Raw genomic sequence first — 288,358 nt, 5'->3', positions numbered from 1 at the left:
GGTTTGTGACTCTGGGAAGGGTCCAGCAAAACAGTTCCTCAGAGTATGCCGGTTCAAATGCCAAATTTTCCTGGGATGGGGCAGACTGGGGGGAAGGAGGCTGATGTGGAGGAGCTGGAGGAGTGCTGATTTCGGTGACATGAGTGGACTGCGTGGAAGACTGACTGGTGGAAAAATGGCTAGAAGCATTGTCCGCAATCCACGACATCACCTGTTCGCACTGTTCTGGCCTCAACAGTGCTCTACCACGAGTCCCAGTAACTTGAGACATGAACCTAGGAAGTGTAGCTCTGCGGCGCTCCCCTGCTCCCTCATCAGCAGGTGGTGTCTCACCCTGCCCAGGACCACTACATCTGACCCCTGCAGTAGTTGTACGCCCTTGTCCTCGTCCTGTACCCCTACCCCTCGGGTTCAACATTTTCAAAATTAAAGTGTAAACTGTAAATTTTTTTGTGTTTTTTTGTGTGTTTTTTAATGTTTTTTTGTTTTTTCCCTGCAAATTCGTCACAATATGGTACTAGCTGCACTACTAGTGCCAGCAAGGCCAGCCACAAGCAAATCAACAAAAAATAAAATATATAACACTATTGTAGCCCTAAGAAGGCCTGTTGTGTTTTTGTATGGCTAGTTTCTAGCCTACACCGACAGCACACAACTGGATTTTGTGCTGTGCCTGATGACTTTGAGTTATAAAAAAAAAGAAAAGTAGAAAAAAAAAAGAAAAAGCAGACTGTGCCTAATTCAATCAAACCCCTAATAAATTATCCCACTTAGGTGTTTGAGATGGATATGTGTGTCACTAAGAGCTAAATATAACGTTCGCAAGTCTCCCTGCAAATTCGTCACAATATGGTACTAGCTGCACTTCTAGTGCCAGCAAGGCCAGCTACAAGCAAACAAACAAAAAAATAAAATATAACACTATTCTAGCCCTTACAAGGGCTGTTGGGTTCTTGTAGACTCACTCCTGCCTAACAGTAAGCTAATATAACACCCTAACGCTATCCCTGCAGCATCCAGAGAGCAGCGCGGGCAGGGGCTAGTCTTTTCCAGGGTCACCTGATCAGGCCAGCCAACCACTGCTATCGACATGTAAGGGTACCACGTCATGCTGGGTGGAGTGCAGAGTCCCCTGGCTTGTGATTGGCTCTGTTTCTGGTCGCCAAACATAAAAACGGTGGGAGATTCGTCTGAGCAACGAGCAGTTACGAGTACGCTAATGCTCAAACTAGCATCAAGCTCGGACGAGTGTGTTCGCTCATCTCTACTAGTAGTACCTTATTGGACTATGGGAAATATTTGCATGTGTTTTAATATATACATTTTTTTTGTTTTAAAAAAGCTTTATTAGTTTATACACATAACACATGTATGCACCAATATTTCCTACATTTCTTACATATAATAAATTCCATGCATAGAAAAGTACTCTTGTGCATATTGATTTACATTCCAATCTTAGCACTACATTGCAGTCTATGCAAGAGCCAAATAGACCCAAATATTAAGGTGCCATCTGTATACAAGCATTAACCTAAAGAATAAAATCTCTAGATAAATATAAGACAATTTTTATTATCTCCATATCCCCTCTCCCTCCCTATCCCCCCCTCCTGGCAGGAGAAAAAAAATATATATAATAATAGTAAATTTTTATTAGCTTTTATGATGATTCTTAAGAGTATTAACCTTCCCATAAGCTGGTCTGTCTAATTCCATTTGGCCCAGGTTCTGGCCCATTTCCTCATAGTACCCCTCTTCTCAGCTTGTATTCTTTCATATTCTTTTACCTTCAAGGATTGATTGATTTATTAACCTCCTAATTGTTATTTTCCTACCACTGTTGCTTCCCCATTCCCTTACAATAAGCACTTTCACCAACATCATTAATTTGAGAATAGTTGCTTTAGGGGTTGACCTGCTTTCCACGGAGCTACATCTCCCAATAATGGCTATTGAGATGGAAGGAATAAAAGATAGTTCTAAAATACTATTCACACGCTGAAATACTTCACTCCAAAACTCGTAAATTGCCTGACATGACCAGATTACGTGAGTGAATTTTCTTAACCTCTTTCCATCCCCTAAACATTGCCCTTTTCATGCTAATTTTCCTGTTCCCCTTATGATCTGCATTCTTTTCCAGTATTTCAAATACCGAGCTTGCGTGATTATCCCTCATTATAAGTGCTTTAACTTGATCCGTCACATCCTTCCAGCCCACTATCCTAGATAGTTGAGCTGCCAGGTAGTATCCAAAAAGAAAAGGTATCCCTATTCCTCCTTCTGAGATTGGCTTGTGCCAGTGTCTAAGCTTTATTCTGACCCTTTTTGTACACCAAATTAGCTCATTAAACAAAGGTTCCATAGCCTTGAAAAAGGAGTTATCTATCCATATGGGACAGACTGCCAAGAAAAAAAGGGTTTGTGGTAAGAGAACCATTTTAATTAAGGCGACTCTATCTGCAAAAGAAAGTGGCAACTTTTCCCATAACTGTATTCTTCCTCTTGTTACTTTAATTAATGGTCTTAAATTTAAAGTATCATATTCCTCAATCTTCGCATAAATTTTAACCCCAAGGTATTTGAGGGAATCATTGCACAGAGTAATTTCACTGGTGTCCAACTGTTCTCCCCTATACCCATCTAATGGCAATAGGCAGGGTTTTTTCCAGTTTATTTCAAACCCTGAATATTGACCAAACTCCCTGACGATTTCAACTATCCTTGGTATTGACTCGGGGGACTCTTGTTCGCAGAACAGTACGTCGTCTGCGTATAAGCAAAATTTGTCCTCAACTCCTCGACTGCCTCCCCCCCTTAACCCTGTGTCCGATCTGATCTTAATAGCAAATGGCTCAATAAAGAGCGCAAAGAGGAGAGGGGAGAGGGGCAGCCCTGTCTAGTGCCCCTATACAGGGAAAAGGGTTCTGACTCTATTCCATTTACTGCTACCCTGGCTTTTGGTGAGCTGTACATGCTTTCAACCCATTTCATAAATATGGGGCCAAAGCCAAATTTTCGCATGGCTTCCCACAGGAACCTCCACTCGACCCTGTCAAACGCCTTAACTGCGTCCAGTGACAGGATCAAGCGGAGGGCCCCCTCTCCTTCCTCCAGAGAAGCGAACAGTCTGCTGAGACAATCGTTCACACTTCTTCCTGGAACAAATCCCTTTTGATCCTCATGGATGATATATGTGATAACCTTCTGGAGCCTGCGAGCGAGTACTTTGGCTAAGATCTTAACGTCAGTATTAATTAGGGAGATTGGTCTGTATGACCCCATGTCGAGCAGATCCTTCTCCTTTTTAGGGATTAAAATTATACGTGCTTCTGCCATGGTTTCAGAGACCCTCCTTCTCTTATAGATTTCTTCCATCATACCTTACATCATAGGCAATAATACCATTTTATACCTTCTATAGCACCCAAACGGAAGTCCGTCAGGTCCTGGGGTTGTATCTTTAGTGCATGTGTCAATTGTTTCTGCCAATTCTATAAGGGTAATTGGTGCTTCAAGCATGTCTACCTGTTCTTGGGATAGACTTGGAAAGTTGATCTTCTCCAAGTACCCCTTAATCTCCTCACTTCTTTTACTATATGTAGACTCATATAGGGCCTTGTAAAAGTTTCTGAACTGTACCTTAATGTGGTCTTGATCATTCTACAGCTTCCCATCCTGTCCTCTAATAGCTGTTACCGTTTTATTCACACTTCGTGTATTTTGAATCATTTTGGCCAGCAATTTCCCTGGCTGCCCTCCTTATGTAAAGTTAGACTGTCCTGCAAAGAAGATCTTATGTTGAGATTTCTCTACCAGAAACCCTTTATATTTTTCTTTCGCTTCTATATAGCTGTTCTTGTATCCAACACCCCCTTCATGCTCTACCATATTTTTAAGAGATTGTTCGACTGCCTTTCTAAGGGATTCTTCTTTCCTTCTATATTTATATTTTTAGCTGAGTTAATAATCTGTGAGAGTGTGCTTCTAATAAACAGTTTAAGAGAGTCCCACACAACCAAGTTGTTTGTGGAGTTGACATTTATTTCCCAATATTCCTTTATTTTCTGCTCAAGGTCCACTCTAGGCCCTATTATGGTTAACCAATGGGGATTAAGTTTAAAAGCACACCCACCCCTTGGAGTATTACCAAGTGTCACCAAGGCCGGGGCATGATCTGAAATCAAGATGTGTTCATATTGCATCGACGTGACTTCTCCAGCATTTCTTGACTAGCCAGGCCATGATCTATCCTGGACATAGTGTTATGCGTTTTACTATAACAGGAAAAGGCCTTCCTTGTGCCATATTTGGACCTCCAGATGTCATATAATCCTATGTCATCACAAAAATTACTGAGTTTCAAATCTTCATTCTCTTTTGACTTTTGTTCTCCTAAAATGTTTTAACGGTCCAATTTGGCATCAAACACTGTATTTAAATCGCCCATAACTAGAATTTTTTTTACAGTCCCTGCTCTCCATAAATCTAACTAGTTCATATAGTACCCCTAAAGAAAAGGGAGGGGGGACATACAAAAACGCCAAGATACATTCTATATCTCCTAACGTACAATGCAAAAAGACAAATCTGCCACATTTGTCAATCTTTTCCCCAATCAATCTGTAGTCTATATTTGAGTGAATTGGTACTGACACCCCTCTTGAATATATATCCCCATGGCAGTGATATTCCCATGCTACCCAATGTTTCTTTAGACGGTACTCGACTTCTCGTGTCAAATGTGTCTCTAATAAAACTATGATAGATGGTAAATGCTTATTAATCATGTCGAATATCATACACCGTTTCCTTCTTTCACTTAATCCTCTGACATTCCAGCATAAAATCCTAGTCCCTTTTATCATCCTTCGTTAAATCAAGAAGAAAGAGAAGAAGAAAAAAAAAAAAAACCTGATCCGCACTTTCTTCCATCAAGCAGATCCCTTCTTTCCACCATCGCCCTCCGGCCATCCCTTTGTTGCTCAGCCCAAAACAGACTACTTAATATCTTATTCCTCGCCTTTACACCTTTTGACTAATCAGATTCCTTTCCCTTCCATCCAGTCCGATGCCCCTTCTGGAGTATCGAAGAACCACGTTTTGTTGTTAAATATAATCCTCAACTTGGAGGGGAATAAAAGGGAGAATTGTATTTTTGCTTCGAAAAGTCTTTTCTTTACTGCCCCGAAGCTTGCTTTGGCCTTCTGTGTTTCCCTCGCATAGTCTAGAAATATTACGACTTTGCTACCATTTATCATTAATAGAGATGAGCGAGCACTAAAATGCTCGGGTGCTCGTTATTCGAGACGAACTTTTCCTGATGCTCGAGTGCTCGTCTCGAATAACGAGCCCCATTGAAGTCAATGGGAGACCCGAGCATTTTTCAAAGGGACCATGGTTCAGGAATAAAATGTGTTAATTGAAAAAGAACGTCTTCTGATAAGTTAGCAGATGTATGCAAACATCTGCAATCTATTCTTCACTGTTCCGCGCGTATATTATCTCCCGACAAGTTAGCAGATGTGAAGAACAGTGAAGAATAGAATAAAAACAGTGACCACAGGATCATTTAAGTGAAAAACACAGTGAAGAATAGATTACAGATGTTTGGCACATCTGCTTACTTGTCGGGAGATACGCTGTCCCGGGATCCGCTGCTCTTCTTCCACTGAAGTCTCCCCGATGTCTCCGTGCCCCAATGTCTCCGTGCCCCTATGTCTCCGTGCCCCTATGTCTCCGTGCCCCGATGTCTCCGTGCCCCGATGTCTCCGTGCCCCGGTGTCTCCGTGCCCCGGTGTCTCCGTGCCGCTCCCCGGTGTCTCCGTGCCGCTCCCCGGTGTCTCCGTGCCGCTCCCCGGTGTCTCCGTGCCGCTCCCCGGTATCTCTGTGCTGCTCCCCGGTGTCTCTGTGCTGCTCCCTGGTGTCTCTGTCCTGCTCACCGTGTTCTTCAATGTGTTCTTCACATACTATTTTGTTTGCACCGTTCCGCGCGTATCTCCCGACAAGTAAGCAGATGTGCCGAACATCTGTAATCTATTCTTCACTGTGTTCTGCACTGTGTTTTTCACTTAAATGATCCTGTGTTCACTGTGTTCACTGTTTTTATTCTATTCTTCATTGTTCTTCACTGTGTTTTTTTAATTAAATGCTCGATCTCGAGCAGGGGAAATACTCGTCCGAGCAACGAGCCGTTTCGAGTACCTTAATACTCGAACGAGCATCAAGCTCGGACGAGTATACTCGCTCATCTCTAATCATTAATTCTTTCTCTTTTGTTCTTGAATTTCTAATTATATAGTCTCTATCATGCGAATTTAAACATTTTGCCAGAATGGTTCTCGGTGGGGCTCCTGGAACCGGTTTACGTGAGGGAACTCTATGAGCTCTTTCTATAGTGAAATTAGTGGAAAGGCCTTCTGACCCAAATATACCCCATAGCCATTTCTGGATAACATCTGGGGAGATATTATCCCCGGTCTCTTCAGGATAGCCCACTATTCTCAAGTTTGATCTCCTGGTTCGGTTCTTAAGGTCAATCAGCTTTTCTCTTATACTAACGTTTTCTTCCCTCAATCTTTTTACGTCCTCCTGTATGCCTTTCACCTCATCTGCTGTTTTCTTTACACTGTTCTCTACCGTCTTAAATTTTTCCCTCAATAGATTAAGATTGTCTTTTATAGAGGTAGTGTCTGCTCTTACATTAACTAGCTCTTGTTTAAGTTCTGATATGGATTCTTGTGTTTCCTGAGTTGTAGCTAGAATCTGAGCCAGAATTGCTTCAGAGTTAGTGTTTCCTTCTCCCACCATATCGCTACTTGGCCCTGTGGATTGTGCCTCTTCTCTATTATTTTGCCTTGTTTTAGATGGTGATGCTTTCCACATTTTGTCCAATCCAGTTTAATTCCTTTCTGGTTTTTTAGGCGACATGACTCCCACTTATACCGCCCGTCCCTCAAACCTGCTTTTTCCCAGGGTAAATTATTCCCTTCTTTATGTAGGTTTAAACCATAAGTACAGACCTCTGTATACAAATTCTGTTAGGAGTTAAGGAGAGCTTATTAACTGTACTCAAAACAGCATTAATGGTCACATTTATCCCTGTATAATTGTATAATCTTATATAGGACAATTATACTAAGAGGAGAAGAGAATTAAAAAAGGGAAAGAAGAGGTGTTATATAGGTATATGTTAATCACAATTCACAAAGTTGCTATGGATCACAGTTCGCACTTGATCCTCTTCAGCACACTAATTTCAATACAGTTGCTATAACTAGAATTCCTAGTCAATCCTCCACCCTAATTTTGTGGATTAATTTAAGTTATTAATGTATAATAATGTATATATATAATGTATAATAATGTATATATATATTACAGGCATTAAAAAAGAAAGGCTAAGCTGCCAAATAATAGTGGCCTTAATTTCAGGTGCTATTACTATAGATCAAACAGTGGCTCTTATTACTCTTCAAATGTGAGCAGTAATTTCAGTAGTATAACTGTAAATAACGATTCCTGCCCAGTCTGGTCAGAAGCACAGTTAACAGAGAATAATCACATACGCTATTAGCAGAGGGTAATCACAAACACGGTTAGCAGAGGATAGTCACAAACGTGGTTAGCAGAGGATAATCACAAACACGGTTAGCAAAAAAATTTAGCTGATACATTGAATGGTGAGACCGCTTCCTCAGCAGTGTTGCTATAACACAATTCACACTTTAACCTCTGCCTAAATATACCATAGTTTCATAGGTGTTGCTATAGATCACGGTTCACACCTCATCCTCTGCAAAACTTTCTTGGTATATTTTTGGTATAACAGATTTAATTACTCTGTCCCATGAGAAGACAAGGGTTAGTCACAGCTCATTCTTTAAAATAGATCGAGAAGACCGAGCATGTATAATCCAAAATCTTTATATTTTTTATCATGACAAAGACATAAAGGCAAAAGTACATCACCAAACTTCAGAGTGTGTTGCCAAAGTCCATGGAATGATTCACACATTCTCAGCTGTGGCTCCTTACTGAGACAATGAACGTCCGGTGTGTCGTGACTAGAGATGAGCGAACATGCTCGTCCGAGCTTGATGCTCGGTCGAGCATTAGGGTACTCGAAACTGCTCGTTACTCGGACGAATACTTCGCCCGCTCGAGAAAATGGCAGCTCCCGCCGTTTTGCTTTTTGGCGGCCAGAAACAGAGCCAATCACAAGCCAGGAGACTCTGCACTCCACCCAGCATGACGTGGTACCCTTACACGTCGATAGCAGTGGTTGGCTGGCCAGATCAGGTGACCCTGGGATAGACTAGCCGCTGGCCGCGCTGCTCGGATCATTCTGTCTCTGGATGCCGCTAGGGAGAGAGCTGCTGCTGCTCAGGGAAAGCGTTAGGGTGTTCTATTAGCTTACTGTTAGGCAGGAGTGATTCTCAAAGAACCCAACAGCCCTTCTTAGGGCTACAATAACGTTCTACTTTTTTTATTTTAATTTGCATCTTTTACCATTTTGTGAGGAATTAGCAGGGGGACTTGCTACCGTTGTGTTTAGCTCTTAGTGGCACACATATCCATAGCAAAGACCGAAGTGGGAAAATTCAGTAGGGGTTGGATTTCTATTAGGCAATAACTCAGTGTCATCTCATCTGGCATAGTAGTGTGCTTCCTTTGATACTTGGCTAGAAAATAGCCATAGGAGAATACAAACAGCTTCTTGAAGCCTACAGTAGCGTTCTATATATTTGATTTCTGGTTGATCTGCTGGTGGCTGTAGTTTCTGCAGTGCATGTACTTGCCAATTCTGAGCAATTTGTAGTGAGACTTGCGACCGCTGTGTTCTGCGCTTAGTGGCGCACATATCCATAGCAAAGGCTGAAGTGGCAAAATTCAGTAGGGGTTGGATTTCTATTAGGCAATAACTCAGTGTCATCTCATCTGGCATAGTACTGTGCTTCCTTTGATACTTGGCTAGAAAATAGCCATAGGAGAATACAAACAGCTTCTTGAAGCCTACAGTAGCGTTCTATATATTTGATTTCTGGTTGATCTGCTGGTGGCTGTAGTTTCTGCAGTGCATGTACTTGCCAATTCTGAGCAATTTGTAGTGAGACTTGCGACCGCTGTGTTCTGCGCTTAGTGGCGCACATATCCATAGCAAAGGCTGAAGTGGCAAAATTAAGTAGGGGTTGGATTTCTATTAGGCAATAACTCAGTGTCATCTCATCTGGCATAGTACTGTGCTTCCTTTGATACTTGGCTAGAAAATAGCCATAGGAGAATACAAACAGCTTCTTGAAGCCTACAGTAGCGTTCTATATATTTGATTTCTGGTTGATCTGCTGGTGGCTGTAGTTTCTGCAGTGCATGTACTTGCCAATTCTGAGCAATTTGTAGTGAGACTTGCGACCGCTGTGTTCTGCGCTTAGTGGCGCACATATCCATAGCAAAGGCTGAAGTGGCAAAATTCAGTAGGGGTTGGATTTCTATTAGGCAATAACTCAGTGTCATCTCATCTGGCATAGTACTGTGCTTCCTTTGATACTTGGCTAGAAAATAGCCATAGGAGAATACAAACAGCTTCTTGAAGCCTACAGTAGCGTTCTATATATTTGATTTCTGGTTGATCTGCTGGTGGCTGTAGTTTCTGCAGTGCATGTACTTGCCAATTCTGAGCAATTTGTAGTGAGACTTGCGACCGCTGTGTTCTGCGCTTAGTGGCGCACATATCCATAGCAAAGGCTGAAGTGGCAAAATTAAGTAGGGGTTGGATTTCTATTAGGCAATAACTCAGTGTCATCTCATCTGGCATAGTACTGTGCTTCCTTTGATACTTGGCTAGAAAATAGCCATAGGAGAATACAAACAGCTTCTTGAAGCCTACAGTAGCGTTCTATATATTTGATTTCTGGTTGATCTGCTGGTGGCTGTAGTTTCTGCAGTGCATGTACTTGCCAATTCTGAGCAATTTGTAGTGAGACTTGCGACCGCTGTGTTCTGCGCTTAGTGGCGCACATATCCATAGCAAAGGCTGAAGTGGCAAAATTCAGTAGGGGTTGGATTTCTATTAGGCAATAACTCAGTGTCATCTCATCTGGCATAGTACTGTGCTTCCTTTGATACTTGGCTAGAAAATAGCCATAGGAGAATACAAACAGCTTCTTGAAGCCTACAGTAGCGTTCTATATATTTGATTTCTGGTTGATCTGCTGGTGGCTGTAGTTTCTGCAGTGCATGTACTTGCCAATTCTGAGCAATTTGTAGTGAGACTTGCGACCGCTGTGTTCTGCGCTTAGTGGCGCACATATCCATAGCAAAGGCTGAAGTGGCAAAATTCAGTAGGGGTTGGATTTCTATTAGGCAATAACTCAGTGTCATCTCATCTGGCATAGTACTGTGCTTCCTTTGATACTTGGCTAGAAAATAGCCATAGGAGAATACAAACAGCTTCTTGAAGCCTACAGTAGCGTTCTATATATTTGATTTCTGGTTGATCTGCTGGTGGCTGTAGTTTCTGCAGTGCATGTACTTGCCAATTCTGAGCAATTTGTAGTGGGACTTGCGACCGCTGTGTTCTGCGCTTAGTGGCGCACATATCCATAGCAAAGGCCGAAGTGGCAAAATTCAGTAGGGGTTGGATTTCTATTAGGCAATAACTCAGTGTCATCTCATCCGGCATAGTACTGTGCTTCCTTTGATACTTGGCTAGAAAATAGCCATAGGAGAATACAAACAGCTTCTTGATCTTGAAGCCTACAGTAGCGTTCTATATATTTGATTTCTGGTTGATCTGCTGGTGGCTGTAGTTTCTGCAGTGCATGTACTTGCCAATTCTGAGCAATTTGTAGTGGGACTTGCGACCGCTGTGTTCTGCGCTTAGTGGCGCACATATCCATAGCAAAGGCCGAAGTGGCAAAATTCAGTAGGGGTTGGATTTCTATTAGGCAATAACTCAGTGTCATCTCATCCGGCATAGTACTGTGCTTCCTTTGATACTTGGCTAGAAAATAGCCATAGGAGAATACAAACAGCTTCTTGATCTTGAAGCCTACAGTAGCGTTCTATATATTTGATTTCTGGTTGATCTGCTGGTGGCTGTAGTTTCTGCAGTGCATGTACTTGCCAATTCTGAGCAATTTGTAGTGGGACTTGCGACCGCTGTGTTCTGCGCTTAGTGGCGCACATATCCATAGCAAAGGCCGAAGTGGCAAAATTCAGTAGGGGTTGGATTTCTATTAGGCAATAACTCAGTGTCATCTCATCTGGCATAGTACTGTGCTTCCTTTGATACTTGGCTAGAAAATAGCCATAGCAATAGGATAGCATTGTTTGGTTTTAAAAACTCCAAAAAAAACAAAAAACACAAAAAAAAAAAAAAAAACACAAAAAAAAACAAAAAAAAGTAAAAAAAAAAATAAAGTTATAACTCTCATTTTAAAAATGTTTAACCCGAGGGCTAGGGGTAGAGGACGAGGGCGGGGACGTGGGCGTCCAACTACTGCAGGGGTCAGAGGCCGTGGTCCTGGGCGGGGTGAGACACCACCTGCTGATGAGGGAGCAGGGGAACGCCGCAGAGCTACACTCCCTAGGTTCATGTCTGAAGTTACTGGGACTCGTGGTAGAGCACTGTTGAGGCCAGAACAGTGCGAACAGGTGATGTCGTGGATTGCTGACAATGCTTCGAGCAATTTGTCCACCACCAGTCAGTCTTCCACGCAGTCCACCCATGTCACCGAAATCGCCACTCCTCCAGCTCCTGCACCTCAGCCTCCTCCCCCCCAGTCTGCCCCCTCCCAGGAAAATTTGGCATTTGAACCGGCATACTCTGATGAACTGTTTTCTGGACCCTTCCCACAGTCACAAACCACTTGTCCGGTTGCTGCTGAGCAATTTTCCGATGCCCAGGTTTTCCACCAGTCACAGTCTGTGGGTGATGATGACCTTCTTGACGTAGTGGAAGTGTGTAAAGAGGTGTCCGACGATGAGGAGACACGGTTGTCAGACAGTGGGGAAGTTGTTGTCAGGGCAGGAAGTCCGAGGGGGGAGCAGACTGAGGGATCGGAGGATGATGAGGTGACAGACCCAAGCTGGGTTGAGAGGCCGGGTGAACACAGTGCTTCTGAGACGGAGGAGAGTCCTCGACCTGAACAGGTTGGAAGAGGCAGTGGTGGGGCCAGACGGAGAGGCAGGGCCAGAGCTGGTGCATCAGCGCCACTGTCAACTAGTGAAGCTCCCGTGGTGAGGGCTCTTGCGGCGAGGGCTAGATCTTCAGAAGTGTGGAGGTTCTTTAAGGAAACACCGGATGACCGACGGACTGTGGTGTGCAACATTTGCCAAACCAGGCTCAGCAGGGGTTCCACCACTACTAGCTTAACTACCACCAGTATGCGCAGGCATATGAATGCTAAGCACCCCACTCAGTGGCAACAAGCCCGTTCACCTCCGGCCGTGCACACCACTGCTCCTTCCCCTGTGTCAGCTGCTAGTCAGCCCCCTGCCCAGGACCCTGCCACAAAAACCCCATCGTCGCCTCCACGATCCTCCACAGCATCCACCAGCGTTCAGCTCTCCATACCCCAGACGCTGGAGCGGAAACGCAAATATAGTGCAACCCACCCGCACGCCCAAGCCCTTAATGTGCACATCTCCAGATTGCTTAGCCTGGAGATGCTGCCCTATAGGCTAGTAGAGACCGAGGCCTTTCGCAACCTCATGGCGGCGGCCGCCCCTCGGTATTCGGTCCCCAGCCGCCACTACTTTTCCCGATGTGCCGTCCCAGCCCTGCACCAGCACGTGTCAGACAACATCATCCGTGCCCTGACCAACGCCGTTTCTGACAAGGTCCACCTGACCACGGACACGTGGACGAGTGCTGCCGGGCAGGGCCACTATATATCGCTGACGGCACATTGGGTTAACTTGGTGGAGGCTGGGACCGAGTCTGACCCTGGGGCTGCTCATATACTGCCGACGCCGAGGATTGCGGGGCCTACCTCGGTCCAGGTGTTTCAGGCCTACTATGCCTCCTCCTCCTCCCACCCCTCCTCCACCTCCTCCTCCGAACTACCATCCGTGGGCACGGCGCCATCAGTCGGTAGCTCTAGGCACAGCAGCAGTGCCGTCGCTAAGCGACAGCAGGCGGTGCTCAAACTGCTGAGCCTAGGCGACAAAAGGCACACCGCCCAAGAGCTATTACAGGGCATCACGGCGCAGACTGATCTGTGGCTGGCACCGCTGAACCTCAAGCCGGGAATGGTTGTGTGTGACAACGGCCGTAACCTGGTGGCGGCTCTGCAACTCGGCAGACTGACACATGTGCCATGCCTGGCCCATGTGTTAAATCTGATAGTGCAGCGTTTCCTCAAGACATACCCCAATCTGTCTGATTTGCTCACGAAGGTGCGCCGCATCTGTGCGCATTTCAGGAAGTCCAGCCCAGATGCTGCCACTCTCAGGGCAGCGCAGCGCCGCCTCCAACTGCCCGCTCACCGACTGTTGTGCGACGTGCCCACGAGGTGGAATTCAACACTGACCATGTTATCCAGAGTTTACCAGCAGCGCAGAGCGATTGTAGACTGCCAGATGTCAACTTCCACCAGAACTGGTAGTCAGGTCAGTCAGCTTCCTCAAGTCTACAATGAGGAGTGGACGTGGATGTCTGATATCTGTCAGGTGCTGAGTAACTTTGAGGAGTCAACACAGATGGTCAGTGGCGATGCCGCCATCATCAGCCTCACCATCCCGCTGCTTGGCCTGTTGAAAAACTCTCTGGTCAGCATGAAGTCGGAAGCTTTGCGCTCGTCACAAGAGACGGGGGAAGAATATTCCCTTGTTGATAGCCAAAGCACCCTGAGGTCTGTTTCTCAGCGCATATCGGAGGAGGTGGAGGTGGAGGAGGATGAGGAGGAAGAGGAGGAGAATGTTGGCGAGACACAAGAGGGGACCATTGTTGAGTCCTTCACTGTTCAGCGTGTATGGGCAGAAGAAGAGGAGTTGGAGGAGTTGGAGGAGGAGGAAATGGACAGTCAGGCCAGTGAGGGGAGTGAATTCTTACGCGTTGGTACTCTGGCGCATATGGCAGATTTCATGCTAGGCTGCCTATCCTGTGACCCTCGCGTTCAAAGAATTTATTCCAGCACCGATTACTGGGTGTTCACTCTCCTGGACCCACGGTACAAGCAAAATCTTCCCACTCTCATCCCTGGAGAGGAAAGGAGTGTGAGAATGCATGAATACCAGCAGGCCCTGGTGCACAAGCTGAAACAGTATTTCCCTTCTGACAGCGCTAGCGGCAGAGTGCGTAGTTCTGCGGGACAAGTAGCGAGGGAGAGTAGGCGAGCAGGCAGCTTGTCCAGCACTGGCAAGGGTACGCTTTACAAGGCTTTTGCCAGCTTTATGTCACCCCAGCAAGACACTGTCACCTGTCCCCAGTCTCGGCAGAGTAGGGCTGATCTTTACAGAAAGATGGTGAGGGAGTACGTAGCTGACCATACCATCGTCCTAAATGATCACACAGCTCCCTACAACTACTGGGTTTCAAAGCTGGACATGTGGCACGAACTGGCGCTGTACGCCTTGGAGGTTCTTGCCTGCCCTGCCGCTAGCGTCTTGTCCGAGCGGGTTTTCAGTGCAGCTGGTGGCATCATCACCGATAAGCGTACACGCCTGTCGACTGACAGCGCTGACAGGCTGACGCTTATTAAAATGAATAAAGGCTGGATTTCTCAGAATTTCCAATCTCCACCAGGTGAAGGAAGCTCAACCTGAATAATTGATCCACTCCTCCTCCTCCTCCTCATTTTCCTCCTTCTCCTCCTCTTTGTACAGTAAAGCAGAGGAAACTGGCTATTTTTTGACAGGGCCCACTGGCTCTTGCTATAGTACTTCATGCATTTAATTTTTCTGGAGGGCCACCTACCCGGTCCTCTGTTTGAAACAATTTTTGTGAGTGCCACATACAGGCACTCAATCTATTCCATTTTACTGCAGGGCCACCTACCTGCTCCTCTGGTTTGAACAATTTTTGGGACTGCCACATACAGGCACTCAATCTATTCCATTTTACTGGAGGGCCACCTACCTGCTCCTCTGGTTTGAAACATTTTTGGGACTGCCACATACAGGCACTCAATCTATTCCATTTTACTGCAGGGCCACCTACCTGCTCCTCTGGTTTGAACAATTTTTGGGACTGCCACATACAGGCACTCAATCTATTCCATTTTACTGCAGGGCCACCTACCTGCTCCTCTGGTTTGAAACATTTTTGGGACTGCCACATACAGGCACTCAATCTATTCCATTTTACTGCAGGGCCACCTACCTGCTCCTCTGGTTTGAACAATTTTTGGGACTGCCACATACAGGCACTCAATCTATTCCATTTTACTGCAGGGCCACCTACCTGCTCCTCTGGTTTGAACAATTTTTGGGACTGCCACATACAGGCACTCAATCTATTCCATTTTACTGGAGGGCCACCTACCTGCTCCTCTGGTTTGAACAATTTTTGGGACTGCCACATACAGGCACTCAATCTATTCCATTTTACTGGAGGGCCACCTACCTGCTCCTCTGGTTTGAAACATTTTTGGGACTGCCACATACAGGCACTCAATCTATTCCATTTTACTGCAGGGCCACCTACCTGCTCCTCTGGTTTGAACAATTTTTGGGACTGCCACATACAGGCACTCAATCTATTCCATTTTACTGCAGGGCCACCTACCTGCTCCTCTGGTTTGAACAATTTTTGGGACTGCCACATACAGGCACTCAATCTATTCCATTTTACTGGAGGGCCACCTACCTGCTCCTCTGGTTTGAAACATTTTTGGGACTGCCACATACAGGCACTCAATCTATCCCATTTTACTGGAGGGCCACCTACCTGCTCCTCTGGTTTGAAAAATGTTTGGGACTGCCACATACAGGCACTATCCAAATTAAATTGTCTCCATAGCAGCCTCCACACGTTGTCTCCATTGCTACCTCCAAAAGTCGTCCATATAGCTGCCTCCATACATCGTCCCTTTATCAAACGAGGTGTGTCAGGCAGAAATTTGGGTTGTTTTCATGGATTCCACATCAAAGTTGTTAACTTTGTCGCCACCCTGCTGTGTTATCCACAAAATATACTGGCAAACTTTTACCATTTAGGGATATTATTTCAGCGCTTCTTGCGCATCTGTTTACATTCCCCTCACCCGGCATATCCTAAACTTATAAGAACGCTACTACACTTGATCTTATACAAAAGGTTCTTAGAAGTGCTGTTTGGGGAGTAGCCTAGAGACAGGGGCTTGGATTGGCGAAAGCTCGCCTGGCAGCGGAACGCCAGCTCCATGCGCATCATGCGCTTCTTGCGCATCTGTTTACATTCCCCTCACCCGCCATATCCCAAACTTATGAGAACGCTACTACACTTAACTTGGTGCAGGCTGGGACCGAGTCTGACCCTGGGGCTGGTCATATACTGCCGACGCAGAGAATTGCGGGGCCTACCTCGGTCCAGGTCTCAAAGGCCTACTATACCTCCTCCCACCCCTCCTCCACCTCCTCCTCCTCCGAATTACCATCCGTGGGCATGGCGCCATCAGTCGGTAGCTCTAGGCACAGCAGCAGTGCCGTCGCTAAGCGACAGCAGGCGGTGCTGAAACTGCTGAGCCTAGGCGATAAAAGGCACACCGCCCAAGAGCTATTACAGGGCATTCCACATCAAAGTTGTTAACTTTGTCGCCACCCTGCTGTGTAATCCCCAAAATATACTTGCAAACTTTTACCATTTAGGGATATTATTTCAGCGCTTCTTGCGCATCTGTTTACATTCCCCTCACCCGGCATATCCTAAACTTATAAGAACGCTACTACACTTGATCTTATACAAAAGGTTCTTAGAAGTGCTGTTTGGGGAGTAGCCTAGAGACAGGGGCTTGGATTGGCGAAAGCTCGCCTGGCAGCGGAGCGCCAGCTCCATGCCAAGATCCAACTAACATAGTTTTAACTGCAGCACCTTTAATCTACTACTAGTTCACTGCCTCCATACATGGTCCCCTTATCAAACGAGCTGTGTCAGGCAGAATTTTGGGTTGTTTTCATGGCTTCCATGTTAACTTTGTCGCCACCCTGCTGTGTAATCCACAAAATATACTGGCAAACTTTTATCATGTACCGATATTATTTGAGCGCTTCTTGCTCACCTCCTTTGGTTCCTCTCTGCCACCCATTGGTTTGAAGCCTGAGTCCATTTAGGGTATGTCGCCATGACACTCTCTAGCCTGCTGCCGCTGCCTCTGCATGCCGTCCCCTATAGTGTCAGGGTCAATTATTGGATGTTTTAGATGCTATCTAGCTTCATTCTGTCACTCTGTCATGGCCATGCTGTTGCCCATAATTTTGGCATAATGGTGCGATTATGCAGCCTCAGAGGCATCCATGCATGCTGCCCCTGCTGTTTCCTGTCCATTTCCGTGGTGTTTCCATCCTTTTCTGAGGTTCCCAGGTGTTTGGCCAAGCTTCCCTGTGCAGAGCCTTGGTCCCCTTGAAAAATGCTCGAGTCTCCCATTGACTTCAATGGGGTTCGTTATTCGAGACGAGCACTCGAGCATCGGGAAAAGTTCGTCTCGAATAACGAGTACCCGAGCATTTTAGTGTTCGCTCATCTCTAGTCGTGACGTTTCGGAGGGGAACCTTCCTTCCTCAGACATGCGCCGGGATAACAGGATGTGCCTTATATGCAAACTAGTTAACATATTCAAACATCTATACATCAATACAAAACAATTAACTCTTTAAAACCTGTTTAAACAATGATGTCACAGCATGCAAGTAAAAGAGTCTATCTTACCCTAAAAATACATTGAAATTGCATTGTTCATTCAAACCAAGCGGATGTAAGGTATTTAACAGAGTAATCCAAAATACTTCACGTTGGAGTAGTTTCTTTTTCCTACTTACTTCGTTCTCATGGTTAACATTCTCTAACACCAACTAACGTAGATCGCTAGCGTTATGTTTAAACTCATGGAAATGTTTTGCAACGCCTGTCTCATATTTAACCTTTCCACTGCTGGTACTGTGTTCCTCTAAAGTCTTATTATGGTATTGTCTAATGCTAGATTTATGTTCATTTAGTCTAATTTTAATAGCTCTACTTGTCTGTCCAACTTATGCCAACCCACACGGGCATTTTAACATATACACAAAACTTTGTGTGTTGCATGTGGAAAAGGGGTTAAATGTGGGTGGGTGGTGGTTAAATGTATCCCCTTTAATGATCCCATTACAGTTTTGACACGATAAGCACGGGAATGTGCCTTTTCTTTTAGTGGCTAAAAATGTTTGTCGCGTTTTTTTCTTAACTTGCATATCCGAGCTAATCAATTCGTTGGCAATCGAACGTCCTTTTCTGTACACAAACTTAGGGGGGGTCTTTAAATACTGCCCCATATTTGGGATCATGCATCAAGATAGACCAATTGCGCAGGATGACTTTTTTAATCATATTAGAGTGTTTATCATATTGGGAGATGAAGGAAACCTGATCTAAGGGTTTTTTTAGTATTATTAAACCTATTTTCTCCTCTTGGTATAGTGGCTACATCGTGGCCAACTTTCTCTACTATATCCTTAAGATAACCCCGTTCGACAAATTTGCTGACTAGTTTCTTTCTTTGAATCTCGTATTCCTCGTCATTACTACAGATTCTGCGAGCCCGTACAAATTGACTTTTTGGAATGCCTTTTAAAAGTGTGTGGGGCATGATAACTATCAAAATTCAATAAATTATTGCGATCAGTATCTTTAGAATAAAGTGTGGTAATAAACTGATTATCGACTTTCTTAATTTCAACATCTAAATAATGTAACAGCAGAGTATCTTTTTCTGCCGAAAATTTAATAAGCTTGTGACAATGGTTCAAATATTCAACAAATTCATCTAATTTCTGTTTGGTATCTCTCCAGAGCAAGCAGACGTCGTCCACATATCTGGTCCAGAGTAACACAGACTCTGACCATGGACTATTATGAATAAACATATTTTCAAAATAAGCCATATATATATTGGCGTAACTTGGAGCCACAGGAGCCCCCATAGAGGACCCCTGCAGCTGCAAGTAATATTCTTCGCCAAATCTAAAGTAATTTTTCTTCAATATTATTTCAAGTAGTGTCATGAGAAAAGAAATATCGTTGTTATTTAAAGAACAATCATTGTTCAGGGCTTCATGAACTTCCCTGGTACCCTCTTCATAGGGAATATTGGTATATAAACTTTTAATGTCTAAGGTACATAGCCACGTAACTTCTGAGCAATCGACAGTCGCTAATTTAGTAAGGAAACTATTAGTATCTTTGAGACTGTTAGGCAACTTATTCACAATTTTTTGCAAAAAAGAGTCCACATATGAAGACAAGGGTTGAAGCAAGGAGCCAACACTGGACACTATCGGACGTCCTGGCGGGGGGTTTACCCCTTTTTGAATCTTCGGAAGAATATATAAAATAGGAACCCGAGAGATCAACCTTTAGGGCTCTACATATATTTTCGGAGATAACGCCAGATAGGGAAGCTTCATCCAAGATGTTGTCAATATAAACTTTAAGTCCTTAGTAGGATCGCTATCCAATTTTTGATATACCAAAGTCTCAGACAGTTGGTTATTGGCTTCTTTACAATAATCTATTTTACCTATAATCACGGTTGTTCCGCCTTTGTCAGCTTTCTTTATAATTATTGTTTGATCAGCGGGCAGGGATTAATCACAGTTCACACTGTGTGTTATTAATATGACAAAGTTGAAGCCGTCCCATAGACGCAATATAGTCACAAACCCGGTTAACAGAAAGTAATCACAGACGTGGTTAGCAGTAGATAATCACAAACCCGGTTAGTAGAGAAGTTTAGCTGATATATTAGGTGGTAAGTCTGCTTCCTCAGCAGTGTTACTATAGGGCACAGTTCACACTTTAACCTCTGCCAAGGTATACAATAATTTCAGAGATGTTGCTATAGAACACAGTTCACACCTCGTCATCTGCCGAACTTTGTTGGTATATTATTAATATATCTGATTTAAACGCACTGTTCCATGAATGTGCAGGGGTCGGTAACAGTTCACACTGTATGTTGTTAAATGTGGCAAGGTTGAAACCGTGCCATAAACACAGTATCGTCCCAGACACGGTTGGCAGAGGGTAGTTACAGACGTGGTCAGCAGAAGATCAACACAAGCGCGGTTAGCAGAGAAGCTAAGCTGGTATATTAAATGGTGAGTATAACAAATTTTTGCTCTCTGTCCAATGGCAGGCAGGGGTTAGTTTGTTTAGCAGGAAAAGCGTTTAATGAAGCGAGCTGCATTTCTGAAGCCCGGCACCACCCCACTTCCCACCGCGGTCGCTCTTCTCCGGCCGGGCGACGGTGGTAGGTCACGAGCCGGGAGTTGTGGGCTGTACCCCCCACACCACACATGGACTGGCCCTGCCCGGACCCTACCTTTCACCACGCCTGCTCGGATGTGGTGCCTATACCGCGCCCAATCGACCGGGCTCTCTGGAGTACCTCATTTCTCCGGTGCCAGCTGACCCTTCGTCCCGTGCAGGGTGCAGAGGAGGGTCACACTGCCGCCGAGCCTGCTTACAGGGCGCCCGGGTTCACTCCGTGGAGTCGGCGTCCCAAAACCTCGCGAGCGGCAGCAGAGACGGCGGGAGGCGAAGCAACATCGATTACGTCATCCCGTCACGCGATCCCCCATTGCATGTGTTTAAGTTTATAAGATTGGTACTTAAATCTTTATATTTCATTTGTAAAAACATTAACATTTTTCCATGCACAGAATGTTCATTTTCCACTAGTCATTATTGCACATTGTCCATAAACATAAGTTCATCAAGGTATATTAAAAAGTTACCATATTCTCATGTGTTTCGGTGTACACTAGAGCGATGCACAGTGTCTGCTACCTTTCAGAGGCGTGGCTACTTCAGTACTAGTACTGTCCACATGATGTAGCATGGGCTTATAAAATCAATGGTAGAGATGAAATCCTCACTGGACTCCACTGCAGAATCCATAACAATGCAGTTTTATTGCTGTTTTCACTCCTACACTCCAGAGTGGAGAAAGGACTCTCTAAGCAGACACATTATAATACATCTAGTGCTGTGAGATACAGAGTTCTGAAAATGTGGTTAAATGATCAGGGTCCATGATTATCTATACTTTTATTTTGCTTCTGAACATTGTACTAGTATCCGACACAAAGAAAGAGAGATGAGACATATCAGAGATGAGATGATGAGATCCATGAGATGGATATAACATTCTCAGCACTGATAAACCTCAGCTACACACAATGTCAGATTTGAGGTGCCTCCCTCCTCTTCCTTCTCTGGATAAAGACCTTATTTGTCTGTAGCTTTTAACTTTACTCTCCTCACACCGGCAGGAAGTCTCAGTGTGAGCTCGTCTTGGAATGTAAGGGTGGGGGCTAGAGGCAGAGAACAGGTGAGCTTAGTTCAGTATCAGGCAGGAGAACACTATAGCTTCCCTGCCCCCAGTTGGAACATTCAGGGTCGGAACCAGGAGCAACCGTAATTTTGTGTACACCAGGACTGATATAGACAGGTTAGACTTATATATGTAAAATGATATATTATTGTTAATATCCACAAAATTAGAGAATGCGTTATTTTGTTATCCTGAGTACATTTAAGAATCTTGTCTTCGTTGGAATATCCCTTTAAGCAAACAGATGGAACCAATCTTAAATAGATTTTTATTTCTTATTTATTTCAATTATTTTTGCAATGTGATAGCATATTGTGAGGTGTATTTACTGGCTGCCAACATAAGAGGCTGCATTGGATTAAAATACAGTAGCATGTGACTGAGTGAAGTGATGGGATGACAAAAATCATTTCACTAATGCTTGAATTTCTTTGATCAGTAAGACATCCAATGTTTTTTATTTTGTTCAAATATTGTTCAATTTAGCTTTTATTTGTTTTCCCTCTTTGTTTAATTGTTAAAGTTCTTTAATCATTTTGTGCATCAATTCAGCACACTGCCACATTTTACACAGGTTGATTAAGGTGATCTTTGATATGAGTGGCAGATATATAATTGCATATATTAATCATCTTGTTCTAGCATTTATCACTGCCAAAATGGTTCTCTATATCACACTTTTTTCTAATACAGAATCAAAGATGTTGTCATCTTTGCCATTTCATTAAATTCTACATATAATAAGATATAATATTTAATATGGCTATTCTTCACTCATGGGAAACAAGTATCATAGCCATTGTGAACATTCGGATTTCCCTGATTGTTCTACAATTGAATTGTTCCACCTGCCTCTGCATCATCCTCGTGGTTTGAGGCTGACGAGGCGCTCATTGTATCTTTGTGATTTCTAGAACTACTTCATTGTGAGCATGGGTTTAGGTGGCTATGAGGCTTGGATTGTTTAGTATCCGTCCATCTCTTTCCTGCAGCATTATCTCTGGTTCATAGTTATTTAATAGGCTGTGATTGACAGCTTTTAAAACCAATCATTTGTCCCCTGTGTAATTTAGACCACTATAGTGACAGGGCTCTGAGATCACATGAGAGTACTGCCCACCCTTTTTACGATGCTGGTCATAGTGATTCTTAGCTAGCTTTATACAGGCAGTCCCCGGGTTACATACAAGATAGGGACTGAAGGTTTGTTCTTAAGTTGAATTTGTATGTAAGTCGAAACTGTATACTTTATAATTGTAGTTCCCGACAATTTTATTTTTTTGCCCCAGTGACAATTGGAGTTTCAAATTTTTTTGCTGTAATAGGACCAAGAATTATCAATAAAGCTTCATTGCAGACAATTTTAAGCTGATTATTGCAATCTGGGACTATTTTAAAGCATCCAGAGAGCTTCACCAGAGGTCACAGTGGGCAGAGGGGTCCGTCTGTAACTATGGGTTGTCTGTAAGTCGGGTGTCCTTAAGTAGGGGACCGCCTGTACCTTGTTGGAGATGTTGTTCATTGTGTTCATGGAATCCTTACCTTGTCTCTTGTTCAGATTGCTCTTCTGTATTTGTCATTATGTACTTTGTTTGCACTCTCTGTCGCTGGCTTGACGACCATTCTTATATGTTTTAATTGCTTTGTCCTTATTTACATATTTTTCACTTTGTGAAGGGAGAGGTTGTAAACCAGTTACTGGCTACTGTTTAAGGTGGTTTTCGAGTAAGCGGGAAGAATGAGATGGGTGGGTTCAGATTTAGGGTTCAGTGTCTTGTGTCTGTTTTCTTGTACGTGATCCCTTCATTACATGAATGATCCAAACCAAATCAGGAGTAAATCAGTGCCCAAGAAACAAGTTTACATCACAAGCAATTATAGTAGTTCTGTCTTGACATTTACCTACTCTATCACACTTGTTCTTTGTATACAGAAGGGTGCAGGGATGGAATTTTTATCTTCTACAGGTGGGTTTCTGTAATACATGTTAAATGTTACAAATCTTATTTTCTTATATTTTTCATAGATAGCATAAGAGTAAATAATTACATATGACTTCACCTATTGTGTTCTTTAAAAGCATGATAAAATGTGTTTAGAAGACTAATAATGGCAGCCTAGGACATGCATTACAGGAGAAGAACCTAGCACATGGCTCTTTTTTCTTAGTTGTTAGACACATGTTAGACAATAAATTGATAATCATCTTATTTCACAAATTAGTAATCTTTCAATTATAATCATTCTGTACTTGCTGTAATATAAAGCTACTACTAAAACCCAAACAAAAAAGTAATCTTGTCATTTGGAGTGCACAGCGAAAACTGTAAAAATTAATTATACAAGAAATGGAATGATTGCCTTTGTTGTCAATTTCATCGCATTCTGAATTTCCAGCTTTAGTTTCATGTAAAATTTATAAAAAACAGCTTCACATTCTCATTAAGTAGTATAAACTGCAGAATAATGGGGGGAAAGCTTGATTATAGAAAAGTGGAAGGATCTAAAGACTTTGTGGATGCACTGTATTGGTCATGAGTCCATTATTAAAAAGAAGCTTGTTAATCATTTTAATAATGACAGTAGTGTTAACATAAAAATGCATAATATATTTTTTTAAATAAGGGGAACTGTGTATCTTTGGCAGTTTTTTAACTCAAATATAATTTATTTTGAAGCACAATGTTATTTTTACCCTTAATTTTACCACTAGTTTTCTCTTATTAAGGTAAACGGTAAACCCTTTATATTCTTGGCTTAGAGTCACATAATTAACATTAAATTACACAGAGGATGGTACAAAGGGTAGTTTTGGGCACCTAAACACATTACAGGCAGTCCCCGGGTTACATACAAGATAGGGTCTGGAGGTTTGTTCTTAAGTTGAATTTGTATGTAAGTCGAAACTGTATATTTTATAATGGAAGTTCTAGACAATTTTTTTTCTTTTGCCCCAGTGACAATTGGAGTTTCAAAATTTTTGGTGTAATTGGACCAAGAATTATCAATAAAGCTTCATTATAGACATCTTACAGCTGCTCATTGCAGTCTGGGACTATAGTAAAGCATCCAGAGAGCTTTATCAGAGGTCACATGGGGCAGAGGGGTCCGTCTGTAACTATGGGTTGTCTGTAAGTCGGGTGTCCTTAAGTAGGGGACCGCCTGTATAGACTCTAAGAATATTAAACAGACTCATTGTAAATTAATTTACATTCTTATCTGTAAAGCCTGTCAGGATGCGTCACAAAATTACTAATGGTAATAGCAGCATAAATAAGTTCATTGACAACATTGGAAAATGTGTTCAATTCTTGTATTATAGATGTTTGAAAATTATTTTACCTGCAATCTTAAAAAGAAAATCTAATACCATCAAGCATTATTTTTTTACCATAATATGCATTCACAAATTCCATTGCAGGAGCAACAAATAACATCATGGTGAGCCCAAAAAGTACACTACAGTAGTTACCTTGAGATTGATTTCAGTTCCCTTGTGTGGTACTAAAATTGGATTGACAACCGATTCCCTACTCCATATTTTTATTACAATGTGGTAATTTGCTTTTCACTTTTCAACATCAAATAAAACAAAAAGGGAAACTGCAGACAGTATGTAGTAGTAGCTCTATAATCAATGAGATTAAACAAAAATGCAGTGGATTTGATTAATGCAAAAATTAACATCTAGAACTGTTTTATTTTCACCAATGTCACGTCAGTACACAGTATTCTATCATTAAAGGGGTGTTCAGTTTATTATAAGAGTTTTGGGGCCTTATTCGACCAAGCTTTGACTTGGTCCAGTATCGTAGCATAGTAGTATGCTCTTATGAAAGGACTATTTAGGCCACCTTTTTCCATAGGTAAGTGTAATATTTTGGCTGCTACCCTAGTTTTCTGGGATGGGTTAAAATTGAATCTGATATGATGAACCAGATAAATATGCAATCTTTATTGTGGCAAACACCTATCACTAGGAAACCCCAGAAATGTGTTTCACCTACTTTCAGGGCAGGGTTATTTCTATGAAATAAAGACTTCCCCACAAAGAAATGAATATCACTAATTAAATATCTACAATGGACACAATACAGAGAATCTTACCCAAAATATATTACTCAAATTGGATTAACTCTGGGATTACCACTATTATGAATGATAAAAAGTACAAAATCTGCTCACCGAGTGTTGCATGTAGATGTCTTTTCCGTGCTGAAAATCCCCTCCTGGACCAGGAGGATTTGCTGCATGCTTTTTAGTAGACTTGGATCCAGCTACAGGATTTGGACATCAATGCTTGAAAGTTTAAAACTTCATGCTTTTATTAACGGACCTTGGTCTCGAATACAAAAAAGAATCTCTTTCAGCGTAACAGTTTAAAAGGTATATACATCAGCAACGCGTTTCAAACGCACTATGCGTCCTTCCTCATGGCTGTATAATATACAAAAGACAAACTCACAGACTTAAAAAGAGGGAAGTGGGTTGTGATTGGATTATCATCACCTGTTACATTGTTAACCCTTTTCTTCCCGTATATTTAACAACAAGCTTAAGATTCAAAAAATAAACACATATAAACACATATAAACATGTTAAAAACATAGCATAAGCTATATGTTATACTCAACTGTCTTACTACAATTATAGTATGGAATAATCTCTCAACTAATGGGGGATACATTTAATGTCTAATCTGAACATGCGATAATAAAACATCCGTGGTAGGTATAGCAAGTGTGATCGTAAACCAACTACGTTTGTATATCGTGATTGTCCAATAGAACTAATGAAATCGCAGTCTCATTTGTGTGTGTGTACACGGTCCTAATGAAACTAACATGTCCATGTTAAACGTTATAGTGGTTACCTAATGCTGTCAGCTGGAGAGAAGACGGCAGCGCGTGCGCGGCAGTCTCCCCTCGCAGGATCCAGCAAAACACGTAAACCGATGAATACCACCTCTACTCAAAAATTCCTAATGGGAAATACATTTAATATATAATCTGAGCATGCAATAATAAAACACCCGTGGTGGGTATAGCAAGTGTGATCGTGAACCAGCTGCATTTATATATCATGATTGTCTAATAAAACTAATGCAATCGCAGTCTCATTTGTGTGTGTGTACACGGTCCTAATGAAACTAACATGTCCATATTAAACGTTATAGTGGTTACCTAATGCTGTCAGCTGGAGAGAGACGGCAGCAGTGCGCGGCAGTCTCCCCTCGCAGGATCCAGCAACACACATAAGCCGATGAATACCACCTCTACTCAAAAATTCCTAATGGGAAATACATTTAATATATAATCTGAGCATGCAATAATAAAACACCCGTGGTGGGTATAGCAAGTGTGATCGTGAACCAGCTACGTTTGTATATCATGATTGTCTAATAAAACTAATGCAATCGCAGTCTCATTTGTGTGTGTGTACACGGTCCTAATGAAACTAACATGTCCATATTGAACGTTATAGTGGTTACCTAATGCTGTCAGCTGGAGAGAGACGGCAGCAGTGCGCGGCAGTCTCCCCTCGCAGGATCCAGCAACACACATAAGCCGATGAATACCACCTCTACTCAAAAATTCCTGATGGGAAATACATTTAATATATAATCTGAGCATGCAATAATAAAACATCCGTGGTGGGTATAGCAAGTGTGATCGTGAACCAGCTACGTTTATATATCATGATTGTCTAATAGAACTAATGCAATCGCAGTCTCATTTGTGTGTGTGTACACGGTCCTAATGAAACTAACATATCCATATTAAACGTTATAGTGGTTACCTATTGCTGTCAGCTGGAGAGAGACGGCAGCAGTGCGCGGCAGTCTCCCCTCACAGGATCCAGCAACACACATAAGCCAATAAATCCTACCTCTACTCCAGAACCCAAAAATGGACAACATCCATCGGACTGTGACAGCCCCAATCGACCCATGTCAACCAGCAAACACAATGCATGAACGAGCGTACAACGAAACTAATCGACCAGACAGCGGCAGCATCAATCGCACATCGGTAAGAAATATCATATCCCACTGACATAAGAGTGGATATCCCGGTATAGCTAACAATGTTATATGGCCTTAGAAAGATTTCAGGATAATTATGAGGAAAAAAAAAAAAAAAAAAACAACAAGCAAACAGGATTCCATCATCACACCTAAAAATGTACTGCTCAATAATGAAACATCATTTCATTTTTGAAATTAAGTCCTGCAGGGAATCTGGTGTTGAGATGGAATATCCAGAAAAATTCTCGATCCCTCAATAACCTTTCTTTATCCCCACCCCTAGTATTCATGTGTATTTGCTCAATGGCAAATACTTCTAAACTATTAGTATTGCCATCATGTTGTTCAAAGGCGTGTTTTGCCACATTCGATACCGCTTTCGTTGACTGCTCTAGATTAGAAACTGCATTTCTTTTCTTTAGGTAATTGATATCATTTAGATGTTCCAAAAATCTCTTTTTAAGCTGTCTGATCGTGCTACCCACATACATTTTATTGCATATGGTGCACTTGATTACATATACCACAAAGGTGCTATTACAGTTGATATATCCTTTTATATTGAATGATTGTGTATCTCCTGTATTCTGAAATGTGCGGGTAATTTTTGCATATCGACAAGTTTTACAAGGGTGTCCCCCACATCTAAAAAAGCCTTTATGGTGTAACCAAGACTGTGGTCTGTTGGAGGACACAAAATAGCTAGGTGAGATTCGATTCCCGATGGTAGTAGAGCGTCTGGATACTATCTTGCATCCTTCATCTAAGATCTCACGTAATTTCTCATCCTCCCACAAAATAGGTATACACTTATGTACCAGTGTTTTGATTTGTGTAAACTGGTTACTATAGTCTAACACTAGATATGGCATATTGTTATTATTGTTTTTATTTTTGGGGAATTTTTTAATTAACATTTCTTCCCTATTTTTGTGTTTGACAATTGTTTCAGCTCTATCAAGTAACCCTGGGGAGTAGCCTCTTTTACGCAGCCTCTGTTTAATTTCCGAGGCTTCTTTAATGTAATCCTCCGTGTGGGTACAATTTCTTTTTGATCTCATCAATTCTCCAACAGGGATAGCACGTATAGTGTGCTTTGGATGAGAACTACCGGCATGGAGTATGGTGTTACCCGCTGTGCTTTTCCTGTGGGTACTAGTTCTAACAATTTCACCTTCTTGTGTCTGTAACAATAAATCCAAAAATACAATCTTATCTCTACAAAATGAGTAGGTGAATTTCAGATTGATGGTGTTATTGTTGATGTAGGAGACAAATTCCGGCACGGCAGGCACATCACCCGACCATATAATCAATAGCTGGTTCACGATCACACTTGCTATACCCACCACGGGTGTTTTATTATTGCATGCTCAGATTATATATTAAATGTATTTCCCATTAGGAATTTTTGAGTAGAGGTGGTATTCATCGGCTTATGTGTGTTGCTGGATCCTGCGAGGGGAGACTGCCGCGCACTGCTGCCGTCTCTCTCCAGCTGACAGCATTAGGTAACCACTATAACGTTTAATATGGATATGTTAGTTTCATTAGCACCGTGTACACACACACAAATGAGACTGCGATTGCATTAGTTTTATTAGACAATCATGATATATAAATGCAGCTGGTTCACGATCACACTTGCTATACCCACCACGGGTGTTTTATTATTGCATGCTCAGATTATATATTAAATGTATTTCCCATTAGGAATTTTTGAGTAGAGGTGGTATTCATCGGTTTACGTGTTTTGCTGGATCCTGCGAGGGGAGACTGCCGCGCACGCGCTGCCGTCTTCTCTCCAGCTGACAGCATTAGGTAACCACTATAACGTTTAACATGGACATGTTAGTTTAGGACCGTGTACACACACACAAATGAGACTGCGATTTCATTAGTTCTATTGGACAATCACGATATACAAACGTAGTTGGTTTACGATCACACTTGCTATACCTACCACGGATGTTTTATTATCGCATGTTCAGATTAGACATTAAATGTATCCCCCATTAGTTGAGAGATTATTCCATACTATAATTGTAGTAAGACAGTTGAGTATAACATATAGCTTATGCTATGTTTTTAACATGTTTATATGTGTTTATATGTGTTTATTTTTTGAATCTTAAGCTTGTTGTTAAATATACGGGAAGAAAAGGGTTAACAATGTAACAGGTGATGATAATCCAATCACAACCCACTTCCCTCTTTTTAAGTCTGTGAGTTTGTCTTTTGTATATTATACAGCCATGAGGAAGGACGCATAGTGCGTTTGAAACGCGTTGCTGATGTATATACCTTTTAAACTGTTACGCTGAAAGAGATTCTTTTTTGTATTCGAGACCAAGGTCCGTTAATAAAAGCATGAAGTTTTAAACTTTCAAGCATTGATGTCCAAATCCTGTAGCTGGATCCAAGTCTACTAAAAAGCATTACCACTATTACCATCTTGCCCCCAATTTGTGTTGCATAATAGCAGGCTTTTCTTATGAAAAGCTGATCCTCTTGTCACACACATATTATTACATGTCCAGCCACAGAGAACGGTTACAGGAAATATCTTGTACTGTATAGCAAATTCTAGTGAGGACCATTGCAGGAAACCTCTGCATACACTTCAGGACATTGAAATGCCATGTATAAGGAATATTGATGGTTGTGCATGTTGGGTCTTTTTAAAACACAACAAAGTTTGACAGTTTTTTGTATAAAAATTAATTAGGTTGTGAACAGGACTAAATATTATTGTTATAATATATGTATCCAAATATTTAGTTGAGGAAATTACTATGATTTTGGGAACTCTTGACCTTTTCTCCTAACATTGCTATTAATTACTTCCTTTCATAGAATAGTCTACAGGACTTATTCTTGTAAATCTGACAATTTAACTGTGTTGGTGACCTTTACATTTGCAGCCGAGCCATGCAAAAGTTGAACAATAAATATACTACATTTTAGCATAGCCAGACAAGATTTAGTCAAATTTTAGCAGACATGACATTTAGTATTTAAATGCAAGCTCAGATTGACATCAAAAGTCTATGATATCAATTCTACAAGGTCTCATTTTAGAATACATAAAAGATATTTATTATAAACTTTGGATATCATGTTAAATAGATACTGTTGAAATTATAAAATTCCATGATAATGGTCTTCACGAAATTACAGAAGCCACACAGATTACAGACACATTCAATGTTCCTGAGATCTGGATATGCCAATTACATATTAAGCTGCATTTTGAACTAGATTGCAAGTAACAACCCATATTGATTCTTCACAAATTATAAGCCCTCAGAGTGAACACCAGGATTGCTGTGGATGTGTCTTGAAATGTAAAATGGTATATAAAAGCTTAAGGGATCCAGGCTGTGGGGCTATTGACTGATTGGGGGCAGCTGATGAGTCTTAACTACTCTAGTGAGTTCACATTAAAGGGAACCTGTCAGCAGGAATGTGATTTTCAGCTTGTGACAGGTTCCAGTGGCCTATGCTATGCTGATTTGAAAAACACCTTTGCCAGAATTCAGAATAATTTCATTCACATTAACTGGCACCCTGCTTGCAGCACGTGGTGAGTCCCAGGGAGGGGGGCGGCAGCTGCAGCTTGTGTTTGTCTGTGTCAGTCTCCTCTCCTCCAAACTCTCCCCCAATACTTATTGTCATGTGCATTGAACAGGCAGGGAAGAGAGGGTGATGGTGTGGAAGAGAGACAAAATGCACAAGGAGACACAGGTACACACAGGTTGGACAACTGTCTCCCTCCCACCAAAGTCTCATTGCATGCTGCTAGCAGGGAGCCAGGTAATATAACTATTATAAACTACTATTGAACAAGTCACCAGCTAAAAATCACATTCCTGGTGACAGGTTGGCTTTAAACATTAAGAGACCTTGAGATCACTAAACAGTTCTGAGTTACAGTAGGTAAAAGAAAAGGTCAATGTCCATGTACATGCTAAATAGCATTTGTTGTTTTCATTAGGAATCAACTGATATGATTGTTCCAATTGAATTTAAAGCTCATAAGCAGCTGTACTCTACTTTAAAAGTAGAGATATGGCAATACAGTGTTGTGATATAATTGCCCTTTTAGGGAACTCTAAAGAACTGCATTAGGCTATTTATGGGGTGCTATAGTGCACGGATATTCTTACTGCTTATAGGTGAATATACAGCAATACATGAAAAGAACAGACAGGAACATTAGCATTTACCGCATAACTGAGCAAGATCTTGGAGGTCCTGCCCCTGTATAGTGTTCAGGGGCAAGATCATGATTGTAAAGTTAGTCCTGTCAGTGAATAGCATACAGTAATACATGTAGATCAGTAAAATGTAGATCATAAAGGTGCTGATTACAGTGAATAGCGTGCATTAATATGTGCTTCTCAGATGTTCTTCCACCAAGCCCTCGCTTATCTCCTTTGTCTTGCAGAAAGATGGCACTTTGGTTTAATCATCATCATGTTAGATATCTTGAAATAATCCGCTGTCCACATCCTCATCCTCCAACGCAATTCTTTCCCATTTCTTCAAAAAAGTGTCATTTTGGACATTTGGGCAGTATTTTCTGTTATAGGGTTCAATACCAGAAATAACCATTATTATATTTTTAAATAGATCGGGACTTTTGAGACATGGTGATAATTAGCTTGTTTATGATTTATTTGTTTATTTTAAAATATTGTATTTAACCTAGTTATCAGTTGTAAGGAAAGCAGGGGGATTTGAACTTTTAGGTTATTTTAATTTTCTTTTAATTATTTTAACATTCTTTTATTATTTTTCAGACTCTCTAACCATCTATCCTTTCACATACAGCCATAAAATAGTGTACCAGTATATGTGGCTTTTGCACCTGATCCTTTCAGTGTGCCACCGGCACAGATCTGCATAAATGACACAGCATTGGGTCTTAAAAGAACCAAGGCTCTAATGGCAATGGATTGTCACTCCCAAATGACGTCACCTAAGGAGAAAAAGGAGCAACACTGTTCATTAATAACAGCATGAAATTCATTGCCTTGTACAGCCAACAAACAAATAAGTAATCACAGCAGGTGTAATATTAGAAAAAAACAGTAATTGCTGTCCAATGCCGCTACTCAAACCAAGAAAGTACCACCCAAGTATTGTCTGAGTCCTAAGGATAAGGTATCCACAAGGCCAATGCCTGTGTTACTTGTAATCCACAAAGTCCAACTAATCACGTACTCTAGACATACACTCACCGGCCTCTTTATTAGGTACACCATGCTAATAATGGGTTGGACCCCCTTTTGCCTTCAGAACTGCCTCAATTCTTCGTGGCATAGATTCAACAAGGTGCTGGAAGCATTCCTCAGAGATTTTGGTCCATATTGACATGATGGCATCACACAGTTGCCGCAGATTTGTCGGCTGCACATCCATGATGCGAATATCCCGTTCCCCCACATCCCAAAGATGCTCTATTGGATTGAGATCTGGTGACTGTGGAGGCCATTTGAGTACAGTGAACTCATTGTCATGTTCAAGAAACCAGTCTGAGATGATTCCAGCTTTATGACATGGCGCATTATCCTGCTGAAAGTATCCATCAGATGTTGGGTACATTGTGGTCATAAAGGGATGGACATGGTCAGCAACAATACTCAGGTAGGCTGTGGCGTTGCAAAGATGCTCAATTGGTACCAAGGGGCCAAAAGAGTGGCAAGAAAATATTCCCCACACCATGACACCACCACCACCAGCCTGAACCATTGAGACAAGGCAGGATGGATCCATGCTTTCATGTTGTTGACGCCAAATTCTGACCCTACCATCCGAATGTCGCAGCAGAAATCGAGACTCATCAGACCAGGCAACGTTTTTCCAATCTTCTACTGTCCAATTTCGATGAGCTTGTGCAAATTGTAGCCTCAGTTTCCTGTTCTTAGCTGAAAGGAGCGGCACCCGGTGTGGTCTTCTGCTACTGTAGCCCATCTGCCTCAAAGTTCGACGTACTGTGTGCGTTCAGAGATGCTCTTCTGCCTACCTTGGTTGTAACGGGTAGCGATTTGAGTCACTGTTGCCTTTCTATCAGCTCGAACCAGTTTGCCCATTCTCCTCTGACCTCTGGCATCAACAAGGCATTTCCGCCCACAGAACTGCCGCTCACTGGATGCTTTTTCTTTTTCGCACCATTCTCTGTAAAACCTAGAGATGGTTGTGCGTGAAAATCTCAGTAGATCATCAGTTTCTGAAATACTCAGACCAGCCCTTCTGGCACCAACAACCATGCCATGTTCAAAGGCACTCAAATAACCTATCTTCTCCATACTGATGCTCGGTTTGAACTGCAGGAGATTATCTTGACCATGTTTACATGCCTAAATGCACTGAGTTGCCGCCATGTGATTGGCTGATTAGAAATTAAGTGTTAACGAGCAGTTGGACAGGTGTACCTAATAAAGTGGCCGGTGAGTGTACATGATTAGACAAGTGTCTTACCCATGGTGCTTTGACAGTGCGACAAATGACAGTGAGAAGATGAGTTTAAATAGTATTGCATTGTGGCGTCAGATATCTGTAGCGCATGCGTCTCAACAGCATCTGGATTGCCACATGCACCACCACGCTAGTGGAGAGGGCTCAGCCGATGTGTAATAATGATGTAATATTACATCACACATAGGTAAAAGGTTAATATTATTAATTATTATTATTATTTCATTATTTTTAACTCATTTAACTTACTTTTGTTAGACCAATGCAGAGCATTTGCCCTGTAATTCCTAATTTTCAGCCCTCTGGCCAGTTCAACCCCATCTGGTTCTCGAACCAAATTTCAGATGGAATCCATTTAACATGAATTTCATCCAATTCGCTCATATCCAGTGAGTATACCTTATTTGTTATTTTAATGACCACTGGGGTACATATTCATAGCTCAATCCCAGAACCTCCTTAATATACAAGTTGTTTGGGGTGTGCCCTATTTTTGAAGCATAACACAGTAGTTTCAACTTTTAGGCTCCTTTTCTTAAATCAGAGGTAATGTACATGGAGGCTCAATGAATATTTAGTCTTAGACAACGTCTGTAATGATGAGATCTCCTGCACCATTGCTCACTTTACCCCAGACCATGAGGGAGACCCTGCTTCTGCCTTGGTGCAAAGGGATACTAACAGGGGCTCCTTGCTTGGTATGCTCATCATACATGGCTCAAGATTACATAAGCTCATACATTGAGATGGTCTCTTACTATGAATTTTAAGCAGAAGTTCTGCACGAGCTCCAAGCCGCCAGACTGGAGGTTAAACGCTTACTCAATTCTGCATACTTGCTGCAGCACGCAAGTGAGTCCTTAGAAGTTGTCTATCACAGTCTTGCATCCCTAGCCTTAAATCTGTTCCAGGCAGAGTGGTACGCAGCATTCTGGATATTGTGGCCACATTTCATACCTTTTTACACCAACCTCTAAAACTTACCGAAACTCCCCCATCTACCTTCACCCAACCACAGTCTGAGAACATCTCTGCCCTGGAGGAACTTGGTAGTGAAGGCCCTGCCTGCAAGAGAAGAGATCAGGACCAGATGGATTGCCGGGAAATTCTATAATATGAGTTGTTTAACGAAATCTCAGTATTAAAGTTAAATAAATAAATAAATGAATAAATAAGTGGGTTTTGGGTTGCAGTTTGGGCATGTGATTTCTAAAAAGTCACCATCAATGTCACAGTGTGAAAATTAATGATTATTTGTTTGTTTTCATTTTCTCATAGAATTCTATACACATTTTGCATGCAGTTATATGGATAGCATATTATATCTAATTTCATATATTCCAAAAAATGTTCATGCATATTTTAAACTACTAATGGTATGTTTTAGATTTAATGATGCTATTTGAACATTTTCTTTTTATTAATATCAGTCTAATGTATACTTAAAATTGAAGTGACTGCTGCAGTCTGTTGTTTCATAAAAAAGACAAGTTCTATATAATTGGAATTAAGGTTTGAAATTTTATTTCACTCCTACTGTGTTTTAAAGAACCTATTACCATGGTACATCTACATTTATAGGTTATATAAATTAAAAATGAATCATTGCAAAGGCAGAACAAAAAAAAAGACAGACGCAAGAACAGACAGGAATTCATTCCTTGTTCTCAACTCAACTGAATTATCAAGAAATTGGTAATAGATGCAATAATAAGTAATTTAAATGTTTAAGAAAATCTTCTCTATTCACACTAATCTAAGCTACAATTAAAGCAAAATTGAATTGAATTCTGGCTTTGAAATTATACAAAACAAATGCAATTATGAAAAATGTTGGGTATCCTTATGTCCCAAAATGCAGGATCAACATATAAAAATGATTATCCCATGCAGTGAACCCTGTAACTGAAAAAAACACTTTTTCCACACATTGCCACCCATAACAAAAAAAAAATAGTTTTCCCTTAACCAAACTTTCTATATCATTCCTATAGTTTCATCTTACAATGTTATTGCTCTGTAGTTTTATTTGTATATGTTCTCATGTTCTTTATACCATCATACTGTAGTAAGCTTTAAATAATGTTTCATTATTATAAGCCTAGTTTTTCAGCACAAAAAATGTGCTGAAAAACCCTAACTCGAATTATACTCGAGTCAAGGAAAAAAAACAAAAAGTGAACTCACTTTCTGATGCTCCCTGGCATCCATCGCGGCTCCGACATCGGGTCCTGGTCCGTCACAGTGTCCGTGACGTCAGCCGCATCAGCACACACTATGATGTCAGCTTGCGGCTGACGTCATTGTGCCTGTGACAGGCCGGTAGGGGCTGGCAGGCTATATACACGAGGGGGGAGGCAGGCTATATACTCGGGGGGCAGGCAGGCTATATACTTGAGGGGGCAGGCAGCCTATATACTCCAGGAGACAGGCAGCCTATATACTCCAGGGGGCTGGCAGGCTATATACTTCAGGGGGCTGGCTGGCCATATACTCCAGGGGGCTGGCAGTCTATATACTTGAGAGGGCTGGCAGGCTATATACTTAAGTGCATCAGATCTCTGAGAGACAGGGACTCACCTCCATCCTCACAGGTATAGAAGAAAATCGTGACTTTTTGAAGGCGCTCTCCGATCCAAAAATATATATAAAGTCTATATACTTGATGTCTATATACTCAAGTCAATATGTTTTTCCAGTTTTTTGTGTCAAAATTAGGGGTCTCGGCTTACACTGGGGTCAGCTTATACTCGAGTATATACTGTATGATTGTTGTTTCTGTGATTATATTTATCTAATGAAAAAGCAAATGTGTCAATTCATCCTGTAGATAACAACCCCTCATATGGCTCTGAAAACTGAAATAGCAAAAAAAATGGCTTGTGGAATAAGGGGAGTAAATGCGGAATGCAAAAGCTCAGGAAAATCTGGTCCTGGAAGGGTTGAACAAGTCAAGGTGCTCTTTCTTATACTGGTATGTTTGTTTCTAGATGATAAATTTGGCAAAGGTTATGACCTGCTATTAGTTTTTTTTAGATGCCTCCATATAATGGCTGGAAACATAATAATGCTTACTTCTTTTTCCCCTGTCGATCCAGAGTTGCACATTATGCACAATGTCCTTAGTCCATTGGCCAGCCCAAGACCACTTAAAGAGAACCTGCCATTTAAATTAACCCTCCCAAAATAAATACTTCATTAAAAACTATGGTTAAGAAGCATTGCCATTATCCCTTAATGGTTCCTTTCCATGGCTACAATGTTAAATTAGTTCCAAGCAACCTGTGTAATAATAAATAAGCCCCATGGACTCAACAAATCATAGATTTAAAGATGTGCTTTGTTTTCTGGTACTGAGACACTAGCAGCAGATTATTGATAGGCCACTATGTTTATGTATTTTTTAATTTTTTGTTGTGTTCCTATCGTTTGTGTTACAGGGTGTATTATCTTCAGATTGCTGCAATAAATGGCATGTCTTTAAGTTCATGTTTCAGTCTTTACAAAATGCTCAGTTTCATTTTATACTACTTTGGTCTAGTAATTCTTTATTTTGCAAAGTTCGTGTGGTCTGAAATCTCTGCTAATTCCAAGAAAATGTTTTATTAAAAAATCTAATAAAAAACAACTCTCTTTCACGATATCTAATGTGAATAGAAACACAAGCCTAATATCAATTCAAAACTACTCAGCATTGATATAAACAGTTGATACAATATTATATTACACTCACCAATCTATGTTCAGCCAAAATATAAGAATTTAAAGTGACATTAAGTTTTTTCTTTTTTTCACTTAAATAATATTCTTATTATTGGTATCTAATGAGTTAAATTTTAATCCAACATTTGATACATTTTTGCAGTAAAATGTATTTATAACTTGTCGTATCGAGTACATATTGCCTTTATATTATATTTGCATACATATATTGGAATTTATGGTACTCATTTTACTTGTTTAAAGAGGCATTATTTTACATTACATCCATTTAAAAAAAATTATTGTCTTCCCATGAGAGTTGTAGAAAACACTAGAAGCTAGCAGCAATTTACATTAAGAATAGCACATTTCATGTCAAGCTGTATTAGTTCAAGCTGTGCACAGTTTGAGACATTTAGATGTTTATTGTGACAACATGAGCTTTGCAACTAGTGACAACCCTAGCTATGAAGGCATTAGAGTTCAGTCTCAGTGCTTGTCAAACCCAATAAAAAAACATGTCCTGATTTAATTGTTGTAGGATGTTTTTGACATGAATTCCATTTTAATGTAGTGAATCAATTGATAGAAATGTTATTTTGTTTGCTATCCGCTTTAATTTAAGTAATCCATTTATGTATCTTTTAGTTATACCATAGATCAATGTATGACAGCTCTAATTTTTATACTATAAAAAATATGAACCCATAGAAATGAAACATTAATAACCATTTCAAGTTGTTTAATCAAAATGAATAAATACTACATTTTTATTGTACTATATTTGGAAGTTCATCTTAACATCTAACCATCATTAGTAAGTCTGTTTAGGGAGGTAGTTGTTGTCCTTTTTACCTCTTTCAGCATTCAGCATATGTATGGGAATTTTACATTGTACCTTTATGCTTAGTTATAACTTACATGATGTCTTTGATGCACTATGAATAAAGACCAATAACTTTTGAAGCAAGAGAGCTGGATCTTTTTGTTTGTTCAGAATGTTAAATGGTACCTTTATGTGAACATGTTTTTTAAGATTTAAATTTTCTTGAAGTTATAAAATGGAACAAAAACTGTGTAAAATGACACAATTGTTTTTTGTCAGTTCCACTGCATTTGAAATTTTTTTGAGCTTCACAGAATATTAAATGGTGTCACAACAGGAAATAGAATTTGTCTCTCAAATATCAAACCAAAGGCTTCAGACTAGGGTGCGCAAAACAACAACCTTCTCTCTGTGATGTGACTTTCCAAATAAAGACAGGTTCAACTTCAGGTGTAGCACCACCAGAGTTTGTTGTATAACCCTTGTTGCTGCTGCACAGCCACCTGAGCCTCTATCAGCTTATTGTTCTGCTAGTTAGCGACAATTGACAGCCAGAGCCAGTTACCATATTTATACTAAATTCTCAAATAACAAGCTCTTTAGAGAAAAAAAAAAGTTTTTAATGACTGCGCCTTTAAAAGGGCAAAAAACAAATTATATACGGTTATCATTTAGTTATCTTAGCTGCATTAATGTTAGTGATCATCATTTAGTCGGAGCATTAATAGCTCCAAATAACCATACTGTATATTGATTTGAGGGTCTGTGAAATACTCCTGACCATGCTGGTAAGTGCCTGACCTAACTAAATATATTCCTTTGTCCCCATTGTGTAGGTGTGTGACAAAGGGAAACTAGACTATCACAGTGATTACAGTTAGGAACAAGTAGTTCCTCTCTCTATAAAGCCATCAGCCAAAAATATATTTAAAAAAGGGTATAAACAAAGCTTTTTTATATTTTAGTCATTTCTACTTCCAAAAATGTTAATGCCCATCATATATTATGAAAAAATAGGACAAATCAAATATCAATGAACCTATATTTACTGAATTATTTTTTAATTTCTACAGTATATATTATAGATCAATGTTTCCATTGGTTAGTTGTGTATGGTTAATTAGCATGACAGCTATTGTCATTGATGTCAGACTAGATACTTTATTGTGGATTCAGAGACTTGTAAACATTTTCTGCTCATGTATTCTATATCAGTTATCAAAACATTGTAGCAAATATAAAAGCTGTGGTCATGCAGGGAAAGTATTTAAAATTAAGACTTCACAACAGAAAAATAATTATGGACCTGCCACCTGGAAGTGATTTGGAACATCTGTGAACAGACACTTGCAGTGTAATAAGACATTGGATGTTGATGTCTGGGTACAGTTCAGTTTTCAAGTTTAAATTCACATGCAGCAAGTCATTAACAATTTCCATAATTTTAAAGGAATAAGTTGCAAAATTGAGGCTGTACTGCAATTTTATTGTCAACACTGTCACGTCTGCGTCAGCATCTTCGTAGATCCATTCATCTAGTAAGTTGAAGAGTTTGTACTGGGCTATAGTGGCTGGGTGATCTGATTTCTGTCACACCCTCTCTCTCTCTCTGCACTCTGCCTTTCTCTATTAAGGGTTAACTCTGTAGGGGGTATTTACCAGGGTTTCTGCACCATGCTAGTGGTTTATAAGACCTGAAATAATCACAAATGCTAGGTTATTGCTAGAACATGCAATTATTTTTCCTTTTCCACCACCTCAATGCCAGGGGGCATAGAAGAGTATGAATCGGGGGTGCAGCCGTCGGGTTGGTGTGACAGGCATGGAGCAGACCAGCACAGGCATTCCTATCCCCGAACCTGCTCATTCGCTGCAGCCAGCAAATTTTTATGTGTGTAAATACACTGGCTGCATTTATTTCTATGCCATGTAGGGCCTCACATAGAAATAAATGATGCACAGGCCCCCGCTGCATACATCAAAAGGCTGGTTGCTCAGGTGGGTTGTAACCCCCTGTGTGTCGAAAATTGCCTGCTCCTTTCCCATGGGGTATAGTCTCTCCTTTAAGTATTCATTACCTTATAGGCTACTGATCAAATTACTGTATGGCTTTATTCACACTTGTTGGTACGTTTTTCTGATTTTGTTTTGTGCTTTTTGTTTGTTTGTATTGTACCATGTCTGCACAGACCTGAGGAGGGATTGTCTTCTAGTCGTCCCAGGTCATTGGGACTCTCTGGGCAGGTGTCAGCCTGGCTATTCATCTTACTTAGTTCTAGTTTTCATTACAAACACACTGTTATATAAACAAATGGAGAGAGACACAAAGAGAATATGCAGTGGTCAGTCCTCAGTAAGGGTTGTGTTGACAAAATTTTTGTATTATAAGTTTGTATTATTGTCATATAATAAAAGTAAAAAAAAAATAGTAAAAAAAGTGCTTAATTGTGATAGGGATACAAACAGCAGCTTTTATGAAGATGGAAAATGTACATACCATAGAGATTCGTCCACCTTTACATTATTTAAATGGTTTAGGTTCCCAACATTGGGGGCGATTTATTTGTGTATGCCAGAATTCTGGAGCAAAATGCTTTGCACCACATTTATTAAGGGTTTTAATCCATTTTCTGTAAATTTTCCTGACTTGTCCAAAAAAGGTTTGTGGTCTTGGAAAAAGGTGGCGCTACCTAGTCTATGCACCAGAAAATGCACTCGGAAACTAGAGTAATAGCTGGTCTAAAGTAGACTCCACAGTCGTAAACTCCTCCAGATAAATCACCCAGCATGATTATGGTGCAGAATACAAGTGTGTAGTCTACTCTGCACTGGTCTATTTACAGACATTTTCATAAATCTCCCCCATTATAAATCCCCAGTTTATTGATGCTAGTCTTGTCACACACATTTGCCAACTGAAAAGTAAAGTAAGTAAGGACACATCTGTACACAATTGTATAATCACTACATGGAAACTGAAAATGAGGCTTAGCATCTATTGTGTGACATAATGGAAAACATTTTTATTCTATTAAATCCTGTTTCAGAAAAACTTACATTTAAAAAACTGTATGCTTGTTAAATTATGGCTCACAGAAGTTAAGAAGCTCATTTATCGTGTTCCTACATTTTTTAATTAAGACAAAAACAAATAATTAATGCTTTTCAAAAGTGCTATTCTTCTCCAGGCTGTTTTTATTTTACATAATTTATAACCCAGAGAAATTTCTTTCTACTGAAAGACGAAAGAAATTTAAAACCATGAGCAATATTATGATTCTGAAGTTTATTGCACTAACTTTCCACTTTTGAGTGTCCGATTTATGTCTATTACACATGTCACCATTCTCTTGACAAACGCTTATACTGTACTTTCTTTAGGGAGAATGTATCGAGTGGGGAAAAAGTGCATGGTTGCTACCAGCTAACAGCATCTTAGATTATAATTCAGGCAAATTTCCATAATGTAATGGCATTTATTAGGTAAAAACGTCCGATCCTTTTCAAGGCCAAAGTGGTGTTTAGCTAAATAACTGAAGTAAAAGCAGTTCAGTTATTTGCCCTGAAGACACCACTCCAGAGTTGAAACACATTACCTGTTTTTACCTAAAAAAAAATGCCATTACACAATATGGAAGTTTGTTCAAATATTCTATCCTATTCTAAAACCCTGTGTTCCATCAACCGTGCATTTTTTTTCCACCCAATAGTTACTATATGATAACAGACACTTCATGCAACCTAGGGAGGCTGCAGCAACCACAAGAGGTCAACAATAGAGATGAGCAAGACTAAAAAGCTTGAGTACTCGTTATTCAGGTCAAACTTTTTCCGATGCTCAAGTACTCGTTTCGAATAACGAACCCCATTGAAGTCAATGGGAGACTCGAGCATTTTTCAAGGGGACCAAGGCTCTGCACAGGGAAGCTTGGCCAAACACCTGGAAACCTCAGAAAATGATGGAAACACCACGGAAATGGACAGGAAACAGCAAATGCAGCATGCATGGATGACTCTGAGGCTGCCTAATCGCACCATTATGCCAAAATTATGGGCTTGCTAAACAGTAGCAGGCAGACTAAGCAAGATGAAATTGCATTTGCACCACTAACAGCACACAAAAGTATTTTATGCTGTGACTTTCACTTTAAAATAAAAAAAATAGGCTGATTGTGCCTAATTCACTGAGCCAAAAATAAAGTTCGCAAGTCTCCCTGCAAATTCGTGACAATATGGTAGTAGCTGCACTACTAGTGCCAGCAAGCTCAGCCATAAGCAAATAAAAAAAAAAGGAACGCTATTGTAGCCCTAACAAGGGCAGTTGGGTTCTTGTAGAATCACTCCTGCCTAACACTAATCTAATAGAACACACTAACACTATCCCTGAGTAGCAGCAGCTCTATCCCTAACAGCATCCAGGCAGAGAACGATCCGAGCACTGCGGGCAGTGGCTAGTATATTCCAGGGTCACCTAATCAGGCCAGCCAACCACTGCTATCAACATGTAAGTGTACCACGTGATGCTGGGTGTATCTCCTGGCTTGTAATTGGCTCTGTTTCTGGCCGCCAAAAATCAAAACGGCAGAAGATGCCATTTTCTCGAGCTGGCGAAGTATTTGGCCGAGCAATGAGCAGTTGCAAGTATGCTAATGCTCGAATGAGTATGTTCGCTCATCTCTAGTCAACAACTATCTAATGCTAGATTATTGGTTACAATAAAAAAGTAAGTGCAAAAAACACAGGTATATAGGTGCGAGCTGCCCCTAGAGCTAAAATGTAACAGTAAAGTCCAAGATGTGTATTAAAGGCTTTATTTTTATGGACGACACTTTTTTTTTCCTCTCTCCTTTGTTTGGCTCTCCCATTTAAACCCGGGAAGTACCCCACGCCGCTGTTATACTCTGGCGTGCAGTGAGATTCACACCCCATATTCCACCAGCAGTTCTGCCTCCCTGGTTCATGCCTCTTTCACACACCACCCTCAAAGCCCCCCATCTATTACCTTATTTACGTATCCCTACCCTCCCTACAGATCGGCCTCTCTCCTGCCTCACTACAGTGCCGCAGTCCTTCTAACCGGCTCACCTACTACTTAAGGTAACTGCTTCCCTCATTCACCCCCCCTAAGGTCTTTCCTTAGATCCATTCTATTATTTACTAACTGTGATGCCATCCTCCCCACTCAGGCATTTTTTCCAAGACCACAGGACCAGCCGAGCATATGTGAGTCTCTACATTGCATCCAGGTAAGCCTGCTCTCCACATCTCTTTTAACCCCCCCCCCTTCTTCCTTATATGACTACCCCTCCCACCACCATACCATGAGCATCACCATCGTATTATATATAGTAATTTTTTCCCCTCATATCACAGTATACCCATTACACATACCTTATATACTCGAGTATAAGCCTAGTTTTTCAGCACAAAAAATGTGCTGAAAAACCCAAACTCGGCTTATACTCCAGTATAAAAAAATAAATATATCTAAACTCACCTTTCCGTTTTTTAGTGTATGTTGCCTTTTGGACCTGAGGAAGGGGACAATTCATCCTCGAAATGCGCCGTCCATAAAAATAAAGCCTTTAATACACATCTTGGACTTTACTGTTACATTTTAGCTCTAGGGACAGCGTGCACCTATATACCAGGTATTAGCTAGGTATTTCCAGGTATTTCCTGGCTGCAGAGAGCCATGTTTAAATATGCATAGGGAGTATGGTTTGGTCTTCAAACAATGTTGTGTTTTGGTATGACACGCACATGACAGCCGCCACTCTTAGAATCGCTACACTCTTCACTTCCATGTGCACTTACATAGGCCAACTTCACCAAATAAGCAAAGCGGGAAAGCAGCCTGACAAGGTAATGTCTGTGCCAGCTCAAAAGGACTGAGCTGAGGGCCAAAATCCCACTATAACATCAAAAAGTGCACTCTTTTTACACTGACATCAGATGATTTAATTGATTACTACAGAACCTGTTCTGTTAAACGAGGATACATGTAGAAACCCTACTAAAGAGTGGAGAGGGTGTCAGCAGTAATTTTGCATTGACGTCACTGATCATTTTGCTCTTCTTTTCACGCGTCAGTGTCCGCTTTCAATTGGTCAATAATCCATCAGTATTTCTAAAGCCAAAACAAACAGGAGTTAATCCAGAATATGATCCAGAGATGAGCAGCAAATTGGATACTTGCATTTCCTGTGTGTTCTGTATCCACTCCTGCTTTGGCTATCAAGCGAATCCTCCTTCTGGCAGATGAAATGAAGGGGAAAACCAATACGTGGCAACGTCATAGAGTGTTGGAGGTTGAAAACAGCATTATGGAAATTCTAGGGTGTTCCAGGGAGACATCAGTCAGTTGGCAGCAGCATGAGTAGGCTGCAGAGTGGCACAATGACAAATTATGCAGGTGGCAGAAACATGGTAGGCCACAAAGTGGCACAATGATAAGAGTGTGGAGGTGGCGGCAGCAGATGCAGCAGCAGGAGCACAAAGATGGCAGCAACATGGAAAGCCATAGAGTGGCACAATGATATAGTGTGAAGGTGGCATCAACAGGAGCCCACAGGTGGCAGCAACATGGTGGCAGCAACATGGAAAGCCACAGAGTGGTCCAATGACAGAGTGTGGAGGTGGAGGCAGCAGCAACATCAACAGCAGCAACAGGAGGCCACAAAATGGCACAATGATAAGAGTGTGGAGGTGGCAGCAGCAGCAGGAGCCCACAGGTGGCAGCAACATGGTGGCAGCAACAGGGAAAGCCACAGAGTGGCACAATGATATAGTGTGGAGGTGGCACCAGCAGCAGCAGAAGCCCACAAAACCCACAGCAGAAGAGGCCACCTTGTGGCACAACGATTAAGTTTGAAATGAATTTGAAATCGAAGTATTCAATGTAAATTTTAATTTGTAGATTGGAGATGCCACATCCATTAAACATTACAGTTTTCCTGAAAAAATCAGGTCTCAACCATGTTGCTGCCGCCTGTGGGCATCAACAGGAGCCCACAGGTGGCAGCAACATGGTGGCAGCAACATGGAAAGCCACAGAGTGGTCCAATGACAGAGTGTGGAGGTGGCAGCAGCAGCATCAGCAGCAGCAACAGGAGGCCACAAAGTGGCACAATGATAAGAGTGTGGAGGTGGCGGCAGCAGCAGGAGCCCACAGGTGTCAGCAACATAGTGGCAGCAACATGGAAAGCCACAGAGTGGTCCAATGACAGAGTGTGGAGGTGGAGGCAGCAGCAGCAGCAACAGGAGGCCACAAAGTGGCACAATGATAAGAGCGTGGAGTTGGCGGCAGCAGCAGGAGCCCACAGGTGGCAGCAACACGGTGGCAGCAACAGGGAAAGCCACAGAGTGGAATTTGAATTCAGGCATTCAATGTTAATTTTAATTTGTAGATTAGAGACGCCACATCCACAATACATTTCAGTTTTCCTGAAAATATCAGGTCTTTGACAAAAAGTTCTCCAAAGGTGGCTCCAGCAGCAGCAGCAGCAAGAGGTCAGAGGTGTGGAGGTGGCGGCAACATGGTAGGCCAGAGTGGCACAATGATATAATGTGGAGGTGGCATCAGTAGCAGCAGGAGCCTGCAGGATGGCACAATGATAGAGTCTGGAGGTGGCGGCAGCAGGAGCCCATATAGCCAACAGCAGAGGAGGCCACATTGTGGCACAATGACGAAGTTTGAAATTAATTAGAAGTTGAAATTTTATTCAGCAGAATGAGGTCAGAGGTCCGGAGGGGGAGGCAACATGGTAGGCCACCGAGTGGCACAATGATATAGTGTGAAGGTGGCATCAGCAGCAGCAGCAGCAGCAGCAGGAGCCCGCAGAGTGGCACAATGATATTGTGTGAAGGTGGCACCAGAAGCAGCAGAAGCCCACAGGGTGGCACAATGATATAGTGTGAAGGTGGCATCAGTAGCAGCAGCAGCAGGAGCCCGCAAAGTGGCACAATGATATAGTGTGAAGGTGGCATCAGTAGCAGCAGCAGAAGGAGACCGCAGGGTGGCACAATGATATAGTGTGAAGTAGGCAGATGGAGCAACTGGCAGCAAATGTGTGGCATCAGGCGGGCGGTAGCATCAGAATAGTGGCTGAGGCAGGTAGCTAGAACCCCGACTCATTTCTCAACGTTTGGAGGAGGCTTCATGGCTTATCTAATCTGATGCATTAGGCATTGGCGAATTGAAATCCTGGCCGATCCAAGCCTGATTCATCTTGACAAAGGTCAGTCTCTCCACATTACGGGTGGACAGGCAGGCTCTCCTTGGGGTAATGATGGCCCCTGCCGCACTGAACACCCGCTCTGATGCCACGCTACTGGCCGGGCAGGACAGCTTCTCTACTGCAAACTCTGCAAGTTGCAGCCACGGATCAAGTTTGGCTGCCCAGTAGTCCATGGGATTCTCTACCTGAGGTGGTAAAGTGCTGTCCAAGTAGGCCACCACCTGCTGGTGCAGGATCTGCTCCATGTCCTGCTGCTACTGGTGGCGGCTACCCTTCTCACTAGGCGTGTGAAGAAAGTTGCTCAATAAGGAATCCAGACTTAAGCTGCTTCTGATGGAGGTGCTACTGCTCCTACCCCCCCCCCCCAGCTCCCCACAGCAGCCGTGGCAGTAGTACGCGAGTGATGACTGCCAGAAATCCCCCGGTCATACCTGACAGAGGATGGACAATGTCGCACATAGGCAGTGGCCAACTGTGTGCACAGTATTTTTCTATAGTATGCCAGTTGTTTCTCCCTCTCAGCAGCAGGAAAAAATTCACCCATTTTTGACCGGTAGCGAGGGTCCAAGAGGGTGAAGAGCCAAAAGTCATCCCTATGGCGGATGTTGATTATTCGGCTGTCACTAGTTAGGCAAAGCAGCATGCTGCAGGCCATCTGCGCAAGTGACTCCGAGGGACTCCCAGCCTCCATCTCCACAGAATACTACCACGGTGCTTCTGGGTCATCTGCCTCGTCTTCTTCCTCCTCCGGATGCTCCTGCTCCTCCTCTCTTTCACTTCCACTCAACTGAGTGGAAAAACCACTGATTTCACCAGACTCTGCTTGTGCTCCAATGTCCTCCTCCTCATCCTCCTCCTGTTCAGCCCCAACCGGACTCATGTGGCCATGAGATGTAGCCTCCACTTCTCCAGTGCCCTGACCAGACAGATTTTGCAGCATGAGGTGTAGAACTGCGTGACACCAGGTGTAGAACTGCGTGACACTGCACATGTGGTATGATGGAGCAGCACTTGTGGAGGCTGAGGTGGTGGTGGAGAAGGTGGAGGAGGAGTCGGACACTGGCGCAGGAGCAGCGTGGAGGAGAAAGCGCAGTCTCTTGTGGAAGTTGTTGGTGTGGCTGGGCGGGAAGCACATTCACCCAAAGGTGAACTGGCCATGGCCATGAAAAGGACATGTACTGGCCATGACCATAGTTACTGCTCAAAACATCCGTGCTGCAGTGCACCTTGCCGTACGCAGGAGCATCTGGACCAGGGGGATGATGTCAAAGACAAAGGGCTCCCTTCGGCAGAGGTGCTGGAGCCTTGACTTGCTGAAACAGCATGTGTGCCACTAGGTGCTGCTGTTGCTGTTGCTGCGCCTGCAGGATTGACCACATCTGATGCCCGTTTCTCCCAGGCCATTGGATGGTGACGCTGCATGTGTTGGCGCAGGGCTGTGGTGCCAAGGTTAGCTCCCTGGTCACGCTTCACTTTCTGCCCACAGATACGACATATACCCACCCTTGGCTCCTCTGGTGTCTTTACAAAAAACTGCCACACTGCCGAGGTGGTAATTTTACTGCCAACAATGCACTGAGCGACTACTACCACCACTGCCTTGATGAGCCCCTGTGCCACTGCTTACTTGGACCTGCAAGTCGGGATTTGTACCCCGTGGACGTTTGGCTCCAGTCCTCACACTGCTGCCACCCTGCTAACTCACAGCCACAGTAGGAGTTTAATGCCTGCTCTGCTGCCTGATGCGCAAGCTGACATTCTCTTCGCCCGATGATGATGAATCTCCTGCTACACCCGGCTCCCAAGTTCGATCAGCTACATCATCGTCGATTTGCGTTTCCCGGTCACTGCTACTCTCCTCACGGGTGTTAGTATGCACAGCCTGCCTACTGCAGGAATCAACAGAAGTCTGCCCCACCTCTTCACTGCCAAGCAGCTACTGATTGTCCTCAAACACTTCGTCCTCGCTGAATAGTGGCGCTGAGCCCAGACCACCTAGTAGCTTTTCGCTGCGGGAAAGGAACAGGACAGAGGCTGGTTGAGGACAGGTGAGGTTCGCTGACCTGCTCTTGGGCCATGCCAACTAATTGTTGTATCTGAGGAACCCACAGACTCTTGGCTGGGGTTGTCAGATGTTATATTTGAGGAATTGGATGAACTAGTCAATCATTCAACAACCTTTGGGTTGTTGATCAACACACTGCCGCTAGATGACAACGGCAGTTCTGGCTTCACAGAGTCACCCCTGCTGCGACGTCCCCTTACTGTGCTGCCACCTCTGCCTGCTCCACCTGCCACCTTTCTGTCTGACATAATGGTTTATAAATAGAGATGAGCGAACATACTCGTCCGAGCTTGATGCTCGTTCGAGCATTAGCGTACTCGAAACTGCTCATTGCTCGGACGAATATTAGCCCGCTCGAGAAAATGGCAGCTCCCGCCGTTTTGCTTTTTGGCGGCCAGAAACAGAGCCAATCACAAGCCAGGAGACTCTGCACTCCACCCAGCATGACGTGGTACCCTTACACGTCGATAGCAGTGGTTGGCTGGCCAGATCAGGTGACCCTGGAATAGACTAGCCCCTGCCTGCGCTGCTCGGATCATTCTGTGTCTGGATGCCGCTAGGGAGAGAGCTGCTGCTGGTCAGGGAAAGCGTTAGGCTGTTCAATTAGAATAGTGTAAGGCAGGAGTGATTCTACAAGAACCCAACAGCCCTTCTTAGGGCTACAATAACGTTATACTTTTTTTTTTTTTGTTTGCTTGTGGCTGGGCTTGCTGGCACTAGTAGTGCAGCTAGTACCATATTGTGAGGAATTTGCAGGGGGACTTGCTACCGTTGTGTTTAGCTCTTAGTGACACACATATCCACCTCAAACACCAAAGTGGGAAAATTTATTAGGGGTTTGATTTCAATTAGGCACAGTCTGCCATTTACTTTTTATTTTACGTTTATTTTTTCATAACTCAGCGTCATCTCATCTGGCATAGCAGTGTGCTTTCATACTTGGCTAGAAAATAGCCATAGGAGGATCCAAACGGCTTACTTACGTCTACAATAGCATTATATATATTTTATTTCTGGTTGATCTGCTGGTGGCTGTCCTTGCTGCAATGCATCTACTACCAAATTGTGAGGAATTTGTAGTGAGACTTGCGACCTTTGTGTTTAGCGCTTAGTGACGCACATATCCATCGCAAAGACCGAAGTGGGAAAATTTATTAGGGGTTGGATTTCAATTAGGCACAGTCTGCCATTTCCTTTTTATTTTACGTTTATTTTTTCATAACTCAGCGTCATCTCATCTGGCATAGCAGTGTGCTTTCATACTTGGCTAGAAAATAGCCAAAGGAGAATCCAAACGGCTTACTTACGCCTACAATAGCGTTATATATATTTTATTTCTGGTTGATCTGCTGGTGGCTGTCCTTGCTGCAGTGCATCTACTACCATATTGTGAGGAATTTGGAGTGAGACTTGCGACCGTTGTGTTTAGCGCTTAGTGACGCACATATCCATCGCAAAGACCAAAGTGGGAAAATTTATTAGGGGTTGGATTTCAATTAGGCACAGTCTGCCATTTCCTTTTTATTTTACATTTATTTTTTCATAACTCAGCGTCATCTCATCTGGCATAGCAGTGTGCTTTCATACATGGCTAGAAAATAGCCATAGCAATAGGATAGCATCGTTTGGTTTTAAAAACTAAAAAACACAAAAAAAAGTTAAAAAAAAATTAAAGTTATAACTTTCATTTTCAAAATGTTTAACCCTAGTGCTAGGGGTAGAGGACAAGGGCGGGGACGTGGGCGTCCAACTACTGCAGGGGTCAGAGGCCGTGGTCCTGGGTGGGGTGAGACACCACCTGCTGATGAGGGAGCAGGGGAACGCCGCAGAGCTACACTCCCTAGGTTCATGTCTGAAGTTACTGGGACTCGTGGTAGAGCACTGTTGAGGCCAGAACAGTGCGAACAGGTGATGTCGTGGATTGCCGACAATGCTTCGAGCAATTTGTCCACCAGTCAGTCTTCCACGCAGTCCACACATGTCACCGAAATCGGCACTCCTCCAGCTCCTGCACCTCAGCCTCCTCCCCCCCAGTCTGCCCCCTCCCAGGAAAATTTGGCATTTGAACCGGCATACTCTGAGGAACTGTTTTCTGGACCCTTCCCACAGTCACAAACCACTTGTCCGGTTTCTGCTGAGCAATTTTCCGATGCCCAGGTTTTCCACCAGTCGCAGTCTGTGGGTGATGATGACCTTCTTGACGTAGTGGAAGAAGTGTGTAAAGAGGTGTCCGACGATGAGGAGACACGGTTGTCAGACTGTGGTGAAGTTGTTGTCAGGGCAGGAAGTCCGAGGGGGGAGCAGACTGAGGGATCGGAGGATGATGAGGTGACAGACCCAAGCTGGGTTGAGAGGCCGGGTGAACACAGTGCTTCTGAGACGGAGGAGAGTCCTCGACCAGAACAGGTTGGAAGAGGCAGTGGTGGGGCCAGACGGAGAGGCAGGGCCAGAGCAGGTGCATCAGCGCCAAATGTTGCCCGTAGTCAAGCTCCCGTGGCGAAGTCTAGAGGTTCTTTAAAGAAACACCGGATGACCGACGGACTGTGGTGTGCAACCTTTGCCAAACCAGGATCAGCAGGGGTTCCACCACTACTAGCTTAACTACCACCAGTATGCGCAGGCATATGAATGCTAAACACCCCACTCAGTGGCACCAAGCCTGTTCACCTCCGGCCGTGCACACCACTGCTCCTTCCCCTGTGTCAGCTGATAGTGAGCCCCCTGCCCAGGACCCTGGCACAAAAACCCCATAGTCGCCTCCACGATCCTGCCCTATAGGCTAGTAGAGACCGAGGCCTTTCGCAACCTCATGGCGGCGGCCGCCCCTCGGTATTCGGTCCCCAGCCGCCACTACTTTTCCCGATGTGCCGTCCCAGCCCTGCACCAGCACGTGTCAGACAACATCATCCGTGCCCTGACCAACGCCGTTTCTGACAAGGTCCACCTGACCACGGACACGTGGACGAGTGCTGCCGGGCAGGGCCACTATATATCGCTGACGGCACATTGGGTTAACTTGGTGGAGGCTGGGACCGAGTCTGACCCTGCGGCTGGTCATATACTGCCGACGCCGAGGATTGCGGGGCCTACCTCGGTCCAGGTCTTTCAGGCATACTATGCCGCCTCCTCCTCCCACCCCTCCTCCACCTCCTCCTCTGAACTACCATCCGTGGGCATGGCGCCATCAGTCGCTAGCTCTAGGCACAGCAGCAGTGCCGTCGCTAAGCGACAGCAGGCGGTGCTCAATCTGCTGAGCCAAGGTGATAAAAGGCACACCGCCCAAGAACTATTGCAGGGCATCACGGCGCAGACTGATCTGTGGCTGGCACTGCTGAACCTGAAGCCAGGCATGGTTGTGTGTGACAACGGCCGTAACCTGGTGGCGGCTCTGCAACTCGGCAGACTGACACATGTGCCATGCCTGGCCCATGTGTTAAATCTGATAGTTCAGCGTTTCCTCAAGACATACCCCAATCTGTCTGATTTGCTCACGAAGGTGCGCCGCATCTGTGCGCATTTCAGGAAGTCCAGCACAGATGCTGCCACTCTCAGGGCAGCGCAGCGCCGCCTCCAACTGCCCGCTCACCGACTGTTGTGCGACGTGCCCACGAGGTGGAATTCAACATTAACCATGTTGTCCAGAGTTTACCAGCAGCGCAGAGCGATTGTAGACTGCCAGATGTCAACTTCCACCAGAACTGGTAGTCAGGTCAGTCAGCTTCCTCAAGTCTACAATGAGGAGTGGACGTGGATGTCTGATATCTGTCAGGTGCTGAGTAACTTCGAGGAGTCAACACAGATGGTCAGTGGCGATGCCGCCATCATCAGCCTCACCATCCCGCTGCTTGGCCTGTTGAAAAACTCTCTGATCAGCATGAAGTCGGAAGCTTTGCGCTCGTCACAAGAGTTGGGGGAAGAAGATTCCCTTGTTGATAGCCAAAGCACCCTTAGGTCTGTTTCTCAGCGCATATCGGAGGAGGTGGAGGTGGAGGAGGATGAGGAGGAAGAGGAGGAGAATGTTGGCGAGACACAAGAGGGGACCATTGTTCAGTCCTTCACTGTTCAGCGTGTATGGGCAGAAGAAGAGGAGTTGGAGGAGTTGGAGGAGGAGGAAATGGACAGTCAGGCCAGTGAGGGGAGTGAATTCTTACGCGTTGGTACTCTGGCGCATATGGCAGATTTCATGCTAGGCTGCCTATCCCGTGACCCTCGCGTTCAAAGAATTTATTCCAGCACCAATTACTGGGTATTCACTCTCCTGGACCCACGGTACAAGCAAAATCTTTCCACTCTCATCCCTGGAGAGGAAAGGAGTGTGAGAATGCATGAATACCAGCAGGCCCTGGTGCACAAGCTGAAACACTATTTCCCTTCTGACAGCGCTAGCGGCAGAGTGCGTAGTTCTGCGGGACAAGTAGCGAGGGAGAGTAGGCGAGCTGGCAGCTTGTCCAGCACTGGCAAGGGTACGCTTTACAAGGCTTTTGCCAGCTTTATGTCACCCCAGCAAGACACTGTCACCTGTCCCCAGTCTCGGCAGAGTAGGGCTGATCTTTACAGAAAGATGGTGAGGGAGTACGTAGCTGACCATACCATCGTCCTAAATGATCACACAGCTCCCTACAACTACTGGGTTTCAAAGCTGGACGTGTGGCACGAACTGGCGCTGTACGCCTTGGAGGTTCTTGCCTGCCCTGCTGCTAGCGTGTTGTCTGAGCGGGTGTTCAGTGCAGCTGGTGGCATCATCACCGATAAGCGTACAAGCCTGTCGACTGACAGCGCTGACAGGCTGACGCTTATTAAGATGAATAAAGCCTGGATTTCTCATAATTTCCAATCTCCACCAGGTGAAGGAAGCTCAACCTGAATAATTTATGCACTCCTCCTCCTCCTCATTTTCCTCCTTCTCCTCCTCTTTGTACACTAAAGCAGAGGAAACTGGCTATTTTTTGACAGGGCCCACTGGCTCTAGCTATAGTACTTTATGCATTTAATTTTGCTGGAGGGCCACCTACCCGGTCCTCTGTTTTAAACAATTTATGGGAGTGCCACATACAGGCACTCAATCTATTCAATTTTTCTGGAGGGCCACCTACCTGCTCCTCTGATTTGAAAACTTTTTTGGACTGCCACATACAGGCACTCAATCTATTTCATTTTTCTGGAGAGCCACCTACCTGCTCCTCTGGTTTGAAAACTTTTTTGGACTGCCACATACAGGCACTCAATTTATTTCATTTTTCTGGAGGGCCACCTACCTGCTCCTCTGGTTTGAAAACTTTTTTGGACTGCCACATACAGGCACTCAATCTATTTCATTTTTCTGGAGGGCCACCTACCTGCTCCTCTGGTTTGAAAACTTTTTTGGACTGCCACATACAGGCACTATCCAAATTAAAATTGTCTCCATAGCAGCCTCCACACGTTGTCTCCATTGCTACCTCCAAAAGTCGTACATATAGCTGCCTCCATACATCGTCCCCTTATCAAACGAGGTGTGTCAGGCAGAAATTTGGGTTGTTTTCATGGATTCCACATCAAAGTTGTTAACTTTGTCGCCACCCTGCTGTGTTATCCACAAAATATACTGGCAAACTTTTATCATTTACGGATAATATTTCAGCGCTTCTTGCGCATCTGTTTACATTCCCCTCACCCGCCATATCCCAAACTTATAAGAACGCTACTACACTTAACTTGGTGCAGGCTGGGACTGAGTCTGACCCTGGGGCTGATCATATACTGCCGACGCAGAGGATTGCGGGGCCTACCTCGGTCCAGGTCTCAAAGGCCTACTATACCTCCTCCTCCTCCCACCCCTCCTCCACCTCCTCCTCCTCCGAATTACCATCCGTGGGCATGGCGCCATCAGTCGGTAGCTCTAGGCACAGCAGCAGTGCCGTCGCTAAGCGACAGCAGGCGGTGCTCAAACTGCTGAGCCTAGGCGATAAAAGGCACACCGCCCAAGAGCTATTACAGGGCATTCCACATCAAACTTGTTAACTTTGTCGCCACACTGCTGTGTAATCCACAAAATATACTGGCAAACTTTTATCGTTTACGGATATTATTTCAGCGCTTCTTGCGCATCTGTTTACATTCCCCTCACCCGCCATATCCCAAACTTATAAGAACGCTACTACACTTAACTTGGTGCAGGCTGGGACCGAGTCTGACCCTGGGGCTGGTCATATACTGCCGACGCAGAGGATTGCGGGGCCTACCTCGGTCCAGGTCTCAAAGGCCTACTATACCTCCTCCTCCTCCCACCCCTCCTCCACCTCCTCCTCCTCCGAATTACCATCCGTGGGCATGGCGCCATCAGTCGGTAGCTCTAGGCACAGCAGCAGTGCCGTCGCTAAGCGACAGCAGGCGGTGCTCAAACTGCTGAGCCTAGGCGATAAAAGGCACACCGCCCAAGAGCTATTACAGGGCATTCCACATCAAACTTGTTAACTTTGTCGCCACACTGCTGTGTAATCCACAAAATATACTGGCAAACTTTTATCATTTACGGATATTATTTCAGCGCTTCTTGCGCATCTGTTTACATTCCCCTCACCCGCCATATCCCAAACTTATAAGAACGCTACTACACTTGATCTTATACAAAAGGTTCTTAGAAGTGCTGTTTGGGGAGTAGCCTAGAGACAGGGGCTTGGATTGGCGAAAGCTCGCCTGGAAGCGGAGCGCCAGCTCCATCCCAAGATCCAACTAACATAGTTTTAACTGCAGCACCTTTAATCTACTACTAGTTCACTGCCTCCATACATGGTCCCCTTATCAAACGAGCTGTGTCAGGCAGAATTTTGGGTTGTTTTCATGGCTTCCATGTTAACTTTGTCGCCACCCTGCTGTGTAATCCACAAAATATACTGGCAAACTTTTATCATGTACCGATATTATTTGAGCGCTTCTTGCTCACCTCCTTTGGTTCCTCTCTGCCACCCATTGGTTTGAAGCCTGAGTCCATTTAGGGTATGTCGCCATGCCACTCTCTAGCCTGCCGCTGCTGCCTCTGCATGCCGTCCCCTATAGTGTCAGGGTCAATTATTGGATGTTTTAGATGCTATCTAGCTTCATTCTGTCACTCTGTCATGGCCATGCTGTTGCCCATAATTTTGGCATAATGGTGCATTTAAGCAGCCTCAGAGGCATCCATGCATGCTGCCCCTGCTGTTTCCTGTCCATTTCCGTGGTGTTTCCATCCTTTTCTGAGGTTCCCAGGTGTTTGGCCAAGCTTCCCTGTGCAGAGCCTTGGTCCCCTTGAAAAATGCTCGAGTCTCCCATTGACTTCAATGGGGCTCGTTATTCGAGACGAGCACTCGAGCATCGGGAAAAGTTCGTCTTGAATAACGAGTACCCGAGCATTTTAGTGCTCGCTCATCTCTATTTATAAACTATGTGGTTTTCACATGTAAATCTGGCTGTAAACTATAGCACCAAAAAAGTATGGCAATGGGCGTTATACAGATACCCTTCAACTGACAGTGTAATTTCAGCGAAAATCACTGTATAAACTATGTGGACTTGACATGTAAATCTGGCTGTAAACTATTGCCCCCTAAAAATATGGCAATGTGCGTTATAAAGATACCTCACAACTGACAGTGTAATTTCAGCGAAAATCATTGTATAAACTATGTGGATTTGACATGTAAATCTGGCTGTAAACTATAGCCCCCCGAAAATATGGCAATGTGCGTTATACAGATACCCCACAACTGACACTGTAATTTCTGCGAAAATCACTGTATAAACTATGGGGATTTGACACGTAAATCTGGCTGTAAACTATAGCCTCAAAAAGGTATGGCAATGTGTGTTATACAGATACCCCACAACTGACACCCAGTGAGAGGTCCACAAATCACTACAGCAGCTGCATAAACAAATCGCTACTGCAGATGCATGAAACTCAAACAGATTTCTTCCTATTCGTTTTGTGATTAAATAGAACTGCTAATTGGGGTATACAAATCCCCCTTAAAGAACAACCAGAGATAGGTCCACCAATCGCTACTGCAGTGCATGAAAGTCAAACAGATTTCTTCCCATTTGATTTTGTCACTAAATAGAACTGCTATTTGGGGTATACAGATGCCTCTTAAAGAACAACCAAGGATTGGTCCACCAATCGCTACTGCAGTGCATGAAAGTCAAACAGATTTCTTCCTATTTGATTTTGTCACTAAATAGAACTGCTATTTTGGGTATACAGATCCCCCTTAAAGAGCAACCATGGATTGCAGCAAGAATTGTTACTGCCGAGTACAGTAGCAGCAGCTAGACGCTACATGAAGTGTGAAGTGCCGAGATAGAAAATGGCTGGGTTTTATAGGGCCGTGTGAAATCACATAACCCTGCCGATCGCTGATTGGCTTACAGGTCTGCAGATGTCATCGGGGGTGTTCCTTTCTCCTTCCCAGAGTTCTCTGCCCCATATAACACATTGTTCTCGCGCCCATTTAGCTGAAAAAAGAGGGGGAAAAAAATAACTTCATTCCCGCGAATCAGCATAAACTTCGGCTTTGTGACGAATCAAATTTTTCCTGAAATTCTAACCGAATTTAGAATTTATACAATCGATTCGCCCATCTCTAGTTGGGACCCAATAGATTTAGTTGCAAGCCAAAACTAATGAGAAATTTGACAAAGCTTCAAGTGACTTGCTCATCTCTTGTAAAATCAAAGTATTATATTACACTGAGAGGTCGCTACAAGGTATAAATTGTATGGATGCATATGCAATTACTATCACTGTTTCACCACATCACCATCATGCCCAGAAAATGACAAATTATAAATCACCTCTGATTACTACCGCTCTAATTATTATTATATTATTGCCATAAAATATCTTGCAGAAAAAAATAGTTCCGCTCTTGTCCTGCTTCTTGTGTGTTCCAAATAGACCATTATCTGTCTAAACAAGTCATTATTACTCACTCTTATGCAAGGCAAAGTCCTTGAGAATAAATTTACATTTTCCTTGGAGAGGTAAAATAGGGAGGCAAAGTAAAATAGTTTATTAAGACATGTGCAAGAGACAGAAATGTTATGTATATATTCATGTGACCAGAATGCATCTTTTTTTTAGTCTTAAATTATAAGAGGAATTTGCCCACTATGTCAATAAAAATGTTGCTTTAGTTTTAATAGCGTTTAGTATTCTCTAATAGTGTATTTATTTTTTGCACTTAATAAACCCCAGAATGACAGTCGAAAGTCTTGTCTCCGAGAAGTAAATCAAAACTGTTGAGAAAGTCATAGCATAGGACAAAAGATGATAGAATTTTAAGTACAAGCTGAACATTCCCCACAGTTTTAAATGCAGATGTTAGCACACAATTATTTAGAAACCCAAAAGGTTTCTAATTATAACTGTATAAATGCATTAGCAAAGATTGCGTTTGTTACATGTCGTATTATGAAAATGTCAAACCGTGTACAATCTTCTCTTCATTGTAAAACAAAGATGTAAAAGCAGCCTCTGAAAACGGAACAGAATTTATTTCATTTACAACCTTAAGTTGTGTCCCTGTTTAACATAAAAATGTTCGCTGAGGCATAAAATGTAAATGAAGACATGGATGGGACCTCACTTGACTTACAGTGAGCACTTGCTGTACATTACATGCTGACCATAACCAAGAGAATTGAGACCAGATTATAAGGACAATCCAACTGGAGGTAAACAGGACATTTTATATTCATGTTATTTTCTATCCCTCGGTCAAAGCAGATTATTTTCCTGTATTTGATTATATACTTCAGTGAGCTCATGTTTATCTACCCAGAGGGGGCAATGCTTACATTTAGAAGGTTAATTGCTTAATTTAGAAGGTTGTTTTTTTAGTTTATATCGATATTTATCTATGTATAGGAAGCTATTAACATCCACTGCTTCATTTGAATAGCTTTGGAAAAGATACAGGAGTGGATTAATTTATTAAGCAATTATGTTTATTGGCTATAGATACATAAGAAGATAAAGCTGGCATACTTTTCAACTGAACATTCTTCTCTTAGATTTGAATTTTACTAAATATATGCCTGCAATGGCATTAAACGCTTCTGAATTTATATGAAAATATTAAATAACTAACGTTGAATGTAGTTTAGGTAGAAAGAAAAATATGCGCTGTACAGAGTTTGCTACATCGGTCACTTGCCACTTGTTTCATTTCGTTTCATTGTGCACAATATTATTTAACATTGTGCCATGTATACATAAAAAAGAAAGTTTTATTTGATGCATTCATGCATTTTTAAAAATCTTTTATTCAGTGTATGCCATTTATTGCAGGAACTGGTCTATCCTTGTAGTGTGGGTGATATATTTTTTCTCAATGCGATGAAGTCATTTGGTTTATTAGCCATCTAGTGATTTGGCAAGTAAATGTAAATTGGACATATAAAAGAGACAATGGGCAAAAAACAAAAAGATCTTCTAAACACATTTTTAAACTCCTTAAACTGACTTTATACCAGACAGTAATATGGAAAAATTCTGAACTCCATAGCTTTTGTAATACTGTATCTTTTGTATAAGCCGAATTTTTCAGCACAATTTTTTTGCAGAAAAAGCACTAGTAGGCTTATACACGAGTTACCGCATGGTGATGTCATAGTGTGTGTGCAGGCAGGGTGCATAGATATACCGCTGCCCGCACTGTCTGTAACCCGAAGAGGTGATGTGGGGAAAAGAGGGCTTCGGGAATGACCGCCGAAGGGCAAGTACTAATTATTTTTATATTATTTATTTTTTAAAGAGACATTGCTGGGGACATTTAAGTTATTGGGAGTTCTGCTGGGGACACTAATCACTGGGGGGATCTGCCCAAGACATTTTATTTATGAGGGCTTTAGTGGGGACATTTTATTAATTGGGGGCTATGCTGGGGATATTGTCATGAGGGGAGGAAATTTTATTATTAAGTAGTGCCTGCATTTCTCACCCTGGGCTTATACTCGAGTCAATAGGTTTTTCCATTATATTTTGGTAAAATTAGGTTCCTTGGCTTATATTTGGTTATTCATAAATAGAGATTCATAAATACTTGTTTTTTTCTCTTGCACACTATAGTAAGTGTAATGTCCATTTACCGGTATGTTGGATGGATATATTTATATATACAATGGAGATCAAAATTAGAGAACACCACACAATTTCCTAAATGTGAAGGTCATTGTGTAGTCCTATGTGAATATATCCTAACATGTGTAAAATAGCAGTTTTAAGTTCATTTCATAAATTGCTTATATTCTAAAGCACAGAATAAAAAAGTAATTGAACACTTATCAAAATTAGAGAACACTTTCATATACCTGCTAGATGTATGTGTTAATGTTGCATCTGGTGCTAATTTCCTCAAAGGACATCTTCCACCAGGATGAAACACTGTATTCAAATGAGCCTGAGGCCAGGTTCCATTGACACCTCTACTGAAACCACACAATAAAAGCAAAAAAACATACTTGGTGTTGAGTTACAGTATCCAATACCAGGAAATTAAAAATATTGCCCAGAAACATCTATTTGAGGATGAAAAACTGACTAGCATTTTGGAGGAAGGTTGTAATATTGTTTTGAGAAAATCTCCAACTAGGTTACATGATCTCGCAAAGTTTCTTCACCAATAAGAATGTACATACATCGTGGATGCATCATAAGGGCTGTTTTAATTGTGGAATTCATCCTTGCAAGATGTGGTACTATCATATTTATACTTTTAAAATGAAGAATTACATGAATTGTAGCAATGACCAAGTTGTTATTAAAGGACATCTATCACCAGGATCAAGGATTATAAACCAAACACCATGACATACTGATTTGTGCCTCCAGTGACAAAATCTGTTGTTCTTTTAGCTTCTTATGCCCTGGTTTAAAAAAAAAAAGAATTTAAAAATTATTCAAATGAGATTGAGGGGCTTAAGACTCAATAGGTGTTAAGGGAGCCTGGAGCACCTAAAGCTCATTTGCATAATTTTAAAAGCCTTTTCTTTAAAAAACAAGGGCATAAGAAACTTAAAGTAGAGCGGATACTGTCATAGGGGACACACACCAGTATGTCAGAGTGCTTGATTTATAACCCTTGATCCTGGTGGAAGACGTCCTCTAACTGCATGATCTGCACAAAAATGTATGTGGGATGCACAGAAGATGCGCAGAAGATTGAAAACACGGTTTTTGGAGCATTTCGGGGACATCAAACTACCTAATAAAGAATACCCTGGGTACCAATACCAATTGCAATGTTAAGAAAAATAATGTAGCAAAACACTTTTTGAATGCCATGAAGGAAAAGCTCAAGACATGAAGGTTTTTGCAACAGAACGGGTACATTTGTCATCCAGAGGGGGAGACAGATATAGATTGCTGAGGGACCGTGTGGCATTCTGGAAATTCCATTTTGGAAGCCAGATTTCCTCACGGTCTAGATTATAAACATGAGATAATGTTTCACTATTGGTAGCCTGTATTGTATTATATCCATTTGTTTAATTTATGGTTTACACTAAAAAAAGTATGTATTAAAGAGTATGTAGTTTGGAATATGTACATCCTGGGATGTATAGTTCCATAGACATAAATGGTTTGGATTAAGCACCTGCCTGGATATGTAGTTCCATAGACACACAGAAACATAAGAATGCTCTTGTCCTGGAATGATTAGTATCACATTTGTGCAGCAATTTGCTCTTTTTTGAAAGCATGCTTCATAATTATCTTACGGGTTGTGATCATGCTTTACGTTATTTTAATCTAGAACACTGTTTGATAAGAGGAAATAAATAAATTTCCTTAAAACAGATGTTTTTTTCACAAGAAAAGCTGCCTCTAACAATAATGAAACTAAAAAATTTTGGCACTGTTCACATGGCCGTGCATAGGAGACATACACTCATCGGCCACTTATTAGGTACACCTGTCCAACTGCTTGTTAACACTTAATTTCTAATCAGCCAATCACATGGCGGCAACATTTAGGCATGTAGACATGATCAAGACAATCACCTGCAGTTCAAACCGAGCATCAGTATGGGGAAGAAAGGTGATTTGAGTGCCTTTGAACGTGGCATGGTTGTTGGTGCCAGAAGGGCTGGTCTGAGTATTTCAGAAACTGCTGATCTACTGGGATTTTCACACACAACCATCTCTAGGGTTTACAGAGAATGGTCCGAAAAAGAAAAAAACATCCAGTGAGCGGCAGTTCTGTGGGCGGAAATGCCTTGTTGATGCCAGAGGTCAGAGGAGAATGGGCAGATTGGTTCGAGCTGATAGAAAGGCAACAGTGACTCAAATCGCCACTCGTTACAACCAAGGTAGGCAGAAGAGCATCTCTAAACGCACAGTACGTCGAACTTTGAGGCAGATGGGCTACAGCAGCAGAAGACCACACCGGGTGCCACTCCTTTCAGCTAAGAACAGGAAACTGAGGCTACAATTTGCACAAGCTCATCGAAATTGGACAGTAGAAGATTGGAAAAATGTTGCCTGGTCTGATGAGTCTCGATTTCTGCTGCGACATTCGGATGGTAGGGTCAGAATTTGGCGTCAACAACATGAAAGCATGGATCCATCCTGCCTTGTATCAACGGTTCAGGCTGGTGTTGGTGGTGTCATGGTGTTGGGAATATTTTCTTGGCACTCTTTGGGCCCCTTGGTACCAATTGAGCATCGTTGCAACGCCTCAGCCTACCTGAGTATTGTTGCTGACCATGTCCATCCCTTTACGACCACAATGTACCCAACATCTGATGGCTACTTTCAGCAGGATATGCGCCATGTCATAAAGCTGGAATCATCTCAGACTGGTTTCTTGAACATGACAATGAGTTCACCGTACTCAAATGGCCTCCACAGTCACCAGATCTCAATCCGATAGAGCATCTTTGGGATGTGGTGGAACGAGAGATTCGCAAAATTTGCCAATTTGCAAATTGGAGCCTCAGTTTCCTGTTCTTAGTTGAAAGGAGTGGCACCCGGTGTGGTCTTCTGCTGCTGTAGCCCATTTGCCTCAAAGTTCGACGTACTGTGCGTTTAGAGATGCTCTTCTGCCTACCTTGGTTGTAACGGGTGGCGATTTGAGTCACTGTTGCCTTTCTATCAGCTCGAACCAGTCTGCCCATTCTCCTCTGACCTCTGGCATCAACAAGGCATTTCCGCCCACGGAACTGCCGCTCACTGGATGTTTTTTCTTTTTCGGACCATTCTCTGTAAACCCTAGAGATGGTTGTGCGTAAAAATCCCAGTAGATCAGGAGTTTCTGAAATACTCAGACCAGCCCTTCTGGCACCAACAACCGTGCCACGTTCAAAGGCTTCAAATCACCTTTCTTCCCCATACTGATGCTCGGTTTGAACTGCAGGAGATTGTCTTGACCATGTCAACATGCCTAAATGCACTGAGTTGCCGCCACGTGATTGGCTGATTAGAAATTAAGTGTTAACGAGCAGTTGGACAGGTGTACCTAATAAAGTGGCCTGTGAGTGTATTTATATATATATATATATATATTATATATATATATATAATTCAGCACGGTGGCTGAGTGGATAGCACTTCTGTCTTCTAGCGCTGGGGTCCTGAGTTCAAGTCCCACCCAGGTCAACATCTGCAAAGAGTTTGTATGTTCTCTCCGTGTTTGCATGGGTTTCCTCCCAGACTCCAAAACATACTGTTTAGATTGTGAGCCCCATTGGGGACAGGGACTGATTTGGTAAGCATAGTGCAGCGCTGCATAATCTGTAGGTGCTATATAAATAAATAATTATTATTGTTGTTGTAAGACTCATGGTATCCTGCTGGACATTACAGTGTCTAATGTTGTGTAATTTTGGTATGAGTATATAAGTGAGTTTGTATATATTATGGTGTGAATTGTGTTTTATATCCAGTGATTTAACACAAAACACAATCCCACTCCAGATTTTGCCCCTTGCCCATGTGCCAGGTGAGTAATCAGTAGGTGGCTTGACCGAGGTTTATCTTCTGGATTTTGGTATTCAACAAATAGCCATGAGTACTGTTGTAACCTTCAGAAAATGTTACTAAAATCTTTCTTTGTGCTACAGTCATTGCTGTTCTCTATTTATGATCATTACGTCTTTTGCAAAATAAAGGTTTTATGTCAATATCTTTTAGAATAAAAGCTATGTTTGTCAAACGATAAACGTGATATTCCATATTGCAGTGGATAATGCTTATTGTAGTATAAGAGACATTATTATTTTTTTTTTTTACGTAAGACCTGTGAAATGTCAATGAGATAAATAGGATCCTACTTCAATGGAAATTACTCCTTCAACAACCCACTTAGGTAAACTCTCAATGACATATAATTACCATTGACTTTCAATATTGCACTTAATCCTCACTAATAACTAGTTTATCATGAAACTGTTAAACTTTGCATGTGAACATCTAGATCAGTTGTTCTCAACCTGTGGGTCGTGACCCCAGCAGGGGTCGAACAACCAAAACACAGGGGTCGTCTAAAGCCTTTGGAGCCACAATTTTATTGTGTTTTTACTGCAAATTGCATGGTTTGGGGTCACCGCAACATGAGTAACTGTATTGCGGGGTCACAGCTTTACAAAGGTTGAGAACTACTGATCTAGATAGTGAAAAATGACAGTTGAAGCTGATGCCACTGATTACATTAGTTTAAGGGATTTATACTTGCAGAACATATACTGTAAGTATCTCCAAATCTAATGAAATTCCAATGAAATACTTTACCTGGAAAGTTAAGGAAACTTTTTGAAAGCCTTTCTAAGTTTGAGAAATTGCAACTGTTAAAAATTTCTGTCAAACCCAGGTCCCTATGCGGTTTACCGATGCCACATTGCACCTGTACTTTCTACTTTAAACAACTAACGTGAAGTCCAGGTACAATGGAGCCAAAGTGGGGAAATATGTGTGAAAATTTGTTGGGTTATTTGCAAAATCAATTTTTACAATTACAATGTTTATAAATAAGTCTGAAATTACAGCAAAAAGAAATATACTAAACAAAAACAAATATATTTTTTGAAAGCAGAAACTGGTCCCATTTAAATAATTGTACTAATGAGTTTATAGACATGGCAAAAATGTGCTCCAAACTGAAAATATTTACCTTCACATCTCATCATCATAATATCACTGAAACTGAAGTAACTGAATATCTGTTTTTCAGCTAGAAATTTTAAGACAGGCACAACCTGCAAAATATAGCAATAAAATACATTAAAAAGTAAAAGGCACCCGTAAAACCTACTGTATTTTTTGGACTATAAAATACACTTTTTAGTAAGAAAAAATCTTGCTAAAAAGTGCCTGCGTCTTATAAACTGAAGGTCATGAGGATCCCGCACTGCCAGACCCTCCTAATCGCTGCAATGGAGATCAGATGAAGCCTTGACATAGCGCCTCCGCACTGCTCTCTCCCTCCGCCTACAGAACCTGCAGTGATGTCAGAATCATGTGACTGATCACATGCTTCTTACATTGCCGCATACTGCCGAGAATGGGGACATGCTGCGCTGGGACAGTGTAAGAAGAGGAGGGGAAGTGGGGAAGGGGGGGGGGTTCCATGTGTGTAGAGTTGTTCCCAATGTGTTCCTTATTTGTATATAGTAGAGCTATGTATGTATTCATGTGTAGAGTAGTTCCTAGATTATTCCTTATAGGTGTAAAGCAGAGTTGTGTGTGTCTTCATGTGCAGAGTAGTTCCCTGTATGTTCCTTATTTGTGTATAGTACCGCTGTGTATGTATTCATGTGTACAGTAGTTCCCAGAATCTTCCTTATATTTGTTTACCTGATCTCTGTGTGTAAATGTATGGATGCAGCAGAGCTGTGTGTGTAACTGTATAGATGAAGCAGAACTGTGCGTGTAAATGTATGAATGATACAGAGCTGTGTGTGTAACTGTATGGATGATGCAGAGCTGTGTGTGTAACTGTATGGATGGAGCAGAGCTGTGTGTGTAAATGAATAGATGAAGCAAAACAGTGTGTGTAAATGTATGGATGTAGCAGATCTATGTGTGCTGTACTTTAGTGCAACTAATATGGATATTTTAATTGGTGTAAAATATATTTTTCCTTTTTTGTAAGCATAAATCTGGGGTGCATCCTATAGTAAGAAGCGTCTTATAGTCTGAAAAATACGGTATATATTTTTTGAAAGCAGACAACAAGGTGATTACATTTGCCTGTACCACCCTCCTGTAACTTGGTGACAAACACAAATTACTAAACAAAAAATGCCATGAAAATGCCATGCAAACATAAGTTTTTACATAAAATTCAAAGTGGAGATTTACGCACAAATAATCATTTAAAAATAATAACAAACAGTGAGCTGATTTACCGTATATATTCGTGTATAAGCCGAGTTTTTCAGCACAAAAAATGTGCTGAAAAACGTCCCCTCGGCTTATACACGAGTCTATTATTAAAAAAAATTACCCAGTTAAAAAAAATAAACTCACCCTCCAACGTCAGCGCGGCTCCCCGATGTCGGCGCGGCTTACTGATGTCCCCGATGTCAGCGCGTCCTGTCATCTTTCTTCTCTGCGGCTCCTCTTCTCTCTTCTTTCTTCCGGCATTGACGTCAGCAGCGGCCGAGTCATAGTATGCGTCTGCTAGAAGAAAAGATGGCCGCATCCATGCCGGAAGAATGAAGAGGAGCCGCAGAGAAGAAAGAAGACGGGACGTGCTGACATCGAGACATCGGTAAGCCGTGCCGACATCGGGAAGCCGCGCTGACATCGGAGGGTGAGTATTTAAGTTTATTTTTTTAAGGTCCGTGGGGGCAGGCTGCTGTATAATACTATGGGCTGCTGTATACTACTAGGGGCTGCTTTATACTACTAGGGGCTGCTGTATACTACTAAGGGCTTGCTGTATACTACAAGGGGCTGCTGTATACTACTAGGGGCTTGCTGTATACTACTAGGGGCTGCTCTATACTACTAGGGGCCTGCTGTATACTACTAGGGGCTGCTATATACTACTAGGGGCTTGCTGTATACCACTAGGGGCTTGCTGTATACTACTAGGGGCTTGCTGTATACTACTAGGGGCTGCTGTGTACTACTAGGGGCTGTTGTGTACTACTAGGGGCTGCTGTATACTACTAGGGGCTTGCTGTATACTACTAGGGGCTGCCATATACTACTAGGGGCTGCCGTATACTACTAGGAGCTGCCGTATACTACTGGTGGCTGATGTATAGTACTAGGGGCTTGATGTATACTACTAGGGGCTTGATGTATACTACTAGGGGCTGCTGTATACTACTAGGGGCTTGCTGTATACTACTAGGGGCTTGCTGTATACTACTAGGGGCTGCGAAATACTACATGGCGGCTGGAAGGCTGTATACTACTGGGGGCTGACAGGCTGTATACTACTGGGGGCTGGCAGGCTGTATACTACTGGGGGCTGGCAGGCTGTATACTATTGGGGGGGGGGGGGTTGACCAATGCATTTCCCACCCTCGGCTTATACTCGAGTCAGTAGTTTTTCCCCAGTTTTGTTGGTAAAATTAAGGGTCTCGGCTTATACTCGGGTCGGCTTATGCTCGAGTATATACGGTATATATACACTACCTAACATCAACAAGAATTTACACTCCCAAAAAAGCCAAAACAAAAACCATGCCAAACTTTGTTGCAATCCACAAATGTGTTTAAAATATATTTTCAAATAGATTAATTTGAAAGAAGAGATTCTCGTCATAGGAAAAAAGTAGATGATAAGTGCCACAGAGCCAATGTTATAGCCCTCTCAAGCGAGGACGTATCACATACAGATGTCCCCCTATAAGGTTGTATGAGAAAGTATACTGGGTGAGTACTTTATTGAAAAATAGTTAAAAATACAGGGGGTACAGCAGACAGAAATTTTAAAGATTAAAGAAAGTCAACACTTAGCAAGGAAGTTCAAACTTTCTTTGTTTTCACACTGTTTTTATCACTGATGCCTGTTTTCAGCTGAATGACCAGACTATGTTTAGAATATGACATGTGTCACGAGAATCGGTTATAACTAGAGATGAGCGAGTATACTCGATCGAGCTTGGTGCTCGTTCGAGTATTAGCGTACTCGAAACGGCTTGTTGCTTGGACGAGTATTTCGCCTGCTCGATAACGAGCTTTCACTTAACAAAACACAGTGAAGAACACAGTGAAAACAGTGAACACAGTGAGCACATGATCATTTAAGTGAAGAACACAGTGAAGAACACAATGAAGAACACATTGCAGATGTTTCCGTACATCTGCTAACTTATCTGAAGACACGAGTGCCGAACTGTGTTTTTCACAATAGTATGTGAAGAACAATATGTGTGAAGAACACATTGCAGATGTTTAACACGGGTCATTCTCCTTTTTGAAGTTCCACGAATATTCCATTGAATAAAAAAACAAAGAAACAGGACTGACTTCCTTATTTCTCAATAAAATGACACATTTTATTGCAAAGCCTTGGTCTCCTTGAAAAATGCTGGAGTCTCCCATTGACTTCAATGTGGTTCGTTATTCGATACGAGCACTCAAGCATCGGAAAAAGTTTGATTCGAGTAACGAGCACTTAAGCATTTTAGTGCTCGCTCATCTCTAGTTATAACACTTTAACATATCCAGATGATTTTGAGAATGTTATTTCATGGCACATTGTTCTTTAAGTTGGTTAAAAAAAAATTAAGTGGTAAATTTTGTGCTTTGTTTTGAAAAAATGAAATTATGCCTAAAATTCGGAAAAATTTGTGAATTTCAGTTTAAAATACCCTGCTTTCCGGATGCACAGTGAGACAAATAACTTGTTAACTAACATTGATGATAATAATAATATGAAGTGTTTTTGATGACATTTTTTTTAAATTTATGTATGACACCCCTCAAAGTATGTAAAACAACATATTAAATCAATATGGAAGTGTGATTTAGAAACTTTAGAAATTCTGTATTTCGGGAAAATACATTAATTTACTCCAAAAATAACACTTTTACAATGAATTGAATCAAGAAATGCTTTATAAAGTGTTATACCCAATTTCTCCTGAACATGCCAATACCCCACATGTGGTAAACTACTGTATGGGAACATGGTGGGGCAATGAATGAAAGCAGCAGCATTCAGAGCAAATTTGTATTGTCACATTGAACAGGCCATTTAGAAAATTTAGAATTTTGGGGGAAAATACATTCATTTAGGCCAAAAATTATACTTTCACAATGGATTGAATGATAAAAAGTTCTGTTTGATAAACATTTAGTCCCCATTTTGTCCCAGATTTGTATTGCCACAGTGTACAGGCTATATTTTTTTTTTGGCATTTGAGGGCTTATTATTTGCGGGATGAGATACACTGTATAGATAATTCATTTTGGTGGTCTATAGCTTCATGAGATTTTATTAACTATTTCAAGGTGTACAGATAAAAAAAATATCAATTTTTATTTTGAGTTATCCTTTTTTTCGTCCACTTGCCGCAACCTAAAAATAATATTTTTTTTTTATTCGCTCGTTCACTACGATTATGGTGATACCTCATTTATATTATTTTTCTGATCTTTACTCAATTTTACTGATCAAACCCAATATTGGAGAAAATCACAATTGTTTTAGTTTCAGCAACTTTTTAGAGGTATAACTTCTTTATTTTTTTGTACTGGCTTATTTTGAGGGCTTATGTTTTGTTAAAAGAGTGGTTTGTTTCAGTGATATCATTTTGGGACCCAACTTTTTTTTATCTCTTTTTGAGAAAATTTTGTGTAAGGGTATTTGATGAAAAAATATATATTCCAAGAATATATATATATATATATATATATATATATATATATATATATATATATATATAGTTTATTTTGTTTTTCAATTTAAGTGTGGTGATTACTGAATGTATTTTTAATATTTAAATTTTATTATCTTTTTTTTCCCCAGACTTGAATAAGCGTTTGTCTGATCACTTGTTCAAGCCCTTACACACTGCACTACACATGTACTGCAGTGTGTGATGTAAGAAACTGAGCATGCTGACACAGGAACTGGCGAACAGAATATCCGGCAGCCTTGAGTCAGACCCCGGGGCTTCCACAGGGCTTTCAAATTCGCCGGTAAGAGTCTGATCCATTGATCTTTCAGGTATCTCCCAGGTTTTAGTGCGAGCTCCTGCAATGTTTTTCTGATGTACCAACATAGAAAGGCGGAGCATCAGAAAAAGAACCCTTAATGACTGCCATTAAAACCTGATTTGGGCTTTAGCTTTTGCTTAAGAAAACTGAGGATAACTAACAAAATATATATAAATTCAAAATGTTTCAAATTATTTCAAATTTTATTATTATTTAAAATGTCCTTAGTTCTGTTGCTTGTAATAATTCTATTGCTTTTGATAAAAATTCCAATAGTATCCTCAACAAGGAATGACCAATACTATTCAAAAGCCACACAGTAATATCTCAAGCAGTTAAAGAGCTAGATAAAACTTTATATATTATGACAATTATTATACCTGCTTATCCCCTTAATGACCGCCATATTGGGTTTTTACTGAAGCTGTTAAGGGTACTTTTTCCTGATGTGCCGCCTTTCTACATCAGCATGTCAGAAGAAAATTGCAGGCGATGGCCTCCTGCTGGTGCCAATGTTTTACTTTGTCATCCGATCCCGGGTGTTCACCCCTTACACACCGCGGTCAAGCATGACCATGCTGCTGCATCCGCATCCTTCTGCCTGGACTGGGCTGTAACTAACTGAGCATGCTAAGTAAGCATCCATCCATATCAATCTGTGCAATAAATCTAAAGCAATATTGAATCCGCATGGTAAACAGCATAACAAAAAACTTCCTGTGATATAATTTTTCATCAAATACCCTCACAAAAATGTTCTAAAAAGTGATCAAAAGAATTGTGTCCCAAAATGGTACTACTGAAATGAACAACCCTTTATGTAAAAAATATGCCACCAACCTCCTCTGTCAAGAAAAATATACAGAAGTTATGCCTCTGAAAAGTTGGTAATACTGGCTTTGCTCAGTAAAATTGAAAAAAGATAAGAAAAACTTTATAAATTAGGTATCACCATAATCATAAAGAACCAGCGAATAAAGATAAAATATTATTTTTAGGTTATGGTGAACGGCGGAAAAAAGGGATGAAAATCCAAAAACAGAAATTGATGATTTTCTTTGAGCCTATCTTGAAATAGTCAATAAAATCTCATGAATAAGCTATAGATACCCCAAAATGAATTAACTATAGAGTGTATCTCATCCCACCAATAAGCCTCATATGGTTGCATTACCAAAAAAAAAAGTTATAGCCTGTACAATACAAATACAAATCTGCTCTGAGTGTTACTGCTTTATTCCAATGCCCAGCTGTATATATTCATAACAGCAGTTTACCACCACATATGCATATTGGCACACTCTGGACAAATTGTGTATCAAAGTTTGTAGAGCAACTCATCTTTCAATTCATTGTCAAAGTGCAATTTTTGCCCTAACAATGTATTTTCTAAAAAAAATTCTAAAGTTTCTAAATCGCACATCCATATTGTTTTAACCTCTGTGAAAAACTTAAAGGATTAACCAACTTCATAAGAGTTGTTTTACAAATGTTAAGGGGAATAGTTTCTTTACATTGAAGGTTCAAGGCAAAATCATTGTAATGGTACCATAGGTAAAAAAGGGGGGTCTTACATGTTTCGAACCTTAGAAGAAGGTCTTAATCAGGCTATGGTTAAAAACTTCTTCTAAAGTTTGAAAAGCAACAGATCCCCCTTTTCCCTATGGTACCATTACAATGTTTTTAATGAGATGAAATAAACAAAAGTTTTTTAACTATTACTTTATTTTCATGTGCCTGGTTGCTGGACTCACCTTCTATGCATTCTACGCCTCCTCCGACTCAGCTTCTCCATGGCCTGGCATTAACTTTATTGGAGCTACCACAGGTTTTTTGGTGGCTTTGTGTATAGAGTATAGTATATTTAGGCCTCTCAAATTTACTTGAAAGCTGAGTTCTCCCTCAAAACATGAGCCTTAGCGATTTTCACAAAGATGAGAACAATCGCACCTAAATTTCTGAAAAAACATGTCATCATAAATTAGACATTCCATAAATGTTAGTTATCAAGCTATTTGGGTGGTCTAAATAAATATCTAGAAAGCAGAACATTAAAAACTTTGAAAATATTTTTTTCCAAATTTTCAGCTTTTTTTCTGAATTTTTTCAGAACAAAACTTTTCACTCAAGTTGTACGACTTAAATGAAGTATATTTTGTGTCACAAGAAAACTATTTGAAAAAACTATCACCTGGATATATTAAAGCAGTCCAATGTTATAACCAATTATGACGACCCATGTCAGATTCTAAAAATCAAGTCTGGTCATTAAGCAAAAAACAAGTGTCGGTGATAAGGGGTTAAAGAATGGTCCATGTGTTTCATATAAAAATATATTCAATATACTCAATCTTCCCAATGTGCTTAAAAACATGAAAAGGAACATTTGGTACAAGCATTATTGTTAGTTACAATAAAGTGAATGGCATTATATATATTGTTTCTAGGCAATTATACACATCAGGTGTTTTTCTTAAGAGCACATGTTAAAATACAGTTCATTTAGTTACCATGGCGGTATTATCTGGGATATATTTCAATGAATAGAATTTAAACAAAAGATTAAAACAAATGTCATAAAAACAACATCTATAATTTGTACAGAAAAATGCTCTAAAAGGCATAATCATTTTGCTTAGAATATCATGCTAAACATTTTCTACAAGTTGATGAAGGTAATCTTGTGTTAGGAATTTCATGTATTTTGGGCTTAAATGACAGTTTTATATATCCGCATAGAGATACTTTTATACTATTGACTACATTTAAAAATCTTACATGAATAGGAGAAGCAGCTCATGTGGCTTTTATTCTACAGTACATAAAATTGGTTGCCTGTAAGATCAGGGCCTTAATATGTTTGAAGTAAAGGCTCATGTATACTTACTTTGACCAGGTGAAATAGAAATATTTGGTAATATTGAAAAAAGACTGTTGTTGTTGATCATCTATTTTTGGAGAGTAAAAAAGGCTATTTATTTCAGTAGACATGATTTATAAATGCCACATGTACACTATGGATAACAGCTGCCATATATATGTCAAATGATACACCATAATGCAAGTGACTTCTTAAAGGGGTTTGCCCATGAAAAGAAATTTTCAAATTTCAATCCCCTGTGATGTGTACATAATAAAGATTTTTAACACCTTACTTTACAATTTTACTCAGTTTTATTGCTGTTTTAACTCCTATGACTCAGTGATGGACCGTGAAAAATTGACCCTCTAGTGCTGTATGAGATGCTTTTATTTTGAACATTCACTAGTAACTGACACATAGAAAGAGAGATGAGACAGATCAGAAATAAGATTCATGAGATGCATATTACACATGACTCTACTATCATAGACATAACAAAAACAGCTCTGCTATATATCATCTGTAACACATACTCTCAGATCTGATTTGCCTTCCCCATCCCCTGGATAAAGATCTTATCTTTCTGTAGCTTTACTCTCCTTAAGATGCTGGTAAGAAGTCAGTGTGTATCTGTGTGAGTTTGTCCTGGAATGCAAAGGTGGGGGTGCGAAGCAGAGAGCAGCTCAGTGCAACTTCAGACAGAATATCAAGATGTCGGCCATCCCTAAACTCAGAAGATACAGGGTCCAAGGGCAACCAAAATTGTGTACACCAGGACTGATAAAGAGAGGTTGGAATTATTATAAATACAGCATTTCAAAGATATAACATTGAGTTAGATAATGTGTTGTTTTGTTATCTTGAGTACATTTAACAGTCTTGTCTCGTGGGATAACCCCTTTAAGGATTAGTCACCACAGTTAAAAACCTCTATAATACTCTAGCAGACAAAAACCATGGCAATTTCCCCTGAGGAAAAATAGAGCTATTTGAAGATCTGGAAATGTGTTGGGACATCTTTCTATAGAAGGGACAGGGCTTACTAACCACTTGAGTTTGGTACTGCCCCTGGTACTGCCCTTGTCAGGGGGGTAGTCCTGTGGTATCTTAGGTTGTAAGATTCAAGGTTATAGGGTTAACTAGGGCAATTGTCCCGACTGTCAACCACCTTCTGGATCACTTCCCAATGTGGCTCCTATGATTCATTTCAGATCTACATCCACAATTCTATGGGTAAGAAGAAACCATTATTGTATATCTTGATAACTGGGTAGACCTTCAATTTGATCTTTATGATTATTTTAATGATTGTGTTACATTTTAGTAGATGTACTTTAAAAATTATATAACCAAAACTGAATCAACCCCTATGTTATATGGTATGTCACATATACCTCTCTAACTACAACGACCAAGAATACCAAAAAAAGAGCTGCAAAGATAGAAAATATCCTTTATTATAATCCTACACAAAATTGTACAAATGTATATCCTATAAATAGAAACATCAAAACAAAGGGGACACAAGTGGCCCCAGAATAGAATAGGGAATCCAAAGAGTACATTGACCCCCCTTAATACGCCCCAGAGTCAAAATATGCCTAGTAATTTAAAATAAACAGTCAGTCAAAAAGGTAAGACAATCAAGGATAAGATAACTATTGTGCAGTGAAAAATGTATTGAAAAAACGGAGGTACCTTCCAGGATCAAAGAATCCATATACCCACAATACACTAACATGAGAGCATGGGGATGGGCAGACACAGGGCGATCAAGGGGGGCCAAATAGTACAATATAGTATATACCTACACCTTTCCAATGTTAGGCATTACCGTTCACTGCAATTAATTTTTCTATCATATATATATACACTCACCGGCCACTTTATTAGGTACACCATGCTAGTAACGGGTTGGACCCCCTTTTGCCTTCAGAATTGCCTCAATTCTTCGTGGCATAGATTCAACAAGGTGCTGGAAGCATTCCTCAGAGATTTTGGTCCATATTGACATGATGGCATCACACAGTTGCCGCAGATTTGTCGGCTGCACATCCATGATGCGAATCTCCCGTTCCACCACATCCCAAAGATGCTCTATTGGATTGAGATCTGGTGACTGTGGAGGCCATTTGAGTACAGTGAACTCATTGTCATGTTCAAGAAACCAGTCTTAGATGATTCCAGCTTTATGACATGGCGCATTATCCTGCTGAAAGTAGCCATCAGATGCTAGGTACATTGTGGTCATAAAGGGGCGGAAATGGTCAGCAACAATATTCAGGTAGGCTGTGGCGTTGCAACGATGCTCAATTGGTACCAAGGGGCCCAAAGAGTGCCAAGAAAATATTCCCCACACCATGACACCACCAACACCAGCCTGAACCGTTGATACAAGGCAGGATGGATCCATGCTTTCATGTTGTTGACACCAAATTCTGACCCTACCATCCGAATGTCGCAGCAGAAATCGAGACTCATCAGACCAGGCAATGTTTTTCCAATCTTCTACTGTCCAATTTCGATGAGCTTGTGCAAATTGTAGCCTCAGTTTCCTGTTCTTAGCTGAAAGGAGTGGCACCCGGTGTGGTCTTCTGCTGCTGTAGCCCATCTGCCTCAAAGTTCGACGTACTGTGCGTTCAGAGATGCTCTTCTGCCTACCTTGGTTGTAACGGGTTGGCGATTTGAGTCACGGTTGCCTTTCTATCAGCTCAAACCAGTCTGCCCATTCTCCTCTGACCTCTGGCATCAACAAGGCATTTCCGCCCACGGAACTGCCGCTCACTGGATGTTTTTTCTTTTTCGGACCATTCTCTGTAAACCCTAGAGATGGTTGTGCGTAAAAATCCCAGTAGGTCAGCACTTTCTGAAATATATATATATATTGTGAGACATTGAAGGTGTTAACTGTGGATGGGCGGTATGTTTCCCCTAGGTTTTCATACTATGCGAGGCCTGAGTGCTGAGGTTGTGTTGTCCAGCACCTTGGACACAGGTGGTGGGAGCAGCCTAATCAGTCTGCATAAAGCCGCTGAGCAGAGCTGAGACTGGGTTCTCTCTGAAAGGAGGCTGGAGAGCACGCAGCCCTGACCTCTGTGCCTGGAGCAGCGACTTATTTTATGTACTAGCGGTGAGTTAGAGAAACTCTGTTTAGTTAGCACCCTGACGGGTAGGATATTATTTGTTTTGATGCCTGAATGTAAAGGCTGTTTTACTTTGCTGCTGCAATAAACGCAGGCGAGACCTGTTTTGGACTGTACCTTGGTGTCACTGTCTTGAACTGCATCACAGCACCCTGCTACCTCAGACTGAACTGGGCCAAATCTCCCACATATGGTGCTTCGGATTGCGGGCAGTTCAAAAGACACACACCTGAAAGGCTCCCTACATCCTGCAACATTGCATGGCCTGGGTGAAAGCAGCAGGCAAATTGCAGGATAAAGCCAAGATGGAGGACTTTATTAAATACCTGCAAGAGGAGGCCAGAGCTAATCGGCAACAGCAGCAGGAGGAGGCCAGAGCTAATCGGCAGCAGCAGCAGGAAGAGTCCCAGGCTAAATCGGCAGCTGCAGCAAGCCATGTTCCAGCAGCAGGAGGAGAGGTGCCGCCAGCAGCAGGAGGAGAGGTCCCGCCAGCAGCAAGCCATGCTCCAGCTGCAGGAGGAGAGGTCCCGCCAGCAGCAGGAAGAGTCCCGAGCCATGTTCCAGCTGATGATGGAAAAGTTTTCTGGCATTATGGCAGCACCGCAAGCGACGACTACTGAGGGGTCCCATACTGGTTTGCAAGGGTACCCGGTTGTCCAGCATTCCGCACGGGTTGCAGTACAAAAAGCTTTACAAAAAATGACGGCGACCGACGACGTGGAGGTGTATCTCACTGTGTTCGAACGAGTAGCTGAGCGAGAGGAGTTACCAGCTGAGCAGTGGGCAGATGTCCTGGCACCGTTCCTGACGGGCGAAGCGCAGAAGGCTTACTACGACCTGAGTGAAACGGAGGCCCGTGAGTACCCCCAGCTAAAGGCGGAGATTCTGGCTCGTCTTGGGGTCACCGTTCAAGTTCGTTCCAGCCGGGTCCACCAGTGGGCATACTCAGAAAAACTACCCCCACGCTCCCAAATGCATGACCTGATCCATCTTGTCCAGAAGTGGCTACAACCAGAGGACTGCACCCCAGCACAGATGGTAGAGAGAGTGGTTCTTGACAAGTTCACCCGTTCTCTGCCCTCTCGGCTCCAGCGATGGGTTGGACAGGCCGGTCCCACTAATGCTGAGGAACTCGTGTCCCTAGTAGAGAGATATCGGGCTACGGAGGATCTTCTACTTGTCTCTCCCACACGAAGCAGTGCCAGTGACAAGGCCATTAAACCATCTGGTAAGACTGCTACTGCAGAAAAAGGGAAACAGGTCAAGTTGGGAGGGGGTCCACTGGGGGGCTTGGATACACAGAAACCCAGTGAGGCTCGTGACAGAGGTCATAGCCGTATCCAGTGCTGGCGATGCCATGAAATGGGCCATATTGCTGCCAACTGTCCCCTGTCAGTGGAGCCAATGGACTGCAACCAGACCCGGCGAATGTCACTGTTTGCCCGGCCGGTTCTGGCGGCCGAGTCAGTCATGGATGCAGAACCCCAAGTGTGTATGGTCACAATCGGTGGTCACATGGTGGAAGCCTTGCTAGACTCAGGGAGTCTGGTCACCCTGGTGCGGGGAACTTTGGTTGATACTGGACTATACAGTGGGCGGAAAGTGGGAGTGTTGTGTATACATGGGGACACTCGTGAATATCCCACTGCTGTCATCAACCTACATACACCTTGTGGTACTGTCACCCATGAAGTGGGGGTGGTGGGGTCCCTGTTTCATGAGGCTATTATCGGCAGAGACTTACCGGTGTTTTGGGACCTCTGGAGACGAAGACCCACCTCAGGTGCTATTACAGATAATGGACATCGGATATGCCCGGCCTTGGCCCCTGAACCCTTTGAGGCCAATGTACTCACACCAGCAGTAGGGGTGACCCCAGGTGATGAATTCTCTCCCCTAGAGGTCCTAGCTGGTGAGGTTGAGGGTCACGAGGAGGTGGCCGACATGCCGGACCTTGAGATTTCCCGTGAAAATTTTGGGGCTGCACAGCTACAGGACCCTACCTTGTTTAAAGCTCGGGAGAATGTTAAAGTGATAAATGGGGTACTCCAAATACCAGGGGCTGACAAAATATACCCCTGAATGGTGATTGTTGGGGAACTGTTGTACAGGGTTGACCAGATACGGGGTGAGGATGTTGAGCAACTTGTAGTACCCCAATCTCACCGTAGGCTGGTGCTAGATTTGGCACACAAACATGTGCTTGGAGGGCACTTAGGTGCTGAGAAGACCCGAGAGAGGATCCTGCAGAGATTTTTCTGGCCCAGGGTGTGGGAGGAGGTAAACCAGTATTGTAGCTCCTGCCCTGAGTGTCAACTTACTGCCCCGGTGTCCCACTTCAGGAGTCCTCTGGTCCCATTACCAATCATAGAGGTACCGTTTGAACGGATTGCAATAGATTTGGTTGGCCCCATAGTCAAATCCACAAGGGGGAACCAGTACATTCTGGTTATCCTGGACTACGCTACGCGGTATCCAGAGGCGATTCCATTAAGGAACACCTCCTCCAAAAACATTGCTAGGGAGCTGTTCCAGGTATTCTCCCGCACAGGCCTTCCCAAGGAAATCTTGACTGACCAGGGTACTCCATTCATGTCTAGAGTAATGAAGGAGATGTGTAAATTACTGCAGGTTAAACAGCTCCGCACCTCTGTGAATGTAAAGGGTGTTTTATTTTGCTGCTGCAATAAACGCAGGCGAGACCTGTTTTGGACTGTACCTTGGTGTCACTGTCTTGAACTGCATCACAGCACCCTGCTACCTCAGACTCTACTGGGCCAAATCTCCCACAAAATATATATATACACTCACCGGCCACTTTATTAGGTACACCTGTCCAACTGCTCGTTAACACTTAATTTCTAATCAGCCAATCGCATGGCGGCAACTCAGTGCATTTAGGCATGTAGACATGGTCAAGACAATCACCTGCAGTTCAAACCGAGCATCAGTATGGGGAAGAAAGGTGATTTGAGTGCCTATGAACGTGGCATGGTTGTTGGTGCCAGAAGGGCTGGTCTGAGTATTTCAGAAACTGCTGATCTACTGGGATTTTCACACACAACCATCCCTAGGGTTTACAGAGAATGGTCCGAAAAAGTAAAAACATCCAGTGAGCGGCAGTTCCGTGGGCGGAAATGCCTTGTTGATGCCAGAGGTCAGAGGAGAATGGGCAGACTGGTTTGAGCTGAAAGGCAACAGTGACTCAAATCGCCACCCGTTACAACCAAGGTAGGCAGAAGAGCATCTCTGAACGCACAGTACGTCAAACTTTGAGGCAGATGGGCTACAGCAGCAGAAGACCACACTGGATGCCACTCCTTTCAGCTAAGAACAGGAAACTGAGGTTACAATTTGCACAAGCTCATCGAAATTGGACAGTAGAAGATTGGAAAAACGTTGCCTGGTCTGATGAGTCTCGATTTCTGCTGCGACATTCGGATGGTAGGGTCAGAATTTGGCGTCAACAACATGAAAGCATGGATCCATCCTGCCTTGCATCAACGGTTCATCTGATGGCTACTTACAGCAGGATAATGCACCATGTCATAAAGCTGGAATCATCTCAGACTGGTTTCTTGAACATGACAATGAGTTCACTGTACTCAAATGGCCTCCACCGTCACCAGATCTCAATCCAATAGAGCATCTTTGGGATGTGATGGAACGGGAGATTCGCATCATGGATGTGCAGCCGACAAATCTGCGGCAACTGTGTGATGCCATCATGTCAATATGGACCAAAATCTCCGAGGAATGCTTCCAGCACCTTGTTGAATCTATGCCACGAAGAATTGAGGCAGTTCTGAAGGCAAAAGGGGGTCCAACCCGTTACTAGAATGGTGTACCTAATAAAGTGGCCGGTGAGTGTATATATATATATGTATAACAGACATACAAAACTTCACCAGGGGTGCAGGGCCATTTAATTTTGTCCCTTTATTAAACAAATGCTTTAAGAAGATATAATAAGTAATTAGACATCATATGGATTAATGGTTTTAAGATCATTGATCAGATATTAAAGGGACTTCAATAGTTGACCCAAAACAATGCAACATATTTCTTATACAGAGAAAGGGCTGGCTGAAGGTGTATTTAGAGCAGGTTTCTGCAGGGAATTTTCCAATCCCCCTTTCCCCAAACCCCATTTAACAGTAGGATGTACCATCTAAACATTTGTGAGAAATAGAAAAAACGGAAAGCTATCGTGGAACGCTAATAGTCAAATCCAATGGTAGTGTCTATAGACAAAAATTATGTTGGTATTTATTACATAATTATATTATTGTGGATACTGTTTGTTCTATCTTTTATCAATAAAATTACATTTTATTCATCTAAAAACGGTGGAATTTAATCAGTTTTTCTACTGATCCCATTGGATTTGGCTATTAGCGCACCACGATAGCTTTCGTTTTATTTTTATTTTGCACTCATTGTTTTACCAGTCCTACCTTGGTACCTGGTTATTTGGAGCTGTGGGAGCTGCTTGACAAGCCATCCATACCTACTACTGGCAATTATTTCCATACATGGAGGAACCTTTCCCCTGAGTGGGCCTTATACTGCGCAACAACAAGTTGTAATCAGGTGAGAAGCTTTAATTACTCACCTAGTATTTCATCTTGACGTTATTACACAAGGCTCCATCCTCTCCTGTGGTGATGTGGTGATGATTTTTTTTTACACTCTCTACCATCTAAACATGATATGATTTAGTATATATCTCATGCGGGACTTCTGCTTCATAAAGCAGATAAATTGTTTTTTTTAATAAGCAACAGAGAAATCTTAAATCAGGACCATTCCCATCAAAGTTTTCTAAAGGTAAAAAAATAGGTAATTATAAACTGGTTTTCCCAGAACCACGACAGCACCACCAAGAGAGAGGTCTGCCCCCAAGGACAGGAACCCAGGCTTTAAAACTCCCTGCTACCTCCATAGCTTCAGTTTGTTCCAGAGAGCTTTATGAGACTTAGATACTTTGTTAAACACACACTCCCAAAAACACCTGGTGATTACAGGCTTCACCATGTGAAGAAAACAAAAAGAATACATCCTAAAAGAATGGGAGGGAATTAAGCGGTGCTGTCATGGTCCCGAGAAAGAAAATTACAGGTAAGTAATTACCTATTACCCCCTCACAATGACAGAACCACTGAGAGAATAAAAAAGGAACCCCCAGAATCCAAATGATAGTGTCAGAAAAAAGGACCTTTACAGATCTGATCTATTGATACTTCTCTAAATTCCGTCCAGGAGGTAGAAACTGCTCTAGTGGAGTGGGCCTTATTATTTGAGGGCACTGATATATTAGCTATAGAATAAGCCAGGGAAATAGCATACTTAATCCACCTAGCTATAGTTCCTGATGAGGTTTTTTTTTTTTTTTTATTCTCTCCTTCAAACAAAATAAAGAAATTGTCTCACTTTCTCCAGGACGCTGTTTTGACTAAATACTCCAGCAATGCTCTTCTAATGTCCAGATTCTGAAACTCCCTTTCTTTATCCGATAGGGCAGGGGTAGGGAACCTATGGCTTGGGAGCCAGATGTGGCTCTTTTGTTGGTTGCATCTGGCTCTCACACAGATCTTTAATAAATAGTGATAGCTGCTGTATGTCTTAGACTGATCACAAGACACAGGAAGCGATGATACCGCTGCCTACGTCTTTCATAGTATCATAGTAGTATCATAGTATAAAAGGCTGGAAAAAGATGCAAGTCCATCAAGTCCAACCTTTAAGAATTAAATAAATGTTTTATCCCCATAACCCGTGATATTTTTGCTCTCCAGAAAGGCATCCAGGCCTCTCTTGAACATGTACATAGAGTCCGCCATAACAACCTCCTGCGGCAGAGTGTTCCATAGTCTCACTGCTCTTACAGTAAAGAACCTTTGTCTATGTTAATGGTAATAAAATCGCCTCTTCTCTAGGCGTAGAGGATGCCCCCTTGTCCTGGTCACAGGCTTAGGTATAAAAAGGTCTTTGGAGAGATCCTTGTACTGTCCGTTCAGGTATTTGTAAATTGTAATGAAGTCTCCCCTCAGTCGTCTTTTTTCTAAACTGAATAATCCCAAATTTTGTAATCTGTCATTGTATTCTAATCCCCCCCCATTCCCCTAATAATCTTGGTTGCTCTCCTCTGCACCCGTTCCAGCTCTACTATATCCTTTTTATACACTGGTGCCCAAAACTGTACACAATATTCCATGTGTGGTCTGACCAGCGATTTGTATAAGGGCAAAACTATGTCTTTATCATGAGAATCTATTCCTCTCTTGATACATCCCACAATTTTATTTGCTTTGGCAGCAGCTGCCTGGCTCTGGTCACTAAAATTAAGTTTACCATCCACCAATACCCCCAAGTCCTTTTCAGCTCCAGTTTTACCAAGTAATTGACCGTTTAGAACATAATTATACTTTTTGTTTCCATGGCCCAAGTGCATAACTTTACATTTATCTACATTAAATCTCATCAACCATTTCTCTGCCCACTCCTCAAGCTTCCACAAAACCCTCTGTAATGCTAAACTATCGACCTCAGTATATACAGTATTACTTTACACAGCTTAGTATCATCTGCAAATATTGAAACTTGACTGTGTAAACTCACTACAAGGTCATTAATAAAAATATTAAAAAGAAGTGGCCCCAATACTGACCCCTGTGGCACTCCACTAGTAACCTCAACCCAATCTGAGAATGTGCCATCAATGACGACCCTCTGTTTTCTATCACTAATCCAATTACTTACCCAAATACACATATTTTCTCCTATTCCCAGCAGTCTCTTTTTATATGTGACTCAGACGCCATCGTCTAAGCCTGGGTCAAAGATAAGAGTCTGAGATTGATGAGAAGTTGGCTGCAGGAAGCGAAGGTAGGTGAATATTTTTTTTTTTGCTGTGACTACCTATCTTCTGGGAAGCATGTACTGGGGCTACCCATCTACTGGGAGGCGGGTGCTGTGACTACCTATCTTCTAAAAAGCATGTACTGGAGCTACCTATCTACTGGGAGGCTGGTGCTGGGGCTACTGATTTCCTGGGGGCATGTGCTGGGTCTACCTATCTCCTGGGAGACGTGTGCTGGGGCTACCTATCTCCTGGGAGGCGTGTGCTGGGGCTACCTATCTACTGGGAATTGTGTGCTGGGGCTACCTATCTACTGGGAATTGTGTGCTGGGGCTACCTATTTACTGGAAGGTGTGTGCTTGGGCTACCTATCTACTGGGAGACGTGTGCTGGGGCTACCTATCTACTGGAAGGCATGTGCTGGGGCTACCTATCTACTGGGAGGTGTGTTCTGGGGCTACTTACCTACTGGGAGGTGTGTGTTGAGGCTACCTATCTTCTGGGGGGCGTGTGCTGGGGCTACCCATCTCCTGGGAGGTGTGTGCTGGGGGTACCTATCTGCTGCTAGGCGTGTGCTGGGGCTACTTATCTGCAAAAGGAGGGCAGAACTATCTCCTTTGATCTATGGGAATCTGATACGACTTTAGGGAGGAAGGCTGGATCTGTGAGGAGTATCACCATGTCCTTTAAAGGAAACCTACCACCATGGATCTTCCTATTAAGGTAGATCCGATGGCAGGGTCCTGTAATGTAAAGTAGTACTGTATAGCCCTTTTAAGGGCTAATTCTTTCGTGGCCCAGAACTTTTAAAAGTTTCATTTCCTCCAATCCCCAAATTCCTTTAAGAGGCTACTGGGGCATGGAGTAGCCGGAACTGAGGCTACCCCCAAAGAGGAATCTTATTCCTAGATGAAGGGTGGATATGAGAAAATCCTTTAAAGAATCCAACAATCCAGGGGTGAGAAGCTAAGGAAATATCAAATAATGAACCTAAAGCAAATTGCTCCTTCTGAGAGACCTTTCCGGATTAGGATTAGCCTCTCAACAACTAAAATGTCAGATGAAGCCTGCTGTTCCAGGGATGAAATACTGGCCCTGGGATAGGAGTTCTGGAATATCTGGGAGGATCCAATGATCCTCTATCAACAGTTCTCTGAGGACTAAAAACCAAGCTTTCCTTGGCCAAAATAGAGCTATCAGGATGACCATGGCCTGATCCTGCCGGATCTTTCTGTACACCCTGGGCAACAGTACTAGATGGGGAAAGACATATGCTAGATTGAACCTCCAGCCCCAAGGTCCATCCTGATGGTTTAGAGAGCAAAACTTTGGGACCTGATTGTTGAGTCAAGTTGCAACAGATCCACTTTTGATTTTCCACAAATTCTGGTAATGTTTTAAAAAATGTCTCTGTTGAGACGCCACTCTCACTGCTTTAACTCAATCTGATTTAAGAAGTCTGCCAATGCACGGCTGAAATGGAGTTCAGATGTCTCTCTGCTAGGGAGAAAATGCTAAAATGTTAGAAACATTAATTCTGGACTCTTAGTACCTCCCTGGTGATTAAGGTACACTACCATAGTGGCATTATCTGAAAGCATTTTGATATTCGACCTGGGTAAATAAGGAAGGGCTACTTTTAAGGCTTCATGTACTGTTGCTAACTCTCTGAAGTATGAGGATCTTCTAACCATAGAGTTAGGCTATGCACCCTGAACCAATCAATCATTAATATGAGCTCCCAATCCCCATGCGCTAGCATCAGTTGTTAAAATTACTGAGTCATCCTGTTTCCAGGCTAAACCTCTACAGAGATTTTCGCTGATTTTCCACTACTCTAGAGATTGACAAACTTCTACTGGTAGCCTAATTTGTTTACCTAAGCTTCTGTCACTACCATCCCAGCACCTCTTCATATAGAGCTGAAGCCATTGAGAATGGAGCTGGGCCCAAGGAACAGCTGGAATTGCTGAGGTAACACTGACAATATTACGTATGTAGAATAGCTTATTATGCAACAAGTTCTGGACTGCTCTGTGAAACTTTTGGATCTTCCAAAAGAATCTAGACGAATAGAATAGAATCTAGACGAATGCCTAAAAAAAAATTTTTCTGGGAAGGCACCAGAGATTATTTTTTCAAATTTATCAACCACCCCAATTGTAAGATCTCCTGTATGCTTAATAATTGGGATAAGACCGCTTCTTCAGAACCACCCAACAAAAAATAGTCCAAATAAGGAATAAAAATACCATCCTGCAACTGTATAAACGAAGCCATTTCAGCTATCAATTTTGTAAACTCTTGGTGCAATTGCTACCCCAAAGAGCATAGCCCTACACTGGAAGTGTGTTAGCATATCATCTAACCAGACTGCAACCATTAGATACTTCTGAAAGGAGGGATGAATGAGAATGATAATATGCATCTGAAAAATCTATTGACGCCATGAAGCATCCTAAAAAAAAAAGCTAATTTATTGGCGGGGAGTTTTAAAGTTTCCGGTCCCTCTTTTGGTGCTCCTGGCATGGTGAGGGGTTAATAAATTGTTTACTAGTCAATGTAACCTTCTAAATCACTAAATGAACTGTCTTTGCAGGTGTGTGGAGACTTGCAGCCATTGATGTTTTAAGGAAAACATTGGTGTAGATTTCTTTTCTCTTTCTAGTTTTCCTGTCAGTATAGTTTTAAAATGTCCCAGTGTGCCTCACGCGTCATTTCTTATATATTTGCATGGCCACATTTCTTAAAAATAATGTTTAAGGTATGCAAATTAGCCCGAGGTGCTCTGTAGAGCAGTATCAGGCTCCATCTGATAATGCCAGTCACGTTCTGAGAACTGATGATGTTACCAGATCACAGAATGCGGCTGGCACGGCCCCGGGCCAACATAAATTATATTCCAGTGGAGTTTGATGGTGCTCTGTAGGGCACCACAGGATAATTTGCATATCTTATAAACGTATGTTTCATAGAAGTGCAGCCACGCAAAGATATGAGAAATGAAACTTGGGACTTGGGACACACAGGTATTGGATGGGGAGGTACGCAATAGTCACCATTAAGTGATCTGATGGTAGATGTAATTTAAGGAAACTTTGCCATTAAAGGCTGACTCTGCAGGTATGTGAGACTTACAGCCATTGATGCTCCTGGCTTGTATAGAATTGTGCTATAACCTAAAGCAGAACCTGAGGATTGCCTGCACCAACAAACTCTATGGCCATAGATAGCCCCCTTCACACCTCACCACCTAGCACCACTTGTTCCACAAATTCAGACAGCTTGTATGTTTATCTTGTCTCTTATCTACATCAACAAAAGAACACACGCATTTTGGGCCCCAATTCATGTTTATTTTCAGTCGGAGCATTGTATGTTGAATTAAGTCTTCATTTTCCAATCCACTCACGTTTACATGAAACATTGAAAGAACCATAGTTCTTTATCAAAACATGAAATAATGTTAGGCTTTTAACAGTTCCAAAACTTATCAATATGTGTACTATTAATGTACATATTTTACTACATTATGTGTCCATTTTAAAGTTATTAATAAACAAAGAGAAAGTGTAACCTCCACTACTAAGTAGAAAAAGGTACAAAAGTAAAGCCGGCTCACCCAACCTTCAGACCGTCTTGGCTGTACACTCTTTGTGGAGATATCCTGGTGCTCGGAGAAAACAATCCATAGCCATATAGCGTGAACAGGAAAAACAGTGATAAACCGGCACATTGGCTTAACTTTAGCTTTATACAGTTGGAGAAAAAAACATAGCAAGTACAATTGAAAAGGGATTCATTGACATGGCAACAAATTTGCATTAGCATCATTTGCAGAATTTTCTACAAATACAGATAAAATATAACCTGATTTTTATGTTGTCTTATTTGCCATTTAAACATGACATTCATGTTAAAAAGACTCATTTCAATGTATTTGATTTAATACAAAGAATCCAAAATATGGTCTAACAATTGCTGCATTGGTCATCTTAACTGTGGTAATGGCAATAGTCTTCACTACTAGCTCATGAGTTCCATTTCAATGCAACATGTGACACCAATAGATAACACATTCCAATTGTGGTGGAAACAATCATCATGGGGAATCCCAACCTGAAACAGAGGAAATTTAGCATTCATTAATTATTATTGGGTATGATTTTGTTTAATGATGTTATAAAGCCATTTGATTATTTAAAAAAAAGATAGCTACATCTTGAGGAATAAACCAGTTAGATCTAGAATCCCATCAGTATTCTCTGTACCTTCTACTACAAGTTTTTATTTTCAACTTCATATAGGATTAAATCCCTAAAACATACAAATTTCCATACTACACCATACAAGTTAATACAAACTTTAATTGTCATGTTCTGACATGTTTATACAAACTAAATGCACTAAAACCTGTTTATAGAGAAGATAGGAGCAGGGTAAGAAAATTGCATAAAAAGCAAACAGGATTGGGTCTTCTGAAGAAGCATAACATAAGCACCATGTCTGAATGGTAGGGAATAGAATTCATTGTTAACTGATTGACGATACTATTGCTGTAATAGAACCCCAATAATATCCTTTTTTACCCTTGCCACAGCGGCATAGCTGTAGGATTTGCTTGTGGTCAACAAAAAAGGGAGACCACTTGCCCCACCTACAATTTTCTTAAGATGAATGCAACAGGGAAAGAGACAGATAGATGAATGACCTTTGAATGTCAATAGTAGGTTTGTACAGTATACATTTGAAAGGAGGCGGTAGAGAAAAATACACCTACAAAAGTCTGCAGTGTGGCAATGGGAAAACATACTGCCTTAAATGTAGAAATGGGAAAAAAAACCTGTCCCTTCCTCAAACTGCCCAGATGCAAGGACAGGCCGTTGTTGTTGGGAGCTTCTGGTTACTCATACCTCCCACCCCCGCCCCCATTTTTTTAATTAAGTTTCTGTCTCTGTTTCTGTTTCAGTTACTCCAGGGCGTTAGTCTAGTGGTCAGGAGAGAATTTTTCCCAACTTTGGGCAGTGTGTCCTCTTTCGCCCAAACAAATGAGTTTCAGCATGGCTTGCTGCGGTTTCCCATGACTGTGCTGAAACTGGTGGTACTAGCCCAACACTGACTTGATAAAGTGGCAGGACAAGAGGAAGCAGAAGAGGAGGCGGCAACCAGAGGATAAGCAGTGATGTCTGGCAATCCTTTGCTGGTTAAAGTCATAGTGATTTCTACCTAGTGTCTTGCTACCACTACATTTACCCAGTGGGCCGTTAAAGAGACGTAACGTCCCTGCCCATACATACTTCTCTATATATTAGTTGTGACGTGTGTTGCCCCTCAGATCTTCTTCCACTAAGGCATCACCACTGCCCTCCTTGGCAGTCATTGCAGAACAGCTACCATAATGATGATGAAATCAGAGTCCACTCTCTCATCCTCCAACACAAGCTATTGGGCATCTGGGAACTTTAGGTCTGCAACTGTGGCAGGGGCAGTGAATGGCCTAATGAATCCCAGTAAGGAGAGTTATATCATCATTGTTGACTGCTCTATGACTTATGGAAGAAACAGAGTTGCTATTTTGAATGGTGGTGAGGTGCACAAAAAAGGCGAGATGGGTTGAAGGCAATTCAATGGAACCTGGGGGCAGCCTTTGCAATGTAACTGACTAACGTCTTCACTTCAACTGGTCTCTCCATTCTGGGAATGTAATTCATGCAGTTATTCATACTACCTTCAAAAGGCCAATCATTTAAAACTGATCCTTAATGTCATTCAAGCTGCCTCCTCTCCCAGAAACAGTGCTTGGTCGGTTTCACTCATCACTATGCATACAGTGTTCTATTGTATTGACATTAACAGCATATTATTTATTATTTATTTGTTTTGTTTTTTAAAGTTATTATTTTAAGTACTTTCTTTAGTTGATTTTGGGCAGTGCAACTGAAGTGTTATTCCCACCATTTTTAGCTCTCTAGCCCTCAAAGCCCCCATTTTTGGGTATTAAAATAGTGTATCTGGGGATTGCCCTCTCAGTGAAGTACTTGATTGAACCATAAAAGTAGTGAAATCTCTAATTCTATCAAATAAATAATAAGATGTCCCAGTATTTTAACCAAATGCCAGAGATTAAATAGAACACTTTTACTTAATTTCCTTCCTAAAGTTGCAGTACACCCAGAAATGCCTGAATTGTTCTTTATCATTATTGAGCCACACAAACAACAAAGCTTTTGTTAGAGAAGTGCCCAGACCTAAAGAAAAATAAAAGGCGCAGATTTAACTGTGAGCAGGTTAATGGTCTCTATTCCAGAGACGTATGATGCCAAGACTTTCATTATTGAAGCTGGAAACTGTTTTATTGTTGAAACATTTCATCTTAGTAGATCTTCAGATTTCCCTTGTGTCTTAGATTTACTGAGCAGTAATTGATTTAAATGAGATAATTCTCAACAGAAAACAATGATTAGCATAATAATGAATACAACAAAACATGCAAGCAAAAAGATAAAGGAAAAAGAATATAAAATAAACCCCCTTATAAATTAGTTATTGCAATAACCATCAAGTTCCAAAACAATTGGAGAGAACAAAATTATACACTGATGATATAACACTTTAATGACAAAAGCCACAAAAGTGAAAAGATCATTAAAATATACACAATGGTTTACAAAGATGGTACTGTGTGGTACATTGTCAAGATGTGACCTCACACTAGATTAAAAGACTGATTAAAAGACTGAATGCTCGCTTATACACTTCACTAAAAATAAAAAAAAAACAGTGTTAAAACAAAAAAGCCCAAAGGGATGGTCTATTGCATTAATTGAATGAATTCATCATAAATCACATATTTTAAAGCATTTTGAAGCACTGGCGGATGTAATATGCATTTCAGTCGCTGTGCGTTGTTGCAACATGCAACAGAGCTAGATCTTTCTTGTACTGAAACAGGTACTGTGCTGTAGTATGACAGGGAGGCCTCATATATTAGATGAATGTGCCTACTGTACTAGCCAATCTCCAAGAGAAAAACATGCAGCAGACTATAGTAAACTTTTAAAGTTATCCCTTGTCTATAAGTACCTTATGAGTGATGGTCCGACTGCTGGGATCCAGACACCCCATGATCCAGACAATGAGGCGGTTACTAATGGGTGGAGCGACAGGATGCGCAGGTGTCTTCCCACATCCTGGTCGACCTTGTGAAGATGAAGGCCATACACACAAAGAGTGACATGTTTGGATTTATGGGGCACTAAGCAGCTAAGCAAAGTGTGGTGATGTCAGCAACATCACAGAATGACAAGGGCGATAAAACCAGGACAAAACTAGAGATTCGACCAGGTTCACCGAATTTTCAGAGAAAATTCGATTCGACCGAATCGGATCATAACGTATCGCGACATGTGACGTAACAGTACGTCACATGCCAGGTGCAGCTGCATATTGAAGCAAAGGCTTACCGGTAACACCCACGGTCGGTGCTAGCACAGGTTGTGGGCGTTTACCCGCAGATCATCATCAACAAAGCTGTCGTCGGCTTAAAAAAATGGCGGCGCATGAGCGTGACGTCATCAGGGAGCTGCGATCCGTTGCCATCACAGCCTCGGGTCTTCCGAAGACTGGAGGCTGCCTCTATTTAACCTCTTCATTACAATGTGCGATCAGCACATTGTAATGAATGAGGAGGGAAATCCCCATACTTTAGTATGGCAGTATGTGATAGTTAAAGTACCGTAGTCTGAAAAATAGTAAAAAATAAATAAATAAAAAAAAAAAATTCAAATCACCCCCCTTTCCCTAGAACTGATATATAAATAAACTGCAAAAATCATAAACAAATTAGCTATTGCCGCGTCCGAAAATGGCCGATCAAAATATAAGAATAGTTTTTCACCAAGTTTAATCCCGTAACGAAAAAAAAAGCACCCAAAGTCGAAAAGGGCACTTTTTGCCATTTTGAAAAATGAAAATGATAAAAAATTAAATAAAAAGTTAACAAAAGGTCGTACAGTCTTCAACAAGTCATCAAAAGTAGCAAAAAATGACACTACCCCCACACAGCGAGGGACACTAACCCCGCACAGCGAGCACTTTGACACCCGGGGGATTTAATATAGATTTCGAGTTAAAATGCTTTCTGAAATATTGCTAAATATAACTAGATAGGTATAGAAGTTCTTGACTACACCATCAAAATTAACTATGGGATAACTGTAGCCACACGTAGACTATTGTAAATGGGGATGGGGATATAGTTTCTTGATCTAACATAATATTTAATATATATTTGATAGAGCACATTGATCATTGAGACCTTAATAGATTAGGCTGTTGTGGGAGAATGGGAATATAATATAGGGATTCACGAACACGGTTGATGATTAGATATTATAAGAATGGGTAATAATATGGGGATTTGAAAATCACACTGTTTTTGAATGCACTGCATATAGTTATACAATATTTGCACAATGTATTTATTACTATATGTATCACAGTCATTGGAATAATGTACATTTAATATGTTAATTCTGGTAAGACCATTCCAGCAGGGGTAGCATTGTGCATATTTCTCACATGCACTATGGGAATATGCACAAAAAATATAACTAACACAGAACACTGTTTGAATGTGCATAGTGGTGGAAGTCTGGGGCATATTATATAATAACTTAAAGAGAACCCGTCAGGCAAAATAACCTCCTAAACTAAATATATTTTCATAAACTGCCATTAGAGAGCATTGCCTCTATCCCTTCATTGTCCCTCTACATGCCTGTAAATCTAAACAATGAGGTCCTAAAGCTGTATGCAAATGACCTGTGAAATGTCCAACTAAGCATTAGCATATTCAAGCTGTCCAGCTTCTTCATGAGTGGGAGGTACAGCCACACCCCCAGTGCATGACTGACAGCCTGTATAATGATGTGAGGCTGTATAATGATCTGATTCCTGGTGCTGGCGGCCCCTGCAGCCTGTGTGTGTATAGGAGAGATACAACAGCTCCAGGCAGCCATGTTATAGCAGAACATGTCAGGTAATTGTGTAGCTGATGTCTGTGTCTCACATGTGTATTAGGAGGATGCAGCATGTCAGCACACACACTAGCCATGCTTTACTATACATTGCGCACACAGACATGAGCAGGGGGAGGAGAGGGGAGGGGTAACAGGAGTGACATCACTGCCTCTGACCATGTGACTAGCCTCATTTACATAATCAAGAACAGATGATTTTATAATGATTAATGTATGAAATAACCAGACCCCCCCAGCCCCCTATACTATACAGCCTGCCCCCAGTAGTATAAAGCCACCCCAGCCTGCCCCCAGTACTATACAGCCATCCCAGCCTGCCCCTAGTAGTATACAGCCACCCCAGCCTGCCCCCAGTAGTGTACAGCCACCCCAGCCTGCCCCCAGTAGTATACAGCCACCCCAGCTTGCCCCCAGTAGTTTACAGCCTGCCCCCAGTAGTATACAGCACTGCCCAGCCTGCCCCCAGTAGTATACAGCACTGCCCAGCCTGCCCCCAGTAGTATACAGCACTGCCCAGCCTGCCCCCAGTAGTATACAGCCCAGCCCAACTTACCCCCAGTAGTATACAGCCACCCCAGCTTGCCCCAGTAGTATACAGCCTGCCCCCAGTAGTATACAGCACTGCCCATCCTGCCCCCAGTAGTATACAGCACTGCCCAGCCTGCCCCCAGTAGTATACAGCACTGCCCAGCCTGCCCCCAGTAGTATACAGCACTGCCAAGCTTGCCCCAGTAGTATACAGCCCAGCCCAACTTGCCCTCAGTAGTATACAGCCCAGCCCAGCTTGCCCCCAGTAGTATACAGCACTGCCCAACCTGCCCCCAGTAGTATACAGGACTGCCCAGCCTGCCCCCAGTAGTATACAGCACTGCCCAGCCTGCCCCCAGTAGTATACAGCACTGATCAGCCTGCCCCCAGTAGTATACAGCCCAGACCAGCCTGCCCCCAGTAGTATACAGCCCATCCCAGCCTGCCCCCAGTAGTATACAGCCCATCCCAGCCTGCCCCCAGTAGTATACAGCCCATCCCAGCCTGTCCCCAGGAGTATACAGCCCAGCGCAGCATTAAAAAAAATAATAAACTTATATACTCACCCTCCGGTGGCCCCGATCTGCAGCGCTGCTCCCCCGATGTCCGCGCGGGTCCTCTTCTGTACATCGCGCCCGGGAGAGAGCAATGGCGGCGCCCAGCGCGATGTACAGAGGACAGGAGAGGGGCGAGGAAGCCAGAAGAGGAGCCGCGATGACATCGTGGGAGCAGTGCTGCAGATCGGGGCCACCGGAGGGTGAGTATATAAGTTTTATTATTTTTTAAGTGTAATGTTTTAATTTGTGACTCGTGTATAAGCCGAGGGGACGTTTTTCAGCACATTTTTTGTGCTGAAAAACTCGGCTTATACACGAGTATATACGGTAATAGGAGGTGTGTCCGATATTACTATACGAATAGGAGGGTTTGGAGATCCCGCTCATTACATGATTGGTGGGATGGCATATGAATAAGAGAATGGATACATTTATGAATGAAGGTTTTTTTGAGCTCTTTAGAAAGACATGGTAACATGATCAAACATTGAAAAGTTTTGCTTGGTAATTTTTTTTACAGCATATACCAATTGGGTTAAAAAAGAATTTACTTTAGTTGTGTGCAGGATGTTACAGGTGTGATGATACCACACATGATTTATTTTTATGCATTTTTAGATATATTTTATTATATGTTGATTTAATTTGAAAGGGATCTTTCAAAGGGATCTTAGTATTGTTTATTAATTAATATAATGAAGAGGCTTAATATATTTAACTCTATTTTACACTCTTTACTAATTGCTTTTTAACATGAATACATTATAACACTATTGCATTTCAGTGTATTATAACTGTAAGCCTATGTACATGCATAAACAGGATGACTGCTGCAAGATCTAACAGGAGTTATAATTAGAGATGGGCGAATCGATTCTAACGGAGTGGAGTTCGGTCCAAATTTCAGGGAAAATGTGATTCGCCACGAATCCGAAGTTTATAGTGATTCGTAGGAGCAAGTTTTTTTTTCTCCTTAATTGCCAAAATGGGCATGAGCACAACATGTTACATGGGGCAGAGAGCTCTGGGATGGAGAAAGGAACACCCTTAATAACGTGCAGACCTGTAAGCCAATCAGCGACCGGCAGGCTTATGTGATGTCACACAGCCCTATAAAAACAACACATGCAGTGTGAAATGCCCAGATTGAAAATGGCTGTCTGTCTATAGCGGCCATCTGCTTGTACTGTACTGTGCTGTAGTGATTTTTGCTCGAAGGGTGTCCATTTTGGGTAAAACTGTATACCCCAAATAGCAGTTCTTTTTTGTTACTAAAGTGAATAGGAAGAATTCTGTGTAAAATCCACATACTTTCTGTAGTGATTTCTGCTCGTATCCCAGGGTGTCAGTTCTTGTGCTTCTCTATACCCCAAATTTCAAGTTTTTCTGGTAGATAAAGTAGATCTGTGTCAAATCAACATAGTTGATTAACCAATATGTCACACAGAGAAGTGGCAGGTGGAGCAGGCACAGTTTGCAGCACAGTAAGGGGACGTCATGGCAGGGGTGACTCTGTGAGGCCAGAACTGCCATTGTCATCTAGCGGCAGTGTGTTGATTAACAACCCAAAGGTTGCCGATTGGTTGACTCAGTCATTCACTTCCTCCCAGATGACATTTGGGACTCTACACCCTTCAGAGAACTAATGGTTTGTGCCAAAACGGGGTGGAGAGTTGCAAGCAGAATTTTTTTTCCAAAAAGGCAGTGCAAGCTTTTCACAAATATGTAGAACAGAAGGTGGGCCAGTCCTTGAGCTTATCGGTTTCTTCCAAGGTTCACGGCAGAGTGGACGTGTGGAGCTGTAACTATGGTCAGGGCGAGTACATGTCCTTTGCGGCCCATTGCGTGAATGTGCTTCCCGACCAGACACACCAACAACTTGAACAAGAGACCCCGCTTTCTCCTCCACGTTGTGAAACTTCTGCTCATGCGCCAGTGTATGCCTTCTCCTCCTCTTTCTCCATCACCACCTCAGCCTCCACAAGTCTAATCGTGCTCCATCATACCACGTGTGCATGGCACAGCGGTGTCACGCAGTTCTACACCTGGTTTGTGTTGGTGAACGAAGTCACACAGGGGAGGAACTGCTCTGCATCATGCAAGAAGAAATCAATCTGTGGCCCTCTCCATGACAACTGAAAATCGGAATCATGGTAACAGACAATGGGAGGAGCATGGAGTCTGCCCTGCACCGAGGAGAGATGGTCCCATGCGCCCTGCATGGCGCACGTGTTCAATCTGGTTGTGAACAGGTTCCTCAAGTCTTCCACCCATCTGCAAGACATTCTAAAAAATGGCCAGGAAACTGTGCATGCACTTCAGCCATTCTTACAAAGCCAAGCACACCCTTCTCAAGTTGCAGCGTCAGAACGGCCTACCCCAACATAGTCTGATATGCGATGTTTAAACCCATTGGAATTCCAGCCTCCATATGTTAGACCGCTTGTATGAACAGAGAAAAGCCATTGATGACCAGATGCACCGTGGCAGTATACAGTGGAGTCCCTCAGAGTCCCATGGCCGGGAGTCACTCAGAGTCACTTGCGCAGATGGCAGGCAGCATGCTGCTTTGCCTAACTAGTGTCAGCCAAATAGTCAACATCCGGCATAGGGATGAGTTTTGGCTATCCACCCTCTTGGACCCTCACTACCGTTCAAAAATGGGTGACTTTTTCCAGCTGCTGAGAGGGAGGAACAACTGGGCTACTATAGAGAAACACTAAAAAGACAGTTGGCGCTGCCTTTGTGCACCATTGTCCATCCTCTGTCAGGTCTTTCCAGGAGATTCCTGTCAGTGATCTCTCACCTACTACTGCCACTGCTGCTGTGGGGAGATGCAGGGGGGGCCGGTAGGAGCAGTAGCAGTTCCATCAGCAGCAGCTTAAGTCTGGAGTCCTTAATGAACAACTTCCTTCTCCCACATAGTGAGAAGGGTAGCCATTAACAGCAGCAGCAGGACATGGAGCAGTCCCTGAACCAGCAGGTGGTGGCCTACTTGGACAGCACTTTAACCACCCCAGGTAGAGGATCCCCTGGACTACTGGGCATCCAAACTTTATGTGTGGCCGCAACTTGTAGAGTTTGCAGTAGAGAAGCTGCCCTGCCCAGCCAGTAGTGTTGCATCTGAGTGGGTGTTTAGTTCTGCGGGAGCCATAGTTACACCAAGGAGAACCCACTTGTCCAATCGTAATGTGGAAAGACTGACCTTTGTCAAGATGAATCAGGCATGGATCGGCAAGGATTTCAACACACCGATGCCTTATGCAGCAGATTAGATCAAACGTTGAGAAATGAGTCTGGATTCTAACTACCTGCCTCAGCCTCTATTCTGATGCTGCCCTACATCTGTTGCCAGTTTTATCTTTCCGAAGGAATGAAAAGCCTCAGGATTGATAGCCCAAAGCAGGAGTGGATACAGAACACAGAGGACATGCAAATATCACATTTACCGGTCATGTCTGTTTTGGATACATTCCTGTTTGTTTTTGGCTTTAGCACTACTTATGATGTATTATTGACCAATTGAAAGCGGACACTGACAGATGAAATGAAGAGCAAAATGACCAGTGATGTCAATGCAAAATTACTGCTGACACCCGCTCCACTCTTTTGGGAGTTTTCTACATGTATCCGCATTTAACAGAACAGGTTCTGTCGTAATCTATGGAATCATCTGATGTCAGTGTAAAAAGACTGCACTCTTTGATGTTATAGTGGGATCTTGGCCCTCAGCTCAGTCCTTTTGAGCTGGCACAGACGTTACCTTGTCAGGCTGCGTTCCCGCTTCACTTATTTGGTGAGGCTGGCCTCTAAGTGCCCATGGAATTGAAGAGTGAAGCGATTCTAAGAGGGGCTGCTCTCATGTGCGTGTCATACTAAAACAGAGCATTGTTTGAAGACCAAACCGCACTCCTTATGCATATTTGAGCAGGGCACAACGCTCTAAAACAAGCTCTGTGCAGAAAGAAAATACCTGTTTTTTAATGTGATTCATCATAATTCGATTTGGGTTGAATCAAATTATTTTGAAAAATTCGGCAAATCGGGTCGAACTGAATTTCAACAAATTCGTCCATCTCTAGTTATAATACAGCCACAGAGTCCTTTATCGAACTCAACTACCATTGAGGTAATTGCCCCTTTAGGGGGCACTGAGTGCAGATTATGGGGTTACAATCTGAAAATCCATTAAGCTGCTTAAAGAATTAAAACCACTAGGGCTGGAAATAAAGCCATCTGAGCTGTTCCAGCGAGAGCTTTCCAGCTTTTTTTCTAGAATGTGCTCATTACATGACACATGTATGTGAATACATACACTCCATGTGACGCTATTAGTAAGAAAAAGGAGCTTATTAATTTATAATGCAGTACCATCTCCCCTGGCAACTTCTCCATGGTGATGGTATAATTTAATACAATATAGTGAATACAAAAGTTTCTAAAGTAAGCAATCTCTATGAATGTATAGGACAGACTTACAAAAAAAGGGTTCTCTTCAATGCCTTAATTGACTGGCCAAGTTATTTAGAGGTTTTTCCCCTGTGAAAACAAGCTGCTTTTATACACCAGCATAACAAGTTTTCATAATTTAACAAAGTCTCATGAGAAGCCCAGGACAATGATGTTTATGTCCTGGTATTTGGGAAACATGTTTAGAAACACAAATGTCTTCAATCTTTGTAGGCATTGTGCAATTCAAAATAATTGTAACAATATGTCTAAAAATACAGACTTTACTTAACCCATTAACGCCAAGGGCCTTTTTCGTTTTTGTGTTTTCATTTTTCACTACCCACCTTCAAAAATATACAACTTTTTTATTTTTCATGTAAAGAGCTTTGTGAGGGCTAGTTTTCTGTGTACCAAACACTTCATAGTGACAGTATTTAATATTCCATGCCATAAACCGGGAAGTGAAATTGTCGAAAAAAACACATCTGCACAGTTTTCATGTGGGCTTTTTACTTTCACTCTGCACCCAAAATGACATGTTTACTTTATTCTTTTGGTCAGTGCGATCACAGGGAAACCAAATTTGTATAGGTTTTATAATGTTTTCATACATTTACACAAATTTTATTTTGCTATCTTCTGGCACTAATAATGTTTTCATATGTACAGAGCTGTGGGTGATGTCAATTTTTAGGCAGGTCAAATTTCACTAATTTTTGTGGAAATATTCAAATGCGTCAAAAAGGCGAAAAACCAGCATAGAAGAAAAGGAAAAACTATGATTGGAAGCACTTCCAATCCAGCCAAAGAGCTCCAAGTGCATAGGACAAACACTGCATTAGTGTGTGCATGGAATGTGAAAGAAAAGCAATTCCAGCACCAGTGGAGATCTTAAAATCAGATTTTTTTTCTTTAGTTCCCCATGCTTAAAGCCATACAAGCAAATTAATAAATCTTCTTAAAATGTCTAATACAAGGCCATACTGTCCAGGTGTGTCTTCGAACATACTTCCACTTCCCTGGTGGAAGACACAATGAGGAATAATGTAAATTCTTTTTATAATGTCAACAGTTTAACCCAGGAAGAGGTACGGCGCCGCCTCGCAACCACTAAGATAGATAAATCACCTGGGCCAGATGGCATACACCCCCGGGTTCTGCATGAATTATGTACGGTGATAGACAGACCGTTATTTTTAATATTTGAAGATTCACTGAGGACTGGTTATGTTCCACAGGAATGGCGCATAGCAAATGTGGTACCAATATACAAAAAAGGATCAAATAGCGATCCTGGAAACTACAGACCCGTAAGTCTAACTGCTGTGGTGGGGAAAATATTTGAGGGGTTTATTAGAGATGCTATCCTGGAGTATCTCACTGTGCACAACCTTATAACCCAGCGTCAGCATGGGTTTATGAGAGATCGGTCCTGTCAGACTAATCTGATTGGTTTCTACGAGGAGGTAAGTTCAAGACTGGATCTGGGGGACGCTGTGGATGTTGTATATCTGGACTTTTCAAAGGCATTTGACACCGTGCCACATAAAAGGTTGGTATATAAAATGAGACTGCTGGGAATAGGAGAAAATCTGTGTATCTGGGTAAGTAATTGGCTTAGTGATAGAAAACAGAGGGTGGTCATTAATGGCACATTCTCAGATTGGGTTGATGTTACCAGTGGAGTGCCACAGGGGTCAGTATTGGGGCCACTTCTTTTTAATATTTTTATTAATGACCTTGTAGTGGGTTTACACAGTCAAGTTTCAATATTTGCAGATGATACTAAGCTGTGTAAAGTAATAAATACTGAGGTCGATAGTTTAGCATTACAGAGGGATTTGTGGAAGCTTGAGGGATGGGCAGAGAAATGGTTGATGAGGTTTAATGTAGATAAATGTAAAGTTATGCACTTGGGCCATGGAAACAAAAAGTATAATTATGTTCTAAACGGTCAATTACTTAGTAAAACTGAAGCTGAAAAGGACTTGGGCGTATTGGTGGATGGTAAACTTAATTTTAGTGACCAGAGCCAGGCGGCTGCTGCTAAAGCAAATAAAATAATGGGATGTATCAAGAGAGGAATAGATTCTCATGATAAAGACATAGTTCTGCCCTTATACAAATCCCTGGTCAGACCACACATGGAATATTGTGATATAGTAGAGCTGGAACGGGTGCAGAGGAGAGCAACCAGGATTATTAGGGGAATGGGGGGACTAGAATACAATGACAGATTACAAAATTTGGGATTATTCAGTTTAGAAAAAAGACGACTGAGGGGAGACCTCATTACAATGTACAAATACCTGAACGGACAGTACAAGGATCTCTCCAAAGATCTTTTTATACCTAGGCCTGTGACCAGGACAAGGGGGCATCCTCTACGCCTAGAGGAGAGGCGATTCTACCATCACCATAGACAAAGGTTCTTTACTGTAAGAGCAGTGAGACTATGGAACTCTCTGCCGCAGGAGGTTGTTATGGCCGACTCTATGTACATGTTCAAGAGAGGCCTGGATGACTTTCTGGAGAGAAAAAATATCACGGGTTATGGGGATAAAACATTTATTTAATTCTTGAAGGTTGGACTTGATGGACTTGCGTCTCCTTCCAGCCTTATATACTATGATACTATGATACTATGATACAAATGGAAAGTGCACAGAACAGGACATTTATCAGGTTTACTATGCATAGAAGCTCTGAAAGAATTGCAATTGCTAGCACACCACCAGCTTTGCAACTAATTCCCCCGTTACGCCATGACAAGGTAGAATAGAGGGGCTCAAAGAAGGGTGAAGTTGTACAGCCTGCCCACTTGCTGCAAATAGCGACCTTTCAAGCTATGCCAGGCAGGATCTGATGTAGAAATAAAGGCAGGGCAGCTGGAGCTTCTTGATGTATCCGGTGGCTCCAGAGGGGGAGGGACTATGTCATATGCAAGTACAGAAACAGGCATATGATAAATGCTATAGTTTTAAAACACACAAACTGTATACGTGGTACATATGTTATAAGCACACTCATATTTGACTTGAACATAACAGTACTTTAAGGACACAATAAAAGTTTGCTGTTGAAAACCCCACTGAATATTTATCACTTCTTAAAAGAATGCCAGGCTTAGGTAAAGTTTACGCACACCTGGGATGACAAATCACTACTATTAGCATGGTCTTACAAGATAGTGTTTATGCCTTATACATGTTTAATGTAAAAGAGCAAAAAACTACTAAACAGAGCAGCAATTTACTTCTTAAAATTAGCTTTGAATGCAGAATGAGAGCAGGGACTTTGCATTTAGTTTTACTTTGACAATATAAATATTTAAATAGAGCAGTCAAGAATGTGGATACAGAAATTAAGATATACAACAGCGGCAAAAAGCAGAAAACATAAGCGACACAGACAAAAGGAACTGAAGGATAACCAGCCCAATCGAGGCAGAGCAGCTTGTGATTTTACTTTGTCACTTAAAGCTCTGCCAATTGTGGTTCGGCATTGTTAAAATTATTTGATGAACCACACTCCTGATTGCTTATCAAAAGAGCACACAGCTGAATTCATGAAAATTCATAGGTAATGTTGAATAATGATAACATATCTTGTTTATGGGTTGTTGAACTTTGGATGATCACTACGAGTACATTTATATAAAATTCACATTTTGAGTTGACAGTCTGCATTCTTGATATTCTTATGCAGAGCTTTGCAAAAATATTAAGAACTGTTTCCGAATTTTTTTAAATTTTCTCCTCTGTGCATCTGCACAGTCTTTTTATATTAACCTCTTTTCCGCAATTTTTAGCAGAAATAGGTGTATTCTATGAAAAATTCTAATTGATATTTCAATGAAGCCAATTGCCATTTCCTCCAAATAATAATTGGTGCGTTTTCTGTTACAATGGTTAGATTTTTTTTTTTTTAAACTTCTGCTACTTGAGTATGAAAGTTATTAAAAAAAGAGCAATATTCTATAGTAGATAACACATATTTAAGCTTCTTAAGTAATTTGCATTGTCAATTACCTATTTTTATTTTTCAGAAAAAATACAAATTGGGGCAGATTTATCAAGTGTCTGAAAGTCCGAAAATTTCCAGTTGCCCATGGCAACCAATCACAGCTCCCCTTTAAAATATTCATGAGCACTGGTAAAATGAAAGCTGAGCTGTGATTGGTTGCCATGGGCAACTGGAAATATTCTGACTTTCAGACACTTGATAAATTTGCCCCATTATGTTGATCATTTCCTCTTTAAAGGGAACCTGTCACCAGGAACCCTTTTTCTTGCTCCTTCGTGTCCCCATAGAGAATAGCACACTGCCAAAGAGTTTTCATAACTGTAAAATAGATAAATTAGATAAACATTTACCTTTCTGTATGCAGGATGTGTCCCTAGTCCCCTGGGAGTGGCCAGTGAGTAGAGGGGCAGACATCTACGATGTCCTGAGGGAAAAAGCGATTGTGTGTGTGTGAGGGGCATATGGGGAACATGGGAGTTTTTTAAATTTGATATCAATGAATAAAAGAGCAGTTTCCCAAGGGTATGGGAGAAAAAAAACACTCCTCAATGGCCACTCCCAGGGGACAAGGGACACAGCTCTGCATACAGAAAGGTAAACTTTCATCCAAGTTATCTTATTTTTGGAAAAAAGACAGTATTACTATATAAAACTCTTTGGTAATGTGTACATTATTCTCTATGGGGACATGGGGAAGCCAGAAAAGGGTCTTCTGACACCCACCAGAGTGCCTCAGGCTTATTAACATAATTCTAAAAGTTTACTTTGGAAGGATACATAATATAAGCATATTACCCAAGTCCCAGTGCCTGGATCGTTAAGTAAGCGTGATTGGCTTATTCAGGTTTTATTTTGATGGTAGATATTCCTTAATTCCAATAAATATTTTATTGGCCAGACAAGATTGGAAATCGCATTCTCTACTCTCTACCATGTCATATTGATACAGTTCCTTTATCCACTAGACTATGGACTTGCTGATTGTCAATGGGAGGTTCTAACTTATAACTCCACTGAACCTTCCACAGAGTTACATTAGATCAACTCACTAAAATATAGGTAAATCTCTGCATAGATACATCTCTATATACCACTGCATTCAGCTTGTGTAACAGTGCAGTCCGATGGAAGATCTAGTGCAAGGGGAGTGGAGACCTTTTTTGCCATGGATAGCCAATATAAGAAGATAAACACAGTCACAGTACCTGGATCTATGAGTAAATGTCCCTGATTTATCCATACTTGCTTTTGATGATAGATTTCCTTTAAATAATTTAGAAACCTTATTCAGGAAGCCCTGAAATGTAGAAATACCATAGGTGGACAGTTGCACACAGCTGCTATAGGATCCCCCTACTTATATCAGAGCAGGTGACATTAAGCAGTAAAAAAACAGTCCTTATTAGTGTAAACTAAAAAAAACTATTACTACTTTTAGAAGACAATAAAAATAGTAAAAAATGAAAATACAATTGTGGGAAGGGGTTAAGAATATTGACCATTTCACACCATGCACCTTGGAATAGGCCTAGCCAAGTGGAACATGAAGGATGGAAACATCTTTTTATTATGCATACATTATGCATGATAAATAGATATACAACCCCATAAAAACACATTGATTAAGACCCTCTGTATGAATACAAGAGACATCTCTAATTGTTCTAATTGCATATTATTTCCAAATTGAAAGCCTACACTAACCAGCGGAAAACAAACCGCTGGATTTCAGTATTCTATTATTAACAATAGACAGCCAAGAGTAAAATATTAGTCATGGATACAATGCTGAATAAAATCTCTATTTAGAGATGTAATGAACCATGAGAATTTTTAGCAGCCAAGCTTAAAGGAGTCTATTGTGCACACAGCCATATTCATTGCTCTCCACTGAGAAAACAATCATAATGTTCGGAGATTGATTACCAGTAACATAACAGTTAATCATATTCCTTACTGTGAAACTCATTTGCTAATATTTAGCAATGTAACTTTCTGTATCATGTATTTAACATCATTCTTTTCTTTATGGCTGAGAGGCTTGTATTCGTGTTCCAAAGCCTGAAAACCCATATAATTATAATAAAGTTCTATAAGACCCCATTCTCACAACAGGATCCTTATACAGCATCAGTTCTATTAGCGGTGTTCCTCTTCATCAAGGCTCAAAACTCCCGCTATGAACTTTCTATTAAATCCCCACCACACACAAACTGAAACCAAGTACAGGCGGTCCCCTACTTAAGAACACTCGACTTACAGATGACCCTTAGTTACAAACGGACTTCTGGCAATTGGTCATTTACTGTAGCCCTAGGCTACAATAAACATCTATAATAGTTATCAAAGGTGTCTACAATTGAGATTTATTGTTAATCCTGGTTCTTATGAGAACAGCATTTTTAAAATCCAATTGTCACAAAAAAAAAATTGTCTGGGGTTACAATTATAAAATATACAGTTCCCACTTACATACAAATACAACTTAAGAACAAACCTACAGAACCTTATCCCTGTACGTAACACAGGGACTGCCTGTACATATAAATACTGCTAAATTCCTGAATGCAAAGATTAATGTTCCTCAGTAGACCTTTACTTTTACAATTGTTTTGTGCCATTCTTACTTTTTATCATCATGTTTACGTGTGCATGAAGTATTTTACACTCACTAATGGAATTCCATTAAGAGAATCTTATTTTCTTTTTAAGCAGACTACTAAAAGGTTTGTGGATTCCCATGCGTAATATTTCACACATTTTATGTACAGCAAACTAAATCATTTGATAAAACAACAGTAGGAAATCCCATTAATCCTTCTTACAAGTGGGATCGTCAGGGCCTACTAAAAGCATTGCATTGCATGCTTTATTGGTCACCATTTAGAGTGGCATAAATGGAACTGCCTACTGTGAATAATTTTGTTAAAAGTATGTGTGACAAAATTTCAGGAAGTGAAACAATCTGCTTTCTGTGATAGCAGTGTACATTTTAAAAGGCATATATTAATACACCTTGAATTACATATAAAGCTTTCTGATGGGATCTAAATTATAACTTACATAGAATTTTTTTTCGCACATTTTGTTTTCTTTGTGTATCAGTCAAAGCTTGTGGCATATTCCAAAACAATTACTCCCAGCCGGTTCTGCCATTCCCTGCAGACACCAGCAATGTTCCTTTATTTGCTTGTATTTGTGGAACATAAAGGATTTCTGCACCTCAAATAGAATCATTGTTCCCATTACTTTATAGATTACTTGAATGTATTTGCATCCAGTATAAAAACATATAATACACAAAGCATCTATTGCCATTTCAAACACATAAAATGACTGTAATTAGAAGGTTATTTCATTTGATGTTTAAAGGGCAATGAATTGCTGGTCAGCAAGCATCAACCCGTGACAAAAGCAAGCTCCCAAACAAGATATCTACAGAAATATGGATGAGTGTAATGAGCAGACAATGAGTGAATTAACAATATTCCTCCTGAAAAACTTAACTATACCTTTAATAGTTATTTTTAGTCAGGAGCAACTCTCTGTAGGTAGGATATTGAAATAGTCTGGAATGTCATAAAATCCCCATGATTCTTGGCTAACTGAACCATTTTGCAGTGTACAGGAATGTTGCTGGGTACAATTATTTCTTGCATCACAGGCCCACTTACATCAATTGTGCTGCCATAAAAGTAGTTACAATTTGAACAGTAACAAAAATGTACTCAAAATGGTGGAATTACAAATTGTGGTGGAATCAGAACAGACATTTTAACATTAACCGGTTAAGGACCGGGCCCTTTCCTGTTTTTTCATTTCCATTTTTTACTCCCCACCTTCAAAAATCTATAACTTTTTTATTTTTACACGTAAAGAGCTGTGTGACAGCTTGTTTTATGTGTAACAAATTGCACTTCATAGTGATGGTATTGAATATTCCATGCCATGTACTGGGAAGCGGGAAAAAAAATTCCAAATGCAGTGAAAATGGTGAAAAAACGCATTTGAGCCATTTTCTTGTGGGCATGGATATTACGGCTTTCACTGAGCGCCCCAAATGACATGTCTACTTTATTCTTTGGGTTGGTATGATTACAGGGATACCAAATTTGTATAGGTTTTATAATGTTTTCATACATTTACAAAAATTAAAACCTCCTGTACAAAATTTTTTTTTTTGATTTTGCCAACTTCTGGCGCTAATAACTTTTTTATACTTTGTTGTAAGGAGCTGTGGGTGGTGTCATTTTTTGTGACATTTGATAATGATATCATTTTTAGGACTGTAAGACCTTTTGATCACTTTTTATATATTTTTTATATTTTTCAAAATGGCAAAACCAATAATATATTTTGATATATCGGGCATTTTTGGACGCGTCGATACCTAATGTGTTTATGATTTTTACTGTTTACTTATATTTATGTCAGTTCTAGGGAAAAGGCGATTTGAATTTTTAGGTTTTGTTATTATAAAAAAAAAATTTTTAACTTTTTTTTATTTTTCTTTTTACTATTTTTCGGACTCCCTAGGGTACTTTAACCCTAGGTTGTCTGATCAATCTTATCATATACTGCCCGTGAACCCTCTCCATGCAGCGGGACCCAACCCGTGAACTAGTTAAAAAGTGCCACAATTGCAGAAATTCAACCTTTTTGAAGCAAAACAAATGCATCGGACCTGTTGGATTTCAGAGAAATCCCCCTCCTCCAATTGAGTTTGTGGTTTTGTAGGAACAATAACAAAATCAAAGGGTTAAAGCTTAGAGTGGATACATTAAGAAGTAGTACAAGTCATTCTTTAAGGCTCCCGTTTCAAAACAACTTTTCTACTTTTGGGCAAATAATTTCATCAAAAGCTCCTTGAGTATGAAAAAAAACTAAATATGCTGTGTGTTAACACACTATAAGCCTGGATTTTGAGAACAAGTACTTGCAGTGGATTGGATGCTGCAGAAGTTAAAGACAATGCATAGAAATAAAGCACCAGTACACACACAGCTATTGCAAAACAGCAATTCCATTGTGAACTATTTCACCATATTTTAAGAATTTGCCACCACTGCAGAAATTGGACAAACATGCAGTTGGTTTCTCTTTTACATGGGTAGCACACATTCCTGAGTATTTCTATGGGAAAACACACCTTTTCTACCTTGTAAGGCATAAGCTGACTGCCCGAGATGCAAAACTGCCCATATTTGTGGTTCTGGCAATCTTTTGTGCCATGATTGACATAGAAGTTGACCTCACATCCTTATGGCACATGGGCCGCAAACAATGGACCACAGATCCATTGTGTGCAGCCTATAAAAACATTTGTATGTACAAGAAGGGTTAGAGTGGTATTGCACATATAAGTTTTTGGAAAAATGTGTTAATTTTGTGACTTTAATTTTGTGATATTTACTACTTCCTTCTCATATATCGACTGTTGGCTTTGTGTATGAAACCCCCTTAGGGACAAGCAGGTATTGGTGTTTTGATCAAACAAGAGTTATTGCTTGACAATAATTACACTGTTTATATACCTGTAGAATCATTCTATCAGAACTGACCACACACACACACACACACTTTCTATTCAAATCAATGGGAGTGCTAAAAAAAATAGCTGAGATAGCTTTCTTGATTGTTTTCAGTGCTCTCATTGGCTCGAATGGAGCAAGCGAAGGCAATTCCCACCAGTGCTTCGTTCAAGAAGTAAATTGGTGATTAATAGACTTCTGTTCTTATAGTATATGAAGGTATATTAGATGAATTTTCCAGTAGTTTACTTAGTAATTTTTAAGTTCCTTTATGCTATCACTTCCCTATGGAGGAGATCTAAAATTGCTTATTGAACAACAAGAGAATATACTTTAGCCTCTTCATTGTATCTCAGTCCCTCTACCTTCTTACATTATTTTATTAGCATTTTTTATTTTTGCACAATATACATTTCAGAATAAAAGTTAGCAAATGATACCTGAAAAACTCCATAAAGGAAAATCCATATCCATGCTGTTCTGCAATTCCAGCACAAACAACATTTGCTGATGCCCCAATCAATGTTCCATTTCCTAAAAGTAGAGAACAATGCATCAGTTTATTATGGTTATGTAAATTAATATAAACTACAGTACAGCAAGATATACAATATTTTCTTCCAGTTCTGCCAATGTTCCAAGCTTAATTTTATATGTCTCCAGATGTTTCATAATAGAAAGACTAGGGATACTATTAATTGGATATTGATCAATACAGTGTCAACCACAGAACATGATTCATTGAAAAATTTTTGGGGTTTCTAGAACCCAACTAAGTTTATGTTATCATTATGTTCTCCTTATGGTTCCAACACATTTTATAAAACAGAAACCCGAATACTTCCTTCACTTTTGTGAAACGGAAACTTAGATATTATTCAAATGTATGAGAATTTCGTGGAGAAACAGAAAACAAAAAACAACAGATTTTTATTATATTTACAGCACAAATTAATGTTTAACAAACTTGCATAAATCAATAGGGCAGATGATGATAGTAAACTTTGAAATATATTTTATTCAAAATAATATTTTCCTGTGTCCCTTTTCCTCCAAATATCTTCCATCCTTTCTGCTACATTCGCATAGCCGTATTGGGAACGTATATACGGGCGATGTACACAAGCCTTATATGCGTCCCCCATAAACTGTTATGGGCACACGGTGCCGTACGGAAGCAGTACATTGCCACACACATGTGGCACCATACCGTTCTGTAGCCAAGGAAAAGATAGGACATGTCCCACCTTTTCCATAATATGGTGCTATGTGCCATGTTTCTCATGGAGAGGGGTGGGGGTGAGCATTCGTGTGAATGTAGCCTTATTAAAGCAGTTTCTGTAAATCAGCTGTCCTGTAAAGGAAATTAATAATATTCCTTATGACAAGTCTTGAGTGAACCTAAATCAGAACTGTTCGGGTTTATGTCACACATTGTAGGTTTAGGTCACGAACATCGACTTCAGCCAGAGGTCTAGGTAAAGTGTGGCTCACCGGGAAAAGCGGATTGGTGGGCTTCCGAGTATTAGCTGTGTGTGTATGTGCATGTGCAACCATACATCTCCTAGCCAAGTTAACCATGTGTGTATACCCAGTCTGTTATATAAGTTACTGCATGTGTAAACCCACACCATCTTCTAGAGAAGTGACATTAACTGCTTGTTTATACCCATACTGTCTTCTAGCACAGGGATATTAACTGTGGGTATACCCATACAATCTTCTATAGAACTGACAGTAACTGTGTGTGCGTGTGTATACCTATAACATCTAGTGCAGTGACATTAACTGGATGTGGATACCCATACCATCTACTACCCCAGGGACATTACGTACATGCATTTACCCATACCCTTTTCTAGCCCAGTGACAAACTGTGTGTATACCCATACCATCTTTTAACATATAATCTGGGTGTGTATAACCATACCATCTCCTACCCCAGTGACATTAGGTGTGTGTGTGTGTGTGTATACCAATAACAACTGTGGTTGTATTACATAACTTCTTCCAGCATACTAACTGAATGTGTATACTCACCATCTTTTAGTTCAGTGGCATTAACTGTATGTTTACCCATAGCATCCATATGTATACCCATACAGTTTTATAGAGTAGTGACAATACCTGCATGTGTATGCCCATAGCATTGTTTGAGCTGCACTGGTTTCAACCTGTTGTGCGTAAGATGACTCCTTCTCCAAAACTGTCCTTTGGTTGGACAGCGGAGTACCTGGACACTTTTGGATGAGCAATCATGCAAGCCATGTGTATACTAGTCTGACACCTCTTCCTCCTCTGCTTCCTCCTGTGCCATTACATAACATCCTCCATCATGAGCTAAAGTGTTTTTTCTAGCAGGAAAAGGATAAGAGTTGGTAACTTGGATGATGGCATCATCAGTGTTGACTATATTGGTGGAAGCACTAAGGCATGACACAAATGTCCTTTACGGAGACCAACATGTTAATGGTCATTACCTAGACTCAATAGGGCATTCTGAAGGTGGAATTCAACAATTGCCTACTGCTGCTCAAGCAACCTTTCTAGCATATGAAAAGTTGAATTCCACCTAGTTGGTACATAGCATGTGAGGTGGTAGTTGGGCAGGCCAGAGTTTGCCTGCAGTGAAATGTGGTGGTTCCTAGGAATAATGTATTGTGGGACAGCATCACCATCAGAGTTTTATAATTGTACATAATAGTTGTTTTTGAAAGGCCAGCAATTTTACAATTGTCCCAGTCAGAACCAGGCGAAAACTATGCTTTTCTTCCATTGTTTGTGTGTGTGAAATGAATGCTTCCTTTGGATGGTGTGGACAGTTTAGCCCTAGGCACAGTGGGCGATAGCTAATGACATTGTTGCTATGAGCTACTCGATGCACCTTTTTGCATCTTCTGCTGGCTACCCAGGGCTTTGTGACTACCTCTACCTCATTATTGCCCATCATTGCCTTTGATCCCTGTTGGGACATAATCATCACCCCTCAGATCTTCTTCCTCCCACTGCCCTCCTCATCAGTCTTCACACTTCAGAAAGTGACAGAAACTGTAACTTTTGTTTCATTATTATCATAGTAGATGTCATGCTGTCCGCATCCTCCTCCAACTTATAGGTGTGTCCACTTTGGGCAAATATTTCATGTTGTTTATGTAATGAAAAGTTATACAATTTTACAATATACTGTCTGCATTAATTCCTCACAGTTCACCTTTAAATCTGTGTGCTGTCTCTCTATAGAAAATTTCTCTGTTTACTCCAGTGAATAGAAATGTGTCCATAGTGATGTGATGGACACACAGCTACACAAGCCGTTATTATCACACAACTCCTATTGCTCTCTGTGATAATAACGGCTTGTGCACCTGCATGTCCATCACATCAACATGGACAGATTTCTATCCACTGGAAGTAAACATAGAAGCTTCCTATATAGGACAACATAGGACAACAAGCAGAGCTCTAAAGAACCATGAGGAATTGATACAGAAACTATATTGGCAAATTGGATAACTTTTCCTTAAACAATATCAATTATTTGCTGAAAGGAGACAACCACTTTAGGTTATTGGGCATGTGAGGACAAATGGATGGCCCATGGAATCTCAGCTAGGAGAACCATACAACATCAGTGGGTGAGATGTCCATGCTACTTGAATGGAGGTGGTGTCGGTCAAGGACAATCCGATGGAACTATTATTTAAAAATGTTTGCATGCCTCCACAGTTCTGGTCTGGTGCACTCATCACCATCCATACTGTCTTCTAGTACAGTGACAATTGTTAAATGTGAATATTTGAGAGTATAGACATAAGTTATTGAAGCCTGAGGAAGAGGTATACCTACTACCTCGAAACATGTAGCTACAGAATAATGTGTAAACTTTCTTCTAAACATAATAAAGACTTTTAAACCTGAGTTCAGGATCAGGTCAGTGTCCTGGATGAACTCAATGAACCTGAATTTTAACCAACCCACTCATCCCTAATAGACAGATTTTTCTAAATATTTTTGGCTGCAGCACATTAAGGCTAAATGTTCATATGAAATATACACAATTAAATGATTTAACTGTAAGGTCAAATTGAAAATACAGGGACTTTTCTTATGCAAGCTAAAACTGAATTATTATTTTTAGGTCTAGATCTATGTAAAAAAAAAAAAAAAAATCACTGTAAATTTGAGACAAGCACTTATTTTTAAACAGATTTCAAATAACAAAGTACATCTTGTAAACTTTGCAGTTACGAGATACTAAAGTTTTTCAGGCTTGCATTGAATCTTTAATTTAGGGCATCACAGATAAAGATTAATATATGGAATTTGTCCTCTGTTTTGTAACTGCAGTACATCAAATTACCAATGACCCAGGTTTTTTTTGCCTGGAGGCATGCTCTGTACATGAACATTAAGCAATTCGCTGTACTGAGTGTTTTTTCTTTTTTTTTTAAAATATCAAATGCAAAATCAAGGATATTCCCTGCTGTGTTAATATCGGGCTAACTGCTGTACCTACATACTTTAAAATATCACTTTAACAATACAAAGGTTCTACTTTTTCTTGTATAAGAACATGTTCATATGAGAAGAATAAAAGAACAAAATCACAATAAAATACATTTATCCATGGTAATCCGTATATTTATATTCACACTTTTACATTGTATGTGAAATAACACAGGGCTTGTATTTGACAAGCTAGAACTCAGGTTTATAATATATCACTAATTACAATTTATTTTACAGTTTCATTTACAAGACAATGCACATGCAGTAAATCACATAAATGAGTTTGTATTGTTCAAGTAAATTAGATCTCTAAACTTCATACAGCAGATGCCCGATTATCATCTCTGTATTCTCTTTATAAATAAAAAAACATCTAAATTACAAATATAGAAAATTAGAGAGCCTTCATTGTAATGAAAATATCATCTCCTTACACAAAGCAATGAGCTTGGTGACTGATTGTAGGGATTGTATGGGGTCGTCTGTCTCTTAAAGGGACAGTGTGCACCATGAATCTCTGCCAATTATGGTTACCTTTGTTTATGTAGGACATTAAAGCGGTTTGTTTCCTCAGAGACTGACAGTTTCTAAATGCTGAATGGTTCCCATGTTCCTTACATTTGCCTTCCTTCTCGACTAGGCTTCTACATCTTGCTCCCAATATGCTGTATGTCCAAGATAACATTGGCAAGTCTAGACTACATATTTGCGTTGCCCATCCTGACTTATGTCCTGAATTTCAGTACATTAAAGAGGTTGTCTGTAGGTTAAAAACATGGCTGCTTTCTTCTAAAAACAGGAAAAGACCTGATAATTATTTATACAGGTATTACAGATAAGCTGCATAGAGATGAATGGAGCTCAGCTGCTACCCACTGCTGTCCTGAGAGGATACCTTGCTGCACTAAAGCCAAATCTCTGTAGAGTTGTTCAAGGGTAAACACATATGGGCTCATTTGGATAAGGTTCTTGGGAAAAGCCAAGAGCCAGACTAGTTAGGTGGCACAGAAAGTAACCAACCCACAGAATTCTACAACATATTTGTGCCCTTAAAGCCATAAAGTTGTGATACAAATGTAATACTGAAGTTACAATTGTAACCTGATAACAATAAAACATGCAGCTTATAATAACCAATGCAGACAGGCAATAATTATTAAAGATACTGTAAATCCCAAAGCACAATCTGTATTGTAACTAATTTGTAAACTGTTTCACCTCCAAAACAAGCACCAATTGCAAGGGCAAATATAAGCGGTTTTATTGGGAGATCAACATCTGCATCTTGACTCAAATTGATTAATACTGGAATCTAGGGAAAAAAAACAGAAAACATAGCAATGATACATTAATATTTCCTGATCAAAACATTTAAGCAGTAATCTGAACAATGGAAAAGGTTTATAATTTGTGAGCAAAATGCTTAGTTTGTCTTGTCTACCACTCACACAGTACAAATCTTCCAAATCTTCAACTTTGATATTCTCAAATACCAATTTGCTCTCCCGTTATCCAGGTGAAAAGACAGTAAGAGAATCTAATTGATACAAGTAGCTGCAGAGAACTTAAGACACTCATTTCCAGCTCAAAAGGCTTTGAGGCACAACACAAGATTAAACCAGCACACAAAAGTATATAGGGTTCAGAGTACCGATTATCTGAAGATTCACCTCACTTGGCTTCTGTGGCAGACTTGTTCATTTGAGCATAATAACAGTACGGATGTGATATTACTTGGACATTTGAAAACACTGCTGTGCTACAGATACTTGAATTTAGATAAGGAATCAAATTTCCCACGAAAAACAATTCACTCTAATATAGTGGAATGATAATAAAACCACTGAAATGCTATTCACATAAAAACAATAAATGGGTACACATATATCATGAAATGAAGGCCTTTATCACAAAATGGTATTGTCTGGAAAAGCCAAATCGTTTTGTAACCACTGATACTTGCTTGATACACTTATCAGCACACAGATTACAACAGAGGAAAGAGGAAAGAGTAAGGGTGAACATATCCCTCGAGTCTAACTAAAGTCTAACCCCTTTTTGCCAAGGCGTTTTTGAGGTTTTATTTTTCTCTACCCACCTTCAAAAATCTAACCCTTTTTTTTTTTTCATGTAAAGCGTTGTGTGAGGGCTTGTTTTTTGCGTAACAAATTGCACATCATAGTGATGGTATTTTATAATCCATGCCGTGTACTGGGAAGCTGGGAAAAAAATCCAAATGCATTGAAATTGGTGAAAAAATGTATTTGCATCGTTTTCTTGTTGGGTTTGGATTTTAATGCTTTAAATGTGCTCCCCAGATTACATGTCTACTTCATTCTTTCGGTTGGTAGGATCACAGAGATACCAAATTTGTATAGGTTTTACTATTTTTTCATACATTTACAAAAATTAAAACCACCTGTACAAAAAAATATATATTTTGCCATTTTCTGGTGCTAATAACTTTTTCATACTTCAGTGTACAGAGTTTTAGGTGGTGTCATTTTTTCCAACTTTTAATTACATTTTCAATGCTTCTATTTTTAGGACTATACTTACTCGTGAACACTTTTTGTGTGTCTTTTTTATATTTTTCAAAATGGCAAAAGCAGACAGACACTCTCTAAGCAAACACTTCATGATTCCTATGTGCTAGGAAAAGCAGTGTCTGACAATGTGCTTAGATTATCGGGCTACAAGTTTATTTACACTTAGTTCCTACTAGTATCTGACACATAGAATAATAGAGAAGAAACAGATCAGAGGTGATGGGATCCATGAAATGGATAGAACACACAATGACACCCTGCTAACTCACCTATAACACAAACGGTCAGCACTGCTACATGCATCCTTCTCTTGCTATAAACACCTTATCTTGCCTGTAGCTTGTAGAGCAAGTCTGTGAATGCTGCTTGCAGGCAGGAAGTGTCCGTGGGTGCCTATCTGTGAGCTTGTCTTGTAATGGAGGGGGGAGGGGTAGATTACACTGCATCCTGCAGACAGGAGAAGCCAAATAGGAGAAAAATCTGTCCTGTCTGATCATTTACAGTCTGATCCCAGGACAACCAAAAATTGTAAACACCAGGACTGACAGAGACAGGTTGGAATTATATCTGTTAAATTCAGTATTTTTGTTAATACAGGCAGTCCCCGGGTTACATACAAGATGGGGTCTGTAGGTTTGTTCTTAAGTTGAATTTGTATGTAAGTCGGAACTGTATATTTTATCATTGTAATCCTAGCCAGAACTTATTTGGTCTCTGTGACAATTGGATTTTAAAAGTGTTGGGTTGTCATAAGAATCAATATAAACACTAAAGCTTCATTACAGACATCTGTGATAACTGTTACATCTGATCAATGTAGCCTAGGACTAAATCACACTAAATTACCAATATTCAGAGGTCCGTTTGTAACTAGGGGTTGTATGTAAGTCGAGTGTTCTTAAGTAGGGGACTGCCTGTAACAGTAAATTAGAATATGTGTTTTTTTGTTATCATGAGTACATTTAAGATTATTGTCTTTGTTGGAATAACCCTTAAAATATTAATTCTTCACCATCTACCTTTTCAGTTTCTCTATAAACGGATTGTCCAGTCTCAACACAACTTATCAGTGTTCAGGGGTCCCAGCGATGGATCTCGAGAACCACCATTGTACCCCAAAAATGGAGTGGCAGGTCTGTCATTCCATTCACAGTCTACAGAATAATGGATAATGAGTGAATGAATAAAAAAGTAAGAGATTAAAACTAAAATTAAACTAAAATTTAAAAAGTTATAGATTTTAGTTTAAACACTCACAACTTTTCCCTTCCCTCAACTCTTTCTTTTCCCTAACAAAATAATTGAGTAAAAGAATAGACAGCTGCCCCCTCACCCAAATGGATATTGAATACTGCAGGTGACACCTTTTAATAAGCTTTAATATGCTATTCCTGTGTCACTGTCTTTATGCAATACTTTAGCAGTTTCTAAAACTCCAACAGCTGAAGGAATGTTTCCAATGACTTAAGACCATCCAGGGACTGTAAAGAGTTATATCAATACTAAGCAAGATAAATATTCTCTAGGTAAGGAAAGGTAATTTTTAGCCCTCTTTTCGTCTATTGCTCCCTACCTGAAAAAATCCATCATTTTTTTTTATTTTTCTGTGTACAAAGCTGTACGAGAGCTGCTCGTTTGTGTATCAAATTGTACTTTCTAATGTCAGTGTTTAGTATTCCATGCTATGTACTGGGAAATGGGGAAAAAAATCAAATGTTGTGAAATGGGCAAAAATGTATTTGCACCGTTTTCTTGTGAGTTCTTTTTTACAATTTTCCCAACGTTGTCCAAACTACACCTCCCATTTATTCTTTGGATCGGTGTAAGCATGGTATACCAAATTCATATAGGTTTTATTGTGTTATAATAGGTTATTTAAAAAAAAAACACCTTTTTAATTAAAAAAAAGCAAAATAATATTTTTTTATGTATTACAAACTGAGTATAAGTGGCATTTTGAACATTTCTGTGTTATTGTCTGTTTCAGGGTTCACCGCCTGGAATAACCATTTCTATAATTTGATAGATTGGGACTTTTGGGAAGCAGTGATACCGTTATAAATTTTTTATATCAATTCTAGGGAAACAGTGTAGAACTTTTGGGTTTTTGTAATTATTTGCAACATTTAAAAGAAAAGTTCTTACTTTGCTTTTGGTGTACTATTTTTTAGATCCCCTAGGGAGATTCAACCCTAGCGGTCTGATTGCTCATACCATATACTGCAATACTACTGTATTGCAATATATGGAGAATTTGCTAGGGGATTGTAACAAAGTGCTTACAGATATCGCCAAATGCCAAGTCCTGAAGTCTCAAAGACACCAGGCTGTTGCTGGAATTGACATCACGGGGAGCGACAATCCCAGCCAAAATGTGGCAGCTTTAAAAGGCCTGCAACTGCAGGTGCAAGCGATGAGTCCATGAGCCCTTTCCATACTCCCTTAAAGAGGACTGGTCACCAGATTTTATCACCAGGATTTGTTACTCAGGGTTGTCAAACGGTTAAAAGTCCTCCCATATCACCTAAAATTAGCTTTTGTGACTCATGCCTGTGACTCTCAGGCTGGCAGTGGAAGCATGCCCCATGCCCAGATCTATTTAAATCACTACCCAGCCTCCTTGCACTTATGGACCATGTGCTAATATTCAACTACAGACATATAAAGCTCTATGTACAGATGATAAATATGGTGTCAATTTTTTTACACTGTGCCTTGTGTTACATTTATGACATGTGACCAGTGATATCATCAAAAGGTCCTTTAGCCTAAAAATAGCAAACTGTAAACTATGTATGTGATTACATGAAATCACAGCAGCCTCCATGGAAGCTACTGTGACCTCATGTGGTCAGATACAAAACATGGGGTACAGTTTGCTATTATTAAGAGGCTGAAGGACCTGAGATGATGACACTCTGGTCACATGACATGAACGGTGACCAGTAGGGAGGCATAAGGCATGGGGAGTATTAGATGGGAGGGGATGGCTGAGCAAGACAAGCCCCCTTTTGCTGCCAGGTAAGATAAGATGAAAGGTGATTTATGTGGATGTAAGCGAAACAATTTTTAGCTAAAAGAAGGATGTTAGTCAGTTAATAGAGCTCTATAGGAACCTGTCACTGGCTGTATATGTGCAAATGTGGTGACAGGTTCCCTTTAATGGATTTGTGACAAACTATTGCATTTCAGGTCATTAAAGGGTTAGATGATGTTTTCATTGCTTCTGTTTTGGGACTGTACATCCTATTAAACACTTTCTATCAAATGTATAATACGTAGCAAAATGGTAAAAATGTAGCGATTTGAGTACTATTTTCTGTAACCAGAATAACCGTTTTTATATTTTCATAGATCAGAACTTTTGCGGCACAGCAATACCCAACATGTCGATTTTTTTTTTGGTTTATTTTTATATCAAGTCTAGGGAAAAGGTGGTGAATTGAACTTTTAGAGCTTTTTTTTTTTTTTTTTTTTTTTTACACTTTAGTTAGGTTTTAACTAGGCTTTTGGAGACTGGTAATTTTTTTTTCTTAAAAGAATAAATATATAAAGTTCCTATTGAAACAATTTTACACGTTTTGCATTGGCTTATCCATTGCTCCAAATTGGTTATATCCATCATCCTTAATCCCTTAAGGCCGAAACTGTAGCCTTTCCTATCTTTAAATTACTTTAAAAATCACAGAAGTGAAATACAAACAAAAGGATTAAAAACTTTTTGATTTAAAATTATTGATATGATGAAATGCATATTTATGGAAATAACAAAATAAGCTTTTAAGTACAGAATCTCCAAAATTAAAAAAATAGCTATTTGGACAAGAGTATTTAATTTATAATAATGCAAAAAACAGAGATTTTCGCAGCCTTAGATACCAAAGTTATCATTTGTGTGTTTGATCAAATGGAGTATGTGAGGCTTCAGAATACTGCTAGTGAACCATTACTTTAACTAATGCAAGTGTCCTATCATCATTTTGTCCTTTTTTCAATGCTCAGCAGTTTTAGAAGAAATGAAATTTCAGACTCCAGAGTGCACCAAGGAAGAAAATGGATGCTAGGAATATTTAACTTTAGGGAGTTCAGAAGGTTTTATGAATTTCAAATGTACATTTCTATAGTGTGGCTATTTTGCTGAATAAGTAAATGAATTGATGAGAATGTTACAGAAGTACTAAGGCCTCATAGTATTTCCTTCTCATATTTCCCATTGTAACACTTTTGTAGCAATGAAAACATTATGTAGCAGTTTTATTATCTGTGTTGCTTCTAAAGCCAGTAAAAAACACTTATTCTTTATAGGTGACCACATGACAAATATGTTCTAACATTTCTCTTGAATTTCTTAAAGGAAACCTATCACATGGATTTGGGTATTAAACCCATTTTACCCCCTACAAAACTATAAGATTTATTCATTTTGTTGGGTTGGATTGGCACAGTTTGTTCACCAGAGAGCAAGGAGATGAAGTATACACACAAGATTTAGGAAGATGCTTTAATTCTTAAGAAAATCTGATGCAAAATTATGGTACACCCATAAGGTTGTGTTTGCATCTCTGCCTTTGCAAATGGCAGAAACTGGTATGGTTAACGTACCACTGGGGTTTAAATTTACAGCCAATTAATGCAGCAAATAAAAAATAGTCTATAATAGTCATAATCTATGGCTTCTAAGAGTTTTATAGAACACACTGCATCAGCCATTTCCTTGGTGAATAGGAATAAGGATGTCATATAGCCTACACGTTGGCGTAGAAAACAAAGAAAATAATGACAAAATTGTCCAGCACAAAATGTATATATTTACTACCATGTCATCCCCCATGATGGCCAACATGGAGGATGCCTCATGACCTCTGAGGGGACAGTAAGGTGGTTAAAACGCCCCTCTTGCAGCCTCCCACTAGTATTCTTCCTGTAACCACAGTGGTCTGATAAAGAGAAGACTCTCCCTCTCATCTGTAATGCCAGCAAGTATGAGTACAGTTTAACATTTATTGTATATTAATCATTCTTTAAAACTTTCACACGGTGGATACAATTGAACAAACCACAACACCAAAAATTGTATACAAAACTGTACGCTAGTATAAGCAGAACACACCTGTGGGGGGTCGCAAGTATCGTCAGTGGATTAATCCACTCCTAGTCAGAGATCCCCATATGAACCTCCATATTTGTAGAGGTATATAAAAATGGTTAGATATTACCATAATATTCCAGGGTAAGAAGACGTCATTGGCATGTCATGCTCCAGAATGGACAGGGCTTAGTGCATCTATTCAACTCTGTGGACCCATGATAGCTCCCGCTCTTACAAGGGCAGTCCCCAAAAAACTGTTCCTAGTCTCCGTTAATGCACCGCCCTTCCCTGATGCATTTAAACAATGTTTATCTCATCAGAGGTAACATGATCGGGATGCCCAGCTGAGTTGAGAAGAGGAGTGCCATCTCCCACGTGGCTCATACATAGAGCTATCCAATTACATAGATGGATGGTGTGTGGTGGGGTCTCGCTCTCATTCTCCAACAGAAACAAGGTTTCTACCCCCCCATTTTTCTTGTCAAGAAACCAAATGGAACTTACAGATAAACCATAAAGCCTCTCTGCAAGTTCATCATTTCCAGAAGGTTCCAGATGGAATGAGTAAATTTGCCACTCTATTTATGAAAAAATGCTTTCCTTTGTACCATAGACTTAAAGGCTGCCTACTATCACATTCCTCTTCACCACTCTTAAAAAATATCTGAGGATGGCGGTCATGTTTCCAGAAGGAGAAATTTCTCACTCTCGGTGCTGTGAATTACCCTTTGGTATCTCATCTGCAACAAGGCTCTTTACAAAAGTTATGATAGAAGAGATAGTGAAATCCTTAAAATAGCAGAACATTATCATTGTTCCATACCTAGTCCTCAGATCTCAGAGCCTGGGCTGGATTATAAATATCAAAAAATCTAAGTTAACTCCAGACACAAAGAAAAGAAATAAAAAAAATGTGGGTATCCTTCTAGACTCTCAGAAACAGATGTCTCTTCAGTCTAATCCTGCACACACACTAACATTCACAAAAACCACTTCAGACTCCTATAAAGATTAATCCTATTGGCATTTTCATCCACAGATTACAATCAAACTGATGAAAGGTACCTGGGGAAGAGATATAAAAAGAAGATATTCCAACTACAGAACTGTCTGGGAAACCTTGAAACACTGTTCTACTAAGCAATGGTAATATATGAATACTATGATACACCTATTGTTGAACACAGGTGGGTTCAAAGATTTTTTTAAGGATTCTTACAGACTTTGAATGCAATACCTATCCTTAGTTCTAGATCCCCTTAGAACAGAACCATTTAAACCAGTATAGCATTTTTAATTCTCAAACAACTTTCATTATTGCAATCACTACTGCTAAGAAATTAGGAGAGGTCCAGGCTATATCCTAAGGAGCCATTCATTATGGAACTAAATGATACAATCATTATTTCTCTAGATCCTTATTTCCCTATTTAAGTAGTGTCCATTTCCCACCAGGAAATTGTTCCTCCTTCATTTTGTCAAGAAGAAAGAACCCAGAAGAGTGGCATTCTCTTGATGTGAGGAGAACAGTGTTAGAATAATTTAAGATTACTGAACCTTGGAGAAATGTCTGTAATCTACTGATTCAATTTCAGGGCAAGAATGAAGGCATGAAAGGCTATACAGCAACAATCGCCAGATGTTTAACCCCTTAAGGACGGAGGGTTTTTCGGCTAATTTCTCGCTCTCCAACTTCAAAAATCCATAACTTTTTCATTTTTACGTGTACAGACCTGTGTGAGGGCTTATTTTGTGCGTAACAAATTTTACTTTCCCGTAATGTTATTTATTTTAACATGCCGTGTACTGCGAAGCTGAAAAAAAATTCCAAATGTGGAAAAATTGAAAAAAAAACGCACGTGCGTCACGTTCTTGTGGGCTCAGTTTTTACGACTTTCACTCTTCGCTCCAAATAACACGCCTACTTTATTCTTTGGTTCGGTGCGATCGCGGTGATACCAAATTTATATAGGTTTTATTGTGTTTTAATACATTTTCAAAAATTAAACGAATGTGTACAAAAAAGAAAAAAAAAATTTTGCCATCTTCTGACGCTAATAACTTTTTCATACTTTGGCGCACGGAAATGTGTGAGGGGTCATTTTTTGCGAAATGAGGCGACGTTTTCATTGCTACCATTTTGAGGTCTGTGCGACATTTTGATCATTTTTTATTTCATTTTTTATGTTATGTAAAAAGGTGTAAAAGTCGCATTTCGGACATTTGGGCGCCATTTCCCGCCTCGGAGGTCACCGCCGCCCGTAACCGTTTTTATATTTTGATAGATCGGGCATTTTGGGACGCGGCGATACCTAATATGTCTGTGATTTTTACTGTTTGTTATGTTTTATATCCGTTCTAGGGAAAGGGGGGCGATTTGAACTTTTAATATTTTATTAATTTTTTTTATTTTTTAAACTTTTTTTTTTATTTTTTTTTTCACTATTTTTTAGACCATCTAGGGTACATTAACCCTAGATGATCAGATCGCTCCTACCATATACTGTAATACTACAGTATTGCAATATATGGCGTTTTTGCAGGTCTTACATTACAATGAGCCACTGGCTCATTGTAACGAACCTGCATAAACCATGTAGCCTCGTGTCAAGAGAAGACCCGAGGCTACCATGGTAACCGATCGCCGCCCCCCGATGACGTTCGGGGGCGTGGCGATCGAAAAAAAGATGGCGGCGCCCGCGCGCCGCCGTCTTTTAAACGCCGCCCGCGACTTTGCGGGCGGCGTTTAGAGGGTTAATAGCCGCGATCGGTGCAAGCACCGACCGCGGTTATTAGCGGTGGGGGTTTTGTGCAAAATGCAAAAACCCCCACCTCTGTATGAAGAGGACTCAGCCCATGAGCCCTCTTCATACATCCCTTATACCTCTGCGCCGTAGAGCTACGGCGCAGAGCGTTAAGGGGTTAAAGACTGCCATAGCTAAATGCTATAGATTTACAGAGGACAGTCTCAGAGTCCCCTGGGGGACGACATGGAATTTTGAGAATTACCTGTAATTAGGTTTCCATTATTCCACTACTACTGCCACAAATTTCCCTCCGATTTATGTTCCTTTCTGTAATGTACTAGTGTGTGCAGGAACATGCTCATAAAATGTTGTTGCATCAATTATAGTGTAGTTATTTGGTACCCTTGCAAGAGGCTGCAAGAGGGGGTCTTTTAACCTCCAGTTGGGCCATCATGGTGGGCTAATGGAAACTGAATTACTGTTTAGTCTAATATCTAATAAAGATATACGGTACATATGGTTCAAACTCATTTTTGCACCATTACAAAGTGCTCACAGATTTTAAACACAGATTTTTGCTTAATGGTTTGCCAAGTAAAAACGTATTCTATTTTACATGCATCTATAATTCATTTTGCTGTTCTTAACTTCACAATTCCAATACTATTATACCTTCAGTGAGCATTGTCTAATACCCCAATTCAATAGCCAGTTAAATGCCAACATAGTAAAATCAAATCATAATGTGTTTCCAAGTTTTACATGCTTTTACTCAATTTACTTTATTCTCCAGTGTTTCTGGCTGCTGTATGAGAAGTTCAGCAACAACAACTTTTTTAATGTTTGCCTTGTGACTTTTCTTTAAGAGAAAACTTTAACTTCTATAGTTTACTATAGATTTGTAATTAACTAGTAAATCAGATGGGGCAGATGTGGCCTTTATGGAGCATAAAACGGACTTAAACATAAAGACAAAACAGGAAGGTTATTGAGACCATTAATTTTCAATGAGGAAACTTAAATGGGTGAAAAAGAATTAGCTACATTATTTGAAATTCAAAAGGTGCCAGGTACAATTCCTACCCACAAATGTGTTGCTTTTAAAAGTTCACCAATTTCAGCACATATATTAAACTATTGTTAAGCACAAAAAGCAATGCATTTAAAAAGCATGATCTGGAAAAAATCACATCCACTGTATAACCTTGCTCAACAAATAGTTTAATCAAAATATCTATGAATGAATGAAAGGGAAAATGTATTTAAAATTCAGTTAACTTTGGGGGATTAAAGAGTTTCAGAAAAAAAAAGTCTTACAACTGAGACACTTAGAGCGTAGTAAAATGTTGTTTTTTTTTTTAAGTCAAGTATATTCAAACCTGTATGTGAAAGTAGTTTTAGTGGATCTATCTTCTTCACTACAACCAGCAGAGATTCCTATTTGGTTTAGGGCATGTTCATAGCAAGCACACTTGTTAGTGGTTTACTGTGGGCTTTGGGAAATGCTAAATTTCAATGTACAGTCTATAGAGGTATAGATGTAGCACTGGTTAAGAGGACTAAAGATGCTTTAACTTCTTTGGTTAACACACAAAAATGGCAGTCTCCTGTATTACTTAATACTATAGAGTGATTTATCAATGTTATTTGAAGGTCAGATTGTTGTGCGTCATCACAGGAGTTCATTCTGAATATGGGCTCTTCAAACAGTGGTTTTTCCATGTTTGGGCACAAAACTGTTCCATTTAAGACACCAGTAGGTCACTATCCAAGTACGGGAGTATTTATACTGATCATTTGCTATAGAAAACGATCATAGTATAGAAGGCTGGAAAAACCAACTTAGAAGTCTACTGGTTTTAATAACATCATTAAATCACTACTATCTTGGCATGTAATAAATGACCTGAAGCATGTTTTTATTCTATATAATGCTCAAGTCAGCATCTAAGGCTTCTAAGTAATTGAATCCTCATTTAAGCTCATTTTGACAATTATTTTCTTAACTGAATTTCCATAATATTTACTAGATTTCACATTGTTTTAAAATAACCTTAATGTGCCAGTCTATTTTTCCACCTATGAAACTTGTTGCATGTCAATAGGCACCTCAAAATAAAGATTAACTATATTCACATTGAAAACAAACCAAAGTAAGGGGTCTTCAACAGAGAAAATGTGTGCGAATTAAAGTAAAGTTTAAGCCATTTGTTCTTGCTGGTCTCTAGGCAACATATAAAAAACATTTTTTTTAAAATAAGTATCCTTAAGTATCCTACTTACCATTGCAGCAGTGAAAGGGATGTTGTCAATTAAAGATGAAGCTAAAGCTGAAACCCATACAACTAATATGATTGCAATTGCCAGTCTTTCATCTTCAGGAACTGCCTATTAAGAGAAATTATTTATCAAAGAGAAGGGATTTCAATACTATAATTTTAGCTCAAGAAAAATTACTGGTAATAATTTACAAGAATCTGTTTTTTCCTAGAATACCATTTTAATTTCCAAATGTGTATCAATTAGTTCATATAAACATAATATAAAAGAATTGCAAACTAATATAGTTGAAGCCCAGACTTTTTATAATATAAATACTTATTGGAATAGTCATGCAATGGGTTGAATGAGCAGTATGAATAGTATATATCTATCCAAATGATTGTTAAAGAATAATCACAGTAATATCCAAAATGAATATTAGTGCTGGAAAACAAAAACCACATCCACATGAAATGCTAGCAACTTACACAAGACACGGGGGAAATCATTATAGAATATCCATATAGCTAGGCCAGTGGTTGCGACTAGTGATGAGTGAAAACCAACAAAAAAATTTTGCGTGGTGCTGCACCTTCCCTCTTATGAGCTGTCCTTAACGGTCCTAGATGGATCCAGCAAACATCCACTATTCAATAATCCAGTAGAAGAAACTCTTTTGTGACCGGAGCTCAAAAACGAAAAAGACGATCCATGCAGGTTTCCTCCTTATTTGTGCACCAAACACAAGGGATCACTTTCAGGGATAAGTCACCATTCAGACCAGAAACCGTCAATATTTTCACTCCTGTCCTAGTCTCCTCCACTCACTGCATATAAGAGACATATCCAGACATAGTGTAGACAGTTTCAAACTTTTAAAACTTTTATTTCCAGTTCTACTCACATATGTAGATAAAAAATGCGCATATCACAAATGACTCCACGAGAACGCCAATCCTTGCGTTCTCGAGGATTGGCGTCCTCGTGGAGTCATTTGTGATATGCGCATTTTTTATCTACATATGTGAGTAGAACTGGAAAAAAAAGTTTTAAAAGTTTGAAACTGTCTACACTATGTCTGGATATGTCTCTTATATGCAGTGAGTGGAGGAGACTAGGACAGGAGTGAAAATATTGACGGTTTCTGGTCTGAATAGTGATGAGTGAGCCTGAATTTTAAAATCCAGTTGGAACCATTCATGGATGTTAGTTGTTTAAATGTCACTGCCAACATCGCCAGTGGCATTTAAATTATTACGCTTGTCTCCGACAATCCTCTCAAAAATGGCAGTGTCCTATGCAGCGGTCAGGTTGGGGCTGATGCACACAGCCACCAAGATATAAACACTGCCAGCTGCATTCATACAGTTAACACTTGTTTTTAAAATTTGGGTTCAAATTTTTGCCAATACTGATTGCAGACATCAGGGTGGGAGTTGAGCTAAAATAGACGCTCAAATAAATTCTTTGCGGTTCGGATCCGCTCACCAATAGTTGTGACTAAAACGGTTCCCAAACCTTAATAAATTCATGAATACAATTGTACAAAAGGGTAGTCTCCAGTTGGAGAACTGCGTCACCTCATGCACTACAGCATGAAATTTGTGGATGTGGAAGCACTCCCTAATTATATGGCGGCAAGGACATAAACTCCAGTCTGCAACAAGAGCAAAGGGGAGAAAAACAGGATACAGGATATGGAGCTACTCCATGGAATGATACCAGTAATTACTGAGTTTATACCGGTGTTCTTTAAAGGAGGTACAAATTGAACTCTCAGTAGCTCTATTCCAATTCAAGCTCTCATTATGAGAAAAGGAATCATGCAATCCAGTACTTTTATTGCAATTTCTTTCTTCTTTATTCATGCTCGCAGATGCAATGATTTCTTTTAAAGCATGCCTGCCACATGGACTATTCTCTTTAACATTACCTCATGTACAGTTGCCAAGGAAATGGTATGGTATTAAGAATTTTATACCACAGGGCTGTGGTAGAAATAGTAGATCTACAAAGTATCTCAAAGTCAGAGAGTAGAAGAACCCAAAATTGTATGCATAAAATGGTTGATCTTTAAGTATTAAAATATCACCATTTAAGGGAGAAACATTGTTTTCTGTAAATAAATGATGTTTGTTGTTTAGTATACTTCAGCCACCATAAGTTTTTTTTATTTTGAGGTTAGTACCTTTCTGTAAAGTTTTACCATCAGTTGTGCTGAGGATAAATGAAAACCTCTTAGATGGTTTAATTGCCTTAGGAATAAAACTCAACATAAAAAGAAAAAAACTGTCTTTTTGGCCATAGCAATTATTCAATTCTCAATTTTCAAGGGGAATACAAGGCTGCACCATTTACGGTTTTTGTATTTTTTAAACAGCTATTTACACCATTTCCAATGTGTATGGAACAGACAGTTTATAGGTAAAGCAACACTGGTAAAATTTGCTGTTCAAACAACTTCCTCCGCCTACACCACCACCAGAATATAGAAATTTAAAGAAAGTGAGTTTCAGATCTCAACACCTTGTATTTTCATTATATATCTCAGAACGCATTCCTGCAGCAAGTCTCCAAACTAATTTTGTAGGATGTCGTTTACAGCAGATAAATAACTTCTTACATTCAGCTTATTCATTGATCCCTTCTGTAGGTTAATACAAGGTAATGTTAGGTAGGTGCTATATACAGTAAGGATAATAGCCAAGAAATATAATGATTTTCTTAAAAATCTATTAAAATCTTATATGATCTTCCTTATTTCCTAACTGTAAACTATAAAAACGTTTGCCTAAGTCAGCACTAAGCAAAAATAAGCAATTCTCCAATTTAGGTCATATTCCTGATGTCATATTTCCTCCAAAACGTGTGTTGAGTGTCATGGGTTGTGCTGGGCCCACTAATTACAATCAAGTGTTAAGCCACTTGTGATGCAAGTGTGCAACAGCATATGATTTGTGTTAAGGCTAACTGTCAGACACAGGTTTTTAATTTTTATTCAGTTATTATCCATCTTGTAGAGATGGGCAAATCAATTCTAACAAATCGGAATTTGTCAAGAATTTCAGGAAAACTTCGATTAGTCACAAATCTGAAGTTTACGGTGATTAGTGGGAACAAATTACAAATTTTCTCCCCCTTTATTAGCAAAGTGACAGCTAGCACAACCCTGGGAAGAAGAAAGGAACATGGCGGTACTGTTCCTCACTGTATGGCGGTAGTGTCCCTCACGGTTTTATTTTCCATGTTTGTGAATGAAGTGTGACATCAATGTTCATAAAACATAATTTTTATTCAGTTAAAAATAATGATGTAAATCTGGTTGTGTATTAGTTTTATTTCCCGTTTTGTTTAAAGGTTGGCTTTTTGTATAAAATTGGGAGTGCTAGGTTGATCAATGATACTATACTTACACAGTTTGATTAATTATGCATGATGCAGTGTTCTTTTTTCTTTTGAGTATAAAAACTTGTGCCGATCTCCGCACTAAGCAAAAATAATTAATTCTCTAATTTACTATAATTAGCTATCTGTAGCTGTTTAGCAGCTAGCAGAGATTTTACATTGCCCCCTAGGCTAATCTCCATTTGCCATCCTTTCTAGTTGCCATGGAAACCATATAGTACAGCTATAGAGGACAGGAGGCTTTTTGAGAGGGGCTGTAGGGCCTGCAGTGATGTCACAACCATGTGACTCATCACATGCTTCAGATCGACCAATTCAGGTCAGGTCTGCCACTTAGTGTGATGTTAAGGATCTTCAGTAGATATGGGCGAATCGACTAACGAATCTGAATTAGTTTAGAATTTCAGGAAAACTTTGATTTGTCAACAAATCTGCATTGTTGCTGTAGTGATTTTTTTCTCAAAGTTCAGGGTGTCAGTTTTTGTGCTTCTGTATACCCCAAATTTCAAGTGTTTTTTTGTTGATTAAGTAGATATCAAGAAATCCATGTCAAATCAACATAGTTGATTAACCAATATGTCTGGCAGGTAGAGCAGGCACAGGTAACAGCACAGTAAGGGGACATTGCAGCAGTGGTGATTCTGTTAGGCCAGAACTGCCAGTGTCATCTAGTGGCAGTGTGTTGATTAACAACCCAAAAGGTTCTCGATTGGTTTACTAGATTTTCCACTTCTTCCCAAATGACATCTAACAACCCCATCCAAGAGTCAATGGGTTCGTCAGATACAACCCTTAGTTGGCATGGCACAGGAGCAGCTCAGTGGCCCTCACCTGTCCTTAACCAGCCTCTGTCCTGTTCATTTCCCTCAGTCAGAGATCTACTAGGTGATCTGGGCTCAGCGCCACTATACAAGGAGGATGAATTCTTTACGGACAATCAGCAGCTGCTTGGCAGTGAAGAGGTGGGGCAGACATCCGCTGCTTCGTGCAGTAGGTCGGAAGGTAGAGATGTGGAGAGTGGCACAGGAGGTTATGTTGCACTTGCAAGTAGTCAGGCTGTGCATACTGAGCCCATTGAGTAGAATAGCAGTGACAGCAAAACACACAAAAAAAAAAAAAAAAAGATAATTGATGATGATGTAGCCGAACGCACTTGGGAGCCGGGTGAAGCCAGGGCTTCATCATAGTCGTCGGGAGAAGAGGGTGTCAGCTTGTGCATCAGGCAGCAAGTCGCTACTGTGGCTGAGAGTCAGCAGGGTGGCAGCAGTGCGAGGACGTGAGCCAAAAAGGGGCACGGGCTCAGCAAGGTATTAGTAGTGCACAGTGTTGGTGGTAAAATCACCTTCTCGGCTGTGTGGCAGTTTTTGTTAAGATACCAGAGGAGCTGAGAGCATGTATATGTAGAATCTGGGGGCAAAAAGTGAAGCGTGGTCAGGGAGCTAATGTTGGCACCACGGCCCTGTGCCAGCACATGCAGCATCATCATCCAATGACCTGGGAGAAACATGTCTCAGATATGGTGGTCCATCCTGCCATCGCAGCAACAGAAGCAGCACACATGCCATTTTAGCCAGTCAAGGCTCCAGCACATCTGCTAAAGGGAGCCATTTGTCTTTGACATCAACTCCCGGTCCAGATGCTCCTGCTCCTTGCTACGCATTGTGGCAGCAGTCATTGATGGAGGTGATTACAAAGAGACAACTGTATGCATCCAACAATCCTAAGGTGCAGAAGCTGACCGTGCTCCTGTCCAAGTTGTTGGTACTGCAGTCCCTCACTTTCCAAGTAGTGGACTCTGCACCCCTGAGAACTAATGGCTTATACTGAACCAAGGTGGACAGTTCCAAGCCGAAATTTATTTTCCAAAAAGGCAGTAGCAGAAGGTGGGCCAGTCCTTGAGCTTATCGGTTTCTCCCATGGTGCATGGCAGCGCGGATGTGTGGAGCTGTCACTACGGTCAGGGCCAGTACATGTCCTTTATGGCTGACTGGATGAATGTGCTCCACGCCCAGCCACACCAACAACTTTAACACAGGGGAGGAACTGCTCTGCGTCATGCAAGAAGAAATCAATATGTGGCTTTCTCTGTGACAAATGCAAATCAGAATTATGGTAACAGACAATGGGAGGAACATGATGTCTGTGCAACACCGAGGAGAGATGGTCCATGTGTCCTGCATGGCGCACGTGTTCAGTCTGGTTTTCAACAGGTTCCTTAAGTCTTCCACCCATCTGCAAGATATTCTAAAAATGGCCAGGAAACTGAGCATGCACTTCAGTCATTCTTACAAAGCCAAGGACACCCTCCTCAAGTTGCAGTGGCAGAACGGCCTCCCCCAACATAGGCTGATATGTGATGTTTCCACCCGTTGGAATTCCAGCCTACATATGTTAGACCACCTGTATGAACAGAGAAAAGCCACTAACAATTTTTTGATGATGCAGGCGGACAAGAGTACTCCCTGTGTAACTTTGATGTCAGCCACTGGCAGCTCATGCGTGACACCTGCTGTTTGCTCAGGACCTTGAAGAGGCCGCGTTATTAGTCAATCGCCAGGACTATGGGATGAATAACATCATTCCACTGTTCGTACCCGGAACAGATGCTGCAAAATCAGTCAGGGCACTAGAGAAGTGGCGACTACATCTCATGGCCACATGAGTCCAGTGTGAGGTGAACTGGAGAAACAGAACATTGGAGCACAAGCAGAATCTGATGCAATTAGTGGTTTTTCTACACAGGTGATAGGAGAGGAGGAGCAGGAGCATCCGGAGGAGGCAGAAGACAAGGCAGATGACCCAGAAGCACCGTGGCAGTATAGAGTGGCGATGGAGGCTGGGAGTCCCTCAGAGTCACTTGCGTAGATAGCCCGCAGCATGCTGCTTTGCCTAACTAGTGACAGCCGAATAGTCAACATCCGGCATAGGGATGACTTTTAGCTAGCCACCCTCTTGGACCCTCGCTACCAGTCTAAAAACTGAGTCTTTTTTTTCCAGCTGCCAAGAGGGAGGAACAACTGGCGCACTATAGAGAAATATTGTGCAGACAGTTGGCTGCTGCCTTGGTGCGTCATTGTACATCCTCTGACAGGTCTGACAAGAGATTCCTGGCAGTCTTTGCTCACCTACTACTGTCACGGCTTCTGTGGGGAGATTGGGGGATAGGAGCAGTAGCAGCTCCATCAGCAGCAGCTTAAGTCTAGAGTCCTTAATAAGCAGCTTCCTTTACCCGCCTACTGATTAAGGTACCCGCCACCAGCAGCAGGACATGGAGCAGACCTGGCACCAGCAGGTGGTGGCCTACTTGGACAGCACTCTACCACCCCCAGTAGATGATACCCTAGACTACTGGGCAGCCAAACTTGTCATTGTGCCACTCTCTGGCCTCATGCTGCTGCTACTGCTGCCGCTCACAAAAACACACTGTGATTGTGCCACTATTGGGCCTCCTGCTGCTGCTGCCTGCACCTCCCCTCTCTCTCATTATGCCACTCTGTGGCCTATCATGTTGCTGCCACTGAATTTGTCATTGTGCCACTCTGACTTCCTGCTGCTGCCACCTCCACGTTCTGTCATTGTGCCACACTGTGGCCTACCATGTTGCTGCCACTTCCAGAATTTGTGATTGTGTCACTCTGTGGCCTACTCACGCTGCTGCCAACTGACCGCTGTCTCCCTGGAACACCCTGTGATTTCCATAATGCTTTTTTTTACCCTCCCTCACTCTATGACATTGCCACTATGTTTCGTTTCCCCCTTCATTTCATAGAAGGAATGAAAAGCCTTAGGATTGATAACCAAAAACAGGATACAATACAGAACACAGATGAAAGGCAAATATTCCATTTACTGGTCATCTCTGTTTTGGATCCACTCCTGTTTATTTTTGGCTTTAGCAATACTGATGGATTATTGACCGATTGAACAGGTTCGGTCATAACCTATGGAATCATCTGATGTCAGTGTGAAAAGCATGCACTCTTTGATGTTATAATGGTATCTTGGCCCTCAGCTCAGTCCTTTGGAGCTAGCACAGACATTACCTTGTCAGGATGCGTTCCAGCTTCACTTATTAGGTCAAGTTGGCCCCAATAAGTGCCCATGGAATTGAAGAGTGAAGTGATTCTAAGAGTGGCGGCTGTTGTGTACACGTCATACTAAAACACAGCATTGTTTGAAGACAAAACCATGCTCCCTCTGCATGTTTGAGCATGGCACTGCGTTCTACAATATCATACAGGCTCTCTGCAGCCAGTAAATACCTATATTTTTAACACAATTCATCATGATTTGATTCAGGATTAAATCTAATTTTTCTGTAAAATCCGGCGAGCCTGGTCGAATCGAATTTTGAAAAATTTGCCCATTTCTAATCTTCAGTGATTGGCCAATAACAAACATGCTGTCCTCTTCTGAATTCAGTGGGGTGAGCTGATATCCCAACCAGGAAATGTTCACCCACATCAGAAATAGCTGAATCTCAATCTAATATTGGGACATGTAAAGGTAAGTATTATTTATTTTTAACTAAACTGCAAAAAGGAGAGGGTGCCACATTAACAGGGGGAGACAAGGTGCCACAAATGAGGAGGAAGATGAGGGGACCACAATACAGCATTCCCACTATGTGTCTGCATTGCATTTTAAAAAGATCAGTCAGAGCTCAACTATCATTTTCCAACCAGCTTTTTATCAAATGAAAGCTGAGCTGTGATTGGTTTCCTGGGCAACTAGAACATACCCATAGTCTTCAGATATATTCCCACATTGTTTTAGTGTGGTCTAAAAATTTACATTTAAAATTCTCACATAACAGAAGGTGGGCTCCCAAAATCAATTTCACTGGTGGGCCCCAGTTCCCTCAGTCTGACCCTGCTGACAGCCTTCCTGTGGCAAGCAGAAAATAGATAAAAACTTTATCCTGAGAAGGGAAATTGATTGATGAATGCTGAATCCAGGAGGTCATGCACATAAATAGCACATGTCTGGCCACTGCCACAGAGTGCTGCAGTGGCCCTATCCAAGGACAACACAATTATATTTATGGGAAATTATCTTCATACATTTTGCAATTGAAGAAATTTGTAAATGTGTATGTGTATAATAGCTTAAATGTGTATTCTCAAAATGGAATTTTTCTCCAGGTCAAGAACAAGTGAAAATGCACAGGGAGCACAACATTTCCCCAAAATCCTTTCTTATTGGTGGAAACAAGGTTTATGTAGAAAGAGTGGGGACACAAATCACTTTAGAGTTTTTAAGGAAATTTAGTCTTTTGCTACTCTAGTAGCCACTCAGTGACTACAAGTGTTACATGACACATGTTTGGAAACAATTGGGAGAATGAATTGAGAGGCAGGGCTGAATTGTTTGGGAAGTAATGACTTTTTTTTTATTTCAGGTGAAATTCAACGGTTTTTAAATTAAACATGGCTTTTCTTCTCACCTTTATAAGCACGGCAGTCTGTTCCCCAATGTAATCTATTAAGTGCAGATTAGCCAAGGCCTAAAAGAGTATTATTGGGGGGAAAAAAAGAAACCATTAAATTATCAACACCTATTAAAAATGTATTTTTTCACAATCTCTGCTTTCAATATGATTAAATTAATCGAGATAAGTGAGAAAACAAAGTATAACAAGTTGCTATGAAATAAGTTGGCTCTTTCCGCATTGTATCCTTATAACACATTAAAGGCAAATTTCTTTGATTCATCATACTAGATTATTACATTATAATACCATTGTATTTTGTTTAACCGAACTCCTCAATTTTTATAAGTTTAAATGTTAAAAGCTTATATTTAATTTATAATATCAGGCAAATCTTTACAAAACAAAGATAAAGGGTTGTAATGCCCAATGCACTTTGGGACTTGTCAATGTTAAGTAGTAAAAAATAGTAATATTCTTAGACCTTACAAATTAGTATAAAATAATATACCCCCAGTTAACAATGTAGATTGTTGCAATTAAAGACTGTATCTGGTGCCATGTTTATATTTTATAGTAATAGGTTTTACCAAAATAAAACTTATTTTTATTACTGGCTATAAATGTAAAGCAGCAGTAAAGAAAAATAACCCATTGAGAGGCCATACCTCCATTAAAACAAACAGTGCAGCAAAAAAGAGCAATGTTGCCCATTCCACTCGATGGAGAATCATCTCAAAATCGTGAATGTCTGCAAGAACTAGTAGCCACAAGGAACCAAGAATTGCAATCCATCCTGTATTAAAGATAAAACTAAAATTAGAAAAGTCCTGTTCCGAACTTCTGTTTAATTTTGGATTGGAGGACATCACAAAATTGCTCAAGTAAAACAGGGAAAAGACTATGATCGTATCAATCACATCTTTCATATGCTTGACAAAGACCAGGGGTTGAAACCCTGCACAATTTTCTGATGACTAAAGAGAACTATTGATTCACTGGATTACAACAGAGTTCTGGTGCTTCTTCCTCTATTTCAAATCAAATAAAGGCCTTTATCAAACAAATAATGCTAGCAAAATACAAAAGAAATGATTTGGCTACATCCTACAGTATGAAAATTAAGGATATTTTTACATAAAATATTAGGCTTACCAAGGTCCAAGTGGATTGCAGGGACAAACGAATTAAGGAAGAACATAAAAATCACAAATCCCAAGACAGACAAGCATTTGATGAGAAGGATCTTGTCAGTAATTCTATGCTGTTTAAAAAAAAATAAAAATCACATTTCCATTACAATTAATTTTATATCAAAAAGTACAGCAGAAGCTTTTGTAATGATTAGATTTTTGGTCGTCCGTCTTTTGCCTTTAATGATAAAATTGCAAATGCCGAACCCTGCCAAGGAAGTATCTAATATGTCCTCACAGGGTAGCACCTCTATGGTCAAGGACATGCAAGATTCATTCTGGATTCTAGAAGGCATAACTTTGGAGGACTGGCACCTAGAATCCCAGTTTTTTTTCCAATGAGATTTTTGTTTTACAACATCCCGTCATTTTGCGTTTTTATTTAAATTCCTATGAACTGAAGAAGGTTGTTATTATATTGCCAATTCGATGGTTAATTACAGCCATCTAAAAGTGACCATTATCCAGTAGTTTGGTTAATGGATTTAAAAGGTTATTTATTGAGGTTACTATTGTTTAAAGGAGTGTACAATAATATGTCTGCGTGGAGATCAGTGCAATTTTCTGCAAAAAATTTTTGACATATCCCATGGATTTAACATTCCCTTTGCTGCATATTTTGTGTGTATGTGGTGTATGTATGAACTCCCCACTTCTTACTGTGTTTAGGACATTTTCTGTATATGAGTAGTCTGGTTTTTTACACATTTTAGTAGGAATTTGGAATTTCCATGCACTTTTGGCATTTAATCACAGTTTTGCATGCACATAGTTGTGTGTAATCATTAAAAAGTTAATTTTTTTTTCAGAAAACAAAAACTTCCATGTAAAAAGTGTGTTGACAGGCTTTTTACTTTGTGCATTATATATTTTTAAACACATTGTTGTGTATGTTGCCCATTCCCAGAAGCCTTTTTAACCTAGCCTCTCTTTGCATACCCCACTGGATTTTTGTCCCTTTGAGAAAGCTTTGTTCCTGATGCCCTGTGCTCATGTTCAAAATTCCTATTGTGACCCTGGTTCCGTTCCTGACTTCGCTCCTTTGCTGCCTGCCCTGACCTTCTGCTTCGTCCCAGACTCTGATCCTGTGCTGCCTGTCCTGATCTCCTGCCCGTCCCAGACTACGATTCCGTCTCTGTACTTTGCCTTGGCCGCCACCGCGGACAAAGTTGCTCCTGTGGAACGACCTGGTGGTACCACACCGCAACGAGTGTAACCTGCTTTGTGAAAACCAGGTACCACTTAGACTCCGGTCCCAGGTGTCAGCTTACGTCATTGTCCGTGATGGTCCAGTGGGTCCATTACCCTTGGTGCCTGACACCCCTAACACCTCGAATGAAATATATTATTTCATTTATCATTACCGGATTACTACAAAACAACGGTATGTAAATGGTGCAAGTAAAAAAAGATACATACTTTTTTCTGAAGTTCTTGAATGTTTGTTTCCCAGTTTTTATCTTCCTGTGATATTTGCCTATGAACCAATATACCAGTTTTAGTTAAAAGTATTTTTTTCAGTAAGAAAAGACAGTAAAAGTTAAAGTGCCCCTGAACCCAGAGGAAATGAAAAGGTATTTCTCAATGATTAAATAAATGGTGCTTATCATATCATCATTATGCATTTCACTTGACCACATGGGATTTCAGGGCCTTACTCTAATACTTGTACTCCTTTATCAGTATTCATATAAATACACAGTAAATGGTAAATCAAAATATATAAAAGATATATACAGGCAGTCCCTGGGTTACGTACAAGATAGGTTCTGCAGGTTTGTTCTTAAGTTGAATTTGTATGCAAGTCAGAACTGTATACTTTATAATTGTAGCTCCAGGCAACATTTTTGGGGTCTGTAGGACTGGATTGGATTTTAAAAATGTTGGGTTGTCATAAGAACCAGGAATAACAATAAAGCTTAATTACAGACACCTTTGATAACTTTAACAGCTGATTATTGAAACCTAGGGCTAAAGTACAGTAAATTACCAAAATCCACAGGTCCGTTTGTAACTAGGGGTTGTCTGTAAGTCAGGTGTTCTTAAGTAGAGGACTGCCTGTACTACAATATCTAGAAACATAACTACTCAACGATTATTACTAATATGTAGAAACATACTTCTGAAAGGTTCTGAGCTTCTTCCTCAGCAAACTCTCCAGTGTCAAAACTTTTTGCATAAGGAGACATTTGACAGCCGTTTCTTCACGACTAGCAGGGTTTATTCTCTGTGCAGTCAACTTCCAAACATGAATTTCATGTTTCATTTCTACAATCATATATATACAAAGTCATTAAAAATTGCCAGATCCACAAGTTTGTTAATGTATATTTTTGACAATGCAGTCACGGATCTTAAACACTAGATGCAGAACATCTTTCATGTTCAAAAGAAAGTTGCGCAGACATTTTGGACCATGCAGAAGTTCCCTTAGGTCTCATTTTCTTGGGTCATTTTTATGTATTAAATACTTACCTTGTTACTATAGCACTGGCACAGCTTTACAGACATGGGCATTATTCTTGGTTTCCCAATAAGACTGAAATCCCGGGAAAGCATACAAACTCCATGATATTCTGTATCTTTTTGAAAACCAATATTACAAAGTGTGGGATAATTTAGATAACATAAAACCAGGTAAAATAGTCAAATTGTATGGACTGGAAGCAGTAACTACCGAAGTGTCTCCCACTTCCTACAGTGGTAGTAGCAGCTGTAGTGACTGTGGTGCAGGGGCCATTTATCTGGCTTTCATCATTTAGAAGGTGTATCCTGGATATCGACCATCAACATTAAATCCTGGAAAAACCCAGAAATAATGCAGGCAACTCATTTTATTGATACATCTTTTTACTAATGCTTTATTTTAACATTTTAGGTATACCCATTGTTTATCTGTCATTGATTGAAATGAGGTATATCAATCATTCTTAAGATCCATTGCTTACATATACTAGTAATATGTAAAAGCTTATTAACTTTTGACAACTAGTTATTTCGATCGACACACATGTCATCAAATTCCATCTTTTCAATTACTTGGCTCATAGGGGGTAATTTATCAAGACTGTCATTTCATTTGTCAGTCTTGATCTAATGTGAGCTGCACCGAAAGCCGCACCTCTCAATAAATTAAATACAACATCTGCCAGAAAGGCAAATCTAGGTTAGTTATGATTTGGGGCATATTTGAGATATAATCCACCTTGACTGTGGGCAAGTACCATTCTTTAAACCCCACCAACTTTTGGCACAATGGTAAGAATGGTATAAAAAATATGAGCAAAGAAAAACAAAAAAAAGTCAGCAAAAATTAAACATTTCTGTGCCCACTGTATATTATTAAGACCCTTTGTGTATTTCAATAACCAATTAACGGTGCATTCACACATCCGTCTGTGGGGCTGTATACGCATACACGTCCCCATAGACGGCAATGGCAGTGGTACACCAGGAAAAGTTTTTCTCTAGGATAATGTAGCATTACATATATATCATTAATTCTATTCTTCTTAATTCTAAGCAACTATAAAAATGTTAACTCCAGTGACTACTACAGAAAAGAGCACTAAATAGCATATAAAAGAACAAAAAGAACATTCCTTAAATGGTTGTCTGTAAATAAAATGCTCATGCATTCTAGATTTAACAAAAAATTCCTTTGTAAAAAGAACATACAATAATTCGCCTTTTTAAAAATAGTTCAGGTTAAATCTCTGAATATAAAAATTCAGAAATCAGCAAACGTTAGAGAAGCAATTTAATTCCCTGTTACCGATACAGCAGAGTTTTTGATTGCTAATCAGAACATTTCTAGCTAAAAATGTTTTTGTTGATTGAAGTTGATTGTAGTTGCTTTGCTTTACTCTGCAGCAATGATCTACACCTGTACTTTTGTAACCCCACTGTTCTGCATCTAAATAAAATATCTCCTTTTCAGAGATATTAGTCTGAAAATGTTCATGTTTGAATAACTTGAGCTTTGGGGAAAAATTATATTTTTAGAGCCCAAAATAATAATTCTACACAAATAATGAAAAACAAAATGCTTAACAAAGTCTTCCTTTTGTTTGAGGCTACTTGAGTTTGAACTTGTGAAGAATTGTATTCATTATTTACAAAGAATTATTATTTTAGGTTCTAAAAATATCAGTATTGCCAAAAGTTCACAATATTCAAACATGCAGTTTAATTGTAACAGTGTGGCTAGAATAACAATTTATCTGCAAAATTTGAGAGACCCCTTTCCAGAACACCTGTAATATCTAGGAAAAGGAGATAATATGTAGAATTAATTATTTTAAGTGGTTTTTCAAAATTTTACACAATTTCAGGCTGTTAAGTCACAATTTCACAAAGGTCAATCATTTTTGTGAATCCACAAAATAAAAAGCTATTTGTTTGGCTGGAAACAACTTTTTAAAGGCTACTTGGTTGTTTTATCTATCCACAAACATATCCACGAATATAACAGCACACTGATGATACCCCTGTGCCATCCATTATTTTTACATCCTTATAGTAAAGTCTATGTGAAGCCTGATTCCCAAATACAGGCAGGAATAGGATCTGCTCTGAATTTTCTACAAACCCCACAAGGATCCATGGAAAACACATTCACGTGCATGGTTCCATCAGTTAAAATAATGGATAGCATGCAGCCTTACTGTAATGGTAATGTTTTTATAATATTTTATAATATGCATGCATCCACCTCAGCTGATGGCATTTTTGGTTAATCAACCCATGAGACACAATCTTGTGTGATTTACTGCTATGTTTATTTTAAATGGAGTTGTATACTGCTGGAACATTGCTGATTATGCTGAAAATTCTTTGATATTCAGATTGACAAGTCCAATTTTGAGATTTTAAGATGTGAAGTAGCATAGATTCTCCAAAAGTGTTGAAACCTTTTAAAATTACCAAAATTGCTATCAGTCGTAAAAGGGCATGTCTATTTTTTTATTACAGACAAAATACCGTATATTACGGTATTAATGTGCTGAAAAACGTCCCCTCGGCTTATACACGAGTCATATACGAGTTAAACACAAGTTAAAAATACTTACAAAATAATAAACTTATATACTCACCCTCCGGTGGCCCCGGTGTGCAGCGCTGCTCCCCCGATGTCCGCGCAGCTCGTCTTCAGGCTTCCGCGCCCGTCTTCTTTCTTCTGCTGGGTGCCGCCATGTTTTCCCCCCGGGCGGCGCCTAGTATGACGCCAGCAGCGGCCGAGAGAGAGCAATGGCTGGGGCATTTTTTATGCTGGGGCAAGCTGTATACTACCGGGGGAAGGCTGGGCTGGGCTGTATACTACACGGGGCAGGCTAGGGTGCTGTATACTACTGGGGGCAGCGCTGTATACTACTGGGGGCAGCGCTGTATACTACTGGGGGCAGCGCTGTATACTACTGGGGGCAGCGCTGTATATTACTAGGGGCAGGCTGGCTGTATACTACTGGGGGCAAGCTGTATACTACTGGGGGCAGGATGTATACTACTGGGGGCAAACTGGGCAGGCTGTATACTACTGGGGGCAAGCTGTATACTACTGGGGGCAAGCTGGGCTGGCTGTATACTACTGGGATGCAGGCTGGGCTGGCTGTATACTATAGGGGGCTGGTTGTCTATATACTGGGGGGGGGGTCTGTGACCGATGCATTTCCCACCCTCGGCTTATACTCGAGTCAATATGTTTTTCCAGTTTTTGGTGGTAAAATTAGGAGTCTCGGCTTATACTCGGGTCGGCTTATACTCGAGTATATACGGTAGTTTTAACAATACAATAGAGGCAACTGGCTTGGCTCCATTATCAATTCATGTTTAGTTGGGTTTCTCTTTCATTTATGGTGTACAGAATATTGAATATAAAGTGTTTCCGAGTCTATGCTATATAAAATCTCTCATTATCTTACCTACAATTTCACTTGGTTCCTTATTGTAAAGTTTCTTGTTCCAGTACAGGATTCTTAGAAATGGGAAAGACACGAGAAGAACCAGACAAATGCCTATGAACATATGCCCCGTGAATCCAGCAAAGTCCAATCCCTGTACAAAATTAGCAATATATTAAAGATCATGAGGGAATTAAATATAACAAAGTAGAACACATTTAACACACTTTAGGATTTTTGCCACTCGAACAGAGTTTTACAATAGAACCAAAAGTATTGACATAAAAATTTTATTTTGAGAAAAAGTGAAAATCATCGTTAGAGAACAGCATCAACTGTAGCACAAAAAAAATCTAAGAACTACATTTTCTAAAGGTTACAACAGTCACAATCAGTAGGGAGTGTACAAGCCTTTGCTTTGAATGACTTCAGCATATCTGTGGCCATGGGACATCATTTGTCTTTCACACTGCTATGGAATGATTTTGTCCACTCTTCTTCCAGTCATTTCAACAGTTCTGTCACGGTTGTGGGTTTCTTGGACATAAACATCGTCACCAAGAATTTTCTAATAAGTTTAGATCAGGACTTTGGGTTGGTTATTTCATTTTTTTAAATGGCAGCGCCAGGGGACATTGTCCTGCATAAAAATTTCGGGCTGATTGGGTAAAGAGCATAAGAAAGGAGCCATGTGTTGTTGAAGAAGGTTCTGAGACACACTTGCATTCTCTCTGCCATGGAGCTTTAGGATAGGTTCAATTCCTGCTGCAAAAACATTTCCCAAACTATGAAACTTCCTCCACCACCTTTCACTTTGGGTTGAGTCTTTCCCCAGTTGTCAATGATTATCTGCTGCAGACAGGGCTTTGTTGCAGGGTGATTTTGTAACCACTTACCCAGTCTAACAGATAGCACCAAGTCTGGTTGTGGTTGCCCTGTTGCTGGACAGAACTGTTGCATTGATTGTTTGGACATGCATTTCACCTGCTCTATGGCTTTTATAGCTCAAAATACAAAGACCTGTTTTGATGTATCAGACAACTTTCGTCGCTACTTGCAATCCCCCTTCATGCCCACTTGGCATAGGACTAGTATAAAGGGGATAATAATCACATGCCTAGTGCTTTGCAAAGTATTGCAACTTTTTGGCATACAATTCCTGATAAATTTCCACCACTATACCTCTAAATCAGACTTAATTGTGCTTGCAGGGAATAAGAACAGTGTGAGGCTTTGAACTGTGTGCAAAACAGTGCAAGAACTTCTTTAGCTACAAGGAGTCCATGCAGTCAAGGGGTACTTGCAGAAGTCCAACTAAGCCAATTACCATAAGTATCCTCTTCAAAATCTTTGTTGCTTCTGTTGTTGCACTCAATAATTTAATGTACAAGCAGTAAAACCAACAAGCCAAAATGTTTCTTATTTATAGAGGTTGTTGACACACTTTTGAAAAAAGCTTTTAGGAAACATTTTGTTTAAACGTAAAGGAGTAAAATACCATCTCATGCATGTTTTTGTGATGGTTTCTTGGTGTGAGGAGCATCTAAGTAAAGTGTTTGCTGTTTGAATTGCTTTTATCCATTGGGTGTCTGAGAAGGTAGCATTTAAATCTGATTCCCATTGGTGCATGTACGAAAGTTTTGTGAATTTTTTTGGAGTTTTCCATTATGTTGTAAAAAAAGGTTATACCCTTTTCTATGTCTGATGCTGTTTTTAACTTTGAATACACTGCAAGATCAATAGTTGGGAGTTTATTTGTGATGACTTGCAATAGGCTACGTATCCTCAGATATTTGTGGAAGTCTGATACGGGGACAAAGTGTTTTTGCATGAGCATATAGAATGAGTAGATTTTGCCATTTGTAAGTAGTTCTGCAAATGAATGTATGCCTTTAGTGTACCATGATGTGGTGTTTAAATTCTCTATATTGATATCTAGTAGGTTTATTGGTATATTTTGTGGAAGGATTTCTTCTGTATCATTCTGGTGGGACATTAAAGAGACCCAAGCAGCATCTGTCGCCTGCATTGTGATCAGTTTTGCAGGTGGTGGTTTAATTTTCCACATGTGGGTTATTAGTCTATTCCTCAGGTAAACATTTTTTGGTATGTTTTCTCTATGCAGGTCCAATTTTTGCTTGGTGACTCCGCCCACCAGTGTTGTGATTGTTCAAGTATTGCTGCTAAGTAGTAGTTATGGAGGTTGGGTAGGCCTAATCCTCCTCTGTCTTTATGTTTTGTTAGAGTTTGGAAGGCTATGCGGGGGTAATTACCTTGCCATATGAAATCAAACATATACTGTTTCGTAACACTGGCTACCAGCAGTTTACTCATTGCCCTATTTGTTGATTGCATGAAATCATTTTCAGAATGAGTGGAACATTCTTATATTGGATCTTTATAATCAATCTAATGCCCTATTTATGAAATTAATATCAGGAATTTATTATGCTTATCTTTACACCATACGAGTCATATCTTGCAGATTAGAGAATTGGGTAAACCAAGAGAGAAACTTGTATGTCTTTCCCAAAAAAATAAATGTCATACCTTTTGGAAGTTCACCAGTTTTAAGCAATATGGTTATATAAAATATGGCAGCACAGCCTCATTTACTTCAACTGAGTAGAGCTACAGTCTCAAACACAACTTAAGAACAAGTCTGGTACTAGAAGATAGCGGCTATAAATAAGAATCCTCCACTTTAATGTCAACACAGTTTACGGTACATGATCCCAGCAGCCAAAATTTTTTTTCCAAAATGTGTTGTTTTGCACCATTTGGATTACGTATTGAGAAAGGAAAGAAATGTATTGGATGAAAGATAACAGATCTAAAAAATTACCAGATCGTAAACTTTCAGAAAATGGGTTGCAAAATTGTATTTTCAACATCTGAAACAATAAATCAAACTCGAACAGATAGAAAGACAGATGTTATAGGGAAAATATGAACTTTATTCATTAAATATCAAACATAGAGATTAAAAACAGTTAAAAGTCCCATTGCTTGGGAAAACAGAACAAAGATCCCCCAGAGTCCAGCCCCAATATAGAATTCATATATCATATAACAGCAAATAGTGATGGTAAAAGACAATAAAGTAAATGTAGAGTGCTGAGTAAAAATGAAAGTCACATTACCAAAAAGAGAGATGCAGGGCTGGAGGAACCGGGAGATCACATGTGCCCCACGCGTATCGCTTCCTCAGGGGATAGTGGGTGAGAGCAACTCACCTCCTTAAATATGAATCTGCTCTGTCGGAGCACGGACGCTGGGTAGTGGAAGAACGCCCACTTCTGGTTTGAAAACCGGAACTGGCTATATGCTATATGTATATATTTATAGGTATCATAAACATAAGCTATATTACAAAAATGCAGAGTCGATGCACAATTTAAAAAATATCAGCAAATAAGGTATATCAAAGGGCATGTACAATAAATATGGGACACAAACCGTGTCGCTTGTCACAAGTGCGGTAAGTATAAATCACAAGAAGTGTAACAAAAGTGCTAGTGTATCCAATTAACTAGTAAGTAAATAAAAGTGAGATAACTTCCAGGTAGTTATCTTGCAGTTATCTCTCTTTTATTTACTTACCAGTTAATTGGATACACTAGCAATTTGTTTGTAATAATATAGCTTATGTTTATGATACCTATAAATAAATAAATATTATATATATATATATATATATTTGATGAATTATTTGATTATCTGATGAATTATTTTAATACAGTTTGTGTCTATATATAGTTGATGAATTATTTGATTGATTTGATTTATCTAGTTTGAGCTCGTTATTCGTCATGAATTGTTACGTCTATATGCTATTTATTATATTGATTCAGCATCATACTTTCTATACCTCCCACACGCATCTATGTTGATGTGTCTTGTAGGGGAGTATCGAGCTGTGACTTTCCCATACAATTCTGGCAGTTTCTATTGCATTTTTCTGTGACCGCTCATGTTACCATTTGGAACGCATGGTGCATTCCATTCAGCGCATGATGCGTTCCACTTACCTTTCAAACCGGAGGTGGGCGTTCTTCCACTACCCGGCGTCCGTGCTCCGACAGAGCAGATTCATATTTAAGGAGGTGAGTTGCTCTCACCCACTATCCCCTGAGGAAGCCCGCTTGACGGGCGATACGCGTGGGACACATGTGATCTCCCGGTTCCTCCAGCCCTGCATCTCTTTTTTTGGTAATGTGACTTTCATTTTTACTCAGCACTCTACAGTTACTTTATTGTCTTTTACCATCACTATTTGCTGTTATATGATTTATGAATTCTATATTGGGGCTGGACTTTGGGGATCTCTGTTCTGTTTTCCCAAGCAATGGGACTTTTAACTGTTTTTAATCTCTATGTTTGATATTTAATGAATAAAGTTCATATTTTCCCTATAACATCTGTCTTTCTATCTGTTCGAGTTTTGAAAAATTACCAGATCAGACAAGCTTCAAAAAGTTTTAGTCTGTTGTAAGAGCTGAATGGTCCTACTCTAAGGCATGTTAGCAGGTCACAGTTTTGGGCAAATGAATAGCATATAACCAGTTAGCTGTTCCAATAGACTGTTATGTGGTTTTATAGCTTCAACTCGCGAATCCAGATTTAGACACCCACCCAATATAAATTTACAAGGTAGGTTAAGTATGAAAGACCCTGTTCTGTGAGCAAAAGTATTTCAGAACATAGTATATACTAATAGGTTTCCTCTAATATGGAATAGAAATTATTGGAATTTGAAAATAGTTGTGTTTGAGCAACCCGAACTTAGAAGTTCAAGTTTGGCACAACTTTTTGCCAGTAATGCACAAGTTAAATCTTTAAATGACACAGGCAAAGTCTCCAGCAGCATTTAAATCTACACAGTGCAAGCACATCAGCACTAGTATGTCACCATTTATAGTAGGATCAGGTCATAGTGAGAGATAATCCTCCGCAAAATGGATGCGCAGATGTTACCAACGTGTCTGCTCATCACAAGTGGTGGATTAAATAAAAAAATCTAAAATGGGTGTGTAAAACTTAAAAATGAAAATCCATACACCCCTAACTAAAAGTACACATTTCTATTCCCAATACCACCCAGTCCCTTGTTGCTCAGCTTTTCCCAATTCAGCAAGGATGTTAGAAAGGGACTTGTCATCTTCACAGTTCCTGATTGTGGCAAGATACTGTTACAGTCCATAAGACTTCTAACCCTGGAAGTGTAGGGTGGCTGCAAGGAGTTTATATAATTTATGAATAATAACTTATTATTATTTGCAAGGTTGGCAGGATCATTTTAAAAAAAAGTATTTTTTGGACACAACGTTTTAACGTGTTATAGGACTTGTCTTCCAGTAGCAACAAACAAAAAGCAACAAAATGTAAATGTATTTTTATTCAAAAGCATTGAAATAAGAAAAATATTTCTGCTGTGTAAGTATTAACACCATTAAAACAGTTCCTCCACTTACCACTTTCCTTAGCTCCTGATTGGAGACGATAATTACATTGGGTGGATCACCAACAGCAGTAGCAGCCCCCCCTATGTTTGTGAAGATTACTTCTGCAATCAGAACTTGTCGGGGATCAAGATTAAGTACTTCACACAACCTAAAAATATGAAATAACCATGAAGTGTCAAGTAATGCAGTAGAAACTATAAATGACTATTAAAAATTAGCTGTATGTGATTTTGTTCAATATCAACACATAAATACAAATTTGAAATTTTTACTATTTGCACCAGTTTTGGAACATAAATAAAAACACATCAGTGTATTTCAGTGTCAATGAAAAGAGCAGTCAGATAATCCATAAATGTTCAAATGTGAACAAAATGTAAGTAACCTGACTTTTTTTTTGTGGAACGTACAATTGTACAATTGCAAGTCAAGGAGGTCCTTCAAACACTTCAATCTCACATATCCATAAACAACGCCATGACCGAAATCAAGAGACTTTTTTCAAATAATTTTTTTCCTTTATCAATTTTAAAAATATACATTGACAGAAATCTTCAAATAATCCATTGCAACTTCAACATCATTTAGTATCTTGATCCACACCATATAGGTTAGCAAAAAAACTCACCTTAGTGACCTTAAATGACCTTAATATTTTATTAGTGTTGCCCTAGTTGGGAGAACAAATGGTTAATCTGTCATTATGTCACTTATGTGTGTATTTAGGGATATGAATGCAGGTTATGTGCATGCTTGACATAGGGGGAGGATCCCCCGAAACAAAACAGGTGTGGGTACACACAGCTCTCTTCTACGAAGGTGATGTTTTCTGATAACATATATGGTGTAGTTGATGATACTAAATGCTGTTGAAGTAACAATGGATTGTATGAAAATTCCCGTCAATATATTCTTTCTAAAATTGATAAAGGTAAACTAAATGATTGAAAAATGTTATTGAAGTGTCTTTTGCGGTCATGTTGTTGTGAATGGATAAATGTCCAAACGGAAATAGCTATTTAAATGCTGTACCACGCTATTAATTTGAAGCATTTAATTCAATAATGTTCAGATTTAGGTTAGGGTATTAAACACTAATCTTAAAAAATATCCCAACATCATTTGTTTAAAGTATACTCTTTCTCATACTCATTAATGAATGTAAATATAAATTATAATTGGCCCTTTTGAGTTTAATCTGCAGTTGCAGTGGGAGTTACCGTGAAGAGGTATATTCAGGAATAAAAATGTAATTTGGCAGGTTAAAGTAATGCCATTAGTTGTATTTCCTGAATATGCATACATTCTGTACAATGTACCGTACGTCATTACATTCAATTAATTACTTTTCTTAAAGAACTATTAGACTTTCATGTAAAGCTCTGGCATCTGAAGTAAAGGTAAAAACAAGCCTTAATCACTTTACTGTACGCGGTGTGGCAGGGTGGCTGCCACTAGAGAAGCTTTTGGGCATAAAATGTGCATTTTGCCTTATGAAAAGCTGAGTAGAAGACAGACCTGGAAAAGTTGGGTCTGTCTAAGTTGATTAGTTTTCAGCTGGAGGGGCTGCACTAATACATGGGGCAGACTTCACACTGGGCTCCACCCTGGGGAAGAGACAGGCTACGGCAAAGGCCTGTGGAGCGGTGGCAGTGAACTGTTACTGTGTTTTTGGGGTGGCTGGCAGTAGGCCAGCACCTGGTGAGGTAGGGAACCTCAATGTGTAGTTAGTGCCGGAGAGGCTTAGGTGTTATTTTTATGTTTTGAGTTTGTGTACTGCCAAATAAAGCTGGCTGAGGCCAGTTATAACCTTCCTCACATTGTGTGAATTCCCTGTGTGTGCTGGTCGTCTGCTTAGGAGACGACGATCCCCGGAGCTAATCTCCTACATATGGTGGCGGTATGCTGTGGCATGGAAATCAGCACACACAGCGAGATTTAAAGGGCCAGTAACCCTCATGTGAGAGACTGTTGTTCCTGCTGCTGGAGGCGCTGTGGTCACGGGAAGATTTGTCTTGGTGTGAGAGATATACAGAGACTGCTTGTTTGCTGTGGGAGTAATCACCATGGGTCCGATGGATGAGTTCCAGAGACGCTGGCGGCAGATGATGTGGGAGGACCTTGGAATGCCAGAAGCCATTCGGGTTATGGAGACCCCAAATGCCAAGCCGAGCGGATTCCAGCCGATGGTTCGAGATGTCTGTGATCGGTCTGCAGTTCCTGAGGAGAGGTTGCTATGTGCCGTTGCCGGGGGCAACCGACGGGAGCAGCCTTGCAGATGTCTACGGATGAACCGGTGTGTGGCGGAATGTCCTGCGGCCAAGTGGCCACGTGTTGCAGCGTGTATGCAGCAGCGCAAAGATGTGGTTGCTAGGGGCAACCAACGGCGACAGCATGCGGCTGTGCCATGTGAGGTCAGTGCACCTCATTGTCCTCTGGTCAGGAGACCAGAGAAGTTGCCAGTCAAGACTTGTGAGATGATAGTGGGTGGAATCCCGCTGATGGTGGAACTGGACTGTTCTCAGGATGTCTCCAGAGTTAATCCGGACATCTTATTGTTCCTGAAGTACCAGCCAGGGAAGGGTAAGACTGTCTGGATTGACTTTGAAAGTGATATTGCGATTGTGACACATAAGCTGGAGATTTGTGCAGATCTGGAGGTGGAGTTCATCCTGGGGAAAAACTTCCCTTTTTTCTGGGACTTGTGGGAAAGTATTCCAAGTGGTGGGAATAGCTGCTTTTCCTGGGAGACCCCTCTGACATCGGGTACAGTCCCAATCTCCCCAAAGGACGATCTGGAGAAGTCTCAGCGACCTGAGGTGATGGTGGGTGGAGTCTCAACAGGTTGCAGTCTGAACTGTGACCAAGGGGTCTTGATCCCACAGAAGGAGACTCTGCCACTGAGACTGATAAAGTCTGATGGACTATGTGATGATGATATTTGTGATGCCGTAATTTCTGAAGTTAAACCAGAAAAGTGTAATGTTGTGCATAATCTGCCTCTAACCTGTGATTATAGTGTTAACTGTGATTATATGACACTACCTGTAACATGTGACAATTCTGCAATGCCGATAACATCTGATAGCGTTACAATGTCTGTTCAGAATTATGCAGAGTGTGAACTAGGTGCAGCCCTAGATACTAAGAGAGTTAGCTCAGAGGTGCCCCTAGAGGTTGTGAGTTGTAATGACACAGGTAGCGAGCCTGAGATATGCAATGTAGCTAATGGCAGTTCAGATAGGGATACCGCCATAGCAAGGGCAGGTGAAGATAATGAGATCCTGATTGTTAGTGGTTTCCCTTCAGCCCAGAGTTACACAAACAGTGAGTGTGAACAGAGCCCTAGAGAAGCAGCTACTCGCTCAGAACCTGCAGGAGGTGAGGATAGCCTGTGTCAGTCACCTGTGGAGGAGTCTCACATCAGTGTTCAGGAAATGTCAGGGGGAGACCAGACATCTGATACACCTGAGGCTTCTGAGGAGATTGAGGTACTGAGTTCGTGTGTGAACAAGGCCAGAAGCAGCATCAATAAACTGAAGCGTCATGTGAATACTGGTTTGCGGAATAACTGGTATAAATGCTACAATTGTCACGTGTCTTATAGAAGAAAAGATGACCTAAAGAGACATATATTACAGAAACATGAGTTGAAGATTGATATCTCGTACTGTCCTTTCTGTGATACAGTGTTTGCAAAGAAAAGTGAATGGGAGGTTCACATGTGTACGTGTTCGGGGAACAAAAGAAAGTGCCAAAATGGTGATGCCAACCTCCAGGTGTGTTCTGTCGTGATGTGGCACCAGAAGTGTCCTAGGAAGGAGACCAGGCGTAAACCAGACCCCTGTACACCTGCTGATGAACCGCAGAATACGCATGATGGCGTGCTGATTGAAATTGTGTGTGAACAGGGTGGAAGCGCCACTCTTAATCATACACCTACGGATGAGGGGACCCCAGATCCCCAGAAGGTGCTGGAACATGTGATGCACCAGCCTTTGGGTAGTTCTGCCTGCAGTGTGGTGAGTGCAGTCTACAACTCTGTGAGGGAAGGTCGCCCATGCATCCGCAGTGATCGTGATGTTGCTGAGAAGGAGGAGAAGCCCTTGACTGACGTTACAGTGACTGGATCAAGGCCTCTCATAGGCATTCTGGAGCCACCGGTTGCCACAAGTAATGACTTTGCTTGCAAAGGTTTGGGGAAACAGGAGTCCAACCTGGCTTTTCTTCAGCAGCCAACTGGAAAAGCCGTATTGAAGACAAATACAGTGACTGGTGCCCGAGACACGGTTACAGGTGCGACGTCCGATATATTGGGCTGGGAAGCTGGTGCAGTACAAGGCGGTGTGGGTGTGACTAAGTCTGTAGTCTCAAACGTGATGGCCACCCAAGTGGGATCGCTTATAACCAGTAGTCTGAATACAGTCTTGGGAAAATCTGAAGAATGGGTTAATGGTTACCCCCCGAAGACAGGTGAAGAGCTGTCTCAGCCTGCTGAACCTGTGGAGAAGGTTGAAGTGGCGCCAAGTCTACAACAAAGGGACCAGCCGAGTTGCTGTGTACGTGTGGAAGCTCTGTCGTCTCATCTCTGTCATAGTGCATGCCAGCATTCTCTGGGCAAGTGGAGGAATACCCAGATGGGCCCTACAGAGACTCCAGCACAGCTGCACCCAACGGTAGATCTGCCTGATCATCTGAAGAGCGAAAGTGAAGATGGTCTGGATGGTGAGAAGTGCCTTGAAGATATACCGGGTGATGACTGCAGTGGATGTGAGGAGACGGTGTCTGATATAATGTCAACAGAGCCCTCGAAATTCCTACACAGGAAAGACTCGGTGAAGACTGAGGTGTTGGCCAGCAAGGCGTATGAAGGACTGACCGAGGAAGAGGTCAGCCAGGAACCTAGTGCAAGCCATGAAGAGCTTAAGGCTGCCATTGTGGAAAGTCCATGCCAGGACTTGGGTCCGAAGTCCGAAGTGTTAGCTGGAGGGGATGATGCTGATGTTGAGATGAGTTTCACCTACACCGAGAGCGGAGGTTGTGACCTCAGAGGTAGCAAGCGTACAGCTTTGCAGACATGTGACCAGAAGCTCACCAATGTGAATCGTGCCCTGGTTCTGAACGGTAATGCCCCCTTCAATGACAAAGAAGGTGCCGAAGCTGAAGACACAGTGCATATGCCTCAGTGGATGGTAACCGGTGTGACGGCATCCACAAGGTGATGAAGAGATGGGACCTAACCATGCCAAGCCCTGAGGGGTATGTGGAGTCTCCAGTAAAATGCAAGAGAAAGAGGAGAAGAAAATCTATCATTGTTAATAGAGACATGATTGAAGATGATCAGTTGTGTGAAGGAAGAGATGCTGGGACTAATTTTGAGCTGTCTGTGTCTCCTGCAGTTAAGAAAAAAAGCTGTCATTTTCCAGGTATAGAAGATGTAGTAGATAGTAGGGTCTCTACAGTGCTTCTAGGAACCGTAGGGATTAGACCCCAATATAGGAGCTTTGACCACGGAGGGAGAATTAAGCTTATTGATCAGGCCTACGGCCTTGATCACAGGGGGAGGATATGTGGCAGGGTGGCTGCCACTAGAGAAGCTTTTGGGCATAAAATGTGCATTTTGCCTTATGAAAAGCTGAGTAGAAGACAGACCTGGAAAAGTTGGGTCTGTCTAAGTTGATTAGTTTTCAGCTGGAGGGGCTGCACTAATACATGGGGCAGACTTCACACTGGGCTCCACCCTGGGGAAGAGACAGGCTACGGCAAAGGCCTGTGGAGCGGTGGCAGTGAACTGTTACTGTGTTTTTGGGGTGGCTGGCAGTAGGCCAGCACCTGGTGAGGTAGGGAACCTCAATGTGTAGTTAGTGCCGGAGAGGCTTAGGTGTTATTTTTATGTTTTGAGTTTGTGTACTGCCAAATAAAGCTGGCTGAGGCCAGTTATAACCTTCCTCACATTGTGTGAATTCCCTGTGTGTGCTGGTCGTCTGCTTAGGAGACGACGATCCCTGGAGCTAATCTCCTACAGCGGTCATGCGCAAAAGGGACGAGTGTCAAGGGGACAAGGAAACAATTGAAACTAGTAATGGAAAGTGCTAATGAGACTTGAAATAGTTCAAAGTAACTACCCCTATATAATGTAGTGAGCTTATTACAATATTTTACTTCATATACATAAATATTTATGTCTGAGGGCCAAAAAAAAAAAAATACCAAAAAGGAAATATTTCATTGCAGACACCTTTTTTTATGGACTGGAACAAATAACAATTTGGTTGTGAAGAACTTTAGCAAAATTGTGTATACAGACGTATTTACATATACACATTTTTACTTGTACAGTTATTACGCATTACAGTATACTGTATTAACAAAAAAGGCCTCAAAAAAGGAAATTTAAAAAGAAATTAGAATAAGTTTTGTCCAGGGATATACATGAAAATATACACAAGCATACAAAATCAAAACACATTTAGTATTCCTGGAAAGGAGAAACAAGGTGGATAAAAGACCAAAAAAATGATGGATTTTAAAAATGTTGGATTGTCAAGAACCAGGATAAACAATAAATCTTTATTACAGGCACCGTTGATAACTGTTATAGCTGTTTATTGTAGCCTAGGACTAAAGTACAGTAAATTACCAAAATCCAGAGGTCCGTTTGTAACTAGGGGTCGTATGTAAGTCAGGTGTTCTTAAGTAGGGGACCGACTGTATTTGGTATACCCCACATTCAAACATGTCTGATCTATTAAAGAGATGTATAAAGAATTGTGTATGTGATATAAAGTAATGCAATTTTCCAATATAAGCTCTGTATCAATTCCTCGTTTTCTTCTAGATGTATGCTTGCTGTCATTCTATAGAATGAGTCTATGTTTACTTCCAGATATAGATATATCTATCTATATATGTTATATAGCTTAAATCTGTCCATGGTCATGTGATGTCCACACAGGTGCAAGACTCATAATATTACAGAGAGTAATCATACTCCACATGACCGTTTTTTTACAGGAAGTAAGCAAGCAAGCTTCCTTTTGAATGATAGCAAGCAGAGATCTAGAAAACCATGCAGTATTGATACCTTTTTGTGTTTTACTACGTGTAAAAATTGTTGTTATCAATGTGGCAATACGAAATGTTTTTTGGGCGTTTTTCATTTGTACTTTATGTGATGTATAAAGGAAATGGCGGTGTTCAGGGGACTTTCACTAGAATTATTTTGAATTTTAAAAACTTTTAATTTCTTTAAACCTTTTATTTTTTCACAGGTCAGCTTGAACAAGCAATGATCGCTTGTTCATGCTTTCATAAAGATATTATTTAACACATAAGCCGAGACCCCTAATTTTACCACCAAAAACTGGGAAAACCTATTGACTCGAGTATAAGCTGAGGGTGTAGTATACAGCCAGCCCCAATGTACTATACAGCCAGCCAGCCCCATGTAGTATACAGCCAGCCAAACTCCATGTAGTATACAGCCAGCACCCATGTCGTATACAGCCAGCCAGCCCCCATGTCGTATACAGCCAGCCAGCCACACGTCGTTTACAGGCTGCCACATGTCGTTTACAGCCTGCCCCATGTCGTTGCTGCCCCCAGCATGCTAAGCGAATTTAAACAAAAAAAAAAACTTAATACTCATCCTCCGATACTCACCTTTGATGCACGGCTCCTGGTCCTCGGCTTTTCTTTTCTTACTTCACTAGCTGGCAGTCGTGTCCATGCGATCTGCCTGCAGGCGCACACTATGATGCGGCGGTGTTGCTGCTGATGATGTCATCGGTGGCGACACCACCGCATCATAGTGTGCCCGCCGGCATATCGCATGGACATGACTGCCGGCTAGTGAACAAAGAAGAGAGAAGCGGAGCCACCGCCGAGAATCGGGAACTGCGCTGAGGATCTGGGTGCCGGAGGGCGAGTATTAATTTTTTTTTAAATTCACTCGAGTATAAGCGGAGGTGAGGTTTTTCAGCACATTTTTTGTGCTGAAAAACTCGGCTTATACAGGAGTATATACAGTAATAAGATGTGCAAAATACAACAGTCTTGAAATGAGAAGTCACATGGATTTCTGAATGCAATGTTACTACATACTATATCATTATATTGCTATGACTACATCCACGGAGAAAATGTATTGCAAACAATTAAAAACAAGGTCAGTTTGTATTCATACAGATATGTGTGCTCTTAATACAAATATAAACATAAGATACAATTATAGTACTAATGTGTAATTACTCTGCCTCTCAGTTTTCTGCATTTTGTGATTAGAAATCAAAATAGTAATTAATAAAAAAAAGCATTTAATTATATTCACATTGACAGGAAATAAGAAACTGATCAGCTTTCACTGTATATCCATCAATAACAGGATGTTTTGGCAAATTTGAGCTGATGTTTGATACATTCTCTGAAAGAAAAGCATTGAATGTGTTCCCTGGAGCATTGGTTTTCAGACATCGCTTATCAGTGATGTCTGAGTTTTTGAACCGATTAAAATTATCCGGCCAAGACAGAACATTTTCATTTAACCATCCTGCTGGTGTATGCAAAAAAAAAGCTCCAAGCTACAAAACTCTGGTGACCGTGCAACACAATTTATGTATTGTTTCATGAAGTTCCAAAATGAGAGATGCAATCTACCTATAGAGAAAGAACTGTTGTTTGAACATTGCCTGGAAATGAAGAAGTCTCAGGGAGAAAAGATTACAGCCACAAGATATTGTAAACTACAGTCATCCCTGGTGGCAACGATTACGCAGGAGTAGAAGGTCACCAATATTTAATAACACTGTCCCGGAGCATGGATGACTTTCAAATAGATTCTACATTACATTTTAATTATAGAGGATTTTATTTGAAGTTTAGAAAAAGGTTCAGTGCAAACATATGTGCTAGCTTTAAGGGAATTTACATTTCATTAAACAATTTGCTGGGAAAACGTCAGATCTTTTGAGGTTAGCAAAACATATAATGCTGGATCTGCCTCTCACTTTCGAGTATATGTTGGGAGCAAATGTAAATAGGTCAAAATGGAATCAAGTTTTTATTTAAAAAGGAGCTGTTTATTTAGTACATATTTGGGAGAATGTGGGTGAAAGGGGTCAATATTTACAAGCAAAAAAAAGTACCTTATTGTCACTGGGGTGAAAAGCAACATTGTGGTGACGTTGTCCAAGAATGCAGAGAGAATTGCTGCAATAAGACACAGAATTATTATCATTGGCCACACTCTTCCTCGAGACAGCTGGTAAGCCTATAGAGAAAAAAAAAACAAAAAAAACTTAACATAAACATTCAATGGGTTAGAACTCAAATGGCATAGCTCCAAAATATATACACATATTTCATGGGTTGTGGAAAACTTGACAATGGGACTCACCACCAAATACGCTTTCCGCTTTTTATATGTGTTATTCAAAAATGAAAATAGTTTTAAAAAGTTATTGAAAGAACTACACAAATATTGGCAGCCACCCAAGCTGAGATAGCTAGCTAATGAAAAAGCTTCCCTCTGCCACAAAAGGAAGCCCTATTTACAAGGGTAAGTACATACAGTCTGGACGAATTCTCTCTGTTAGATAATAAGCTTCTTCTACATTTTTACTGGGTGAAATGGGAACGTCCGAAAGACATTTTGGAATACACCACCATGTTTAAAAGCTATGTCAGAGAACAGGAACAGGAACAGGGAGATTGGGAGCGAAGGGGCTACATCAACCTTCTTTGCATTCTTATAATTTAGTTATTTGGGACAATGGCATTTTCATGTCCTGTAAAATTTTATGTCAATTGTAATATGTACATAACAACTATGGATGTGAATATATGCAATGCATTATATGAAATTATATATTTGTATGTAATTATACATTAAAAATACTAGAACTTGAGATTGATTTAAGAGTTTGTAAATTTAAAGTGAATTGAAAGGATTTTTGGGATAATTAGCAATTCAGATGTAATGCAATGGTAGCAAAACAGATTTAAGAAGTTCCATACCAAACAGCCAGGAATTGCAAACATTTTCATAAGCGATTTAGAATTATTTTTCTTTTTAACATTTACCACAGACACACACACAATTTTAGAATTTTTCTGATTTAAAGAAGCCAAACTACTTGAAAATAACGTAATCATAAACTTTTTGAAATTATTTATATAACAGTTTTTAACAATAAGTGAAGTAGAGCAAACATATAGACAAGACAAGAAAGCAAATAGGTGACATGACCGCAGAGTCGCGGATTAGATTAGATTAGATTTTCTTCGTCAGCTGAACTGGGCGGCCAAACGTTCGGTAGTATGCCCAGAAAGGCCAAATGCAGAGAGAAAAGGGGACAGGGTGTTTTCTGTAGGATGGACCAAAGGGGGTGGGAAGGGGGGAGGAGATAAAGTGAGAGGACAAAGGAGAGGGGGGAGAGGGAGAGAAGGGGAGAGAGAGAGAGAAGAGAGAGAGCAAGGGGAAAGAAAAAAAAAGGGGGGAGAGGGGGGGGGCAGGAAACCCTGTCTCGTCGTAATCATCAACTTAACAACTGGTGGGGCGCAACACAATGATTTAATATTTTGTTTGTGGGCACTTTTCCTGAAGATTTTCAAGTTGTTTTACAAAGGTGTGTAATAGGAAGCCCCAAACATGTTGCTAATCCAGAATATAACTTTACCCTCTATATAACTCCTCCGGCTGCTACGGCTCCATATAACTAAAAAGGCTGTGGTTTGAAGCTTATCTTAAGCTGCTATCAATCCTAAAACATCCTAAAATGTTTGGAGAAGGAGGGTGTAATAATAGTCATGGCAGACTAGGACAAGACACAAGCAGGTCAAGTTTAGCAGTGTTTTATAGCAGTGGTCATATGATCACATTGTAATGTACCTTAATGGAACTTTAAACATAACACGCAACAGTGACAAACATATGTCTTGTCTTATCCATCATGACAGTACTGTCCATTACATTTATCTGCCAAAAAATAAGCAGTCATGTGACTGCATTAAAAATAAATAATTGTGGCCATTAGAATATGATGAAATTACATGAACACATTGGGGCACATTTACTTCCCTGTCCACTTCGCAATCCCCATTCCAGAATGTCCGATGAACATGAATTGCGCCGCGATTCACTAAGATAGGGCACCCGATATCCTGCATCTGTTGCTTCCCCGCTCAGGTTTGCTGGAGTTCACCTTTCTCTTCCTGGTGCACGTAAGTGCTTGGCTTGTGACACAATTTGCATGTTAAATCCTGCTGTCTTTCTGAATCTGTTGGATTGTCCGACGGCCCACCCCCAGATTTGTGTTGCATGAAAGCCGGCGCCAAATCCGATCGCACGTGACACAATGCCCTTCTAAATCCCTGTTCCGGCAGTGCAATCCCCGAAAAGTCGGAAAGCCCGACGGAAACCCTTATTGCATCATTGCATCATATATGTATAATGCAAAGACTCCAGCCCTGTGCAACGTCCACGGGATCAGGTCAACATACAGGCCCATTTCCCTGGACTGAACATGTTCTTGTGCAGCTGGCCTTATACTGTCAGATAGAGGCCTCCTTTTGACCTAGCATCCAGAAGGAAACACAGATTTAAAAAAAGCATTGTAGATTGAATTTTCAGTCTTCTGTAAAAAGTATTTGTATAGGAAAGGCCATAATAGCTTTTGGCATCCATCATTAGCGTCTACTGAATGTACAAAATGGTTGTTCACTTCTATACATAGAAAGATACATCACAGGGGAGACACCATGAATATTGGCAGTTTAGTGGTTATTCATCAATCCTCTTTCAGGGGGGAGGGTCTGGGAGAAAAAAAAAACTTATCCCACTGTATAAGCATACTACGGGATACATTGCCATACTTTATTAAAAGTCATCAATCCTCCCCACAAATACTGTACTTACAATGGAGGGAAAACTAAATGTGAGCACAGCCATACAGCACTTTTCCGCAAAGAGGTTTTTTTTAAAACACCACATAAACAGATCTATCAGAAATAATAAGCACAGGTCCTTTGCTCATATTTCCACCAGCAGACTTCTGGACATACTTGCTGTTACACAGTGTAGTATCAGCAATGTACAATAAATAAAAGGAAGTTAAATGGCTTTTTAATCTTATATATTTTCAAAATCAACAGGTGGAATTCAATGTGGCAAGTTAATAAGGTGAATAAAGCTGTTGCTGTTAATTTGGTTTCAGAAAACCCAATCTCAACATGCTGAGAAGGCATAAAAGCAATTTCTAAAATCCAATGAGAAGGCAAACAGGAACTATGGATTATTTTGTGGTAAGTTAGCTAATTTGATATCAATAAAAAATTATTTCAAGGTGAAACTAAATAAAATGAATGTCTAAATTCAAAGTCTGCCACTATCGAGTAATACAGAACATTGGAATTATTAAATGTTGAGCTTTTATTTCTTTCCACAAAGTTTTATATGTTCACCCCAGATACAGGAGGTTGTGACAACTGAGAGTAGCCCAGCAATAGCAATAGATCATTGCAGGTTTGTATTGAACAGAACAATTGAAGCAAAGCTTAGAGCATTATACTCCTTCTATAGATAGGTTCCAAGAATAGATATTCAACATCATATATACAAATAAATAATAATCCTGGCACTCTAACTGGTTGCTTGCTCAAGTGATTTTTTAATTGCGGCATTAATGTGTGCAACGTTTGGGCCAAGAAAAAGAGAGCAAGATTGTGTGAAGAACATGGGTGAATAGCAAAAATGTGCTTAGGAAGACACTCCGGCCAAAGGAGACCAGCCCCCACAGGAGGTGCTGCTTAATGGAGGGGGCGTATGCTGCAATTGGGGGTGCGAGTGTGTAGGTTGCCAATGGGGAAAGGATGAGGGTGTTGTCAGTTTGGGAGGTAGCAGTCTGCATTGACAGTGAGTGGCAGCATGTGTGTTGTCAGTTGAGAAGGGTGTGTGTTGTCAGGGGGTTGGTGGGGTGCTTGGACTAGGAGGGAAGAATGGGTGTGTGTGCGCTGTCAGTGGGGGAGCTTGGATTTATCAGTAGGGGATGGGTGTGTGTTGTCAAAGAGGGAGTTTGTGTATTGTCAGTGGCAGAGGGTGTGTTTGTGCAATCAATGGGGTAAGAAGGAGTGTGCTTTCAGAGAGGGAGGGAGCATGATTGTAGAAAGTAGGGGAGGGTGTGTTTTGTTAATGTGGAGGTGAGAGTTTAGGTATTGTCAGCAGGGGAGGGGTGCAGATGCAAGTTGTCAATGAGGAACCACTGGGATGTTATCATTGGGGAAGAGTTGTTTGTGTTGGCAGTGCTGGAGTATGTATTGTCAGTGAGGGTGAGCTTGAGTGCTGTTAATCGGTGAGGGCGAGTGTGTCAGTTTGGGTGGGGAATCTTTTGTGTTGTCAGTGGAAGAGGGGGATCTTGGGTGTTGTCATTGTCTAATGGTTGTGTGTGTGTTGTCAGTGGGGAAGGGGAGTGTGCATATCCAGCCGGAAGAGTAAGTATGTGTTGTCAGTGGGAGAGAGGGAGCTTGGATGTAGTCAGTGGTGGAGGGAGTGTGTGTTGTCAGTGGAGGAGTGCTTTAAAATGCAATTTTTCCTTACAAGTGCATCTTTGTGTCACTTTGTTTTAAAGGGATTTCTTGGTTTAAATTTCATCTTTATATATGGCTTTGGTGGGGAAAATAATAAACAACAGATACACACCCTCTCTGGCTCTTCCATTCAGCCACTGGTTCAACCAATCATCACAGTTTGAGACTGGCAGTAATGCAGTACCCGAGTAGCTACCATAGTAGCAGTTTCAAGCACATATATACTTTGTATATACAAACAGCCACTAGTGGTGACCAGAGCTTTTTAATATTTTCTTTTCCCCCTTTGGGTTGGGGGGGGACAGACACTGGGGGGCATATCACAAGGAAAAAAGGACGCTACTTGGAATAATGCAAGGAAAGATGGACAATGGGGTTGTAATCGTGATTGCACAACAGAAACTACAGGACAGATTACACATATCTCTTCAACACCACCAAATGCAGAATGATGGCGTTGAAGCAGCGGATCTGTCCTGACTTGCATATATCATGGCACCATCTGTCACAACACCATCTGTCATGACTTGTATCACGGTTTCTGTCCAGTCTGCATTGACTGGCTAGTTTCAGCGTTCGACATCGCAAATTGGTCCTGTGATGGCAGCCTTGCGATCCCCATTCACCCCATCACACTGGTCTCGAGATAAGGTGGCTAAATTTTATTGAGGGAAGGGTGGCACCAGGGTCATGTGTGCATAAGGTCTCAAAAAGCCTTGTCCCAGTCCTGTCTGAATGCAAATGAACAGTGATGTTCCAGCACTATTAAGCAGTGACATAACATTACAGAAATTAACTAAACTGATGTCACAATTTAGTTATGATTAAATAATCCTTGTATAATGCAACAAGTGACAACACAAAACACTGTGTGAATAATTAACTAAGGTGTGGCAACAATACATTGTGAATAAAAACCAGGTATAAAGGGTGATTGCACCCTATATAGCAGTGATGACGAACCTTTTAGAGACCGAGTGCCCAAACTATAGCCAAAATCCACTTATTTACCACTAAGAGCCAACATTGCATTTCAAGCAGTAACTTATTGTTACCTGCTCTACAACATCTATCAATCGTATCGCCCCCCTGAGGCCACTAATACATTTGATTGAAGGAGGGCACATTCAGACTATCATTGTAGCTTCTCTCCAGGGTCTCTCTGTACAGTAAGAATGAAGGGCCCAGAAGGATGACCTACAAAGATAATGCAGTTCTATCAACACCTTCTCACTTTTCCCACAGTTTCAAACAGACAATGAAGTGTCAGTTTAAAATAGCGCTGATTGCAGCATCTCTTAAATTGCCTGGGTCTGCAGGAAGATTTCGTGAATTTGGTCCTGTTTGGTGAACTCTGTCTTGGGGTCAATAGCCTGAGTGCCCACAGAAAGGGCTCTGAGTGCCACCTCTGGCACCCGTGCCATAGGTTCGCCACCTCTGCTATATAGTGTATATATCCATAATGACCTTACTAGTTTAATGCATACACTGTTGTCATAGAATAGTGTCTGCGACTCCAGCACCATCACATTGTGATGTGAAAGCATTTAGCAGTGTATTCGGAAACAAGGGCTTACATGTGCCATTAGCATTCACTTTTTTATAGATTCCTAGTTTTTTTGTTTGTTTTTTAACCACAAGGCAAACTGCGAGAGAGTTTCAATTCCGTGGGATAGAACATAGTTTAGGGACACACCTAATAATTTTTGGAGCTTAAATCAACATCTTTGCATTAGTTGATTCAAGGATAAAAAATGTAATTCAACTGATGGTTACTGATCTATATTAAATGTTGCCGTATATAGGATAATGTGACATCTACAGTTTAGTTTAAGAGCAGGTATATATTGGTTAACATGTGAGACTCACCTTAACAGCACAATAGTCAAAGAATCCCGTTTCTGAGAATATAGCGACCAATATCATCTGGAGAAAAAGAAAAGGAATTTTTTATAGTCAGGGTAATGATGATATGTTTTCACACTTGTCTATAGAGTTGAACATTGTAGTTAAATCACCTGCTCAAGAATTGAACTTATCGATCAATCTCACTTAACACAAAAAGTGTTACGCAGACCCATACCCCCTCAATAAGCGCAGCATATAGTTGTTTGTAGAGAAGGTCTATATCAAGCAGCTTTGGTCTGAATTCAATGGTTGTCAATGACATATAACCATATATTTATAATCCTGCCGGAGAGAGATCAGCAGCTAATCAGATGTGTTCGCTAAAGTTTTTTTAAAGCCTGTAAGACAACAACAGGTTGACGACCAAGTCAGTTTCTATTGTTATTTTAAACAAACATTTATCGTAGAGATGAGAGGACCAATTCAGGTTTGGGTTTGCCAAGTTCAGTCAAACCCAATCTTGGTTAAATTACCTGAACTCTCTTCGCCACCAGTAACACCCATGATTAATGCGTGACTCCCTTTTCCCTATGATCGACACTCCCAGTCACCTGCCACTGGCATATAATTGCCGCCATTGGCTTTTCCACTGGCATTAATAGGGTTCACACTAGTGATCATTGCTGTCACCAATGATTGGTGTTCATGGTGAGGGGGAGGAGGTGTTGGGGTTATAATGCAATTCAACACAGGGTATGGCGGGGGATTAATTATGGTCCGGAGCCTCTTAGTATATCCAACGTGCACAATGTACTGACTGGCACATGATAAATTCCCCCCCATTTTGTTTGCTACATCTATATGTAGATAAAATAGTAACAAAAATTGTTAGGGGTCACGTTAAGCTTTGCTACATCTAGTTATGTAAAACAAAAGTTTTTATATCTTCTATTTAAAATGATATCATGAAATAATCTGTCTAGTTCACCAGTTACATAACACGGATTTGAATTCCACCTTCTATTCTCCTCCAATGTATTTGCTCTATGCCATATTTGGCTCAGTCACTAAATATTAAAATGGTAATGAGAATCTGACATGTTCTCTGCAAGAAAGCAACACATCACTATATTCAAGGTGCCTGTCTTATTTTATACTACTTTTACATATGATAGCTTAAACCTAGTACAGTTTTCAAATGTCCACTATGTTATTAATTTTACCAAACATTTTGCCTCATTTTAGGTTTTATAAAAGATACTAATTCATGTCCTCTAATGACTTTGTTGTGGAATTTATTATTTTCAGATAACAATTCTTACAGCACTTCCCAAAGCACAAGACCAACGGAAGAAGGAAAATTAAATATAAAAGGAAATCGCTGTACACCTAACTTTCAACTGACCGTGACACTTCCATCTGGCTCATAGTTGTTATGTTATTAGACTATTAATCATGTAGAATGTGATTTCTAAAACAGGTGATTTATAAAAGTGGGAACATAAAATTGGACTTAAATTATATTCAGACTGACTATAAATTACACAAGTCAACTCCAAGCAAAACATAACCATATAAATATATAGGAATGGCAGGCATAAGCAAACAGTGATATTATTAGAAGACCCATCCCAAACGTGACTGTAATGTAGTAACATTTTTGCACAGACAGTTACTATAGGGGAAGCTTAAACTGGCAAAACTGAAATAGAGAAAAGACTTGGTTAAAAATAGCTTTGAGGGAAACATTTTCCTGCCTTACTCTTCAGCTCTAATGAAAATCCATCTTGCTTATTTTTTTGTAAATTTACCCCTGTCCCAGCATTCCAGGACTTATATAAAATATCCCTATAACATTTGCTTGTAAAAAATTAATGTAGCTGCATTTACTGTTGCTCATTTTTGGAAAGAGGACATCATCCAGAAAAAATATCACTTTGGTATTAAAGCATACATAAACCTTGGCTACCCCCAGACTCTGTTTTATGTTCATATTTGGTGAAAGTTTTACAACCATTTAAACCTACTGTATTAAACACATACAGGACTGTTTCTAAACTATATTTGAAGTGACACTATGTCCTACTGTTTAGAAGAATTTTTGGAGGAAGCATTGTACTGTCTTAACCTTTTGTGAAATATCATTAAATGTGTAAAATGTCATATTACTTAAATGTAACCATTTTGAAACTGCCATCAATTTCCACTATCTGCATTAAATATATTTGTCAAAAAGACAATGTATAAGGTCAGAAAAGTTCTATATAACATTTTCAGAAAACGTTACAGCATTTCAAGTAACCTAAAGTATTACATTTAGAGAGATGCAACTTTAACTAATCAAGCTACAAGTATAACCCATAATAGACAACTAGGACATGTCACAATACTGCAGATTTGCTTTTAATATAATCTGATCACAATACTAATTGAAAATCATCAACTAATGTATATTAACGTTTATTGGAATTAGGTTTACCAAAATCCATTTCACAACAACACAAACCCTAAGATGATACTTTTAACTATCCATTATTATTGCAGGGTTATTTCTAGGTCTCAGACTAAATTGTTGCGGCATTTCTAATTACAATGCTCTTACAAACATATACATTATGTACAGAATCTGAGAACTCATTACCATAGTCTTTAGCACTTGCCAGTATAGTGTCACATACGGTTAAAGGTGTTGTATTTACAGTTATCAACATCAAAATAAAATCAAGATAGAAAAGTCATAGGAGGATAAAAATACAGTTAGAGGTTTTGATTATTAACTAAAATATCACTGGTAGGACTAGCCTTATGAAATACTTTAGAAGGTTGACCTAGAGAACATTGGAATGAAAGCAATATGTACAAGAAAATGAGTATTTCGCTGCACTGTGTGTGTGTGGACATGAGATTCTGTGACCCTCTTTTGTCCAGTTTTGCATAGTGCATTGTTTTGCATAGTGCCACCCCCACCCCCCTCTCGCTCTGCCTCCAACAGAATAAAGGGATGGGACTCAGAGTTCACAGCTTTCCTGATATGCAGCAGAGCCAATACTGTTAACAGCAGCACACTGAACTGATACAGTTTTATCCTTCTGTTCGGCCGGTACTCCACTCATTGCTTCATATTTCACAATGATGAAAGGACTCCCGTCCACTGTACTTTGCTCAGTCCATGTAATTTTACCAGCACAATGTCCTATCTCTATAAGGTGAGCAAGTTTGTCGGAAGCCAGCCTAAATCAGAACTATTAGCCATGTTGATGAAGCAACAAAATTCTAATTTCCATATAAATAAAAATGATGAAGATCTAATGAAGAAAAAGGGGAAATTTACCAGCAAGTACGTTAAAAATATTAGGTTCTTTATTCCATATTAGCATAAAAACAAAATAGTGTGCATGATGCTGTAAAGTCGACACGTTTCAGACAGTTGGCCGTCCTTAGTCATAACCAAATATACACTGAATGAAACACATGTCTATACAAAAAAGAAGAGGAGGGGAAATGACAAGGAGGAAGGGGGAGGGGAAGGAAAAAAAAGTAAAAAAACTCAATGAAATTGATATACAATCTTATATAGGATATTATATTTAGATATTATACGAATTTTATATGCTTTAATATAAATACAGTAGAACTGTTTTGTAGTTTAAACCATGAGGGGAACTAGTATGGAGTGTCATAATCCAAAAACCCTCATGGGATAAGAAGAGTTTTCTCCAATCTCCCAATCTTTGAGTAAAAATGACCCGTATTCTTTAAAGGCTACTTATTTTAGACTCTAATCGTATAATGATGTCAATTAATGTTGCAATTTTTTCTGCAAAAAATATTGTTATATGACTGCAATCCAACATATTACCAGGAGTTAAATGTATCAGCCAAAATGTATCAGCCAAACAGATGACAATCATCAATGTGGAAGATAGTGAAGCGGCACTCACCAAAGCGTGTTCAATCTGTAATTTAGCAAAGTGGCAACACGGACAAACATCAGACCACGACAGGCAACGGACCGTTTAGCACCAAATGGGCGCTTGAGAAAGCGCCCGTTTGGCGCCAAACAGCCGGTCGTGGTCTGATATTTGTCCGTGTTGCCACTCTGCTAAATTACAGATTAAACACGCTTTGGTGAGTGTCGCTTCACCATCTTCTACATTGATGACTGGATGCTGCATGTGTATACCTGAAGCAGAGTACCTACAACGCGTGGTTCATAGGACTATGTGAGAAGAGCATTGTTGGACGGGAGGGACCCACTGTAGTAGTGCCGGTATTTTCTGTATTGTCTTCACAAACAGATGACAATAAACTAAAAAGTTAACTGGATAATGGAACAATGCAAATTTGCATTGAACTAAAGACTTAAGAAACATAACCAGTTACTAATAGAATCTCTTTGTCTTTTCTGGGACCAGACCGTACGGAGTGTATAAAATTTATGGAAATTACCAAGCACAGGATACAGACTGCTTTACAACATTAACTTGCTAAAAAAAATACAGATTAATAATTACCATTCCAAACAGAAGTGCCAGCGTTTCATAATCAATCCACTCCACTACCTTCACCAAGCTCGGTCTCTACAATTAGAGGACAGAACAATGTATTAAATAAAACTGTTAATTACCCATATAATGATTAGCAGCACTAAATATACACTCCATTTAATAATCAACTACTCAAACATGCATTAATGAATGGAAATTAACATTTTTATGAACATCATTTTACTATGCTTCCTCTTCACGGCCATTTATAGCCTAATTTTTTCCTTTGTGTAATTCTCATTCTCATGCCTTCTCGTTATTTAATTTAAAGAACTCTGTTTTACGGATGTAATCACCATATATACTGAATCTGCATGAGACAGAAGTGAAGATTATTTTATCTGGATTCTAACAGGTATAATAATTATTTCAGCTACATTTAAAAATATCTTTGATTCCCTGGAAATTGTTATTCATCTTGGCAAAACATGGTATTTTTTATTATATAGCAACATCTGAATTTATAAAAAAAAAGAAAAACAGATTTAAAAGGCAGAAGCGATTTCATGACGTACATTGTGAACATGATAGCGAAGCCAAACTATGACCTCAGCCGTCACCGTTACAGCTACAGATTGACTCAATTATGTGAACAATTTAGATTAATCACTTACTGTCCGATGGAACCAGAAACAACAGAAAACTGATGGCCAGTACTGGAACTAGGGACACATTCCAGAAAGATGAGAACATGTTTTGGACTATTCTAAAATACAGCTTAGGGACCTTTTACAATAGTGAAATACTTAACCTACCATGAGAAATCTACCATCTGAAGTAAATAATATGGTAGATTGGTTAAGAGGCAGGCAGGAGCAATTTTTTTGTCAAACCAGCCGTTCCTATAATATACTAAATCTCAATATATTCCTTATACAAAATAATGAAACCACTCAATTCATCAGTTCTGCATCCCATACCATGATACTTATTTTCTAAGGCAAAAGATGTCAGTCTAATATTTCCCACTATTTTAATTCATTCCTAACGTCCACATCCTTCAGGAACAAGACTGTACCCCCTTTCTCCTACACCCTCCTCCATCTCCATATGATACAACCGCCTATTCCACTGCTTATCCCACAGCTTTCTTCCTTCTTTTGTCACCAGGGACATGCTTTCTAATTTGATCACTTCCATAACACTGTTTCCACATTTCAATTTTTGGTGGAGTATCCTTAATCCACAGGTTTAATATTACCTTCCTAGCCATGAATAGTAAATGGGATATTACTCTCTTAGCACACTCATACCCAACCATGGATCTTGATAATGATATTCCCAATACATCATTTATAACCCTAAAAAACTCTTCCCAATATTTAAATAATTTTGGACATTTTGAAAACATGTGATAACATCCAGCCCTCTCTTCATGATCAAAATGTAACTAAGAACCTTGAGTTCGTTATAAAATATAGCCTAGCAGCAGTAGATCATTGCGTGATGTGTGGATGTGCGGTCCAGTTCTTTTTCTCTCCCATAGTTGGCTCTCGTCATGACATTTCACACAAGCATCATTTTCTATACAGGCAGTCCCCGGGTTACATACAAGATAGGCTCCGGAGGTTTGTTCTTAAGTTGAATTTGTATGCAAGTCGAAACTGTATATTTTAGAATTGTAGATCCTGACAAAAAAATTTTTGGCCCCAGTGACAATTGGAGTTTAAAAATTTTTTGCTGTAATGAGACCAAGGATTATCAATAAAGCTTAATTACAGACACCTTACAGCTGATCATTGCAGTCTGGGACTGTAGTAAAGCATTCAGAAAGCTTCACCAGAGGTCAGAGGGGTCTGTCTGTAAGTCGGGTGTCCTTAAGTAGAGGACTGCCTGTATAACCTATTCCATATAACCAACTAGGTGTCCTGTTCAACCTGTGAATAATGAAAAATTGACCAATTCTGTTACTACCATTTTTGGAAACCCACAATGGTGACTGTAAAACCTCTTTCCATACTTCCATATCTTCTATTTGTGTCCCCAAATCCGCATTCCATTTTTGCATTGCCTTAAACTTAATTTTCTTTACTCTCTTCTTTACTTGTGCTTCATATAGAATTTAAACTTTTTAATCCCTTTTTTTTTTAGTTTACCATATTTTATAGGTAACCTACCATAAGAAATCTACCATCTGAATTAGATAATACCGTAGATATGTCGGCCTCTGAACTAATTTGTAATTTAAATACTCCTGGAACCTAACTTGTTAAAAATTTTTAGTAATATGTAAATTACCTGAAGAGGCTATTGGGGTGTGTACTAATGTACTACCATAAAACATAACTTACACCGTTCTTTTTATAAAAATACAAATTCAAACTTTATTAATTAAATGTATTAAAAAACAGGTACAATTGATGCAAATATGGTCCGACTGGGCCTAATCACATATTCAACATATATATGGTATATCCATCAGCTATAAGTGGTCTTTCATAATAAATATCTCACATCAATAGTTACATCACAATTCATAGTGGCCAATAAACTTAAATGCAGTGGATCTATATCATCAAGACCAGTGTCTTGCCCATATTAGTGCAATATGGTCGCCCATGGACTCCCCAATGCATGTTTCACCCACGCTTCCTCAGGGGGTACCTAGCATGTACTAGCCTGGCTAGGCACTAGGAGCTAAGGTTACTCCAATGCCAAAATTTAATATAATTTAATTTAAAAATAAAAATTTTAAACAAGTTCGGTCCCAGGATTATTAAATTACAGAATAGGGTAGAGGCGGGCAAGAAAAATCAACCATCAGATCTACTTCTGATGGTAGATTCCTCATGGTAGGTTTTCTTTAATAAATGAGTGTTTTGCCTTTTTGTTTCACTTACCACATTAAAAGAACCAAAAGTTTCAAGTGTTTCTCTTGTTTATAAAAAAAACGTATTCTCTGCGGGTTTCGGTAACAAACAATAATATAATGAATTGTGAAACCATAAGGAAAAAAACTGGGGTAAAATATGGATGTAGCACCAGTTAACATGACTGACTAAAATCTTTGACGTGATAGATCAGTAGGTAATGTTAGATTATATGAAGACAGCATGTGACTGGCTTCAACAAGAGCACCACAACACTGGAACCAGAAGCCAAAGAAGGGAATGTATGCTTTATTTTCATTTTGTTTTCCCTGCCCTTGTGGGTTTTTCCAACATTTTAAGAAAACTCATTTAACTTTGGTAGTCTTCAGAAAAAAAAGATATCAGGTTGTTATAGCTACTATCTGTATACTTACTGGTGTTCTATTGCAGGCTGACCAAGGTACAATGTAATAACATCCTTAACCCCTTAAGGACGCAGCCATTTTGCAGGTTAAGGCTCAGCCCGATTTTTTGGATTCTGACCTGCGTCGCTTTATATGGTTATAACTTTTGAACACTGTTACTTATCAAAACAATTCTGAGATTGTTTTTTCCCCACATGTTGTACTTCATTTTAGTGGTAAATTTTGGCTGATAAGTTTTGCGTTTATTTACAAAAAAAAAGAAAATATGATAAATTTTTTGAAAAATTTGCCATTTTCGAAATTCAAAATCATTGCGTTTTCAGGCAGATAGATTTACCACCTAAATAAGTTGCTAAATAACATTTCCCATTTGTCTACTTTACATTTTCATAATTTCTGATATGTCTGGATAATTTATTTTGATGTCACGCGGCTTACAAAAAGAATATCGCTTTTCCGGATTTTCAGAATTGACTATTTTGGGGATAAATACAGTTTGGAATGAAATTTTACATATTTAGCATCAAAACACCCTATATAACCAACCCATTTTCAAATCTGCACCCCTCAAGCCATCAGAAACAGCTTTTACGAAGATTGTTAACCCCTTGAGATCTTCATAGTAATTGAATCAAAATGGAGGTGAAATTTAGAATGGTCAAATTGTTCCCTTATACGTTCATTTAGCCCTAAAATTTACACATTTCCAAAATATAAAAAGAGAAAACCCACCATACAATTTGTTCTGCAATTTCTCCTGAGTACAAAGACCCCCCACATGCGGCCGTTACTTGTTTTATGGGCGCACAGCGAGACGCAGAAGGGAAGGAGCGCCCTGCAGCTGCCAGGATTTTAGTTTCCTCATTGGCCCCTTTTGAAGGCTATAAAATTTTCGCTTTTGCGTTATTGGGGCCATGTGATGCCATTTTTTTTGCGCGATGAGATGCTTTTTCCATTGTTACCATTTTGGGGTTGGTATCACCTATTGTTGAAAATTTAGGAACTTTTTTTGAGGGCAGGAGTAGAAAAGCATCAATTCTGTACTGGATTTTTTACTCTTTTTTTTTTTGGTGTTCACCGTATAGACTAATAATCATGTTATCTTTATTCTATGGGTCGATACGATTACGGGGATACCAGACTTGAATATATTTTCTTACGTTTTACTAAATTTGTCAAACAAAACCCTAATGTGGGGAAAAATCTATCATTTATGTATTGCCGTCTTCCAAGTGGCATAACATTGTTACTTTTTTGGCTACGGAGCTGGTTGATGGCTTATTTTTTGCGGGACATGTTGTACTTTGCACCAGTATCATGTCGGAGTACACATGGTTTTTTGATCGCATTTTATAGCATTTTTTGTGGGATTGAATAGCTAAAAATCATAATTTTTGGAAGGTTTATAGCAGTTTTTTTTTACGGCGTTTATCGTGGGGGTTCAATAATGATTTACTTTTATTCTACGGGTTGTTACGGACGCGGTGATACTATATATGTGGGGTTTGTGTTATGATTTAGACTTTTTTTTTAGTTATATGTCTCTTTATATGTTTTGGGGGTTTGGGGCATTTTTAGTGATTTATTACTTTATTTTTTTATTGAATAACATTTTTTTTTTTACTTTTTCACTTTTATACCATGGGACATGAAGAAGCAATCTTCTGATTGCTTCTTCATGATAATATTCTGCAATACTGATGTATTGCAGAGTATTATCAGTGTCAGCCTATACACTTGCATAGGCTGGCACTGTGCCAGTAAGATGACGTCACAGACGCCATCTTACTGGCAATTCTAGCAAGTAACTCTGGGGTCCAGATCGGACCCCAGAGTTACTATAGCAACGATCGGCGCCCCCCGAAAACGGTTCGGGGGGGCCGATCGTGGGGGAAAGACCCCCCAGAGGCATGTTAGATGCCGCGGTCGCGCTGACCGCGGCATTTAACGGGTTAAGCACCCGCGATCGGAGTCAACTCCGATCGCGGGTGTTACACTGGGGTGCCGGCTATTAGTTACAGCCGGCACCCCGTGTTTCCCGATGCCGGTTCGGCTCAGATCTTGAGCTGAACCGGCATGGGCTCAGCGTCCGATATATCGGACGCTGAGCGCTAAGTCATTGAGCTCAGCGTCCGATATATCGGACGCTGAGCGTTAAGGGGTTAACATACATATCACTTTATTGAAAAATGGAAAAAACAAGGTTGAATGAAGTTTTAAGATACATATCATCATTAACAGGGTTTCATTAAAAAAAAAAAAAAAAAAAAAAGTAACAATTGTACTCAACCTAATAATTGCTGCAAACTGCTGCTGTTGCTTTTATTCCCCCTATGTAAAAGAGCCCATAGATTGATACATATGGAAATTAAGTAAAATCAACGTTAAAATAAATGTGTCATGGGCTGTATGACAAAAAATGTGCTGCTTTCAAGGGATATATCTATGGTGAAAGGATCCTGTGAAATTTACCAAGTGATATTAAAATAGAACGCATTATAAAATCATGCCTTACATGAGCCCCACTGACAATCAGAAAAAGCTTACATTAGTTCAAAGCATATAATACAAAAGACAAGCCAAGTGCTGATTCACAGGCGTCCAACATTGAGCCAAATATGGTAAAAGCACACATATTTGTACCTTAATTACCTGCCATTTTAATATACTCGTCTAGTATAGATATACCAAACCAGGACTTCTACCTGATCTTCTTTAACTTTGTGCTAACTAACTCTACAGTTATTTTGGTAGCCAAGGCCTCCACTAATAGTGGAAAAACAACTTAAAAATACTCCATCTTTCAGCAATGTTTTAAAAAGAGAACCTATTAACAGCAACACCCTCTTCCCCCATAAACTACACCCAGGGGCAGATTTATCAAGCTTTCTGAAAGTCAGAATATTCTTAGTTGCCCATTGTAACCAATTAAAACTCAGCTTCCATCACGTTCCCCATGGCGGCCACCTGGAGGATGCCCTTTGACCTCTGTGGGAACAGGAAGGAGAGAGGTTAAAAGTGCCCTTCCAGCATCCTCCCACCAGTGTTCTTCCTGTATCCACAGGATCAGGATTGAGAGAAGGTCTCTCCTTGCATCATCCAGGTGTAAGGGGGGACGACAGCACTAACCGTCGCACAGTCCTCGACCAAGCCACGCAGGTTGGGTCCACGGGCGGCCCCGGCCCTCCCTGGACATCCCAGTCTGGCCTTGGAAAACACCGCTCGCCCCCCTGGCACCGGCGCCTAAGGGAGAGCGGTGGCGCTCCGTGCGCCTTAAATCGATCCCGGTGTGTCGCGCGAACCGGAAGTGACGATTCGATGCCGGGTCTCGGAGCATGAACACCGGCTGCAGCCTTCAACAGGGGGATGGGCTCCCCTAGAAGGTATTTAAGTTCCTTTTTGCGGGTACACGTTGATCTGTGGTCTAAGTTCAAGTTTGTTCTGGACACTCGTGCAGCCGTGTGTTTTTGTCTCCCTGCCGTCACAGCCATGTCTGAAGAGGCAGATGCAGGCTCTCTCCACCCACTGGTACCTGTAAGTGTGCTGGAGGAGTCCTCCACATGGTATATATGTATATATATATATATATATATGTGTTTATTACGGTCTCCTGGAACGAATTTCTCCTCCTTCCCTTCCAGGAGGAATCTGGTGGAAAGGGGAAAGGCAAGGAGGAGAAGCAGGAGAAAGGGGGCAAAGTGGAAAGATCTAAATCAAAATCATCTGATGTTCAGAGCAGAAGATGTAATATGTGCATTAGCAAGTTACCCGATACGCATAAAAAGCCAATATGTAAATCTTGCATAGATAAATTATTGAGAGGCGAAAAAAACAACTTTATGGATGAGATTAAGGAGTTTATTGAAGAAAAGTTCGTATCCCTTGCTACAACCTCTCAGGTTCTTCAGGGTCCCTCCCCTAAAAGAGCCCGTGCGGATCTAGATTTGGCCACTCCTGCGTCAGATTCAGATGTCTCAGAATCTCCGTCCTGTTCCTATAAAGATTCAAAAGTAACGCATTCTGATTTAAAGGACTCAGAAGCCAGGTACTTGTTCCCTATGGAGGAAATAGAAAGACTGCTCAAAGCAGTAAGGGATACGCTAAATATCGAGGACATAATCCCTCCTAGATCAGTGGAAGAGGATCTCTTTGGAGGACTGAGAAACAAAAAGCGAAGAGTCTTTCCTGTAAATGATGCCTTGAAAGATCTGATTACGGCAGAATGGCAGGAACCTGAAAAGAAGATAACGGTCTCCAAAAATTTCATGAAGGCGACTTCTGTTCGAGCCTAATGATTCGAAAATTTGGGACGCTTGTCCTAAGGTGGACGTACAAGTCTCCAAGGTGTCTAAAAAGATAGATTTACCATTTGAAGATACAGGCCAGCTTCGGGACCCTATGGATCGGAAATCCGAAGCACTTCTCAAGAAAGCATGGGATACAGCTATGCTAAACCTTAAGACTAACCTGACGGCTACCTCTGTAGCCAGGACACTACTCTTGGCTGAAGGAGCTGGAAAATCACGTTAAGCACCATACTCCTAGAGAAATTATCCTAGAAAATATTCCTCTCCTAAAACTGGCGGCAGCATTTTTAGCTGATGCCTCAGCAGAGTCCATCAGATTTTCAGCTAAAGAAGGGGCCCTATCCAACGCATCCAGGAGAGTGCTTTGGCTAAAGCAATGGGGAGGAGACATCCTTTCCAGAACAAATTTGTGTGGAGTCCCCTTTTCCGGCGAGTTCGTCTTCGCCCCGGACCTTGATGCCATTCTTGAGAAAGCCGCCGACAAGAAGATGGGATTTCCGGAAAATCGACCTGACACCAAAAGGAAATTTTTTCGTGGCCCCAAGGACCAAAGGGAGAGCTACAGTGGAAAGGGCAAACAAGGCCGCTGGAGCTATCCCAAGGGAGGCAGAGGTCGTGGCTTCTTGTTCTCCTCAAATAGTGACCCATCAAAAAGTAAGAAGCAGTGATGCCAGGGTTGGGGGAAGACTCACATTTTATGCTTCTCAGTGGGAGAAGATAACATCAAATCTCTGGGCAAGAGACATTGTAAAAAATGGATACAGAATAGAATTCTCCCGTCCTCCCTGCCCAAAGATACTTCCGTCCATCTCCGTCATCTCCTTCTACACAGGTCACCATCTGGCAGGAGGTCCAGAACCTGCTACAACTGGGGGCCATCCTGAGAGTTCCGCTCAATCAAGAGGAACAAGGGTTCTACTCCCGTCTGTTCACAGTGAAAAAACCCAATGGATCGAAATGCCTCATAATAAATTTGAGAGGATTAAATCGCTTCGTAATATACAGACGCTTCAAGATGGAGTCGGTAAGATCTGCTTTACCCCTCATCCACCGAAACTCCTTTATGTGCGCCATAGACCTAAAGGATGCTTATTATCATGTTCCTATCCACCCTTCCTCTCAGAAATATTTAAGATTCTCTGTTCTTTCCTTGGAAAGGGTAACTCGACACTTTCAATTTTGTGCACTACCCTTCGGAATCTCTTCCGCTCCCAGGGTATTTTCCAAACTGATGATAGAGGTGGTTGCTTTCTTAAAGAATCAGAATGTGTCTGTCGTTCTCTACTTAGATGACTTCCTGATTCCAGCCTAGACCTAGCCAGGTCTCGGGATTTCACTATTTCTACACTCACAAGTCTGGGGTGGATCGTCAACTTTCAAAAGTCAAATCTTTCCCCCCTTACCCAGATAAAATTCTTCGGGGTAATCTTAGATGCATGTCGTCAAATCTCTTCTTATCCGCAGGACAAGAAGGACAATATTAGACACCTCATACTATCATTCAGGAAGAAGCCAAGTGTTTCAATCCGGACAGCTTTGAAGCTCTATCCCAGAGGTATCATGGTGCAAAAACCATTCCAGGTCACTCCAAAGCTGGATCCTTTCAACCTGGGACAGGTCACCAAAAGGCTTAGAGAAAAAAGTCCGTATCCCGCTGAGTGTGAAATGAGATCTTTTGTGGTGGCTAAGTGCAAAGAACCTAGGAAGGGGCGTCCTATGGATCCAACAGCCCTTGATTACCATCCAGACGGATGCAAGCAAGTCAGGTTGGGGCGCTTGTTTACAGGATCAGCTGGTACAGGGTCATTGGACTCAGGAAATCAGAGCCAGATTCTCCAACTTCAGAGAGTTACGTGCGGTTTGGGAGACTTTGAGGTCTCACATAAGGAATTCACACCTCCTAATATTATCCGACAACATCACCACTGTATCATATCTGAGGAGACAAGGAGGAACCAGGTCTCCAGATTTACTGGCCCTATCGCAGAAGAACTTCAAAGGGGCAGAAGACAATTGCCTATCTCTCTCTGCGACTCATCTTCGTGGAAGAGAAAATCTAACAGCCGACTTCCTGAGCAGAAAAACACTCTCACCGAACGAATGATGCCTAAAGCAGGAGATTTACGACCAACTGATCACCCTATGGGGGCAGCCACTCATAGATTTGTTTGCCTCAAGTGAGAACACAAAGTGCAACCATTTTTATTCTCTAGATGCAAGAGAACCATTTTCGATTCTGGACGCATTCAGCCATACCTGGGACCAGCCACTAGCATATGCCTTCCCCCCAATTCCCCTGATTTCAAAGGAGGAAGAAGAGTTGGTACCCTCTTCTGAGATCCATGGCTCTTCAGGAACCCATCCTACTTCCTCCGGAGAACGATCTTCTATTCCAGGGCCCAGTCATTCATCCAAGACAGAGCTATTTCTACCTATCGGCATGGATCCTGAAAGGGAACTCCTGTTAAGTAAGGGTCTTTCCTCAAAGGTGGTGAACACTCTACAGGCGAGTAGAAAACCAGTGACATTTGCCATATATCATAAAGTATGGAAAAAATTTGTATCTTTTTGTGGGGATAAACCTCCATCACAAGATAACCCTAATGTCTTTCAGGTGTAGGAGTTCCTGCAAGCTGGATTAAAAAAGGGTCTATCCACAAGCACTTTAAAAGTGCAGGTGTCTGCCCTGGGTGCCTTTCATTACTGCTGCCTTATGGACAATAGGTGGGTAAAAAGATTCATAACCGCCTCTTCTAGGATCCGTCCTCAGGTCCTTACTAAAATGCCTACCTGGGATCTTACTTTAGTTAAGGCATTGAGAACCAAAGGTCCATTCGAACCAATAGAAAGTTCTGACATCAGAAACCTGACTTTAAAAACAGTTTTTCTGATAGCTATAACCTCAGCCCGAAGACTAGGAGAACTCCGAGCCATCTCTATACAAGAGTCTTACTTAAAAATTTTAGATGACAGAATTATAATAACTCTGGACTCTGCTTTTCTTCTTAAGGTGGTCTCGGATTTCCACAGAAATCAGGAAATTATCCTGCCGTCATTTTGCAATAAACCGACATCCTCCAAGGAGGCCGAATGGCATACGATTGATGTAAGGCCAAGCCAGTACAATGGGCTCACTCCACAAGAGCCATGTCTACTTCGTGGGCAGAAAGAAGGGGAGCTACGTTAGACCAAATCTGCAGGGCAGCAACTTGGGCTTCCCAAAATACATTCCTAAAACACTACAGATTGGACATTCCAAAGAATAAAGATCTGGCCTTCGGAAGGAAGGTGCTCCAATCGGTTATCCCACCCTAACTTATCAACTCATTTGATAAGTCTCCAGGTGGCCGTCATGGGGAACGTGATGGAAATTCAGATTTGGAACCTACCGGTAAATCAGTTTCCATTAGTCCACCATGACGGCCTATTTATTCCCTCCCTAATATTGATTGTTTTGTTGTATTCTTGTGTGTGACTTAACATACTAAATAAATACATTTGCATCCATTCCAGGTGTGGTTATTTGGCAGACACTGGTGGGAGGATGCTGGGAGGGGACTTTTAACCTCTCTCCTTCCTGTTCCCACAGAGGTCAAAGGGCATCCTCCAGGTGGCCGTCATGGTGGACTAATGGAAACTGATGGAATCTGAATTTTCATTTTACCAGTGATCATGAATATTTTAAAGGGGAGCTGTGATTGGTTGCCATGGGCAACTAAGAATATTCTGACTCTCAGACACCTCAATAAATCTGCCCCACAGTATATTTTAGATATTTTATGCATATTCCATTGATGCCTCTCTCCATTGGATTAGAGCTTAAGAGAATTCCTGTGGGTAGGGTGAGGAGCAAGGTGGATTTCTCTTCACATATCTAGCGTTACACCCAAATCCGGGGGTATGCTGATTACAAAGAAAAAACAAATTCTTCACTCTTCATTTTATTGATCAACGAGGGTCAGCTAAAAATTACTTTATTACTTACATCACCAACTGCTGCCAAAGCTGCAAGTGCTGCCAAGGAGCCCAACATAGCTGCTAGAGTTCTATGGACAATCTAGAGGAAAAAAAATTATAAAAGAGTAAATAGGACAACAAGACAATATAACCATTTTTTCCCGAAAAAAAGTTAATTTCAACAGTAAATAATGGAAGCTGCAAGTCTGGTGGAATTCTATGCATATTTAGAGTTGTAATAAACATTAACATTTTAACACTTTGTAACATTTCATTACCAGCTCTTCAAAATAAAACCTTGTTATATATCTAGAGATATTCTAACGAAGTGGAATTCATTTAGGATTTCAGGGAAACTTCGGTTCTGCACAAATCCGAAGTTTACGGTGATTCAGGAACAATTTTTTTTTCCCCTTTATTAGCAAAATTGCCGTGAGCACAATGTGTTACATGAGGCAGAGAACTCTCGGAAGAAGAAAGGAACACCCTTTAACGAAATGTGCAGACATGTAAGCCAATCAACGACTGGCAGGCTTATGTGATGTCACAGCCCTATAAAAACAGACGGTTATTTGCAATCCTGTTATTTCACACTGCATGTGTGTCTAGCTGCTTGTACTCAGTAGCTGATGGAGTAATTGTTGCTCAAAGTCCATAGTGTCCATTTGGGGGATCTGTATACCCCAAATTTCAATTCTTTTTTGTTGCCAAATGTGATATCAAGAAATCCATGTCAAACCCACATAATTGATTAAACAATATGTCAGACAGAGAGGTGGTAGGTGGAGCAGGCACAGGTCGCAGCAGGGGTGACTCTGAGGCCAGAACTGCTGGCTAGGACTTCAACACACCAAAACCTTATGCATCAGATTAGATCAGCCATGAAGCCTACCCAAAATGTTAAGAAATTAGTCTGGATTCCAACTACCTGCCTCAGCCCCTATTCTGATGCTGCCACCCGCCTGATGCCACACATCAGCTGCCAGTTGCTCCATCTGCCTCCCACCATCTTTAGCAGGGACTGAAATTGTCACCCACGTCTACACATTGTGCCACTTCCTGACCTCCTGCTGCTGCCAGCACCTCCACACTCTGTCAATGTGCCACACTGTGGCCTACCATGTTGCTGCTACCACCAGAATTTGTCATTGTGCCACTCTCTGGCCTTATGCTGCTGCTACCGCCCCCTCCACACACTGCAATTGTGCCACTCTCTGACCTCCTGCTGCTGCAACCTCCGGACTCTGTCATTGTGCCACTCTGCGGCCTAATCATGCTGCTGCCAACAAACCGCTGTCTCCCTGTAACACCTTGCGATTTCCATTATGCCGTTTTCACCCTCCACCACTCTATGACATTGCCACTATGTTTTAGTTTTCCCCCTTCATTTAATCTGTCAGAAGGAATGAAAAGCTTCAGGATTGATAGTCAAAAGCAGGAGTGGATAGAGGACACAGAGGACATGCAAATATCCCATTTACTGGTCATCTCTGTTTTGGATCAACTCCTGTTTGTTTTTGGCTTTAGCAATACTGATGGATTATTGACCGATTGAAAGCGGACGCTGATGGATGAAAAGAAATGATCAGTGACGCCAATGCAAACTTACTGCCGACGCCCTCTCAACTCTTTCTGGGGGTTTCTACATGTATCCGCGTTTAACAGAACAGGTTCTTTTGTAATCTATGGAATCATCTGATTATCTGTTATAGTGGGATCTTGGCCCTCAGCTCAGTGCTTTTAAGCTGGCACTGATGTTACTTTGTCAGGCTTCGTCCCCCCTTTACTTATTTGGTCAAGTTGGCCTCTGTAAGTGCCCATGGTATTGAAGAGTGAAGCGATTCCAAGAGCTACGGTTGCCATGCGTATGTCATACTAAAACACAGCATTGTTTGAAGACCAAACCACGCTCCCTATGCATATTTAAGCATGGTAAAACGTTCTATAACACCCTACAGACTCTTTGCAGCAGGAAATACCTGTTTTAAGACTGCCTTAAGGTATTCAAAACCTCCTTGAAAGTTGCCTTCTGAAAGGTGGAAAATGGAGGCAAAATGCTCTTTTTTTCACATGAGAAGAAACTTATTTGCATGCTCCTTTTTTTACCCCACTGGGATAAATGCTGCAGCCTTTCTGGAACAAGCGCAGATAGCCTTAGTGGAGCAAGTATAATCTAGAAGGCAAACAACATGCACTGGAATGGATGTAGAATTTTCCCCCAGTGATAATTTTCACTCTGCATTTTGGTACATTTTTATGCTGTGACTTTGCTGCGGTATGGGGGGGATTTAGCTTAACCTATGCATTGCAAAACTGGAATTTTGAGGAGGATTCTGCCAGGATCTATGGCAGACAAATAATATGCTGCAGATTGTTTCTATCCTAAGCAACAGCCACTTGGCTTCCTTTTAATATAAAGCTCCATACCATGGTACATTGCCTATAGCACTGCAGTCTGGAACATCTACAGTTAGGACAGTCCTCTGCAGACCTGTCTGTATTACACTACACCTTTTCTTTCACATTGTAAATTATCAGCAAAAATAAATGCACAATTGTATGTTCACAAAGCTACGGTATTTCCAAGCTGTCTTAGGAAAAGAAAACTAATGCTCAAGGATTATATTAAAAATACAAAATTTATAGTAGTAGAAAACCAATTTATAACTGGTTTCTTTAAATTATAAAATACAAAGAAAACTAGCAAATTCAGTGCTAATAATTTTCCAGAAGACACACACATGGACTACTGAAGGGTCTTACCTCAAATATAATTAAGGCATAAACACCTGCCAAGATAATTGCTGCAACTGTTACTTGGGTCTCAATGCTCGCACTAAGATACTGCTGAGATACAGACAGTGGGACAAGTTGAGTCTCTTGAAGAAATGCTTGAATGTTTATTGAAATGGTTTCGCTGGGAATACAACATACAAGATTATTTAGTAGTAATATATAAATTATTTTTACCAGCAAATAATTTTATTAGTAAACAAATGCAGGCAGGAATACATTACTCTTCAAGTTCCCTCATGTTGTAGATCAATTACTTATTGTGCTCTATGAGACATTAATGTGTATATACCACTTCCACATGCAAATATACTAAAACAACTAAAGAAAAGAATAACGATCTGGAGTACTTAAAAATTTCATGTATACATTAATTATCCAAACCTATACACCTCCAAAGTAAAACAATCAAAGCTCTTTAGGCAGGTGGAGCAGGTTAAGAGACTGCAACCCCAAGTCTAAGAACCCTTTGGCCAAATTTCACGATCACCTTGTGATCACCGTTCTGTGCCGTGCCCACAAAAAAAATAGAGCATACTCTATCTTTGGCTGTAAGAACAGCCTTGCTGCACTATTTGCTATGGAGAGGGGAGGGGTGAGCAATGATTATCCCTCCTCCTCCCCAGCGTGCCTCCTGTATGGCATGATTAGCATACATCAGTGTAAAAGCAGCCTAAGGGTGGAAATATTCCATCAGCTGCAAACAGTGAAGAAATTTTGATAACAAATCATTTAAAAAAAAATATTTAGTGAGTATCATGTTGATAGTACATAATACAGTCCCTAAATAATTTTGTAATGATTTCTCAGCAAAATTCCCTTATTTGCTATGGCCGGCCAATAACTGAGCCTGTCTTGATCCCAGTCACTCCTTGTTTTGCCACCCTAATATGCATAAAACCCATAAGATGTCTATTACCTATACAGACAAGTACTGAAAGTTCTACAATGTCAGGGAAAGATTATGCATTGCCACCCAGGATCTTGAAGTTACCCATCTTTCTTTTGCCCACATATCTGTCAAAAAATAATATTTTTGTAAAGCTGAACAACTTTTTATCTTCAGACATGTCTGTCTGGTTATTCCTGCTGGATTGCAGGAGCAGGTTGGATCTCCAGCTGTGAGATACTACATATAATAATACCCCAATTCTAGTTGGGGTAATGCTAAAACTTGAAAAATACTAAAACATGTAAATATCAAAACTACCATCACATAACAGAGAATCCATATATTATGTAATTTCTTAGATCTAAAACACAAAAATGAAAAAAAGCAAATCTACAGAAAATACAAATTATTCATCAGTCACAAAAATAAAACAAGGAAAGAAGATGCTGGCATTAAACCACTTCTTGATAAAGAACTTTATTTGACGGAGGCCCAAAAAATGTTAAATGATTCATCAACATACCATAAACTACGGACTAATCCAACTGATGACATTGCAAAGGACCTGAAGAAACTTTTGGAAGAAGGAGTTGCCCTCAATATTTTCAATCACTGCGGACTTTCTTATACCTGCTAACTAGAGATGAGCGAGCACTAAAATGCTCGGTTGCTCGTTATTCGAGACAAACTTTTCCCGATGCTCGAGTGCTCATCTCGAATAACGAACCCCATTGAAGTCAATGGGAGACTCGAGCATTTTTCAAGGGGACCAAGGGTCTGCACAGGGAAGCTTGGCCAAAAACCTTGAAACCTCAGAAAATGATGGAAACACCACGGAAATGGACAGGAAACAGCAGGGGCAGCATGCATGGATGCCTCTGAGGCTGCTTAATCGCACCATTATGCCAAAATTATGGGCAACAGCATGGCGATGACAGAGTGACCGAATGAGGCTAGAAAGCATCTAAAACATCCAATAATTGACCCTGACACTATAGAAGACGACATGCAGAGGCAGCGGAAGGCTAGAGAGTGGCATGGCGACATACCCCAAATGGACTCAGGCTTCAAACCAATGGGTGGCAGAGAGGAACCAAAGGAGGTGAGCAAGAAGCGCTGAAATGATTTCCTATGTGAACAAAAGGTTGACGGTATATTTAGTCGATATCACAGCATGGTGGCGACATAGTGACCAAGTTCCATAACGTATCTGGTGAAACACCCGAAAAATGAGCCTGACACAGCTCGTTTGATAAGGGGACGACATGTGGAGGCAGCCATGGAGACGACTTCCATGATTAAGAGTGACAGTATGGGGCATCCATATTGCGCTGCTATGATTGAAATTTCAGGTCTCCAGCATGGCGGCGACAGATGCACTGAGTTCCATTATGTATCTGGTAAAACACCTGAAAATTCTGCCTGACACAGCTTGTTTGATAAGGGGATGATGTGATGTATATCCTCTCGCGCTCCAGCGCCTGGGGTATAGACAGTTGAAAGTTGCGCATGGAGACATTGGTGGACGCTGTGGAGGATCGTGGAGGCGAAATGGACAGGAAACAGCAGGGGCAGTATGCATGGATGCCTCTGAGGCTGCCTAACCTTGGGATGTAGCTGGCAGTCCACTGCCAGGCGAGCTTTACTCCTGTCGAAGACCCTGTCTCTCGGCTCCTCCGAACCCAAAATGGGCCTGGGGGGCAGAAGCGTTTCCTTTGAAAAAAAGTATCATTTTCAAAGCAGACGAGGGCTACAAACAGCACTTCTAAGAACCTTTTGGATAAGATCAAGTGTAGTACTGTTTTATAAGTTTTGGTTATGGCGGGTGTGGGGAATGTAAACAGATGCGCAAGAAGCGCTGAAATAATATCGGTAAATGATAAAAGTTTGCCAGTAAATTTTGTGGATAACACAGCAGAGTGGTGACAAAGTTAACAAGTTTGATGTGGAAGCCATGAAAACAATCCAAAATTCTGCCTGACACAGCTCGTTTGCTAAGGGGACGATGTATGGAGGCAGCTATATGGACGACTTTGGGAAGCAGCTATGGAGATGATGTGTGGAGGTAGCAATGGAGACAACGTGTGGAGGCAGCTATAAAGACGACGTGTGGAGACTGCTAGGGAGACAATTAAGTTTGGATAGTGCCTGTATGTGGCAGTCCAAAAAAGTTTTCAAACCAGAGGACTGGGTGGGTGGCCCTCCAGAAAAATTAAATACATTGAGTACCTGTATGTGGCACTCCCAAAAATTGTTTAAAACAGAGGACCAGGTAGGTGGCCCTCCAGAAAAATTAAATACATAGAGTACTATACCTAGAGCCAGTTTGCCCTGGCAAAAAATAGCCAGTATCCTCTGCTTTAGTGTACAAAGAGGAGGAGAAGGAGGAAAATGAGGAGTAGGAGTGCATACATTATTCAGGTTGAGCTTCTTTCACCTGGTGGAGAATGGAAATCCTGAGAAATCCAGGCTTTATTCATCTTGATAAGCGTCAGCCTGTCAGTTGACAGGCGTGTACGCTTATCGGTGATGATGCCACCAGCTGCACTGAAAACCTGCTCAGACAACACGCTAGCGGCAGGACAGACAAGAACCTCCAAGGCATACAGCGCCAGTTCGTGCCACATGTCCAGCTTTGAAATCCAGTAGTTGTAGGGAGCTGTGTGATCATTTAAGACGATGGTATGGTCAGCTACGTACTCCCTCGCCATCTTTCTGTAAAGATCAGCCCTACTCTGCCGAGACTGGGGACAGGTAACAGTGTCTTGCTGGGGTGACATAAAGCTGGCAAAAGCCTTGTAAAGCGTACCCCTGCCAGTGTTGCACAAGCTGCCTGCTCGCCTACTCTCCCTCGCTACTTGTCCCGCAGAAGTACGCCCTCTGCCGCTGGCGCTGTCAGAAGGGAAATACTGTTTCAGCTTGTGCACCAGGGCCTGCTGGTATTCATGCATTCTCACACTCCTTTCCTCTCCAGGGATGAGAGTGGAAAGATTTTGCTTGTACCGTGGGTTTAGGAGAGTGAATACCCAGTAATCGGTGCTGAAATAAATTCTTTGAACGCGAGGGTCATGGGATAGGCAGCCTAGCTTGAAATCTGCCATATGCGCCAGAGTCCCAACGCGCAAGAATTCACTCCCCTCACTGGCCTGACTGTCCATTTCCTCCTCCAACTCCTCTTCTTCTGCCCAAACACGCTGAACAGTGAAGGACTGAGCAATGCTCCCCTCTTCTGTCTCGCCAACATTCTCCTCCTCTTCCTCCTCATCCTCCTCCACCTCCTCCGATATGCGCTGAGAAACAGAACGGAGGGTGCTTTGGTTATCAACAAGAGGACCGAGGAATAGAGTATGAAGAAGTCTTTATTGGTGCATCATCAAGGCATAAAAAAGCGACGTTTCGATTCTAATGCGAATCTTTTTCAAGCATAAAAAACATGACCATAACAAACATATATATAGAGAAACTAGTAATGACATCATTTCCTTTAGTGACGTGAGCAAGGATTAAAAGTACATAATTGCCATATAAATTCATATATATATTTTTAAAAAACAGTACAGAGAGACTATAGCATTCAAAAGGTGCAATCTATTGTGCAATACAGTGTAAAACAGATAAGTATAGGGCCGAGATAAAGCTCCACACGTGTATCTCATTAGTGACGCAGTTTTAAAAGTCCTCAATATGATCGGAGCCGACTGCCCCTACTGCGCATGCGTGGTTATTGTGGTAGTCAAGACAACATCCTTCCTTATATGTTATTTACGGGTTCCTTGCCGGCTTCGTCCGTCCCAATCATGTGATCTCCAATCACATGACCCGAGCCCCGGTCATATGATTTTCTGAGTATCCGAAGGGACGACAATTGTGGTGCCAGCATTAAAGACATATTTGGTGAGTATATTATACAGATATATTACAATAAGGATCACAGGATGTTGTCTTGACTACCACAATAACCACGCATGCGCAGTAGGGGCAGTCGGCTCCGATCATATTGAGACCTTTTAAAACCGCGTCACTAATGAGATACACGTGTGGAGCTTTATCTCGGCCCTATACTTATCTGTTTTACACTGTATTGCACAATAGATTGCACCTTTTGAATGCTATAGTCTCTCTGTACTGTTTTTTAAAAATATATATATGAATTTATATGACAATTATGTACTTTTAATCCTTGCTCACGTCACTAAAGGAAATGATGTCATTACTAGTTTCTCTGTATATATGTTTGTTATGGTCATGTTTTTTATGCTTGAAAAAGATTCGCATTAGAATCGAAACATCGCTTTTTTATGCCTTGATGATGCACCAATAAAGACTTCTTCATACTCTATTCCTCGGTGCTGTGGCTTCCTCCTTCCAATATGCCACTTTTGAAGTTCTGAACGCCTGGACTTCTGGCTGCGGGCACCAAACCCCTGAAGGGATAAGTGTGGATTGCTGTCCTTTTTCTTGATTTTCTGGACTTTGGCGCGCTGGGCGTGCAACCACCATCCTCATATCTTTTATATACATCAAAAATGGAACAAGGTACGTGCAATTTGGAATCACCAGGCAGTTTTACTTATTCGAACAATGATGCAGACCGTATCCTGGCGGGGAATCTGGGTGACGGCTCCTTTCTCAATAAACCTACTATGGAAATTATCAGAAGACAGTGGGAATCTGAGAGAAGGCACTTAATTTCTATGGAATTACACTTGTCAACATTAGCAGAATATTATAAGGCCAAAAGAATACGAGGGGGATGCGATCCCATTTACGTCCTAATTTATTTCCACAAGATACTGCTTTCAGCAATAAATTGGTCCAAATAGCGAACAAAATTTTCTTTTGATGTAATGCTCCTCAACATAGAATTCTTACAAAATTACATCAAGGACAGTAAGATTAAATGTAGGAAATATGACGGAGAACTTAAAAATCTTTTATCAACACAGGAGTACACTGAACTCATGGACAAACACACTAGATCTTTGGACCAATTCAAGACAGAACAGGAAACTATAAAACGACAAAAATGGCATCGAGATCTCGATGATTATAAAAAAGGCACAGTATATAAATGGCAAGTGACTGACAACATTTACCCCTCTAAACAACAAATAAAGAAAAAGAAAAGAACCTGGGGCCAAAGAACTCAAGAAACAGACTCTTCGGATGAATCATCGAGTATTGCCTCCTCCTCCACTTTTTTAGGACAAAGAGACAAAATAACAACAAAAAATACAGACGGGGAGGGAAGAAACACGAAAGAAACCGCAAAAGGCTATCCCACTCGCTCCAAACTGCCACCATCGGGGAGGAAAACACTGAAGGACTGAATCCAAAAAATGATTTGGTTATAAACATCTCCTCGGAACAGCTATCTGATATAGAACTGAATGTCCTCAACAAAGGTCTATCATTCTCACCACAAAATAAGGTAGATTGGTTTTCATTCGAATGTGATTTGTTTTCTTTCTTTAGACGCCTCAGGTTAAAAGCATTTTTTTCAGGTAATAACAGCTCCCAATCTGATGTTATAAATACTACTGTAATCCCTGATGATGTATCCACTGTACCCATTCCTACAAGTGTCTTGAATTTGTCTACGGATGTGTCACGAAATTCACAGAAATCCACTTGTATATTTAGTTCTGATTTGGTGGGACTTGCCAACCCAAGCGAATTCCAGCCACCTCAAACTAATAGGGGTATTGAAACATATATCCAAATTGTAAAAAACAAATTCGATGCACTAAAACACAATACTACTCAGACGTTGGCTCGTCCCAATATGACCTCTGAAGAGATTGATGCCCTGGGCAGGCTGGCCGATGCCCATCACCTTACGGTCAAACCGGCAGATAAGGGCGGAGCGATCGTGGTGATGGACACCGCCCAGTATGTCCGGGAAGCAATGCGCCAATTAAACGATCCGGACATATATGTGAGATGCACTGATGACCCCAAATTTGATATCCTTAAGAAAATTAAGATTTTGGTAGACCACGCTTTTGCTACAGATCTAATAGACAGGAAACTACATTCATTCCTCCTGATACAACACCCAGTCACACCTGTACTATACTTACTCCCCAAAATCCATAAAGATCTTAAAAACCCGCCAGGGAGACCAATAGTGGCAGGGATGGGGTCTATCCTCTCTCCACTATCTCGGTTTTTAGACAAGGTACTTAGGAAAGCTGCTATCTCCACACGCTCATATGTTCGTGATACTACAGACTTTATCAATAAAATTGACACATTGGATGTTGGTAACAATGATATGTTGGTATCTTTTGACGTAGTCTCCCTATATACCAGTATTGACCACGAGAAAGGAGTAAGAGCAGTAGCTGAAACCATACGTGACTGGACACTTGAGGATAATGGCAAAGAATTTATTATTTCTCTTTTAGAAATAGTTTTACAATACAATTACTTTCTTTTCCAAACAGACTTCTATATCCAAAAGCGTGGTGTCACCATGGGGTCGAATGTTGCACCCACATATGCGAATATCTTCATGGCCTGGTTTGAAGAGAGGTTCGTGTACCCATCCAGCCACTTCCACAATGTGGGGGGCTGGATGAGGTACATAGATGACATATTCTTCTTGTGGAAGGGCAGTGAGGGTGAGTTACTAGAGTTTGCTCAAGAGATTAATTTACATATTCCGGAGTTACAATTTACAATGGTCAGATCCAGGGAATATTTACAATTCCTGGACACTGTGGTTAGGATTCAGGGCAACCACTTAACCACTGATCTGTATACAAAGACAACTGATAAGAACAGTTTACTGTCATTTCACAGTAATCACCCACCTAATATGCTTGAATCTCTTCCCTATAGTCAGCTACTGAGAGTGAGAAGGATTGTCGCTGATGAAGATAGGGTTGATTCACAACTTGATGAGATGTGCGCAAAATTTGAAAAAAGAGGTTATCCCCGACCACTTCTGAGCCATACAAGAAAAAGGGTCAGAGACTGTGAAAGGTATACACTCTTACAACCAAAAAGTAGGAAAAAAATAGCATCCAATAGAATTCCATTCGTATCCACCTTTTGCTCTGTAAGCAATAAAGTGGCGAATATCTTGAGAAATAACTGGTCAATTGTCAGGGACTCCCTACCAAACATAACAGAGTTTCAAAACCCTCCGATTATGGCATATAGGAGACCAAAAAACCTTGGGGATCGTCTAGTGCATGCAGATATCTGTGCAGGCCTGGGTCAGCGGACTAATGAGAGAACTGGCAGCTTTCCATGTCTAAACTGTTGTAATTGTAATAACATGTTGAATGGTGATACATTCTGTCACCCTCGTACGGGTAGGAGATATCACATTAAACAGCATTTTACATGTACCTCTAAATTCGTTATCTACTTGATGCCCATGTGGTTATTTATACGTAGGTGAGACTACACAGGAGTGTCGCATGCGCATAAACCAACACAAATCGACAATCAGAACTGGTAAAACAGATCTACCCCTTCCAGACCACTTTCTCAAGAACCACCACCATGTCTCACAACTCCGATTCCGCATTATAGACGGAGTACAAAAACATCGTAGAGGTGGTGACAGGGAAAGATCATTAAAACGACTTGAACTGAGGTGGATTTATGAATTGGACTCACTTGAACCAAATGGGTTAAACAGGGAATTTAAGATGGGAGGAGTTATCTAGGTTCTCTTGAAGGATACATGCATCTTGTCCGCAATAATGTTTTATTTTTGACCGATTTAAATTACTATTCCCAGTGACTCGGATCATTATGCTTCTTTGTTTTTAGGTTAAATGATTTTATATTATACTCACATATTTAATCACTTGTATATGTTTCTTTTCAGACATATCATATGAATTTATTACCTCATAGATCGATATCTGACACCCTCCTACTCCTTTGCGCGGTTCCATCCTCTCTTCTGATTGGGACTGCTACGTGATTCAGGTACCAGTATGGCATATCAATTTGGACCCCCCCTTTTTTTTGGTTTTTTTTGGTTTTGATTTTTCCATAGCATGGAGGTGCATGTATGTCTATTTTGAAAGAGTCACTATATGGTGACCACTTATATACACTATACTACACTCGGACGAACTCTCTATGTTTTGGACCTATATGGCTGACCCAAGTAGTGATATATTCCTACGGTGTCCTCATGAATTTGCCTGTACATGTCCGTTATGTGTGGTTTGATTAGCTTCTTTTCTGTACCAAATATTGAGGGGCTGCACATATTTTTCTATATGATCTGGCTAAAACTTGGCCTGAATACTTTATGTATGCTACAAATCCCCTGTGGTACACAATAAGCTAGAATGGAATATATGGGATGGATGAGTGGACCTCCGAATTTACTGTATTCTCTCATTGCAAATCATCTTTAATATTTATTGTGTGCCGTATGGTATGTATACGTGGCAGTCACAGATTAAGAAATCTAATTGATGGATCACTAGGCATCGGACACTACATATAAAGATACTATTTAAATATTACTTGACTTTTGATATATATTGTCCAATTGCTCCAGATGTTTGTGATCCTTATTGTAATATATCTGTATAATATACTCACCAAATATGTCTTTAATGCTGGCACCGCAATTTTCGTCCCTTCGGATACTCAGAAAATCATATGACCGGGGCTCGGGTCATGTGATTGGAGATCACATGATTGGGACGGACGAAGCCGGCAAGGAACCCGGAAATAACATATAAGGAAGGATGTTGTTTCGACTACCACAATAACCACGCATGCGCAGTAGGGGCAGTCGGCTCCGATCATATTGAGGACTTTTAAAACCGCGTCACTAATGAGATACACGTGTGGAGCTTTATCTCGGCCCTATACTTATCTGTTTTACACTGTATTGCACAATAGATTGTACCTTTTGAATGCTATAGTCTCTCTGTACTGTTTTTTAAAAATATATATATGAATTTATATGGCAATTATGTACTTTTAATCCTTGCTCACGTCACTAAAGGAAATGATGTCATTACTAGTTTCTCTATATATATGTTTGTTATGGTCATGTTTTTTATGCTTGAAAAAGATTCGCATTAGAATCGAAACGTCGCTTTTTTATGCCTTGATGATGCACCAATAAAGAATTCTTCATACTCTATTCCTCGGTGCTGTGGCTTCCTCCTTCCAATATGCCACTTTTGAAGTTCTGAACCCCTGGACTTCTGGCTGCGGGCACCAAACCCCTGAAGGGATAAGTGTGGATTGCTGTCCTTTTTCTTGATTTTCTTGGCTATCAACAAGGGCATCATTTTCCCCAGTCTCTTGTGACGAGCGCAAAGCTTCTGACTTCATGCTGACCAGAGAGTTTTTTAACAGGCCAAGCAGCGGGATGGTGAGGCTTTTGATGGCGGCAACGCCGCCATCAAAGTGTGTTGACTCCTCAAAGTTACTCAGCACCTGACAGATATCAGACATCCACGTCCACTCCTCATTGTAGACTTGAGGAAGCTGACTGACCTGACTACCAGTTCTGGTGGAAGTTGACATCTGGCAGTCTACAATCGCTCTGCGCTGCTGGTAAACCCTGGATAACATGGTTAATGTTGAATTCCACCTCGTGGGCACGTCGCACAACAGTCGGTGAGCGGGCAGTTGGAGGCGGCGCTGCGCTTCCCTGAGAGTGGCAGCATCTGTGCTGGACTTCCTGAAATGCGCACAGATGTGGCGCACCTTCGTGAGAAAATCATACAGATTGGGGTATGTCTTGAGGAACCACTGAACAATGAGATTTAACACATGGACCAGGCATGGCACATGTGTCAGTCTGCCGTGTTGCAGAGCCACCACCAGGTTACGGCCGTTGTCACACACAACCATGCCTGGCTTCAGGTTCAGCGGTGCCAGCCACAGATCAGTCTGGGCCGTGATGCCCTGTAATAGCTCTTGGGCGGTGTGCCTTTTATCGCCTAGGCTCAGCAGTTTGAGCACCGCCTGCTGTCGCTCAGCGACGGCACTGCTGCTGTGCCTAGAGCTACCGAATGATGGCGCCATGCCCACGGATGGTAATTCGGAGGAGGAGGTGGAGGAGGGGTGGGAGGAGGAGGAGTCATAGTAGGCTTGAGAGACCTGGACCGAGGTAGGCCCCGCAATACTCGGCGTTGGCAGTATATGACCAGCCCCAGGGTCAGACTCGATTCAAGCCTCCACTAAGTTAACCCAATGTGCAGTCAGCAATATATAGTGGCCCTGCCCGGCAGCACTCGTCCACGTGTCCGTGGTCAGGTGGACCTTGTCAGAAACAGTGTTGGTCAGGGCACGGATGATGTTGTCTGGCACGTGCTGGTGCAGGGCTGGGACGGCACATCGGGAAAAGTAGTGGTGGCTGGGGACTGAATACAGAGGGGCGGCCGCCATCATGAGGTTGCGAAAGCCCTCGGTCTCTACCAGTCTATAGGGCAGCATCTCCAGGCTAAGCAGTTTGGAGATGTGGACATTGAGGGCTTGGGCGTGTGGGTGGGTTGCACTGTACTTCCTCTTGTGCTCCAGCGTCTGGGGTATGGAGAGCTGAACGCTGCGCATAGAGATATTGGTAGATGCTGTGGAGGTGAAGGTGCGGTTTTCGCACGGGAGGTGTTTGGGCTGGGGTCCTGGGCAGGGGGCTGACTAGCAGAGGCAGCAGGTGACACAGGGGAAGGAGCAGTGGTGTGCCCGGCCGGAGGTGAACGGCCTTGATTCCATTGAGTGGGGTGTTTAGCATTCATATGCCTGCGCATACTGGTGGTGGTTAAGCTGGTAGTGGTGGAACCCCTGCTGATCCTGGTGTGGCACAGGTTGCACAACACAGTCCGTCGGTCATCCGGTGTTTCTTTAAAGAACCTCCAGACTTCTGAAAATCTAGCCCTCGCCACGGGAGCTTGACTACGTGAAACATTTGGCGCTGATGCACCAGCTCTGGCCCTGCCCTCTCCGTCTGGCCCCACCACTGCCTCTTCTAACCTGTTCTCATCGAGGACTCGCCTCCGTCTCAGAAGCACTGTGTTCACCCGGCCTATCAACCCAGCTTGGGTCTGTCACCTTATCATCCTCCGATCCCTCAGTCTGCTCCCCCCTCGGACTTCCTGCCCTGACAACAACTTCACCACTGTCTGACAACCGTGTCTCCTCATCGTCCGACACCTCTTTACACACTTCTTCTACTACGTCAACAATGTCATCATCACCCACAGACTGTGACCGGTGGAAAACCTGGGCATCGGAAAAGAGCTCAGCAGCAACCGGACAAGTGGTTTGTGACTGTGGGAAGGGTCCAGAAAACAGTTCCTCAGAGTATGCCGGTTCAAATGCCAAATTTTCCTGGGAGGGGGCAGACTGTGGGGGAAGGAGGCTGAGGTGGAGGAGCTGGAGGAATGCTAATTTCGGTGACATGGGTGGACTGCGTGGAAGACTGACTGGTGGACAAATGGCTAGAAGCATTGTCCGCAATCCACAACATCACCTGTCCGCACTGTTCTGGCCTCAACCGTGCTCTACCAGGAGTCCCAGTAACTTGAGACATGAACCTAGGGAGTGTAGCTCTGCGGCGTCCCCCTGCTCCCGCAGGTGATGTCTCACCCCACTAAGGACCACGGCCTCTAACCCCTGCAGTAGTTGGACGCCGATGTCCTCTACCCCTAGCCCTCGGGTTCAACATTTTCAAAATTAAAGTGTAAACTGTACATTTTTTTTGTGTTTTTTTGTGTTTTTGTTTTAACAAAACGATACTATCCTATTGGTATAGCTAGTTTCTAGCCTACACTGACAGCACACAACTGGATTTTGTGCTGTGCCTGATGACTTTGAGTTATAAAAAAAAAAAAGTAAAAAAAAAAAAGCAGACTGTGCCCAATTCAATCAAACCCCTAATAAATTTTCCCACTTAGGTGTTTGAGATGGATATGTGTGTCGCTAAGAGCTAAATATAACGTTCGCAAGTCTCCCTGCAAATTTGTCACAATATGGTACTAGCTGCACTACTAGTACCAGCAAGGCCAGCCACAAGCAAACAAAAAAAATAAATAAAATATAAAAACGCTATTCTAGCCCTAACAAGGGCTGTTGGGTTCTTGTAGACTCACTCCTGCCTAACACTATTCTAATAGAACACCCTAACGCTTTCCCTGACCAGCAGCAGCTCCAGACAGAGAATGATGCGAGCAGCACGGGCAGGGGCTAGTCTTTTCCAGGGTCACCTGATCAGGCCAGCCAACCACTGCTATCGACGCGTAAGGGTACCACGTCACGCTGGGTGGAGTGCAGAGTCTTGTGATTGGCTCCGTTTCTGGCTGCCAAAAATCAAAACGGCGGGAGATGCCATTTTCTCAAGCTGGCGAAGTATTCATCCGAGCAACGAGCAGTTACGAGTATGCTAATGCTCGAACGAGCATCAAGCTCGGACGAGTGTGTTCGCTAACCCTATGTATCCCAATTTTTACCTTCTACCAAAGACTCACAAAGGGTCTTTTCCACCGATATTCCGACCTATAGTGTCGGGCATGGGTTCTTTATTAGAAAAATTGGGATCTTGGTTGGATAACCACTTACAACCTTTTGGCACCGGATTACACGGCTATATCAGAAACAGCAAGACAGTACTATGTGCTATGAATGAATTGCCTTGGTCTTCCCAGCATAGTTGGCTTGCTTGTGACGTAACGGTCCTATATACTTGTATCCCCCATTTGGGTGCGTGTAAGGCCGTTGCGTCACATTTGCTTAAATTTGGTAACTTCTCTGAGGTTCTACAGGACTTTATTGTTGATGTACTACGTTTTTTTTTTTTTCGTTAAGTAACAACTTTTTCATTTTCAACAACCAGTTTTATCTACAAAAAATGGGATGCCCTATGGGGGCTTGCTCCTCACCCACATAGGCCAATCTCTATATGGCCATGTGGGAAGAACAATACCTCTATTCTGAAGTCAATCCCTTCCGCCACTCTATTTCGTGGTATGGAAGGTACATCGACGACTGCATCCTCATTTGGTGTGACAGTGGGGAGGCAGTCGTTGAGTTTATACCTTACCTTAACAACAATATAAACAATTTAAAGTTTACATTTGACCACCAGTGGAACAGTATTCCGTTTCTTGACATTCTTCTCACTGGAGAGAGCCTCCATTTCACTATTATCACTACACTTTATCGTAAACCCACATTGGGTAACACATCTTTGAAAGCAGATAGCAGTCATCCTCCACATTCTATTAAAAAAAAACTTACCTGTAGGTGAGTTCATCAGAGCCAAAAGAGCATTCTCCACCTCTGATGTATATAACACTGATTTTGACATAATTACCAATCGTCTACACAGAAGAGGTTACAATCACATGCTCTGCCATCAAGCCCGAAATATTGTTGATAGTAGAGATCGCTCCCATTATCTATCTGAAGTTACTCCCAAAATCAAAACTAATGACTTGCCCGTGTTTTCCACACAATTCAGCCTTCAATATTCTGCCATAACTACCATCATAAAAAAATATCTACCTATCCTTTAGGATAGGTACCATAATGGATAAACTCCTATATAAAAGGTATCCGATGTGTGTCAACCAGGGCACCGACATTAGGTAATACACTCTCCCCTAATTACTTCAACCAGGTATGATTGTGTTGATCATTAGTGAACTTTAAGGGTAGTGTCTGTTGTGGCAAAACTAGATGTAACTCTGTAAATATCTACACAAAACTTCCACTTTTTTTCCTATGTTACTGCTCACACTTACCAGATCCATAGACACCTCAACTGTGAATCAACACACATTGTCTATCTGGTCTCATGCACACATTGCAAAATGCAGTACATAGGATGCACTACCAGGAAGCTCAAAGCCCGGATTGCATTACATGTCACTGGATCTAACCCACAGAATATATCTAGTACTCAGAACATATCCGGAGTATCCAAACACTTTCGAGACTCCCACAATGGCTCTATGACATTCATGTCAGTAACAGCCATTGAACAAATAACAGCTTCTAAGCGGGATGTGGGGGGGGGCAACGGCATGAAAAAACTTCACATGCAGGAAGCCTTCTGGATTATGATGCTGGATACCCGTTTCCCCGAAGGGATGAACTATAGAAATGATTTAATGTTTGTTTACTAATGGTTCTCCCATACACTGTTCACGTATACATTTTCTATTCTGGTCTTTATATGTTCCTCTTCCCTGACTGTCATGTGATCCAAGTTTAAGCCGCCCCCCCCCCCCCTGTCACGCCTCTCGCATGCCCACATACTGTTTCAGGTGGCATTCTCCTCCATTATATAAATTTGACTTTATGTTTCCTCCAGCAGGTATGATTAAGGACTATTTTTTGTCCGAAAAGTATCACCTGTAATTCTGCCATTCCCTTATGAAGATTTTTTTCTACTTTTTAACAGCTGCTGGTGCGGATTTCCTTAATTTCCTTATTTTTTCTACACATTAAATCACTTTCCTTTTCCCGCCTTAAAGGGTTAAATGTATTGTTGGATTTATTACAACCTCGTTTGGCTACACTTTTTGTTGCAACTGAGAATATTTTGTCTCAGTTGAGGCAAAAAAGAAGCCTCAAAAAGTAGAACAAGACACTATACAATGTGATTACAACCCCCCTAAAAGCCTTTAAAGCATAGATATAAAAAGGATATACTATATAAATGTAACCGATTGAGTGTTTCGTATATAACATTTTTTACATGATATATAGAACATCATTGTAACCAGTTATTACTAATCCTAAACTGTGCACTAGGTTAAGTCATTGGATAAAATACAATTCATTGTGCAGAATCTATTTTATAACAAGGCACCAAAACTTTTGCTGATGTAGAAGCAAAACCATAGGGTTTGGGAGTTGTAGCTCTAGTCAGCTGGATCCCAGTGCAAAACAACAGACAGCAGCTTTCCTCCTTGCTCCAATATTGTTGTCCTAGGACTTAGAACAGCATTTGTATCCTATATAATCGCACCACTCACAGTGATGCAGACTCTTATAATGAAGCCTTATCCGTTCTTCACAACAACCTGGAAAATCTGTATCTTTATTTATACCTCTTATGTTCATTACTTGCTGAAAGCTGTACTGCAGATGACTCATAAATCACCTAGTTATCTCTAAGGGAACATTTAGAGCTTGTGGCATTGATTCAATGAAACAATTTACCATGCAGATATGTCACACACACACGTAGGAAGGAGCTTCATGGCTTCCTGGAAAATACACTTCTTGAAGAGAATTGCGACATTCCAATAAAATTTACCTCCCAAAGTAGTAATAATCAGGAAACCAACCTGTTTAATATTTCAAATGTTCTTTGTTTTATGATATGTTCCTTACGTCTTGAATTCAAAGCAAGAGTCCAGTTGTGTATCACCTGCAAAATACAGAATTACTTATAGTATTTTATGACAAATGTATATTGTGCTTATTTTATGTAATGCAGTCAAATACATTCTTTTATACCCCTCTTTCCCCTTTAACACCTTTTTGAAAAGTGAGTGGGGTGTGATACTGTTGCAGGTAATAGCTAAAAAATTTTCTAGGCTAGGGTAGATATCATTAAGGCGAGAGCCTATTAGTTACTCTGGTATGCTGTGCATTGTAGGGAATCATATTTTTGATTTCAATAAATCACGCAATATGCAATGTATAGCAAGAGTTTTAATCTTTTTTGCAAAGACAGAGACATGTATAAACAGCCTGCTTATATAGGGTTATATAGTGGCACAGATACTCCGTGTTCTGCCACCCACCATGCAGTGCTGTATTATAAAGAACTTACTGTTACACATTGTGATGTTGCATCTAATGGATCAAGACACTCAAATAAAAAAGAGATGTACACTGTTTGACAGATGCAAACCTACAAACCTGTGTAGGTCGACGTCTTCTTGAAAAGGGGTCTTCAAGTTGAACAATCTGAATAAGAATGTATTCCTCATTACGTTGATCAATCAAATCCCCAGCAAATGGACCATCAACTTCTAGTTTTAAAAGCGGAGAACCTCGAAAGTCGGATAGATTTGCAGCTTGTAGGGAATTGTTAAGGGGATATTGATGGTGGGTGATATATGGACAATGAAAGGGCATAAAATGCTAATGGATAAATTAAAGAAGTACCGTATTTTCTGGACTACAAGACGTACTTTTTAGCAAGAAAAAATCTTGCTAAAAAGTCCCTGCGTCTTATAGACCGGAGGTCAGGAGGAACCCGCACTGCCAGACCCTCCTGACCGCTGTAAGAGAGATCGGGTGATGCCCTGATATAGAGCTGCAACCGATCTCCCAGAGAGGAGCCTCCGTACTGACTGATCACATGCTTCTTACATCACCACAGGTCTGATACTGCCATGCTGCCCTTGTACAAGGTAAGAAGAAGGGGAATGGGGGAAGTGTGTGTTTGTGGATGGATGATGCAGTGCTGAGTGTGTTTGTGGATGGATGATGCAGTGCTGAGTGTGTTTGTGGATGGATGATGCAGTGCTGAGTGTGTTTGTGGATGGATGATGCAGTGCTGAGTGTGTTTGTGGATGGATGATGCAGAGCTGAGGGTGTAACTATGGATGATGCAGAGCGGTCTGTGTAAATGTATGTCTGTGTGTGCTGTGCTTTAGTGCAACCAACAGGGATATTTTAATTGGTGTAAAATATATTTTTCCTTTTTTTTGGAAGCCTAAATCTGGGGTGCATCCTATAGTAAGAAGCGTCTTATAGTCCGAAAAATACGGTATTTATTCTTAGATAATTGACCAGAACCTTACTCTCTAGCTCCAAAACAAAATATGGAAAATGTTAGTATTAATAATCTGAGTTGTAATAATTGGAGTTGTAGAGCTACCTGTCTGAAAACTAGATAATTTGGCAAACATTTCAACATTTAAAAAAAACGATTTCTGAATAAAACACAAAACTTATCAACCAAAATTTACCACGAACGTGAATTACAACATGTGATGAAAAAAAAATATGTCAAAATTAGATTACAAAAATTAGGGCTAAGCTTTTACTCAAAAGAATTTGTGTTTTCTTAAGGGGGTTAATGGAATATTTCTGACACATGCCCTTTATACTTGGAACTAGACATCTCTCACACTCACATAAAAAAGACCCCAACAGTTCTATTGACTCTTTTTTTTCTGTCTTGTAAAGAGAATTAGATTATATACAATTGTTCACAGCTTTGTGGAGCTTTGATGAAAAATCATCAATAAATACATTAAAAATCGAAGTCCTTGGAAGAAACGGCTGAATTATATATGATTGGAACAATCATCTCACCCCAAGACATTCCATTTACTTGTTTTTAAAGCTTCTTTTCCATATGTGATCAGTTGTATAATGTTTATTGTATAACTATGTGCAATTCTAGAGAACAAGTATGTATATGAAGTATCTACAAGAAAAACAGAACTAGAAAATAAGAAAAAAAAATAAGTTTAACAAAACTGAAAAATTAGGGCATTGAATTATGGGTTTTAGTCTAAAGATGTGTAAATTATTGATTTTAAAGTAAATGCAACACACATATGAAAACACATTGTTTTGGAATGCGTTTTCTCTGATGCATCTGTTGTGCCTTTCAGACGCAATGAAAACATATTCTGTAAAACGCAGCCTAAGAACATTCAGGTAATATTTACGTGGTCGCAGTAGGTGGGCCCCCTGAATCCATTTCCAACCCTATGTTTGTGTGTGAATAGAACACCACATCTCATGAAGAATAAAATGTCTGAAGTTCAAATAGATGAAAATTACATTTACAGGTAATTGGATTTCCCCTTAACCTCCGCAGTGACACACTAGTAGTGCTCCCCATCCCCCTTGACAGGAAACAACACTTTAAATTGTCCCCATGACAGGAAGAATGGCTTTAAATTGGGTCCCCCAATCTGGTTTAAGGATTTTCTGCTCATAACATTGGCTTTTAGATAGTCTTTACCTATTAAATGGACCACTGAAATAAGATATGTTCTTCTCTGCCCAACAAAAAAGCTGACTTGAGACCTGGTTCAGTATCTTGCTTCATGTGGCCCTCTGTATGTTGATGTACATAATAGTAAAGATATTGTTGGAGAGAATTCTCAAATAATTGTTTTTTTTACAGTTGGTTCTAGAGCTAACTAGGCCTTGAAAGGCCTCCATGTGTACTACCCAGGTGTCCTTGTGTATTCTTTACCATAAAAGTGAGTTCATCACATTTTGGGGTATTACAACTAACTTCTCCATCGATTAGTTTGATAAAAGAAACTCCTTCAGGACTCTGGTATGTGCTTGTGCCAACTGATACAATGGAATGATGAATGTAGACAGGTTTAATAACTTCATGACTTCTGGTATGAGGCAGATGTTCTGTAAACAAAAGCAGACACCGATTCTGAAATTGCAATTACCTTTTCTTCTTTTGTCTTGGCAATACTCTTCTCTGGCTTTTTCCATTCCTTTCTGATTAGAGTATCAATATTCTTGTGGACTCTTTTCTCCCTCTCTCCAAGGCTCAGAACATATGGTCCTGGATAGACAGGCTCTCTTTAGAATCTTCCAAGCCCATGGTACCTCTTAATGCCTTCAGGTTTGAGTCTGTTTCATCCTCCCTAGAGCAGGGTTTTCCTGAATTATCTTCTGAACCTTCAGCCTCAACTTACTCCGTTGCTGGAATATCAGGAACCTTGGGTTCCATTCTGGAAGTTGACAGAAGCACAGGTGGCACTGATGGTTGAGCTCAAGGAAGCCATTTATTAACCACTGAAGACACCTCTTTTTTTTCAATAATAGATGTCAATTTGGAAATTAAGATAAGATAATCCTTTTTTAGTCCCACAGTGGGTAAATTCCCAATGTTACAGCAGCATGATGATTACAGACAGTATGGTACAAACAATGACAGAACAATAATATTAAAGATAAATGGACAAAAAGAAAAAAACTGAAAAAAAAGGCAAAAAAAAGACGACCAACAATGATCAGCAGTTAGATAGTCTGTCGTCTGTCTGTGGATGGGACCTGCAGAGACTGGTTAGGTAGGGTGCACAGCTTGCTTCCGTTTGGACCTTGTTGGTTGATCACAGCAGGGAAGAATGACTTCCGATGTGCAATGATACCACTAAGCTGATCACCACAGTTCTTGAGTAGTCTTCGTAGCACTGATCTGGCCCTGCAGCCTTGCCCGCTTTGAGCCTTTTCAGTTCTCTTCTCACCTGGACACTTGTAATGATCGCAATGATTGACAGCTGTTTTGACTGATCTAGAGATTAGGGCTAACAGCAGGGGATTGAGTGGGGAAGGTCACATTGAGTGTGGAGGAGACAATAGAAAGGTTTTCTGATGGCTGGACTGAGGTTGTCTCAGTTGGATGTTGGATTCATTTACCAAAATGTAAACATTTCTTCAATTAGATTTTATTAAAAGAAGTTTTCCTGTGTGAAGATAATTTCTCATAAATGTTGCCATGTTGTCCCTTAGAAACGAGATAGCTTCTTCGGATACGACCACCTCTGCTGGAGGGATTGCACAAAGAAACAAAAGGTTTTTGTATATGAAATGTCCAGGAGTTACTACATGTTCAACAGCCATCCTGTGGTAATGATCGCTGAATCCAGGAGGTCAGGCAGTAGTCAACAGCGCATGTCTGGCCCTGCTGCCAAAATTTGAGGTGGTCGTATCCAAGGAAGCCATCTCGTTTCTCAGGGACAACATGGCTACATTTATGAGAAATTTTCTTCACACAGGAACATTTTTTTAATAACATCCAATTGATTAATTGAATTCATTTACCATACATAAATGTAAATGCCTAGATGGGAATACCCCTTTAAGCTAATCCTTATCTGCTGTGACCTGAGAGACAGGCCGTCTGTGACCCCATATTGATTTGACACTTTTCCAGACCCCACTTAAGTTTTCAAATTCCCACTGCTCCTCTATCTTTCTCCTGTATCATGATTTCCCCTCCCTTATTTTTCGCCTCAGCTCCTTTTGAACAATCCTCAAGTTTTCCCTTTGACCTTAACTAAAAAAAAAATCTCTTTTTCTCTTTAAGAATAGCTGTTATATCAGGGTTGATCCAGGGTTTGTTTTTAGAGAAGCACCTCCCCATTTTTGTGGGTATAGTGTTCTCTGTACAAAAATTAATATAGTCCGTTATGCAGTGTGTTAGGCAGCCAATGTCATCGCCATAAGAATCCTGCCGATCTTCCCATACAGTTGTGTTGAAACAATCCCCGAAAGCCTCTTCAGTCTCTGCCGACCATATCCTCACTGTGCAGATAACAGCTGTACCTCTCTGTGCAAGGGGAACATACACAGGGCATAGGTGCATGAGGTTGTGATCTGCACTTCCCATGGGCGGCAGGCCTGATGACTTATATGCTTCCCTTATGATGGCAAAAAACAGGCCCAGTATTTTATTTTCCATTGTGTGTCAGATTTGCTTACCAGTCCCTGTGTGATCCCTGAGGTGCATTCACCGACGAGAATGCACAGCTGCTACGATTCATTACCAGGGTGTGCCCGATATCCTGCATCTGTCGCTTCCCCGATCAGGTCCGCCGGGGTTCACCTACTTCTTCCTGGTGCATGTTAGTGCTTGGCTTGCGACACAAATTTAAATGTTAAATCCCACGGTTTGTCCAAATCCGTTAGATCATCCGATGGCCGGCCCCCGATTTCTGTTGCATGAAAGCCAGCACCAATATCCAATCGCGTGCGACACAATCCCCGGCATGATCCCTGAAGAGAGGGGAAACCCGACGAAAATGTGGCCGCAGGACCCTTTGTCAAATTTCACACAGTGGGGCTTATTTACTATGTGGATGTTGGACAAACCTGATTAAAATCTCCAGACACCAGAAAGAGGGTCTGGGGGTATAGTGTCTGCAGCCGGCTCACCTCAACTTGCAGGACTTCACAGGCAGAATCAGAATTTGCAGACGGGAGCACATAAGCAGCTATGACAATGACTTGCAATAATTCCCTCGGCAGATAAAAAGTTCTCATGCTCAAAGATAACACTTCAAGATCTCTTTAACAAGTTTGCTCCTAGAGTCACACCATCTCTCATTCACAAATATCACCAGCCCTCCCTCATTCCTCTTATTGCTATCCGTTGTCCTGTTGGCAGCGATAGAGTTTGAAAGCATCCAAGGAGACGAGGAGTGTGCCCGGAGTAAGTCAAGTAAGCCATGTCTCTGTAAACAGCAAAGATGGCGATTTATCTGCCATCACTTTCTCTGCACCCTTTTTGCATAGTGCTTTCTTATATGTGAATGACCAGCTTTTTTTTTTTTTTTTTTTAAACCGCATAAGATTTTGCAGATTTGGTCTCACTTTTGCTACCAGAATCTTATAAATTCTAAAATTGTACAAAAAGTATAAAATACACACATTTATGGAAACATAACCTTATACTTCATCCCCATGTTTGTTTTGAAGAGGGACTGACCAGCCCGGGGGAAGCCAGAGTATCTATAGATATGCAGGGACACTCACTGCAGTGAGAAGGCGGCAAATGAACCTGCCTTAAGTTTCAAATTTGACAACAAAAATCCACTTCTCCACCAAGGCTCGGCCCCCAGCCAAATCCTCCGATACTCGGCACAGAGCTAAAGGGAGAGAGACAATACCTCTTCCCACTTGGTATCTATGTGCGCATGCGTGTGCCAGATCCTGCTGCAAGTGAGCCGCGGGGAAGCATCCAGGGGATCCTCTCGCAGTTGCACTGCAGAAAGAAGCCAGTGATATGCCGTTAGCAATCCCCAGCATCCCCAAAAGGACAGGAAACAAAACTGAAGAGGTAAGAGGTGGGACTAAGGTGTTCTTCTGTGTGGTCTCCTGTCTTGGGGGGTGGGGGAGTTTTCCTTGTGTGCTGCTGTGGAGGAGGGGGAGAAATTTAGCATTTTCCAAGGATTTAAAAATTAATATAATGAAGACTTCATAATCATAGAATGGGAAATGTTAGAAATTTAACCACAGAACTATGGTGAGGGTTTTCAAGTGGCAAGCAATGTTAGAAAGGTTTTTTTCTTTCAGGATTTAATTGTGATAAATGCAATTGTGTCACAAAGAGCTTAGCCAAGTTTCTAAGTTTAGAAGCAAATTAGCAAGTATGGGATGAGAAGGATGTCTACGGGTTTTGTCAGCATAATGAAAGGGGAAAGAAATTCAAATTGTAGTCACAGTGCAATTTGCTATTATTTGTACTAGTATGTTATAATCCTGCCTTAATAAGGAAATGGGTAAGGAGAAGATCTAAGATGATTAGAATGGAAATTATTTGAGTGTATCTAGTTTTAGCTAGATTGAACACAGCAGAGGAGATTTGGAGTGGTTTGAGACTAGCTAAATTTAAGATCAATCTTATGTAGAGCCCTATTGCCAAATATGAGTACTTTTATACTGTGCAATAAAAGAAAAAATGTTTATATTGAGGTGTTGAAGTTAAATGTATAAATAAAACATAGTATCAACTACTGTACCCCAGCAAGCCGCCAACTCAACATATTGCATGCAGTCATCTGTCCCCTGCTCTTTGTCAGAAAATGGGGATTTGGTGGGTATTTATAGCAATATAAATAACAGACTTTCCACATATGACAGCTATAATAGCTTGATCATAAATTGTACTTGAATAAAAAAAAAAAAAAAAAAAAAAGTGTTATCAGACCTGAAATGTGAGCAAAGTTAAGAGTGGTCCACTTATACAATTAGTAAATAAAGAATCAAAAGAACTAAACTACCAGCAATCCATTAACAACTCTTTGCCCATATTGTAATTAACCAAACCTTTTGAGTAGAATTCAGATGCTTCCAGAGTTTCCAAAGTAAATGAGTTCTTACAATACTCCTTAAAATATCCAACCATTTCTATCAAGACTTTAATAGATCAACCCTGTACAACACCACTTGATTTCCATTAAATTGGAAACATCAATGAAAGATTTGTATGCGTCACTGCACAAGCTTTCACTCTATAATAGAGGACATGCAGCATGTAAAATCATAGGAGGAGTAATCTTCACTCCAGAAAGCTTTCATAAATGGGATACATGCAGCATTCATAAAAATAATACATTTCCTATAGTGCTCAAGGGGATTGTAGAACGGCCATATGAAAATAATCAACATAACAGATTTTTAAATTCTAACATACCTTTAAAACATGCAATATTAATAGCAAAAATGATGTGAATCTCATTGATTGCAAAAAAACAGCTATTTACATACTTTGAGCATACTAATTCATGAAGGCTTGGAATAATACAAACCCATAAAAGGTCCTAGAATTTTACAGCAATTTTTCCACAATAAATTACTTATCTGCAACAGTGTAACCACCAATAGGTATAAACATCAGAGAATGGCAACTGCCATAGGTCACCTGCACACAAAATGCACATGTACACACATGCTCGGTCCATGGAAAAAGGCCCATGTGCTGGTCAGATTCAGGAGACTGAACACAGTGCAGTGGATGGGAATCCTTGCATCATGGCGATATAAGATGCAAGGAGTCCCTTTCTGCTGGCCAAACATCAGCACCAAACACATTTGTGTGCAGAAGGCCATACTCTGTGCTATTGAAGAGATTAAACATCAAGTTCTGTAAACACATTAGTGTCAAGGGCTATGCAGACACTTAGCATCCAATAACCCTGTATGTAAAACTGTAACAGCACACATTGAAAAACGGTCACAGGCATAAGGTTTTTAACCAAAAAGATAACTCCGAACATAATGGATACATAGATTGCATTATGACTATTCAGAGAACCTTGGAGTCCTCCAAGACAATATCGTAAAGACATGACACGTGTTGTTCAAAATGATTTATGTATATATTGTAAATATCTATAAAATGTGTTTTATGAGTGATTTCAATATTGAGACCGTGGAGATGGAGAAAAATAGAGAAATAGATGCCATCCAAAACATGATTAGTTTTTTTGAATCAAGTAATATTCTACTTAGATCCCCCTCTGAAGAATCAATTTCTCAGACAGTGAGAAAATGAATCTTTGTGAGCCTCACACATTCGAACAGCGTTAAAGCCATTATGTATCACCTTAAATTAAACTGCATTACACTCCATGATGAGAGAAAATAGCAAGTGACATGAAGGATACTGAAGCTTTCCAGAGATGACAGGGCCAACATCTGCCAAGGGCTGCTGTTATCAGAGTAAGTGCTAAATAATATCTGCAGCAGTAAGACAAACATGTAATTAACAAATTATTTATGCACAGAAAATTAAATTTCAAAGTAATCACCACAGCATAAGAAGGCTATTTCTCTTCCCTACATTATAAGTCACAGATTTTAAAAACAAGGTTTACTTCTCTTTCATGTTGTAGTAACTAATATTTCTAGTTAGAATATAGTAGACTGAACATATACATACCCTAAGAAATATAACAATATAACCAGCATTCATTAGGGCATATTTTTTCTAGAAAATGTGTTCAGCAGGATCTGAATCTAACCTAATTTAATGTCCACAAAAATGTGACAAGTGAGGTTCAAGCTTCGGTACCGTTGTACTGCTGTGTACAAAGATCACCCACCTAAAGCTAACAACACTGCAGCACTGGAAGCGAGACCAGCTCCCTTACCCCATTCCTCCTCAAACACCAATTGTATGTCTGCAACAGTTTTTTTTTTAAACTGTATTTGAGTTTTTCCAATTTTATAGGAAAACAAGACCCCAACATAGGGTCAACCATACAAACATTGGGTCTGTTTATAAGATGTAACTTAACTTTTAAATTTTTTTCGCAGTATAATGTTTGTACACAATGTTACGTCTATATGTAAGGATGTCTGTATCTGTAAGCCTTTCCTATCTGTATATGATTATGCCTGGAAACTACGTGCGAAAGAATTTCCCCCTACTGATTAATAAATCATATGTATAGCTTTGATTGGCCAGTGGTGTTCAGCAGCCAATCCGGCAATATGCCTGGGTTACGTGGGGCACACCTGAACATGTCCATTCATCTCTACTCGTTAGATAATTAATACAAGACATTAGAATAATATTAGTTAATGGTTCTAAGATACAATATTAATATACAGTCCCCGGAAAGACTGTTTGTAGAAGGATGCAAACCAAAATTTCTTAACCTGCAAAGGTAATCTGAAACCCCATTGGTTCAGGGTCACCTACAATACACAATAACTGCACTACCATGCTCCCTCACCTTGCGTCTCCATTAAAAACCCTCTACATAAATTGTGAGCCCTCACCGGCAGGGTCCTCCTTCCACTTGTCTCCTGATCAGTGTAGTTTTGCATTTGCACTTGCATTTGTTCTTGACCTAATGTAATATATATGTGAATCCCTTACTGATTTGTACAGCACCATGGAATTAATGGTGCTCTGTAAATAAATAATAATGTTTAGTTGTCCCCATAAGGACGCCTAGCTAATAAACCTGCTATAAAACAATACATGCCATTCAACAGTAATTATTTTGTTGATTTTATTCCCAGAGATTCCATGAAGTAAAGTCTGCAGTAAATAAAAGACCTTCGAGAATGGTGTTCATTTAAAAGACTTTCAGGAAAATGCAAAGTTGAAATGTAAAGCGATTTTCAAAGCCTTCACAGGAAGCATTTGAGGGTAAAGCAATCCAGTGCCATTACATTAGGAGACTAGGGCAAATGATGTGTCAGCTGTGATTTTAAATCCACAATTTCAAACTGCGCAGAGGTGCTTCAGGCCATGAGTAATGTTTGCAAATGAGACACTTACCGAACAGGCAACTACAATGATGAAGAGTCCAGTAATCTTCAGATTTTTTAAGAAGCACCTTAAGGAAAAAATACACAAGTGAAGTACAGAAAACTCACAAATGAAAATAATGTTACTAACGATAACAGTATGGTTATTAAAAGTTTAGCAGAAATTTACACCATCTTAGGGATTCTATGATTGGGCCTTTCCTTGTAATACTTCTTGGTAGGTCTCGTCTTCCATCCAAGATGAAACAGCTCCAGAGGAAGAAAATGCAAATTTCCAGAGACTTAAATTTATTTCCAAGCAGTGGTCTGGTTTTATTGAAGAGCTCAAGAAGATTTTCATTCACATATGGATTTTTTAATATACCGTATATCCTCTAGAAAGTACTTGCCTTGTGATGCAGGAGCCATGAGTTTAAATCCCAATAATTCCAACTTTTCTTTAATAAATTATTTTACAAAGTATAATTTGCCCTACTTATTTCTGCAGATTTGTTGAAAGTTTAGGTATACTTTAATTTGTAATTTTGATTGGATTATCTGTGAATTATCTTGCCCCCTTATAAAACTAGTAAATTATCTCATGGAACGGCAAAAAAATGGCATGAGTCTTTGACTGGGACACAATATGAAGCCGTGTGGGATTGTGGATGGGCTCACTTAGCAAATTGATATTCCAATAAGTCCCAAAACTCACTCTTCCTGTCTTATACTTTTAGTTAGTTCATTTAAATTACTTGTCATTTTATTTCCCTTCTGTAAAGCACCAAGGAATATGTGAAGCATCTAATTATTATTTTAAGAACATTAAAAGCAGACAGCAACATAATTAAATTAAAATTCATTTCTTAAATTATGAATTTATACAAGATGTAAACATATCCTCTGACATGTGTAGTACCTTAGTTTAGAAGAGTTCAACTTTTCCTGGATGTTGTCAAGGAGTTCATACTTTTCATATTTTTCTGCAGAAGCAGATCGGGATAGGCTACCAACTTCACTACCAAGACGACAACGTTGTTCATACTCTGAAGAGCTGTTCTCCCAGGACTCGGCACCACAGATGAAATCTGGTCTGTTTAGGTTAACAACATGTGGCATTAAAAACCTATTCAAACCTTTATTGATGTGCTGGGTATGTGCACGTTTTGAAGAAACATGTTTTTCAATAATAATAAATAATAATAATTCCTTATTTATATAGCGCTCACAGATTACGCACAGCTACACAGAGCTTGCCAAATTGAAACCTGTCCCCAATGTAGTTCACAATCTAATCAACCTACCAGCATGTTTTGGAGTGTGAGGAAACCGGAGGACCCATAGGAAACCCAAGCAAAGAGAGAACATACAAACTTTAAATAATAGAAAAAAACTCTGGTCATATTGTACAACTAAACTTGGATTTCCACAGAATTTAACGAAATGAACATGCAAAGTTTAGTTCATCAGTTGAAATTTTGGTCTGGTAAATCTGGGATGCGCACAGTTTAAATTTGTCAGAACAAACTTGCTCGTTGGCAAATGGCTTTATGGTAAGGAAGGTCACATGCGTAAAATATACAATTACTTAATTTACTCTTTTTAACCATTTTCTTTCCACAATAGCAGGTTTTTTTCAGTCTACAAAGGCGACTGCTTTATTGTGAAAGAGTAGATACAACAATTCAAACTGTAGGGAAAATTCTGGACAGGAGCTCTTTATACCCCAATGGTTTCATTCCTAAAATATATGCCAAAACAGAATGCAGGATTTTGATTATCAGTTCTGAGAGACTACTCTGGCAACAATATTAAACACAAGGACCTGGATCAGCTGTGGCAGCCCGGGAGGATATCCTAGACACCAATCCTAGTGGCCAACTGTGTTACATCAGTGTATTATTGCACATTGCAACGGAGACTGGTAAATAGTGTTGCAGACTACCCTTAAATACCTTCCAATATCCTGTATTTTTGAAACTATAATGTATACAAGCTTTTCCCCTAATTAGTCAAATTAAAGTCATTTTATTCCACTTACAAAAAACATTTCTTTGTGTATATTTATTTCAAAATTCTCTTCTTGCCTGAAAGTTTTCTTACACAAAATAGTGAATAAACAGCAAGGCAAAAAAGAAACATATAATAGAAATCCCTGTCAATCTAATAGATGATAATGTAGCAATGAAAGCCCATGTAATTTCTCGACATTCAGTGCTGCTATGCATTCATGTCTCAACATTCAATGCTCCTGTGGCATAATAGAAACAGATTAGAAATTAAAACGTTTTTTTTAGGAAATTACATACCGCAAATGGAATTGTTAGAAGAAAAGAAAACTTTAAATATTAGCAATTTTATGCTAAAATACCGACACTAAAAATTGAAAATGCATTTGTTAAAATAAGAAAACTCCTGAGAATAAATATCTTGAAATTTGAGATCATAGACAAAATCATTGGGTAAATTTGTTAAGACTGGCATGTAGCATGTGCCATTTCCTGGGCATGTGCTAAAACCTGGCTTAGGGTTTTTTTTACAATTTTTCTGTTGCGGAGCCATGGTGACCCTTGCCATGCTACTCTCAATCTTTTCTGAAGTGGAATTATTGTTGGAAAAAAAAAATGTATGAATATTAACCATTATATAGCTCTCTATTATATAGCTCCTGAAGGTAGGTCAACCAGCTGAACCCAAAAAGAAGGTTTCCCAAAGTATATACAGATGCATAAGGCTGTTCTCATTTTGGGTCACAGACCCTTGAACATCATTTCGGTATGATATGGTATGGTTTGCAAATTTAGTTTAATTTTTTTTTTTTATATTAAAGGACAAAAGAAATTTACCAATATATGCCATTAAAATGCAACCTAATATCCAAACAGCGGCACCAATGACAGCCCAACATTTTTATGTTGTTGTTGGTATTATTAGGTCTCCAGTCACACTAATCACATTGCTGTTTAATGTCCAATGGGATATACAGAGAGAAATAGAAAGGAAAAGAGCAGGTGATACACAGATCTTCTGCAACACTGTAATGGGGCAAATGTGCCATTTGTGTTTTGACTGCAGTGTCCGATTTACATTTTACAAAATTAATTGTGGATATTTCAAAATCTACACAATATGTGATAAAACAAATACACCACTTGGAAAGAAAGCCTTAATCTCATTTCTTTAAATGCTTATTATATCATGATAAGTGGACTGTTGAGAAATCTTTATTTTTGTGTGATGTTAACATCAATACAAAAGAATAATAATTTTAAGTGTAGCCGAAGCTGCACAAAATGTTAACACGTAGATAATGGCCCTTGATTTAAACATAAGGAAGTTTCAAACAATGGCTCCCTCCGAGATTTCTCACCATGGAGCCAAGTACGCCTGGGTTTCCTAGGAAACTGTTTTCCTGACACTTATGGTTTTTTGATGCACTCTCTTATCTGAGCAGCAATCCATGCATTTGACACAGACATTCCTCATTTCACACAGCAAATGAGAACAAACTGTCTAGCATTATAAAGGCATCACAATTGTGAAGATAGATCTGTAGCCTTTAGAGCATATCACATGAATGTAAACACTATTGTTCTGTCTCTGGAAGAAAGTTGAGTTCTCATTTAATCTACAACTTTTTGTGCGGAAAAGTAACTCTTTTAAAATCATGTGCTGTGTGTGGAGGAGAGAGGAATCTCTTACCGTACATGAAAATCATCTCCATTGTATCTTCACAGCTGGTTAACAGACATTGTCTAAACAATGAATTTGAAACTTACAGAACAAATGTTTCTTTCTTTAGCTTGTCATGATGCAGGCTCTTAAAGTGGGAATATATAACTATTGTTTAAAAAAAAGCTATTTACAGGATGAAAATCTGTAAATTTTACTTACAGCATACAAACAATAAGTGTTCGCATCCAAATGGTCTTCTACATTTCTTATCCTTTTACAAAAAATATTGACTTCAATTTTCATCTGTTTAAATTAGATCTGTTGTCAACCCATTAGAGTAATCGCTGTCTCACTTATAGCTGGTCTATCATTCTGCGCAATCCACGGCACATTATCCAATGCAGTTAATGTGAGACATTCATTTTTTAATTGGGAATTAAGTGACAATACAGGACAGAAACTGTGATAGAATATCCAGAGGAGGGTGACTTTGCTTGCCCAACATTAAGTGAGTATCAGCATGGAATTGTTCCATACGAGAATCTCAACTGTTCACAGGTGAATAACATGCAATTAATAAAACAGATGAGACATTCCTGCAGTGAACTCGACATGTTTTACATGTTACAGCTGAAATTTTACTGTGACTTTTAAATCAAATATAATTTTCAAAGAGCACACAAGAAACCACAATTTTACCCGTTTAGATCAAGCTATTTTTGATTTTCAAAATAACCCTGAAGTTTTGGATTTTCTGTCTGACTTTTTTAGAGTGATTAACATTATAATATTTTTCTATCAGTATAGCAAATATCATGGTTTGTTTTTTTGCTGGACATGTTCTAATTTGCATATTAGCCTTTGGGAAGGATGGTTACATGTTTGCACCTTTTACAGCCATTACATTAGTAAACTAACAGCAACATTAGGTAGGTTGTAAAATATCCTTTTAATCAATCCCTCCTTTATGTGAAAACCCACCCGTTCACAAATTAAAAAAAAAAAAAAAGATTAAATCACTTGTGGTCCTGAATTAAATATGGTGGCAGTTGTAGATCTAGCTGGGAATGCCAGCTGCAGATGAAGATCCAATTTTTGACTATATCTTTCCCTTGCCAGATCTCTAAATGCATCACAGAGCCATAATGCACGTGTGAATTTTAAATGGAAATTAAAATTTCAACTTTAAAAATATTTTTTTTTTAAATGTGCTATTCTCCAAGGTGGGTGTATGAAGGGACACTCCAACTTCAGCTTCTCATAATGACTTATGCAAATAGGCTAAAAAAAAACAAATTTTGCCTGTGATAGGATTTAGGAAGCTTTGATTTGTAAATATAAATGTGCAGTGGGTATGGAAAGTATGAAAAACCATTTAAATGTTTCACTCTTTGTTTTAGGGCAGCCAATTGGCAAGATCATAAAAGGTCCTTTTTTGCTCATTAAATGTACAAAAGTGTATATATTTTTCCTAAGATATTAAACAAAAAAATATATATATATCACAGGGCAATAAGTATTCAGACCCTTTGTTCACTATTGAGTAAAAGCATCTTTTGAGCTGGTGCAGCCATGGGTCTTCTTGGGAATGATGCAACAAGTTTTTCACACCTGGATTTGGGGATCCTCTGACATTCCTCCTTGCAGATCCCCTCCAGTTCCCTAAGGTTGAATGGTGAAAGTTGGTTGACAGCCATTTTCAAGTCTCTCCAGAGATGATCAGTTGAGTTTAGGTCCTGGAGCACTCTGGAAGAGGTTTCGTCGAGGATCTCTCTGTATTTGGCCACATTCTTCTTTCCTTCAATTGTAACCAGTCGTCCTATCCCTGCAGCTGAAAAATACCCCATACCATGATGCTGCCACCATGTTTCACTGTTGAGATTGTATTTGGCTGGTGATACCGGTTTTTCTCCACACATACCACTTAAAACTAACACCAAAAAGTTATCTCCGTCTCATCACTCTAGAGATTCTTATTTTTCATATAGTCTGTGGGTCCCTCAAGTGTTCAAACTGTTTTCATTCTTGTATATGTGTTCTTGCACTGCAGAGAGGCTTTTGGCTATCTCACCAAAGGCTCTTCTCCCATGATTGCTTAGCTTGACTGGACAGCCAGGTAGAGGAAAAGTAATGGCTGTCTCAAACTTCTTCCATTTAAGGATTATGGAGTGTTCTTAGGAACCTTGAGTGCTACAAAAATTGTTTTATAACCATGACCACATCTGTGCCTTCACATAATTCTGTCTGAGCACCTTGGGAAGTTCTTTAGACCTCACGATTCACATGCGCTCTGACATTACTGTGAGGTCTTCTAAATGCAGAGGTGTTCTTTTCCTAATCAAGTCCAATCAGTTTACTTAAAGCTGGATTCCAATGAAGGAGTAGAACAATCTCAAGGAGGATCAGAAGGATATGGACAGCATGTGAGTTAAATCTGAGTGTCACAGCAAAGGATCTGAATATTTATGACCATGTGATATTTCAGTTTTTCTTGTTTAATAAATTAACAAAAATATCTACTTTTGACCAATTGGCCACAATTAAACAAAGAGTGAAACATTTAAAAAGGGGTATAAATACTAAACAGGGGAGTTCAAACTCGCAGTTAAACTGTTAGTTTAGGGGAGTAAAACATGCCATGTACTTTATTAGTGCAATCTCTTTGCACCCTTTTTAAATATCTATTAAAGCATACTACTCTACTCATTTCCACTTTTCCAAGAGAAACTTTTAAAATCAAGTTTTTTTTCACATGCCATGGCCTGCTTCCTTTAAAATCAACTTTTATTAAAAAAAAGTCAGTAAATCTTCAGCACTAAGGGGTTCTGATAAAGCTCCCAGAGCCCTTCAGGCTCATTAGCATAATCTTAAAAGTTGATTTTAGAAGGAAGGAGGTGAAAAACAAATATAAAAGGATCACAGTCACAGTGCCTCAATCTATGACAAATGTTCATGAAATGTCCTTTTACATAGATCAACCACATTGCAGGGGACAGGATTGAATGCATAATAGTAATATATGTTGCAACGAGTCCATGCTTCCATGCTTAAAGTGGTTGTCCAAACTTTTATGATCAAAACTTTTATGTTTTTTTTCACTCTACTATGGACTAGCTGCAGATGGGGAATATACTTCATGTACCAATTTTGCTTTGTTGCTCCACTTTATAAACTTCATTGCATCCCTTGCCTTGTATCTGTAGTGACATGTTAACAGGTCACGTGATCTTCCTCACTCTGAAGCATCTTACTATAGACACCACTCCCCATCTCTCTCCTTCCTCTGTAGACACCATTCCCCATATCTCTCCTCCCTCTGTGGACACCACTCCCTGCCTCTGTAGACCACTCCTCCTTCCCACCTCCCTCACTATTCTCGGCCCCTAGGTTTCCCAATACAACCCAATTCCCTAATAATTGGTATGGTGCCAAGTGACAATATTTAAAAAGCCACCAAATACTGTACACACAGTCATAATAATCCCACTCCCTTACATTCTAAAAATTAACATTTGTGATGTATTAAAAGATGAAATTATTCATTAGATACAAATTTGTGGATCAATAATCAGTTAAATTTACTAAAATCCTCCAATGATGGCCTTTAAAGGAAACCTACCACTTCTGAAGGTAGGTATGAGATGCAAACACCGGGCACCAGCTCAGGGTGAGCTGGTGCCGGTGCTTAGTCTCGTTAGTGTTAAAACCGCGGTATCGCGGTTTTAACACTTTTTAAACTTTATAGTAGAAACTGCTTCGGCGCTGCGCGCGACCGTGCGTGCGCAACGCCTGCGGCATTTCCAATGTAGGCGCGCGCACGATCGTGCGCACGCAGCGCCGAAGCAGTTTCTGCTAGAAAGTTTAAAAAGTGTTAAAACCGCGATACCGCGGTTTTAACACTAACGAGACTAAGCACCGGCACCAGCTCAGGGTGCTTGCATCTCATACCTACCTTCAGAAGTGGTAGGTTTCCTTTAAATGGGTATTGTATGGGTTGTGAGCCCAGGATGATCCAAATAGCCCCCATAGAATTTGGGAAAATAGTAACACCGTGGGGACTTGGCTGTAAATCTACACAGCCCAACTGATTGGCAGTTTGTCACAACCCCCCCCCCCCCCCCGAGGGTAAGCACCATTCAATAGTTGACAATGATAAGCTAGTGGTCAGTTGTAGTAGCGCTATAGTTCCATTGTATACAAAGGTTTTTCCATAACAATGTGTCTCGTATGGACTGATTGAGAGGTGTTGAGGTTGAGCATTTCATCAGCCAGTGGGTAGTAGTTGTGGGATAGTAGCCAAGCTTGCTGAACACGCGACTTGTGTGAATTGTCGTGTAATTGGTACATTTGAAGTTCAAACCATATAACTAAATATTAGTTGCTCACACTTGGCTATCTATTTCTCAAGACTATCTAGTCGGAGATGGCTAATAGACTGTACTAGGAAGTGTCATTGTGTGAAGAAGACTAGCTAGACTGCCAATTGACTCTAACTGTAAGGTACAGCGACTGGCTAATTAAGCTGACTATCTCCATTACAACACTAATAGGAGAGAGGAGTTAGTGTTGTAATATGGAGATAGTCCGCTTAATTAGCCAGTCATTATCATTGTTGACTATTGAATGCTGCTTACACTCTGGGGGATGTGTTGTGACAAACTGCCCATCAGTTGGGCTATGTAGATAAACAACCAAGTCCCTACGGTGTTACTATTTTCACAAATTCTATGGGGGCTATTCAAATATATAGCCTCAACTAATTTATATCCTACTATCCTTGCATCATTTAATTGGGCTATGTGTGGATCATCCCGGGTACACGACCCATACAACCCCCATTTAGAGGCCATTGTTGGAGGATTTAAGTAATTTTAACAGAGTAATGATCCACAAATTTGTATCTGATGAATTATTTAATCTTTTGATACATCACAAATAAAAAAAGTACATTTTTAGAATGTATGGGCATGGGATTATTATGACTGTGTCCAGTATTTGGTGGCTAATGTTAAAAAGTCCCTGCCTTACATGGCCCATCGTTGTTTCTTAGGTTATATCAATATTTAAAAAAGGGCTCTAGGACTTTGCCAGGCAATTATAGGCCCATAAGCTTAACTAAGGAGCTGATGTGGATATTGTGTTCTTGGACTTTGCAAAGGCATTCAACACTGTCCCGCATAGATGCCTGATGGGTAAAATAAGTTCTAATGGTTTGACAGGAATCATCTGCAATAGGATTGAAAACTGGGTGGAGGATCTTATCCAGAGGGTTGTAGTCAATGATCCCTACTCAAAAACCCAGGGTTCTGTGATGGTCCCACTATTTTATTTATTAATGTTATAGATGTAGGAATTAATAGCACAGTGTCTAGTTATGCAGATGACACCAAGCTGTGTAGTCTACTACAGTCTATGGAGGATGTTCCTATACTACAGGGTGACTTGGACAAACAGTGTTTGGATTTATCCACATTAACGCTCATTGCCAAGTGGATAACCAAAGTTATGCACATGGGGCTAATAATCCATGTACAACATATGTCCTTGGTGGAGTAAATCTGGGAGAGTCCCTTGTCGAGAAGGATTGGGGTATACTAGTAGATCATAGATCAAATAACAACATGAAATGTCAATCAACTGCCTCTAAAGCCAGCAAGATCAGATCATGTATCAAAAGGCATTGGTTCGGCCTCACCTGGAAAATGCCGTTCAGTTTTGGGCACTGGTCCATAGAAAAAGTTGCCCTGGAGCGGGAGAGGGTGCAACAAAGAGCCGCAGAAATGGAAAGGGGTATGGCGGGTCTCAGTTATGAGGAAAGATTAAAACAACTAGATTTATTTAGTCTTGAAAAGAGATGACTAAGAGGGGACATTGTTAATTTATATACATATAGCAATGGTATATACCAAAAATATGGTAGAACTTGTTCCAGGATAAATAACATCAAAAGACAAGGGGACACATCACCCCCTGGAGAAAAAAAGGTTTAATCATCAAAGGAGACAGAGTTTTTTACTATGAGAACTGTGGAATAACCTGCCTCAGGCGCTGGTCACAGTAGGGACAGCAGAAGGCTTCAAGAAGGGTCTAGTTGCCTTTTTACATGTAGACGGTTATGTGATAATATAGAATTGTTTCCCTTCCATCCCTTCTTCAGCCAATCATTTCTTTGGTTAAACTTGATGGATATATTTTTTAACCGTATAAACTATGTAACTATGAATCATACTTACTAAAAGGAATTTGGATGATATAATAAATAGAGACGAGCTCTATTCATTGCAAACAAAACAATGATTCCTTCTAAAGTTCTGTACATTAAAGCATAAAAAGTTACAGGTGTTATGCAAATACATTTTTTCTTTGAAAGATTTAACATTGTACTGTCACATATAATAAAGGGTATATGTTATTAGGATGATTAAGTGAAATATGTAACAAATGGCGCAACACAAAAAAACAGTTTTTTGGGGTTTTTTTGTTTTTTCTACACGAGCCTCCCAGCACATTGCAATTATCATAACATGGTTCCATTAGGACACACAATTTTACACCACAGAAAACAAGCTGTTACCTGTCATGCAAAAGAACGATTCAAAGCACACTATTAAACCTAAAACAGAACAGACTGAAAAGAATCAAGATGTTGCATTAACCTAGTTAAAGGCAAAAAGCCAACTTTAAAAAAAAAAAAAAAAAAAAAAAAAAAAAAGGAGTAGAAAAAATGTAAAATGTATCTTACTGTTCATCTAAAGTTTTTACCAAATTTTCAAACTCTCTAAGGAACAGTATGCCCCAATATGTAAAATCATAGAATTGAAAGAGGATATACAGGCAGTCCCCGGGTTACGTACAAGATAGGTTTTTTAGGTTTGTTCTTAAGTAGAGTTTGTATGCAAGTTGGAACTGTATATTTTATCATTGTAACCCAAGCCGGAATTTTTTTTTTTTTTTTATCTCTTTGACAGTTGGATTTTAAAAATGGTGGTTTGCCATAACAACCAGGATTAAATAAACCTTAATTGCAGACACCACTAATAACTGTTACAGCTGATTATTATAGCCTACGGCTAAAGTACAGTAAATTACCAAAATCCATAGGTCCGTTTGTAACTAGGGGTCGTCTGTAAGTCGGGTGTTCTTAAGTAGAGGACCACCTGTATTTGCTGAGGGGTTCCGGTGAACTTTGAAAATAAGTTTGGTTCGGGTACTTGAACTCGAGGGTCTGTTTGCTTTTACCATATACAGCAATATTACAGTATTGCAGCACATGGGGATCCTCTGTCCTGAGATCTTATTCTGTCTTCAATGTCACCACCTTCTCAAGCGAGGTTATGAAAATGTTGGCATATTTACTGATCATGTATTTTTAATTTGACAAATGTAACATAACCTGGGAAGCAGTTGTTTGTCTCATCACTACACATCAGTTACTGGATTCTGTGTAGAGACATACAAAGTTGGACGAGTTTTAAGTCTTTTTCACACCCAAAGTATTGAATTTCCTTGCAATTTTTGTTATTTATTAAAATATAAAATAAATTGGAATTGATTGACAAAGTAAAATTGGTAAACTAGAAACCCAACATCAACGATATTAGCCATGAAATACTTATCGTTAGGGGAAGTTTTCGGTTTTATTTTGCTGGCTAACATACAATTTTCTGTCAGATTCCATTAATCATAATTATTGTCTTTAATAGCCTAGCCAGCAAATCATGTATCATGTCTTACATTAATAATTCTATGCTCTACAGAGTAGCAGAATGTAACAGGCCTTCTAAAAATAGGGATTTAAAATTCTTACATACAATCTAAAAAGCTGGTCTTCGAATACACAACCAAAGTGCAATTTTCCAGGGAAACATAAAAAGAAGGCACTTTAAGCATTCTTAAAATAGGCAGCAAATTATTGTTCTTCAAATATTCCACAATTCAATATTTGCAAATGGGTTTTCTGGTCGTGTATTGTGCTCTTTAATAATTTTTCTCTACAAGGCAACATCATTAATAATGAAATGACATATTATCAGTGTTTTGTTCTCTGCAAGCTGTAGTTGCAATGGACATGTTATTAACACACTTTATGATAACACATTCTCCGAGCAGAAATAAAAAAAAAAAAAAAAAGTACTGATCTATTTTTGGTGGATTATTTCATATGAATGTTGCGGTCCTAAAATTCACTTTCTGTTGCGACTTACTCATAACTCTCCAACATGCAATGGATAAGACATGTAGTGGCCAGCAACACCATTTTTAATATCAACATCTAAAAAAGAAAACATGCAATAAATAGACTTCTGATGTAGGTTTCCTTTAAGGTAGATCTAATGGTAGGTTCCTATCAACCTACCGTATTTTTCGCCCTATAAGGCGCACCGGACTATAAGGCGCATTAGTCCGATGCGCCTTATATATGTAATAATTCATTATATAAGGCGCATCGGACTATAAGGCGCGGGGTCCGGGGGCGTGGCGGAGGTCCGGGGGCGGAGCGGAGGTCCGGGGGCGGAGCGGAGACCCGACGGGGCGCGACGCCGAGACGCGACGGGGAACGCGGGGAAGGTGAGCAGGGAAGGTGAGGGGGAGGTGGAGGAGGGCAGCGGACCATACTTACATAGGTCCCCGCTACCGGAGACAGCAGATCTCCAGCGGGAACTGCAGACCACGCGGCAGAAGTTGTTCGTGCCGCGTGGTCTGCAGTTCCCGCTGGAGATCTGCTGTCTGCGGTCTCCGGTAGCTGGGACCTATGTAAGTATGGTCCGCTGCCCAGCGCCATACATAGGGCGCACCGGACTATAAGGCGCACTTTGGATTTCCACGGAAATCCAAGGCTTTTAAGTGCGCCTTATAGTCCGGAAAATACGGTACTAAACCCTAATCTATTTTTACCTTTTAATCCCAGAATGCTTTCTAAACGAAGCTAAAAACTTTATCTACTCAATATGTACATTTTCTGTAGAGGCTATTGGGACAAGGAGTATCCTCTCCAAGCAGTGGAAGTAAAGTAGTCTCTGCTATCCCTCACTACCTGCTTGTTCATAGTGTGCTCCTGCTCCTGATGTTCACTGCTCCAACTGAGGCATAAGTGCCGACAGGAGCGCTGCTATACAAGCATGTAGGTCCTGATGCTGGAGCTAGTGCGCATGCAGAAGATCCTTTGCTCCCAATGCCTGGAAAGGCTTCACCTTGTCCCAGTAGTCTCTATGGAAAATGTACATGATAGGTAAAGTTTAGCTTCCTTTAGAAAGCATTATAGGGCTATGCAAAGAGAGATTAAAGGGGTATTCTCACTAAGACAAGTGAGGATAACAAAATTATATTACAAGAGATCTTAGATCTCATGCATGACGTTAATGTGATACATTTGTAGTGAGTGAATACTCCTCATTGACCCTTTGAGCCTACTCTACTGTGCTTTTAACTTCAATTCTTTAAAGCATTCTGGAGTAATGCTTCCACACACATTCTTTTAATTTGACGTTTAATAAAAGTGACGTTTTACAACAAGACATTACATTTTTTTGTCCGGATATGGGTATCTTCTCTGCCAATGGCAGCTTTGTGTCCCTCAGGATAACAAAATGACACATTCACTAATTCAATGTTATTAACTAAAATACAGCATTTCAGTGATATAATTCCAACCTGCCTCCATCAGTCCTGGTGTACACAATTTCGGTTGCCCCTAGACCCGACCCTGGATCTTCTGGTTTTAGGTTCAGCAGACATATTGCTCTCCTTTCTAACGCTGCACTGAGGTGAGCTGCTCTTTGCCTCTAGCCCCCACCCTTGCATTCCAGGACAAGTTCACACAGACACACACTGAATTCTTGCCGGCAAACAACAGCAGCAGCATTATGAGGAGAGCAGGGGCGTCGCTAGGTCAAAAGATCCGGGGCCCGTGCCCCGGATCTTTTGACCTGTGCCCCGAATGTCCTGGTGTCCGGGCACATTTCCCTACTCTCATCGCTATCTACGTCCTCAGGACATAGATAGCGATGAGCACTGAAGAGCGGATGAACGGAGCCATCGGCACTGATGAGCACTGTAGTGGTGAAGGAGCCGCCGGCTCCGTTCTCCACTACAGGGAGCAGGAGACGCGATCACCAGGAGACGACGAGTGATGACGTCACCGCTCCTCAGCGCTGCAGTGAATGGAGAGCAGCCATGGGAGACACAGAGGTGAGTAGCAGTGTTTATTTTTTTTAATTATGCAAGGTGGATGGGGCACATTAGGGACTTTATGGTGTCTATGGGGGACAGTAAATCCACTATAAAGACATTGCAGAGGGGTGCTGTGGAGGACATTACAGGGTGTCTTGGAGACCTAACTAAGGGCTCTGAAGACTTTGGGAGTGGGAGGGCTGTTAGGGAAATTACTGGGGGCTGTGAAGACTTTGGGGGGGGCTGTGGAGAACATAACAGGGGGTTTTGAGACATTAAAGGGGACTGAAGAAATGGGGGGATGTGGGGGACATTACTAGGAGCTATGAAGACTGAGAGTGCGGGGGCTGTTAGGGACATTACTGAGAGCTGTGGGGAACATAACAAGGGGATTTGGAGACATTGCAGGGGGCTGTGAAGACTTTGGGAGGGCTGTGGGCAACATTACAGAGGGCTTTGGGAACATTATTGAGGGGATATTGGAGAGATTACTGGGGGATGTGGGGGACATTGGGGCTGTCAGGGCATTAGGGGGCTGGGTTGAGAACATTATAGAGGACTTTAGGAACATTACTGTGGGGCTGTGACAACATTGGGGACTGTGGAGGACATTAGAGGGCTTTGGGAACATTACTGGGGGGCTGTGAAGACATTGGGGGACTGTGGAGGACATTAGAGGGTTTTGGGAACATTACTGGGGGACTGTGAAGACATGGAAAGGGCTGTTGGAGACATTACTGGGTGCTGTGGGGGACTTCTTAGTGGAGCTGTGGGAGTCATTACAGGGGACTGTGACGACATTGGTGGGCTTTGGGAACATTACTAGGGGGCTGTGATGACATTGAGGGGTGCATAGGGAACATTATTGGGGGCTGTGGGGGACATCGGGGGCTGTGACGGCATTGGGCCGAGGGGAACATTACAGGGGGCTCTGGGGAACTTTTGGGGCTGGGTAGACATTACTTAGTGTAGGTTTAAGGTGAGGGGATTCTTTATGTGCGCATGAATAGGCAGGACATTATTTAGTTTAGGGCCACGTTCAGAGCTAATTAGTGGGGGGCCACAGTTATTAAGTGTAAATTGCATTCTTACTTGTTAGTTCAAGATTAGGGAACATTATTAAGTAGGTGGCACACTGAGGGGGTGTAATACAAATTATGGGGCCTTATACTGTGGTGGGGCAGTAATTGTCAGCTTCATTGTGTGGAAACCAGAATATATGTGTATAATATATACAGGGTGACGTACAAAATAGGTTCTGTAGATTTGTTCTTAAGTTGAACTTGTATGTAAGTCGGAACTGTATATTTTATAATTGTAACCCCAGACAGAATCAGTAGGGGAGTGTTCTTGAGTAGGGGACCACCTGTATATAGGTTTTATGGCTTTATGGCCTCCTGGCACTAGAGGTAACAGGTAGGGATTTCTCCTGTGTTTTATGTAGCTGTATGTGTTGTGTACGGGAGTGGGAATTACTGAAAGTGTTATGTATACACTTTGGGGCCCGTGCCCCAGATGTTTTACCACCATCTCTTTTTCTATGTGTCAGATACTAGTATAACGTTCATAAGCTAAATGCTAAATATAAACCTCTACCCTGGTATTCTAACCACATTGTCAGCACAGAACTAGAGGAAATATGAAGTGTCTGCTTCACACTCTGGAATTTTACACTATCCATCATTGAGTGATAGGATCTAAAACAGCAATAAAACTGAGTGAATAGTTAAAGAAAAGGGGTGACATTATCTTTATTGTCTACACATCACTAGGATTGAAATTTGAGAATTTTTTTTTTTTTCATGGGCAAACTTCTTTAAGATTTAGTAGGTTTATAGGAAGCTACCATCAGATTTACCTTACTAGGTAGATTTTTGATGGTAGGTTACCTTTAACGTGTTCCAACAGCCAGACTAACACAGTCCTTTGCTGACTAACAGTCAATAAATGCAATGGGACGTTGGCTTAATAGAGACATAGCACCTACCATTGAAAGTTGTCCATTTTGTTAAAATAAAAGACAAAACTTTACTGTACCAAAAAAAAAGAATGCAACCCAGACAGCAACCCAGGAAGACAACCCACATTCTGTGGTGCATGCATCATTGCTCCCTGATGATGTCTTCAGGAGCAGCATCATTCCCCAAAATGATACCTCATGATCACAATGATTTAAACACCAAAAATTGTGCATGGTATTGGTGGGGGTTTGAGTCCAGGTTCAAAAACCAGTCCCAGAACAAAGTAGATTATTCAAAATAAAATTTTACAATACTTAAAAATAAAGCATGTATGGATGGTTAAATCCACATCAGCATTAGAGCCTTGATCATTGTATTGTCCTGCATCCAGACATAAGGCCATTTTTGGTACAAAAATAAAAGAAAAACACTTCACTATCACAGATTTGAATAGAACACAATACAATGGACATGTTCTTTTCATGTTTAAGCCTTTTTTTTAATATGCAAGACGTATCTTTTTCCAATGTGAAGTCCTGTAAATTCAATTAATGGGGGGGGGGGGCTTTAACTTTCCATATTCAAGTTGTAAATTTGTTACCACTATTTTACTTACATTAGTAACATATTACACACACATACAGAAAAATTAACTATGCTCTTTAGGGCCTATGCTCATTATATAGATAACATACCTTTTATTTTCTGAGTGAAATTTTAGCAAAGGTGTCTTCTCTGTATAACCATGGTCTTTTGTTGGGCTGAAAAATTTAGGTACATTAAAGGGATACCTAAAATGTAAAAATGCAGTATAAGTTATATAGGAAATAATAAGAAAAAAATACCCATAGCAAATAGTGCCCAATAGACAAACCCATGAAATATTTATGTTTCATTAATTTTGAGCATTTACCCAAAATGAATAGTCATTATTGAGGTTGTCTAGAAATACTAAGCCCGGATTGTGTAATGTAGTACCCTTTGCAGTTTAAGACATGAAGTTGACCATTATTACCCCTCCATCAATCCGTTAGCCCATGCGCAGTTTGCAATATTCTACTATTGCACTTTCTATTCAACATATTTCAGAACAAAAACAACATTTCATGTAATGAAGGCAATCATCTATTTGATTGTATAGTAGCTGAGAACAACGTGTTCTGCTGCCTGCATGTGAAGTTTAAGCAATTACAACATAATACAAGGAGGAGCAATTACATACTGGATATTTTAAAGCAAGTAAAAAAACAAACATTAATGATGAGCAACATTTAATTTTGGAATTAATTTGCCTCCTTAATGATAATTTAATTTTTATTTTAAAATTAGGGAATTATTCTGCCTATTCTAGAAAGAATACAGTTTGGGAAAACAGCACAATATACACTGCAGTTTGGAAATGGCATGAAGTGTTCTACAATGAAAAGATAAGTCACAGACCACCAGTACATGGAGTGTGTACAGACCATCCTCTTGTATCTCGAGGCAGTTTGCAACCGACACGCTTCGAATGCAAGCCTGGGCGTGCTTAAGAAAACAACAACTCTTTCCCAAAATAAACTTTGCTAAATTTGTGTCAAAACCAAAAAGATATTGACACAAGCAGGTTGGTTGAAGGACATCTACCACCAGGATGAAGGATTGTAAACCAAACCCATTGACATATTGGTGTGTGGCCCTCTGATGGGATTTGTTATTCTTTAAGCTACCTATGCCCTTGTTTTTAAGAAAAAAGCTTTAAAAAATATGCAAATGAGCATGAAGGGCTCCAGGCTCAATTAACACCTATGGAGCCCGGAGTCCCCCAGAAAAAAGTGTTTAAATATTGTGCAGATGAACCTAAGAACTAGGGCATAAGAAGCTAAAAGAAGAGCGGCTCCTGCCAGAGGGGGCACACACCAATATGGCAGTGTGCTTGGTTTACAATCCTACATCCTGGTGGAAACTTGCAAAGAAAGAGTTACAAATTGCATAAAAACGCAATAAAACTTTAAAAAAAAAACAGTGTTTTTGTCTCTAGGTTTTTACATAGATAATCTTAGTGCAGCTGTATTGATCAAATGCATTTGATCATTTGTTCAAAGGTTGGTTTCCAAATTGCTTCATTTACATATTCTGGTAACAGTCTAAAATGTGGAAATTTAATTTCTGAGCAGGTAATTAATTAACATTAATTAACAAAAGGTTATAAATGGACCAAGGCATAAACTTTTACAGCTATAAGTTACAGTGGCCACTCAAATTCAACAACAAAGCAAACATTTCTCAACATTTTTGTTCAAATAGGATTTCTAGAAGTAGGATGGAAGGATCTAGTCCTAATGCCACTAGAACCACAAAAAAAAAAAAACAAGTCACTGTTTTTCTACTCCTTCATCCTGAAGTGTTCAAATTGATGCTATATTTTGTAACAATACACTGTGGTCGAGGCGACAGAGCGCATTTACAACAACATATATACAGCATAATCCTTCAAGAAACTAATGCGAAAACAGTATAAAGAGCCTAGTCTTTCCCTGTCAAAGCTAAAGAAAAATGAGACACAATTGACACATCCAGCTTGAGCCTGCAAACCATTTTCAGAGAATTGACATCACAATGCAATGTGCTTTTCCACAGCATGTGATTATATGAGAACACTTATAGGACTTCTAAAAATGCAGATTTCATATATTCTGACATAGTTTGGAAATGGATTTTCTTCTATTGTAGACCTGGCTTTGCAAATACAGTTGTTGGTTTATAAAAGGTATACATTGACCTTTATAAACTTTATACTTTACAATTTTATAGCTTTTAGATTATTTGATGCAAAAAGTCTGTTTGGTTTTGTAAAATAGCAAAAGAAGAATTATACTTTGCACAATTAGAACAGGAAACCAAAAAAAAACTTAGATAGGTCTTCCATAGATTTGTTCTCAAGTTGAATTTGTATGCAAGTAAAAAAAAACTGTATATTTTATAATTGTAGATCCAGACAAGAATTTCTGCCCCAGTAACAATTGGAGTTTCAAAATTTTTTGCTGTAATGGGACCAAGGATCATCAATAAAGCTTCATCACAGACACTTTACAGCTGATTATTGCAGCCTGGGACTAAAGTAAAGCATCCAGAAAGCTTTAACAGGTATCTTCTGTAAGTTGGGTGTTCTTAAGTAGGGGACCACCTGTATATTATAAAAGAATGTTTGAACTAAGGCATTGTAAAAATGTTTTTAATCATATTTTTACAGATAAAGGGGGAGTTTATTAAGACACCAGTCTTAATATTCCCCTGCCATTGAACTGGATCTACCAAGAAGCTCCGGTCTTTGCAAATTAGATTCATTGGCCCTCTATGGGTTATATTTCATGTATGTTGATCCCTCCAAAGTATTGTTTTTCTTTCTCCTATTTCAAAACATTGTTGCTGAGGTAATAGAGAATATATTATTTAATGTATAGAAATACTATCTACTTAAAATGTCTATACAGTAGATCTACAAGACTCTGCTAAAGTCCCCTGATATATAGACTATAAGTAATCAAATGACAGCAGGATCTGCTCTTACCTTTAGAACAGCTTTAGGATTCTTTTTTTCACTGGTCTGACATTTAACATTCGCTTCCTTACAGAAGCAGTCACGTTAAAGTACTTTTTAATTGAATTGCATTTAGAGTATATCCATGTACTATAAAATAATGTAAAACTTGAATAATATTTCTTGGATTTGTAGAACTAATTAAACACAATAGTTGTATTGGCAGCAAATTAGAAAAGAGTGCAACTCAGCTCTTTATGAGCAATTTCCACTTTTGAGCCAACCATTTGATCTTTATCCTCCATTAAACCTGAAGAAAGTGTGACTTTGAGAATGATCTAAGCATTCCTTATAGGCAATTAAAACAAATATTTAATCAGTTATTGATTTGTGAACCTTGCCCATCCGGAAACAATAGCTGCAGAATTTGCTGCTTTGAAAAAGGTACTTACACTCACCAGCCACTTTATTAGGTACACCATGCTAGTAACAGGTTGGACCCCCTTTTGCCTTCAGAACTGCCTCAATTCTTCATGGCATAGATTCAACAAGGTGCTGGAAGCATTCCTCAGAGATTTTGGTCCATATTGACATGATGGCATCACACAGTTGCCGCAGATTTGTTGGCTGCACATCCATGGTGCGAATCTCCCATTCCACCACATCCCAAAGATTCTCTATTGGATTGAGATCTGGTGACTGTGGAGGCCATTTGAGTACAGTGACCTCATTGTCATGTTCAAGAAACCAGTCTGAGATGATTCCAGGTTTATGACATGGCGCATTATCCTGCTGAAAGTAGCCATCAGATGTTGGGTATATTGTGGTCATAAAGGGATGGACATGGTAAGCAACAATACTCAGGTAGGCTGTGGCATTGCAACGATGCTCAATTGGTACCAAGGGGTCCAAAGAGTGCCAAGAAAATATTCCCCACTCCATGACACCACCACCACCAGCCTGAACAGTTAATACAAGGCAGGATGGATCCATGCTTTCATGTTGTTGACGCCAAATTCTGACCCTACCATCCGAATGTTGCAGCAGAAATCGAGACTCATCAGACCAGGCAACGTTTTTCCAATCTTCTACTGTCCAATTTCGATGAGCTTGTGCAAATTGTAGCCTCAGTTTCCTGTGATTAGCTGAAAGGAGTAGCACCCGGTGTGGTCTTCTGCTGCTGTAGCCCATCTGCCTCAAAGTTCGATGTACTGTGCGTTCAGAGATGCTCTTCTGCCTACCTTGGTTGTAACGGGTGGCCATTTGAGTCACTGTTGCCTTTCTATCAGTTCGAACCAGTCTGCCCTTTCTCCTCTGACCTCAACAAGGCATTTCCACCCACAGAACTGTCGCTCAATGGATGTTTTTTCTTTTTCGGATCATTCTCTGTAAACCCTAGAGCTTATTGTGCGTGAAAATCCCAGTAGATCAGCAGTTTCTGAAATACTCAGACCAGCCCTTCTGGCACCAACAACCATGCCACGTTCAAAGGCACTCAAATCACCTTTCTTCCCCATACTGATGCTTGGTTTGAACTGCAAGAGATTGTCGTGACCATGTCTACATGCCTAAATGCACTGAGTTGCCGCCATGTGATTGGCCGATTAGAAATTAAGTGTTAACGAGCAGTTGGACAGGTGTACCTAATAAAGTGGCCGGTGAGTGTATATATTCAACCTTCGATAAAAATATCAAAAAAGAATGAACATATTCTTAACATAACTGACCCTCGTGTCTAAACAGACCATCATAAGGGTTCTCTTTTCATGGCATGCACCATTTATGAGGCTTTCTGAAGACCAGAGCTGGCAGTTAATTGGTAATCATCCCTGCACGTAGATACTCTCTAAGCTAAACTCCAGTAACCTAGCATCTGTTTTGAATTTCATTAGTACTGATTACCGAGTACCGTGCTGTCATTTTATTGCAACTATGGTTTAGGCTCGGATTATTCTCATTAATGAGATAGAATTCTCACAATTCAGTGATTTCCCTTTTCAGGGCAATTAGGTAGGGACAGAACACTGTTGTGTTTAGGGATAGGTAGAAAACTTAAATAATTGCCCATTTTAGGGCACTCTGAAGAACTGCATTCAGCTACAGACTTAGCACTTTTAGTATTTCTAGCATCATCCATCAACATCTTAAAGGCAAAATCTCAGTATAGTTTGCAGTTCCAGCATCATCTAGTGTTAAGCAAAAACTTCAACCTTTTTGGGTCAATGTTACTTCACACTAAAGATTTTACATCTATTTGCATTGGTATTAATTTACACTTCCAGTCATACACCACCACTCTTAGACCCATTTGCATCATACTGTACTACATTGTAGTGCCTTATTTCACATAAGTACTTTTTCTAGCCCTTTTTTGTCAGGAAAACTGCCATGATATTACCACCATTTTCCAGCCCTCTACTCCTTACTATCTTCATTTTACAGCCATTTTACGCTGTAGAAATTTTGGTCACCATTAATTTCAATGGGGTTCACGTGGGGATTGAAGTTCGTGCCACCCAGCACATCACTGCTCACCAACACTAACCCTCTCCCCAACCTGACCAGTCAGAGGTTTCATTGTTTTTCATAAGAAATTGGAGTCCTTTAAGGGGATGACCAGAAAAGGGTAACAGGGTTTATAAATTTAAAGAAGGCAGGCCCTTAATAAGGCTAAGTTCACATATTCAACCATCTGAGAATGTATACAGCTATACAACTAATAATACTTGAGACCACCCCAAGAGCAGATGCATAACAATGGAGAACCCTCCAGAGCAGTTGTATACTACTGGAGAAAATAGTATTAAAATTCCATAACAAACGAATGAAAAATAAAACCTCTCATGGCACAAAGTCCATATTGTAAGCTCAGCTGGTTAGGACCCCCTAGTATTATACGTCTATATTCATTGATGGTACACAATACAAAGAAAAGTCTTATATCTGCTGTAATTACAGAGCAAATAGTTATCAAGCTAGAATAAACACATATACAGCAACCGATCTAAAAAAAGATAGTGTATAGTCACCACTTGCATCAGGCTCAAATTACAATAGTGAGATATGGGCAGGGGTCCCAAACACAGGCACTAATAATGGAGACCCCCTCAAAGCAGATAATACTGGAGATCAGCCAGGGCAATTAACAATAGTGGAAATCCCCCAGAGCAGATAATAGTAGTGTAATAAAGCCTACTGCATAGAGACTAAAGATAAATCTCCAGCAAAAGTAGTTTCCATTTTCTATCACAATACCCCTCAAAAGTACAACCAATGAAATTGTAAATTCTCATGAAATAAATCTATTGTTTTAAACCATAACATCATTGCAAAGTGCTTGAACGTTATAGATCAAGAAGCAATTACAGAAATCTATATTTGACCATTTTAAAAGCCAATTATGCAATGCCACAGCTTTGACCTTTTAAAAATACACTAAAACTGAATGAAGGCATAATTCTGGATAACTCATGCCATGGCAGCAGTGCTGATGATTTCTCGTCATTTTTATAAATTGAAAAAAATATTTAAAAATCAACTAGCGAGAAAAGAAAATATATAGTAAATTGTTCATTCATAAATTTACAAGACACACAGACTAAAAATGACTGTCCTTTCAGGAGAAGGACATTGCAATTGGATGGAATGACTGCTTTATCAAGAATGCAACTACTCAACCAAGAACAGAGCTAAATAGGCCTGAGAATATGATGCCACATAATGGGGGCTAATACCAATATTGAATTGTCGCTCCTTTCTTCATTTCAATAAAATGAGGCAGCATGTGTCGAGTCCCGGGGGAGGAGTAGCTGCAGTCTGTGTGTGCCTGTGTCTCCTGATACATTCTCTCCCTCCTCCTTACCATCCCTCTCCCTCCCCCTGCCTGCTCAATGCACATGGTAAGGGAGCTGCATTAGTTTGAAGGAGAGGAGACGGTCACAGACACATGCAGGCTGCAGCTGCCCCTCCCTGGGGACCACATGCTGGTGGCAGGGAGCCAGGTAATGTAAAATACACAATTATAAACCACTGAAATGATTCAGAATGCTGAAAAATGCATTTTAAAAATCAGTATAGCATACACTATTTGAAACTGTCACCAGCTAAAAATTCCTGGTGACAGGTTTGGTTTAACCCTTAAAAGGGTTTTCCTACGATTCAAAGTTAGGCCCTATCCACAGAATAGGGTCCAACTTGCTGATTGGTGGGGTCTTGGTGATGATAATGAAAACGAGGAGTCCAATGGGGTCCCAGTTACCTATTGCATACCTATTGGGAGTCCCTTGTACAAACCAGATGAGATTGGAAGCAACTTCCGGCCCAAAGGAAGGCCGTCGGCAGGGACATCAGTTTCAGGGTTTCCCACCAGGAATAACTAATGAGTATTTCCCATGATGCGAGTCCACACAGATGTTATCCCCTCTTTCTTGGATGTGCATTTAGTATGTTTTTTTATTCTGTATTCTGTATTCTAAGTTGACATCCTGTAAAGGTGGACTTTAAATATTTTCATATATCTTGTATGTATATTTTGATGAAAATGTGTTAAGTTAAAAAAAAAAAAATTGAGCTTGCAGTTTCCTTAAATTAGATAGAAGCAACAGCACATCCTGGTGAAGTGACATTGAGGTTAATTTTTAAATCTCTTACACAGCAGTTTCTTTGGCTCATTTTTCTTGGCATTGGGGCAGAATACATTGGAAAACATTAATGCAGGTGCTACCACTGCCATCACCTCACAAAGCAGCATCGCTTGCAGTAGCGACAATGATCTTTCAGCGTATTATAACTGATCTACAAATTACTCTCAAAGGCTTAGAAGACTCTTCTCATTCTTGGCAATGGCTCAAACTGAGCAAAGATGAATAATTCATGTTTCACCTCAGTAGAAAAGTGCATTTAATCTCTACTTCTTGCTCCAAGTAAAGATATTCCCTGATTGCGATTGACCTCTCACTTCACATAGCAGATAGAAAGCTTTGATTTAATTTTTCTTTAAGTATAGAAATAAAAAGAAAAATATACTTCAAGTGTTGTAGAATTTGAGATTCTTTGTTTTCCAGTAAAGTTAAAGCTATATGCAGGACCACAACTATTTAAAAGAATTGTACAATTAATGTATTTAACCACTTCATAAAAGGGTCACCAATCATATTTTATCCACAAATTCTTTTGTCAACCAACATACACGATTCAAATTCTGTGAAGGTATTGTCCAAAAGTAAGTTGCTATGAACTTGATGGAAGACTAGTCGTACCAACCAGTTCCTGAGGAAATGTTTTTCTCAGGACTTCTTTTATTAGAATTTGGAGAGAGAGGCAACACAGAGAATATAAAAATTATTCTGATCAATCTGGGTCAATTTATTTAATTGCACGTTTCGCTTCCAGTTCTTCCAGGTGGGACTAGAAGAGTAACAGGGTAGTGAATACATTCTAAGACAAGGAGCTCTGAGGAGCTATGGTGACTTCATAATCAATCTTCATTGTTACGGCTATCATTTTCATAGCTCTATATTGCCAAAATTGCGGCATATAGAGTTATAATAAAAGAAGTCCCGAGAAAAACTATTGCTACGGAACTGGTTTGTAGGACAGGACTAGTCTGCCATCAAAAAAACTGATGGTAAATGTCCTTTAAGGTACCCAATTATAATCAGTGGGATCTGTTGAGCTTCAGTTGTATCTGCCATGTAACGTATCCATCTCTGGCTTGCATTCTATTTATCATTTCCTTGGATGGAATAGAAAAATGTGATTGTATAAACTTGGAACCTATTCTTAGAAAGATATCCTTAAAATTACCTGAACACGTTTTCTCACTTAGAAAGTGTTTAGGCTAACTACAGGTGTAATAAATTGGCTGCTGAATTTACTCCAATGATAATCCAGAGCATTATAAACCAGCAGAAATCACTATTTTGACAAAACAGAAAAGGGCAGCGTTTGAACTGGCATTTTAAATGCCAGTCTTAAAATTCAATGTCACATCTTTGCCCATATCAACTAAGAACCTCTTTGTACATCCAGGCACAATCTCCACCAGTGATATAGTCTCTGCCTTTTTTCTGTCAGAGACTATAGTAAATGTTCTCGGTAAAGGCAAGTACATTTTTTTATCCCTCCAACATTGAAGTAAAACTTTCTAAACAATATATTAGTTTGCAAGTGTCTATAATTAATTTCACATAAGCTAATTATTAGGGTGAGGCACTTACCTTCCTTGGATAGGAGTAGGACCAAAGTCTTCTCCAAAGGCAACACAACAATCTTGTGCATTCTGATAACCCCGGTCACGCTCATTCTTGACATCAGAAGCTCTTTGAAAGCCTTCTAGAAGTATGAGCTCATTGAAATCACTGGCCACAGCCGCTGTACCCACTCGTGCATTCAAGCTAGAATGATGTGCAGAATTTGTGTGTGTTTGCTCCACTTCCAATTTTCTTCTAAGTGGGACGTCATTATTGTTCTCAAGGTACATTTTACTGTTGGGGAACACTTTTCTTAACTATAAAAAAAGACAGAATGACATTTATCAGAATTTAGAGTATTACTAACCATGTTGATAAATGGCCTAGATGTTTAGGACTAAAGTAATGATTCAAACATTGGGATTTGTGAAAAATAAAAGTTAAAATACAGTAAAATCTTCGAAGGTTGCCAGTGTTTGCAGTTCCTGAGATACCAAGGAAGCATTCCATTTGAAAGTACAATGCATACAAAGAGCTGGGAAAATAACTTTGTATGTCCTGCAAATACCTGCAAACTCAGTTATTATTAAGAGAAGAAGACATCTTCTATAGTAAATGCAAGTAACAGAGACCTGGAGGCTATACTATAACTTATCCAAATATGAGCACATATGGGGGGGGGATTTATCAGAAGTATAAGAGCTAAGCTGTAATTTTATAAACAACTGTGGAAAATTGAAAACTGAGCTCTGATTGGTTGCCATGGGCAACTAGAAGAGTTCTGCTCTCAGACACTTCTAATAAATCTTCCCAAATATCTGCACAGAAATAAGGCTTTGTGCATACTAGAGCAGGAAAAGCATAATGTCCCAGCAAAACAATTTCTCTACTTGATATTATTTTTTGAAGTTTTTTTTCCCATATAAGCTATACTTCTAGGAAACAATACCTCTCTGTATACAACAACAGGGAAAGCATACAATGCAAACATAATTTTTCTATATTATAAGAGCATAAGCAAGCTTTCATCCCATAGCTAGATGGCTGATTGCATTATTACACAAATAAGTATATACAATTACATACACAAAATAGAGGACACATTATGGACTATATACTATAAGAGTAAAATACAAATCCAAAAGTAAATTATCCATTGTTATATCTTTATGGATGGTTACAGGAGAGGTCATACTGGATAAAGTCCAGTAGTCTAGTTGTCTAAGAGTACTCTAGAGCAGCCAATGGACCCTCTGTTGCCTTGATCCCCCTTCACTTCACTAAAACTGGAAATTTTTGTTAACCTAACAACCCAAGACCAAAAGGCCTTGGAGTTAGAAAAATGCACCAGATGACATAAAAAATTCCCAAAAGAAAATGGATGGGATATTTTCTTACATTTATTATTATTAACCATCGAGCACAAACATTCATATGGAACAAAAGGAGTGAGGTCCCTGCTCGCAAGAGCTTACAGTCTATGAGGAAAAATGGGGTGACACTAGGTAAAAAGCTTATCTAATGATTCAGCATTCTTCATAAGGGAATAGAACAAAATATAATATAGTAAATAGAATTGCTGTCGCATGACACAGTTATCAGCAGTCATCTTATAAACGGAGTCCAAGGTGAAAGGGACTGCAGAGAAGCCTGAAGAGATCCAGAGGAGACACTGAAAGTGCAGTCAGAGAGATAGGGAGAAAACCTAGAGTGTGCAGTGTCCTTTAGGCTAATGGAGCCTGTATCCTGAGGAAGTGCTGGTGATCCACAGTATCAAACGATGCCGAGAGATCCAAAAGAATGAGAAGAGATTAGTCACCTTTGGATTTAGCAGCGAGAAGATCACCTGAGACTTTAGTAAGAGCAGTTTCAGTGGAGCGCATAGAGTGGAAACCAGAATGTAGGAGGTCAAGGATTGAGTTAGCTGAGAGAAAACAGGAAGATCGATAATAGACCAGGTATTCCAGAAGTTTGGAGATGAAAGAGATTAGAAACGGGTCGGTAGTTAGCAGAAATGGATGGGTCCAGAGAAGGTTCCTTTAGTAATGGAGTAACAACAGATGCTTGAAAGATGAGGGAAGTACACCCAAAGAGAGAGAGAGAGAGGTTGAAGATTTTAGTTAGGCGAGAAGTGAGTGCATGAGATGTGAGGGGATGGGGTCCCAAGTGCAGGTAGTGGGGCGAGCAGAGGAGAGGAGCATGGACTTTTTCCTCTTTGACTGGCTCAAAGGAAGAAAGTGAACAAAGATAGGGTACCGGAGGGAAGGCGATTAGTGGGGGGAATGGATTGAGCAATTATTTCCTGTCGAATGCGGTCGAATGGTCAGATTTTCAGCCACAAGGTCTGTGACAGGTGGCTGCACCTTTAATGCTAGTAAGGAATGAAGAGTATTGAAGAGCCTTTTGGGGTTGTTAGAAAGAGAAGATATTAGATTCGTAAAATAGACCAGTTTAGCAAGATAAAGGGCACAGTTATAGGTTTTAAGAATAAATTCGAAGTGAAGAACGTCAGCGGAAGTGCCCGATTTTCTCCACATACATTCGGCACTCCTAGAGCACTGCCGAAGGAAACGGGTTTGTGGTGTATGGCATGGTTGCTTCATTTGTGTCGAAAGGCTCGAACTGACGGTGGTGCCATCTTATCCAGGGCGCTTTTGAGAATGTGATTATAATGATTAGTAGCCAGGTTAGGATGGAGAGGAGATGGAGAACAGTGATGGCTGCAGAGTTTCTGCAAGGTGGTGAATGCTAATGGCACATGAGTTCCGGTATGTGTGATAAATGGACATATTCTGTACAGTAGAAAAACTATATACAGTGAAAGAGAGAAGGTTACGGTCTGAAAGTGCAAAGTCAGTGTTAGAGACAGAAGTGAGTCAGGCAAAGACCAAGTCAAGGATCTTTCCCTCTTGGTGGGTGGGAAAATCAGAGAGTTATACAAGTCCTAGAGAGGTAGTAAGTGATAGAAGCTGAGAGGCTGAAGAGGAGATGGGGATGTTCATAGGAATGTTTAAGTCCCTCATGATTGGTTTCCTATGAGTGTGTCTGAACCGTGCCAGAGAGAAACTAATAAAGTGGCTGAACATTTGGCAACATGGACTGAAAATAGTCAGATGTGCTTGCTTATTTTATATAGAATTGATTTTATAACTCTTTAAAAGTCTTCAGTTCAACCAGTATATAATACTCAGCCATCATATGCCCTCTTTAAAATGAATAGGTAGGAAGGCTTAGCTGAGGAAGGGTGTAAAGAATGGCATTAAAGAAATATTATGCTTTCATATCTTTAAGCACAAAAGAACTAGATTAGTTCTACATTAGGACAATGTGGAAAATCCTGATTTACACATTATGAAGACACACTTTGTATCCATTACTTAATCCCCCCAACTCTTCTCATCAATAATTCTTTCAGGACTCCAAAGCAACATTAAATATAAACATTATATATTATACCAGAGTGCACCCTTCTGTTTCTTTTAAGATTTGCATTCTGTGCACTAGAGACCAGTCACGCACCAGGAGATAGAAGAAATAAATCAATACTTGCATAATGATACATTCTCACTAGGACCTATAATAACACATTTACTTTCTACAGGTCTTTTAAATTGAAATAAATGTCACTGACTTTTCACATCAGCAGTTTCATGAGTTTTAATGCAGACTGCCATAGAAAATACAGTAAAGAATATTAAAATTATTTCTATTGGAACTTAAACCCCTTAAATCACACTGAACTTGCTCATTGAAGCCTAAACCTACTCTATTAAGAAATAATCTTTCATATTTTAATATTCTATGGAAGCAAAAACTCTCCATTATCATATGTTGAATACCGTTTCTCACAAGTACAGATTTCCTGGTAGATTTAATGGCAAGAATGGTGCAGCTTTCAATGTATCTTTTCCACTCAAACAAACTTTGATGGAATGGCAAAATATCTCAATGGTCCTTAAGAGAGGGTTGGTGGTCATCATCTGCTGTACATTGGATCTGACACAACATTATGGCCTTCAAGATAACAGATGTCAACAGTCTCACATACAGATAAGTTCTAGAGCAGGAGAAGCAGACCACATTGCATATGAAAACACCAGCTCAACATCTCAGTCCACTGAGGTGCTGCTTGCTATGCAGGTGAACATTGTTATCCCTAAAGCAGGTTAAGGCTACATTCGCAAAAATGTATGCCCCAGGCAGGTATACAGGTGGCGTGCTTGAGACAAGGATGGGCGAGCAGCACTTTTCCCCAGCTTGCTCGTTGTGCTCACCATATCGAGTCCAGGTGTCATAGCCATCTATGGGGGATGTATATCTGGCCGTATTTGCAGCCTAACATACATTGCCCCGCCGATTGTGTAAATGGGACCTAATTCTTGAAAAACCTCCTGCAAGGCTTATTAGGTCTGAATAAAGAAAAGTTTGTCTGCTACAACCTTGCTTGAGTGCTTCTGCCAAACCACATTGATATGTAATTGGATGGGAACAGATTCAGTAGAACTTGTCATTTATTCATTTATTGAGGAGATTCATCAAGAGTTGGCCCATGGTGCGATGCATAATATAAACCCGGCCTCTCCCGCCATGCTGGATATATCTAGCGGCTCCAGCCTTTAGGTATATCTGCTGGCACATCTACTCCAAGTCTTGCTGCAGATATGTCCCAAAATGTTTGAAATTTATTTGTTTAGAAGCAATCATTCACTAATAAAGGATAGTCCCACCAGTGGTTTCTAGTTCTCTATAATATCTTGCACATGAAGAGTCATCGATCACCCCACTAGATAGTGATAGGCGTCAATCCATAATGGGACTACCCTAATGGCGTGATATGCCTTTAACCCCTTAATGATCTGGCCCTTTTTTTTTTCCTTTACATTTTTCACTCACCATTTTTCAAAAATCTATAACCTTTTTATTTTTACACGTAAAGAGCTCTGTGATGGCTTGATTTCTGCGTAACAAATTGCACTTCATAGTGATGGTATTGAATATTCCATGCCGTGTACTGGGAAGCAGGAAAAGAAATTTCAAATGCAGCGAAAATGGTGAAAAACCGCATTTGCGCCATGTTCTTGTGGGCTTGGATTTAAGGGCTTTCACTGTGCATCCTAAATGACATGTCTACTTTATTCTTTGGGGTGGTGCGATCACGGGAATAACCCATTTGTATAGGTTTTATAAAGTTTTCATACATTTACAAAAATTAAAACCTCCTGTACAAAAATATTTTTTTTTATTTTGCCATCTTCTGGCGCTCATTACTTTAACATAATTTGGTGTACAAAGCTGGGGGTGGTGTCATTTTTTGCAACTTTTGATGACCATTTCAATGCTATCATTTTTAGAACTGTATGGTCCTTTGATGACTTTTATTGAATTTTTTATATTTATCAAAATGGCAAAAAGGGCCATTTTCAACTTTGGGCACTATTTTCTGAAACCCAATGTCTTTAAAAAAAACACACAGTTGGCAAGAGTTCATTAACAACTATGATGATGTATGTTAAATGCAGGGGTGTAACTACAGTGGTAGCAGCCATAGCAGCCGCTATGGGGCCCACAGTGTCAGGGGGCCCTGTCATCCGACCTAACACTAAAGAATGAAGAATGTGCACCATTATATACATATTGGGGCAAATTTACTTACCCGGTCCATTCGCGTTCCAGCGGCGGCTTCTCCGCTCTGGATTCGGGTCCGGCCGGGATTTAATAAGGTAGTTCTTCCGCCGTCCACCAGGTGGCGCTGCTGCGCTGAAAGTAAACTCATCGCGCCGGAATGCACCGAGCTGGACCAGGTGAAGGTAAGCGGTCCTTATGCGACACATTTTCGGTTTTTAAATGCGGCGGTTTTTCCGAATACGTCGGGTTTTCGTTCGGCCACGCCCCCCGATTTCCGTCGCGCGCATGCCAGCGCCGATGCGCCACAATCCGATCGCGTGCGCCAAAATCCCGGGGCAATTTAAGTACAAGCGGCGCAAAACGGAAATATTCGGGTAACACGTCGGGAAAACGCGAATCGGGCCCTTAATAAATGACCCCCATTATTATGATGCACATTGTAGTATATATATTGTTTATGTGTGTGTATCTGTCTTATGTATATGCTGTATGTGTATATGGTGTGTTTAAATACAGTACATTATGTGTGTATGTAAGCTGTATGTCTGTATATGGCACTCTATGTGTGTATATGTTAGGTGTTCACTCACCGGCCACTTTATTAGGTACACCTGTCCAACTGCTCGTTAACACTTAATTTCTAATCAGCCAATCACATGGCGGCAACTCAGTGCATTTAGGCATGTAGACATGGTCACGACAATCTCCTGCAGTTCAAACCGAGCATCAGTATGGGGAAGAAAGGTGATTTGAGTGCCTTTGAACGTGGCATGGTTGTTGGTGCCAGAAGGGCTGGTCTGAGTATTTCAGAAACTGCTGATCTACTGGGATTTTCACGCACAACCATCTCTAGGGTTTACAGAGAATGGTCCGAAAAAGAAAAATCATCCAGTAAACGGCAGTTCTGTGGGCGGAAATGCCTTGTTGATGCCAGAGGTCAGAGGAGAATGGGCAGACTGGTTCAAGCTGATAGAAAGGCAACAGTGACTCAAATCGCCACCCGTTATAACCAAGGTAGGCAGAAGAGCATCTCTGAACGCACAGTACGTCGAACTTTGAGGCAGATGGGCTACAGCAGTAGAAGACCACACCGGGTGCCACTCCTTTCAGCTAAGAACAGGAAACTGAGGCTACAATTTGCACAAGCTCATCGAAATTGGACAGTAGAAGATTGGAAAAACGTTGCCTGGTCCGATGAGTCTCGACATTTGGATGGTAGGGTCAGAATTTGGCGTCAACAACATGAAAGCATGGATCCATCCTGCCTTGTATCAACGGTTCAGGCTGGTGGTGTCATGGTGTGGGGAATATTTTCTTGGCACTCTTTGGGCCCCTTGGTACCAATTGAGCATCGTTGCAACGCCACAGCCTACCTGAGTATTGTTGCTGACCATGTCCATCCCTTTATGACCACAATGTACCCAACATCTGATGGCTACTTTCAGCAGGATAATGCGCCATGTCATAAAGCTGGAATCATCTCAGACTGGTTTCTTGAACATGACAATGAGTTCACTGTACTCAAATGGCCTCCACAGTCACCAGATCTCAATCCAATAGAGCATCTTTGGGATGTGGTGGAACGGGAGATTCGCATCATGGATGTGCAGCCGAAAAATCTGCGGCAACTGTGTGATGCCATCATGTCAATATGGACCAAAATCTCTGAGGAATGCTTCTAGCACCTTGTTGAATCTATGCCACGAAGAATTGAGGCAGTTCTGAAGGCAAAAGGGGGTCCAACCCGTTACTAGCATGGTGTACCTAATAAAGTGGCCGGTGAGTGTATATGCTCTATTTGTGTGCAACAGTGTACAAATGTGTATGTATGAATGATGAACTGTATGCTTATGTATATAGGAATGTAATATAGCAGTGATGGCTAACCCATGGCACTGGTGCCAGAGGTGGCACTCAGAGCCCTTTCTGTGGGCACTCAGGCCATCACCAAAGAGGACTCCAGGTATTTTCCTGCAGTCCCAGACAGCCCAGGATTTTCTGTGCACAGAGGTATTTTAAAGTGACAGCTGTACCTAGGACTATTTTCTGCTTTATTGGTGTCCTCAGGTGCTGGTATCAATGAAAACTGTGACAGAACAGGGAGTATAAATCACAAATCAAATTTCTGTGTTGGCACTTTGCGATAAATAAGCGGGTCTTTGTTATAGTTTTGGCACTCGGTCTCTAAAAGGTTTGCCATCACTGTAATATAGTATGTATATTTTTAAGCCGGCAGGGGGTCCCCTTCAGAAATCTGCTATGGGGCCCTGCCTCTCCTAGTTATGCCACTGGTTAAATGTAAAAAAAAAAAAAAGATGCCATTTTTGATCTCCAAACCATGACTGGAGTGAACAAAACAGAAGGAGTTGCACCATTCAGTAATATGTTCTCACCCATTATGATTCACACCTGCTTTTGGCTTTGAAAATTGCATTGGAAAAACTCAATGGGGGTCATTTACTTACCCGGTCCTGTTACGATCCAGCGGCACGTTCTCCCACGAGGATTTGGATCTTCCGGGGATTCACTAAGGTCGTGCGCCCGATATTCACCAGGTGTCGCTGCTGCGCCGAGGTCTTCCAGAGTGTGTAAAAAACGCAGCAAACATATGCAACGCATCATGTGAACTCACCCTAAGGGTTTGTTGATACATTCAGTTTTTCAAGTGTCAAATGTCGCAGAAATGTCTCAAGCTTCAGCAAAATAACGAAAAGAAGTCTTCACACCTACATAAAATGACAATGCTACAAACAGTCCAGGCTCAATACACACGCCTTGACAAAATGTCTAGGCCAGCCAAGGAAATTCACATATATATCATACAATAGATGCATCCAGCAGCAATGCCAAATGTTCCTGAATATGAAGAGTCAAGCATAGAATCATCAGAGCACCCAAGTACAACTCATAAAGAAATCCTTAAGGGTGATGCAACAGGTGCCGCTTTGTCTGCGTTTGCAAACGCAAACAAAGCCGTACCCACCGGGACAGGCCGCTAACCAATCGCATGGGCGTTCATGTCGCCCCCATGCGATCAGGCCGTGGCCCGCCCCAGTGGTTGCGGCTTTGCCTGCGTTTGCATCCCTTAAGGGGATGTCACACATGGCGTTTTGAAAGTTTTTGGTCCGTTTTTTAAGCAATCCGTTAAAAAAACGCATCCATTTTTGACAGGTTTTCCGAATTTGCGCAATAAGAAATGGACAAAAAACGCACACATGCTTAAAAACTGACCAAAAACGGTTTCAAAACGCCATGTGTGGCATCACCCTTAGGCTGTTGCCACACGTAACACTTTGTCTGTGTTTGAAAACGCAAACAAAGCCGCACCCACCAGGGCGGGCCTTGGCCCGATCGCATCTGCGTTTCTATGGAAACGCCTGCGATCGGGAATGAGCCGCGGTGTTTTGCCGCAGCTGTTTTGCAGCTCGTTCCCGATCACAGGCGTTTCCATAGAAACGCCGATGAGATCGGGCCAAGGCCCGCCCCGTTGGGTGCGGCTTTGTCTGCATCTGCGTTTTCAAACGCAGACAAAACGGCACACGTTCAGTTTTTCAGATGCAGTTTTTGAAGCCAAAAGAAGGATCATAATGGGTCTGTGGTGCCACACGCACCGCAGACAAAGCGGTGCGTGTGGCACCGGCCTTAGGGTGATGTCTGACGTGGTGCTTTGGCTGCGCTTGCAATTTAACGCAAAACACCGGCGGCTCGTTCCCGATCGCAGGCGTTTCCATAGAAAACCCCGTTGGGCGCGACTTTGTCTGCGTTTGCGTTTGCAAGCACAGACAAAGCGCTATGTGTGGCGCCGGCCTTAGGGTGCGGTCACACGATGCATTTTGGTTGCGTTTTGAAACGCATTACAACAGCTGAGGAGAGGCGATTTGCCTAATTACATTACTATTAACATTTGCGTTTACACATATGTTAACAGTGTGTTTACATTGTGTTTTGTAAATGCAAATGTTAATAATGTAATTAGGCAAATCACCTTTCCTCAACTGTTGTACTGAGTTTCAAAACGCAGGGAAAATGCAACCAAAACGCACCCCGTGACCGTGCCTTAAAGGTGATGCCACATGTGGCGTATTGAACACGATTTTGGCCCTTTGGGCCGTTTTTAGTTAGTGCGTTTTCAGATCATTGCACAAATTCGGAAAACCGGACAAAACGCATGCATTTTTAAAAATGCATGCGTTTTTTACCATCTGAAGCACACTAACTAAAAACAGCCTAAAAATGCCATGTGTGACATCACCATAAGAGTGCAGTCACGCGTACCGCTTGTGTATAGGGATGGGCCTCAGCCGCATCGCATATGCGTTTCTATGACATCGCAAGCGTTCAGTAACCAGAACCTGTTGTCTTGTTTGGATTCTGGTTACTGATGGCAAGGATTTAATCAGAGAACACAGGTAGGGCATTTTGCAAAAGGCTTCTTTAAAGTAATCAAACAAAACATCTAAATATTAAGAAAAATTTATCAGAATATTTTTCCTACCTCATTGTTCCACTGCTTCTGAAGCTGTAAACTGGCCATGTACGTACAAGGTGACATGGCAGAATCCCAGCTACATTTACCTGGACAAATTGCCATTTTTCTATATTAACAGCCTGAAAGTAAATCACCAACTTGTTTTCTGAACAAGAAACAATATTTTAAGTTCCATCGTTATCGAAACTCCCAACTGGTTTCAACAGTTTTAACTTGCAGCAACACTTTTGTCTTTTCCACCTATCACTTCTCCACCTGGGACCAAGTAATAGGTCAGTGCTACAATTGGTTACCCAAAACACATGACTCTGGGTTATTTGCATTCCAAATGTTATTCCAGCAGGAAGCCTGGGGCACACTACCAAATACTACACAGTAATCCTATGTGATGTATAAATGTTTTATTCGGGTCAAACTACACTATGATTTATTGCTGCAAACTTTTGCCAAATTTCTATAGATTAATCTGATTTTGTAAACAATCTTGCGGTGACCAGAGTCATCATAAACAATAATCCGCAACATGTTATCGTAAGGTCTTTTGCACAATATGCATGTCATACATAGATTTGGAGACTGTAAATGGGATTTAACCAGATTCAAACCTACACTTGAAAAAAATGTAGCATGAACTAATTAACATTCGCAGGATATCACCGAGGGCACCCTCACTCTATGGGGCATATTTACTTACCCATCCTGCGCGATCCCGAAAGTGCATTGTCTGACCGGAATGCACATCTGTTCACTAAGATCGTGCGCCCGATATCCTGCATCTGTCGCTTCCCCGCTCAGGTTTCCGGAGTTTACCATCTTCTTCCCGATGCATGTAAGTGCATAGCTTGCGACACAAATTCAAATGCTAAATCCCACGCTCAGTCCGAATCCGTCGGATCGTCCGATGGCCCTCCCCCTGATTTGTGTCGCATGAAAGCCAGCACTAAAATCCGATCGCGTGCGTGACAATAACCTTTTAAATGCGTCACAAAACGGTAATCGGCAGAATATCCAACATTTGTGCGGTCCGCAGACCCTTAGTAAATTAGCCCCTATGCGTTTTTGACACATTCCAAAGGCTTCAGCCTTGATCACATGCTGAGGTTACATTACGTTTTAGCAGATGCAGTGGAAACGCAATGTAACCTTAGCATGTGGTTAAGGTTGAAGCCTTTTGAATCAAATCAAAAAAACGTGGCGCAACACATCGTGTGAACGCCCTTATTTACAATGCTCTGTCTCTGCACCCAGCCTATTTAGGCTGTTCCTGAATATTTTTTTTACTATTATTTACATGCTACTATTACATTTTTCATTTGTCCAGCAAAGTTCAGTGTGGCTCTGTTCCTCCTGATATATCTTTAGATAATTTGTGGTAAAAAGTTGCACATCTAAAGTTTACACAAATAAACTCCACTTCAGAGCAACAGATTAGAAGGGAATGCAGAAAACTTTTGTAATTTTTTTCAAAAAGTCGCAAATAAACCCAAGAGACTCAGGTGCCAGATTTTTCACCCTCTAATGCCATCTTCACAAATGGCATATCTGATGCATTTCTGTAGTTTTTCTGACGTGTTTGTTACATTTTCATTGTGTTTTGAAAAGTATTTCAAACACTTTGGGAAAAAATGCAGCAAAAAGATCTGAAAAAAGGATTTTTTTCAAAAACTCAATGTGCACAATGCTGGAGGTCGGTCACACACATGGCATTTCTTTGTGAATTTTTACATAGCATTTTTGCATCCTTGTAATATACTTCAATTTTGCATATTGGTTTTTTAAATGGGTTTATGGATAAAGTGTCTTAACTTTTTGTGTCCGCGTTTATAAGGTCCGTTGAATGCACAAACCACAGGAAGAACAAGGTCACTCCATTAATTCCAAGAGACTCAGGATGTATTCAGTTAGAGAACATCAGGCATTATCTGTGATGCAACTGAACTTTGTTTCCATTTTGCAGTTTCTGCTTAAAAATGTATGGATAATTGATTTTAATGAACTTGCAAAAATGTGTGTTAGTATCCTTTTTTACATCTACCAATAGGCCTTTTATTAGGATTTTTCATATTGGCGTTGTGTTTCATGTCTGTGGGTCAGTGATTTCCACGGATGCCTCAAAAGCCATTGAATTCTATGGGTGTTTTCACATTGACCCACTATAACATCAAAGAGTGCACTCTTTTTACACTGATGATTTCATAGATGACGACAGAACCTGTTCTGTTAAACGCGGATATGTGTAGAAATGCCCCAAAAGAGTGGAGAGGGTGTCGACAATAATTTACATTGGCGTCACTGATCATTTTGCCCTTCTTTTCATCCGTCAGTGTTCACTTTCGATCTGTCAATAATCCATCAGTATTGCTAAAGCCAAAAACAAACAGGAATTGATCCAAAGCAGAGATGACCAGTAAATGGAATATTTGCATGTCCTCTGTGCTCTGTATCCACTCCTGCTTTTGGTTATCAATACTGAAGCTTTTTATTCCTCCTGACAGATGAATTGAAGGGGGAAACTAAACATAGTGGTAATTTTATAGAGCGATGAAGGGTGAAAACAGCATTATGGAAATCACAGGGTGTTCCAGGGAGACAGCGGTCAGTTGGCAGCAGCATGAGTAGGCTGCAGAGAGGCACAATGACAAATTCTGGTGGTCGCAGCAACAAGTGGTAAAATGGCGGAGGTTTCGGCAGCAGCAACAGCAGGAGGTCAGAGCAAAAATCACTCCAGCAACTATGTTAATTTGACACGGATTTCTTGATATCAACTTTAACAACAAAAAAGACTTGAAGTTTGGGGAATACAGAACCCCAAAAACTGACACCCTGGACATTGAGCAAAAATCACTCCATCAACTATGTTGATTTGACATGGATTTCTTGATATCTACTTAAGCAACAAAAAAGAATTGAAATTTGGGAAATGCAGAACCCCAAAAACTGACTTTGAGAAAAAATCACTCCACCAACTATGTGGATTTGACATGGATTTCTTAATATCTACTTTAGCAACAAAAAAAAGAATTGAAATTTGGGGAATACAGAACCCCAAAAACTGACACCCTGAACTTTGAGAAAAAATCACTTTAGCAACTATGTTGATTTAACACGTATTTCTTTTTTAAATCAGGTAACGTTTATTAAAAGACAGTAATAAATGACAATGACATGTTTGTGCAATTATTGTCTAATAATATTACATCAATTGTACAGGAAATAATTGTTCCCACAAAACAAGAACAACCCACTGCCCCGCCCCCCCTTCTCATCCCTACGATCCGGCCCTTCGTACATCAATTACATTAAACCTGCTTTTTATTCTTTTTATTTCAGTATCACCTTCACCCACTTATGCCTAGACATATGATGTCTAAAGTCCCATTAATCCACCAGGTCTAGCTCTCATCCAACAACGCATCAATTCCTCAGACGCTATCCCTTGACAGTCTACCCATTTCTTCCACTGTTTCTGAAACTTAGCTACCACCTTTCTCTTCACATATACTCTCAGTTCCATACGAATAGTATTATTCAATATACCCTTTACCTCACCTATTACTGGAGGGGACTCATCTAACCAATGGCTTGCTATTGATTTCCGTGCTTGATACAGAATTATTGCCACCGCCAACTGTTCCTTCTGAGGGACCTCCAGTTGACCTACGCAACCAAGCACACACACCTTGGGTTCACTCGGGACCTGCACCTCAAATACCTCATAAATAAGTCTGCGCACATCCTCCCATAACCAAGACCAGAACATGTGCATCGCATCAGTCTCATCCGCTCCACATCTTGGGCAACATGCATCTCCACGCACCCCCATCCGTCTGAGCACCAATGGTGTCCGATATACTCTGTGTACGAGAAACAGTTGTGATCTTCTCTGGGCCACATTTAGTGACAATACACTGGGGGACGCCACCACATCCTCCCACTCCTCATCCTATATGGGTCCCACATCGCCCTCCCATTTTTCCCGGACAACAGCCATCGGATCTCCCAAGATCTTATCCAGGATTTCCCTATATAGTATAGATATCAGGCCCCTCATGGATGCGGCTTTAAACACACCTGTCATTACCCCTAGAGATGAGAACACAGCCGCCTCCTGCTCAAACTGTGTCTGCAAGGCGTGCCTAATTTGCAAGTATTGAAAGAACACAGACTGCGGCATGTCAAATTCGTCCTTCAATGCCTGAAAGGTTTTCAGGACACCATCCTCATACAGCTGTTTCAAACATCGTACCCCCTTCCTGTGGCATACCTGCATGCCCTCCAACATATATACTTCCCCTAAATAGGGGTTATCCCACAGTGGAGTGTATTGAGTCCATGGTCCTATCCCCAACAGCTTTCTATACATACCCCAAACTTTTTGTATGAGTGCGAAGGTGGGATGATGCCTTGCTATTCTTCTCCAACATCGCAAGCAGTGACAGTCGTCCACCAAAAAGCCTCAACACCCTTGGACACCATGTTCCCTCCTCTGGTACTGCCCACCCACCAAACTGTTGGCACTGTGCAGCCACAAAGTACGCCCATACATTTGGGATGGCCAACCCCCCTTTATCTTTAGGTAGCTGCAATTTTTCCAAACGAATCCTGGGAACCCCTCTTTTACAAAGTAGGTCCCTAAACAGAATGTGCATCTTCCGAAACCACAACTTTGGGATCCAGACCGGTGCGTTGTATAATACATATAACAACTGGGGCAACAATATCATTTTAATCAAGTTAGCACGTCCCATCGATAAACTCAGAGACATTTCTAGATATCTTTAGACCTAAATATTTAAAAGTATCTACCACAGGAATGTCCTCGTTCTGTACCTGGGAGTAACCTGTGGGGGACAGTGGCATTACCGCAGATTTAGACCAATTAATTCGTAGCCCAGAATAGTCTCCAAACCCAGTAATGATACTTATTGCTACAGGAAGAGACCTCTGTATGTTTGAAAGAAACAATAACATATCATCCGCATATAGAGCGACTCTTTCCTCCCCCCCTCTATACCGGAATCCCTGCAATTCGGAGTTCTGTCGTAACAAGCATGCCAACGGTTTGATAGCCAAAGCGAATAGCAACGGCGACAGCGGGCATCCTTGCCTCGCGCCCCTCTCTAAACTGAATTTACGTGAAGTCAACCCATTCACCCTTAAATTCGCCAGTGGTGTCTTATATAGAAGCTGGATCCACCAAATAAAATTAGGCCCAACCCCCAATTTTCTCAACACGGCCCAAAGATAACCCCACTCAATGCTCTCAAAGGCCTTAGCAGCGTCTAAAGAGACCACTGCCGCCTCCTCCGGATCTTCCTCATTGGCCTGCAAATTTAAATACAATCTCCTGATATTTATCGGCGTGGACTTAGAAGGGATAAAACCAGATTGGTCCCTATGTACCACCGTACCAACCACTGATCCCAACCTTGTGGCCAGGATTTTAGCTAATATTTTGACGTCAGATGTGAGAAGAGAAATAGGTCTGTACGAATCTGGCTATTGCGCATCCTTCCCTTCTTTAAGCAAAAGAACGATGCTAGCCTCATAACAGGAGGAGGGCAAACGGCCACTGTCGTAGCTTTTCTTCCTTCAAAGTTTCCCACCATAATGGTAGAAGAACATCACTATACTCCTTATACACCTTTATTGGGATCCCATCCCCCCCCATTTGCCATAATGGCTACCCCCTCCTCCACCTCCTCTAGAGTTATTGGGGCATCCAACCTATCCATGTCTTCCATAGCTAAAATGGGCATATTTATCTTCCTTAGAAACTCTTCCAGCTCCTCCAAATCGTAGGTCACCCTAGACGTATACAGGGTTTTGTAAAAGGCCTCAAAAAGGCCTACTATCCCCCTATTATCTTCCACCAGGTCCCCATTCACTCCCCGTACTCCATACACATAAGAGCGCTCTTTCCAGGCCTGAGCCATTCGAGCTAGCAATCTTCCCGTCTGCTCCCCCACCGCATAGAATTGCTCTTTTAAAAACATCCTCTTGTTATCCGCTTGCTCTAACTGATGTTTATTTAACTGTTTCTGTGCCTCAACCCACTGCTTCTCGGAATCTTGCGTATTATGACAAATATGATACTCCTCACATTCCACTACCCTGGCCTGTAGATCTAATCCAATCTGCCTGGATCTATTTTTGACCTTCTTAATCTCGCCCTTGAAAATTTCCTGCAACTGCATCTTCATTGCGTCCCACAAAATCATTTTAGACGCCGACTCCTGATTGAATTCAAGGAACTGCCGCAGTCTTTCTTTCGCACTCACCCCATCAATCAGTTGCAACCAGAACACATTCAGGCGCCTATTCAGTCTGCGGTCCCCCTCCATCTCACCACATTGAATAGTACCCAACATTGGAGAGTGGTCCGACAACCTCCGTGGCAGATAGGAAATATCCTGGACTCTGGGCAACATAATTGAAGAGCCCAGCATCATGTCAATGCGAGACAAAGATCCATAAGTGGAGGAAACACAGGAGTATTGACGTATCCCTATGTTGCGTTCCCTCCAGGCGGGACATACAGGACCACCAACACACAATCCCACCTATATAACCTGCAGTGAACCCCAACATAACGATCCTCCGGGTCCGAAAAAGAAGCATGACACACAAATGTAGGAGGTATGATAGGAATGGAAACTATGTCCAACCCACGCTCTATGAAGCATCTGCACTGTCTCCTTCGTAAGATGCGTCTCCTGCAACCCAACAACTGAAGCCGAGTGTTCCTTAATACAATTAAACATTGCTTGATGCTTCCTAGCATTACCTAAACCCCGGATATTCCAGGACATACACTTAACCGATTCCACCATGTTGATTTGAATTAAAGAGCGTAGCTCTCACCACCCAGAATAACCAATATAACCATGAGGACCAGTATCTCCCGGGCCGGATCTCCCTCCCCCCTCCCCCCACCCAACCTAGTAAACATTAAACCTCCCCTCCATAGAGGGTTAGGGCTATCAGATAGCCTTCTATCGAGCAGTGCAGAGTATCTGCTGTTACAGCGCGGCTCACTAAAGTTGGGAGAAATAACGACTCCCCTGAGGCTGCGGACGACCGGCATCCTTCGCACTGCCACAGCACCACTCAGAGCACAGAATAGACTCAATAAACGTATAACCATCTGCATTACAACACAACTGCTTGCTGTCTCCTCCGCCGCTACCACACAGCAGTATTCAACCCTGCATTTTTGTAGCTATACCCTCATATATGTTATTAAGGGTACCCTTTCCCAGTACCCCCACTGACATACAAGTATATACATGTCAACCACCCTCATTGTACAGCACTGACATTTAACCTGCAGAAAAAGGGAAACAAATAAGCAGATAGGGAAAAAGCAAAAACAAGGGGGAAAAGGAGGAGAAAGAAAAACGTCTCAATAGTGACATCACTCTACTCCAGGCGCATTTTGGTGCCCCCACAGCCGCACCTCGTTGGCATCCAACCACTGCAGGGCAGCTCTCGGGTTGTCGAAAAACTGAGAGGAGCCCAAAGCTACTACCCTCAGGCGAGCCGGGTACATCATAGAATATGAAACTTCCAGAGCACGTAGACGTCGTTTGATGTCTTGAAACTGTAGTCTCCTCTTTTGGACCTCTGCTGAAAAGTCCTGGAAAAATGCAATATGCACTCCATTGATAGTTATATCATTACGGCTTCTTGCTAGGCGTAATATGCGGCCCCGGTCCTTGTAATGTAGCAATTTCACGAGCACCGGACGTGGGGGCCTCCCAGGCGGACCCGGTCTAGTAGGCACCCGGTGTGCCCTCTCCACCGCAAATAAAGGAGTTAGGTTATCTCTACCGAAGACTTCTAGTAACCATTTTTCAAAATAATCATCAGGAGTTTGCCCTTCTATCTTCTCCGGGACCCCAATTATTCTAACATTATTTCGGCGTAACCGATTTTCAAGATCGTCGGCCTTAGCATGCAACTGTAGCACAGCGTGGGATTGATCTCTCATCTCTTGGCGCATCGGAGGTAATGCTGTTTCAACCTCCCTCACTCTGGATTCCACCGCAGTCGTTCTTTCAGCCACCTTGTGCAGGTCATGTCTCACCTGCAGAATGTCCTCTTTCAAACCTCCCATCTGCCCGGTGAGCTTTACAAGTGTGGCAGCATTAGATTGTACTGCACGCAGCACATCTGCCAATCTGCACATCTGCCAATGTGGGCTCCCCTTCCTCCTGGGACTCCTGGGTTTGCACACTGTCCAGACATTCTCTCCCCTCAGTATCACTATCTTCCTCCTCTCCGGACTGCATGTCGCTCAAAACCGCATACCTGGACCCTGGTGAGGCTGCTGATGACTGCTGCCGGTCCTCCAGGTGGCCTGCTGCTTCCTTCCCCCTCCTGATGCTTCAGCATGGGCAAAGCTGCCTAATTTAGCAGCAGTATCCGGTCGCAGAGGCTTGGCCGCGCGGCTGCCTGCCGCATGGCGGCCGCCATCTTGTAAGTCACGATCTGTCTGCTTGTCTCCAGCTCGCAGGCATTTGGGGCCCGTCATACTCTGTCGCCCGGTGGAGGATCGTATCCCCGGTGTCTGGGAGGGTAATTCTGCCAATCTCGGATGTCCACTGACGGGTAAATGGATACTTAGCAGGATACGAGCGGCGGAGCTCAGGCACCCTGCGTCCTCTTACATTCGCAGCTAGGCCACGCACCTAACACGTATTTCTTAATGTCAATTTCTGCCCTACTCCTTCCCTCCCCCCCTCCCTCCATGTCTTTTTCCCGTTTTTGTCTTTGTCTTGTTACTTTTTTCTTCATAGTTTTTTATTATGTTATAGAAAGGCTTACTGTGCATGAGTATATTTTGTAAGAATGTTCGCTAGGACACGTTAGTCCGACTTGTGAATGGGAAAACGTCTACCCCCCATGGGGCGAACCAGAGGGCTTGGAGCCAGAAGTATGGGTGGATGAGCGGCTCCTAAGGAGGGGTCCACCCAACCTGTTTTGGTTCCCACTATTATCACACATGTACAATTAACAATAATAATATATTGCTCTGTATTGTATGCAAAAAAGTTTTTTTTTCCTTTTTTTATTAACAATTATTCAATACAAAATACATTCATAAGAAAAACATCTATTTTGCTTTTCCCTTTTTCTTTTCCCTCCCTCTTTTCCCCCGACTCCCCCCGCAAATAAATAGACAATTTTCCACAAATAGCCTATTATATACAACATCCACAAAAAAAGAAAAAAAGAAAATGTACCAGAATACAACTATAAAGGCCTGAAACCAACAAACCAAGCCCCCAGCCCACCCCGGACCCACCGACCGCAAGAAGAAGAAAAAAGAGAGAGAGAAAAAAAAACAAATACATAACTTATAAATCTTGAAAATCAGCACATGCAGTGTGAAATGACAGGATTGCAAATGGCCATCTGTTTTTATAGGGTTGTCCCATCATAAAAGCCTGCTGGTCGTTGATTGGCTTACATGTCTGCACATGTGATCGAGGGGACAATTATGGCACTGTATCCAAAATAAAATACAGTTGGCTGGCAAATGATGGCTGGTTGACTATTGGCTGACTGACAGAATGCACCTCCCACTGGTTCTAGTCTCCCTTGATAATGCACGTAATTTCGGCAGTATACGCTTCATAACTGTATGCAAAACATATTTTATACGCTTTCATAGACTTCTATGGGACATATGGAACGGAAATACATGAGAAAAAAAAGGGCTGCCGTATATACGCGCAGTGTTACGTGTGTACAGCTGGTGGAAGTAACCTAGAAAACAACAAAAACAAGCGATAAGTGCCCCTTTGACATTTAACTGGCAATGGGAAATTTTTTTCTTAACCCCTAGGCGCACCACGACGTTATACTACGTCCCCGGGGCTAGATGCTTAGCGCACCGGGACGTAGTATAACGTCCAGCCGGTACCAGAAGCAGCAACTGTCAGCTGTCTATCACAGCTGACACCGCGCTGTAACACCCGCGATCGGAGCCGACTCCGATCGCGGGTGTTAACCCCTTACACGTCACGGTCAAGCATGACCGTGGCGTGTAAGGGGGTTACTGCTGTGGATCGGATCCCCCGTGCCACTTACCGGGGGATCCGATCCTCTTCTGGGCAGCTCCCAGGACTGGCATGTGCCCCGGAGCTGCCCGGTCTCCCTGGCAGTCAGACCCCTTCCGCGTCTGACTGTAAACTGTCTGAGCATGAGAAAGCTTGCTCAGACAGTTTACAATGCTCTACAATAAAATAGTATTGTAGAGCAGTGTATTGAACTTACACTTACACTGCACATTAGAATAAATAAAAAAATAAATACATAAAAATATAAGCCCCTAAAATGTCACTTTCCCATAAAAAATAATAAAGTATAAAAAACATAAAAACACAAAAAAAACCCTGCATATTTGGTATTGCCGCGTCCGTAACAATCTGCATAATAAAACAGAATTGTTACTGGACCCGCGCGGTAAACGCCGGAGGAAAAAAATGCAAAAAACTTTCCGAAAAAAGATAATTTTTTATTAATACCCTATAAAAAATGCTCTAAAAAGTGATTTAAAAAATTTTATGCACTCTAAAATAAGCCCACTAAAAAGAACAACTATTCTCGCAATAAACAAGCCCCTAACCAGATTTGTCAGCCAAAAAATAAAAAAGTTATGCATATAAAAAGATGGTGATGCTAAAATGAATAAGATTTTCTCCAAATTAGTTTTTATTCAGTACAATTGAATAAAATACACAAAACCCCCACATATTTGGTATCCCTGTGTCCATAACAATCTGTATAATAAAACAGAATCATTATTAGATCCGCAAAGTGAACCCCGTAAAAAACCACCTAAAAAAACTCTCTGAAAAGAAGATGATTTTTTATTAATGCCTTTTAAAAATGCTCTAAAAAGTGATTTTAAAAGTTACACAATCTAAAATAAGACCACTAAAAAGAGCTATCATTCTTGCAAAAAATAAGCCCTTAAACAGATTTGTGAGGTGAAAAATAAAAAAGTTATGCATAAAAATTAACAACAATTTTGCCAAATTACTTTTTATTCAGTAAAAATGGGAAGTAAATGAAGTATTTTCGTAATCGTGGTGACCCATAGAATAAAAATAATATACTATTTTCATGGTATGGTTAACGGCCAAAAAAAAATAAATTTTCCTAAAAATTGATGATTTTCATTTCCTCCACCAACAAAGAGTTAATTAAATCTCACCAATTAGCTATAGATGCCCCAAAATTATGTACCAGAAAAGTGCATCTCATGTGGCAAAAGAAATAAGCCCCTATAGGTCCTCAATAAAAAAAAGAAAAAAATTATAGCCTGTACAATGTGACATAGCAAATCTGATTTGGATGGCGCCTCCTTCCCTTCTATGCCCGGCCGTGCGTCCATTGTAAATGTTTAATTTTACAACCAAAATGAGTGTATTGTGAAAAAATATTACAATTTGCAGACTGCACCTCCATTTTGTTTTAACCCCTATAAAACACGTAAAGGGTTAACAAACTTCTTAAAAGTGGTTTTTCATACGTTGAGGGGTGTAGTTTCCACAATGGGGTAATTTATGAGTCTCGCAATTATTTAGGCCTCTCAGTGTCAATTAGAAGTTGAGCAGGTCCATCTAAATACAGGTTTTGGCGATTTTACAAAAAATTGGAAAAATGGCACCCAAATTCTGAGCCTCATAACATTCTAGTAAAATATGTGGAATCTTAAAAAACCATGCCAACATAAAGCAGACATTTGGGAAATGTAAGTTATGAATTTATTTGGGTGCTTTGAATATCTGCATCAATAGTAGAGAATTTAGAACGTTGAAAATAAAGAATTTTTCCAAATTTTTGCCAAATTTAGTTTTTTTTCATAACTAAACGCAAAAGATTTCATCCAAATTTTTAAACTAATTTGAAGTACTATGTGTCACGAGAAAACAATCTCAAAATCCCCTGGATATCTCATAGCGTTCCCACGCTATAACCACTTATAGTGACACAGGCCAGATTTGAAAAATGGGGCCGCGTCCTTTAGGCCAAAAGATGCTGAGTCCCGTAGGGGTTAATTGGGAAAAATGTTGCTATATTTAAACTAAATAGAAATAATTTAAGTGTTTTAAATAAATAATGGATTAATACAAAAGGATTGATGTCAAAGGCATTTTATTGCAGTCCGTACAATACATTCCTTAGCAACAGGGAGGTTAATCAGACATTTTATTTCTCATAAATGCCAACTCGTTCCAGCCCATGCCAATTTATTGTTGATGAAAAACCTGTTAGGTGCAAATATTCTGTCAGCCTATGACTGTCCCCTGTTGAAGAGTCTATTAGTAAGGCATCTCTCTTTCACTAATGAACATAGTAAAGCAGCTTGTTCTAACTGCCACAGAAACTAAAAATTACATTTCATATAAAATTCATTTAAATGATGAGATGATTATATTAAAACATTATGGCCGTGTTCTAAAAGTGTTGAATTGATTAAAATTTCTCCCCGAGAGTAGATAATGAATGGAGGATTGAAAAGGCCCTCACTTATATTCGTCCCCTATTAGCACACAAAGAGAAAATAAATGAAAATTGCATGTGTGATTTTTTTTTTCATGCTTACTATGAAATTACAATGAAAGATGCTTTGCCTGTCCATTACAGCACTCAAATGTCTTTGACATAAGGTCAATACGATTGTATTCTTTTAATCCATCCATTAAAATAAAACTACTTTTAATGGTCCACATGATGGGAGATGAATGAGTGATGTAATTTATAACAGCAGGAAAGCTTAAAGAGAACCCGTCAGGCAAAATAACCCCCTAATCTAAATATATTTTCATAAACTGCCATTAGAAAGCATTGCCTCTATCCCTTCATTGTCCCTTTACATGCCTGTAAGCCTAAGCAATGAGGTCCTAAATCTGTAGGCAAATGACCTGTGAGATGTCCAATGAGTCATTATCATATTCAAGCTGTCCAGCTTATTCATGAGTGGGAGGTACAGCCACACCCCCAGTGCTTGACTGACAGCCTCTATAATGATGTGAGGTATAATGGTGTAATGGCTCCTCCATGTGCTTCCTGGTGCTTGCAACCACGCCCCCTGCAGCCTGTGTGTATGAGATACTTCTATACACATGACTGACAGCCTGTATAATGGTGTGAGGTATAATGGTGTAATGTCTCCTCCATGTGCTTCCTGGTTCTGGCGCCCCCTGTAGCCTGTGTGTGTGTATTGGAGAGATACAACAGCTACAGGCAGCTATGTTATAGCAGTACATGTCAGGTACTTGTGTAGCTGATATCTGTGTCTCACACATTTGTATGAGGAGGGAGAGCATGTCAGCAGATAAAGCACAGGCATTAGCAATGCTTTACTATACATTACACACAGACATGAGAAGGGGGAGGAGAGGGGAGGGGTAATGGGGGTGGCATCCTTGTGAGCTGTTCCAACAGAAGTGGTACGTAGTATACTGGGGATGATAGTGTAGACCTCCTTCCCCCTTCACCAATCTTGTTCAAACTAGTAAGTACATAGAGGAGGAGAAAACAATTTTAAAACTTAGCTTTTAATATAATCCAAAATCATAAAAAGTGAAAAATGGTGATAATATTAAGCAGTGAGATAGTAGCCCTCACAGGGCTGTGCCAGTCAGCATAAAACACCTTGAAATATTTGTATGCTAGACTTAAATGTCCAGATGGTTCTCAAACTTGAGTAGTTTGCTGTGTGCCTATTCCGTTTTGACAAACAGCTGCTGAGAAGGTATTAGACGTTTCAGATTCTCCAAGTTGGATATTGATCAATAAAGAGAACCGAAATACCAACAGTAGAAATGGAGAGGGAGACACCAACAGACGGTGAGAGGTAAGTATAAAAGAGAGAGGTATTGAGATGTGCAGAAGCAGAGGGAGGGGAAGGGAAATGAACCTTGAGATGATCTTAGTCTTAAATGTCCCTAATGGGGAGACGAGGAGAGGATCTATATGCACCCTGAGGCCTCAACACGTGATCGCAACCCTATGAAGCTACGACCCCGTCTGGAACCTCAACCTGTGTTCTCGGCCGTCTAGCCCTGCACTAGAGAGGGAGGAGCAGTAGACAAATTAGAGAGATATCGTTAACTTAAGTGTAAGTTTACACGTGAGAGATACCAACACCGTGGTTAGAAAAGTATATGATAGGTTTAACTTTTATGTGGTCAGGACCCTACATGACATGTTTCGCCTATATATTATAGGCTCATCAGGGGTACAAGAGACCTAATCGACAGTTTAGTAATCAATAGGTGCTAGAAAATTAAGGTAGTGTAGTATCTGTGTTATTCCAAAGGAAGAGCTTACCGCCAAGGGATGATAAGAAGATATCAAATGGTTTATAATAGTCACAGTAACCCGTGTTGTACATATATGGGATACCCAGCGGTGTGGTGGCTCTGATAACTGCATAAAGAAAAATACTGGTATCAGTCATCTGTATATGTACAGGTGCCAATAGATAAACATCCCATGTTGGATAGTACCAGTTATTACCACTAGAGCACGTGATCGTGATGAGAGGCAGTTAATACGAGGTGCCTGGAAGGTAATGTAGCCATTGTAAACTAGGGACACACCCAGGGATAGATGGCACCGTATGATGTTCTGTTACAAAGAACAATGACATTAAGTGACAAACCATGTATTGTTCGCAATATGACCTATAAATAATCGGTATACGAGCTTACCTCAATAGACGGTTATGTAGCAGTGGCTTGTGAATGCAAATAAAAAAATAATGTAATAAGTTTATGTAAACACAATTATTGCCTTGTGAAGGTTGTCTTTGGTCATTGGCCTCTGACAAGAATAGACATTGTACAGCTCTGTGAATGACAGCTGTAGCTGGACTCTGCAAGGACACTACCTCATCACTAAAGACTATTTCTATATTTAGTTGCACATTTGAGCTTTCTCATCAGCTTTATGTAAAAGACATAAATGGCATCATGTGTTCTCTTATGTCATCAGTCACATATCTATGTAGGTTGTGAGGGGCAGTCCCAGGATTTTACTGTATATAATAAAGTTTATTTGAATGCTCTGGGGGAGGTGGATAGAGCACTAAGCAACAACTTGTCACCTGTCTCTGTCCCTACCCCCACCATCTCCCACCATCTCCCATGGGGGGATGACTCTGTTCTCTCTGTATGTCTGTCTGTCAGTCTGTCTGTCTCACTCTCTCACCCATAGATGACTAGCTGTTAAAGCCACTGCAACGACAGGCGATAACCAGAAAGTGAGGTCCCTTGAAGGAAGTATGGGTGGGGACCAGGCGCCTATATGTTCAGGCGAAAGGGTAGGAACGCCCTACCTGAAGAGAGTGTAGATACACTAAACGGTGTGTCCGTTGGTGTCTCCCTCTCCATTTCTACTGTTGGTATTTCGGTTCTCTTTATTGATCAATATCCAACTTGGAGAATCTGAAACGTCTAATACCTTCTCAGCAGCTGTTTGTCAAAACGGAATAGGCATACAGCAAACTACTCAAGTTTGAGAACCATCTGGACATTTAAGTACTCTAGCATACAAATACTTCAAGGTGTTTTATGCTGACTGGCACACCCCGTGAGGGCTACTATCTCACTGCTTAATATTATCACCATTTTTCACTTTTTATGATTTTGGATTATATTAAAAGCTAAGTTTTAAAATTGTTTTCTCACCCTCTGTGTACTTACTAGTTCCAACAGAAAGGGGTGACAGAAATAGTGACAGAGGCTAGATGACAGGTGTCCTTTAAAGAGGACCTGTCACCCTTAAAACGGCACTAGGAGTTGCTTACTAAAGTAGGCAGCTCCTAGTGGTACAATAGTCCCAGCAGTGTTACACTGCTAGCGTTATCGGAAACCTCCGATAATGCCAGCAGACACTGCTGCACTGTGCGCTAGAAACGCCGGACTGCTTATTCATGAGGGGATGGGATTAGGGGCGGTGACTGCTGCATGACGCTCGGCAGTCACCACTGGCCAATGGAGTGGGAGGGCGGTCCGGGGAAGAGGCAGCTCATCGGATGGCCCCCTCATGAATACGCCGGACCACTTTGAGAGCAGTCTGGCGTTTCTAGTGTACATCGCAGCAGTGTCTGCTAGCGTTATTGGAGGTTTCCAATAAAGCTAGCAGTGTAACACTGCTGGGACTGTTGTAGCACTAGGAGCTGCTTACTTTAGTAGGTGTAGTTTTTAAGGGTGACAGGTCCTCTTTAAAGTTATCAGTTGATCAAATATTATGATAAAACAAATGATAATAGGCAGGAGCATTTCTAGAAATATTAAATTGTATAGGCACAGGTATAGGAATGCTTCTCTTTACTTCCACCCTCCCTTCTGTGATCTCACTGCAGCAGTGAGTTTCAGCACACACAGGGAGGGGTGATATGCTCCTGGACAGTTTCGCAGCCTTTGTTGCTACAGCATGAAGTGGCTCTGGTAACACCCCAGAGCCCTTTTGGTTCAATAGAATAATTTTACAAGTTTATTTTAGAAGGAAGGAAGCCATGTACAACATATATAAGAATATTACCACTTTCACAGTGCCTGGATCTATGAGTAAGTTCCCCATGGTTGAGTTTGAAAGCAGATTTCCTTTAACCCCTTAACAACCAGGTCCTTTTTTTTGTTTTTTGCATTTCCATTTTTCTCTGCCCACCTTCAAAAATCTATAACTTTTTCATTTTTCCAAGAAATTACATTACCTGGCCCAGCAAGAAGAGCAAAGTACTACATACCACATATTACAGTAGTTGTGCTACTTTTCAGATACAGTATCATTTACACATACATTAACCAACATTAACCCATTATCCCCCCGCCCGTTTTCCATCTTAATTACCAGGCTATTTTTCAGTTCTTTTTCATCAATGCCTTCTGTAAGCTATTACCTTTTTAGTTTTTTGTCACCATAGCTTTATGGTGTCTTATTTTTTTGGGGTTGAAATTTAGTTTTTCTTATCTCTATTTAGGGTTTCATATATCCTACTGATAAACCCTTTCTGTGCAGTTTATTTAAAAAAGAATGTTTCTCTCAATGTTCTGCTTGTATCATCAAACCTAGATAAAAACTTTTTTCTCTAGGCTAATACACATGCAGTGATACCAAATTTATAGGGTTTTTTAGAAAATGACCTTCCTTTGCAAAATGAAATACTTTTCTGGGGAAAAACCCATTTAAAATGCCACCAGCCTGTGGCTTATTTTTGTGAAAAGTCCTGTAGATTTGTGCACACTAGAGGTTCAGAAAGTTTTTTATCCTGATTAATGTAATTTTTTAATGTGATGGATGATTAAAAAAAATTGTTTTTCCTTTATTTTTTCAAAAAAAGTTTTTTTTGTATATTATAAATATTATTATAGTTTTATAGCTTGTGTTGGTCTGGATGTATACAAAATCTGTGAGATTTTCCTTTTTTTTCCCAAAGGTGTAGGCAGTTTTTGACAAAATATAATTTGACCTCTTACATAATGCATAACACAACTTATGTAATGCAGTGCATTATATCTTCCCTGACATGCATTTTCCCTGACAGGCATCTTCCATGGCCTGGTCTAATAGAAAGCTAACACATGTAGCCCTGGGGTCCTTCACTGGACACCGGGTTGCCATTCAACACCATTGGCACTCTGCGATTTTAGCTATGCGTGCTGTTGGGTTGTAGGTGGGGTATACTCGCTCTGCACTCTCTTAGACAACAACCCAGAATTGGAGCTGGGCGGTGATAACACAACACAGCTTAATGACCAGTGTAAAAAGCCAATATGGTGTCATTAAGGGGTTAACATTGCAAAATTAAAACACACAAGTTAAATGGTTATGTAAATTGCTCATGCCATATGCCAGTGGTGGCGAACCTATGGTATGAGTGCCAGAAGTGGCACTCATAGCCTTTTTTGTGGGCACCCAGGCTGTCGTCCCAGAAAAGAGTTCACCAAACAGGACTTGAATATTTCTGCAGTCCCAGACAACTTGAGGTGCTGCTGTTAACGCTCTTTTAAGGTGACACATCTTTGACTGCTTCAACTGTATGATTGACCTCGAGGGGCCGACACGATTGAATGTTGGGGAAGAACAGGGAGCAATAAGTAACTTTTTAAATTGTCACGTTGGCACCTCATGGTAACTAAATGGGTTTTGGTTGTAGTTTGGGCAAATCTCAAAAAGGTTCACCATCACTGGCATATGTGTTCCAAAACACTGTAATCTGTGGCATGCTGGAGGGGTATGAAAGCCAGATTGAAAGCAAATCTTTTTCAGCCACATAAAACCTTCACAATGATTTGTTAATGCCTATTCATGGACATTTTAGTTATCAATACTGAGATAAACTGAATCCTTCAATTAACAGAGTTTGGTTTATCAAATTTGTGGGTGTTTGTGAGCATGTGGGACACCACGCCTTATAATAAGTAATCCATTTGTTTATTTATTAATAAATACACAAATTGATTACTTTTTAATGTTACTTGTTGTATTATGTGTGATTGTAGCACTCTTTCTATTCAAAAATTTAGAAGGCAATTGTGTGTCATTGGCCCATGAGACCTAATGATAAATGGGGATAAATGGTAGTCCTGGAGGCAAGTGGTGGGCTTGTTGTGGCCTAGGGGCAACACTCTCCTGGGATGTTTTTTTCCACATCCATCAGGTGCAGAGTAACACAAGAAGGAGGGGGCGTGTGGTTACAAGGTTCCCCCTGGGACACACCTGGTTGAAGGTACTTGGTCCCAGCTAATGGGAGGGTTGGTCCATGAAGTCATTGGCTATAGCCAGGCACTCACATGAGAAACAGGGATGTTGAAAACCTACAGTTCCTTTATCGTAAAATTTGCAGGGCCACATAGCAATAGGCTGAGCAACTGTCCATGCCAGTGGCATTTAATGCTGTAAATAAAGGCTGGTTGTAATGCTGGGTTTGGAGCTGTACTTCAGTACTGCAGCGATGGTTTGCTTTCAGGAACTGCATATGGAATGTTCCAGGTAACCAGGAAATCATACAGCCTGCATCTCACCAAGTAATATGAAATTATAAGTAAGAATTTAAATAAAAACATATGAGGCACATCACACACAGTTGATATTCAAACAGGGGGTTAGCTGGGAATCCTGGGTTTAACTATGAGATTAACAAAGGGTTCTCCCCGAGCACTGTCATAGAAAATACGCAGCAATAAAATATTGATGACACCTACACCAGGTCATTACACATTGACTTCATACAGCCGCATAACTTGAGGGGGTGCAGAGGATGTGGTGGCAACTGGGACCAAAAAACTTAAAAACCCATAAGGTGTCAGTTTCCCATATGAGAAGGCCAGTAATCATACATTATAGTTGGGTCCTGGCTTCAAGTTACACAACTGACTTAACATGACTGGTCACAAAGACTATTATGGTGTGGATGAAGACAACAAAATGCAGGTCTTTAATTGAAAACCACTTTTGTCATCGACACAATAATAGAGACAATGTAAAGCTACACATAGCAATACCGCTCCAATCCTACTCCTGGGAATTTGGTTATGGGGTGCATAGAATGTACAGTAGCTAGAATCCTCTAATTTTCCCTTCCCGGTACAGGAACCACCATTCAACCCAACCATCCAAATACGTGTTTGTACACGTACAGGGTAGTAATAACATTATTGCTTGCATGCCAAAGCATAAAGGTGCTTAGATTTCTGTCTTCATACTGTATAAAGAATAATTTGAGGCTTTTGAATATTTTTTTTTCTTTTATTATTTGCATATCATTATCATGTCCATTTCTATAATGCCTTAACCTTTATTTCTTGGTATTACAATCTCAATGTTGAAAAGCGTGTATGTATATGTATAATTGTATTCAAATATTTCAGTTTTCCTAAAATGTAGAGTTAACAATAGGCCTTTGAAGTGTTACAGCATAAGTCATGTTTTCTTGCTCCAAGGCATGAAATAAAAGGCAGCATTGACGTAAATGGCGGTGGCCAGAACGCCTGGCAGGTATCATTTCATCAGATGACAAACATGAGATAAAAGCATGAAAGTTCCTAGCATGGACTACTAAAATAACTTAGAAAAGATGAAAGCAAATTATCCTACAAATCCTTTCAGTGGGTGTCTGTATTAATTATAACCCCTTTACTTTTTATATTAGGGTCCTCAAAAAACATGTGAAAGTCAACAGCAGACCTGACTGTGTTGCACTATGATGTATGTATATCTTTGGCTACAGATGCAGACGATCTGATTTTGTTAGTGCAGTTGACCATTTGAAACCTGAAGTAACTTATTGGGGTGTGTCCAGATACGACTTTACTGTTAGCTACAAGTATTGCTACAAGCACATTTTTAATGCTGTAGCAATTTCCATTTAAAGGAGTTCACCAAGTTAACAATATTATCAAATCTGTAGGGTAGGTTCTCTATATCACAGTGCTGTGGGTGCAATAACCAGCACCCCCACTGATCAGTTTTTCTTAGAAGCTGAGAAAGGGGGTCATTTACTAAGGGCCCGAATCGCGTTTTTACGGCGGGTTACGCGAATTTTACCGTTTTGTGGCGATTTTCCCTGAATTGCCCCGGGTTTTTTGCGTGCGCAATCGGATTGTGGCGCATCAGCGCCGGCATGCACGCAATGGAAATTGGGGGCGTGGCCGTACGAAAAAACCCGACGGATTCGGAAAAACCGCCACATTTAAAAAAAAAATGTCTCTAGACGCGCGCTTACCGGCACCCGGCCAGGCTTGGTGAACTCCAGTGCATTCCGATGAACTTCAGCGCAGCAACACCTGGTGGACGTCGGAGGAACTGCCTTCGTGAATTGCCGGAAGACCCGAATCCTCCAGAAAAGCTTCTATCCATCTGAATGGAAGGTTGCCTGCAGTGTCTACCATTCTTAGCCCCTAGAGAAAGACTGGAGTATATTTACTAACTGTTCTATTCTCAGTTTATCAGCTGCCAAGAAGAGCAGATCTATAATGGTTCTGAATGATGAACTTCCCTAATCTTATTTTAACAATATATCCTAAGGTCATTAATATTTTTAGTTTGGAAAAACCCTTTAAAAGAAGTCTATCATTAAAATGAAGTATGGATAAACCAGGGATACTAATTTATAGATCCAGGCACCATAACTGTAGAATATTTGTTATCCATGGCCTCTTTCCTTCTAAAATAAACCTTTACAATTATGTAAGTGGTTACTGCACTGGATAGATGCATGATAAAGATTCAATGTGAATGAAAACTTTGCATTCCTATACCTGGATGATACTTGAAAAAAATATTTTGGAATTTAATTCCTCGGTGCTGTGGCTTTTTCCATTGACTATGCCTGACTTTGAGTTTTGAGCACCAGAACCTCCAGCTGCATGCACCACCCTGATGAACTAATCGTGTGTGATTTGGATTGCTGTCTTACTACTCCCTTCTACTGCACTAGAGATTCACAAGCGGTGAGAACATCTCACTCTCCCCCTCTGCTCCTTTGTGGGCAGTGCCCGGGTTAGGGGTGGCCCCACGCTATGCTGGGTTCACCAGGCACCGTTGAGGTGTCACCATGTGATACTGCTCTCTGGTAGGGATGGTAAGGTGTGGTGTATACCAATGGGAAATAAGACCAGAGAGCCAAGATCAGCAGTGAAGTGTTACCTTCTTTACTGAAGAAATAGAAATAATATAATACAATTAAAGCAAAGGGCTGACTTCTCCAACCCCCCCAACCCCCCCTGACAGAAGAGGTATTCCATGCTGAGGAAAGGTCTGGGCTAGCTGTTCCTCTCTTTCTCAGAAGGCTGCTACTATGGCCAAAGGCTAGGAACCCTGTCTCCCCTGCATGGCACTAGGGACTGGGGCTTTTGTCATTATTTGGGCTGAAATGCAAGGTATATCAAGACAAAGCATTCTCCAATAGACTTACAATGAGCCCCCTTAATATTCTATGGCAGAAAGGTTCTAAAGTGGTAAACAACTTTCCAAACAGCACGCTCTCTAAAGGTCAGGTTGTCTGCTTTTATGATAAACAGGTCTGTGGGTGTCTGTCTTTGTTTCCCATTAATTATATTATTAATTATAAACATAAACCAGAGGTCACAGGAAAAATAATAATCAGCATGAGAGTGAACTGAGAAATTTACCTAGCACCTGGATGATGCCTCAGCAACTGAATGGCTAGGTCCTGCATTACCCAACTCCCAGATGAGAAACACACAAAGCCTAAACAATGACACAACCAGCTTTCCTAAGAAGACACCCAGCTAAGCCCAGGCAACTCTGCAAGGCAGCTAAACAGAATCCTCTCCACAGAGCAGCCCTAGGTGAGCTCAGCACCCTCAGAAGTGAGCAGCCAGAATCCATACTGCATTATGACAGCAGATATGTCTCCCAGGATGAAGACAGGCATCCTCTCCTATGTGTTGTTTTACACAACTCTGAGCAGTGTGTGATAACCATTTCTTCTCTTTCCCTAGCTGTAGTTTATTATGAGCATTATTTTCAAATATCAGGTTGAAAGAGAATCAATTCTCACGTCCTAGAGCTGTGTAATCATGTACAGGAGAATTATCTGTAAACTCATAGTCAGCCTCTTTAGACCCACACTATACAGGCTGGAATATGGATTTCTACAAGAGGAAGCATTGCAGTTTGTTTCTTTACAAACTAAGCAGAATTTTTTTCATAAAGTACATAAGAAAAATGTTCACAACACTCCCACCAACACATTTTTTAAGAAATGTTTAATTTTAAAAACAACTTTTTTACCTTAGTTTGTAAGCCCTTCATGTGATGATTAAATAGCAGTACTATGCACTGTGATTTCATGGATTTTGAAAAATAGCTTAAAATACCTGTAGCAGAAAACTAACATATAACAGGTAAGAATTAGAACAGGTTCCATGCAACCTTTATGGGAGTGGATTTGGCGCAAGGGGATAGTGTCTAATTTTTTTTCTGACTAGTAGGATTTTTGGTGCCAGCAGAGTACATAGTTTGTTTTGGGGCTGAAACCGTGTTCAGCACATTACAAAATCTTCATCAAATAAAGTTATCTAGTAAAGATGTAGTAGCACATGTAAAGACAGGGTTTTTTAATAATTTTTTTCCAGGGCTAAAAAAAAAAATAAGAAGTAAAATACATTTTAAAAAGCAAAATATTAAGCAGTAAAATGAAGAATCTGGCGAGGAAGATTTGTCCCAAATCCATGAAATTGCAATTAACCATGGATGATTGTGTTTGTGTTTTTGTTGAAATTGATTTAATGGCTTTAATGGTCAAAGTAGCCTTTTAGAAAATAAAATCAGAAATGTTTAATTTCATGCTTCTCAGTTCATAGTGTATTTGACCTACTATGTCATGCTCCTTAGTAAAGACCATTCATAATTCTGTGCAAATTACATATTAGCGCTATTAAAGAAATCAAACTCTATGCATTAAGTAAAGTAATAGGCACAAAACTAGAGGAGTTTCATAGAAAACAATACAAATGTTGAATTTTCATAGTTCACTAGTGAGATTCCAGATCTCCTTTTTCAGAGACTATTTTGCAAAGATTATTCCCAAAAAAATGTAACATGGTATCATCCAAAAAAAAAGAATAATGTTATGCTGCAATGTCTGCAAAGGCTTCATATTTGATGTCAGTATGAAAAGTAAGTGTCTATTTGGCTTGTTCGGCAATTTTATGCTTGTATGCCTTTTTGAAGTCACTCTGTTATTCAAATATGTGGGTACGAATTGGACTACATTAGTATACAGTTACAGCACTCTTTTATTATTTGTTTGTCATAGAACATGAATGGGGTATGTGAATATTCTCATTTCATAAATAACATCTACAATGAACTGTGATATTGTTATAAAGTGTTCTGAGCGAGAAACTTCTACTCTTCTACTCCAGCTTCCCTTCATATCAGTTGTTGCTTATCTGAGTATCATTTTTTGGCAGATTAAGGACAGCCATCTTTATTCCGTGTGATACAGACTACGTGGTAGGTATTTTCCACACTGCTTCTAGCTAAAGAATGGATACTTCCCATACCCAGAAAATGAACTTTGTAAACCTGCCTGACACCCTGCTTCCATTCTATAACTTGCCTCAGGCAGCAGAAAGTTCAGGTTCACCCCTGACCAGACCAGATGATGTTAAAAGGGAGGGAGTAATAAGGGAGATACTGGTGACACAGTGAATAACACATGCGCCTTGTGCCTCGCTGTTCCATCTGGCAGGGTGTTATTAAGAACAAACTGCCTCCCTTAAATGTTAATTTTGTGCAAGTGTAGTGAGAATTCAAATTACTGAGCTCATGCTAAAATGGCAAAGATTCATTAACACATATTATTTCTTATAGCGTCATACTGTAAAGTTTTATAATTATACTTATGATCAGAGTGGATAGGACTACCATCTAGTTAATATAAACTTTGCATCAGATGAAAAAAATGCATAACTTAAGCAAGACTTTCTCACTGATACATCTGGAACTACTCATATGCTACATTTGCTTTGATACAGAGACTCATGAAATTTTAATAAGATATAAACAAGAATCTTTTCTGTCTAGCTGTATAGCTTGAGAAAAGATGCTGGGTGAAACTTCCTACCCATTAATGCTAAATTGAATACATTCACATAAACCAGTGAATAATTAACGCCTCCTATGTTCTGATTACCAAGGAGCTTCTGAGGAGCACCAACACAACCGCATTATTTGTAGTTTATATAAACAACAATGTCTGCTATTTTCCTACTATGAGATGGCAGTATAGAAAGAAATTATCATCACATTCCAACACTATGAATAAAATAAAAAACCTTTATCTTTTAGCTACATTCCATTTATCAGTCCTTGCTGTCATATGTTTAGTTGGAAGTTTAGTAAATGAAGCAATTTACTTGTGTTACGATAGTAAAGTCTAAAGTCATTAAATTTTAAGTTTCTAGTTCAGAAGATATCTGAGTCTCTGTAGTGATTAGCAACCCAACCAGAATACAAGTACATGAATATTTCCTTGTAAAATAAAGAGAATCAGGATTAGAGAATCTGCCTAACAGAGGATGGTGCCAACAAATGATAAGTGGTACAGAAAAGAAAACCAAAAATATGAATTATTAAAATGAATTGTTATTCATTCATTATAGGGGGGCGGCATATATTAATTCACAATTGGTGGCGCTGTATTAATTAATCATAGAGGCTATTGTATAATTTCATTATAGGGGTCCTATATTTGCTATTATATTTATTATTATAAAAAAATATTAAAGGGTGCTGTATATGCTATTTTGTTCCAGGGAACAGTGTATGTATTAATTCATTTAAGGGGGTGCTGTATACAGTATATGTAATATATCCAAAGAAACTAAGGAGCTTTATTTTCTCAAAGTTTTATTCTCAAAGTCACCATTAGGCCTCATGCACACAACTGTGCAAAAGCAGTGAACCTGCTGCCCAAACTGCGGCTAGCTCACAGCTCCCATAGAGCACACAGTGTCTTCCTGCACTATGACTGAGCCAGGCAGCCACACCGCAAGACTAGGGATAACTCAATCTAGAGTATGTCACCCATACACTGCCAATATCAAAGTATTTCAGTTTGATAGCCAGGTAAAGTCCACCAGTATCCATGAAGCCTATGGGTCAGTGATGGCGAACCTATGGCACTAGTGCCAGAGGTGGCACTCGGAGCCCTGTCTGTGGGCACCCAGGCCATCACCCCAGAATGAAGTTCACCAGACAGGACTCAAAGAATCTTGCTGCAGAACCTTCCTATAATGATAGGCGAATTTGCCCTCATCCTTTCAATTGCGTTGTGTCTTTAGGAGGTTGAAAGTTGTCAAAGAACAAGGAGAAATAAATTACTGCTTAAATTGCTGTGCTGGCACTTTGCAATAAATAAGTGGCTTTTGGTTGAAGTTTGGGCACTCAGGCTCTAAAAGGTTCGCCATCACTGCTATAGGTGTTGTCTTCAGTAATCCGGAACCCAAAAAACGGAGATGTAGGTAGTGACGTGGACTACAAATGGCCCGAGTAGGCCCTATCGTTATGGGCTAATGCTGTGTACTTATCGTCAGAGCAGCAACCCAGCTACCACATAACCGGAATCTATCCATAATGCAGGAGACCTTATCTTGAGCCCTACCTAATGGTGAGGTCCTTCTCTGAAAAACACACCAGCAACTGTCACTATAAAGATTGGACATCCTGACATGCCATGTTTTGCTATCCTTTTGTAGCTCATCAGGAGATTCACGTCCTTGGCAAACAGAAAAAGGGATGGTTTCAGCACACTAATTAGGAATAATGGCTGAAGGGAGCCATCATCATACTAGGTCCTTCCTCTTCCTGCCAGGGGGGTATTAGATTTTAAGATTATCATATTAAAAGTCAAGATTAGTCAATGTACATTTAAGGGGGGGGGGGGCACTATTTGTTAAAATTAATTTGTTGAAAACACTGTATATACTAACACGAGGGGATGGCACTTCATGTAATGTCGTACAAGTGGAGGTACTGTAATTCATATATTTAATTTGAAAAGGGACTGTTCATGTTATAATTGTTATAATTAATTTGAGGGCCATTGTATACAGTTTAATGAATTCCGTTAGGGGTGCATTTTTAAAATTCGACCTGTAGCCCTGGTGATAGCATTATGATGAAGATCTGCATATGTGAGTTTTACAGAATTTTTAAACCACAGTTCATTAACTATTATGACCTGTTCACATCCCAGTTATTTCATGCTGCTTTTTGCATTAGCTTTTGTGATTTTGTGATATTAAAAATTTCATTCATGTGCCATCCGTGTATCAGAAATCCCTATAAACTGTAGTCACAACTAGCTCACAGTCTGCTTATATGCATGAGCACTTTTTATGTCATTTTACTATTGTAATTCCAAATGGGTTAAGAGTCAAAATATTTAGGAATCCTTTGGATTCATCGTTTGTGTCCTTAGACCTAAGAAAATACTGTCTTTATTTCATACAACTGTGCAGGCTGTAGAGAATCACCTTTGTTTGACTTGAAATCCATTAAAATAAAGGACACAAGGTGGGAGAAGTATCAACCTGCTCCAGAAAACTGGAGTAATTTGCACCTGAAATGCTGTGCACCACATTAATTAAAGGTTTTAGACCAATTTTAGGCTGTCTTCCAACTTGTCTGAAAAAGGGGTGTGTCCTCGGTATCTAGCGGTGTGATCGGATATAATGTAACTGTATCTGTGTCACAGACTGTGTGTCATATATATGTACAGCATGTGCGGTATGCTATATACATATCTAGATATATAATGAATGCATGTTTGTGTAAAGGGGGTATATTTACTGCATGTTTGATATGTGTAATAGATGTGTGTATTTTTAATACATAGTCATACTATGTATATAAGTATGTATTATATATGTGTGTAGTAGATATATACATATTTAACTCCTTAACAGCTTTTTTGTTTTTGCTTCCATTTTGTATTCCCCACTTTCAAAAATCTAAAACCTTTTTTTTTTATTTTTCCATCTAAAGAGCTGTATAAGGGCTTGTTTTCTGTGTATCAAATTGTACTGTGTACTGACAGTATTTACTATTCCATGCTGTATAATGGGGAGTGAGAAAAAAATTCCAAATGCGGTGAAATTGGTGAAAAAATTAATTTGCCTAACTTTCTTGTGGGCTCAGTTTTATGGCTTTCACTGTACTGCATAAAAAAATGGCCATCTCTACTTTATTATGGGGTAGTAGTAATTGCGTCGGTCACAGGTATGGTGGAGGGGGGCCCTATTAGGAACTTTGCTCCAGGGCGCAGCAAACTCTAGTTACGCCACTGCTCACCAGTCTTATACTGCACCAGATTAATCATCCAGCATCAGACACAGTGAGAAATCTGGTGCAGCTTAGTATTAAGCTGCTTCTACTCTGCACTGGTCTAAAGACATTAATACATCCCCCCAGTGTGTATATGTGCATGGGAGGCCATATACTTTGTAAATATCAATGAAAACAGCACTGAATACACCTCTTGATGTAGGAATGTTACACAGGCATTTAGATGCTCATATGTATCAGAGGAAGACTTGTCTTTTTAACAAATCACTTGACATTGACTAGTAGTGTGGAGGCATGTGAAATAGCACCTGTGCAATAACCAGAACTGAATCCTCAGCTTTCAGCACACCTCTTTATGGAGGTGGGCAGGAACTATTGAGGACATCATATTTATTGAGGGCAACGTCGGGCATTGACTAGTGATATGCAAAAGTGTGAAATACGTTCCTTACAGATAAAATATAGATAATAATGACTTTGCCAATGTACCCTTGATACTATTGGGATGGCAATACGTGTGTGGTTTGCACATTTTGGTTAAACCTGCATTAGATCTAACTTATTGATATGATTTGTTTGTAATTGTATAGTTATATGAACTTTATTGGCCAACTGCATATGTTTTTACCCATTTCAATCTAAGATATTAGTGTATGATATGGGAAGTGTTTTTTTCTAGTGACCGGTCAAGTATTGTGACCCTCATAAGCCTTGGTACCTTCCTACCTTTTCAATTGCTTTTAATTTGCCTGTTGGTGTGTTAATAAAACCATTCTCTGTGAAGTGCATGTGATGTTTTAATGGTTTATTCCATTCATTTGACCCTGCTCAGATGCTACATGGAGAGAGAGTTGTGCTTACGCCTCTGTTCTCTATGTTAGTTCTGCCACCCCCAGCTTTTATGAACAGTTGGATGGAAAAGATGGAAAAGGAGATCTCTTTTTACTCACCAAGCTTAAGCAGGGGCAGTTTGCTTGCAACTGTTTTAATATGAATTATCTAAGTAGAGTTTAGCAGTGTACTATGAATTCCTAAATCCTGTAAAAGAATTTCTAATCATATCCCTGTGCACATCCTTGCCTAGTTGACTTCATTCACTACAATGAATAAAGTGAAAAGGCGAGGCAAAAGGCCAAATCTAAACTATGTCTAACTGCACTTGATTGACAGGTTTCTTTCTATTTGTATATAACAAGGGGTGTATCATGACCAGGGAGAAGCTGTGGAGAAGCTACCACTGAGGAAGGGTTTAGATGGGTCTGAGTATACCATTATAAGACACTGGGACTCCTGAGAGAAACCTAACACCTGCAATACATAAAACATATTCTGATCTCTTATTCCAAACAAGACCATGAATATATAAGGTTACTGTAGTCCACAAAATCGCCAAACTTTTTAAATAACCACAAGCTTTTGATTTTAAAAGTTTGAACATAGCTTGTCATTTCAAGTGCCATTTACCTTGTTTTTTTGCTTCTAAAAAGACCTGAACAGCCCACGATTCCTGCTTAACAATTGTATTAATTTGGGATATCTTGCTACAAGCTCATTATTTTTATTGTGACTTGTACACAGCACTCTAAAAGCATGCACATTAATTGCCTGTAATTATATAAAACTGAAAGAATAAAGATGAATGTTGTGCTGTTCCTGCTCTTGGGTGACTATGGCACAAGTACACCAATAACTACTCTTGCCTGTAAAATCATTTCAAAGTAAGGCAACCTTTGTATTTACTTCTGTATTTGTAACCCACTCACATTTTTTTCTTTTCTTTTTTTTTTTGTCACAAAATACTTTTTGATTAAAAAAGCCCAGGGTCTATAGCTCAACTGCAAAAAAGGAGATAAAAAGACACCCCATTTGAATTCTACGGTGTTGTGTATTATGACATCAGATCGTGAGAAGGGCTTGAAATTAGGTAAATATAGACTTGTATGAGCAACCACACATAACAAATTTCACAATGTCATATTTTTCTAGAAGTCATGTGTGAAAAACGACCTTATATACTTGAATATAAGCCAACCCAAGTATAAGCTGGGTACCTAATTTTAACACAAAAAACTGGGAAAAACTATAAACCTAGAGTGAGAAATGCATTAGTCACAGCCTCCACCCAGTATGTAGCCAGCCAGCACATGCCCCCTACTATTTAGCCAGCCCCCTGTCTCCTAGTGTATAGCCAGCAGCCCCCTTGCATAAAGCCAGTGCCTGCCCCCTTGTATATAGCCAGTGCCTGTCCCCTTGTATATAGCCAGCAGCCCCTGCGCCAGTATGCTCATCCTATAAAAAAAAACTCTGTACTCACCTTTCCAACAACCCCATTCAGGTGCTCTTCTGTCTTCTGAAGGTACGGCTCCATCTCCGGGTCCCTGCATGCTGCTGGAACATGTACCATGACGTCAGCTGCTTGCTGACATCATAGTGCGTGTCGATGGCGGCACACACACTATGATGTTGGCAAGTGGCTGACGTCATGGTGTGTGCAACGCAGCAAGCGGGGACCCAAAGACGGAGCCAGAGCTTTGGGAGACAGAAGAGGACTTGGGGGGGGGGGTTGTCGGAGTGAGTTTTTCTTTTCATAGACTCGGATATAAGCAGAGTAAGGGTTTTTCAGCATATACTTGAGTATATTTATGGTAAGTGCACATTATTGATCAATAGCTTGTAGAACCATCTCTAGCAGCAATAACTAGAGGTAATATTTTGTTCTATAACTTTATGTCTCATCCTTCTGGAGTAATTTTGGTCTAGTTCATTTAACAGGATTCAGGGCTGCTACTAGTAACTTGGGACACATTTTCTGCCTTCCCTTCCTAGTGCACAATACAGTTTATCATCATGCCCCTTATCACATAAATATCATTGCCTGGCACACTAAAAGGTTAGTCAGTGTCTGCAGTACTGATCAGATATAGATCAGATATGCTGTGACTGCTAAATTATGAAGTATAAATACTTCATATCCTTGATATTGTATGATATTCCAACATTGTGTTACACTACGTAACACAGATCTTTCTTATTTATTTAAACATTGGTTTTGTATAACTGTACTTATCTATAGGAGGGGATTGGGGTTGTATTGCACCCACACGATTCATGTGTAGTGCTAAGGCACCTTTTTTAGGTGTTTTTAACCTTGTGTCTACTTGTGTTTTTTGGATTTGTATAATAAAGATTTTTATATACTGTAGAATCAGTGCCCTCATAGTGCATCCTCTTTGTTCTTCATGATTTAAAGAATGGAGGAACTTATAAAGTTTGGACAAATTTACTAAAAATTTGTATAAACTGCACTAAAAGTGTGTTTGCCTGTGTAAAATGCAGGGTGTGCTACAAAGTGTTGTGTGTGCCAGAAATTAGTTCACAGTTCACTAATTTTACACCAGGCAGGACCTTCTGGTGCAGGCTTTAGTACGGTAAATTTGTCAGACTAGTTACAAAAATACAGTGATAGAATTGCTTACAGAAACATTTCTAAATTACTGAAGGTTCCAGTAAGCACTGTTGGGGCCATAATCCGTTAATAGAAAGACATCAATTTTACAATAAAATGGTTAGTATCAGGGGTTCCCTGCACTATTTCTAATAGTGGAGTGAAAGAATCAGAAGAGTTGTCCAAGAGCTAATGACCGCCTGTGGAGATCTACAGAAAGACTTGGAATCAGCAGTATTAGAGTATTGTCTCACTCTCTTCTGACATAAAAAAACATACACCACCTAGTCTCCTATGTACACGGTCTTTCCAAGAGTGTAAAACCTTGTAAACCAACATCCTATTCATGTGATGCCTCTTTCCATGCTTCATGCTCAAACCCTTAACCTAAGCCTGATTTAATTCCCTAAGCTTCCACTTTCTGTCCAATGTTGCTCATGGCACAAGAAGTATTCCAGAGAATACAACAAAATGTCACTGATAAGAATAATCTTTATCTATACAGTGCCAAATTCTGCAGTGCTTTACAAATCATAAGGGCGATATAGAAATGTAATATTACCGTGTATACTCGAGTATAAGCCGTCCCTAATTTTACCACCAAAAACTGGGAAAACCCATTGACTCGAGTATAAGCCGAGGGTGGGAAATGCATTGGTCACAGACCCCTCCAGTATATAGCCAACCAGCCCCCTATAGTATACAGCCAGCCCAGCTTGCCCACAGCAGTATACAGCCAGCCCAGCCTGCCCACAGTAGTATACAGCTTGCCCCAGTAGTATACAGCCTGCCCCCAGTAGTATACAGCCTGCCCCAGTAGTATACAGCCTGTCCCCAGTAGTATACAGCCAGTCCCCAGTAGTATACAGCCAGTCCCCAGTAGTATACAGCCTGCCCCATGTAGTATACAGCTTGCCCCCAGTAGTATACAGCCCAGCCCAGCATTAAAAAAAAATAAACTTATATACTCACCCTCCGGTGGCCCCGATGTGCAGCGCTGCTCCCCCGATGTCCGTGTGGCTCGTCTTCAGGCTTCTGCGCCGTCTTCTTTCTTCTGCAGGGCGCCGCCATTGATCTTCCCCGGGGAAAAACATGGCGGCGCCCAGCAGAAGAAAGAAGACGCCGTGGAAGCCTGAAGACAAGCTCGGACATCGGGGGAGCATCGCGGCACATCGGGGCCACCGGAGGGTGAGTATATAAGTTTATTATTTTTTAAGTATTTTTTATTTTTATATTGACTCGTGTATAAGCCGAGGGGACGTTTTTCAGCAAATTTTTTGTGCTGAAAAACTCGGCTTATACACGAGTATATACGGTACATTATATGCAAACAGTCATATGGAACAATAAGAGTGAGGACCCTGCTAGCAAGAGGTATAAGAGTGTATACAATGGTCTAGCCATTCTTTATAAGGGAATAGTATAAAATTATTTAATAAATAAAAATTCTGCTGCTTGAACCAGCCGCCATCTTATGTACAAAGTCCAAGGTAAAAGTGACTGCAGAAAAGCCTGGAGTTTGGTATATATCTGGTGTTTGCCGGATAACAGAGGGGAGGAGGATAAAGGTTGGGTTAGTAAAAAGAGAGTTGACATTTCATGTAGTTAGCGAGTGTGATAGGCTTGCCTAAAGAGATGGGTTTTAAGAGCCCGTTTGAAACTTTGGAGATTGGGTCAGATAGTTTGTGTCATTCAAGAGAATTGGTGCAGCTTGGAGACATGCATGATAGGCTTGAATTAAGGGAGAGATTAAGCTAATATCACTATCAGAATGAAGAGCACCGGTAGGGCAATCGACTGGGAAGAGAGAAGAGAGCATGAGGAGAGATGGGAGGTGCAGCTTCATACAGAGCTTTGTGGGTGAGGGTTAGTATTTCCAACTGAATTTGGAAGGAGATGGGCAGCCAGTGCAGTGATTGGCACAAACTGAAGGCATCTGAGAAGCGTTTGGTCTGAAAGACAAGCCTGGCAGCTGCATTAAGAAGAGATTGGAGGGAGGAGAGTTTAGTGAGTAGAAGACCACTTTGTAAGCAGTTACAGTAGTCTAGTCAAGAGGGAATCAGAGCAACAATTAGCATTTTAGAGGTTTCAACTGTCAGAAATGAACAGATTCTGCATATCTGAATTTTGGGCACTGAAGGTCACGCCCCCTTAATCGGACAAGTCGGGAAATTAGACATAGTCTAGAGGCGCTAATTCGTTTATAAATCCCCCCCATAGTCTAGAGACATCTACTATGGCTTTCATAAGAATAACAATAAGGCAATATCCTAAATATTTTCTTCATTAACAAGTTTCACAATCCTTTAAACAATCTAGAATTTTAAATCAACCGTTCACTCCTTCACTTGACTTCAAGTGTCTTATGGTAAACATGATGTCTATTTTTTATAGATATGTATGCATAATACTTAAGAGGCAAAAATAAATTATATTGTATAAAAAAAATTTTTTTTAAATAAAAATTTCCATTGTCATCAATGGTTGGCTGTTATAAACATGCAGTTTCCCACTGGTTATGCAAAGAACATGAGTTATGGTAATAAACTGTCACGGCTGTGTATTTTAATACTTTTTCTATTTGAGCTGCAAATATATATTCAATTGAATTGAAATGTACCTTTTTGTTAGCAGCATTTACAAACAAAGGAACCCTTGTTACATCTCTAATTTTACATAGGTTATAAACTACAATCTGTATTTTAACATGGAGTAAAAAGATAATACATACTGCATCCCATGCATATTGCTACCCTCTTTATCCCTTACTCCTATATAACATATTACCCTATTTTTATCAGCTATTATAAAGTAACTTATTTTTGTTATGAAATGCTTGCCACTTGTACATTACAATTTGTGGAAAGTAAAAAGTGTGCTACAAATTATGGATCGTTAACATATTATAAGGCACCAAGGCTTACTTGGGATTTTTCAGAAGCAAAGATTCCATTGAGTTGAAACATCACATAGTAATAAGATATAAGAACTTGCAACTTTTTGCAGTTATGAATGTACCATGTTTTCGTTGCACAAAGCATTACTGATTAGGTCCTTGGTGGTATACACCATTATAGTTGTTTGTGCAGTGCATTTAAATCTAGCGTATTTCAGACTGAACATTCTACTAAGATCTGGTAATGAGTCTTAATATCTGGTCTGAAAAATTAATCCCCACAAGGAGAATTAATTCCTACCTGACATACATCCATAGGGGGAATTTATCAGTGCTTATCAGTACTTCTACGCCAATATTTTGGCATTACATGAAAGCCGTAAAATCCAGGCCCACAACAAAATGACACAAATGCGTTTTTTCACCGTTATCACTGCATTTGGAATCTTTTTTCCCACTTCCCAGTACACAGCACGGAATATTCAATACTACCACTATGAAGTGCAATTTGTTACGCAGAAAACAAGCCATAACAGAGCTCTTTACGTGTATAAATAAAAAAGTTATAGATTTTTGAAGTTGGGGAGTGAAAAATGGAAATTAAAAAACAAAAAAGGGCCAGGTCGTTAAGGGGTTAGTAATATTTTTCTCATCCACCTATCGCATTTTTCTGATGTAGCATTATACTTCATTTTCATGACGTAGGGGTCTACAAATGAGGACAAATAAGGCTACTTCAAGACCTGGAAAGGATGTTTAGAACACCCCAAATTCTTACAGACGACAAATTCTTTGGTCGACAAGAATTGGAAAAGAGAATCCATAATTTACAGTATATGATACTAGACTTTTTCTATAAATCAAATACAGTATTCTGCACTAACCCTATAAATATTTAACTAAATACTTTACCTATCACCTCCTACTTACAGATGCAGCGCTGATTAACATGACTTAAAGTGAGATAACTCATTTAGTTCCCTCCATTCACTTACACTACAGACTGAGTTATAATTTCTGGTTAACAGGTTAAGCCAGTAATGTTATCCAGTGCTGCAACTGTATTTTCCTTTTTTGTGACATATGAATGAAAAAACATATAGTGTGGGAGGACAACAGTTGAAACATACTAGTCCCTCTAAAATGCATATCCATACATCTCACTGAATATATTTCCTTTTTTTTCTTTTGAAGTCCTAGTTAATAGTTTTTATGTTCTAGTTACATGGGATTACAATTTACTCAAGTCCATCAAATCCAACTTCCATTCTTCAGTGTTGAGTAAAGCCCAGGAGAACAGATAATAATTGACCCACATTTGGGGCAAATGTTTCCAACTACAAATTAATCCCTGGAGAATAATCCATGAATCAACCATTCACCTGTAGAAGACTAATGCCTATAGCTTGTAGCATGGAAGCTTGACAGACCTGTTGTGGACATCGACTTTGTATTTATTATAACTGTTACAACCAGTTGTCATTAGAAAAACATCCAGCCCTTTTTAATGGTGCCATAGTTTCTGCCATTACTACCTGTCGAGGTAGGGTATTCCACACTTTAAGTGCTGTATACTGAATAAGTCTTTTCTATATAGTTCTCTAATTCACTTATCCTCCTACCACAATGTATGTCTCAATTTCCTTTGTACTGTCCTTGTAAAGAATAAATCATGTACATAAAATAAATTAAAACAATAAAACAAATACTTGTATATTTAAATCAGATCACCCCCTGAATTACTTTTATAGTAAGAAAGGCTGAACAAACTAAATATGGTATAGAAAAAAAACAAAACTTCACTAAATATTGTATATCTAAAATTTTTGCTTTCTGACATGAACCCTGGAGATGTCCAGGTGCTGGAAGATAATTGCTGTATCCAATCTATTGTCAAATAAATGAAAACATAATAATATCAATCGGACTTACTGTTGATGTAGGTTCTGGACCGTGAAATTTTCCAATAGGTCTGAAGTTTACAAAAAGTGAGTTGGGAAGAATGAAAAAAGATGGAATCAAGGAGAAAACATTCCCCAGTGCTGTTCAGTTATGTGAGCAGCCAACAGGGTTGTGTTTTCTGAATGAAGCTTTGAGTTAGAGAAAGTGAATAGGTCACTGAATAATTGGGATCAGCCCTGAACAACTAATATCCCTGCAGCAAGAAAGAGTGACCATCACATTTTACATAACTCCCAGAGCCACACTCAAGACTGGAATTCCTAGGTTTACTAGCATGTGATACAGTTCCCAAGCTGCTGTAGGCAAAGTATTCCAATGAGTATAAAAAAGTGTAATCTTGTAGTGAGAAAAGTACACTTCTAAAAAGTAAACTATGAGCTTACACAGCGTGTTAATGGCCAACTGCAATGTTTACTGATACACAAGTGAACTCAAATCAAGTAGTAAGTTGTGAAATGTGTCTTAAGACCTACAGGTAACAAAGACATTTATCATGATGGAATTTTCTTGTTAATTTTGCTGAAGCCTATGTTATTGAAATCCCTACCAGATTCATCAAATGTTGCAAGATGCTTCCCAAATTTGGCCCTTTCTGTCCTATAATGGATCATCTCTTGCGTGTCGCTCCCTAACAGAAAGAGATAAGATAACTAAATAATTTTGGATTTTCACATTTAATAAACCTGTATTACATCAGCACAACAGGCCTATCATGTTCTGTATAACCCACTCTTTCATAGTAAGATGAGCATCATAGAATTGTAAAGTGTTGCCAATTTCTTTTCTTTTTTTTTTATTTTTTTATTAGTTTGACAGTTTTAGGTTTGTTCTTGTAAATCCAGCGCATGAACAGAACAAATCTGCTTGCTGGTACTGATGAGTGGACCCATTAAGATTCAGATTCGGTTTGGGGTTGGGTTTGGTTAGGGTACCCAAAACTGAACAGCCACAAGTAACAACCACAATCAGTTTTTGCCCCAATGGAAGGTGTTAACTCTTTAAATGCCACTGGCAAAAACCAGCGTTGCAGTTCGGGTCCTCTCATTCCTACTCATGGGCAACTAGCCTTAAAGTCAGTGGTATTTTTATTAAATTAATTGCACCAAATATTTTTCTCTATTTGCTTCTCAAACTCTCATGATAAAATGCCTAAAAGAATAATAAAAACATTTATTATTTATATGTAAAGTAACAAGGATCTCAATTGTACTAATAATTGACAGCAGATTGGGGGGAAAAAAATCGGGTCCATAAAGCATGGGTAATGGTTGTAACATTATGATCAACATATATGAAAGAATCTAATACCTTTCACAATAATTTTTGTTGCATTTTCCCTGGATCTTTGAGCCACTAAACTGAAGCTTCTTTAGATATTTTATATATCGTATGTATCTTTACCAATGGCTTAGTAAAAGGATATTGTGTAACAATAAAATAGGAAATGTATGCACTCTGTACTGTGCTCCGACACAATATGAGTTATAGTTTATTAACTGATGCTCCGCTGGGAGTAATAAAAGCAAAGAACATGTTGCCAAACATGTCAGCAATAGTGAAATATATGTACTTCCTCCACAGTCAGATTAGATTCTTTACTGATTTTAGTTTTCTGTGCATTATTTCTTGATACTGTATAAACCATGGAAAAATAGAAAGTTTTCATCTCTCCGGCACCCAGGGAGGCTTGTTCTTTTTGCAATTACCCCCCATCTTCATTTGCATCTGTTCTTCTGAACTGCATGTCCTGCCATTTATAGCTTACAGTGAGGCTGCTGGCTTGGAATTAATTAACATTGTATAAACCTGAAGAAGTGAATCATACAATTTGCATCCTTTCATCTCAGATACACCTCCTGCTCTTCATGCTCCATATGTAAGACTTACCTACTTAACATTTATTGTTTTACGGCTGTAAATAAACTGCCATAAATAACTTAATAACATTTTCAACTGAGAGATTCATTTCCCTAAAATATCTTTTCTCTGTGGGATATCATGTTTTTTCAAAGAGAATAAAGACCTTAGACTTAAAGGTTCGGTTACTAATGAATGAGCAAGTACAAGATTAAAACTATCCAGTATTTTTATATCAACCATCCAGAAATAAGATTTAATGTTTAGCCCCTTTGCCATCAATTGACTTTTCCAATTTTTCATTTCTGTTTTTCACTCCTCAAAAATCTATAACTTTTTTTTATTTTTCCATGTACAGAGCTGTATATGGGCTTGTTTTCTGCATTATAAATTGTATTTCCTAGTGGTGCTAATTTACATTGCTCAAAAAATAAAGGAAACGTTCACCCTAGATCTAAATGAATGAAAAATTATCATTGAATACTTTGTTCTGTACAAAGTTGAATGTTCTCACAACAAAATCACAAAAATATCATCAATGGAAATCAAATGTATTAACCAATAGAGGCCTGGATTTGGAGAGACCCCCAGAAGTGGAAAAACACACTACCGGCTGATCCAGCTTTGATGTAATGTCCGTTAAGCAATACAAAATGAGGTTCAGTATTGTGTGTGGCCTTCACGTGCCTGTATGACCTCCCTACAACACCTCAGCATGCTCCTGATGAGGTTGTGGATGGTCTCCTGAGGGATCCCCTCCCAGACCTCGACTAAAGCATCCGTCACATCCTGAGCAGTCTGTGGTGCAACATGACTTTAGTAAGATGTGCTCAATCAGATTCAGGTCTGGGGAACGAGTGGGCCAGTCCATAGCTTCAATACATGCATCTTGCAGGAACTGCTGACACACTCCCGCTACATGAGGTCTAGCATTGTCCTGGATTACGAGGAATCCAGGGCCAACCGCATCAGCATATGGTCCCACAATGGGTATTAAGATCTCATCTCAGTACCTAATGGCAGTCAGGCTACCTCTGGCGAGCACATGGAGGGCTTTGCGGTCCTACAAAGAAATGGCTCCCAAAACCATTACTGACAACTGCCAAACCGTTTATGCTGAAGGATGTTGCAGGCAGCAGATCATTCTCCACAGTGTCTCCAGACTCTGTCATGTCTACCACATGTGCTCAGTGTGAACCTGCTTTCATATGTGCAGAGCACAGGGAACCAGTGGCAAATTTGTTCTGTGGTGTTTGTCAAGGACCCTGCATTGCGTTGGGCTGTGAGCACAACCCCCATCTGTGGAAGTCAGGTCCTCATTCATCCTCATGGAGTCAGTTTCTAGCCAATTGTGCGGATACATTCTCATTTGCGGCCTTCTGGAGGTAATTTTGCAGAGCTCTGGCAGTGTTTCTCCTGTTGCTCCTTGTACAAAGGTGGAGGTTGTTGTCCTGTTTCTGGGTTGTTGCCCTCCAATGGCCCCCACCACATCTCCTGGTGTACTGGCTTGTCTCCTGGTAGTACCTCCAGCCTCTGGACACTACTCTGACATATCTTCTTGAGACAGCTCACATTGATGTGCCATCCTAAGTGGGCTTTACTACCTGAGCCACTTGTGTGGGTTGTAGGGTCAGTCACCTGCAGAACCACTGTTGTCTATTCCATTTGCACAACAGCATGCGAAATTGATTGTCAATAAGTGTTGCTTCCTAAGTGGACAGTTTTTTTTTTTTTTTTTTTTTAAAGAGGTAAACTTTATTATGCAAAATATACAAAATATAAAAGGTTACATCCACGGATTAGTGAAAAATTTTACAATATTTAGAGGTTAACCTTCTACCTTTTACAAAATCTTTAAAAATTTACATCCATCTTTTTTTACTGTGTCTATTCCAATACTAAGACGTTCTTTCCAATTGTGTTTATGCATCATCTTTTTCATATACATGCAAAAATTCAACAAAAACACATATCACATGGAATTACATGTCATATCCACTTATCTACGTCTGTACACAAGTATTTGCATAACTTGCCTCCCCTTCCTCCCACCCCCTCCCCGAACCGCTGGAGAGAAGACCAAAAAAAAAAAAAAAAAAAGGGAAAGAGGGAAGGAAAGAGGGGGGAGGGATAAAGAATCACTCCCATTTAACCCATATCTTTTCCCATTTTGCCAAAGTTCCATTTTTCCTAGCTATATTCTTTTCAAAATTTTTGATGCGAAGGGTATAACTCTGCCAGGCTTCAACTGAGGGAGGGTTTTCAGAACCCCATTTTTGTGCAATACAGACACAAGCTAGGTTCATTAGTTTTAGAATCAGTCTGCCGTATTTCCTTTCTGCGTCTAAATTCTCAATTAATCCAAATATCGCACTTTGAACAGACCTGGTTAAATTAATTTCCAGCTTGCAGGAAATGTACCCAAAGATACCTTCCCAAAACACCCCTATTATTTGACATCCCCAAACCAAGTGAAAAAAATCAGCGTCCAACATCTTACACTTCCAACAACTAGAATTTGCTTTTACCCCCATTTTAGATAAACTTAGTGGCGTATAATAAATCTGATGCACAATTTTAAAGTGAATAATCCTATGGTTAGCATTAATTGACCCTTTTTTTGTATTTTTGTGAATTTTTCCCCAATCTGCCTCTTCAATATTACCTATCAGTTTTTCCCACTTATTTTTGGCTTTACATTTTTCCCTCTGTGCTACCCCTACTACCACGTGTCTATATATTTTCGAAATCAATTTCCTATTCGTCCCTCCCTTCATAATCAACTCAAACCCTGCGTGCGTTTCAAATCTTACCGCGAACCTGCGTGCATCCTCCTTAAGAGCGTGTGAGAGTTGCCAATAACGGATCCAGTCTGTATTTTTAAGACCGTATATCTCCTGCAGTCTATTAAATGATTTTACTCTATCCTCCTCCCAAATTTGTGCTACCTGTCTAATCCCCAGGTTTCCCCAGAATGTTCTGTCCGGAATTTTATCTGCTTCTATTAGTTTCCTATTGAACCAAATAGGGGTCTCTTCCATAAAACCAGTGATATTTAAGAGTTCTTTATAAATCTTCCAGGATTTTGTTATTGCTCCACAGAGTGCCCATTTCTTAAAGGGGTCTTCCGACCCTAGATAACTTTCCAGAAACTCAAAGATGGATTTGACCTTCCCCTGAGACCTTAATACCATCTTGTTTAGCCAGTGTATCTCTTTCCATTTTGCCAAGCGAGCAATCTGTGAGGCGATAAAATAGCCCTTGAAGAAGGGGATCCCCAGCCCTCCTTCTCCCACTGGGCTATACAAATATTTCATTTTCATTCTCACCTTCTTTCTGCCCCATATTAGTTCGTTCAAAATAGATTCCATTAACTTAAAATAGGAGTCCTCAATCCAAATGGGGGATGAGGACAATACATACAAAACTTGTGGCAGCACTATCATCTTTATTATCCCTATTCTGTCTGCTTGCGAAAATGGTAGCTTACTCCAACATTTGACTTTGGCCCTCACTGACCCAATCAGAGGCTGCAAATTCAGCTTATGAAATTCAGATATAACTCCCGATATTTCAACCCCAAGATAGCGAAATTTTTCCCTGCATTGTATTTCACAACCCCCTTTCGCCCATTCTTTAGTCTCTAAGTCCAGGGGCATAATCACAGATTTGTTCCAGTTTATCTCCAGTCCCGATAGACCCCCATATTCTTCTACCACCTGGATGGCTTTGGGAACCGAAGTAGGAGAATTACTCAAGTACAAGACCAGATCGTCCGCGTATAAACATATTTTGTCTTGTGGGTCCCCACATCCCCCCGCCTGCACACCCTCCTCTTTCCTGATTTTAATAGCTAGAGGTTCTATATAGATGGCGAACAGAAGGGGGGACAAGGGGACCCTATCGAACGCTTTAACAGCATCCAATGACAGGATGGAGCGGAGCTCTCCCTCCCCCATTTCGATAACAGAATACATCCTCTGGATGCAGTCCCCCGTGCTCCTTCCAGGAATAAATCCATTCTGATCTTGATGTATAATATCCTTCATTACTTTTTGTAGTCTTGTCGCCAATACTTTGGCTAGAAGTTTCACGTCGGTATTCAACAGTGAAATAGGGCGATAGGAGGCTGCATCCAAGGAATCCTTGTCTTGTTTTGGTATCAATATAATACCTGCTTCTGCCATCGACCTCGATACTGTCCCTCTTTGAAATATTTCCCCACACACCTTCTCCAATTTCGGAAGCAAAGTACCATGATATTTCTTATAAAGGGCAAATGGGATTCCATCTAGGCCCGGGGAGGAGTCTTTGCTAACCGAAAAAAGTGCCTCCTTTAGTTCGTCCACTGATATTGGGGCGTCCAAGCTTTCCCTATCCACCTGGGAAATTCTCTGGTCCTGTACCTTACTCAAATATTCCTTAGTTCTCTCAATCGGTGCTTCCTTTTGGGACTGATATAATTTTTCATAGAATTTGCTTAGAATTTGTACTATTTCAGATGGCTCCCTTGTTATTTTCCCATCCTCTCCCCTGAGCGCAGATATTGTATTGTTTTTCCCATTATGCTGGATCAACCTCGCTAAAGTTCTACCTGATTTCCCCTGTTCTACAAACTGATTCTGGTCCCTAAAAAAGGACTTGTGTTGCGCTTTTTGCGTTAAGAAATTGTTAAGGGCATCCCTACTTTTCAAAGCTTTCTCCCTACAGCTCTCCGTTGGCGATACCAGTAGTTCTTGCTCGGCTTCCCTCATTTCCCGTTTCAAATTCCGCTCTTCTAATCCGTATTGAATCTTTGCCTGTTTAATATGTTTAGAGTATATCCCCTTTAAATGTAGTTTGTAGGCATCCCAAACAGTTAATAAGTCGGCTGTTCCCACGTTCTTAGCCCAAAACCATTCCGACTCCTCAATCATATCCAGCTTAGGTTCTAGTAGCGTGATCCAGTATGGGTTAAGTTTAAAACGTCTAACGCTCCTCTCAGGGTTCTTTAATATAATCATGACTAGAGCATGGTCCGAAACCACAATTTCCTCATATACCATTTTCCTAATAAACCGTAAAAATTCTTTATTCACAAGACACAAATCAATTCTAGACAAAGTCTGGTATGTCTTACTCATGCATGAGAATGCCCTCTTGTTCCCATACAGTGAACGCCAGACGTCCACCCAACCCAAACTTTCGCATAAGTAACTAAGTTTACCCTTTTTACTTAATGCTGGTTGCAGTCCCTGGCAAAATCTGAAACGATCCTTATGTTCGTCCATTACCAAGTTAAAATCGCCCATGACCATAAGTGGCGCATCATCTAAATTTTCCAGGAACTTTACCAATGAGTGAATTATCTCCAGGGATGCTGGTGGAGGAAGATATACAAAGGCCAGAGAGACTTTTCTTCCTTTTAGGATACCATGCAAAAAAATAAACCTCCCTTCTTTATCTATTCGTTTCTTTTCTATCCTGAAATCAATATTCCTGTGTATAAGAACTAAAAACCCCTCTTGAGAAGATATTACCAAAGGAGTGGAATTCCTCCCCTACCCAGTTCCTCCTAAGCCTGGTCACATGTTCTTCCGTCAGATGAGTCTCAATCAATGAGATAATTGCTGGCTGATGTTTATTAATAATATCAAAAATCTGGCATCTTTTAAGTTTTTCACTGCAGCCTCTAATATTCCATGATATTATTTTAACCTCTGTCTCCATTTAGCATGAGAGAGAAGAAAGGGAAAGAAGGGGAAAAAAAAAAAAAAAAAAGTGGACAGTTTGATTTCACAGAAGTTTGATTATATTGTGTTGTTTAAATATTTTTTTATTTTTTTTGAGCAGTGTTTATTCCATGCTGTTTACTGGATACAGTGAAATTGACCAGAAACTGCATTTGTACCATATTCTTACATAATCTTACATACCCTTGACAAAGCGTCCGAAGCAAAACACATGTTGGGAATCTGCTGCTTTGGTCTTTATACATATACTTTCATACTGCCTTCTTGCTCAGCCCTGTTTGATTTTGTCTACCTTGCAGGATTTCTGCTGATATATACTAGGGGATTTGGCTATTGGATTCAGTGTAGTAGGAGTGAGTCTCCAAATATATTCCTTCTGGAATAGATATACTGGTTTAGTTTTAATCCTGCATCATGTCATAAGGCCTCTCGTGGGTCATGCTTGATGCCTTCCATGGTAGCTAAAAGAGGCATGGTTTTCCTTGTCACATCCTGGAAAACTTTGCGGGGCCAGCCGGGGGCGGAGCTACCGTCTCACATGACTTCATCATGTGAGGAGGTAGCAGGGGCTGGTCCCGCCTCCTCCTGGCTCCGATGCTTCCGCTGCTCTGCAGCTCTTATCTACGGGGCCAGGAGGAGGCTGGACAAAGCGGGGGAGAGGGGGGGGGAGCCGTGACATTCTCCCAACCGCCCGTGACGCATGTACAGAGCCCAAAAAACGGGACTGTCACGTCAAAAACGGGACGGTTGGGAGGTATGCTATAGACTTCTATGGAACAGCAAAGCAACAAACATGGCCAAGAGTGGGATCTGGACATTCATACACAGGCTCCAGAATCATACACATACCGCGGCTGTGTGTATGAGTCAATAGAAATACACGAGGACATGAGCAAGCCTCAAAAACAATGGCCCATTGATTGTGATTGTATGTACCCTCAAATATGTTTAACTATTCTAATATGTCTCATTGGTGTTCTGTGGAGTGGGTGCATATTAAGCTATTCTGCAGCTGATCATGTTGCTCCTGAACAAATTGGAGCAAAAAGCGTATGTGGACGGATTGCGCGTCAGAATACATGCTGGTTGAGGTGGATTTTTTAACTTATAGCCAGAGGGATTGCTAGAATCGTAAAAGATTTGGGGCATGGACCCCAATGCATATGTATGGCATTTTTAGTAAGGCCCACATACAACTTCCTAATGGCACCACTAACAATTGTACCTATATATAGTTACAGGAGGAATCTCTACCTATTACATCCAGTTCCTATTTTTAAAAAAATTATCTATCTATCATACATAGGTTAATAAAATCAACATGTACATCAAACACCATCAAAGGTATATACCAGCACATACATAATTTTACTAATGTTTAGAAAATGAATAGATCTTATCAGGAGCCATTTTGTGGGGAGCACTCATAGGGAAAGGGATAATGGTTCAAAAGTCTCACCGACACAGACTCACCCTCGTCCTAATCTGTTCCCCAATCCCCCAGTTAATTGCTCCTGCCCTGACAAGGACAGTCCAAGGACCACATGTAACACGTAAATAAAAAAAGCTTCCTAGAACTGCATCTTGTAAAAGCCATAAAACCTCTTTCTCCCACACTTCATAATGAACCTGACAATTTCTGTCCCCCTTAGCCCCCTACCACAGTATATGGCTACATACTTTACATTGTGCCACTCACCTTATAATGTTCCCTAAACTTGGCCTAACAAGTCCACACTTAATACCTGTTGCAACCCACTCATTCCCTGTTGAAGTGAACCATATCCTAAATAAATGCCGTTCCTAATCATGCCCACCTAAAGGAGCCCCTCATATCATAATAATACATGCACTAAGTAATGTTCCCCAAAGTCCCAGTAATATTTCCCTGCAGCCCCCAGTAATATCCCCACAGTCCCCCAGTAATGTCCCTACAGCCTCCCAGCAATGTCCCCACAGCCCCCGTCTAATGTCCCCACTGCACAAACAATATCAAAAACTAAAATATAATTACTGCAAACATATATATAAACAATATTTGCTTGTTATTAAAGTGCTGTGTCTTTCTGTATTAGCTCAGGCCTGTTCTCATGGGATTTGCACCCTCTCATTATTTTTTATTGGAGACGTTTAAAAAGATCAGCTCCTATTTACTTATCCTCATCTTAAATACCCCTTGAGTCTTTTCTGGGATTTAATGAACATTATTTCCAAGTTATAACCCAGTATAAAATTGTACAGTGTCAAAGACCATTACTCTAGAGAAATCACGAGTCTGCTATGAAAATCTAGTCATTGATTCTAATCCAGTGAAAGATAAGTGTAATTACTGTACATAAAACTGCCGACAGAGTGAGATGCATTTTTACCTTAACTGTTTTACATAATATTGAGGGAAATATTTAGCTCAAAGCTTTGCTGAATTGGTATTAGATTCTTCAGATATGTGCAAGTTAAGAAATGAACATATGCACATTGTGGGACAAGTCAGCCATTACTCCTTCAGGCACTGGAAATCTGCCACATCTTCATTGCTTCACCAAGGTCACTCTTACT

The 288,358-nt window shown here is 40.5% G+C and overlaps 1 protein-coding gene across 2 annotated transcripts; it reads right to left on the bottom strand.

Annotated features, from left to right (window-relative positions):
• Positions 1-86,200: 86,200 nt before the first annotated feature.
• On the bottom strand, positions 86,201-278,367 carry OCA2 (OCA2 melanosomal transmembrane protein). Of its 2 annotated transcripts, none has more exons than XM_072135687.1 (24): positions 278,184-278,367; positions 231,975-232,264; positions 222,932-223,027; positions 207,350-207,523; positions 206,462-206,519; positions 204,834-204,906; positions 196,588-196,745; positions 196,008-196,090; positions 179,790-179,943; positions 177,055-177,126; positions 165,495-165,560; positions 161,002-161,058; positions 154,695-154,819; positions 145,561-145,699; positions 140,108-140,240; positions 136,307-136,454; positions 135,606-135,663; positions 134,149-134,257; positions 133,662-133,789; positions 133,009-133,068; positions 124,179-124,283; positions 112,729-112,822; positions 107,442-107,535; positions 86,201-86,985 (listed from the first exon to the last, which is right to left on the bottom strand). In XM_072135687.1, exons 2-24 carry the CDS (start codon positions 232,235-232,237, stop codon positions 86,898-86,900), a joined length of 2,535 nt encoding a protein of 844 aa, XP_071991788.1. In that variant the 5' UTR covers positions 232,238-232,264; positions 278,184-278,367; the 3' UTR covers positions 86,201-86,897. The 2 variants fall into 2 exon arrangements, with proteins under 2 accessions (XP_071991788.1, XP_071991787.1); XM_072135686.1 differs by lacking the exon at positions 278,184-278,367 and adding an exon at positions 242,068-242,344.
• Between the last annotated feature and the right edge of the window lie 9,991 nt (positions 278,368-288,358).

The sequence above is a fragment of the Engystomops pustulosus genome, chromosome 2, assembly GCF_040894005.1.
Source record: "Engystomops pustulosus chromosome 2, aEngPut4.maternal, whole genome shotgun sequence".
Lineage (NCBI taxonomy): Eukaryota > Metazoa > Chordata > Amphibia > Anura > Leptodactylidae > Engystomops > Engystomops pustulosus.
The sequence above is the reverse complement of the archived record's forward strand: the minus strand, read 5'-3'. Positions and strand labels throughout refer to the sequence as shown.

What these genes read in the sequence shown, in the direction of transcription:
- OCA2 (XM_072135686.1), bottom strand. Translation starts at nt 242,163, where the DNA reads ATGGCAATTTGTCCAGGTAAATGTAGCTGGGATTCTGCCATGTCACCT. An exon ending in GTCATCTCTGGAAAGCTTCA is followed by an intron (nt 196,746 to 204,833) that starts GTATCCTTCATG and finishes ATTCCCTACAAG; the next exon opens with CTGCAAATCTATCCGACTTT. An exon ending in AGACTGCCGTGCTTATAAAG is followed by an intron (nt 124,284 to 133,008) that starts GTGAGAAGAAAA and finishes TTCTCTTAATAG; the next exon opens with GCAGTTCCTGAAGATGAAAG.